General features: G+C 33.7%; 4 protein-coding genes and 2 long non-coding RNA genes across 17 annotated transcripts; 3 read left to right on the top strand and 3 right to left on the bottom strand.

Moving 5' to 3' along the window:
* The first annotated feature begins 30,848 nt into the window (after window positions 1-30,848).
* LOC143238492 (serine/threonine-protein phosphatase 4 catalytic subunit) lies at window positions 30,849-90,944 on the top strand. 3 transcript variants are annotated; one of them, XM_076478778.1, is made up of 8 exons: window positions 30,849-30,981; window positions 36,135-36,298; window positions 45,586-45,738; window positions 56,628-56,801; window positions 57,320-57,446; window positions 81,778-81,967; window positions 89,356-89,434; window positions 90,508-90,944. In XM_076478778.1, the coding sequence occupies exons 2-8, from the start codon at window positions 36,149-36,151 to the stop codon at window positions 90,556-90,558; spliced, it is 924 nt and encodes a 307-aa protein (XP_076334893.1). In that variant the 5' UTR covers window positions 30,849-30,981; window positions 36,135-36,148; the 3' UTR covers window positions 90,559-90,944. The 3 variants fall into 3 exon arrangements, with proteins under 3 accessions (XP_076334893.1, XP_076334892.1, XP_076334894.1); XM_076478777.1 differs by having other exon boundaries at window positions 36,128-36,298; XM_076478779.1 differs by lacking the exon at window positions 56,628-56,801 and having other exon boundaries at window positions 36,128-36,298.
* Window positions 90,945-94,221: 3,277 nt separating this feature from the next.
* On the bottom strand, window positions 94,222-96,224 carry LOC143237552 (dynein regulatory complex subunit 2-like). The gene has a single exon (XM_076476952.1). The coding sequence runs from the start codon at window positions 95,929-95,931 to the stop codon at window positions 94,549-94,551; it is 1,383 nt and encodes a 460-aa protein (XP_076333067.1). The 5' UTR covers window positions 95,932-96,224; the 3' UTR covers window positions 94,222-94,548.
* A 1,334-nt stretch (window positions 96,225-97,558) lies between these two features.
* On the top strand, window positions 97,559-127,557 carry LOC143238490 (rab5 GDP/GTP exchange factor-like). Of its 8 annotated transcripts, none has more exons than XM_076478770.1 (9): window positions 98,049-98,138; window positions 104,425-104,581; window positions 104,986-105,235; window positions 106,001-106,140; window positions 106,589-106,840; window positions 120,537-120,755; window positions 121,255-121,511; window positions 123,569-123,811; window positions 125,649-127,557. In XM_076478770.1, exons 3-9 carry the CDS (start codon window positions 105,033-105,035, stop codon window positions 126,225-126,227), a joined length of 1,893 nt encoding a protein of 630 aa, XP_076334885.1. In that variant the 5' UTR covers window positions 98,049-98,138; window positions 104,425-104,581; window positions 104,986-105,032; the 3' UTR covers window positions 126,228-127,557. The 8 variants fall into 8 exon arrangements, with proteins under 8 accessions (XP_076334889.1, XP_076334887.1, XP_076334886.1 ...); XM_076478768.1 differs by having other exon boundaries at window positions 98,073-98,537; XM_076478774.1 differs by lacking the exons at window positions 98,049-98,138; window positions 104,425-104,581 and adding an exon at window positions 97,559-97,580.
* Window positions 127,558-128,509: 952 nt separating this feature from the next.
* Window positions 128,510-167,835, bottom strand: ais (DExD-box helicase 52). 2 transcript variants are annotated; one of them, XM_076478775.1, is made up of 14 exons: window positions 167,524-167,835; window positions 162,254-162,428; window positions 159,412-159,536; window positions 154,109-154,294; window positions 153,773-153,853; window positions 153,233-153,407; window positions 152,930-153,002; window positions 149,082-149,285; window positions 145,246-145,336; window positions 144,296-144,569; window positions 141,454-141,529; window positions 133,738-133,809; window positions 129,037-129,129; window positions 128,510-128,779 (listed from the first exon to the last, which is right to left on the bottom strand). In XM_076478775.1, the coding sequence occupies exons 1-14, from the start codon at window positions 167,608-167,610 to the stop codon at window positions 128,605-128,607; spliced, it is 1,887 nt and encodes a 628-aa protein (XP_076334890.1). In that variant the 5' UTR covers window positions 167,611-167,835; the 3' UTR covers window positions 128,510-128,604. The 2 variants fall into 2 exon arrangements, with proteins under 2 accessions (XP_076334890.1, XP_076334891.1); XM_076478776.1 differs by lacking the exon at window positions 167,524-167,835 and adding an exon at window positions 166,221-166,372.
* Window positions 167,836-172,257: 4,422 nt separating this feature from the next.
* On the top strand, window positions 172,258-182,606 carry LOC143238547 (uncharacterized). The gene is made up of 2 exons (XR_013020633.1): window positions 172,258-174,204; window positions 182,161-182,606. It is a non-coding gene; the product is annotated as an uncharacterized LOC143238547 (long non-coding RNA).
* Window positions 182,148-204,690, bottom strand: LOC143238548 (uncharacterized). 2 transcript variants are annotated; one of them, XR_013020635.1, is made up of 3 exons: window positions 204,588-204,690; window positions 192,944-192,991; window positions 182,148-182,287 (listed from the first exon to the last, which is right to left on the bottom strand). It is a non-coding gene; the product is annotated as an uncharacterized LOC143238548 (long non-coding RNA). The 2 variants fall into 2 exon arrangements; XR_013020634.1 differs by lacking the exon at window positions 204,588-204,690 and adding an exon at window positions 193,144-193,402.
* Between the last annotated feature and the right edge of the window lie 10,304 nt (window positions 204,691-214,994).

The following is a 214,994-nucleotide window of genomic DNA, read 5'->3' as shown; positions in this document are numbered from 1 at the left end:
AAGAATATGCTGAAATATATCAGCCACAGTCCATTTTTGCCATATTCAGTGTCAATGAGGCCTTTCATTAATGACAGTGTTCATTAAACGAGGTTAGTTCTTTATTTTATTCGAATTCTAGTAAGCCTTTTTTGCGAGTTTGTAATTCACTTGTTTTAACGTATTTCTTTATTTTCTATATTTAGGGCCTTTTTTGTAGTTACTATTGGATATTCTAATACAAAAATTGATAAAACTGTCAAGTCGACCGTCCTAACCACTTCAAAGTACGGCGTTTTAGATAAGAAAATAAGACTAATGGGATATCTTGCCTAAAATAACAGAACCCAACTGTATCTCATTTTAGACAATCAACAGCGTAAATTATTTTTACAACATATTTTAATATTATATTGGTAACTAAATTCATATTTGACATTCTCTCTGATTACAAAATTGGTTTGTACATACAACTTTGAACTTCGTAAAATGAAATTAAACTTGAATCTGTTTTCCTGTACTATTTGTTATTATAAAATTATTTGTGAGAATGTATATTCAGTGTTTATTTAGGGATAACTATTTTATTTTCATAATAGAAAATGATACAGCATTTACAATTTTAGACTTTATATTATACATCGTTTATATTTTTATTTAGGAAACTGAATTCAATCATCAGAGGCGCATTTGTTACAATGGTTAAATAAATCATCATCTTCTTCTTCTTCATGTGTCAAATCTGCGGCAGACATCGACGACCATGGCATGCCAGACTTCTCTGTTGTCAATCCTCCTTATCAACTCCATGTTGCTCATCATCTACTGACTTTAATTAACTGCAAATACCTTCATTCATCCAAAAGATAATTCAATCAGTCTTCAAGTTACATTTTCAGAATCTGCTCTACCCTAAACTACATTAATTGATTTAACTACTACAGATGAAAGTGTAATGAGTCACGAACCAGCAACAGATTGTATTCAGTCACAACCAATATTGAATGAAAAATCTAATCTGTCAACAGCTATGTCAGAATCTACAGGATCACAGTACATACATTCATTCCAATAGGCACCATGATATTTTTTCTAGTTTCTGTTTAGCATTTTCAAATATTGTCTAACAACAGGCACACGAGGCAAAAACTTCCAGCAATTGCAACGGAAAAGAGAACTACATTTCGCAAAAGGTTCCTTGAAGAACATCTTAAGTCAATGTAATACAAGGAATGATGCAAAGCAATGTGTTTTTCACAGATGTTACGCTACAGTTTCATATATGTAATCAAAATGAAGAACTGGCTAACCTCATTGGGTCTTTGACGTTTACTGTTTACAACAAGTAGCACTTTCAGCATATACTTTTCCATCTAGACCAGTTGCACAAACATTGGCAGCCAGCTTCAAATTTAATGAAGATGCATCTTAAGATTATCTAAGCATTGAGAGATTAACACCAAAAATGCATCCTGAACTTTTACCAATAACTGTTTCCACAGAAATGAAGGGTTTCAAAGCAAAATTACTGAAGAACAATCGAGTTGTTCTTTTACTTCGATGTAACGGATTTCTTGACCGTATACAGGTTAGTAAAATTTTTGTTTTAGCAAAAAACAATTACTAAAAGTGCATCTGTTGAAAGGATTTTTCTTGGATGTTTTCACCGAATGAAAGAGGAGCAAATGTTTTTGTTTTATAAAACAGTGAGAGATGTCGTACTGCGGGCATTCGATGGTGATGAAAAATATATAAAACATTCATGATGACGAGAAACCCACTTGACGTAAACAAGTATTCTAAAGACGGCTGGTATGGGTATTAAAACTTTAATTAAAATAAAGTACAGAATATATATAAAACAGTTATTCTGTCATGTTTTCTCTTTGGCAACAGATAGAACAAGTTTTACCACAGGACAGAAAATAGTATTTGGACTTTATTAGGTAGCATTATTGATAACTTATGTCCCTCTACATAGATGAAACAATTCCTGTTATGAAAATTTGGTGTAGCGTTCAATGGGTTAGTCTTGCTTGGAAATCTGTGAGAAGGTCCATTCCAAAGTTTTCACACATATTTCAGTAGCTGATAAAACTATGCAATTTTCCTCATATCTGTGTAGCTTAGAGTATGGAGCCAAGAAATTTTGCCACTGAATCTGAGCTTCTTTCCTCTTCTTCTTCTGCCCAAATACCGTGAAATTCTCTGGTCTAAATTCGGCATTGCTTTATTTAATACAATACTAACATCATTGAACTCTCTAATTCTATATTTTGAAAAACACAACAATGAATGAGTCAACTTCCTCTTTTATCAATAAAAGTGCTTTTGTCAGATTAAATTGATGGTATTTCTGGCTGATATTCATTATTTATTTTCTCTATATCAGAAAAAAATACAACGTGACAGAATTACGTTGATGTTAACTAAAAGTGAAACAAATAAGTTAAAAGAGTTTGTGAAAGTATTGCTTGTTGCTCAATTACTTTTTAGATGGATCTCAGTAGTCGAAAGAAAAACTAAGCGTGAAGATGATTGCATTAATGTAAAAGGGATTTCAATGAATACTTCTAAACCCAGGTGTCGCAATGTTCACTATCTTTTTATAACTGACAAAAGAGATAAAGTAGTTACACAACATTAAAGTGTGGAAACATTACGTAATTTTCTGGCATGGAGTGTATTTTTCTTATAGCAAAGCCACTATGGTCTATCTGCTATGTCCACTGAGGAAATCTAACCCCTGATTTTAGCATTGTAAATCCACAGACTTACCGCTATCCCAGTGGTGGACTCTGAGGAAGATAAAGAATTGGTTTAAATCTTGAAACCATTCACAGAACTACAATCAACTGCAGGTGGATATACACAAATATTTTGAAACCATTAGTAATGATTTGATCCTTTCAGATGTGGTAACAGAGTATAAAAAGTTTATGGTATTTGAGAGAATTAATGGTATGCTTCTGAAAAAAATTATCTACATGTTGAATAAGTCAGTATACCAAAGTATTTTTATACTTTTGAATATAATACTCACTGCAAAGCCTCGTAGTGCTGACGTGGGGAGAACTATTACTTTTTTAAATCTTGTTTGTACAATTTGCAGAGAATCAATGGATCTAACCACTAAAAACGTATATATATATTTATTTTAACATGCCTGAATTAATAAAATTTGTTCCTCGAGACGTTGTGATGACGTGGATCAACAATGAACCAAGACACACAGTGATTTGTTTGTTTGTTTAGAATTAAGCACAAAGCTACACCATGGATTATCTGTATTCTGCCACTACGGGTACCGAAACCCGGTCTCTAGCAGTGGGGGTCCGAAGACATACTGTTCTGCCACTGGGAGGCGACATACAGAGGCACGTACTCAAGACATTTCATATAATCAACCATACTTTAAACATAAGTTTACTCAAAATGAATGAAAGGAAGATGATCATCCTGATGTTGTAATTAAAAAGCAACGCATTTGTAGCTCCATTTATATGACATGTGAATTTATAAAGCATTTTATAGATATTTTAAATTTAATTTCTATTATATACTTGATAAATATATTACTAGATCATTCTTCATTTTTCAAGGTGCAATTAGGCACCATGAATTAACAAAATGATAAAGATAAAATTCAGTTATGAGTTAAAAAAATCCTAAGGAGAAGGCCTGGCAATAATATAACAATCACTAATTCATAACTATTGGACTATACAATGTATGACTTGTAAACAGTAACGTAAACAAATCTGCAAGGAATTATCACTCCTAAAAATAATGTCCCCCCCCCGTTGGTATAAGAGTAAGTTTACGAATTTACAACGCTATAATCAGGGGTTCGATTTCCTTCGGTGGACTCAGCAGATAGTTTGATGTGGCTTTGCTATAAGAAAACGCACACACATTCTAAAAATAACTAGATTTAATTCTCATGTTACATAATTATCTAAATTATAGCTCTCGCATTGAACTTAGTGAAATCAGTATGTCTAACAATAAGCTTCTCTGCAATAAAAATATTTACAATATGTTTACACTATGTTCAAAGATTATTTTAAGTTCATGCACAAAGTCAGCTCATACAGTCTGCACCAGCACTTGCAGTCTTCTTAAAAGCCTCAATATGGAATTCGCAGTTCTAGAGGTACAACAACAATATATCGATTCTCACACTGTCGATTTTTGCATCTCTGGATGTATATCAGAAGCTGATGGTTCGTCCAAATGATGAATTCCTTCGTTTAGAGGGCAATTTCGAATTTATAGATAGCAAATATGATGGCCAGATGCTTGTTCAATTACAGAGTATTTCTTCTCTTAAAAGCCTTTTACTGATGTGCATCATAGAAAACAGTCAATCTGCATGCTCTTGCAGAGGTACTGCTCCAATTCCAACGTCTGATGAATTGACCTGAATGATGAATGGTTTTTTGAAGTCTGACATTCTAATTATTTGCGAACTTCAAACACGTTCAACTTCTGAAATGTGTTATGTATTATAATTTATTTCGAACGAGTCTCTAATTTATTATGTTACGTACTACTATTTCGAATACCCGGAAATTTGAATTCAAAAGTTAATTAAAATAATATGTATGAAATTTATCTTATTTGCCAACAAGATTGATACACACACAATTTTCTTTTTTAACACAAATAAATTTAATATGCAACGTTAAGAACAATAATATTTATAATAACTATTATTACTAATAGTTATTACAAATGATGGCTTATACGCAAGAGTTTTACAAACTTACGAGTCATACTGAGTCTTCTATCTGGTCTAGAACTGAATATTTTATCGACGAACCAGGTCCACGACGAACAAATTAATTCTGATTTAATATTTTCACACCTCTCTGAAACTAGTTAGCTTGGCTGTCCTTACACAGCTGTTTTTTTTTTTTTACCAGCGAAGATATTTAATGTTCTTCTAGAAATTCTAACGTTCGAAGTAATTTACTGAAGTTGAACGGTTTGTAATTTTTGAAATCTTTAAATGTTCCGGGTCCAATTCTGTAGTTTCCAATTAATAGACGGTTATCACAATTATAGCTTCCTAGGCTCCTATCACACTGACTGTAGCATTGTTTTTATAGAGATCACACGAGTTTCTCGAAAGTTCACTGTCAATCACTAGTATTATATACGCACTTAATACATTGTTGACTTTTACTTTCAAGAACGTTCTACAAATACTGAGAACAGGCATAACTTGCGTGATACAGTCAACATATACATCACAGGCAAAAAAGAAATATTATACAGACACAAGCGTAAGTATTGTAATAAATGTATAACGGTAAATCTGTTACAAATGACATCTCCCATGGTTGTTTCCACGTCAACTTGTTAGAGTGGCCTATTCTGGTCAGATTGGTCAGTGGTGTGGCGACTTCAGCATAGTGTGGGATGGACATTTTGTAATATCCCACTAACAGGAGAAAGGATCTGAATTGCTGCTCGATCGTCAAAACTGGTGCATCTTGTATGAGGATCTGCTTCTCCTCTTTCATGCCCATCTGTTGGACATTCACCTCGTGTTCAGCAAAATAGAGTATAGGGTAAATGATCTAGCACTTAGATTTCAGATGGTCAGACCTGCTGCCCTCACTCGCCTGAACAGCTCTCTGCAGTTAAATGTCACTACTGAATTGACCATCCCAAACGGTATCATCTTGAACCGGTAGCATCCTTCTGGTTTTACATAGGATGTATTTGTTCTCTTTATATTCTGTTTAAATTAGTATCTCCCAATACCCTTTACATAGGTCAATCTTGGTAAAGAATGTGGTTCTGTCTAGTTTTGCTATGACATCTTTTGGAATATCCATAGGTTTGAAGCCAAAATTTGTAAAGAGGTTAAGCTTCCGGAAATATATGCAGAAGTGGATTGAGCCATCCAACTTCTTCTTTATTATTATCACTGGTAAACAGTAGGTTGAATTCGAAAGCTCAATAATTTTGGCTTTTAACACTAACTTGACTTCTTGCTTGATTAGGTCTCTCATTTCATAAAGTATCTGGTAGAGATTCACTTTGACTGGATCAATGGTCGTGGTCTATATACTATTTTGCACAAGATTTCTCTTTTCTATGCTCTTTGTGAAGACATCTGCATATATCTTTTAACTTTTTCTTCTGCTTGCCAGTCAGTTCTTCACTGATGTTGATGTTTTTTTACATGTCATCTCCATGCAATGGTCTTAGGTGTAGTAGGTCTTCATCTTCCCTGAAAAAGTCACCATGTTCTGGTTCTGTGCCTATAACAACCACAGCTTCAAGATCCATTCCTGCTTCAATGGCTGTACTCATCAGGTCTTCTTCCCTTTCAGAGTACCTCTTTAAAAAATTGCCATGGTAGACCTTGATCTAGCCATTCACTTTCACCTCGTAATCTATTCTGCACTTCAAAAGGTTCTTCGCCTGCAGAGTGAGTTTGTTCTTATCTATGGGTAACAGAACCAAGACCTTCTGTTTAGCCTTCAGATGTTGATCTTTGTCCTTCTCTTCATAGAAGTGCTTCTGACTGCCTTGAGCTACATACAAACTTTTTCGAGGTCTCCTCCAGTCGGTTTCTGTGGTCTAACATATACTAATATGTGCTTCTCATTTCTAATTAGTCTTCTTCTATCCACAGTTCTTTCAATATCTGTATCAGGCCTCATACTGTTCTTTTATACATTGACACAAAGGACGAAAATCCTATACTTGCTTGAAGAACTTCTCAGTAAGGAAATATTTATATTAAAACAAGTCCAGTGCACATACAAATGTTCGATACCCTGTTGGTTATTACATTTGTACCCAGAGCTTTATATAATTGTATATTTTTTGTTAAAACTTTCACACTTTGTGAATGACGTCGTATTCTTTATTCAAGAGTCATGTTAGCAGAAGAGAACATGTGAAAGCATGAATCAGAACACTCACCATCGAAGACTATATATGAATTATGAAACTCGCTGATAGTCTAAAAATACAGCGCTGCGAAAAGTATATGAATGTTTTACAAAAACATGTTGATTGTTTTGTCACATTGGCAAGCAGATATTTAAACCTTATCTGCAGGTAAAAGTGAAAGTTTATAAAGAATCGCTACTCAAATACAAGACAGCTGTCACAGCTCACATTTTCCTCTTCATACTTTAATTGGCTTCACTGTTATTAAACTAAGTATAAATAAGCAGAAAGAAGAACCTAAAATTTCATCATGTGATGGTTGGAACAGAGAAAGGTTCAGAACATACAATATAACTTTTGATGATGTTAATGCAGATAATTATGTACAGTGGGCAAATAAAAAAAGTATAGAATTTAAAATATCACTGAAGACGAGTCTCTTCATAATAAACACGTATTTTATACTATTACAGCCTATAGGATTCAGATCCATAAGGTTATCTTCGACGCAGTTAAGGAGAGCATTAGTTGCTACTTTGTCTCAAGTGGAACAGTTTGCAGACCTTGCTTTCTTGGACCATGGGAATTTTTTTGACATAAGAGATCATTCGTTTGAGACACCGACACTGGATAAATTAAGCATATTATTGCTGAAATTTGATGAGGAAGCTATAGTGGTAAACTTACGATATGAGTTAACCAGTCTGTCGTTGAAATGCAACAAAATGAAAAATCAGTATCAAAGAAATACATGGTCAGGGAGGTAGAAGAAACATCTGGGTAGACGAAAATAATGAGTTCTATGAAGACATAGAAAAGGAGCTGGTGAATAAGCAATGATCGAAACATGAGATCTGCACTATTTGTGGAAATACCTTTTTTTACTGGTACCAATAAGGTATTTGGATGACTTACAAGTTTCTATTGTTTTTGTATTTCACACAAATTGGCTGTGAAAGAGTAGTGTAGAAAAAGACGTTCTCTTGAGTTTTGATTTGGATGGAGTGACTGAGAAAGATACGGAAAGGAGTGGAACTCCTGAGAACTCCGCTTATAAAGTAATTCATCAGCATTTTCTAATTTGTATGCTTATTACATAGAGGGATATGTGATCTTATACTGTTGTAGTCAGTCGTGTGGTAAGGAGATTGAGTTTACTACTACTCTGAATAATGAAGCGGATCCTATTCAAAATCTATTTATCTGTTTGAGTAATGAGCAATGATCCAAGTTATTAATTATAAAAACAAAATTAACTCACAAAAAGCATAAAAATCAGTGTTTTTCGTAATTCAAATTAAACGTTAGAATTGAGTCCCTCCAGCCACATTGCTCCCCGCTAGTACAGCAATATGTTTACCGATTTACACCGCTAAAATATGTGGTTCGTTTCCCCTCAGTGGGCTCAGTAGATAGTCCAATGTGGGTTTGCTATAAGAAAACACTCATACTCACCAGCCACATTAGAGCATATATCAGTTAAACCAAGTGTTTTTATTCACATATTTATTATTGTTAGCCTACCATTCCATCATCTAATAGGAAAAGTTTAAAGAAATTGGCTTACATAAATAAATTGAAATACAATAAATAAATGAATTAATCGTGCTTTGTATTTCATGTATATCTATATGCGTCTCTTGCAGTCTGTTTGCAGCATGCAGTAAAAAGGGAAAAATTTCGGGTACAAGAAGATAGTTTAGTTCCAATTCAACCTTTGTAATTTCTCTTTGTTTAAAGTCATGTTTTGTACACAAATATATATACACTATATTCAGTTTGCTTGTTTATGTAAAATTGAAGTGTATGCAACAATTATACGTAAAAGGATAACGTTGTGCAGAAATGACATTCATACATATGTTCTTTATTTCCGGAAATCAAGTATTCTTCCAGGGTAATGAATAAAGAAACCACAACCTTGACGTGACCGATATGTATTAAAATTTTCAAGGTCGATAATTAGTTCCAGTACATCGCTGAACCAAATATAATCAGACTTCAATTCCATGAAGCATATATGTGATGCTCTAAGGAAAGACGGCTCCAAATAGTAAAGACACCTAGGAACAGAACCTGATCAGTTCTCTTATTTTAAGCTCGCAATCGTTACTCAGTATTACGTGTAGCTACGTTTTTGGTGTCAAACTTTATAGTTCTTTAGTTGCTAAGCTCTGCCGTACTTTAATATAAGGTAATATTACAATACTTCCAATATTATTCAATAGAAGGGCTTAATTTTAATAACACAGGTCATGCATAAAGGGATTACTAGAAGTTTGGGTTTAATAACCAAAAGAAATGCTAGAAGGAAAAGAAAGTTTATCAAGACCTATTTTATTACGTTCATGATGTTAGAAAATACATAGGCTCAAGAAATCTTGATTGAAATAAAATAAAAGCTGTTTAACCCAAGCGCTATGGCCCGGCATGGCCTAGCGCATAAGGCGTGCGACTCGTAATCCGAGGGTCGCGGGTTCGCGCCCGCGTCGCGCTAAACATGCTCGCCCTCCCAGCCGTGGGGGCGTATAATGTTACGGTCAATCCCACTATTCGTTGGTAAAAGAGTAGCCCAAGAGTTGGCGGTGGGTGGTGATGACTAGCTGCCTTCCCTCTAGTCTTACACTGCTAAATTAGGGACGGCTAGCACAGATAGCCCTCGAGTAGCTTTGTGCGAAATTCCCAAAACAAACAAACAAACAAACCCAAGCGCTTTCGAAAGGTGGACATTTCTTCTTCAGGATCACACTTATTACTTCATTAACTACTACATACAAACATAATCTCTTTATAAATTGTCTCCAAACAATATGAAACTAAGGGGTGCTGAGGGCTCGAAATCAGAGTTTGTGGTTGGTTGTAGTCCTTGAACCGCCCATAATACACATTCGTCTCTTTGACTTGTCTATATTTGACCTACACTGTAAAAGTAATACTAAAAATGTGTTTTTCATTTTGATATGAGAATTATAATAAATATCATAAACTTATATCTGTCTCTGCAGAAATATGTAATTACAAATTCTGGCCGAACAATTGTAGTTTATATGTGTGTTTGTGTTTTTCATATAGCAAAGCCACAAAGGGCTATCTGCTCAGCCCACCGAGGGGAATCGAACCCCTGATTTTAGCGTTGTAAATCCGGAGACATACCGCTGTACTAGCGGGTGGCTGTAGTTTATATGCAGAATATGTTAAATGAGAAATGTGTTTAAATTGTTTCATTAAAGAAATTATTTCGATACAGAAATGTTTCTGAATTTTTATATTGCAGTGACAAGTTATGTAAATGTTAGTTTAACACACGATAACTTCAAAGTATAAACAAAAGGCGTTTGTTCACACTTGCAGAACCATCTAAGATCATTGTAGAGAACACATTAGACGTAGTAAGTGAGACGCTTGTGTGAATTTTTGTATTTATCTTTTGGACGATTAGTTTCAGAGGGTAAATATTTGCCTAAAATTTAAAATTACTGTGAACTTGAGCAAAAAGCACATGATTGGATTTTGTATATAAGATTTTGCGATTAAGTGCAACACTTGTTTGTAACAACTTTACACATGGATGATTTTTAAGTTAAATTTGATGTAACAATTTATTATATACATGGTCCGTTGGCTAGGAAAGCTAAAACTGTCTCAGTATTTAACATGCTTCAACTTTACGCGTGCCTAATGCGTATTGTAAAAAATACAAAAGCTACTGTTTCAAAGTTTTTCTAATGTGAGATGAGCCAACTGCACATTTATTTGATTGAAATAATAAAACGATTACTCGTTACCTAAAACGGAAGAAAAAACAGTTACGCTTTATTGCTTTACACTACCTGATTCCGTTTTTTATTGTTGTTGTTGAGTTATGTGCTTTTTATAGCAAAGTCACATCGTGCTTACTGCTATGTCTACCGAGGGGAATCAAACCTCTAATTTTAGTATCGTAAGTCCAAAGACTTACCGCTATACCAGCGGGGGACTCATTGAAGTGGCAGTACAAAGCAAACAAATTTTCTGTTTTTAAATAATAATTATACTTAAGGTATCTATTGTTAAAAAAAAGGTTAAAGTTCAATTTATTGAGGTGTTTTTTACGTTGTTTACCCATTGAAACATCTGATTAACTGTACCATTTTGCAGGAAACCAAAGGCGCTTTTATTACTTCAAACCGTACGATAAAAATATTTAGGGGATCCTTCCATACTGACCACCTACAGAAATTTATATAATTGTTTGTAGTACTTTGAGAGTTCACAATGTGAGGGGCTCGTCGCTGCATTGCCACGATTTCACCCACGTTAAATACGCCACTGCATGTAACGTAATTTTCATTATAAATTTCCTTCTCTCTGATATTTTTGGTATGTAATAAAGCCATGTCAGTATTTACAAAGAACTTTCAGACGTGGAGTAAAAAAAACAAAATAATGTGGTCATTTGGATTTTCTTTACTAAATGCAGAGGCTAAAACATTAGAAATATTTTGAATGAAAAAATAGTTATACAATAAACAGAAAGGCATACCAAGTACAAAGATCAAAGATGTGTGTGATTTGGTACAGCATTATGAAACCTTAATTATTAGCACATGTGCGATAAAACTACCATTTATCAAAATGTTATATCGCTGAACTACAGTCCAGGACAACTACTAACGCCAACATTGATGTTATTACATTCATACTTATAAGTATCAATACAAGCTAGTCTAGATTTTGTGCGTTAAAAACATAGTGTAGAGCACCCAGTAGCGTATTTGCATGTTATTAGCTGCATATATATGACTCACGTACAAGAAGAAAAGAGAGGACAACTGGTCACATCTGACTAGCCTTTAGTTTCCCGTCCCGTAATTGAGGCAGCTGGAATGTTTAGCTGGGTCTGCCTGCTTTAAACCACACAGCAGGTCTAAGGTTACTCCCTCCTTATGTGGTAACTAGTGGCATCACTCTTGGGAGGCAAAGGTACAGAATGTAGGTAATTCTGGCTCTGTCAGTATTAATTACATCTGAAGCATTGTAGATTCTACAAATAAACTTTCCACATTTGCTGTACTTGTTTCAGTCAATGATTATTATCTAAGACCTTTGAAATGTGTATTTTTACATTCACCAGATTAAAAGAATATGACTCCACACCCTGTGATTGCATGGAAAGACAGGAAAAGTTGCATTTGAAGAGTCTAGGTCATGTGCTTTTATTACCTCCTCTATTGCGATGTGATTTATCTTATTATTCGTCCTTGCTTTCATCTGTGTGTTGTTGCATATGATGCTGGCAACTTGTGCAATCAGCAACAGCAGAACATCTGTATCCCGAGCAGAAACAACAATCATATCTGTGCTCCCATTACTACAACGTAGTACAATCCTGGTATTTATATCTATGAAAAAACACACTGATCTTACAGATAAATCCATGAAAACATGAAAAACCGTGTTGTTTTAATATAATTGGATTCCATAGGGTCAAAATAGTAGGAAAGCAGCCCTTGATCATGAATTTAGCTCAATTACATGAGAAAATAATAAAAAAACGAAAATTAGTGGCCTTTGTTTTTCTAAATTTGAAATTATGAAATTCAAAATTTAGCATGTAAACAAGCAACTTTGAACTCAATCGAGATATTAAAGTACCAATATTTAATGAAAATAAAGTTAATAAATATATTCAACATTTTGAAAAGGTTGTCCAAACCAAGAAATGGTCCACCCAAAAATTGTCATTATGATTAGAAATTGTTTAAACTGGTAAATCACAAGAAGCTTATGTCGTTCACTCTCTCTCTAGAAGATTATTTCGATTATGATAAGGTCAAAGCAGCTATTTTCAAAGCATACGAGTTAGTATCAAAGGGTTATCACCAAAAGTTTTGTGGTTATCGCAAAAAAGATAGCCAAATTTATATGGAATTTGCCCACGAAGAAGAGGTTTATTTGATCAATGGTGTAATTCTATGTATGTTAGCAACAGTTTCGATAAACTAAGACAAATGTGCCTAATTAAGAAACGTAAACGCTGTACAAGTGCTTCCTGTAGTGTTTCAGCTGCTCTTTCCGATAATTACACTTTAACACATAAAACCACTTTTCATAAAAAGACATTCCCGCGATCTTAGTAAAAACTTGTAACTGTTCAATCCATTAAAATTCAGGATTCTTCTACAAATTTGGCTCCTCTAGTTCGAAATTTTCTCACAGTCATGATAAAATTTCATCACAACCATCAAGGCTTGTTTGGCATTTTTGTAAAAAACCTGGTTATGTTATGTCCCATTGTTGGTTATTTAAAAAAGGAAAAGGAAGCAATACGCAGTGCGTTCGGTCCACATAAGGACGCAGTTTTATCAGATCAACCAATGTTTTTGATTCAGTCGCTGATGTAGCCTCGGGGGAATTTAAACCTCTTCTGTCTGTTACTTCTGTATCTTTGACAAATGACACTACTAATCCCATACATATTCTATGGGACACTGTATGGAGAGTGGCTTTATGTTCTTTTTCATAACATTTATTTGGCATCATACCTAGTTTTGAGACCAGTTATAGTTGAAGTAAGACCTACTCTGAATATAAAGGGTATATCATTATTATTGGCTTGCCCAAAGAAATTCAGTCTGATCAGAGAATAAATTATATATAGTGGTTGTTTCAACAAATTATTTATCAACTCATTGCTAAGCAGATCAAATCTAGTGTGTATCACTCAGAATTTCAAGTGGTTCTTGAGAGATTCCATTCTATCTTCAAAAAGTATGATACGGGCTTAATGTATCGATAACGAGAGGGATCAGGATGAAGGAGTTAATTTATTATTATTTGTTGTTCAGGAGTCATTAGGATTTAGCTCGTTCTAGTTCGCGTTTGGCCATTTAGTCCTTTGGAGCTGCTGAGGAAACAATGGTTGGAAAAGGACTCGAAAGAAATACACTTACTGGGTTACGTTTTCAAGTTTCAGTCCAAACTCTTACGTGATTGTTATTGGATCGAGAAAACTTGAAATCATCCCAAGTTAGAATGAAAAACGTTCATGACTGCAAGGCTGAATTCTGTCCCAGTTACATAGTTTTATTGTTGTTGTACACTATGGGACATCCCCGCAAAGCTAAGTAAGTATCATGGTCCCTATGAGTTTGTTAAGAAAGTTGTTGATACGTACTACATTGTAAAAACACCTGATTTTTGAAAGGCTTCCCAACTGTTTCATGTAAATATGTTGAAACCGTCACGTCAAAGATTCATCTGAAAATATTTCTAATGTTGAATGTTCCTCTAATACTGATGACAATAACTTTGACTAAGATACCCGTAAATTTAAAAATATCAGAGATGAATGCAATAACATTCTAGCCAGACTTGATTTAAAACTTGATCACTTGCCCCCTTGCTAGTTTTGGCCCGGCATTGCCAGGTGGTTAAGTCACTCGACTCCTAATCCAAGAGTCGCGGGTTCGAATTCCGGTCACACCAAACATTCTCGCCCTTTCAGCCGTGAGGGCATTATAATGTTACGGTCAATTCCACTTTTCATTAGTAAAAGAATAGCCCAAAAGTTAGCGGTGGGTGGTGATGACTATCTGCCTTCCCTCTGGTCTTACACTGCTAAATTAGGGACGGCTAGCGCGGATAGCCCTTGTGTAGCTTTGCGCGAAATTTAAGACAAACCAAACCCTTGCTAGTTTATTGATTGAATACAAATGTATATTTATGGACTTTCTTAATCAAACCAACATTTGCTGTTGCTATAGATGACGCTTCTCCTGTGAAAAAACATTCATATCGTGCAAAACCAATCAAGGATGATGAAATACTTAAAGAAATATCTTATATGTTAGAAAACGACATTATAGATCCCAGTAAAATCACTGATCTTCACCTTGGGTACTGGTTCTTAAATCTGATGGTTTAATTAGATTCTGTACAGACTTTTACAAGGTAAATGCTTTGATGAAGACAGATTCCTGTCATATTCCAAGAATAGAGGATTCTATTGATAAAATTGGAAAAGCCAGATATATCACAAAGTGTAACCTACTAAAGGGATACCGAACTGTTCAGTACAATAGAATGCTTTTGAAGAGGAAAAAATCTCAAACAACGTTTCAGCGAATGCTATATCAACGTCTCAACAATTTGTCAGATGTTGGAATTTATGCTAATGATATTGTGATAGCTAGTGACACGTGTAAATAACATTTATGTGTATTACGTGATATTTTAAAGAGACTTAAGAAAGCTAATCTCACTGTAAATTTGGCAAACCGGATTTTGGTAAAGCTAAAGTTGTCTACTTAAATCATGTACCAGGCTATGACCAAGTTTCTCCAATTCAAGCCAGAATTAATTGTATTATGAATTATATAATTTCCACCAACAAGAATTTTTGGGAATGGCTGGTTATTACAGGTGTATTGTGAAAGGTTTACTGACATCACTGTCCCATTAATAAACCGATTGAAGAAAAAACATAAGTTCAAGTGGTCTTAAACATGTCAATCTGCTTTTGAAAAGGTCCAATCTTTATTGTTCACTTATCTTGTATTGAAGGTACCTATTGATGCCAGCAATTTTGGTGTTGGTATTATTATATTACAATCAGACGACGAAGGTATTGAACATCTTGTTTGCCATTTTTCTAAAAGCTTTAATTGTCACCAAAAGAATTACTCCACTGTGGAAACATTGATTTTTCTGTTAGCTTTAGAACATTTCAATGTCTATGTACCGCATCAAAACAACCTATTGTAATTTACAGTGATTATAATATGTTAAATTGAACTTTATAATTACAAGAGTATTTTTTGAAGATAATCCATGTCAGAGGAGTTAATAACATTTGTACTGGTGCACTTTCACGTGCTATGTAATTTTTATGGTAAAAGCTTATTTGTATTATTGTGCTGTATACTGTCATGATTATTGATTTTTGCCAATGTATTGTTGTCAATGTATATATAGAATATCTTAATTTAAAATTGTATAACACCAATTTTTAATTCTCTAAGAATGAATGTGTGACAGGTTTACAGTCAAATAGCTATTTTAACGTCGGTGTTTGTGTAAGTTAAATTTATATTTAAAAACGTATGTAATTTATACTCTTAAATCTATATTGCGAAATTTCCGCCCATCTACATACATTCATTCCAATAGGCACCAGGATATTTTTTCTAATTTCTGTTTAGCATTTTCAAATATTGTCTAACAACAGGCATACGAGGCAAAAACTTCCAACAATTGCAACGAAAAAGAGAACTACATTTTGCAAAAGGTTTCTTGAAGAACATCTTAAGTCAATGTAATACAAGGAATGATACAAAGCCATGTGTTTTTCACAAATGTTACCATCAAGTAGTGCTCAAGAACAATACACGCTACAGTTTCATATATGTAATCAAAATAAAGAACTAGCTAACCTCATTGGGTCTTTGACGTTTACTGTTTACAATGATGCTAAACAAGTAGCCCTTTCAGCATATACGTTTCCATCTAGACCAGTTGCACAAACATTGGCAGCCAGCTTCAAATTTAATGAAAATGCATCTGGAGATTATCTGAGCATTAAGAGATTAACACCAAAAATGCATCCTGAAGTTGTACCAATAACTGTTTCCACAGAAATGAAGGGTTTCAAAGCAAAATTACTGAAGAACTATCTGGTTGCTCTTTCATTTCGATGTAACGGATTTCTTGACCGTATACAGGTTAGTAAAATTTTTGTTTTAGCAAAAAACAATTACTAAAAGTGCATCTGTTGAAAGGATTTTTCTTGGATGTTTTCACCGAATGAAAGAGGAGCAAATGTTTTTGTTTTATAAAACAGTGAGAGATGTCGTACTGCGGGCATTCGATGGTGATGAAAAATATATAAAACATTCATGATGACGAGAAACCCACTTGACGTAAACAAGTATTCTAAAGACGGCTGGTATGGGTATTAAAACTTTAATTAAAATAAAGTACAGAATATATATAAAACAGTTATTCTGTCATGTTTTCTCTTTGGCAACAGATAGAACAGGTTTTACCACAAGACAGAAAATAGTATTTGGACTTTATTAGGTAGCATTATTGATAACTTATGTCCCTCTACATAGATGAAACAATTCCTGTTATGAAAATTTTGTGTAGCGTTCAATGGGTTAGTCTTGCTTGGAAATCTGTGAGTAGGTCCATTCCAAAGTTTTCACACATATTTCAGTAGCTGATAAAACTATGCAATTTTCCTCATATCTCTGTAGCTCAGAGTATGGAGCCAAGAGATTGTGCCACTGAAACTGAGCTTCCTTAAACTAAGCGTGAAGATGATTGCATTAATGTAAAAGTGATTTCAATGAATACTTCTAAACCCAGGTGTCGCACTGTTCACTATCTTTTTATAACTGACAAAAGAGATAAAGTAGTTACACAACATTAAAGTGTGGAAACATTACGTAATTTTCTGGCATGGAGTGTATTTTTCTTATAGCAAAGCCACTATGGTCTATTTGCTATGTCCACTGAGGAAATCTAACCCCTGATTTTAGCATTGTAAATCCACAGACTTACCGCTATTCCAGTGGTGGACTCTGAGAGGAGATAAATAATTGGTTTAAATCTTGAAACCATTCACAGAACTACAACCAACTGCAGGTGGATATACACAAATATTTTGAAACCATTAGTAATGATTTAATCCTTCCAGATGTGGCAACAGAGAATAAAAAGTTTATCTACTAAAATTGTAGAAGATTATCAAGCGTAAGAATCAGCAGTATGTGTGTTTACTTAAACACTAGTGTATCGTCTGCACTGTGTGGAAGCTGAAATATCTAGAAACATTCATCACGCCTCTAAACTTAAACAACGAGACGCGCAAAAAGACTATATATATATTATTGGTTTGCTGTAGTTGAGTTGCTATAAACATCAAAAGCTACATCTGTGATTGATATAACTCTTATTGATCGGGAACACCAAATATTTGACCAGTAATGTTCATTGATTTGGAACCTTACAAACCATTTAACTTCAGCGGGTTTACATCAGATATTAGTATTTTCATGAAGACGTTATATAACTTCAGCGTTAAAAAACTCGGTATATGACTGGCGAAGAAAGAAGAATACAGAGCTAGCTAACTTCCTGTTAAGTGAATTGTATTTACATAAATCAGAATTAATTAGGTCTTTGTGAATCTTCAATAAGATATCATGGAAGTTTCATTCCAGATAGAATACTCCATATTGCTTGTATGTTTGTAAAACTTTTGTACAGAGATCATTATTTATAATGATCTTCCTTGTAAATTGGGCAATTATATTTCTGTATTAAAATATATTTGTATTAGAAATGAAAACTGTGTGTATCAACCTTGTTGGTAAGTTTCATAAATTGGATACATATCGACATTTATTTAACTTCTAAAGTTAAATTAACATTTAACTCAACGTCAGGCTATTTGAACTTGAAATACGTTACGTACTACAGTCAGTAGATTAACCTCGATGATGGGTGTATGGTGCTGTTGACTGGTTGCCTCTCCTCTGGTCAGTATCTCAAAATTAAGGACGATAGCAGACAGCCTTAACATAAACACGAATGAATACACTAATTTTAACAAGTTCTTTAGTGTCTTGTTTTACTTTAAATCTTAAAAGCCATGCAACAGATACTTAAACTGTGAAATCATTCAGTACTCAGACCTACATTACCATATACATGTGAGCCCCAGTGGCACAGCGGTATGTCTGCACATTCATACCTCCAATAACCGGGTTTCGATGTCCATAGTTGGCAGAGCACAGATAACCCATTGTGTAGCTTTGTGCTTAATTCCAAACATAAATCCAATCCATATGCAGGTACACTGAAATAAAACTAGGTGTTTCTAAAGTAATACCTACAATAAATATGCGCTTTATCAACTAAAACACTACGTAAAACAAGAATATATATAACTAAAAAAAACAATGTTTTATCTTATTCAGCTGTCTACATGTAGAAAACAATTTGTCTATCATACCTAAAGTTGCAAACTTCTTTATATTGGTGTATCAGTCAACATTAACAAAAGGTGAGCAAGAAAACACGTGCCAAAACCCGATAAATGTAACACTGTGGCTCATCGGAGACCTGACATCATTTGAGTAACAGTGTTATAATTAATACTGTACCGTTCCTGAAAATCTTAATCTCAGAAAATCTTCTAGTTGCTTAGCAACTGTATGTCATTTAAATTACAATGTATAAAATATGGCTATACATATAAATGTATAAGTAAATAGCTTTTCATACTTTTATTTGTTTTGTTTAAGCGCAAAGCTGTTCAAGGTTTTCTCTGTTGAGCCCATTGCAAGGATCGAACCCCTATTTTAAGCGCTATTAACGCTCAATTAGTCGTATCGCTAAGCCATCGAGAGCCACATTTTTATAGAAGACTTTGTTAAATTCAACTGAAAATAATCCTTTGTCATGTTTCATCCACAGTATCTACTCGATTACTGAACATACAAAAACCTACCTTTGTTTGTGGGTACGTAAGTTGTGCAAATTTCCTACAAAACAACATTTCTCACAGTTAAGATGTTAAAATGTCTAAGACAACAACCTGAAAAGTTATATAAATTTACTGAGTACACAGTATCACGTTTTACTACAGTTGTTTGATCATAACACCTATATCTAAATCCATTACTAGTTTCAAACAAGAATTGTACATCAAATTAGAATTTGTTTGTCACAAGCCGCTGCAGAGACTCTTCGTTCAGTTTACGCAACACTGATTTTAAATCCTAAGATCACCTAAGCATAACTTCAAAAAAAAGTATCTTGAAATTATGTTTATTAACAGTCAATAAACTGAAATATCACAGTGCACTCTTCGAGCTTGGCTTAAAAGTAAAACAGTCGCTTTATTATGTTGTCTTATCGAACACATATATTTGGAGTAGGTTGTCTAAAATAAAACACATTAAAACCTTCAAAATTCAGAATGTTTAAAAATCAAGAAACACATGTTCTTTTTAACAGTCATATTTAATCGTATTTAGTATTAAGAATTTTAAAGACATTTGTAATTATTACACATTTTAGTATTCTCGTGACAAGTTGCATAAGTTGTCACATGTGTGTGTTTTTCTTGTCATACAAAAGCTTAATACGAGTAATAGAATATATATACATATATTTAAATTCTAAGTTTCATTTTCTCCAAAGCTCAATGTTTATTTCAGTTTCATCCATTTACAACTGGAAGGTCTATAAACAGCTCGAATGTTTAACAGTTTTCTTCAACGACTGGTAAGCTTCTATAGCTGACAATAAAATCGCGTTGATTGAAGAGATGCGGGTCAAAGGTTTCAAAATTTTGGAACACCTGAATTCAACATAACGCCCACTGTTCAGCGCTATTACGTCACGTTCAAATATTAGTATTCATTTCACATGAAGAGAATTTTAATGTTACATCTTATTCTATACTTACGACAATACATAGTCTCTATTTAGCAGATAAGTAAAACTTCTCGATCTTTGGCAAATGGTCAACCGCGAGTACTAATATGTCTATGGAAGAACTGATCTGTCATATATTTATATTAATTAGCGATTATAATATTACTGTAAAATATATGACTGGCTTACCTCCAGATGAATATTTGTAAAATATTCAAGAGTTTTCGCTTGTTTGTTTGTTTTTTTTTCCTTTAAACTAACTTCTTACGGCCGAACGTACACTGCTGGACAAAATCTTAAGGCCAATGAACAAAAAGAAAAATACAGTAAGTAAACTCTCATTGTTTCGAAGTCGCTAGAACCGAATATATCACTTGTATCGAAGTTGTTGACTGGTCCGGCCAACTGTCCATATAAATACATAGTAACAAAAAGCCCCTTGAACCGAACTGCATGTATCGAAGTGTCGGCTTGTAACGATATATAATTATAGTCCCTAGGGTGTGAAAAGCATCAATATTACATCCTTTATACCGAACCAGGTACGAAGATATTTATTTTTCTCTTCTTCCATAAATTAATTGTCACCGATACCGGCTGCCGACCACCCGCTACGCCGCTAGCAAGTGCAATTAGTCAGTCTCCGCGCAACAATGTGTGGTGCCACCATCAAATTCTTACACTTGAGAAATAGCGGACTGCAGATGGGGTAGTAGATTAGCCTAGCAATGTTTTTACAACAATTATGGTCAATAACACTTTAAACCCCTGCCCACCCCAACTCACCCGCCCTCCCATCAAAAATTAGCTTAGATATAAAATTTTCAGATTATGGCTTGAGTAGATTATGCCTGGGCAGCCTGCATGCTGTGGCCTATAAAAGGCTAATCACAGTCAAATTAAACAGATCATTAATCATTGATCATGGCGAAGCGCAAGCTTGTATCGATAAAAACTAAAATTGCAGCAATAGAAGAAGTTGAAAAAAAAGTTAAAACAAAAACAGAAATAGCAAAAGCATTTGATGTGCCTCTGAACACTTTGTCAACATGGTTGAAAAATAAAGAGGCCATATTGTCTTCTCGAGACAACTTTTGTCCCAATAGAAAACGCATGCGAACTGCAAAACATTCTGACCTAGAAGCGGCATTGCTTCTGTGGTTCAAAAATGCTAGATCAAAGAATGTTCCTATCTCTGGGCCTGTTATGCAAGCAAAGGCAAAAAAACTTGCTGATCAAATGGGAATCACTGACTTTTGCATGAGTGATGGGTGGTTAACCCGATTCAAAAAAAGACACGACATTCAATTTCGTACGATCTGTGGTGAGTCTGGTAGTGTAGAACCAGAGCAAACAAACCAGTGGATATCAACAACACTGCCACGCCTGCTAGAAAACTACAGCCCACGGGATGTCTTCAACGCAGATGAGTCTGGCTTATTCTTTAAACTTCTGCCAGGCAAGTCTCTTGTTATCAAGGGAGACTCCTGTCACGGCGGGAAGCGAGCGAAGGAGCGGCTGTCTGTTTTGGTATGCGCCAATATGGACGGCACCGAGAAGCTTCCTTTACTTGTCATAGGTGAGTGTCAAAAGCAGGTAAAAATATTTTCCTGTGTTTTCTATAGAAGTTGTTATTTTATGATTTTCTTCAGATTATTGACATGTAAATGTTTCATTTTTAATTTCAAGACATTAACCATGTACATTTTCTTTCTTTTTTTTTTAGGAATGGCAGCAAAACCGCGTTGCTTCAAAGACGTCAAAACCCTGCCAACACCATACAAAGCCAACAAGCGAGCTTGGATGACATCAGATATATTCACCGAGTGGCTGAGAGAACTTGACCGAAAGTTTGTGCTGCAGAAAAGAAAGGTCCTTATGATAATTGACAACTGCCCCGCCCACTCCAACCCCACTGGACTTAAGGCCATCAAGCTGGTGTTCCTGCCTCCCAATACCACAAGCAAAACACAGCCCATGGACCAAGGCATCATCGCCAATCTAAAACATCATTACCGCACTCTACTGCTACAGCGTCTTATTGATTCAATAGACAATAAAAGTGTTTTCACTGTGACTGTGCTTGAAGCCATGCGACTGCTATGCTCTGCCTGGTCATTGGTAAAGCAATCAACCATAGCCAATTGCTTCAGAACTTGTGGCTTCTCCTCTCCAGAGCCAGCAGAAAACAGTGAGGACCCCGAGGATGACATACCATTGGCCCAGCTCTTGACACGGCTGAATGACACTGGGTTTACGGTGGATGAGCAGAGGACTACGAGACTGCTGATAATGATCTGATCACTAGCACGCCCCTGACAGACAGTGATATTGGCCATGGTGCAAAATAAACAGACACCAGAAAATGACAGTGAAAGTGAAGATGACGACAATGAGGAACCCCCCATCCCAACACATTCTGCAGCTCGTGAGACGTGCCTGCAACTTCAGAGATATCTTGAACACCAGGCTAACGCAGGACAGTTTATCTCTCAATTAAACATGATGGAGCGTTTTGTGACCAAGTGCCAGAGGGACAGCAGTTCGCAAAAAAGCATTGTGCAATATTTCAAGTGACTCCAGTTAGATGTTCTTAGTGGTGTTTGTATCCTGTACATTATAATTACATATGTCTATATTATGAATGTTATTTTTTTTGTTGACATGTTTTTTTTACAAGTGCTGTTAATTGTCCTTTTGAATTTCATTAAATGTGTTTTAAGTGTTTACACACGTGTGACTTCTGAGTCTTTAATCCAATTACCGGTACTGCAACAGCCGTCAGTTATAGGGCCTACCATTACCAGACTTGGCTAGTGAATGAAAAAAAAAAAATCCTTTTAACGAACTTCTTTTGTAACGAACAATTCTCTTTGGTCCCTACGACTTCGTTACAACGAGAGTTTATTGTATGCATTTTGCGTTTGAGTAGAGCTTCGAAAGATGAAAATAAGTAAAGGGGAAATAAAAATAAAAAGTTTTTTTAGCATTTAATAGGGAAAATGTGAACACTGTGTAATAGCCTAAATACTGATTGGTCAAAAGTTTAAAACCATACCAAAAATAAGTCCTAAACAGGGTAGAAAATGTCCAACAAGAGGTCTCAATAGTGAATTGCTCGACCGTCATTGCGAATAACTGCAAATATTCGCTTTGGTATGGTCGATATAAGCGTTTGCAGAAGGCTGACTGGAATGTTATTCCAAGTGGTGAAGATGGCTTCACGAAGATCATGCACTGTTTGGAATTGACGTCCATTTCTACAGACTTCCATTGCCATCCACCGCCAAACATTTTTAATGGGGTTTAGTTCGGGTGAACACGCTGGATGGTCCAAAAGAATCACGTTATTCGCCAAGAAAAAGTCTTTTTTCTTGCGGGCATTGTGAATTGCTGCGTTGTCCTGCTGAAAGATTCAGTCAATTCCACTCAAACGAAGACCTTCACTCAATAAGGATGCTCTCATGCCAATGTAGCTAGTTGCTGTTTGACGCCCGTGTATAACCTGAAGCTCCATTGTTCCATGGAAGGAGAAAGCACCCCAGATCATGATGGAACCTCCTCCACTGTGTCATGTAGAATATGTCTTTGGTGGGATACCCTTATCATGCCAGTAACGTCGAAAGCCATCTGGACCATCCAGGTTAAAGTTTAACCTAGTTGTTTTTTGAAGACGTTTACGGTTTTTAAAGCCTTTCTCTCGTAGATGGTGTCTTATTGTTCTTGAGCTGCATTCTGCGTCCGTAAGGGCCTTAATCTCGTTCGACGATCGGCTGGTGTTTTGCCGGACAACCAGTCGAATCCTCTTGTTCAACGCCGGCGAAGTTTTCTTGGGCCGACCACTTGAAATTCTCGTTCCGTATCCCTCAAGGTCTTGTAAGAAATTTGCAACAGCAGTTTTACTACGCTCAATCTCACCAGCGATGACACGTTGAGAGATACCTTACTTTTGCAGCTCGACAATTCTGCCACGTTCAAACTCTGTCAACTTTTTAGCCTTTGTCATGTTTTTACCCAATGTAACACAGGAAATGTCAGTGGGAGATGTTGACAACGCCAATGCTTGAACGCAAATGACTAAATTTCGTTACGTGTTTACCAATTAACGCTTTGTTTCAGTATGGTCTTAAACTCTTTACCAGCTAGTATTTAGACTAATTTCATAGTGTTTTTTTATTTTTATTTTCCCTTTTCTTATTTTCATCTTTCGAAGCTTTACTCAAATAAATGGTTGAGTCTAACTTAACCATCAGTATACGCTAGGCTATCCAAAAAACAAGTCTAATAATTAAAATTAGGAGTGTGTAAAATTGACTAGCTTCTTTCCCTTTATGTACGAAATATTGGTTCAAAATTAGAGACGGCTATGCTCAGAAAATATCTGCATAGCATTGCCCAAACATTCTAAAACAAGAACAACATTTAATAGAAGATTTGTTTAACACTTGATAAAGTAACATAAAACAACTGACCAGTTACTTCATGTCTAACCTAATCACTTTGCATGCTAAAAGTAATCACACTGAGATTACTATTTCAATGATAAAAATTCTTTACGCATACACGTCTTAATAGTTAAGTAATTACAACTGTCTAATCTACTGAAATTCTTTCATACTTATAATGATGCATGTACTTGTAAATACAATAAATATTTAATGTTAATAGGTGTACTGCTCTCTCCCTATATACATACATATATATTAAAACTCTTATTACCCTACCAAAATTTGGTGAGCAATATTTTACTTTAAAGACACTTCCTAGAATTAGATATCTGTCTTTCTTTCATAATTTTTGTTCGTTTCAAAGCAAAGCCACATTGGGCCATCTACTGTGTCCATCGCGGGGAATTTAACCTCGATCTTTGTGTATGTATTTGTTATGTTACTAATAAAAATAAATTACACCCTAATAACACAGGCCTACGATTGTTTCATTGTCTTGCAATTTTTACATGTTCTACAGTCATTTTTGTACGTTGATTCTGAAAATGATACCCAGATTTTTCACAAAACAGTACAATGCAATATATAAAAAACAAATGCCACAAAACGTAGTTTTAAGATTAAAAGACGTAGATTTCACAAAACAAGATAAGTGAAGATAGGATACACATTCGTCTGACATCAATGTTCTTCCCTTTTCTTCAGTTTATATTTTCTTCAACAAACATAACAATAAAAAATGTTCATTGTAATAAACGAAATAATAATTTCATCTTTGCAAACGTTTTTTCTCCCCAATTTATAAAAACTCCTTACGTGATGCGACTTTGCTCTAAGACAAACAATCCATCCTTTTCTGCCTCATTCTATCGGTAATTTTGAATTTTATTTCTTGATATCAATATGATATCTCCCATTATTGGATAGGTTTTTTCACGTTACATCTGTATACCAGAATGATAATAAAAAATCTCATTTTTTACGATGTTAATTTATTTCCCCACGAGCCATCAGTTTTAAGATGAAAAGTAAACATTAATCAAACTTCTACGTTAATATATTACAATTCTTTAATTAAAGTATAAAAAGGGATTGGCTAATTAATTGGTTTGGCGTTTTATGGCGCAAAGCAGCTTGGCTATCTGCGCCATAAAAATAGAAACGTAATAAAACTTTTACTTCAAGATCTCCTCAATACTCAATTATCAGCTTGTAAATTCCCAAACATTTGGAGAAATTACGGCTTCTTTTTAGCACTAAACAATTAAATTCCATTATTCGGTTAGAATAGCCTATCAGTTGAGAGTGGGTGGTGTTGACTAGCTGCCTTCCATCTAATCTACGCTTCAAAATTAAATACGGCTAACGCACATAGCCTTCAAAGGGCTTTGCGTGAAAATTAAGAAACAATAGTACTTGGCTAACGATTTTTTTTTTTTTTTACTTTTACAAAGATAATTATGATCAACAACCACCATCGTCACGATTTAAGCTGATCACCGGTTTCCTAAACAGAGAAGAAAAACAAAGTTGAACATTTAGTAAGTAAAAAAAAGAAGATTTAACAATTACGTTTCTACGAATTCTCTTACCTGACAAGTATAAAGTTAATTAAAATCAAGCGTTATACATCGTCATCACAGAAATTAGCACGAATTTTGGAAGGTATAGCCTAAAAACTTGTTCTAATTATTCTATCTTCAGGCACGAGTAGGATAAACACTGTTTTGACACATAATCTGTAATGATGTAACTCATTATTTTAGAAAGAAGATTGTATAGTTGGTCTGGCATGGCCAGGTGAGTTAAGGCACTCGACTCAGAATCTGAGGATCGCGGGTTCGAATTCTCGTCGCACCAAACCTGCTCGCCCTTTCAGCCGAGGGAGCGTTATAATGGTACAATCAATTCCACTATTCATTAGTAAAAGAGTAGCTCAAGAGTTGGCGGTGGGTGGGGATGACTAGTTGCCTTCCCTCTAGTCTTACACTGCTAAATTAAGGACGGCTAATGTAGCTAACCCTCATGTAGCTTTGCGCGAAATTCCAAGCAAACAAACATGGTATAGTTATAAAATAACAGGTTTCTGCCAACAAAATTATCGTTTCAATATCATAAATAGTAGTTTTACCCCGTTATTTGATCAAACTTTTCAATTATAATAATTGATGGCATCTGGTATCATTAAGTTTGCTCCCGTAGTGGGCAGGCAGAGCGTAGACCATCTATTGTGCAGCATTGCGCTTAATTACAAAGTAAATGAATCAAAAAAGTTTTAGTGCTTCTATCTGTTGGTCATGATCATCAACACAATATTAGTAATTCGGAATTACATCCCACTAGAAAAATCTGTTCTTTTCTCTGTATAATATGTTATCACCAATAACTTCACCTTTCATGTGGTCTGATTTGAACTTATTAATCTGTACTAATTTTACATTAACGTAACTTGTCTATAAATTAAAACAAAACTTTTCCTTGCCTATGAGTTAAAATGAACAAAAAAATCAATGAAATAAAAATATATTTTGCTTATTAAGAAAAACTCTGTATTTAAATTAGTTGTACCTTAAAAACCGCTCTTTCAAATAATAGTCTGTTAAAGGAGGCGACTATTTATCAGATGAAATATAACACTAACTTAGCAATATACGTAAAATGAAATTTTTCACATATAGAAAACTTCCATTCTCAAAATAAGCATGCATATTAACAAACGTAATGCACATTTTAACCCACGATCACTTATTGTTACGAAACAAAGATGTGTTTCTACATATTTAAGTACATTTGTTAGGACATAATTAAAGCCTGATGATGACTCAACGAAAGTGGTGAAAACATGTAATAACATTTCTTCGTTCTGCAATAATAAGTAATAGTGATTTGAAGGTGTTTTACATTTATTAATTGAATACAACAAGATACACGAGTAAACCAATTAAGTATGAATATTGTATTCTCGAATAATCAAGAATATATTGTGAATCAAATTGTGATATCACATTATGTTACTTTGACTTCAACACGAAACAAACAAACCAATCTGTGAACATATGTCGACCGTAGTTTCATTTTTGGCGAACTATCCCTATATTATCATATAAAAACACAAACTATTTTATACTTAGTTAGTCTCTATTATATTTAATTACATATTTGCTTGATCATCAATTGTACTAATGCTTATGGTATGAAAGATTAAAAATATGCTATCATAATTTGCTTGTATAATATCGAGTATTATAGGTGGATGATTGGGTGTTTTACATCAAAGTTACATTTCTTTGACTGCTGTGTTCACTATGGAAAATCAAACCGCGAATTTCAGTAGCTTTGTCATAAATGCAATACAATACAATCGCACTCTGAATAAATTCTACCGACAGAGCTGGTGATTATGAAAGCTTTTGGAGAAGGAAGAATGCTGAGAAACAAAATTATATATATATTTATTTGAATGGTTCTCAACTAACTATAGATACATCTATTTTAAAAATAACAATAATCAGAAGGGTAACCATAGATTAAGTAAAATATATGTACACTTTCACAGTATGCACACATGACCCAGTCACATCGTATTATTAGTTTACACAATACAAATATAATAAAAAATAAATATTATTTTAAAATAAAACAACTAAAACAATTGGTTTTAGTGTGAACTTCAATACAGAAACTGATTGACTAGACGCTACATCTACTTTTATATGATTCAGTAATTGTGGGTGGGTTGGCATGTTTTTCTAAGAACGGCATTACTTTTGTCCGCAACAAGTTTGACGTCAGTGGAATGAGTAGCTTTGTATGTTACCAGGCGATCAACAATTTATCACGGAGATTAAGATACTAGATGTGTTCTTAATGAAAAGGCATTTAAAAATAAATTTATGATAGAGACATTCACGACACACATTATTATCACGATTAAGAACAGTAACTTAGACACAGTTATGTTTTATATACATTGGTTTGTTTTGTTTCTTTGTTTTTGAATTTCGCACAAAGCTACTCGAGGGCTATCTGTGCTAGCTGTCCCTAATTTAGTAGTGTAAGACTAGAGCGAAGCTAGTCATCACCACCCACCGCCAACTCTTGGGCTACTCTTTTACCAACGAATAGTGGGATTGACCGTCACATTATAACGCCACCACGGCTGAAAGGGCGAGCATGTTTGGCTCGACCGGGATGCTAACCCGCGACCCTCAGATTACGAGTCGCACGCCTTAACACGCTTGGCCATGCCGGGCCATATACATTGGTCAGACAAGATATGGCAAAATTAGTTGAGCTGGTATTTTCGCATGTGCCAAACTGTCTCCACCACACTACATGCATGGTTGTGTGTATTTTTTTACAGCAAAGACACATAGGGCTATCTATTAAGTCCACCGAGGGTTCTCAAACGCCTGATTTTAACGTTGTAAATCCGGAGACTAACCGATGTACTAGCGGGGGTAACATCCCTGGTTAAAAAAGGAGGGAGAAACTTAAGGATTTTGCGTAAAAAACAGTTGAATAATCCTAAAAAAGTATTACTTTACTTTTAGATACACTCATATTTCCGTTTTTTGTGCACTCATAAGTTATGAGTAATAGCAATATGTTAAGCAGAAATTTCAGAAAACTAGGTTGTGTTTTTTATCGTAATAATTGCTTTTTCAACAAAATGTTATTAATTACTGCAGATGAAACAATCGTTCTAGAGAATTTATCTATTGTATACTCCGATAATAACAACTGTTGGAAATTATAAGAGGATTCATGTTAGGGTGAAGTTTGTTTAAAGCCTAGACTATAGTGGAAAACAAAAACAGGTAAATGACACAGTCCAGACCGAACAACTCCCTTTTTTCCTTCTCTATTGATAACTATTCTGCTATCTACGTTCAAAGAATGGTAATTACGTCACTTGTTACAAAACTTCAAACAGCGACATCACCCTAACTCAGTTTCCGTCGTGCTCCTCCCCTTCACAGTAAAATACTTTTCGCAAGTAATAACAGCAAAATTAACATATTCTTTACCTGTTTTTAATGTTTTGGAATTTGGAATTTCGCACAAAGCTACTCGAGGGCTATCTGTGCTAGCCGTCCCTAATTTAGCAGTGTAAGACTAGAGGGAAGGCAGCTAGTGAGTAAATGTGCTGACAAAAAAATAAAGTTTAAAAGCAAACTGGGCCCGGTATGGCCAAGTGGTTAAGGCAATCGACTCGTAATTTGAGAGTCGCGAGTTCGAATCCCCGTCACACTAAACATGCTCGCCCTTTCAGCTATGGGGGCGTTATAATGTTAAGATCAATTCCATTATTCGTTGGTAAAAGATTAGCCCAAAAGTTGGCGGTGGGTGGTGATGGCTAGTGCCTCCCCTCTAATCTTACACTGCTAAATAAGATATGGTTAGTGCAGATAGCCCTAGAGTAGATTTGCGCGAATGTAAAACAAAAAAACAATATATATATATGACGTTATAATCAAGTATTTTGTTCTCAGTTTAATTATAAATAAATAAAAACTTATGGGTTTGTTTGCTTTGAATTTCGCGCAAAGCTGCTCGAGGGCTATCTGCGCTAGCCGTCCCTAATTTAGCAGTGCAAGACTAGAGGGGAGGCAACTAGTCATCACCACCTACCGCCAACTCTTGGGCTACTCTTTTACCAACGAATAGTGGGATTGATCATTACATTATAATGCTCCTTACGGCTGAAAGAGCAAGCATATTTGGTGTGACGGGGATTCGAACCCACGACCAGCGGATTACGAATTGAGTGCCTTAACCAGCTGGCCATGCCAAGGAGATTAGCATTGGAATTATGGAAAGAAGTTATTTATTCAGATGTATTCAGAAAAATTTCCGTTTCGTGGATGGTACATGAAAATGTACACGTAAATTAACACGTTATATGTTACGGTGAACTGAGTCAATTACTTGATGAAATTAGGTTATTACTTTTAGTGTTTTAAATATTATTTTTCTTTTGTAATGACAGTATTTCTGTTTCTAATCTAAAAATAATTATACTTTTATTTTTGTCCAATTAACTTATATTCATATTTATTTACACTATAGGTATTGACAAAACAATAAAAAATCATTGTTAGTCTCAACTTCAGTGAATTACAGATGCGTTGTCAAGTCACGTGACTACTGAGTAGTTACTACAGGTCTGGCTAGTTGCAGTGTTGGGACCAAGGGCGTTGTGGTATGTCTGAACATTTTAATTTATATCTGTATAAATTAAAAATTTACAATGTTGTGATGTACTACCAATTTGAATTGAGCTTAAGAGTAAAGTGATACTTCAAATACATCTCTGATTACTAGTACGTACGTATTATTAGTAGTACTTTTCCTCACTAGTAGTATAGCTGGTTTTACTCAAGACTTAAAATGAATATATTATGAATATAAATTCTAAACCAAAGTTAATTTTACCATTGTAAATCATAACAAAAAGTTGAGTTGCTCAGCGGCTGTTTTCAGGCTCTAGAAAGTAGTTTATTAGTATAGGTAGAAAAGTACTGGGACTGCAGGTAGTCCATAGTAGCTTGTTAGAAATCCAAAAACAAATTAAACGCTTAAATGGCCAATGAATTGATTGTTTTAGGCTTCACTGGGCTGTCAGTGAAATTTAAACTTGGAATAAGGACAGATATGCCTAAACTTTGAGAAGTGATTATTTTATTGCATCAGACTATACAGTTATAACTTACACCAGTTACATATTTGTGTATATATATTACACTACAGTGCAACAGTTTTTTACAAGCATTAAGCTCACATTTAAATTATAATAACATGGTGTTGTAGCAGTTAATATTAAAAATAAAGTAAAATGTATGTATGAAGTGCCAAGAATGTTGTAAGATTTTATTGATTAGTTTTTGTTATTGAGCTTCTAATTTGTTCTTTAATTTATTATGTATCAAGTATAACCTGTGTATATTTTTCATTACAATGTGAGTAGACATTAATGCTACTTTATATGCTAACTGGACTTCTAAAAGCTAAATTTGGACATAGATGCAAAGGAAAATATATTAAAAAAAATAGTATATGTATATAAATTGAGTAGAGATAACTAATACTATGTGTACATAATTAAAAACTGCTAAAATAAACCCAAAACTAAATACATTATGAATGCTTCTTTTGTTGACTTTAAATTGGATCTTACAGGCTGAAATATTTTTAAGGACATACAAAAACTGAGTAGTAATAGTTTTTGCATTGAATGCCTTTTAAGCAGTAATATATTTTGTAAAGTAAAACAACTTTTGATTGTGTTGAATTTATTGAAAATAAAAAAAAATTGTTACACATAGTATGTAATGTATTTAAATAATATTTGAATCTCTGATCTTGTCAGATTTCAGTTGTTACCTATTAAAATTGAAATATGATTGTTGAAACATAACTGAAACTCAACACAGTGATTTAAATTTCAGCTCAACAGAACAGAGATATAGTCTTAAATCTGACTTTGCACCAAACTATTTCCTTTCGTAAATATTTGGATAAATTATAAGGCAATTAAAGTATTGGTAAGAATTGTAGAACCAGGAAAGTGAAGAAAGGTATCATTACCAAATGTTTTCATAAACCCTGCAGAATTGTATTTCAAACCTGTAGGGGTTTTTTAAACAGCTGATTGGGAAATGCTATTTCAGATAATTATTAACTTTAGCAACTTTATTGTGAAGGCAGTTAATTGTGCAAAATATATTTTACAACCAAAATTTCATTAATATATATTTCATTTTTACAGATAAGTAGTTTTTAATTAGTATCTTTTTAAATTTCTAAGATGCTTAACATTTTGTTAATATTTGGGAAATCTCAGGAATAGAAACATCGAGATGAAAGAGTGTTAAACAAGAAGGTATTCTTGTTGGTGCAAATCACATTTTTATAAGTATTTATTATAATAACTTTAAAGTAGGAATTACAATTATTTAGCATTATTTCAAGTTATTCTCACACATTTTGTTTTCTGATAACACTTTTTATGTGGGCTTTTCAAAAATGATGCATCATGTGAAGTGTAATCTTTGTGAATATTGCATTTTCTGCAGTATTAAGTATTTTAAGGAAAATTGTATAAGATCTTTTAATTTAGTTTAATAATTAAATTAAAGCCTTCATCGAAATCAGTCCTGTGAAATTGGTAGACAATGCTAACTAAAAGAATGTGTTGTGTGAGAAAATAATACATATATTAATGTTCAGCTCGTTGTGTATGTGCATAATAACTAAATGTCTGGTCTAATTTTTATCTCCTGAACACTATATAAGAAAGATGTTTATGTCCAAATTCTTCGTATAAAGGGTAAATTATAGTAAAATTATTCATTTTTTGTAGTTGAAATTTCATATAAATATTGACATCAACCCATTAGTTTTTGCATGTACTATACAGTCAAACTAGGAAAACTTATGGACCAAAATGTTTCTTTTTGTGAGGATATTTCATAAAAGAAATGGGTCTTTTACATGGGTTAGTTAAAAGAAATATCTTGAAGGTAACAGCATAAAAGGAAAAAATATATAAAGAGAAGAACATGTTTGAGTACACATCATTGTTCAATTTATATATTTTGTCTATTTTTCATGTCAGTATTATGTATATGTTTGATTTTATTGTACCCATGTCAAATGAATTGAACTGACTATCTCCTTTTTGATACTTATAGAAATGATAACTGTAAGAAATGTTTATTTTTGGTAATGTTGATGTTATTTTTTAACCAATTCTAAGCGTGTTAATTGTTATACAGATGTTTTTAAACTCGTATTTTGATATTTAAAACTTACAGCAAAGTTAACATCTTCCTTACCTGAAAGAATACTGTGGTGATTATGCATCATAGTTATTTAGAATTGGTCTCAACTTTGTAAAGTAATTTTTTTCAAATGAATGAACTCCAAATATCAATTATTTAAAATTCTATATTTTATTTTCTTTAATCCTATCAAGATAGCAAATAGATTAAGGGTCATGTCATCTCATTTATTGACTTGCATTCAAAATTTTATCGAACTACTATTTTATGAACTCATGAGCATATTTGGTATCAAAGTGTATATTATAAATGAAATGTTAGTATTATGCATTAGTTAATTTCTTAATTTAAAAGTAAGAAAGAAAATAATACATCTAAATATTGATTTTTGTGAGTCATGAATTATGTTAAATGCTGCAGTGGCTCAAATTACAATTTTTTTTTATGTCAAAATGCTAAGTCTATAATCTTTTATTTTGCTGAGATATGGCCTATGTACTGAATCAAACCCATTGATCTTGTTCACATCTTTAGAAATGGTCTCTTATATATACTTCAATATGTGTCATGAATTACCAATTGACAGCTTAAAATGTTCTAGTGGTTTTCTCAGCCATTTTAGTCTGTTAAAAAAGCCACCTTGTTTTTTCGAACCAAGATTTCAAGGTGGTTGGTTGTATCTTTAGTCTGTTTAAAATTTCGTATCTTTTATGTCTAAATACAACTTAGTTAGCTTCATAAATTATAGTGGAATGCTATAGTATCGACAGAATAGTTTGATATTTTTCGTTGTTTAACTATATATATATATATATAACATTAAAAAAAAAATTTCATTTGATATCCTCCATGTGCAAAAATTTCAAAAGGATTTACAACTTGCATCCAGGAGCAACTAAGTTGAAAGGTCATAGCTAGAAGAGATAATTGCTTGCTTTACTTCTTTATTTATTGTTCTATATTTTTAAAAAAGTTTAATATATCATATCAAAATAGTATGATCTATATACATGTGTATAATAATTGTAAAGGCCAAGTGTCATTTTTTTTATTGGATCCAGTAACGTGAGTGCACATGCACCACATCGATGCAAGTTATGTAATGTTAGCCAAGCACAACTGGAAGATAGATATATTTTAGTGAAGATTAATACATTTTGATAAAATTAAGTGAATTTTAAAATTAAGTTAAAAAAATCATAAGGAAGGACTGCATTAAAAACAGCAAATTCAAACCTCTGACTAATTTTATTAGTTTGTTATAACTTAAAATAACAAGCCAAAATAAATAAAGCAAAGAACACTGCACTAACTGAAAGATCCAAGGGTACAAACTATAATGTGGGATTATAAAATGTGCTATAGGTTTTGTAGGTGACTGCAGAAGTAGGGCCCACATTGAGGTGGGGATGCACCATCTATCAGTCTCACATATGAAATAAGAGTAGCAACAGATATAGAAATTAGGAACTCAAGATGTGGGTGCTAAAGCCCATAACATCCCACATATATATCACCCTTCACTGCCTGCAGACAGTTGTGTGAAGGTGACTGCTCTCCAAAGTAAAGAAAAATTAATTGAAATATTTCAATTCATTTTTCTTCTTTACTTTACTATTTTATTTTTATGTGAGACTGGTGAATGGAGATTAAGACTGATAGACAGTGTATCCCTACTGGGTCCTAATTCTGCTGTAACCTCCAAAACCTAGAGGACATTTTATAATTTCACATTATAGTTTGTTAATCATATGAAAATCACTTTGCACTCAAGCTAGTAATGAAACACTCAATATTTTCACACACAAGTCTTTTATTAAAAATACTTTATTATAAAGAGTTTGTTATTTTTTTTGTGTACAAAGCTCTTGCAAACTTTATAAAAAATCTACCAGATATTGTGGATATACACATATGACATCAAAGGTTATAGTATAAATATGTAACATATGCAAATGTGAATGCAAACTAATATGTTGTGAAAGGGTTAAATTGTAACTATTTTCAGTGTTATATTTTGTATATTTATATTTTAAACTTCCTGTAATAATTGGCCATGGTTAGTCACTTTTATTCCTGTTATTTTTTATGTTTTTGGCCAGAAACAGTAGTACTTCATTTTGTTGTCATAAATTGTTTCATTAAGAAATGATGAATACAAATGTTTTAATCATTTATTTGAAATATGCTGTATCATTAACAGGTATAGAATTTTGTTTATTTTAGTTATATACAATAATTCCAAATTTGTTAATAAATATCAAAACTTTTATTTCAATTAATAGTTTTCATTTTTGTTATTGCCATATTAATTTAAAAAAAAAAGGATTATTTTATATTAAAGTAAATTTTAAAAAATCGAAGGAGAAACATTTTGTTGTAATTCACATATATTGAATTGCCACCCTTTTCTATAATCTCTAAATTAGGCTAATTTACAAAAATAATCTGTGTACTTCATTTTTGGACTGTGAATATTCCAGTTGATTAAATAAAACATTTTGTGTATATGTTGTTATGGCTATAAAAGGAGAAAATTAACAAATATTAATTTTTCTTCACAAGTTGAAAGTTTAAAGTTACAGGATGGGGGACTGCAGTGACCTTGACAGACAAATTGAACAACTAAGACGATGTGAAATAATCAAAGAAAGTGAAGTAAAAGCTCTTTGTACAAAAGCCAGAGAAATCTTAGTAGAAGAAAGTAATGTTCAACGTGTTGACTCGCCAGTAACAGTATGTTATCACAATAAATTCATTTATTTGTTTCACAGTTCAGTTATGATGAAATAATGCAATAAAAAGTCTTTATTAAAAAAGGTCTGTGATGTTTTTTAAGTACGCACAATTCATGTTTTATCTAACACGTATACTGTGGACATAAGATCTTTGATTTTACCTTTATTGCTTTATGTTAATGTGCATTAGATTATGGATGTAAGAATAAGTAGTTTTTACTCAAAATAATTTTCTGAATGCTAAAAAGTACATATTATTTGAATTTTTTTTTTAAGTTTATGTAACATCTTCCATGGATTGTTCAATAGTACCCACCAAATGTAGCTTTCATCTTCTGTATATGCAAGTATAAAATAATTGTAAATGAGCAAATAAAAAATATAAGTTGTGAAAAAAATTTTAAAATGAAAAATAATACATCAAAAAAGGAATTGATATACCTGATGTCCATTATTTAAATTTAAAGGAATATCCCAAGTGAGACTTGTTAAATAACCTGAACAGTCAAGAAGGATTAAATAAAATGTTTTAGGCTTCAAATATTTTGCATCATTAAACTTTGATTATTTAGTCAAATATGTTTTGCTCTACAAATGGCACTGTTGTTATTGAATTTAAAATATGTGATTGTGCATATATATAAAGGCTTTTATCTGTTAATTAAAGAAAAAATATTTTTTTATATTGTGATGTTCATGTGCTGTATTGAATATGATTTCCTTGTTCAGTTTTATTATGACATACACTTGTGTGTATATGATCCACCAGTTATTTATTCCAATGCTAATGTTATATCAGTGATAAAAGGTTTAACAAAGTAAAGCTGAAATGATATACTTTGTGCACTTATTACCAACTTTAATGGTGTCACTGTCAGTATCTTGAAACATGAACAGTAAAACTCACTACAATTTCTTTAAAGAATCTTCTTTAATTTGCATCTAATTTTATCATAAAAATACCAAAACCACCTTAGTTGTAGTGTAAAAATATCAGTAACCTTAAAGTTCAAAATGTATGAAAAGAGCAACCTTATTTTTTGAAGTTTTGTTTTGAATATAACACAAAATATCCTATTAAATCATTTTGAGATTAACATTCTAACTTATGGGTTAGTAAATGAAAAAAAGAGGTATTGTGTAAAAAAAAAAATTATCTTTAATTGTTTAATATGAAATAACAAAACTTTGATAAATAATTTCACCTTCCCCTTGAGGTGGATTCTTATACATGGTGAGGGGACCTCTCGGGGAAGGTTCTGTACTTTCAATTTACCTTCTCTGGGACCTAAACATTCACTTGTATTTGCTGTGCATGGCAACCCATGAAGGCAAGGATCCTGATGGTTGAGGGGTCCACACTCCAACACACCACTTTGGTCTTGAATTCCTATGGACTGGCAGCCTTATGAAGGGTCCCACCCAGGGTCAGTCAACTGGTCCACTTGGTCTATGATCAACCAAGTACCAGTATTGGACATTCTCGATGGGTGTTGTGGACATTGTCTGATACTGCTGTTCATGTATAGTGCTCACGAAATCCTTGCATTACTGCAGTGTCCTTGTTTGGCATTGTAGTGCATTCTCTCATAGGGCTCCATGGTGGGTGGGGTCAGTGGGCACTGAAATGTAGCATTTTTATTATGGATACCTCCATTTATGAAAAAATTAGATAAAAATTTAAAAAAAAATAATAGGATGATGACCATGTATGGACAACTCTGCTGTGCAGTTAACATCACAGTCAGATTCTCTACCTTAATTTCTAATTATCCATTCCTTACTCAAGAAATCCTTAGAGCAGATGTCCTTCTTTTTTTATTCAAAAGGGATTAGAAGGGCTTGCTGGCTCCCTTAAGTCAGTAAAGATGTGCTCTGGAGACGTTTTGGTGGAAACATCTTCACCACAACATACCAAACTCTCTTGAAAGCAAAAGCCATTGGGGATATACCCATCGAGGTTACTCCCCATCAAACTTTAATTCTTCTAGAGGAGTTATAGTTGAGAGGGATTTAAAGAATATTCCTGAGTCAGAGATTCTTGCTGGTTTCCCCTGCCAAGGCATTTCTGTAGTGTGCTGAATCTCCAAGCACAGAAACAGAATAATGGAACCTACTAATGTTCTGATATTGATGTTTTCATCATCACAACTTCCTGCCACAGTCAAAGAAGGTTATCTGAACTGTAAGGTACAGCCATACATTCCCAACCCTCTCCGATGTTTTCAGTGTTAACTGTTCAGTCACTTAAAAACATAATGTTGTGGTTCTTTAACATGGGTTTGTTGTGGTGGCAAACACCACAACACATACGAGTGTAAACTAGAACTACCTTGTGTAAACTGTAGTGGTCCACATCCCTCTTACTCTTTTTTTTTCTCCTAAATGGGTGGAGGAGAAAGAGGTGAAATGCTTGAAGACTATAAATAATATCTTCTACCCAGAGGCTCAGAAATTATTGTCCCTATCTCCATCTTGGAAATATGCTGCTGCACTCTGTTCCACTGCCACAGTGAGAATGCAGATAGACCTCTCTGTGCCTTCAGCAGAGTTGTGTCCAGAACATCTGAAGAATCTCTTGCCCTCCGTGATTAAGAGTTGACGAATCTCTGAACCTGGCAATCGTTCCAGTGACTGCCTGGTTCCACTTCCTTTTACTTTGGGTTTGGGCATTTTCTTGTGTCCATACTATTCTACAGCCCTGAGAAGTAAAAAGACCATTATTTCACACCCTCTCTCACTGGAATATTTGTCCACAGACAAAAACTTACCTACTTGACCCAGGGCAGAATCCATGGAGGTGGATAGATCTTTGTTCAATAAAGAAAAAAATGTGGTTGAAAACAGAAGGGTTCCTCCACTACATTCTCCTCCATATAAATAAAAATGCCCACTCTGATCTAGTGGAACTGTTGGAGTTTTCATTAAAATATAAATGACATTAAGAATTCCACCTGGAATTGTTTTGCTTCCTCAGTGCACCATGCTTTTTCAGAATAGATGGACTGCTGTTGTTCCTTTTGGCCTTTGTATCCAGGCACAGTTGGATGAATTGGATCTATATCCACTGATCAGCCCCATTAACATCCCCAAATGGATCTTTGTCCGAGTCATTTGAAAAGGTGGATACTCCCAGTTGAAAGTATCACTTTCTATTTACTGAACATCTCTTAAATCATCCTTCCATTTCCATTTATATAGATGGTTCAAAATCAGGTGATTCTGTGGGCTCTGCCATGGTTTGTTGTGATTCAGTTGTTACACACAGAATTCCCCTCTACAATTTCTGTGTTCACTGCCATTTTTCTTTCCCTAGATCACATAGCAGCTATGCAGTACACAAACTTTGTTATTTACACTGACTCAATTAGCTCTCTATTGGCCCTGGAATTACTTCACTTTAGTTCTCACCTTTTTCTCGTCAAAATACAAAACTGACTTGTCCATTTCTCTCTGTAATCTACTTCTATCCAGTTCTTCTAGACACCAGGCCATGTCGATATTCTTGGGAAGGAGCTCAGTGACATTGCAGCTAAGTCTGTCTGCTCTGGTACTATCACCCATACCTCTCCCATACATTGACTATGGTTCTGTATCCAAGGCTCAGCTCAGCCAGTTTTTCTGGTTAGGCAATGCATTGGTCACAGTTTAACTCATCGCTTTCTGTTATCTGATACTGCCCCTCAGTGTGCATTCCTGTATATGGTGAGGAGACCTCCCAGGAAGGTTCTGTTCTGTCTGGTTACCTTCTCTGGGATCTAAACATCCACCCACGTGTTTGCCGTGCGTGCTGACCCGTGAAGGGGAGGAGAGGATCCTGGTGGTTGAGGGGTTCAACCCTAACACACCACTTTGGCCTTGAATTCCTGAAGACGGGCAGCCTTTGGGTGGCCTCCTTGGGTCAGTTGGCTGGTCCACTTGGGCTAGAGGCAACCAAGTAGCTGAGTTGGAAGTTCTCAACTGGTGTTGTGGACATTGTGCCTGATGCTGGTGTTTGGGTATAGTGCTCACAAAACCCTGGCATTGCTGCATTGTCCTTGCATGACATTGTAGTGCATCCCCTCATAGGGCTCTATGGTGGGTGGGGTCAGTGGTTACCGAAATTTTTCTTTTTTTCCTATGGATCCTTCTTCAAAAAATTTAAATAAAATAGTGAAAAAACAGTCAATAGGTAAGCAACCACGTCTTGAAGACTCTGAGCAGCAATCTTCGACATCTGTAACACACGTACCTCATTTTCTTATATTACATTTTCTTTCAGAAAAATCTTTAGGGCAATTATCCCCTTTTTTTATTCAGAAGGGACGAGAGGGTCTTGCTGGCTCTCCAAAGTCAGTAAAGAAGCTTCGATCTGGAGACATATTAGTTGAAACATCCACAACCCACCACAGTGAACTCCTCTTGAATTCAACGGCAATTGGGGATATACCTATTGAGGTTACTCCTCATACTACCTTGAATTCGTCACGAGGAGTTATTGTTGAGAGGGATTTGAAGAATGTCGCTGAGTCAGATTCTTGCTGGTCTCTCCAATCAAGGAATTTCTGCAGTGAGGTGCATCTCCACTCGCAAAGATGGAGTTATGCTGCCATCAAATACCCTCGTTTTGACACTTACATCATCATGTGCACCCGCCACCATCAAGGCAGGTTATTTAATTTGCAGGGTACGGCCATACATTCCAAACCCTCTCCGATGTTTCCAATGTCAGAGGTTCAGCCATTCACAGACATCATGTCGTGGTTCCCTGACATGTGCTCGTTGAGGTGGCAAGGACCACAATGCCTATGAATGTGACATGGGCCCACATTGCATCAACTGCAATGGTTCTCACCCTTCCTACTTTCATTCTTGCCCAAAATGGTTGGAGGAAAAAGAGGTGCAGCGTTTGAAAACGACTCATAACATTAGTTATCCTGAGGCTTGGAAATTGCTACTCGCTGCACCTCAGACATATGCTGCTGCACTTCATTCCACAACTACAGTGGGAGTGCAGACAGATCTCTCTGTGCTTCCAATAGAATCATTTTCAAAACAAATGAAAAGCCTTTTGACCTCGATGGTTAAAAAGGTTGATGAATCGACTTCCACACCCATCTCTGTTCCTTCCATACATTCCAACAAACCTCAAGATCCACATCCTTCAGTTTAAAATACAGGAATTTCTTCTGATACATCTTTTCTCCCACCCCAAGAGGCAAAACAATCATTCGATCGCATCCTCAGTGACTGGAATCCCCTTCCAATAACAAAGACCTGCCCAATCAACCCAGGGCAGGATCAATGGAGGTTGATAGACCTCCTCCGACTAAGGACAGTAAGGAAAAAAGACGTGGTCGTACACAGAAGGGTTCTCCAGCCACTTCGCCTACCTGTCATTAAAAATGGCCACCTTTATACAATGGAACTGTCGAGGTTTACGTTCTAATCTGGATGATATCAAAACACTGATTGCTTCCTACCATCCCGTGTGTCTTTCCTTACAAGAAACATTTCTAAAACCTGCTGATACTGTCACCATTCGGCAGTTTTCTCTGTACAGAAATGACAGGCTGTGTGATGGACGAGTACATGGAAGAGTGGCACTATTGGTTGATCAGCATGTGCCCACCCTGCCTGTCACTCAACACATCCTTAGAGGCCATAGCCATCCATGTTTCCTTGGGTCATACCATCACTGTTTGTTCTCTTTACCTGTCCCCTGGAAGAGACATGATCAATCAGACCTTGATGCTCTCGTTGAACAGTTGCCGTCTCCCTTTCTACTCCTGGGGGACTTTAATGGACATCATCCCCTCTGGAGAAGTGCTGTTATTGATAGGAGGGGTCCCTCTGTAGAGCATATGCTCTCTGATCACAATCTTTCTCTTTTCAATACTGGTTTTTCCACTTATTTTCATGCTCCTAGTCAGTCCTTTACTGCTATTGATCTCTCAGTTTGCTCCCCTTCCTTATTCTCCCATTTTTCATGGAGGGTTGACAATTATCTGCTAGGCAGTGATAATTTTCCTATACCTTTGAGAGAGACTGGCTGTGGTCGATGCCACCCTACCTGCGTGCCCTGGTGGAAGCTGGATCAGGCAGACTGGTCCACTTTCACTGCTCTCGCAGAACTTGATCCTGCCATCGTGAATCAGCCATCAATAGAAGACTGTGTGGCAGCAGTAGCTGGCTGTATTATACAAGCAGCTGCTCAGTGTATTCCTAAAACCTCGACACGTTTTCCACGATATCCTCGTCCGTGGTGGAATCCTGCTTGCCACTTAGCACTGAAGGCTCAAAAATGGGCCTGGGATACTTTTCGTAGATATCCCACATTTTTGAACTGCGTCGCTTTCCAACGGGCCCGTACACATGCTAGGTGGGTAAGAGGTCAAAGCCAGAAGGAATCTTGGATTAAGTTTACAACTAGCATATCTTCTACCACCAGTTCCAAGGTCATATGGGACAGGATTCGGAAGGTCAGTTGACACTACAATTCTGCCCCCTCTCGATTTTACTCTCTGGTGGTCAGGAGGTGGCTGATGTCTGGAGCATTGCTGATACTCTTGGTGAAAACTTTTGCCAGGTATCTAGCACTTCTGCTTGTTCCTCCACCTTCTTGGCCATCAAGACTCGGGTAGAGTGTTCACCTCTTTCCTTTCGAACTGACTGTCTCTTTAACTATAATTATCCATTTACACTGGTGGAACTGAAAATGGCTCTTCATCGGTCTGGCAGTACATCTGTTTTACCTGATGATGTACACTATGACATACTGCACCATCTATTTCCTGCTTCTCTTGATGTCCTTCTAATTGTCTTTAACCGGATCTGGCAGGAGAATGTTTTTCCTGATGCCTGGTGCCAGGCTATTATTTTACCTTTCTCTAAGCCAGGGAAAGATCCCAAGATTCCTTCAAACAACCGTCCAATTGCTTTGATGAGCTGTCTCTGTAAGACCTTAGAAAGGATGGTTTAATGCTTGTCTTGTTTGGTTCCTCGAATCAAACAACTTCCTCTCTGCCACCCAGTGTGGGTTCCAATGACAGCACTCCACCACAGACCACCTAATTCGACTTGAAACGTCAATCAGAGAAGCATTTCTCAAACGCCAACATCTTGTATCAATATTCTTTGACATTGAGAAGGCTTATGACACAACATGGAGGTATGGCGTTTTGCGAGACCTCCATACATATGGGTTACATGGCCATTTACCCATGTTTATTAAAAATGTTTTAGTGGACAGGAGATTCCAAGTTCGTGTGGGTTTGATACTTTCCCATTCTTTTTGTACAGAAACATGGAGTCCTTCAGTGCTGTATTTTGAGTGCCATACTTTTCAGTGTAAAAATTAATGCCGTCATTGAACCAACTTCCTTTCACTGTTGCAAACAGGCTCCATGTCGACGACTTTCACATCTCGTGTCAGTCGTCGAACATGAGATATATTGAGCAGCAACTACAAACTGCCCTCATTCGTGTACTGAAGTGGACTATGGTGAACGGTTTTAATTTCTCTCTCTCTCTAAAACCATTTGCATGCACTTTTGCCGCCAACGGGGTATTCACCCTGATCCTGAACTTCTTATCGGTGAAGTTTCGCTGCCAGTGGTCCCTGAGACCAAGTTCTTGGGGCTTATCTTTGACCGTAAGCTGACCTTTATACCATACTTAGATCAGCTTCGGGTCAAATGCACAAGAGCACTGAACATCCTCCGTGTCCTCTCTACTACCAGTTGGGGAGCAGATCGATGTTCTATGTTAAAGGTATATCGTGCTTGTATTCGATCAAAACTCGACTATGGATCAATGGTCTATGGCTCTGCCAGACCCTCGGCCTTAAAGATGCTAGACCGCATTCATCACCAAGGACTTCGACTCTGCACTGGGGCTTTCCGCACCTCTCCAGTTCAAGGCTTATACGTTGAATCTCATGAACCTTCTCTGCACCTTCGCCGTTTGCAACTATCTTTACTATATTCTTCAAAACTTCGTTCCTTACCAAAGTATCCCACCTGGGGATGTGTTTTCCTTCCTTGGTGGGCTGTACTTTTTCAGAACAGACAATCTGCCATTGCTCCGTTTGGCCTTTGCATCCAGACCCAATTGGATGACTTGGGTCTGTCCTTGGATAACATTGCAGATTCCACAGGTCAGCCCATCCCACCATGGCTTATTACAGCCCCCAAATGTGACCTTTCTTTCAGTCATCTGAAAAAAGCAGATACTCCAGATTGGAAGTACCATCATTTATTTAATGAACATCTTTCAAATAATCATTCCGTTCCCATTTATACAAATGGTTCCAAATCAGGTAATTCAGTGGGCTCCGCTATGGTTTGCTGCGGTTCGGTGGTTGCTCGCAGAATCCCCTCTACAGCTTCGGTGTTCACTGCTGAACTGTATGCCATATCTCTTGCCATGGAGCATATTAAAGCTGAGCAGTACTCCAACTGCACTATTTATACTGACTCACTTAGTTCTATACTGGCCCTGGAATCGCTACACGTTGGTTCATACCCTGTTCTCACTGACATTCAAAACTGACTGGCCCATTTCTCATTAACTGCTACTTCTATCTAGTTTTTCTAGATACCAGGCCATGTTGGTATTCGCGGGAACTAACTTGCAGACACGGCAGCTAAATCTAATTCCACCTTAACTATCTAGAACAGAATAAGCCAACCTTTTAAAGCTTAACAACCAGGTAAAATAACTTGCAATAGAAAGAATACTACAACTTTCAAAGATTCTAGAAAGTAATGGGCATTTTAGTGATATTTTATTTTAACTACACCAGTACAACTGTTCAGTAATTGAGTGGTTGATTTAGAAAAGAAAAAAAAAAAGTACTGCTCTTCTACATAATATGTGTATGAATAAATAGAGACAACTTGATATTGGTACAGTCAAACATTCCATTTTATCAATGTTTTTATTCAAGACTTCTTTCTGAATTAACCTACCCTGAAATTCTGTTAATTTTACTTTTTTTTACTTCACTGCATTTTTTACATAAGTTTACAAAAAATTGTTAAAAAAATTTGGCATGCCAGTGTTTTGCCGTCCTTCGTTTAGAACATGGTTGACAATTAAATGCTTTAATTACATAAACATAAAATTATTTAGTTTAAAACATTTGTGTCGGTTGGGATATTATTTCTTTCACCCTTGTTTTGTGTTGTTATAACCTTTTTGAAATAAAAATACAGAAAAGCTGTACAATATACATAACTTTAAGTTTGTATAGTTTTTAATGTAATAGCAAGAATAATAATTTTTTTCTTTCTCATTTCTTAGGTGTGTGGAGACATCCATGGACAATTTTATGATTTGAAAGAACTTTTTAAGGTTGGGGGAGATGTACCTGAAACAAACTACCTGTTTATGGGAGATTTTGTTGACAGGGGATTTTATAGTGTTGAGACTTTTCTTCTTTTATTAGCTCTTAAGGTAAAAACAAATACGTGTATTGTGTTTGGTTGTTGTTTTATGCAATAATAGGAGACCAGAAAACATAAATTATAAAGGTTTTTATTAAACATGTTAGGGAAGTTTCATTACCCCACATAAATTTTTCTGTGTAAAATACTACAGTCATTTGTTATAAAACTGTTTTGTTCTTTTTTGTGTTTTTGTTTTTATTAAACAATTTAGGCATATATAAATTTCTCAGGAATTTTATGTTTTGTGAGTAGCTTAACCTGTATTTCAAGAACTTATCATTGTTACTGTTACTATTCATGTATGTCATACTTCATGATCTTATTTAATGATACTTCTGTGTCAGATAATGTTAAATATCATATAATGCTTTAATGTATAGTCAGAACTTCATAGAATTTATTATTTGTTCTGTCACCATTCCAAACTGGACCCTAATCACTGCATGTTCAGCCACTCAGCTATAGGAACATCATAAGGTGATGGTCAATCCCACATTTTTTTTATTAAGAGCAGCTCAAGAATTGGAAGTAAATGATACAAACTTGTTGCCTTCCCTTTAGTGTGTCATTTCAAAATAAGAAACAGTTAAAATAGATAATCCTTAAGCAACTAAGTAGCTTTGTATGATATTCTACAAAACAAACTGAATTGTATTTGTTGTAGTATAATATGATGACAAACTTCAATTTAATGTTTTTTTTTTATTTCTTAGAAACACTAAATTATTATTAATTTAATCTTCCTAAAACTTTTTGAGTAGCATTTTGATAAATTAGGAAACAAAATTTATGTAAAGTAAACTTACCTCTAAAATTGAACTACTTTTGTGTTGTAAAAAACCATATTACTTTAAATTCTGAATGTTTTTGATGCCATGCAGGGCAAACATCACCTTATCCAGATTTCTTTGCTCTCCCACCTTCCAAATGATTCACTGCACATGTGTCAGGAGAATGTACACAAGTCTTGCTTTTCCACAACAAGTCAGATTTTTTTTATGCTGTTTGTTTCATTTACTGTGATTATTGAAGTCAGTATTAATTCTGTAGTGGTAAACCTGGAAAATCAATTTGCTGAGAAAAATCCCTAGAATTACTTTAAAAAAAAAAAAATGTTAATTTTGAGCAAAATTATTAGTTGTTATTTCCATCCTAAATTTATGGAGATAGGTAGATAGGTTTAACTTCAGTTATTAACCTTGTGTGTTGATGTTGGTAAACACTGAAGGTTCAAATTATAGTAAAAATGGAATATATTATTGTAATTCTTGCAGTGTGAGTGTTCACTTTGTGTTGTCCCAGCAACTGGTGCTATTAACATGAAATAATTGCATGAAAACATATTGTGTGATTATACATCATACTTAGATTTAATACTTTTATAAACACCAGTGTGATTATACATCATACTTAGATTTAATACTTTTATAAACACTCACTTTTCCTTAATGAATCCATCTGTGAAGAATCACAACAAGGTTTTTTGCATATTACATAAGTTCAATTTGGTTGTGATAGTGATATGTTTTTAACATGGTAACCATTGTTTTTTCTGCATTACTCTTACATTATTAAAAGTGCAAAGTAAATATCAGAACATGCATATATAAACCTGCATAGCACAATATTAATTTGCATGCTGGCTGGCTGTTGCTAGACTTATGGAATACTAACCATTTGCAGTGTACACAACAAATGAAAGATTTTAACATCAGAAGCACAGGACACTCCTTGTTCAAGAGCCACAAAATGTCTATGAAATATTAAGCATCCAGCTGTGATAGCTAATGATGAAAAAGTCTAATACAGGAATTTTGCAGTCTGTAAGTAGCAGTAATCTGCATGGGTCTATAGCTGAAAGTTTTTTCTTTAACTCGCACATAGGGGTGGGGAAGATGCCAGGATGGCTATCAACTCTTTCCACAGAAGCATCTTTTTCTATGTGTGTCATAAGTGTTGCTGAGCTACTTTCAGAATTTAATTAAACTGCTTTATTATCGTATTATACAAATTAACTTTGCATAAAACATAGTTAATATATCAAATTTTAGTATTGTATAAGATTTACGTTTTTACTTGTATAAGGAAATATTTTAATAACTTCAATATCTCTTAGTATGAGAATTGTGACATTTGTTCTTTAGGTATCCATTCCTCTTTTATTTACCACCACTCTCAAAACTGCAAAATTTAATGTAAATTACTTATAAAATTGTTATAACTCAGGCAAAACATAATGGTTATTCTTCAATCTTGTTTTACGGCCCACTTCTCACATCCACTCTTTCATATACTGCTAACAGTTCTCTGTTTTGTATTGTATTATTTATAATCTATATGAAAAGCTGAGGTTTAATCTGTCAAATGGCATATTACATTGTTTTCTATATACAGAATTTTCTATTTTCCTTCCAGTTTAAACTTTGTTCCCATAGGAAGCACAGATTAGCTTACCTTAATTTTTAACATATTGCATAGTTAGAAAACTAAAAAATTGATAGTTATTAGAAAAAAGTAGGGTTAAATTTTATAAAAAAAAAATGATCTAGCTAAGTATTGTATTTCTTGTTTCTCGTGTATTCTTTATTATTATAAAAGTTACTGAAATTTAAAAATTGTAAATTATTTTTGTTAGATTAAGTAGAAACAGATTGAAGCTCTTACAAGATTTAAACTGTTTAGGTAAAACAAATGTTTCATGTTATTATTGAAAAACAGTAAGCTATAAAAAAAAATTTTTTTTATGGTAGTTATGAGGTCAATCAAATTGACCAACCTCACATAGCATTAGAAAAAATAACACAAAATATAAGATTTTACTGGGGTGGAAGTTGTCCAAAATTTACTTAGGAGGTTTCAGATATGATCTTTTTTTCTCTACTAAAGGTTTAATGCTTACTGAAAACTTGCAAAATTATGTGAAAAATTTAGAATATAGAAGTTACAGTGTGGAAACTATAAAGGTAAATTTGGAGTCACAAACTTGGACTATTCAACCAAGCTCAGAGTGAGAACATTAAAACACTTCAAAGAAGGCTCTTTCATATTAGAAGTAGAACCAAGAAAGCAAGAAAGGTGACACCTGAAAGATACTGTCTGTTATCTTTCAAGAAAGTTGGTGACTTCAGAATTATCAATAGATTCAAGGATACATATTGTTAACCTACTGAAGAATGAAGAAAGTATTGGACAAGAATCCCATCAAAGCCAGTTTTGTGTGGCTTGCTTCTTGCTTCAATCCATCTAAATCACCTTCAGAAAGGTGAGATAAGAAACTAAAGGAATTTTTTGGGTGAAAGTATTTTTCTGAGAAAAACTGGTAATACAGATAGGAAGTTTAAGCACTCTAAGATATAGCTACTTCCTTGATATGACAGTTATTCCATTAGGAAAGTTGCACGTTTTTTGCTGAACAACTCTCTCTGAATACAGGCTTGGTCAGTTTAACTGAAGGTATGACCTCTTTGTACTTAGTCTATATAGATTTGATATTCCTAACTTCCAGTATAGTGTGTGTGTATATCTTTGCAGAAGTTTGCAGTGTTTCAGTTAACATTATAAGTCTTTCATATATGTTCAGTAGATTTAAACTTGTAACAGTCTACATCTTTTTATAATTGCATTTTATTGTTTTATTGCTCTTTGAACCATGTCCAACTACTATCTGCTCAATTATAAGTTGTAACTTGCTTAGAGAATGTGCAGCTCACATTACTCTATTAAATTACATTTCCCACAACCTAGTATGAGCTGCTCATGTGCATGCCTCATAAAACATTTTTATAATACTATTATTATCTATTTTACCTGATTTTAACTAACCTAAAAATGTCTCATTTTAATTATTTTAATAATAATAATAAAGAAGTATAAACATCAGAAACAACAAATAAACTTTTTTTTTAATACACTAATGGTAGTAATACACTATGTAATTTTAATTAAATAATTCACCAAAGCGCATGCAAAAAGTAGACAATTTTCCCTAACTCTAAAACATTTTCTGGCTTTCCAACTACATGACAAGAGCCTTTATAAATCCATCCAAACTAGTCATTACCTTCTGCATGGGAATGTAGCTTGTACTCTGTTAGGCTCTGTCATCACGTTTTTTGACTTGCATTCAAACTTTTATTAAAATACCATTTTACAAATTTATATCAATAAGTTTGGTATCAAACTGTAGATTATAATCCAAACATTAATATTATAAGAATAATGTACACATAAATATGTAGCATTATGAGACTTAAGCTACTTAGACTAAACACTTGTATTTTAGTGTTATAATACATGGTCATCTTACCATGAAAAAAAGCATAAATTGTATTTATTTCCTAATATTTTTATGATAGTTATGAGGTTGGCCAATTTGCAGACCCCCACATAGTTAGGGTAGAGAAAATAACACAAACATAGTCTTACTGAAATCAAGTGTTTGAAATGTATTTAGGAGGTTTTAGAGATTATGCAAATACTGAGATTTTTCAAAATAGTATTTTTTATCATAACATGAAATCACCTTACACTCGGATTAATAATGAAGCAATCTTGATATTTTCACAAATTTTGTGAAGATGCACATGTGCAAATGTGTGGCAGTATGGGTCTGATTTTCATTTTGATACATCTGTAATAAAAAAAAAAAATAGAAGTCTATAAAAAGTATGGTGTATATGAGTAATGATGGTTTTATAGTGAGTATTTTATGTTTAATTTCATACTTTTTGAAGGGGTGGTGGAGAAAATGGAGAAATGAAGATGCCAAAAGAAAGTCACCTGTATTACACTGGGAAATTCAGGATTTTTCAAAATATTTTCACACAGGATTAAGAATTTAAAACTTTTATAGTATTAAAAAATGGATTATTATCTAAGATTTTATACTGTATTAATTGGCATGCCATAAACTAAAAGTAGTTTAATAAAACTTTTAATGTAAGATGCTAAAACTTTGTGTCAAATCACCCCAAACATTATTTCTTATTGCAGGTTTGTTGTGCAGAAAATACTAGCAATACTTAATGGAACAAGAAAGCAAAAGACAAGCAAACAGAATAATAACTTGCAAAAAAAAAATTCATATAAGTATCACGATTTTTCTGGCTTTCTAACTGTATAAGAGCCACTGAAAATTAGTCTAAGCTTGGTGATGTGTTTGAATAAAGTTTGAATTAGAAGCAAAATGAACAATTCTCTGTGCAAAAGAACAGCATGATGTAATATGTCCTTCGATAGATTAAAACTTTGACTTTCTATTATCAGAGAGAACTATCTGGCATCCTAACTGTTCAACAAAAACTTGCTAATTTCTCCAAACTAGTTAGTATCTTTTCCATGGGGATGAAGCTTGTAATAACTGAGAAATTGACAATCATCTCTTCAGTTAACATTATAATACAGTACACCTTTGATAAATAAAGAAATTTGGCTTTCTATTGGTTATATAAAATTAAATGTAAGATAAAACTATTAACAAATCATGAAAGAGGATGTGGCAGGAGGAGTATGGTTTGTCTGAGCAATGGTGATTTTTATATAAGTAATTTATTTTAAATATTGTATTTATTGGAGGAGTGGTGACTAAAATAAAGATAGGATACCTAGAGGAAATCTCGCATATTTAACACTATGGAAAAATTCAGGATATTTTAAATATTACCTAAAACAACTAAGAACTTAAAACTTGTATACTATTAAAATATGGTTTTATTTGCTATGATTTTATGCTGTACTAATTGGTATAACATAAAAAGTAATTAAGCTTTGAAAATACCTTGCTAAACGACCAGGAAATTCAGTTGGACCCATTCATTATTAAAGGGTTAAAATTAGATCATGATGTTTTTGAAAATTGAATTTTGGCATTTTATTATATTCTCTATGAACCCTGACTTTCATCTACATTTAGCATTCAAAACAATCCCATGACTACATTATCATCCCTTATTGATGATCATTTCATGCAGGTCATTATTTCTATTTTAATTTTTTTTCTTGCATCATTTTTCTCTACAAATTTTCTTTCATACTACTGTTTTGTTTAGGAGTAACATGCTTACAAGAACTTGTTAAGGTTTTTGCATTTCAGTTTACTTCATGTTATTCCTTTCATGAAAGCTAGCAAGTCATATTGCTTTGTGTTTCTCATCTCTTTGTCTGATTATGTCAGTTACTTCTATTTATTTCTTTGGACCATAATATGTGGCCCAGTATTGACATAAAAAAGCAGTTGAGGTCTCCTTGACCAACTAAATGACTCTCTTCTGTTCCAGATTAGTGTGCCATCTAAGTTGTTGGAGAAATTGTCTAGTACCATTGGTTCATCTGTTGGACCTTTAGGTTTGACAAATCCTTAAATCTGATATTAATGTATTTTTCCTTCCAGTCTAATAGCTGACACATCCAAAATGAGGAAGTCTGATCTTTTCAGAAAGAAGTCAGAATTCTTTATCTTATGTATTTGTGTTTTTACTGCCATCTCATTGTGGTTCCACAGAAATTAGAAAATTGAAGAACCCCTCTTATCTCATATTTTCTTGGAAACATTTTCAAATCTGAGTGTTGCAGCTTCAAATCCCTGTCCCACCAAACATGCTTGCCCTTTCAGCCATGGGGAGCCATTATATTGAGACAGTCAATCCCACTATTCATTGCTAAAATAGTAGTCTAAGAGTTCGTTGTGGGTGGTGGTGACTAACTGCCTTCCCTCTAGTCTTACAGTGCTAAATTAGGGATGTCTAGTGCAGATAGTCCTTGTGTAGGAAGTTCAGAAACAAGCAATCAAATCCTTGTGGTGTGCTCATAAATATTCTTTTAACCTAACATGCTATTCGGTGGATTATGACTTCAGACTTGTTGTCAGGTAGTTTCACTCTAGTGTTTCTTCAGGTTTGGTTAAACCAAGAATTTATATAAACAGGACCTTTTTCTTTTCTCATACCTTTGACTTTCTTGTTTTCACAGATGGGCCCTTTAGGTTTAGGTGCTGTGAATTGAATAAGCACCATTTTGGTTTGGACTATGGGAGCAGCAGCTCAGATCAACTTGTTATAACATTGGGTTGTTTTGCACATTTGTCTTGAATTCTGTCCCTTCCATACATCTGTTTGTGCTGCTTCACACAAACTTACTTCAACAACTAGTGCAGTACTTTCAACCTTTATTGTGCTGCAGTTTATCTGTTTCTTTGACTTCATTCTCAAATGTGTTTAACTTTGAGCTTGTCATGTTTCTAGTGTGAAGACATTTTGGTAAACTCTTTCTTGGATTTGTTGGCTTCTCTCCACGTTTTTTTTTCTTTTATTGGCTATGTGAATGTTGGGGTTATTGGAAGATTGATGCCTTCATAATAAGTCAACCATCTTTTTCCACTGGACCTGAAGACCAATACAATCTCCAACTGAGGACACACTTAAGTAATCATGGGAGAACTTTTTTTCTTTACAAGTAACTTCCTATCAACCTTGTTCTGCAAGCAGAATGTCAGGTTTTCGTCATCTCTTCACTTTGGCCAGATGATTTATGGTTTCCCTTCTTAAGTCAACATTCTTACAGGGAACCACTTCTATTACAGCCTTAGATGTTTATCATACTGGAATTTGATGTCTACAGTTTCATGACTTACTGTTATTAGATCCTTTGTCCAAGATGCTGTATTCTTTTCCAGAATGACTTGAATGTTAATCAGTATTGTTGACACACTATCCTCATCAAATATAAACTGCATTGGGTTATCATCAACTAAAGTTTATGTATTAAACAGTGTTTTCTTCACTATCTCCTAAAAATAGTTTCTTTCTTCCTGTGAATTTTTTATTACATCTCAGTGTCTGTAGCATCCTGATTACAGTACTTTTTAAAATATATCTTAGAATCCTGTATTTAGACAGATCTAAATGTATTTGTTAAATTTTTATTTATGTTGTTTGCTGGCTCAACTAATGATGCCTCAGTTGGGTACAAGATGCTTGTTTGTTGTATAACATCTAAAAGCTCCAACCAGGATTGGAAGCACCATATTTACTTTTTATTTTTTCCTTAACCTCAATTTGTCTTATCAGTACATTGATCAGAGATGTCGAGTCCACCATTTAGCTTACTTAGCTGTTTTTGATTCTCTCTGAATGCCAAATGACTAGCTAAGTGTTGTAACTTGACCTCTTTTGTCAAATTCAATGAAGGAGACCTTTAGCCCCAGGAGCATGGCCAGTCAAGTTGTTACTGGTCCATTCTAATAACCTTCTGTTAAAGGCTCAGAACAACAAGCACTTTCACCTTGCTTAACTGTGACCATATTTGAGAATCTGCATGCCTACATAGGTTCTGACATTACTCTCTGGATCATATTATATGTATAAATATTAATGAGAGTCCAGGATGAGAAGCTATCCTGCTGGTAAAAATGTCTTTATTGGGTGTCCTCAATTACTCCACTCTTTTCTCCCATGAATTCATTCCATTGACCTTTAAATTTCTGGTCTGTACTCAGACTCCACTTGATTGCTTAATATGTTTTTGTTGGCTACATTATTAACTTCTTCCCTAAGTGTTCTTCATATTACTTTAATTCCCTTCTTGTATTCATTATGAATATTCTAGCTTTTAGTACTTCAGTAATAAGTTTACCTTATATGAATTTTGCATTTTCAGAATTGAAATAATTAAAACAGGAATGAAATACATTCTCTCTTACTTCCTCAAAACTAGGAAGAATGTCTTCATAACTGTAAATAAGGGAATATGGTTTATGGTGGGAAAGGACTTATTTACTATGTACAAATCCATATTTAAAAGAGTGGAGAATTCTGAATAAGATGGCATATATTTTACATTACTTCAAGGATATTCATATTCTGAAGTCTTATGTCTGTTAATAGCATCAAAGCAGCTCAATAACAAAAAACCTTTTAGTATTTTGGAGTAAGTACCTGTTTGAAATTCATCATAATTCTAAACATGTAAAATTTTATGTAACTAGAGAAACTTCTATAAAACTTAACATCCACATTCATAGAATGTTATTAATATAAATGTATGAAAATTCCTCATTCCTATTGAAAATTTTTAGATTTACGTGAATGTATAAATATTTCCCATCATCATTGAAAAGTTTAAAATGAATGTTATGAATATTTTTGTTTTTCTGTTGTCTTCCTGTTTGTATTTGTTAGTGGAATGATGCAACTTGCATAAGTAGGTAAATTATTTATCAATATTGAGTAACAGTTGTGACTGCTATATAATTTCTAAGAGTTTCAGTCATGTTAATTAATATTAGCTGCATCATATTTCGAGAAATTTGTGCCACCATGTACAAAACTTATGAAAGATTAGTTTAACATAGTTTGATTTGAATATCAAGCCATGTTGCTAGAAGTTGTATTCCCTACACATCAGCAAGTTGTCACTGCAGTATTCTCAACTATTTATACAAGTGGCTGTTTAAAGTATAATTTTATCTTAGTGCTAATAAACTTGAAATCTGAATTGACTGTCCCTTTACAAAAATTAAATGAATTATATTTTATGCAGAAATTAGTTTTTATATTAATAATAAACATAGAATAAAAAAGTTAAACAGGTATTTATTGTCATTCTAAAGATGGCTGGTATAGGCATTAAAACTTTAATTAAAATAAAGTACAAAAAATATTTCAACCTTCTTAGGTTACCAAAGAGTTTAAAACTTACCATTTCTGGGCACATTTCTTACAGATGAGTGTGTGAATGTGTACAAGATTGTAGAGGGCATTGAGGTTTGATGTTAGGTTATTAATTAATATAGGTATAGAGGTGTACCTTTATATTGATTTGATTTTGGTTTGAATTCTTTTATAAGTAGGGCTTCTTTGATTTTGCATTTCTTTATATTTGTTTCCATACTTAGTATGTTGGTGTTTTCTATGGTTATGCTGTGCTTATTTGATTTGCAGTGTTCAAAAATGTGCAGTGTTTTCTTGTGTTTTTTGAATTTCGGTTCCATTTTCCTGCTTGTTTCTCTGATATAGAAGTTGTGGCAGTTGTTGCATTGTATTTTATAAATAGTGTTAGTGTTATGTTTGTCAGTGTAGGTTTTACATAATGTGGACTTTAGTTTTGTACTTGGTTTTTAAAAGAATTTTGTGTTTACTGGAATGTTATGTTTCGTTGTAAGTTTATACATATGTGGTATGTAACAATGTAAGGTTTTATAGTTGTTTCTTTGAGTTCTTTGCAATAACACCAAGAAGTATTCCATCTATCAAAATGAAAGCCTGTGTAGAAGACTTAACCAGAAGACTAGTGGTCCATTCTACACAAATAAAAACACCAATAAAACAATCACTAGAAAGAAAACAACTTCAACAGCAATTCCATTGATAGCCCATCTTTCCAGGTTGAACTGAAAATATCTATTTTCTCAAAACACCCCAAAACAATATCTTAAACAACTTTTTCAAAGAGTTCTCGCACAAAAGCATCAACATAATTTCATGGAAAAGAAAGCTAAAAACAACTACCTTGCACAGAAAGATACTAATTCTATAAACAACCTAAAAGAAGAAAATAATGTTGGTTCAATTTTGATGTGAGTTCTTAAAGAAGTAGGGCTTCTTTCATTTTATATTTGTTTGTATTTATTTCCCGACAACACCTTTATACATGTATTGATTAATAATGTAATATGTAACTGTAATGGTCTCTACAATCTTGTACCTGTTTACACACACTCATATCTAAGATGTGCCCAGTAACAGTCAGTTTTAAACTCTGTCAACCAGAAGATGACCTATGAAGGTCAGAAAATTGTTCTGTATTTTATTTTAAAGTTTCAATACCCATAACAGCTGTCTTTAGAATACATTTTCACTTCAAGTGGGTATCTCATCACCATAAGGTATTTTTTTATGGCAGGTTAGGTACCCTGATAGAATAACCCTCATCAGAGGCAACCATGAAAGTCGACAGATTACCCAGGTGTATGGGTTTTATGATGAGTGTTTACGGAAGTATGGGTCTATCACAGTTTGGAGATACTGTACTGAAATATTTGATTACTTGAGCCTGTCTGCTATCATCGATGGGAAAGTAAGATTGTAAAATTTCATTTGTATTTGTATGTTGTTAAACCATATGCAACATATCACCAACTAAAGCCATCTGGCCAACAATCGTCTTTGTTTATTGCTTCAGTAATTATTACCTTAAAAAGAAAACCTGTATAGTGATTTTATTTATGAATTTGTTTTATAAATATTTTAACTTTTTTTCACATAAAATTAAAACAAAACTGAACATCTCTGTTATGATATTCATGAAAACATTGTTACACCCAGAACTGCACTGTAATTCAAAACCCTGTAATGATAAGAAACAGCCCAGTGTCAGTTTGCTTAACTTTCATTTTTCATAAAAATTAGACATTGTCTGAAAAAGATACCATTTTTTCTAGCTTATGAAGGTTATTTTAGTACAGCTCAGTAGTAGTTGTTGAAGTGGTTAACAAGTTTTCAAAACACAGCAACATATTTAATTTTTTTTCATTTACAAAATATTTTAGTTCTCTTTGGAACTTCTGATTTATGATCACACTATTCCAACTACAGATATTCTGTGTTCATGGAGGTCTGTCCCCTTCAATTACAACTTTGGATCAGATTCGAACAATTGACCGAAAACAAGAAGTACCACATGATGGTCCCATGTGTGACCTACTGTGGTCTGACCCTGAAGGTGAGAAATTATTTAATAGTGTTTTCCCACATAAACTTGTGATATGTGTGAAACTTGAATTTTGTTCTGTGTTAGGCTTTCCTTGAAGAACACTAGTCTGGTTTTATGATACATCATATTTGTTGTGTTTTTTGTTGTTGTATTTTTAAGTTGTAAATTTGTGATACTTTGTTTAATATTTGTTCATTTAATCAAAATTACAAATTCACCCCTTGGCAAAGATAGAAAATGTTGAGTTTATTTCCAAATAAGAAAATATTTATTATCTTGAATAATATAATAGTGTTGTGTAATATAAAATTGTTCTGCATTTGCACCAGTTGTTGCAATAAACATGATCAAAAAGTAAACTTCACTTTTTGTTACAATCTTTGAGAACAACTTGATATGAAAAAGTATTTTTATGAGCATATATAGTTACTAACAGGTGGGTTAGCACTCATTACATGTATTTTTTAATTGCATTTTAACTTACCCCTTGGTGATACAGAGAGATAATGTCTTGCATTTGGTCTAATGCTTTTTTTCCTGTTGGCTTTGAGGCTGAGTTAGCTGGTGAGAAATCAAGAGTGAACTAGTGAGAATTTTAATTCTACTTTTCCAGCACCTTCCTGAACCTCAGGCAGACATTCTGTATCCTACAATCCTTTTACAACTAGTATGCCATCTTTATAATGTTTTGAGTATTTATCCTGTAACTTATGAATCTTCACTTTCTTTACTGGGAGAAACAAGTTTGTCAGATTACCTGGTCCTTCCACCTTTTCCACATACTGCTGTGTATGCAAGAAAGTTTGCAGATCACTTGAGAAAAGGTGCTGCCATGCCTTGTCCTCCTCATGTATTGGATCATCATGCCTTGGCTTTTCATTGCCTGGAAAACCTTGTTCATCTTAATCTGTTTTCCAGAATTTATCTCAGAACAGTTTTGCATTTTTTATCATTTCTTCAAATGTCATCTGAGGCAAGTCATAAATTTCTTGCTTAAATTTTGGAGGATCTTATTCAGTAATTAAATTGCACTTTGATCAAGTTATCAGCTTCTGCTCTCCCCTTGGTATCTTGGTTGGTTTGTTGCTAGAATCTCTCAGAGAGAGAGATGCCTTATTGTAAGGAGTTTGCCTAACTACTTTAGCTCTTAAAGACCTCAGACATTCTGTGGAAATTCCAAACTTTACGGAGTCTAGAGTAGATGTGGCCTGTGTACATTTTTAACTTTCTGCATTGGCATCTCAAATGTCTCAAAGTTCTTTCTCTACAAAACAGTTCACTGTATCTCCCATTCCAATTTCCGAACCTCTTGCTACAGTGCCATGATCTATTGGAACACACAGACAATTTTGACCTTACCAGCAGATATTCTACTTCAGGTGGAAAGCAGATTTTAGTGTTGGTGACTGTAGAGTCCTGTGGGGTCTCATGTCAGTGTGTGAGACATTATCTACAGATCAGTGTATCATGCAAGTACTCATAAGCAGTTGGTCAGTCATTTCACTTCTCTTTTGTCTTTTAGCAGTTGGAGTTCCACTTCTGAAAGACTCTCTTACTTCCAGCTGTCAAGCACAAGCCATCCAGGATCTTCTGCACAAAGTGGCAAGCATATCACCCCCTCTCTCAGGGATTGTTATTCTTGGCTATTTGTGGTATTGAAAAGATGAGCAATTGGCAACCAGTTATTGACCTTCCTCCCATTCATCACTTCTTCCTGCCTCCTTGGTTTACAATGGAGTAATTTCTTTTCCTTTATTGGCTCTTTTCAACCAGATTATGGATGACAAAATTTGGCATCACAGTTGCCTATCCTCACATCAAGTTTTTCTGTTTTATGCTCTACTGTTGACATCCCATCTGCACCATACATTTTTTTGCTGGATAGTCAGAATTTTTGCATGTCACCTTCATTCCTCCAGTATTCACACTCACTATTACATGAATGACTGGCATATTCTCATCCCTTTCCACTAATTGGTACGTGTTGTAATTTAACATTTAACAATTACTGCATTTTTGAATATGTATTAAATTGAAACAAACATGGATATTAAAATAAGTGTTTAACAGTAAATCTGTTACAGGATACTTAAAACTGTTATCAGAAGCTATGAGACCTGGGTTTCTTATCATAAAGCAGAAGTCTGTTCTTACTCCCTCGTAGTGCTTCATCCATTTAGAAGTTTTTCACTTCCAGATTAAGCCAGGCCCAAACTTCTATGCCTTCAGGCTGTGGAATGAGAAATTCTTCAAAGCCAGCTGTCTTCTTTAACAGCATGCACAGTTCTATTTCTTTTCAGGATGTGGGCATCCTTGGAATCACTCATTCCTTTAAGTCAGACCCATGAAGGCCTTACAACTGTCATTATGGGACTGATGGAAGATTTACACTGATTGTAACAAATTTAATATTGATTTATTTTAATATCTATGATTGTTTGTGAATCTGGATCTGAGTCAGACAAAATTTGGTCAAAAATAAAATTATAATTAAATTTATATTTATCAGTGTCAACAATATTTTATCAGGTGTGATTATCAAAGTTTTTTTGAGTTGTTCAAAATTGCCTAAATCTTAGAATTAGAGATTAAGAAATCAATGAGAAAAAATGAACTAAAGTGTATTATTGAAATGCTGGTCAATGATGATTTGTAGTCTGAGGAAGCTTCCGGGAAATACTCTGGTGTACCACTAGCCAATCAGAGTTAAGTAATAAAGGTAAGGTACAAATTGGCTAAAATTCTAACAGAGTTGGAACAAGCCTGCATTTAAGCTGAGAAAGAGCAAGTCTGTATCAAAGCTGAAAGATGCTTACTCTCTCAAGGCCAAACAAGCCAGTATCAAACCCAAGAAAGAAATTGAAATTAGACTCAACTCTGAGTGAGAGACAACTTTGTGTTCTATCAGTATATTAAACTACCACCATTTAATGATAATGAAGTTGATAAATATTTTCAACATTTTGAAAAAGTTGCTCAAACCATTGAAAGTCCTAAGAAGCTTACGCTGCTCTCTCTATACATGCATCTCTCACACAAAACACACAAAGTTTATAGGCTTTTAAATTTATAACATAAATGTCATAATTATTTTATGTTCAGTTAATTAAAGTAGCAGAAACAAAATAACATTAATGAGATAACCAAGATAATTTCTCATCTCAGTATGTATCAAGCCTCATTGCAAACAAACCTTTTAAACTGGCTTCATCTAATAGCATCTTTATATTGAGTAAACACTTGAGCTGAGAAATAGAAATGATCTTCATAATGCTGTAACGTTGTACTGCTTTGATGAAAGGCATTTTTGTGAGGTTATGAAATAAAATGCATGCGACTATTTATGGTTCATGCTTTCCATATGCAAGCTTTACAAAATGTAGTTCTCACACACACACACACACACACACACACACACACACACACACACACACACACACACACACACACACACAATCTTGTAGGCATCTGGATTTGTGTCCATGTCTTCATTGAGACCAGTCACTATCTGCTGTGACTGTAATGGATGTCACTATTGTTATCTGTATTATCTGCCTCTATGACTAATTTTATTTTATTTTTCTACAGTACATGGCATATATTGATAAAATTGTTCTTCCCACACCTGAAATACATGTTTTGTAAGTTCAGAATTATTTGTACAGTTATAACAATATTACTTATCAATGACATGGTAACTGCATTTTTTTTATATATACTCTTCAAAACAAGAAACGCAAAAGGGATATTTTTGTTATTTTAAAGAGAAATATATGTAATAACGTTACAAGCTCAGAGTATGTGATGTTACACGTGTTAAGACACTGATTGTCAGACCAAAATGACAATAAAATTTGTGCACTTTGAAAACGGAGAAAAACATCGGATTTTTCGCCAAAACGCATGCATGTCCAATATATTTGTTTAAGAGATATGCATGTTCTGCAAGTGCAACATGTGCAAAATCCCTATAAAAGTGACAGGTTCTCAATTTCCATAGCTCAGTGTTAAGCCACCGACACGCAATACAGTTACACCAAGACTGAGTGAAGCACAACGCAACAACGCCATTGGTCGCTTGGAAGCAGGCGAATCTCGATCAGGTGTTGCCAGAGCTGTGAATGTCCACCCAAGCACCATCACAAGGCTATGGAATCATCACCAACAACATGGATCAACTCGTGACCGTCCACGATCTGGCAGACCTCGTGTGACCACGCCCGCACAAGATCGCAACATCCGGTTACGTCACCTTCGGGATAGGACCACCACTGCGACGTCTACTGCCTCAACCATACCAGGGCTGCGTAGGATTTCCGATCAGACTGTATGCAACCGTCTACGAGATGCAAGAATCCGACCTCGACGTCCAGTCAGAGGCGTCATCCTCACCCAGCAACATCGTCAAGCACGGCTGCAGTGGACTTGGGCACATCGGGTATGGCCTCATCGACGATGGAGGCATGTTTGGATCAGCGACGAATCACGATTTATGCTTCGTAGGCAGGATGGAAAGACCCATGTTTACCATCGCCGAGGTGAACGTTTTGCAGCAAACTGTGTGCAGGATGTTGACAGATTTGGTGGTGGCAGCGTCATGATGTGGGCTGCCATCGCCTACAATGCCAAAACAGACCTTTTGCACATTTGAGGGATTCTTACGGCTCAACAATACGTCGACGAGATTCTTAGGCCCCATGGGCAACCCATCATGGTGAACATCAACGACGTTTTTCAATATGACAACGCCCGTCCTCACACAGCCCGACTCACCACTGTCTTCTTGAGACACCACAACATCAATGTTCTTCCCTGGCCCTCCAGATCACCAGATTTAAACCCCATCGAACATCTTTGGGACAAGTTGGACTGACGTCTGTGACGGCGACAACCTCAGCTTGCAGCAGCTTTGCAGAGTGAGTGGACAGCCATTCTACAGGATGTGATTCGTCATCTCATCGCTTCCATGGGCAGGAGATGCCAAGCAGTTATTGATGCTGACGGGGCGCATACTCATTATTCACGTTGAGTCACGTTAAACTTCACCTAGTGAGCGTGGACTTCGCCTTTGCAGACTTTGGATGTTCAGCAGTGAATGTGCAAAGTTTCACACATGTCATACAGAACTACCTGGAATAAACTTGTTAACAATTTGTCTCATATTTTGCCTTTTGCGTTTCTTTTTTTGAAGAGTATATTTACTTCATTCCCCTCTTGAAATGCAATGACACTAAAATTAAACATTCTTTAAACATCATGTCAAAAGAAAAATGTTTTATTTAAAAAAGTGGTCACTATAAAATCATGCATGAAACAGTTTTTAACAACTAATATTCCTAAATGTGATTTTTGTATTGCAATTTATTTTGGTAAGTGTTGTAAGTAATGTTCATGCTCTAATTTTTAGATATTCGGTTAATTGATATTTTTAAAATTTTACTAACCTGACATTCTTCATGTTGTACATATCTGAAGAAACGATTAGGAAGTGATAAGAGAAACTTTAATCCATGTGAACATGCCCACATCTTATTCTTGTAATTTCCAAAATAGTTGTCTCTTTGGCAGTCAATGTTGTTTTGTTGGTAAATTTTAAAGATGATTTAGCTGGCTCAGTTTTTACTTGTTTTGCATCTTCCACAGATGAAAGTAAACGTGGTGATCTGGCTACCTCAGGTTTCTTTCAGGAAATAAATTAACACAAAACTATCAGTATCTGATGGTCATATTTATAATGTTTTTGTTCTAAAAATATCCCTTTGTAATTGACTTTGTTTTGTTTTTTTTTAACTTTATTCAATTTGGTGTAATATACACAAGTTCATCTACACATTTTCACTGAAATAACGTGGTAGCCTTTTCAAAGATTAAAATGGGTGAGAAAAACCACTATGAGAACATTCTAAGCTGTTGATTGGTTATTCACATCATATATTGAAGTAAGTTTTATACAAGGGACAAGTTAAAAAAGTTGAACAGGGCTGCCATGTTTGATTCAATACATAAGCCATATCTCAGCAAATTAAAAAATAATGAGGTTCTCATCTTATATTCTACCTTGTCAATATTAGTAATTTGTACAAAATTATAGAATCACAGACATCTAATTTTAAACAGTGCTGCATTCAACATAGCACATGACTCACTTAAGATTTATGTAAGATTTCAAAAGGACTATAAATATCTGGGCATCTATGCACACACACACTAGAAAGTTGTCCTAGACTAATGACTTAGTCACTGAATTTAATTTTTGGTAGGTCAGAATGTGTCACAAACGTTTAAATTTTACTCAAAATAGAATTTTTGAACTAGTTTGTTATCAATGTGTGTAAATAAACTTATCAAACATAAGTAATAAACAAATTTTAATATTGTATAGGTTTTAAATTATTAATTTTATAATATTTTTACAAAATGCTCAAACTTTCTATTGTATGGAAATTGTGACATTTACTAACTAGGTTTTCCCTCTTCACTAAATTATTTACTAGTTCTTTGAGAAGTATAGAATTTATTATAAAAATACATGAAATATAAAAGTATGATACTTTGGTGAAGCATAATTATTGTGGTTTTTAATCTTACTCGTTTACAGAGCCATAAATGAGAAAATCGCTCGCCTGCCATGTCCACCTGTCATATTCTATATTTCACAAATTGCCAATAGTTCTCTCTCGTAGTTTATATTATATTATTTAAAGAAAATAGAAAGCCAAAATTTTAATTTGTTTAATGATGTATTACATTGTCTTCCATGTTAGGCATTATCTACTTGACATTGTTTCAAATTTTTGTTGATGACTAGAAACCCAGTTGAGGAAAAAATGTATCTCAGAACAGCTGGTGTGGGTATTAACACTTACAAATAAAGCAGAGAACAACATTTTGACCTTCCTAGGTAGAACTTTCATGTGAATAAAGAACTTGTGAATAAGAACAAATGCACCTTTATAATTATTCCATGATATTACTTGCTATCAGAAGATACAGAAAGAAATATTTGTGTATTTTTTCTTTATTTTTTAATTCTTTAGCCTCAGGAAAATGCCTTTCAAAACAACAACTCACTCTGGTTAACAGTGTTCTTCAGTATTTGTGCCAAAGAGATTTGCATGCCACTAACTTTGAGACAGTTTCCACCTAATTTTATATGAATTTTGCTAATGCATGAAGATGTCATCATGCAGTGAAAGCTCTCCACCAATAGAAGGGTAATGCATGCCTCCATTTGTTATTAATTCCCTCTGTGTGCTTGCATTTGTGAAACTTCATTCTTCTCAGCATTTTATTATACAGATGTGTTTAACTTTATCATTTGTTTGAAATACTTTTTTTTATCATGAATTTTTAACTAACAGTGGTTTATACTTACTCCTAAGTGTGTGATATGATTTAAGCTTAAGTCTCAAACTATTGTTGTGTTAGCAAGCCAGTTCATTGCAGCCATTGCTTAATGAGTTGTGGATTACTTCATGCTTCCTGAGTCTCTTCCTCCCATTCCATCAGCCAAATTTCTTTCTCGTCAGTTGAGAATGATCTGTTGGACTGTAACCTTACCAGTACTGTAGGTTGTTTCATACCATTCATGACACAATTTTAATCTTCCATTCTCTATTTTTCATTTTATCACTCCATGAGCCACATTTCTTAGACTTACCTTGTCTTTTATACTTGCATCTTAAGATATGTACTGTTTTCTTTCTCTAATAGCTCTTTTCTTATGCCTAAATTCCTATTCTCTCTGTCCTTAGTCCTTTTTTTTTGTCCTTTTTGTAGCCATTCTTTTATGTGATTCCCTGTCATTGGTGTCTATCTGTCAGCTTGGGGATTTTGTCCCCTACTTTCTATTTTATATTCCTGTTCCCTAGTTTCTCATTTTTATCAACTTTTTTCTACTTTCCTGTACTCTATCTTACATTTGCATTTAATTTGAAGCACATTTTCACATGGGCCTCTGCAGACATCCCTTTTTCTCTTCGACCTATGTCACTTGTTCTGTTTTATCTCTCTACTTTTTCCCATGCTGTTGGGACTCTTTGGGTCAGGTTTCATCCTTTCTTGTAGTACTTGTTTTTTCCCTTGTATACTTATATTACACTTTGGCTACATTTCTTTATCTGGATGTCTGCAATGATTTTGTTCTTCCTCTGGTAACCTAGAGTGATATTCTGTGACTTCTATCCTCAGTTTTTTTCTTTACTCTGATTCTTTGTCAAAATCAGTTTCATGATAACCCTAGAGTCCAGTTATCCTCTGTGATCCTATTCTATCCTCTAGTGTTTTCATCACTCTTCTTCTTAGTAACTATCACACACATGTGATGCCTGGGTATCCATCCTTTCTCTTCTTGGTGTAGATTCCTGTATGTGGCAAGGGGGACTTACCAGACAAAGTCCTGTTCTGTCAGTTTACCTCCTCTGTGATCTAAACATCCACCCATGTGTCTGCCATGTGTGGTGACCCATAAAGGGGAGGAGAGGATCCTGATGGTTGAGGGGTCCAACCCTAACACACCACTTTGGCCTTGAATTCCTATAGACAGGTGGCCTTTGGGTGTCTCCCCCCCAGGGTCAAACAGCTGGTCCACTTGGACTAGGGTCAACTAAGTACCAGTGTTGGATGTTTTCAGTCAGTGCTGTAGAAATTTTCTGATCCTGGTGTTTGGGTATAGTATTCATGAAACCCTGGCATTGCTGCAATGTTCTTGTTTGACATTGTACTGCATCCTCTCATAGGGCTTCATGATGATTTGGGTCAGTAGACACAGAAATACCTTATTATTAATCTCCCTAGTCAAAATCTAAATAAAATAGTGAAAAAACAGACCATTGGTAAACGACCACTTCTTGAAAATTCTGAACAGCAATATTCATCTTCTTCAACACCTGTATCTTTTTCTGATATTAAACTCTTTATCAAACAAATCTTTAGGGCAAATGTCTCCCCTTTTTTTATTCAGAATGGACTAGAGAGACTTTCTGGCTCTCTCAAGTCAGTCAAAAAGCTTTGTTCTGATGACATTGGTGGAAATACCCACTCCTAAACAAAGTGAACTCCTTTTACTTTCAAATGCCATTGAGGTAGCCATTCTACTTTGAATTCATTATGAGGAGTTATTGTTGAGAGGGATTTGAAGAACATCCCTGAGTCAGAGATCCTCACTGGTTTCTCCACCCAAGGAGTTTCTACAATGCAGCATATCTGCACTTGCAAAGATAAAATTATGAAGTCGACCAATGTCCTAATTTTAACATTTACATCACTACTTCCACCTGCCACCATCAAGGCAGGTTATCTTAATTGCAGAGTACAGCCATACATTCCAAACCTTCTCAGATGTTTCCAGTGTCAGCGATTCGGTCACTCAGAAACGTGTTACGATTCCTTGATTTGTGCTCATTGTGGTAGGAAGGATCACGATGCCTACAAGTGTGAAATAGATCCTCATTGTGTTAATTGTAGTGGCTCTTGCCCATCTCACTGTCATTCATGCCCTAGATGGGTGGAAGAAAAAGTTACAGCATTTGAAAATGGTTTACAACATTTCTTACCCCAAGGCTTGAAAGTTACTGTCCACCACTCTATCTCAGATGTATGCTGCTACACTTCATAACACTGCTATAGTGGAAGTGCGAATGGATCTCTCCATGCCTCTGAAAGAATCGTTCTCAAACCATGTGAAAAGTCTTTTGCCCTTCATGGTTAAGAAAGTTGATGAATCAATGTCAACACCCATATCTGTCCCTGCTATTCCTTCCAGCAGTTCCCCAGGTCCTGTTTCTTTGGTTCCAGGTTTGGGCATTTCCTCAGGTCCAGCTCTGAAATGCAGAATGATTATTTGGTCATGCCATCAGTTGCTGGAATCTTTTTCTAATGACAGAGACCAGCCACTCCGACCCAGGCTCTCTTTTACTACTCTCTCAGAACTTGATCCTGCCATCTTAGACGACTGTGTGGCAGCAGACACTGACTGTATTCTCCAAGCAGCTGCTCAATCTGTACCTAAAACCCCCAAGTTTTCTGTGGTATCCTTGTCCATGGTGGAATCCTGCCTGCCACATGGCACAGATGGCTCAGAAATGGGCCTAGGATACCTTTTATAAATGTCCCACACTTTCAAACCTCATCACTTTTCAGCGAGCCTGTACACATGCTTGGCAGGTAAGACGTCAAAGTCAGAAGGAATCTTGGATTAAATTCACAACCAGCATCTCTTCTACCACCAGTTCAAAATCATATGGGACAAGATTTGGAAGGTCAGTGGGCAGTACACTTCTATCCCCATTTTGATCTTGCTTTCTGAGGGCCAAGAAGTTGCTGATGCCCAATGCATTACTGATACTCTCAGCAAAAGCTTTTGCTGGATATCTAGCACTTCTGCTTTATCCTCCACCTTTTAGCCATCAAGACTTGGGCAGAGCAGTTACCTCTTTCCTTTCGAGCTAATCACCTCTTTACACTGGTAGAAGTCAAGCTTGTTCTTCATTGGTCTGGCAATACATTGGTCAGACCCAATAATATACACTACATGATGCTGCACTACCTCTCTTCTGCTTTTGCTTTTCTTCCCATTGTTTTTAAATGGATCTGGCAGGAGAATATTCTTCCTGATGTGTGGCATCCTACCTTTCTCTAAGCCTGGGAAGGATCTCAAGATTCCTTCAAAGCACCATTCAGTTGTTTTGACAAACTGTCTCTATAAGACGTTAGAGAGGATGGTTAACATTCACCTTGTTTGGTTCTTTGAATCACTCAACCTCTTCTCACCCACCCACTGTGGGTTCAGACAACACTGCTCCACTGTGTACCACCTAATTCGACTTGAAATGTCAATCATAGAAGCCTTTCTCAAGCAACAGCATGTTGTGTCAATATACTTTGACCTTGAGAAAGTTTACGATACTGCATGGAGGTGTGGCATTTTGCAAGAACTCCACTCATATAGGTTGCATGGCCATTTGCCCATTTTTATTAGAAATTTTATAATGAGCAGGTGATTCCAAGTTTGTATGGGTTGAACACTTTCCTGTTCTTTTCTACAGAAACTTGAAGTCCTTCAGGGCTATGTTTTGAGTGTCACTTTTCAGTATAAAGATCAATGCTATCATTTGACAACTCCTTCCTACTGTTGCAAATGGGCTCTATGTTGAAAACTTCCACATCTCATGTAGTTGTCAAACATGAGGTTGTTAGAGAGGCAGCTTCAGACTGCCCTCAATCATTTACTGAAGTGGACCACAGCAAAAGGTTTTAAATTTTCTCTCTCTAAAACCGTTCGTATGCCCTTTTGACACAAACAGGGTATTCACCCTGATTCTGAACAATGTTGGTGAAGTTGTGCTTCCTGTGGTCCCAGAGGTAAAGTTCTTGGGTCTTATCTTTAACCACACATCAAGTAGCTATGAGTCAAGTGTGAAAGGGCACTGAATATCTTCTGTGCTAAAGATCTATCATGCCTTCTTTTGATCAAAACTAGACTATGAGTCTCTAGTCTGTGGCTCTGCCAGGACCTTGACCTTGAAGATGCTAGACCCAGTTCATCATCAGGGGCTTTAGCTCTGAACAGGAGCTTTCCATGCTTCCCAATCCAGAGCTCTTATAGTCTCATGAACCTCCTCTACACCTCTGTCATTTGCAAGTGTCTTTACTGTATGCTTCAAAAGTTTGTTCCTTACCACAGCATCCTACGTGGGGTTATGTTTTCCTTCCTTGAAGGGCCTTTTTTTTCAGAACAGACTGATTGCCATTGTTCCTTTTGGTCTTTGTATCTAGGTACAGTTGGATGAATTGGGTCTGTCCTTTGATAACATTGCTGTATCCAGTGGTCAGCTTATTCCACCATGGATTATCATTCCCAAGTGTGATCTTTATTTCAGTCATTTGAGAAAGGCAGGTACTTCTGATTGGCAGTACCACCTTCTATTTGTCGAACATCTTTCAAACCATCCTTCCATTCCCATTTATATGAATGGTTCAAAATCAGGTGACTCTCTGTGGGCTATCCCATGGATTGTTGTGGTTCAGTGGTTGTGCACAGAATCCCCTCTGCAGTTTGTGTTCATTGCTGAATTGAACTCCATTTCTCTTGCCCTGGATCACATAAAAGCCAAACAGTACTCAAATTGTACTATTCATACCGACTTGCTCAGCTCTCTGTTGGCCCAGGAATTGCTTTACATTAGTTCTCACCAATATTCAAAACTAACTGTATCTGTTTCATACATGGATTATGGTCCTATATTTAAGGCTCAGCTTTGCACCAGTTGGCAGTTGACTTGGAGTGAGCAATGTAATAACAAGCTTTTCCAGATAAAACACTCTATTAGCCTTTGGCCTTCTTGTTTCTGTAATGATCGGAAAGAAGTTGTCCATTTGACAACTTAAAATGATGGCACCATTTTAGACGTAATTTTTCCACAGGTTTACTCCTGATGCTTGGCGGTGTCATTGGCGATGGTGAAGCTGTCCACCTTTACAAATGTTTTTAATTTTTTTAAAGGCCATTGGTCTTAATTTGTTCTAATATATTTCCTTTTTGCAAATTTTAATAATTTTATTTTAATTTTTTTTTACCAGTTTGGCACAGAGAACCAAGTTGCTTTGTCATAAAATGCCAAACAACCAATCAACAAACCTTTCTCCTGCTGTTGATTTCACTTTCTGCCATTAATTGTTTTCCATCTCTATACCTTGGTCTCTCTCCTCTCATCCAGTTTCTTATTTTCTCCTTATGAACCCCCCCCTCGGTGTGGATTCCTGTACGTGGTGAGGGGACCTCCCAGGGAAGGTTCTGTTTTATCTGGTTACCTTCTCTGGGATCTAAACATCCACCCACGTGTTTGCCGTGCGTGGCGAACCCTGAAGGGGAGGAGAGGATCCTGGTGGTTGAGGGGTCCAACCCAACACACCACTTTGGCCTCGAATTCCTGTAGACGGCTGCCTTTGGGTGGCCCCCCTTGGGTCAATCGGCTGGTCCACTTGGGCTAGAGTCAACCAAGTACCAGTGTTGGAAGTTCTCAATGGGTGCTGTGGACATTGTGCCTGATGCTGGTGTTTGAATATAGTGCTCATGAAACCCTGGCGTTGCTGCATTGTCCTTGCATGACTTTGTAGTGTGTCCCCTTGTAGGGCTCCATGGTGGGTGGGGTCAGTGGGTACCGAAATTTTTTTTCTTTTTCCTATGGATCCTCTAAAAAATTTAAATAAAATTGTAAAAAAACAGTCAATGGGTAAGCGACCACGCCTTGAATACTCAGAACAGCAATCTTCAACATCAGTAACACACGCACCTCATTTTCTTATATTACATTCTCTTCGAAAACCTTTAGGGCAAATGTCCCCTTTTTCTATTCAAAAGGGACTAGAGGGACTTGCTGGCTCTCCAAAATCAGTAAAGAAACTTCGATCTGGTGACATATTGGTTAAAACATCCACATCCCAACACAGTGAACTCCTCTTGAATTCAAAGGCATTTGGGGATATACCTATTGAGGTTACACCCCATGCTACCTTGAATTCTTCACGAGGAGTTATTGTTGAAAGGGATTTGAAGAACATTCCCGAGTCAGAGATTCTCGCTGGTCTCTCCACTCAAGGAGTTTCTGCAGTGAGGCGATCTCCACTGCAAAGATGGAATTACACTGCCAACAAGTACCCTCGTTTTGACATTTACTTCACCACGTGCACCTGCCACCATCAAGGCAGGTTATCTCATTTGCAGGGTTTGGCCATACATACCAAACCCTCTTCGATGTTTCCAATGTCAGAAATTCGGCCACTCAAAGACATCCTGTCGTGGTTCCCTGACATGTGCTCGTTGTGGAGGCAAGGACCACAATGCCTATGACTGTGACATGAACCCACATTGCGTAAACTGCAATGGTTCTCACCCCTCTTACTTTCATTCTTGCCCAAAATGGTTGGAGGAAAGAGAGGTGCAGCGTTTGAAAACGACACATAACATTAGTTATCCTGAGGCTCGGAAATTGTTGTCCACAACTCCATCTCGGACATATGCTGCTGCACTTCATTCCACAACTACAGTGGGAGTGCAGACAGATCTCTCTGTGCCTCCAAGAGAATCGTTTCCAAAACAAATGAAAAGCCTTTTGACCTCCATGGTTAAAAAGGTTGATGAATCAACTTCCACACCCATCTCTGTTCCTCCCATACCTTCCAACAAACCTCAAGATCCACGTCCTTCAGTTTCAAATACAGGCATTTCTTCTGATACATCTTTTTCTCCCACCACAAGAGACAAAACAATTATTCGCTTATGCCCTCAGTCACTGGATTCCCCTTCCAATAACAAAAACCTGCCCACCCGACACAGAGCAGGATCGATGGAGGTTGATAGACCTCCTCCGACTAAAGACAGTAAAGAAAAAAGACGTGGTCGTAAACCGAAGGGTTCTCCAGCCACTTCACCTACCCGTTCTTAAAAATGGCCACCTTGATACAATGGAACTGTCGAGGTTTACGTTCTAATCTGGATGATATCAAAACGCTGATTGCTTCCTACCATCCTGTTTGTCTTTCTTTACAAGAAACATTTCTCAAAACTGCTGATACTGTCTCCATTCGCAGTTTTCTCTGTACAGAAATGACAGGTTGTGTGATGGTCGAGTACATGGAGGGTGGCAATGTTGGTTGATCAACACGCGCCCACCCTGTCTTTGTCACTCAACACACCCTTGGAGGCTGTAGCCATCCATGTTTCCTTGGGTCATACCATCACTGTTTGTTCTCTGTACCTGTCCCCTGGAAAGACATATGATCAATCAGATCTTGATGCTTTCTTTGAACAATTGCCATCTCCATTTCTAATCCTAGGGGATTTTAATGGACATCATCCCTCTGGGAAGTGCTATTATTGATGGGAGGGCCGATCTGTAGAGCGGATGCTCTCTGATCACAATCTTTCTCTTTTCAATACTGGTTCTTCCACTTACTTTCATGCACCTAGTCAGTCCTTTACCGCTATTGATCTCTCAGTTTGCTCCCCTTCATTATTCTCCCATTTTTCATGGAGGGTTGACAGTAATCCACTAGGCAGTGATCATTTTCCGATCCTTTTGAGAGAGACTGGCCGTGGTCGATGCCACCCTACCCGCGTGCCCCGTGGAAGCTGGATCAGGCAGACTGGTCCACTTTCACTGCTCTCGCAGAACTTGATCCTGCCATCGTGAATCAGCCATCAATAGACGACTGTGTAGCAGCGGTAACTGACTGTATTATACAAGCAGCTGCTCAGTGTATTCCTAAAACCTCGACACATTTTCCACGATATTCTCCTCCGTGGTGGAATCCTGCTGGCCACTTAGCACGGAAGGCTCAAAAGCGGGCCTGGGATACTTTTCGTAGATATCCCACACTTTCAAACCGAAGTTGCTTTCCAACGGGCCCTGCACGCTAGGTGGGTAAGACGTCACAGCCAGAAGGAATCTTGGATTAAGTTCACAACCAGAATATCTTCTACCACCAGTTCCAAGATCATATGGGACAGGATTCGAAAGGTTAATGGACACTACAATTCTATCCCCCCTCTCGATCTTACTCTCTGATGGTCAGGAGGTGACTGATGTTCGGAACATCGCTAACACTCTAGGTGAAAGCTTTTGCCGGGTATCTAGCACTTCTGCTTGTACCTCCACCTTCCTGGCCATCAAGACTCGGGCAGAGCGATCACCTCTTTCCTTTCGAACTGACTGTTTCTTTGACTATAATTGTCCCTTTACCCTGGTGGAACTAAAAATGGCCCTTCATCGGTCTGCCAGTACGTCTGTTGGACCTGATGATATTCATTATGACATGCTGCACCATCTATCTCCTGCTTCTCTTGATGTCCTTCTGATTGTTTTCAACTGGATCTGGCAGGAGAATGTTTTTCCTGATGCCTGGCACCAGGCTATTATTTTACCTTTCTCTAAGCCAAGGAAAGATCCCAAGATTCCTTCAAACTACTGTCCAATTGCTTTGACGAGCTGTTTCTGTAAGACATTAGAAAGGATGGTTAATGCTCGTCTTGTTTGGTTCCTTGAATCAAACAACCTCCTCTTGCCCACCCAGTGTGGGTTCCGTCGACAGCACTCCACCACAGACCACCTAATTTGTCTTGAAACATCTATCAGAGAAGCCTTTCTCAACCGCCAACATCTTGTATCAATATTCTTTGACATAGAGAAGGCTTACGACACAACATGGAGGTATGGCGTTTTGCGAGACCTCCGTGCATATGGGTTACTTGGCCATCTACCCATGTTTATTAAAATTTTTTTAATGGACAGGAGATTCCAAGTTCATGCAGGTTCGACACTTTCCCGTTCTTTTGTACAGGAACTTGGAGTCCCTCAAGGCTGTGTATTGAGTGTTACACTCTTCAGTATAAAGATAAATGCCATCACTGAACAACTCCCTCTCACTGTTGTGAATGGGCTGTATGTCGACGACTTTCACATCTCATGTCAGTCATCAAACATGAGATATATTGAGCGGCAACTACAAACCGTCCTCAATTGTGTACGGAAGTGGACTCTGGCGAACAGCTTTAATTTCTCTCTCTCCAAAACTGTATGCCTGCACTTTTGCCGTTGACGGGGTATTCACCCTGATCCTGAACTTCATATCGGTGAAGTTTTGCTGCCAGTGGTCCCAGAGACCAAGTTCTTGGGGCTTATCTTTGATCGTAAACTGACCTTTATACCACACTTAAAGCAGCTTCGGGTCAAATGCACAAGAGCACTGAACATCCTCCGTGTTCTCTCTTCTACCAGTTGGGGGGCAGATCGCTGTTCAATGTTAAAGGTATGTCGTGCTCTTATTAGACCGAAACTCGATTATGGATCAATGGTCTATGGCTCTGCCAGACCCTCGGCCTTAAAGATGCTGGACCCCATTCATCACCAAGTACTTCGACTCTGCACTGGGGCTTTTTGTACCTCTCCAGTTCAAAGTATATACGTTGAATCTCATGAACCTTCTCTACACCTTCGCCGTTTGCAACTATCTTTACAATATACTTCTAAACTTCATTCCTTACCAAAGCATCCCACCTGGAAATGTGTTTTCCTTCCTCGGTGGGCAGTACTTTTCAGAACAGACGATCTGTCATTGCTCCGCTTGGCCTTCGTGATCCGGAGCAATTGGATGAATTGGGTCTGTCCTTGATAACATTGCAGATTCCACAGGTCGCCCATCCCACCATGGCTTATTACAGCCCCCAAATGTGACCTTTTTTCAGTCACCTAAAAAGGCAGATACTCCAGATTGGAAGTACCGTCTTTTATTCAATGAATATCTTTCAAATAATCATTCAGTTCTCATTTATACAGATGGTTCCAAATCAGGTAATTCAGTGGGCTCTGCTATGGTTTGCAATGGGTCAGTAGTTGCGCACAGAATCCCTTCTACAGCTTCTGTGTTCACTGCTGAACTGTATGCCATATCTCTTGCCCTGGATCATATTGCAGCTGAGCAGTACTCCAACTGCACTATTTATACTGATTCGCTTAGTTCTATACTTGCCTTGGAATCGCTACACGTTAGCTCACATCCTATTCTCGCTGATATTTGAAACCGACTGGCCCATTTCTCATTAGCAGCTACTTCAATCCAGTTTTTCTGGATACCAGGCCATGTTGGTATTCTCGGGAACGAGCTTGCAGACATGGCAGCTAAATATGTCTGCTTCAGCACCATCACTCCTATGCCTATTCCGTACATGGACTATGGTGTTGTCTTCAAGGCTCGGCTCCGTGCCAGCTGGCAGTCCACTTGGAATGAGCTACGTGACAACAAACTTTTTCAAATCAAACCCAAAATTGACTTTGGCCATCTAGCTTCCGTAGAAGTTCGAAGGAGGAAGTTGTTCTCACTAGGCTACGCGATTGGTCACAGTTTTTTAATTCATTATTTTCTTTTATCTGGAACTGATGCACCAATGTGTAGTTTGTGTAACACTCAAATCACTATCAGCCACGTTTTACTTTCTTGCTATCGTTACAATTCTCAACGACGGCAATATTTTAAACATATTTTTTCCCAGGGTCAATCTGTAACATTGGACAGAGTTATTGGTGATGGTGACTCTGTCCACCTTGAAAATGTTTTTAATTTTTTAATGGCCATTAACCTTTTTAATCTCATTTAAGTGTTGCATATTTATTCATTACACCTTTTTAATTGTGGTTCCTTTTTACAGTTTTAATCTCTCTCCTTCAATTTGACATTGGACAATGGCCAGAACATTAAATAACTCGACACCAGGACTGGAAAGGCCAACTTCAGGTGACTAACGCTCCTGTTTGAACTATTTGAACTACTCGTTAGTCAACCTGGCGAGTTGTTATTATACTTTTGCTGCATATCATTTCACACTTTTACTACTTAACTTTTCAGTACTGGCCATATTGACTCATAACCCAGAACCAGGACTGGAAAGACCAACTTCAGGTGACTGACGGTGGTTTTTATACTTACCTGTTAGTCTTCCTGGCGGGTTACAATCATTACCATTCTGCTACAGGTAGTTCTTTACAACTTTGTTGACTGGATGTCAACATTGGTTTTTACACCATTTTCTGTTTTAATTGCCATTTTGCTTTTATCTTCAATTACTTTTACAAATTTTACTCCATTTACTTGACTTTTATCTTTTTACTGGACATTTGGCTACTCATTATTACGATTTTATGGAGTGTCTTTTAAAACTTTTATTCTTTTACATTTTGATAATAGCTGCTATGACACATAACCCGGAACCAGGACTGGAAAGGCCAACTTCAGGTGATTGACGGTGGTTCTTGAACTTACCTGTTAGTCTTCCTTGTGGGTTACAATCATTACCATTCTGCTACAGGTAGTTCTTTACAACTTTGAAGACTGGATGTCACCATTGGTTTTTACACCATTTTCTGTTTTAATTGCTGTTTTGTTTTTACCTTCATTTACTTTTACAAATTTTACTCCATTTACTTAACTTTATCTTTTACTGGACATTTGGCTACTCATTATTACGATTTTATGGAGTGTCTTTTAAAACTTTTATTCTTTTACATTTTGATAATAGCTGCTATGACACATAACCCGGAACCAGGACTGGAAAGGCCAACTTCAGGTGATTGACGGTGGTTCTTGAACTTACCTGTTAGTCTTCCTTGTGGGTTATGATCATTAACATTTTGCTAGTGTAAATATTTTACAACTTTGAAGACTGGATGTCACCATTGGTTTTTACACCATTTTCTGTTTTAATTGCTGTTTTGTTTTACCTTCATTTACTTTTACAAATTTTACTCCATTTACTTAACTTTATCTTTTACTGGACATTTGGCTACTCATTATTACGATTTTATGGAGTGTCTTTTAAAACTTTTATTCTTTTACATTTTGATAATAGCTGCTATGACACATAACCCGGAACCAGGACTGGAAAGGCCAACTTCAGGTGATTGACGGTGGTTCTTGAACTTACCTGTTAGTCTTCCTTGTGGGTTATGATCATTAACATTTTGCTAGTGTAAATATTTTACAACTTTGAAGACTGGATGTCACCATTGGTTTTTACACCATTTTCTGTTTTAATTGCTGTTTTGTTTTTACCTTCATTTACTTTTACAAATTTTACTCCATTTACTTAACTTTATCTTTTTACTGGACATTTGGCTACTCATTATTACGATTTTGCGGAGTGTCTTTTAAAACTTTTATTCTTTTACATTTTGATAATAGCTGCTATGACACATAACCCGGAACCAGGACTGGAAAGGCCAACTTCAGGTGATTGACGGTGGTTCTTGAACTTACCTGTTAATCTTCCTGGCGGGTTATGATCATTACCTTTTTGCTAGAGTAAATACCTTACAACTTCTTATACTCTGCCTTCTATCTTAACATTGTAGACTAGGTGTCAACATTGGTTTTATACTTTTTTGTTTTACCTTCATTTCCATTTATGTCTATTACTACATTTATTTATTTTTTTTTTTTACATTTTTACCGAATGTCTGGCAGAGATAGCCTCGCTGCTTTGTGCCATAAAACACTAAATCAATCAATCAATCAACCTTATGAACCCATCTGTAGTCTTTTCTTCTTTCCCCCAGTCTGTGGATGGCCATAGTCAGTGCAAAAGAAACTTTATGCCATATCTTTATCTGTCTTTCCATCATCTCATTCCCTGCCCTTCCCTTCAACTCAGTTTCAGTTCCTTCTGTATGTTTTATTAAGGCCTTCACTTACCATATTCACAAACTCAGGGCTATGTTTCTTTCATTTGACTATTTATATCCATCAGTCCATTCTAAATTTTTCCTCTTTTTCTTCCCTCCTTTAACAATGAGTACTTGGTTAGAAAGGGGGACTTGTATTAGGATCTAAGTCCTTTCTCTCACACACTCAATTAGATACTTTGGGGCATTTTCTTCAACTTGTGTGTAAACCAAATTTAGCCTGTCATTCTTGCCTGCAAGCTATGGCATATTAAGTCACTGTTTTCCACTTCCACCTTCATTTGTCCCTTTTCTGGGACTCTTCTCCATTTTTTCTTACAGAATAGATCAGTTGACTCTTCCATTAACATGTGTCTGTGAATGTTTATGCTCCCAGACTATTTCATCTTTTTTTGCTGGGTCTTAACAGGCATTTTGACATTTCCAGATATTTATTGTATTTTCTACATCTTTTGGCTGTTTTCTTTCTTGATTGCTTTCATGCACTACAGGTCATCATTCTTCAAGCACACACTGTCACTGAGAAATGGAGGGCTTTTGTCACACAATGACATCATTATGCAGTGTTAGATGCAAGTTGTCTCAAGGGAAGTGCTGTGGAAGGTAGCTAAATTATGTGTATAGGTATAAATATCGTAAATACACTTTTGGGGAAGGAAAATTTTAATTTTCACTAAATCCATACACTATTAAAATGTGATATGAAGGCTATTTGTGTTTCTGTATTCTTGTGCTTTCTCTAATATAGGACGCAGTGTTGTGTCATACCTTTTTCAAAAAATTTTGTTTCCAATGAGGCAAGATACTTGGACATAAATTTTATAGGGATGAAACTGAAGATGGAAAAGAAATAAGTAGTGAACTGATGTGCCAGAGGTGTAGGATTTTGGAAATCTAGGAAAAGGATGTGCAAATAATTATTACATGGGTTATATCTTTAGATGCTCATTCACAACTATATTTTATTATTAAAATGCATCACTTACTTCTATTTTTATATATTAGACCCTCATACAGAAGAGAGTAGGGATATTTTCAGTTGTATCATTCACCATGATTCATTTTGTTTATTTAAAATAATAAATACCACCGAGGTTATTCAGTCAAAATGCTTATCCATTGAGCATAGTTTGTATTAACTAATTATTTTAATTGCTTCCCTGTACTGTTTTTATTGTTGATTGTACATGACTATAAAATAATAGTTTTAAGATGAGCGAACAGACACATTTTTAAATATAGTTTATGTGGTAAATGTTTATAGAATATCATGTTTATAACTGTATACTTAATGATGACTTACGTAATACACTAGCTTAAAATCTTTTTTTTTTTATTGTCAAGAATTTATTTATTTATAAGAATGTATCTACAATATGTGAACTCTGACTGCTGTATGGGGGAAAAAATTTCAGAACCTTAAAGTAAATGAAAATGTTCTCAGAATTCACGTGAAACAAAGTTACCTGTGTTTTATATTATCTGTAAGTGATTTTGAAGACATTTTTTTACAAAGAGGTACCTTGAAATAAAATATTTAAATAGTCAAATTAAAACAAACAACTTTGTGCTTATAACTTTAAGGTCAGTGTTATTGAAATGATAGTTATATATTAGTGACAATTAATACATTTTGATAAGTAAACAAACAAGCCTAACCAAAAAATCTGCACAAATTAAAAAGATCCTTAGCATACAGGCTGTAATGTGGGATATAAAATACACCTTTGGTTTTCGAGGTGACTGCTGAAGTAGGACCCAGAGTGCAGTGGGGATACACCATCTATTGGTCTTAACCTCTGTTTGCTAGTCTTGCATGAAGAAATTCATTAATAATAATAATTAAATAATCAAAAGAAATAAAAATTAGAATAGTTAAATGTGGGTGCTCAAGCCCACAAAGTCCCATGTCCATATCAATCTTCACTACCTGTGGACAGTTCTGGGAAGGTCACTGCTGTCCAAAGTAAAAAAATAAGAAAGAAAAGTAACACTTGGGGGTAAGTAATATAAACTTACCTCCTGAAGTTGGTATTCCAGACCCTATTATGGTGTTATGGCACTAATTAGCAGGTCAGTAGACAAATTATACTAGTATAAAAGATCCCAACCAGTTATTTAAACTAACTAGTATAACTCCCAACCATTAAGTCCACTGTAGCTATTAGTTTTCAAACTCTTAAAGAAGCCTTCATATGCAGTAAGGTGTTCATCCACATAAAGTGGTGCCAATTTGTCTAAATGACCTTATTAACAACTAAAAATACTTGTCAGATACTTTCAGTAGAACTTCCTTAATTTTTACTTTTTCTTAATTATTTAACGTGTTACCTCCCAAATCTATTTTGCCAATACTTTCCAGGGTCCCACTAGTCATTTTACAATTACATTTTTTAGGAAGAATGTATATGTAGCCATTATGTCCCAGCCAGTAAGTGGCCCTTTAAAAAGAAAATAGAACACAACTCACCAATGGGTCATGTGGGTTTTATTGAAAGATTGTCACAACCCACTGGTGGGTTATGTAGGACCCAACGTGTTACTACATTCTTATATTTTATATTTAATAATTTTATTAATAAAATTATTACTTTTAAAATGTAATATAAGTATATAAAAGCAGCATGGTAGAAAGGCACTACTTGACAGCACAGCAAACAAACCATACCAGCATGGAAGTATCCCATTCCAGCTATCCAAACAAACTAGTATAGGTCCCAACCACCACCCATTCACCAAGTCTAGTGTAACTATCATGTTTTAAACAAGCCTTTATATGTGGCAAGGTATATATCTACATAAAGTAGTGCCAAGTTGTTAAATGACCTTATTCATAACTAAAAATAGTCATTAGAAATTACATAAAATTTCCTCTATAATTTCCAAAAACATCCCACATCTGTAACACCCTTCAATGCCTGCAGACTGCTGTAAGATGGTACTTTTAAGAATGTTATATGAGTATATAAAAGCAGCATGGTAGAAAGGCACTACTTGACAGCACAGCAAACAAACTAGTACAGCTCCCAATCACCACCCATTCACCAAGTCTAGTGTGACTATCATGTTTTAAACAAGCCTTTATATGTGGCAAGGTATGTGTCCACATAAAGTAGTGCCGAGTTGTTAAATGACCTTATTCATAACTAAAAATAGTTATTAGAAGTGACGTAAAATTTCCTCTATAATTTTTATTTCTTTATATTAATTTAATACATTTGTATATTTGTTACAAAATAGTTTAATAATTTTATTTAAAGTTTCTTTATTAAATCCATTAACTATTAATTTTTGTACCAGTATTTCAACATTACTGGTAAAATATTGTAATTTATAACAAATTTTACAATATCTGAATAATTGCAAAATTATAATGCTTATAACAGAAGGGTGTGATACATTACTATTAGAAGAGTGTAAACCATAAATTGGAAAGGCAAAATATTTTCTTTTATCAAAAATATTTACATTGATATCCTTATCAGTTATTTTAATTTCTAAATCTAAATAATGAATTTCTGTTTTAGATTTGTAATTCTGCTGGATAAATGGTGTTAAGAATATTATTTATATTAATTATATGTCTGTAAGTTAAAGTAAAAATATCAGGATTTTTACAGTTTTCAATAAATATATTCTCATAATAGTAAAGGTGTAAATTTTCTACACAAGTGGAATGGTTAGCTCCCATTAGAAAACCTATTTATTGAAAAATATATAATTATTATAAATACAGAAACTTGTAACTTATATTTTTTGAGCTAAATTATCTTTTATCCAGTTCTATAAAAGGATAACAGAACTGTTCTGTTAGTGAATTTAAAGCAAAGACAATCTTTTAATTGAATTGTGGTGTACAAAGTGGTAAAATCAAATGTTTGAATATTATTTATTTGTTCACACTTTTTTAGATATTTTAAAATAGGTTGGTTATTTTTCTTTACCCAAAAGGTATGTTTGTTACTATTAACATATTTTTTATTTTATCAAGTAAAATATTGAGTAATTTTTTTAATAATATCTTTTCAATTAGTGCAGCATTTTTTGTTTGATGTATTTTTGTTTTGGCTTGTTTTTTTAACTTATAATTTCATTTTTCTTTTCCTTAGATACACAAGGTTGGGGAGTAAGTCCTCGAGGTGCAGGCTACTTGTTTGGAAGTGATGTTGTTAATCAGTTTAATGCTAATAATAATATTGATATGATCTGCAGAGCACATCAGTTAGTAATGGAAGGGTACAAGTGGCACTTTAATGAAACTGTTCTGACTGTCTGGTCAGCACCTAATTATTGTTACAGGTACACCTTTTATTCCTTTATTTGGTGGCTAGTGTTTTCATTTTCATTATACTTAGGACATTTGTAAATTTTTATATGAATTTTGTTACATAGTGCTTAGAACAATTCCAAATATTTTATCATTATTATTACAGATGTATCAGAAACTGATCTAATCTTTTATTTTAGTATTGTTACAGGATACTTAAAACAATTACAAACTTGACTGAATAGTTGTAGAGATATCTCACAATTTGTCAATAGACAACTTATTAATTTTTCAATTCTAGATTTCTGATTTGTGAAGTCAAGTTTCATAAAAAAGTGGTACATTTTCACATAATCAGATCCAGTAGATTTTTTTTTATCATTTGTACTTGGATATAAATAGCTCAAAACCAGTGCAAAATGGTGATATTTGATGTATTTCCAAAATGGTTTGCAAGGTTGACTTATTTTGGTATGGTACAATTTCTACTTTTGCAAAAGAAACAAAATCAGGCTTTTATTTTCACTTAGTTTTCATTGTATTCTTTTAATGGAAACACTCTAACTTCTTTTTCCTTGATAATTTTCTTTTACTGGATAATTCAACATATGTATATGCACATCAACTGCATTTATTAAAAATAACGGAAAGCATATTATCAACTTCTGAAGTTTCCATTTTGTACCCCCTCTGTGTGGATTCATGTACGTGGTGAGGGGACCTCCCAGGGAAAGTTCTGTTCTTTCAGTTTACTTCCCCATGAAGGAGAGGAGAGGATCCAAGTGGTTGAAGGGTCAACCCTAACACATCACTTTAGCCTTGAATTCCTGTAGATGGGTGCCCCTCCCGGGTCAATCAGCTGGTCCACTTGGGCTAGGGCCAACCAAGTACCAAGGTTAGGTGTTTTCAACAGGTGTTGTGGACATTGTATCTGATGCTGGAGTTTGGGTATTATACTCACAAAACCCTGGCATTGCTGCAGTGTTCTTGCTTGACATTGTAGTGCGTCCCCTTGTAGAGCTTCATGGTGGGTGGGGTAAGTGGGCACTGAAATTTCTTTATTTTATTATGGATCTTCCAAATAAAAACTTAACTAAAATAGTGAAAAAACAGTCCATAAGTAAACGTTCACATTTAAAAGATTCTGAGCAGCAATCTTCAACATCTGTAACACCTGTACCTCGTTTTCTGATACTACTTTCTCTTTCAGATGCACTATTAGGGCAAATGTCTCCCTTTTTGATTCAGAAGGAACTAGAAGGACTTGCTGGCTCTCCAAAGTCAGTAAAGAAGCTTCGATCTGGTGACATATTGGTGGAACATCCACATCTCAACACAATGAATTCCTCATGCATTCAAAGGTGATTGGGAACATACCTATTGAGATCATGCCTCATGCTGCTTTGAATTCATCATGAGTAGTTATTGTTGAGAGGGATTTGAAGAACATCCCCGAGTCAGAGATTCTTGCTGGTTTCTCCATTCAAGGAGTTTCTGCAGTGAGGCGTATCTCCACTTGCAAAGATGGAATTACAATGCCAACCAGTGTCCTTATCCTGACATTTACATCACCATGTCCATCTGCCACCATCAAAGCAGGTTATCTTAATTGCATGGTACAGCCATATATTCCAAACCCTCTCTGATGTTTCCAGTGTCAGCAGTTAGGTCACTTAAAGACGTCATGTTGTGGTTCCTTGACGTGTGCTCATTGCAATGGCAAGGACCATGATGCATATGAGTGTGAAACGGACCCTCATTGCATCAGTTACAATGGCTCTCACCCGTCACACTTTATTCTTGCCCTAAATGGTTGGAGGAAAAAGAGGTACAGCATTTGAAAATGATTCATAACATTACTTATACTGAGGCTCAAAAGTTGCTGTCCACCACTTCATTTTGTACGTATGCTGCTGCACTTTATTCCACTACTACAGTGGGAGTGCAGACAGATCTCTCTCTGCCTCCAAAAGAATCGTTATCAAAACAAATGAAAATTCTTTTGACCTCCATGGTTAAAAAAGTTGATGAATCAACTTCAACATCTATCTCTGTCCCTTACATATATTCCAACAAATCCCAAGATCCACTTCCTTCAGTTGCAGGTACAGGCACTTCCTTGGATACATCTTCTTTCACCCCAAGATACAAAACAATCATTTGTTCATGTCCTCATTCATTGGGATCCTCTTTCAACAGCAAAGACCTGCCCAAGCAACCCAGGGCAGTATCCATGGAGATCGATAGATCTCCCTCAAATAAAAACAGTAAAGAAAAAAGATGTGGTCGTAAAATGAAGGTATGCATAAATAAAAATGGCCACCTTGATATAATGGAACTGTTGAGGTTTATGTTCTAATCTGGATGACATCAAAACACTGATTGCTTCCTACCATCCTGTAGTCTTTCTTTACAGGAAATATTTCTGAAACCTGCCTATACAGTCACCTTTCAATGGTTTTCTTTGTGCAGAAATGACAGGCTGTGTGATGGACAAGTGCATGGAGGGGTGGCATTGTTGATTGATCAGCATATGCCCATCCTGTCTTTGCCACTTGATGCACACTTGGAGGCCGTAGCCATCAGTGTTTCTTTGGGTCATACCATCACTGTTTGTTTTCTCTACCTGTTGCCTGGAGAGACATATGATCAGTTAGATCTTGATATTCTCCTTGAACAGTTGCTGTCTCCCATTTTAGTCTTGGGAAACTTAAATGGTCATCATCCCCTCTGGGGAAGTCCCAATATTGACAGGAGGGGTCGCTGTGTAGAGAGTATGCTCACTGATCATAACCTTTCTCTTGTCAGTAGTGGTTCTTATACTTATTTTCATGCACCTTGGCAGCCCTGTACTGCTGTTTATCTCTCAATTTGCTCTTCTTCACTATTTTTCCATTTTTCTTGGAGGGTTGACAATAATCCGCGAGGCAGTAACCATTTTCCTATAATTTTGAGAGAGACTGGCCGAGTTACCCGGTGGAAGCTGGATCATGCAAACTGGCCCTCTTTCACTGCTCTCACAGAACTTGATTCTGCCATTGGCTGTAAGCCATCAATAGACAACTGTGTGGCAGCAGTAACTGACTGTATTATACAGGCAGATGCTCAATGTATTTTTAAAACCTCAACACGTTTCGTATGATATCCTCATCCGTGGTGGAATCCTGTCTGCCACATGGCATGGAAGGCACAAAAATGGGCCTGGGATACTTTTTGTAGATATCCCACATTCTTGAACCGCATAGCTTTCCAGCGAGCCCCTGCACGTGCTCGATGGGTAAGACATCAAAGCCAGAAGGAATCATGGATTGAGTTCACAACCGGCACATCTTCTACCACCAGTTTCAAAGTCATATGGAACAAGATTCAAAAGGTCAGTGGGCAATATAATTCTGTCCCCTTCTCAATCAGCCAGATGTAGCTGATACCTAGAACATTGCCAATACTCTAGGTGAAAGCTTTTGCCAGGTCTATAGCATTTCTGCTTCTTCCTCCACTTTCTTGGCCATCAAGACTCAGCCAGAGAGATCACTCCTTTCCTTTCAAGCTGATTGTCTTTATGAATATAATCTTCCCTTTACACTGGTGGAACTCAAACTGGCCCTTCATCAGTCTGGCAGTACATCGGTCGGACCTGATGATGTACAGTACGAGATGCTGCGCCATTTATCTTTTGCTTCTCTTGCTATTCTTTTGATTACTTTTAACTGGATCTGGCAGGAGAATGTTTTTCCTCATGCATGGTGCCAGGCTATTGTCCCTACCTTTCTCTAAGCTTGGGAAGGATCCCAAGATTCTTTCAAACTACCGTCCAATTGCTTTTGACGAGCTGTCTCTGTAAGACCTTAGAGATGATGGTTAATGCTCATCCTCTTTGGTTCCTTGAATCGCACAAGCACCTCTTGCCCACCCATTGGGGGTTCCTAAGTCCACCATGGACCATCTGATTCATCTTGAAACATCAATCAGAGAAGCCTTATGATACAACATGGAGGTATTACATTTTGCAAGACCTCCATATATGTGGCCATTAGCCAATTTTTATTATAAAGTTTGTGTGGGTTCGACTCTTTTCCATTTTTTTCTACAGGAACTTGGAGTCCTTCAGGGCTGTGCTTTGAGTGTCACTGTTGCAAATGGCCTCTATACCAACGACTTTCACATCTCATGTCAGTTGTCGAACATGAGGTATATTGAGCGGCAACTACAGACTGCTTTAAACAGTAAACGGCTTTAACTTCTCTCTCTCTCTAAAACCATTTGCATGCACTTTTGCTGCCAATGGGGTATTCATCCTGATCCTGAACTCCGTATCGGTGAAGTTGTGCTGCCCGTGGTGCCTGAGACAAAGTTCTTGGGGCGTATCTTTGACTGTTAGCTGACCTTTATACCACACATCAAGCAGCTACGGGTCATATGTACAAGAGCACTGAACATCCTTCGTGTCCTCTCTTCCACCACTTGGGGAGTAGATCAATGTTCTATGCTAAAGATATATTATGCTCTTATTCAATTGAAACCCAACTATGGATCACTGGTCTATGGCTATGCCAGGACCTCAGTCTTAAAGATGCTGGACCCCATTCATCATCAAGGACTTTGGCTCTGCACTGGAGCTGGAGCTTTCCGTACTTCCCCAGTTCAAAGCTTATACATTGAGTCTCATGAACCTCCTTTGCACCTCTGCCATTTGCAACTGTCTTTACTATATGCTTTGAAACTTTGTTCCTTACCAGAGCATCCAACCTGGGCCGTACTTTTTTCACAACAGACGATTTGCCATTGCTCCTTTTGGCCTTCATATCCAGGTGCTATTAGATAAATTGGGTCTGTCCTTGGATAACATTACTCTATCCACTGATCAGCCCGTCCCACCATGGCTTCTTACAGTCCCCAAATGTGACCTATCTTTAAGTCATCTGAGAAAAGCAGACTCTTCTGATTGGAAATACTATCTGTTATTTGCTGAACATCTTTTGAACCATCCTTCCATTCCTATTTATACAGATGGTTTGAAATCAGGTAGCTGAGTGGGCTGTGCCATGGTTTGATGTGGTTCAGTGGTTGCATGCAGAATCCCCTATACAACTTCTGTGTTCACTGCTTATATGTAAGCCATTTTTCTTACCCTGGATCACATGGAAGCTAAACAATACTCAAATTGCACTATTTATACTGACTCCCTTACTTCCCTGCTGGTCTTGGAATGGCTTCATGTGAGTTCACACCCTGTTCTCACCGATATTCAAAACTGACTGGCCTATTTCTCTTTAACATCTACTTCTCTCCTGCTTTTCTGGATACCAGACCACATTGGTATTTGTGGAAAAGAGCTCGCCGTCATCAAAGCTAAATCTATCTGTTCTGGCACTATCACCACTGTGCCTATTCCATACATGGACTATGGTCCTGTATTTAAGGCACAGCTCCTTGCCAGCTGGCAGTCAACTTGGAGTGAGCAACGTGAAAACAAACTTTTGTAAATAAAACCCTCTATTGAACTTTGCCCGTCTTGCTTTCATAAGGATTGGAAAGAGGAAGTTGTTCTAACTAGACTACACATTGGTCACAGTTTTTTAACTCATCGTTTTCTTTTATCTGAAACTGGTGCACCAATGTGTAGTCTGTGTAACACTCAGGTCACAATAAGCCACATATTACTTTCTTGCCCTCTGTATGACTCTCAATGATAGCACCATTTTGAATATGTTCTGTCCCAAGGTTTGTTCGTAACATTAGACATTGTTATTGGTGAGGGTGACACTGTCCACCTTGGAAATGTTTTTAGTTTTTTAAAGGCCATTAATCTTTTTAATACCATATAAGTTTTGTTTAATTTATACATTAGACCTTTTTTTAATGTGATTCCCTTTTAAGAGTCACAGTCCGTCTAGTTTGATTTCAGTTAGAAACTGGCTGTAATGTCAAATAACTCGAAACCAGGACTGGAAAGGCCAACTTCAGGTGACTAATGCTGTTGTTTGAACTACCCATTAGTCATCCTAGCGAGTTATTGTAATTTTGCCATACGTCTTTTAAAACCTTTTTCTTATTTTCCTTTTTTAAAATGGCCGTAACGTTAAATAACTCAAAACCAGGACTAGAAAGGCCAACTTCAGGTGACTGACAGTGGTTTTGTACTTACCTGTTAGTCTTCCTGGTGAGTTACAATAATTACAGTTACACTACAAAAAGTCAATTTCAACTTGTATTACTGTAGTTTTTCTCTTAACGTTGTAGACTAGATGTAAACATTGGTTTTATGCTATTTATGTTTTTTTAACTTTGTTTTGTTTTACCTTTATTTCCTTTTATGAATTTTACTAAATTTACTTCAATTTTAACTTTTTACCAGATGTTTGGCACAGATAACCTAGCTGCTTTGTGCCATAAAACACCAAATCAACCAACCAATCCATTTTGTACACATGAAAACAGAAAATATCACAAATGTTTGGTCAAAAAGTGTAAAATAGTCAAAGGAAGGGCAGAGCATGTTAAATAACTTCCCAGTAAAAACAGTCTCACCAAAATTTCATGTTCATACAATGGAATTGAAGTTCTAATTCACAGTTATCTAGAATACCTTTAACTAATTTGTAAATCTTCTAGATATTAGATACTCTAAAATTATCACCAGTCTATAATGAAATTATAGTTAATAATATTTACATTTATTTTATTTAATTGTTAGTACAGAAGCATCTTTGAAATTTACAAGCTACTTACTACTTTACATCAAAAATACTTATATAAAAATTCAGTTTAAAAATTTAAAAAAAAGGATTGTTAAATTAAAACAATCATTTGTCATTAGAATCCCTGCAAAAAATTCTAACTTAAAGTACTTTTAAATAAAACAAAATGAAGTTGCAGAAACCAAAATCATCAATAAAACAAAATTGGAATTTGCAATATGAAACTAAAGATAAACTGATAGATCAAAAATAGAAATTAGGAAATATAATATTAGAATAAAAAATTAAATTGACTTTTGTTTACAGGAAGTGTTGAAGAAAGTTTTCTTTTTATTTTATTATTTTCTGTTTATTGCACTAATTATTTCAGATACTTATGCTGGATTAATTTCATATGTACATAGTTTAGATTTATTTTATCAGTAAACTTTTCAGAATTTTAATTTTTAATCTGACAAGCCATGTTGTAATGTAACTACTACTTTTTTGCACATTTAAAATGCATAGAATATATAGCTTTAAAGTTTGAGATAAAACCTAATTTTTTATAGTGTAGGTTAAACTTCAGAAATATTCAGTTATGTTTTTGAAGCATAGGAAATAATTTTACTACCCATTTTTTTTAATAACACATTTCTGTGGCACTACTTTGGTATTAAAACTAGATAAAACTAAGTTTTGATTTATATATATATTTACCTTTTTTTTTCTCTCTCTTTGAGGTGTGGTAATGTTGCAGCAATTTTAGAATTAGATGAAAACCTTCAACGAGAATTTACAATATTTGAAGCAGCACCTCAGGTAATTAGAATAGTAATAAAAATAAGATAGTTTACCAAAAGCTCAGGAATGATTTTATCATTTTTGTGAAGAATAATTAACATTAGTCACATGAAAAAACTGAAATTTAAAATGTATCTTATCATTTTTATATATTTGTAAAAATTCATAATTTTCTGAAATATGGTGATGGTGTAGTCTATATTTTTTGTATATTAATATAAATGTGTAAGACTTTAGAAGTAATATGAAATTATATGAGATATTTCATTACATATTTTAGAATTAAGGGTACAAAACTTGGCTGTCATTTTATGTATAATAAGTATTTTATTTATATATTTTAAAATGTAATTCAAGGACACACAAAGACAAGATATTGTAGAAAGAAAAAATTGACAAAAATTCTATTCAGCTATGAATAGAGTATAAATGCATTCAAATAGAACTGAAAATAGTCTTATCTTTTCTGTTATACACTAATATGGTTAAGAATCTGCTGTACAACAACACTCATTTGTCGTAAGTAGAGGGGCTATATCTATTTACAAGCCCCATACAAAAAGTTAAAAATATACTAAGAGCAGATAGTGCTTGTGCCCACAATGTCTGATATCTAAGTATAATTTACTGGAAACATTATGAAACAGTATTATAAGAAGAAAATTAAAACAAGTGCTACAAAGAGGTTAATGGAGATGAAAGTTTATCTACTACAAATAGTAGATAAACAAAACTATTTCCATAATGGTCTAATGGTCGCACATTTATAAAAAAACATATAATAACTCATGGGTTCTACTTCTGTAGATATCCCTTAATACGTTTTATTGTATTTTTATATGCCTTGTTGAAATAATTGCATATTCATATTTTAAATCAACATATTTGTTCACTTATAAATTCACAATAGGTACAAGAGATTTAGTTCCAATAAAAAAGTGTTATTGATATATAGTACTGATAAACTTGTTTTTGAAAAAGAAAATTCTTGTGTGACAAAGATTTTTAAATATCTACTTGTAGTATAATGAGTATTATAATCTTTATGTATCAAAAAGTCTTAATAAAATTCTAACTTTTTTTTTTTGCAGGAAAGTCGAGGGATTCCCACAAAAAAACCACAACCTGACTATTTTCTTTAATTAAAAAAATATGGTTTTAGGTTGAACTATGACAGTGCTCATGATGGACTTTGAACCCTAGTATTAAGAAGTGGAAGAGATCTGCCAAATACAAAGTGTGTTGAAGCCTTATTGAACTTGTTTCGTTAAGGTTTGATTCAGATTCCCTTCTGTGAAGACTTGTACAAAATAGGACCACTTGTTTTTTGTGTGTGATGAAAGGGAAAAATTGCCAAAATGTTATGTACTGTATAGAAGTATTTTTATTGTGGTGAAGTCTTGTATTTTGATTTGTAAGAAAATCAATAATGTATTCAAGTCTGACCATAGAACTATTGAACACTATCATCAGACTTGGCATTTCAACTTTAATTTGTATAGTATAGGAATAAACGTTCATGTATTAACATGTGAGTCAGTTTTATTTGCTTCAGTTAAATAAAAATTTTTATTTTATCAAATGCATCACTAGGTTAAACTGACAATTAAACCTAATTTGACCAAATTAGCATAAAGATTTTTAATACAAATGGTAGTTGGTTATAAAATATTTGGTTTAGGATGAATAATATTTTTATGATTTCATTTTATTCAATGACTTAATAATGGAAAAAGAAATATTGTCACAATTAACAATAATAGATGTATAAAAGAAAATCAATGTTAAAAACAGTTCCTGAAACCATGAAGTTCTGTGACAAACTCTCCCATACAAAAGTTTTAGTTTTAATTCAGTTTCAAACAAAGCCTCAATTTGAAGTAATTATTAATAAACTTTCACTGTAAAGTTCCTAAATTAGAGTTTACATAATCATCAGCCTGAATTATAACTACATTGAATGATTAAGTAGCTTATGTTACTGATAAATTGTAACACGTTTCACTGTATGTTTCAATTATTAAGAAGTAAAACAAAATGATTTATTAATTTAAGTATGTGTGAAAGTTTAGGTGAGATTACTATAATCCCTTCCCATAAGACAGATGTTTTTTTGAAGGAAGTTTTCATTAATTGGCTGGGTGAGGTCTTATAAAACAGGTCAATCATTTGAGAAAATGTTCTTAGCCATTCTTGAAAAAGGCAGGGTGGTAAAACTTTTACCTGTTAAACTGAATGGTTCAAGGAAAATTATTTTGGTGGGATCTAGTGATTTAGTATTAAATATTGCACTTCTGGAAAAAAAAAAAAATGGACCACAAATTTAAGGTCATCTTATTAGGCAAGTCTCTCCTAAATGGTGTTTGACAAGAATCAGTTTTGTGATATGGTAATATGTAGTTTAGAAGTACAATTCTGATAAGGAAACTTCTGGCCCCGCATGGCCAGATGGTTAAGGCACTCAACTCGTAATCCAAGGGTTGAGGGTTCTAATTCCCATCACACCAAACATGCTTGCCCTTTCAGCCATGGGGGCATTATAATGTTATGGTCAATCTCATTTTTCGTTGGTAAAAGAGTAGCCCAAGAGTTGGCAGTGGGTGGTGATGACTAGCTGACTTCCCTCTAGTCTTATGCTGCTAAATTAGGGACAGCTAGTGCAGATAGCCCTCATGTAGCTTTATGGTAAATTCAAAAACAAACAAGGAAACTTCTTTAAAGTAGAATGTGAACTCCATTTAGTTTCACATAAATTTCTCATACAAGCTCTTAAAGAATATTTTTCTATATAGTTAAGGTTATTTTGATTAGAAAAATATAGTTTTTTTAAAGCTGAGCTGAACACAACTATTTTCCATTTCATTCCTTGATAAATAAATAAATAATAGAACTACTGTTTTCAATATTAGTTTTTCTTCTCCTGTAATACTAAATCAAATTTTAAGTGATGATAAATGTTTTGGGCATCATGATTGACTTTTATCTAGATGCAAGTTTGATTTATCATATTTTAGTAGTGTCCTGTCACAGACATTGTTTTAACGTAGCCAGACTGGTTTCTTTCATTTGGTTTTAGATGTTCTTTGACTTGTGCCAAGAGATGGCATATCATGAAACCAGGTATATGTGAACTTTTAAATGACATTCAACTGCCATAGCAATGGAATTGAATCTCTCACCTTGAAGAAATCCTCTGTGTACTTGAAATTTAACAATGATTCTGAACAGTATTTGTGTATATAATGTTTTTCAAATGTTCAAAACGTTTTTCTTTAATTTGAAACTCAAAGGAATCATAAAAGGTAACACAATAGGGAAGAGAAGTTCAGGCACATCAAACAATTTTACTAAGAGGTGGTTCAACTTTTACACTATCTTATTAATGTTTTTTAAGAGAAAATTCTTCTGAAAAAAGCATTTGATGTTACTAAGTTCTAAACTGAATCCAAATTCAGTGCTTTTATTGTAAAGGCCCTGTAAGCCAACATATATACCTAATTATTTCTGAAACAGAAAGAACAAAGCTACTGTAGTTGAAACCTAAACCTAAAAATGTTGGTTTATGGTAACATAATGTTTTTTTTCTCTTGTTAAAATTTAGTAGTCCCAAAGAAGGGTAATCTAGTTTGTTTCTTCCTGAACAGTGAACTTCGTTTTCTTAGATGTCACATTTGTTTTTGAAAAGTAAACAAGAATCATCTATATACCTTTTGTATAGAACTAGATTGAAATCATCAATATCATTACTAACCATAATTTATCTTGATAGCATAGAAAAACATTAGATAGGCATGGAGCTAATTTATATCCCATTGCTACACCAATGAGTTGGTTACAAGTTTTCCATTGAAACGGAAATTGTGATTCATTTGTCGGAAAATCAAGTTGCTCAAGCTATATATCTTTTATTAGACAATTTATGATGTCACAGTTTTCAAAAACCATAATCATTCACTTTTTTTAATAGGATATTAACATACTGTAATCCAATATCAAAATTAGAACTATCAGGTCATCTCCCTTAAGTAATGTCTGATCTTAGGTTCAGAAGAAGAGAAAGGATTTCAAATGCTTTTAATATAATTTAATGAATAATGTATGTTCCATTATTATTAATTATTTCCTGCCAATGATTCACAAGCTTCTGAATGCCACTTCTATAAAATTCTTGGGGTTTGGAGGAAAAGAATACAGAGAGAGTAGTTTGACATCTTTCTGTGTTCCAAGCTCTATTCTATCATGATAGTTCTGCAAACTTCAGAATAAATGATAATCAGATGGGGCAAGATTTGGAGAATAAGGAGGATGTGGAACTTTTTCCCAGCCTAGCTCTTCAATCTTTGCAGATGTGATCCTTGTTGTATGAAGCCATGCATTATCCTGGCATAACACAACACCTTTACGATTGATCAACTTACAAGCTACAGCTCCTTGGTTTGAATCCCCTATCACCAAAAGTCATTGCCAATTCAACCATTGGTTCATTATAATGTTACAGGCAACCCTGCTATTCATTTGTAAAAGAGTTGGTGGTGAGTAGTGTTGACTAGCTGCCTTTCCTCTTATTTACAAATGCTAAATTAATAACAGCTAGTGTAGATAGCTTTTGATTAGCTTTGTGTGAAATTCCAAACCAATTGAAAGTTTTTACTTTCATAATATATGTAAAATTCTATATTAAAGAAATGTTTGAGCTTTTTTGCATTGAAATATTTACTTCATTGAGTTTTGATTCTTTAATCTATAAGTGATAGAAAATCACGAGTTATTGCAAATTCATAAAATCAGGTGAACAGCTTTGTACATTTTATTTCATTTAATTTTAAATTGCATTATATACAACTTGGCTTCCTCTTTTAGATATTTTCTTAAAAGGAACGTCTTTAAAAATAGTGTGTACAAATTGTATACCACATGGTAAAGACAAAGAACTATTACCCCATAGTCGTTAACCTATTTGTCATGAGAAAATATGAACATTAATTAAAACTATTCTACAAGTGTCTGTGGTTTAAACTACTAGATATTTAAAACAAAATTTTTTTCTAGTTCAGGCATTTGTTATTTTATCATATGTATTTACCTAATACAGAAAGAATGTTGAGTTACAGTTTCACCTATCATTATCACTTCTACTCAGTAATATGCTGGATTATGTGAGCTGCTTCAATGATGACTGGTTGATGTTGTTCCAATTTCTGAGGACGTTCAAATTGTTCATTAATAACCAGAATTGGATTGATTGTTTGACCATCTTTATTGAGTCCCACAAAGTAATCACTTAGTTGTTTCTTTAAAAACTTGTTCTTGTTCTCATAATCTTGGCATTCCTTTTGCAAAGCTAAAGTCTCTAATAACACCTTATTATGTTTTCTCCAAAAATTTTCAAGCATTGGATAATCTGCAGCTTCATCCTTTATTATATGTTCTATTTGTTTGAATATATCTACTTCAGTTCCCTCTTCACTAGATTTATAAAATGGTAACACTTTTTCCTCTTCTGTTTCCAGTTTCCTACATCTCTCATATGACTTAAGGATGTTTTCAGCCTTAGATGAAATAATACCAAGTTTTTGTATTATGCCATCACTCTGAGTAACTGTCTTTTTGAGTGCATATTTCCCCATTTCTTGAATTTCCTTTATTTTCTCTTTCATCAGACAAGCAGAATTTTGAAGTTCAGTTATTTCTCTTTTTAAAACACTGTCTTCTTGATTGTCATCTTTAGCACACAGAGAAATTTTAAACTTTAACTGTAAAATTTTATCAGAGATTGACTGTAATTTCTTTTTTTGTATTTCTATCTGTTTTACATTTTGTTCATCCTTAGTTTTTAAGTCTTCCGTTACTTTTCTCCGGCTTTCTGTGCTTTCAGTATATCTTTGCAATGCTTCTTGAAATTGCTGCCAGAGGCCTTCTATGTGCCCTTCTAAAACAACTTGTAATGTCTGCCTTTCTTCTAAGATTTTATCCTTAAGGTCATCTTTTTTACTTTGAAATTCTGCTTTTCTTTCACCCTCAGCTTCTAAAAATTGTTGTTCCATAGCAAATGTTACATCAACTAAGTGTGACATGTCTTTTTGCTGACAAGTAATTATTCTGTCTTCTGCAGAATCAAATTCTTCTTTAAGCATTTTTTTCTTAGAGAGATAATCACCATAACAAATTTTTACTCTTTCTCTCTGTAATTCTATCAATTTCTCCAAATTCTGAAGATGGCCATTAACAATCTGTTCATGCTGAAGATCATAGTCCTGATGATCTTTCTGAAGTGATGCAATAACTGCTTCCTTTCTGTCAAGCACACGTTGAAAGGTCTGTTTTAAATTTTCTAATTCTTTCTTAAGCTCTTTTGATTTCACTTCTCGCAAAAGAAATCGCCATTGTTGGCTGATTTTAATATAATTTAAATTTGAAACTTTCCTTTCTTTTGTAATTTTTTGCTGTATAAACTGCTCTACTAATTTCTCCTTGATGTTTTGATTTTCATCTTTCATGGGAGTTTTTCTATGCATTTTTGTATTACGTTAAAGATCGGCTTCCAATTATTTTATGATAAGTTCGCAGTAATACGTATTACAAGTATGTCTTGTGGTTCACATAACAAGGCTTAAATTATCGTTCTCACTATGAAAACCTGTATCAGACTGTCTCCAAGATAACGCCGTTTTCACCTTTTTATAATTTACCATATTCTCAAATGCCGAAGTCTAAAGTTAGTGGCACAAATAAAAGCAACAAACAGGAAGGTAAATACTGCAAAAATTAATCGCGAGAAATATTCTTATCAATAACATGCGTGTTCCGATTATCATATTCTGTTTATTGACAGTTACCATAGAAACACTTATATCAACATTCAAAATTTATTCCGTTGGCGTATGGTGATTCTTTAATTTTCAAAATTATAACTAACTTTATTGATATAACGATGCAAAGTAGTATTTATAAAATAAGTTTATTATAATAACTTATTATCTATAAAATTAATATATGTAGTTTAAAACAATATTGTATTGTTTCAAAGAATGTAAATTACTTTAAACAAAATATCACTTTACGTCCTATCAAACTCAGAGCACATAAGTTTAATTTATAGAAAACGAAACTGTACTTTTTTATCGATACAGAAAATACGTGCTACATTAATCTAAACAAGCACGTAAAATAGTATATTCGACTTGCAATGCGACGAATTATGTCTAAGCAGGTAATCGAGTCGGCTATAAATTTAAAAAGTAACGATGTAATTACAAAGTACACCTGATTTAGCTTTTTCTTATTTTCAGAAAATAAAAATGTTATAATAAATGAATTTGCTGTATTTAAATTTCATCATTTCACCATTACTGTAACAAAAAGTTTTTTGTAATCATTAGTTCCATGTACTTTCATCTCACTGAAATAAACAACTTTTTATATGTATAATGCTTATATTAAATGTCTTAATATTATTACAACTACTGCTTCCCCGCTAGTACAGCGGTAAGTCTCCGGATTTACAACGCTAAAATTAGGGGTTGATTCCCCTCGGTGGGCTCAGCAGATAGCCCGATGTGGCTTTGCTATAAGAAAAGCACACACACTACAACTACTTACACTATTTCAGAAGACATCCAGCAAAAGTTACTTAAGTAATTGACAACTTTACTGCATTTTGGACTTCTAAAGCCGTTTTAGAGTATAGAGCCAGGAGAGTCTTTAAGGAATGTTCTTTCTTAAACATATGAAAATGAATATAATACATATATGTTTCATATTATTCAATTCTTGTTTGTTTTTGTTTTGAATTTTGCACAAAGCCACTCAAGTGCTATCTGCACTAGCCATCCCTAATTTAGTAGTGTAAGACTAGAGGGAAGGCAGCTAGTCATCACCACCCACCGCCAACTCTTGGGATACTCTTTTACTAACGAATAGTGGGATTGTCCATAACATTATAACGCCCCTACGGCTGAAAGGGCGAGCATGTTTGGTGAGACCGGGATTCGACCCCGCGACTCTCGGATTACGAGTCGAACGCCTTGCCGGGCCTTATTCAACTCTTACCTAACTGCTTCATTTTAAACACAATACGCTATTTGTGCTGTGTCCATCGCACTACAATTTATAATGTTATAATCCCGCAAACCGTTGTACGACGAAGTGGTTAATTCTCAACTACGTGAGTACACCAAAACCAGCAGAATTCTTTTTGTAACAGAAAATTATATTTTGTAAGGAGTATGTCATTGTTTTAAAATTTTCACTAAAAATGATAATACAAAAAAAAATCCCAATATAGTCACAAAATACAAAATTACTTATTAGCATAATTAAATAATTTAGAGGTCGTACAAAATATAAAACCATTCCAACAATGTTATCATAACCAGTTTAACGCGGAAACAGATAGGTTTGCTTTAGAAATAAATTTTTTATAGCACCAAATTTATTATTGTTCTTTAATTGGACATTCAACGTTTTACTTTACAGCTTTTTCAGATTATTTATTCCTAATATTAAAATGTGTTTTATACACCAATATACTCTACAAAAATTAAATAACCAGTTAACTTCTTATTTTAGACACTGCAAATAATACATCAACAAAAGTGTGTCTGTTTGTACTGGTTGACTATTGAGCTGATTAAGGTTAATATTAAAAGGGAAACTCTTCTTAGGCGGAAGTGTTTTGCAACTTGCGAACCGCTGAATTACTGAGTTACGTGTACAAGGAAAGGTTATATTTATGTTATAATTTACTGTGCAGTCCGTAGCCTGTATTATTTCTAAAATAAGTTACATTTAAATATGAGACTTGTGTATGATTTACGTGAAAATTTTATCTATGAACCATGGCAGAGGTTGATAATACTAGGAATCGCAAGGGATTGTACAAAACCCTAACGCTGATACTAATAGTAACAGAACATTTGGGTATAAAGCATCTTAATGGCTGCTAAGACTGTACACATATAAAAAAAGTACAAAAAAATATACGTGTTACACTTACAACAAAATACAGTGAAAACGGCCCGTCTGTAAATTTTTTTATTAATATTATCTCCTGCAACCTGACATTGTTACAAAAACAGCTTTGGTTATGTTGCATCCGAACATTTGAAGAATACTAAATCAGGTACTGTCGAGGTAATGGGGTATTGAAACTCAATTTCTTTATTATAAGTTATATAGTTATATAAGCGAGAAACATCATAATTTTAGTGTGAAATCAGCTTTCTTGCAAATATCTTGTGTTTCTTTAAAAAGCTTAAGTAGAGGGTAAAACAGGAATTACCAGCCATAATGGATGAACATCAGATACCTCTAACATGTAGATGCTTTGTACATTATACATTCCCTGTTATCTATGAAATGAGGGAGTTAAAAAAAAATCAATACATTTATAGTATGATTACTTTAAAATTACATGACTATTTATTTCAAGTGATATTTTAGTCATATATTTTATTTGAAAAGGCTGCTCTTCTACAAGTAAAATTTTTATATATGCTTTATCGGAGTTATTTTTTAGTCTTGGCATGATTTGCAAATTGCTGTGTATTATATATAGAGAATGTAGTTGCACCAAAACTATAAATGCATGCTATATTCTCAAAGAAATTTCTATGACAATATCTAGCTGCAGCTTAAAATTTAACATTTAAACTTATGTGATCAAGTAGTAAATATCAGCATTAAATCATTGTGAACTGTATCAGCCAACTACTAGCTATGCTTATTATTACAATGTATAAAGTTAGCTACCATATCAAGTAATCTGTTGCCCATAGTTGAGCAGGAAAAGCCAGTCAACAAAATAAATCAAAAATTGGGATTGTAAAAAAAAAGTAAGAAAACAAGCCTGGAGATACTGCAGACATTGTTTACTCAAACTTCAAACCAATATGTTGACTATACTGTTACCTAGAATTTCATTTAGTGGAGTCAAAACAGGGATTTGTGGTTTGAATAAATAATGTTTACAGTATCTCCAGCCTTGGTTCCATATTATTTTTTGTGATCCATATTTGCAAGATTTTAAATTCACAACATTTTTTATCTGTCTTACTTATAGTATGCAATATTGAAAATACAAAAATATATTGTTTTAATCAGTAAGAGAAAAGAAGTTTATAAAATATTAAAACAAAATAAAAAAATATTATAAAACATACACCCTATAACTTTCAGTATGAAAGTATAGTGTAAAAATATTTGTTTAGAATTTCACAGAATTTGCTTAAAAATTGATTAGGAATACCGAGATTTATATAATTTATAGTTTATAATAACCTGACTGTCAGTTATATTGTTAGCATAGTTTAATATGAGTTGAAAAACTGACAGAAGTGAATCATCTAATCAGAAAATTGTTGTTAAAAACATTCATTGGTGTTTTCATTGTTATGTTTCTTCTGTAATTTAAGTTCTGTTTTATTAGAAAAAAAACTCAAAACATTATACTTATAGGATAGTCAAGTATGTAAGGGTTTACAAGTTTCCAAACAAAGGATTGTGTACTAATTGTCAGATATAGAATGAAGAAATGTCTAGGTTTAAATACTCTTCACAAGACTGTTTCTAAACAGTGCAAAACATGGACATTTCAGAATGTATTTATTTTTTTTTGTTGAAATATATAAGAATTGAATTTAGCTAACTTAAAAGGGGCACTGACTCCCTGAAAAGTGAGAAACATAATTTTTATTCATTCAGCCAAGTTTTTTTTATATTAATTTCACACCACTTAATTTTCAATTTAAGAAAAGTTGCCAGATTTGTCAATAGCTCTACTTAAAGTTTGTAGATGTCTACCCTGTAGCTAAATATTGAAAAATGTTGCTATCACTATGGCTTCTTGAGTATTGGGTATGGCAATTCCCACTTAGGTCATCAAAGAAACCTATGAGGTCTTGTTGACATCTCCTGAGCCCCAGACCCAGCATGGCCAGGTGGGTTATGCGTTTGACTCATAATGAGAGGGTTGCGGGTTCGAATTCTGGTTGTGCCAAACATGCTTGCCCTTTCAGTCATGGGGACATTATAATGTGACGGTCAATCCCACTATTTGTTGGTAAAAGAATAGCCCAAGAGTTGGCAGTGGGTGATGACAACTAGCTGCCTTCCCTCTAGTCTTACACTGCTAAATTAGGGACAACTAGTGCACATAGCTCTTGAGTAGCTTTGTGCAAAATAAAAAAACCAAAAACCTGAGTCCCAAGACAATGTGATTTAGGTTAGCCTGTTGTTATCAGTTGGTCATACCCTCAGCAGGTTATCAAAGTGATTGAAGCAGTCTTGCAGACATTCCATGAAACAGCTTAATCAGGGTCAACTGAAACTGACTATGTAGTACAGTGGTTCCCAACCTGGGGTTTGCAAAGGTAATACTGGAGTCTTGTGGGCTATTAGCAATATCAACCATCTCATTAAACAAGTAAATTTTTAATACTGCTATTTTTCTACTGCATACTCAGTCATTATAAATCTTTTATTTGATTGTAAAAAAACTGAAAACTATTTTAATTATTAGTTCATAAAAACATTTTTTGTGTAGATTGAATCTTTCAAAAACATGGGGTCCAGTGGAGAAAAAAAAAATAGTAAAAGGGGTCCTTGGTGGTTAAAAGGTTGCAAACCACTGATATAGTATATATAGCTGCAAATCTGCAGTATGGTTTAAACACATCAGATCTAACTGTTGGAACTTACCTGTTCTCTTTACAATAATGGTTAAACCTTAAGATAGGTCTTTTGCCCCCTCCTCTGGAAAAATTCTCTGTTCATTAGAGCAAGTGATGCTTCTAGGGTCTAAGCTTCTTAAGTTATTTTATAATGGAATGTTCCAACTTGATATGCATGCCATGGGAATAAAGGTGCAGTTCTAATACTGGATAACTCTCTTTTTTTTTTTTTAATATTATTCTTAGCAGATTTAATGGGCATTTATTGTTATTCATTTACCGGCAACAGTAGTAAGTTAATTACATTTTAATCTTTCTTTACAAGGTTACTTTCATCATTGGTACTGCCTATTACATTTATTATAATAATTAACCTAATTTATGACTAGCACATCTATTAACCTGATCATGCCAAATATAATTCTTCTTAACATAGTGTCTTGTTTTGTCTTGGACATTGACCTAAACAAGCAATAATTTTACCAGTGTTAGTTACAGGATATGAACAATGTCTTGCCAGATTTTTGAGAAAAAAAAAAGGACAATGTCTCATCCAAAACATTTTTCATATAGTTTGCCTTTTTTATTTATTTTTCATTACTTTTTAAAGACATTTTGAAAGTTTGTTTGTTTCAAAGTGAGAATTTAATTATGTCAGGCAAATTGCTTCAAAAGAGTGTTTGTTTTCAAGTGAGAATCTAATCAGATAAATAATAGGGTAATTATAGCTTGTATTTTTCAAGATGAGAAATTACATATAGTTTCAAAAAAAATTTGGCACTTTGTTTCATAAAATTGGTGTCTCATCAGAAAGAAATGGTTCTATTTCAATAAAACTATTGTCAAACACATTTTTCAATTGAATACAAGAGAATAAAAATTTTCAAAAAATTAGTGGAAAATACAGAAGACATAAAAAAAAACAAATTTTGTCTGAACACAAAAAATATGGCATTTGATTTCCTGTAAGAAAAATTTACAACAATTGCCCACAATTGAAACATCATTAAAAAAATGTTCTTGAATATTTATAAAAAATTAGAGAATTTTGGTGGCCAACTTCATTCAAGTCTTAGTTATTATTTTTCACAAAGTGTGCATCTTATGCTTTATTGAAGTAACAACAACTTTTTGCAACAAAGTACCTGCCGTAAAGTATCAATTACCTCCTTGATACCCTCTGACTCTATAGAATGTTCATGCAATCACACTAGCTCAGGAAGACTACACAATGAATTCTGCAAAGCTTGGAATAACGTTAGGAGACATTGTTTGGCTTATAGCCAAAATTATTAACAGTAAAGGTACCCAAGTTAATATTTATCAATGTGCTTGTAATAGGATAAGTTTGGCTGTGTGCTTTAAAACCTCTGAAAAGTGGGAAGTTTAATAGTATAACATACAGACAACAAACAACTATTTGGTCCTTCCTATTATTTATAAAATATTTCGCACAAGGAAATCAGAGGCACTTACCCTTTCAATCCTATGGATAATATTGTAAATTTCAATTAAAATCATTTCATTTTAAACAGTGCTACATTCATTGTATCACTTGACTCACTGAAATCTATATTCAGGTGTGTTCTTTTAATATTTACTTTTAAATTAAGAAATGAACTTGTATATAATATTAAGGTTTGAATTATAATCTACAATTTGATTCAAAACGTGATGACATAAATTCATAGAAGAGTAATTTGATAAAATTTTGAATGCAAGTTAAACACCATGACATGGCCTTTGAACCGTAACCTGTCGAGAAAGGGTTAATCTTACAGTAAAATTACTTTGCATGTTGGAAAGGAAACATGCAAAAAGAAAAAAGGCATAATAAAATATTACTTAAAACCTTGAGACTTAATTTTAAAAAAGTGGTATTTTGAGAATGATAACATTGCAATGGTTACTAATAATCTTCCCAATTTTGCAATTATACACTTATTAATTTAAACAGTATAGCACAAAAACTATAACAAGTACAAAATCGTTAGGAGATCAGTCCCAGGGACCAAGCCACTACTTAAAGAGTTAAAACCCGTGAGAAAACTGTCTGATACTGGTGCAATATTTATTGTTATTTTCCCACTTTTTCAACTTATGACCAAGGTATATCTAAAAGATTTTGGCTATTCCTTGGTTTTCCACATAATTCTTAGGGTTAAGATTATTGCTAATTTTCTTATCTTATAAAAGCAGAAGAAAACACTTAAAAGTACACTTATCTCATTGTCTCAAACAAACATTTTACTATCAGCATGTTTTAAAGGACTGAACTTAATTTTATCATTTTGCTTCCCTTTAGTACTTTAAAGAATCCTTAATATTATATTTAGCATTATCATACAGTTGTTTTTTGCTTACTGCAGTAAATTTATATAGGATTTGAAAAATATATAGCATCACTGCTAACATTTTATTTTTCTGTATTTATTCAGAAAACAAGCAATGTAATACACTTAAAATAATAAATGCTCTATATTCTTCAAATCCTGTATAAATATAGTTTATGCTTGGTGAGTACAAGACAACTGGAAACACCATACATACAGTATACCACTACAAGAAGTCAAATATTGTTTTATCCAGTTTAGCTCAATGACAAGGAATGAGTTAAATGAGAGATTGGGCTTTATATTTATTGTAAGTGAAGTATTTCTCCGTAAGTCTTTTTTGATTCCATAATCCTTCCATGTTCCCAAATCCCTACCTTCTCTATAATGTTTCTTTCTTTCTCCATTATGTAATAAATTAATTTTGAAGTTCCCTCTTTTCCTCTTCTTAGGAATATGTTTATCTTCAATTAAGATCAATTTATTTTTTTCTAATTTCTGAACTCTGTTCCACATCACCTTTTAACTCATAGCAGTAAACAAAAAACATTGAGGTTAAAAAAATTATGACAAAATATGGCTTATGGTATAAAGTGATCAGGTTCTTCTGGTTAATCTGTGGTTGTAACAGTTTGTGGGAATCCCAAAAATATCAAACTCAGTAAATTTATTCCAAATCTGTCTGACATATATACAATAAATCATGAAGTCTACATTATTTAAGAAAAATGTGGACACATTCAACAATCACTAAATTGGGTTTTATTTCATTACACAGGAACAGAAATATGCAAAGCAAATTAAATACACACACACACGTCCAATATATTTAAGTAAGTCATGAAATCCATATTAAGGAAATTATGAAAATCTTTAACAAACATCAGACTCATTTTTACTTTATAACTTAACAGACTACTAATAGTTATTGAATTTGATTTTTTAAAGCAGTTTAGTCTCTGTATATAATATAGCCTTCATTAATATTTACATTGTTATTTGTTAGCCACATGTTCTCTGCTGTCAGAGCATACAGAGTGATGACCAAGTGACAGACAGCTGAAATTGAAATCATTGAACTAATGCAACCACATTTAAACACGATTTTGTTTTATATCAGATAGAACCATTACCTCTCAAGTCCTTTCCCAGATGATTTGGAGGTAATACAAAAACTATCATTAGATTTGTTATATAAATTCTGTTTCCATTGTTTTATTTTTTTCAATTCTTTGGAAACATCTATTATCTTAAAATAATGTTTGCCAAAATTAAAGCATATTAGAAATTATCAACATATTTACATATCCTAAATTGTAGTGTTACATAGGAGCAAAAAATGCAGTAAAAGTAATTATAATCAGAAATATTTACATAATAAAACTAATGAAAATCATGTAATTTCTGTACTTCTCCAGATAGAGCCAAAAAATATGATGATCATACATGCACAGTGAATTGGTCTCATGAAATGTTTGTCATAAAGTTTTTCATTTCTTTCTTTTTTTATTAAATATAACTGAATTAATCTGATATTATTTATTCTTTTTTATTTATTTTTCATTAGAATTTTGAGTTGGTGAACAAAGTTGTGAATCCTGAAACTGCTGAAGAATGTCAAGACAAATAGAACCTTCCCACAGGTTTAGAAGAGCTAATCTTCTTCATATACCTGAATCTGATCTGTTATGTAAAAATGGTTGTGGTTTCTATGGTAACCCAGCTTGGCAGGGATATTGCTCCAAATGTCATAAGGAGCTTTATCAAAAACCTAATCTTTCAAGTGTTTTGGAACAGAAGACCAAAATTTCCAGAAGGTTAGATTTTAATATCAAACCTGTTGTCACTTATATTAAGTATCAGATGTTTTTTGTAATATCTCTACAACCTTATTAGTTATTGCATCTTCCATAAATTATAGTTTATGGGCATTGCCTGTTTTATTGTCATATTTACAGGATATATAGTTATTGAGTTCATTGTTAGATTTGGTACTTTCGTGTAATGCCTTTTACATTGTTGCTTTAAAGTTACTAATTTTACTAATGAATAAAAATTTGTGTTAAACTCCTGTGCAAAAGATTTGTATACTATCCAAATTTTTACTTTTATTGTACAGGGTGCTCGGAAAGTCGCAGTGCACTAATATATTTATTAACAGACATGTTTCAATATAGAATACAGGAGGTAAATATGAATGACAATTATAAACAATGGTGAAAGTGACCCCTGTTGGCATCAATACAGGCCTGGATCCTTCTTATTTTGTTTCTAAACACTGCTATCAGTTGCTGGCTTGAAATAGACTGAATAAAATATTATTACGAAACTGCACAGTGACTTTCCGAACACCCTGTATATTAATCAAACTTACTAATATCACATTGCTTTTTTGCATTGAAGGGAAAGTACTTCTTTCATCAAGATAAAATTGCAGCACTTAAATCTTTTTTGTGTACAAGTATTATTAAAGAGATAGAATACAGATCATGGTACTTTCCAGAATAAGATGTTTCTTTTTAGTTCTATTACATCTAAAGGAAGACTTCTCTAAAAATCACAGTATTTTACCAAATATCCAGGTCCTTTTCTCAGAACAATGGAGAACCATCAGAAGGTTCTTTTCATGCTTTTACAAAATTTGAGAAAAAGAAAAGACATCACTCTGAAAAAAGAGCAAAGACTATAAAAAGTATTATCAAAAGAACCAACACCTTTAAAGGTAAATGAAAACTAAGTTATTTTTTACTTTTAGTATTAAATAAGAAGATCTACAGTATTTTCATACGTAATGCCATAGTGTTTAAAAATTATATTCAGTTCTTAGTGTTTAAAACTGTGATTGACATTTTTTAAAGCAATGTTCTTTTCACTAGCTGAAAAACATAATAACTAAAAGAATTGGTAAACGTTTTGAAAACCTAACACTCACACAATACTTTTACTTTTTTGTTATTGTTAAATATTTTTGAATATTGCTTTCCTAAGTTCTATAGAATTTGGAAATAGTAGCAAGAAATAAAACACCTTTTGAATTGATTTTGAGTAATTTAACTGTTTTATTTTAATAATATCACTCCTTTCAAACAATTAGCTTTAATATATTAGTACTAAATGAGTGTAATAATCGTTTATAAAACAAAACTTTATTATGCTCATTACTTCTACAGAAACAACAGCATACTCAGAATGGAAGGAGCAACATCAGCTGAGTTTTGAGAGTAAACAAATTGACAAAAATTTCTTAGAATTTCTGACAACACTTCCAGAACCTGCAGCTCATGATGTAAAAAAACACTCGCATGTCCTGATAGATCGGGTTCAAAAGTATTCAGATTGGACTATAAGTGAAGTATCAGAGTTAATTCAGGACTTTTATCAGGCAATAAGAGAACGATTTGAAGCACACACAATTTTTAAAGGTAGCTCAAGTCTTTTTAAGTTTATACTCAATGTGATTTTAAAAATATTCTAAGTTAATAGTAATAACAGATTTTGAAACATCAAGAGGTCTTTTGCCCCATAGAGGGTATCTTTACTCTCACTCTTCCTCAACAAACAGAAAACTAATTACTGAACCCAGCCCTGGCCCAAAAATATTTATTAGCTATTTTTGTAAACTCTTGTAAAGTTGAAGCTTCCATCACTGGCAGATTGTTTCACAGATATATATCCTGTTTGGGAAATAAAATTACATAACCTAGAGATGTATAGCCTTTAAAATCTTAAATTTGTTACCTGAAGTTGTCCTCAAAAATAAACATTAAAAAATGTGCACATCAGTATTATAAATTTTCTTAATACTTTTGAAAATTTCAGTTTGATAACTTCTAACCCTTCTGTCTTTAAAAAGAGAAAGTATTAAGAATCTTCAACCTGTTTTTGTTACATTTTTAATATGTTGTTTTAGCTTCATACTTTCATTTCATAGTTTGCTAAAAGTCTAATGAACTAACAACATGTTATAACAGGATTCTAATATATTCATGAAATTAATTTGTGAAATGTCAGATATTTTTCTGTTCATATCAAGACATTCAGTGACAAAAGATTGTGTACATATTATTATAAAATGCTATTCATACACTGTATATTAGCTGCTGTGTACACGAGAAACAAAGAAATAAAATGCAATTAAATTTTTACATTAAGCGTAATGTATATATAATGTATATTTCTGTGTAATCCTGCAATAAATTAGTTCGAGAAAGAACCATTATCTCTGTCAACTTGTACATTTTGAACTTATGATACTGGTATATAGTTACAGTGGAAGGTTTCTACTTCATAGATTCCGATTAAAAAAAAATTGCTTCCCTCACAAACTTCTCAGTATGGGCTTGGTCCCATGGATTGACCACATGAACATTTTTATTTGTATATAGTTTTAGTACTATAACTTTGAAAACAGTATGTGTATATTAAAAATGTGGCATAATTTTAGTAAACATTATAAATCGTACAAAAAAAATTAGTTTTTAAATGAAGTATTTTTATGAACAGTTTGTGAATAAATAAATCTTTTTTAAACATTCTTAGAGCAAAGTGATTTTATGTTAAGATTAAAAATACTTTTTCTAAAAAATCTCATACTTTATTTGTGTAGTCACTAAAGTCTCCTAAGTAAATATAAAATATTTTTATTGTATAAAACTTTATGTTTTATCTGTTATTATCTCTACCCTAACAATATATTTTATTCATGATGTCAGAAAAGCAAATAGGTTCAAAAATCCTTGATAAAATCCCATAACCTTAGCACTTCTAAAAGGTGGATCTTCTTACTTCAGGGGCAAACTTGGAATGGTGGTGTAACTGAATGAGTGATATTGTTATGTATTATAATTTATTTCAGGCAAATCTTAAGACTTGTTATGCTAGGTACACAAAGTATTAAGATTTCAAATAGCTAGAAATTTCAAATTTATGATATTAGCCAACAAGATCGATACACACAAGTATATTTTAATTTATAAAAAACACAATACAATTTATAATAATGGTTATTACAAATAATATATATATATACACACACACACACACACATAGAACTTTTACAAACTCGTAAACTATATTGAGTCTTCTGTCTGGTCTGAAACTGACTATCAACAATACAGACCACATTTTGAATTGGTGTTGTTACATCTCACTTAAGCTAACAAGCTTGATTGGCCTTACAGTGCTTATAAGGTGGCTTTTTACAATGAAGATGAGAAATGTTGTCGTAGAAATACTAAAGTCTCAAGTTAATTAACTGAAGTTGGTATTGTTCAAAAATCTATAAATGTTCCTGGTCAACTTATGTGGTTTTCTGATAAATAAGCATTAATCACAATTGTAGCTTCCAGCGTATCATATACTTACTGTAGATGACAAACAAATATTATCTTCTGGCATCTTGTGATGGCTTGCTTTTATATACTCATATGAGATTCTTAAACATGCCTTCCCACAGCTGTCTGCAGGCAGTGAAGGGTGATATAGATGTGGGATATCTCGCTCTTCTAATTTCTATGTCTATATCTACTCTTTTATTTCTTATGTGAGACTGGTGAATGGAGGTTAAGACTGATAGATGGTGTATCTCCACCTCAATATGGGTCCTACTTCTTCGGTCACCTCCAAAACCTAGGGTATATTTTATAACCCCACAGTATAGTTTGTGCCTTGGAATCTTTTCAATTACTACAGCATTTTCTGTTTAATTTTTGTTTTGGCTTCTTTTTTAAGTTATAACAAACTAATATAATTAGTCAGAACTTTGGATTTGCTGTTTTTAATGCAGTCCTTCCTTGTGATTTTGTTTCCTTTATCAAAATGTATTAATTTTCACTATCAAATAATTATACAGCATTAATAATCATGTTGTATGATTATTGGTGATATTCTTTGAAAGTTAGGAAAGGTTTTAAAGGTGTAACAACAATTTCCTTATTAGGTTTCTCAGTCAATTGACATGTATGACAAGTTTTACAAAACTGAGAAATGCCTTGCCTAATTTTTGGCCAAAAGAAATGTCTCATAATTTTGTTACATGTATGATGACAGCCTAAATGAACTTCCATGGGGAATTCAAGGGGGAATCTTAATATTTCAAATTGATATGCTTTCAGAACAACAATTTGATAAACTACAACCCAGTCCTCTGAAGCTGGTACATTTGGTGGTCTCCATTTTCTCATGAGCACATCATTTCTCAAAGAGAAACCATTTGGAACTTTCTACAATTCTTTTTTTGAGAGTGATGAAATCTTTGGATCCTTTTCTTGCTCAGGGATCAGTTTACTTCTAGCAAATGAAAGTTCACCAGGTGAACTAAATCTCACACATTCATCATTGTCACTCACCAATGAATTGTCAGTAGGACAGTTATTCACAAGATCCCTTTCAGATCCAAAAACTGTTTAAGATAAAAATATAATATCATCCACTGAACATATCTCTATTACTTGTTTTTGGCATAATTTCTTAGTCCAAGCTTGAGTCACAGCATATGAGGGAAACACATCCAAATTTTCCTCAACAACAACATCATCCTTAGATGAAATATCTTGGGTTCGGCAACAACATTCTCCCAGCCAAATCATTTCCCAGTAATAATGATACACCCTTGATTGGCAAAGTATTTCTTACTCCAACCACAGCTGATCCTGAAACTAGGTCTTGTGGTAAATAAATATTATGAAGAGGAACATTAACAAGCTACCCTCAATATCCTGACAGTAACAGACTCAACAGTGGAAGAACTTGAATCTAAAGGCAATACACCTCCTAACAACAATGATTGAGTCACCCCAGTATTATGTAAAATAAGTATGGTTATGGTATCAGCAGTGTTATTTATGAAAGACACAGAAGCAATGGACACAAAAGGTCTAAATTCTTCCATAACTACTTCAGCCTTTTTATCAGTGGCTAAATCAATAACATTTGGTGTTATGGTGAAACAATGTCCGTATGTGGACACGACTGCACTGGGTGTTGTCTGCTTTTTAATAATAAAACAACATGACCGTGTTTTTTACAAAGATGGCAGACAGTTTTTTATTGTTTTGATAAAGTTTTATCCTGAGTGTCTGAAGATTTGGAAGTAGAGGAGCTGGATTTTGTAGAAGAATCCTCAACTTCAGTGAGTTGAACAGATACAATGTTTTACTGAGATGGCAGGAACTTTTTTGTATGAAAAGTTATTTTATGTGTTAAAGTGTAATAATCGGAAAGAGCAGCTGCTTCCTTGTAGTGTTTCAAATTTCTTTTCATGCGAGTAAGTTTAGAGCTTGTCACTTGTACAGCATTTAAATTCCTCAGTTAGACATAACTGCCTTTATTTGTTGAAACTGTTGCTAATATGTATAGAATTACACTATCAATCAAAATAAACCTCTTTTCTGTGGGCAAATTCCATCTAAGTTTGGCTATCTTGCTTTGGATAACCTCAAAACTTTTGTTAATAAGTCTCCAGTACTAACTTGTATGCTTTGAGAATAGCTGCTTTAACCTCATCATAATCTGTACAGTTTTCTAGTGAGAGAGCAGTGTAAACATCTTGTGGTCTACCAGACAAAACACTTAGTAACAATAATGATCATTTTTTGTGGGCCTTTCCATGGTTTGGGCAACTTTCTCAAAATGTTTAAATATTTATCAACATCATTTTCATTACATGGTGATACCTTGATGTGTCAATTGAGTTCAAAGTTGTCATTTTACCTTGGTTGATCAAAGTTGAGTCTAATTTTCAGTTCTTTCAGCCTAATTTCTTTCTTGGCTTCGATATGGGTTTGTCCGGCCTCGAGATGTTTATTTTCTCTTTCAGCTTTGATATGAGCTTGCTCTTTCTCAGTTTGATGCGGGCTTGATTTGTTCGAGTTTTGACTGAATTTCTAACTTATCTGTTTGGCTAGTGGAGTACTAGAGTATTCCCCTAATGTTTCCTCAGACAATAAATCATCATCAAGTAATATTTCAGCAATATGCTTTTAGTTCATTTTTGCCTCTTTGACTTTCTTAACTTCTAATACTAAAATGTTGGCAATATCTAGCAATTCATTTTTGTTATATTTTTCTAATTGTTCAAGGGATAGTGATTCAAGAAAATCTTGAATAATCAGACATGATAAACATAAATTCAATTAAGATTTGAATTTTAATTTAGAATGAATTTCGTCTCTGATTCAGATCTCAGACATAAGGCCCCAGTTTTTACGTTATGTATTATAATTTATCTCAGATGAGTCTTCAGTTTATTATTTTACATACATTAGGTATTAAGATTTTAAATAGCTGGAAATTTCAGTTTTAATTTAGAAGCTAATTAAATGTTAATATGTATCAAATTTATGAAATTTGCTGACAAAATTGATACAGTTTTCTTTCTTAATACACATTTTAAGATGAAAAAAAAAATACAGTTTATAATAATGGTTGTTACAAATAGTTATTACAAACAATTGTTTATATACAAAACTTTTAGAAACTCACAAACAGTACTGAGTCTTATTTCTGGTCTAGAACTGATTATTTTGTGGATAATCCAGGTCCAGGATGTGCAAATTAATTTTGAGTTGATATTATTACACTTCACTTAAGCTAGCATTATGCAGCTTACAAGCTGTCTTTTTACTAACAAACATATTTAATGTCCTCGTATAAATATTAACATCTGAAGTTAATTCAATGAAGTTTGTAATGTTTGAAATGTATAAATGTTCTTGTTCAAATTCTCTAGTTTTCTGATTATTGTATTATAGGCTTATAGTATATTGACTGTAGTGACCAAATAATAATAATATTGTTTACTGTCTCTTGGTTCACTTATTTATTAACTTTTAGGCAAGGTTCTAAAAGGTTCATTTGGCAACAATACTGGCAATGACATTGTAGGTTCTTACACATGAGAATCTTCTACAAGTTTTGAGAACAGGCAGGACTTAGGCAGTACACATCACATGCATCAAACTGAAGCAGATGCATATATTAAAATAAATGTTTAACAGTAAATCCATCACAGTATTTAAAGGGAGTTGAGTTACATCATGAAGGTCATCTGGTCTTCCAAGTAGTTTTAAACATATTTTTCCTTGTACTATTGTAAGTGTGTCTCATTTTCAGTAGTGTGCTTCTTGAAAATATTATGTGAAAAGGTGGTGTTAGGGTTATTTTACATTGGAGATGGTTAAGCAAAGAAATAAATAAAACTAAAACATTCAGGTAAATTAAATGACACCTGGAGATTGAAAAAGATATGTTAAGCTAAGTAATTTATACAAATAGGTATGGAAAATTATCTCAAATGAATAATAAATTTTAGGAAAATTTTAGTTCACAATACATGAAAGAAAAAACAAAGAACAAAAATTATTCTTCAGACAGAGATGACACTAGTGAATGGAGATCACTGATTTTAGGAACTAAACTGGTTCTGAAAGGTCGAACAGTGTTCAGCTTACTGATTCAATAAGGTGTTTTTATATTTCTATCATCTTTAGTTTTGAATTATGTTCCATTGCTGATGAGAGTAACATTGTTAATGAAACAATGAGGTTGGTTAAAGTATTGAGCTACGGGGAAATGTTTTTGGTGTTAATTTAAATTTTATGTATTCTCTAAGAGCCATTTATGTATGTCTTAAACATTGGTGATTGCATTTCTTACACTTGCATTTAGGTCTTTTGTTTTCCACAAGTGATCTCTTTGGTTATGCTCATAAGAAAATGAGTCAATAGTTTTTGAACTTGCAGGTGTGACAGTGAGCTTTATTTTATGGAGGACAATAATTTTTTTAGTGGGATGTAATTCACTTTTGTGTGAATAAGGATATCTTTTAGAGTTCTTCTCTTTCAGAAAGAGAGAACATGAACTTCAGGAAATTTCTGTTTAAAGAATTTATCTCATATGTAAACTCCTTTCAAGTTTACCTTTGATTGCTTGCATACCGAACTTCATTTTCTTTACATCACTGACTTTACACATGACGAAATTTTATACGCTGGCTTATACAAAAATCTACAGACCGCAACACCTTCACTATAAAAGCAAATATTGAGACCTTTACTGAGGAGACTGAGTTCTGCTTCAGAGAGAGTTATTTCTGAAAGATTAACAATGTTAGAGATATGTGGGGAGTGTTCATTGTTACCTGTACAGCTTATGAGGTCACTGTTATTTTCAACAGACTTGTTAATTTGACAACACTTATACATAATAGAGGATGAAATGTTTTTAAGTTGTTCATTGTGTGATAAAGGGACTGTGATAGTAGCTGGTATATTGCTTGATGCTGTTGTAGTTTCTTTATGATAAAGAAGAGGATTCAAAAGAATGCTGTTAGAGGTGCTTTTTAAATTGGTGTTTTTGATAGGAGACTGATTTTTGTTGTTCTTTTTAAGAAAGAAAATATCAGTTCTTTTGAAAATTTTATTTGTGCACATGGTTGTGAAATTCTGTTTATCTTTCAGCAGTCTTACTCATTAAAGAATAAACACTCAAATTTCATTTCCAGTTTTTGTTTTCTTCCAGTGAAGGTTTGTAAAGGTGGTATTTATCTAAAACATCTAAAGAATTTTAACAGAAGGGTTTAGTGATATTAATGAGTTCTAAGGAAGGGTTTTCAGTGATCTGTTGCCACTGGTTGCAGAAATGTTGCTCATGTGCTCCTATTTTTATTGATGCTTTTAAGGTATATTCCAGTTTTCTATGTTACAACTAGCAACTTAGCATGTTTATAATGTGTTATGCATTCCTCTGTGCATTTTCTAGGTTTCTGATGTAGATTTCTGCTGTAGTTAGTGATTTGTTGCTTGGTTCAGGTTGAGTGTTGTATTTTATTTTTCAGACAATAGAAAAGTTATCAAAGTATAATGAAAAGTTGTGAAATCAGAAATAAAATGAGCAATGTGTATTTTTTATTTTTCTTAATTATTGTTCATAACATTTCAAAATACTTCTGAGAAGTTAAGTTTAAACATTTTACATTTATATTCTGTGTTTATTTTACTGTCAATGACTGAAGTAGAAGTCTGCTGAAAATAAAGCCACAAATTCACTACTTGTGTCATTAGACTGTTTATGTGAAACGTTAATACAGTACCCTGAAAAGTAACAAAGCATGTGTGAAGGGATAACTGACTTGTCTCTGTTCTTAGAACAGGATGTGTAATGTAACAGGTTACATATCTTGGAGTATTTACAAGGAAAATTCATCAGAGTAATAACACTGCATTTAGAATCAGTAAAGATGTTTATGCCAACAACAGGATGTGGAATTTATCAGCTTATGTATGTATCTTACAGTGTTCATAACAAGACTTATCCAAAGCAATAAAGTTGTACTTTGAATTTGCAAAAATGTTTATTATATGATTTCATGCCAATACTATAAACATAATAATTCTTTGAATATTGGTCACCTTTTTGAGATGTTAAGAATTTAGTGGTATACTGTATAGGTGTGCAAATATTTTATTTGTGCACATGGTTGTGAAATTCTGTTTATCTTTCAGCAGTCTTACTCATTAAAGAATAAAAACTCAGATTTCTTTTCCAGTTTTTGTTTTGTATGCATTCAAATACAGTCAAGCATTCTGACTTCACTCAAAGTAGTTGGAAGATGTAGATATGTTGAAGGATATTATGAATACATTTGGCTAAAACACATTCCTTGCTGCTGACTTTTATTTAGAAGTAAGTAACTATTTTTTATTGTACTTGTAGAGTTTTTGTTCAGTAGTTGTAGTGTATAGTTGTTAATCAAAATCCAGTGTAGCTGTTTCTGTATTTTATCATAGTATGTACTGCTTCTGAAATTTGTAATATACATTACAGATCATATATACACACACATGTATATATATATGTACAGAACTAATACAGATTGTGAAATATGCGAAATAATGTTACACAGTAGAAGATATAAGGAATATATATGTAATGTTTCTTTCTTCCAGAAATGGAAAATAAACGAGAACGTAAACAAAGAAAGAGCCATGGGACTAATGAAAAACAAAGTTCTCAATGAGGAAGAAATACAGTTTTTCCTCAATGTATATTTCTTGTCAAATGAAGGAGGCAATGTGTCAGAGAAATCAGCAGTTAAGGAAGCTAGTGCTTCTGTTACAGTGTCTTTGAAAGAATCAGTGTACAGAACAAGATGGCCTCAAGTAGAATCTGCTCTTTTTGAATCTATCTTATAGACAGATCAAGAAGTAACTGGAAGATCCTCACCCAAGTCAGACATCTACACAAGCTTCATCACCACAGAAAAGAGGCAAGGCTAGGAAAAGTACAGCAGAGCAGAGCTGTAGCATATATTAGGACTGCTCATTCCAAACAGGAGAAACCTCTTGCATACAATGACACTTGGACCTAGGTGCAGATCACCAAATAGGAGATCAACATTGAGCCTTTACTTCAAAGCAGACCTGGTCTTTCTGATATACCACTTTCAAGGGCTATGCAGGACTTGTCAACTCTTGGCACACACTTCCCCACAGTTGTTGATATAAATCAAAGGAGATGCAAACCATGCCTCCCAATATATGAAGTAACAACAAAATCTAACTTGTGTAATGAATTTCTTCATATTAAACATTTTTAAGCATATCACATTAGTGTTACTTTTCAAAAAAGTTAATTCTTTAAATAGAAGTGTTTACTCTCTTCCTTTGTGTACAATTTTTTCCTTCTATTTGTTTTTGAAAGTACAACAGTATTTCTTTTTATATTGATTGTTGACTGAAATAGGTTTGTATGGGTTTCCTTTATTATTCTTACACTTGTATGTACAGCAGTGACGCTCTCCTTCATGTGACAAAATCAGTTTACATTATTTAAAATATTTTTAGTGAAAATACCTATATTAATCTGTATTTATTGATACCAATTTTCTCAAAGCATTATGTATATTTTTTTAATTTCTTCCCATTCTTGATCCTTTCATTCTGGTTGTTCCCTTTATAATGTGTCAGCATTAGAATATGCATAACTTGATATTGTTTCATGCAATTTGTATGTACATTATTCATTTTATAGATGTATACCATTTGTGCAGAATTTTATTTTACAGACATTTGTAAAGCATAGTATCTTGTTAAAATGTTATAAATAAAGTTTTTTTTTTAAGTTGTCAAACTTTCATTGTTGCAGAATTTGCTTTTGTTTTACCTCAGTTTATACAATTAAAAGAATAATACCAATTCCGTAGGCATGACTATATGGGCGTACAGAGTATAAATTTGTAATTATGGAATCAGGATTTTATTATTTTGTTATTATTTATTCACAAATGCTTAAATTTTAGTTATTTCTCTTAAAAGGTAGAGAAATAAGTAAAGATACTTCAAAAACTAAGATTTTGAGTACTTCTGGTGGTTACCAGACTATGCTCAAGCATCATTTGTGCTAAAGCCTCAATGTAAGCCTTGTCTATTCTTCTGAGTGACATGTGAAGAATTATTAATTTTCTTATGCTTGAAATATACATATTTGAAAATTAAAAAATTCTCAACTTATTAAATTAGTGCACACAAAATCCCTGTCATTTATCTGAGTTCCTGGACAAGCTATATATTAGTTTGAAAAAAATCCCATTTCACTTTAGAGCAACCACTTTGTCATTACACTTTAATAGTTGTTGACAAAGTTATTATTTCTCTTTCAAGGTACTTACAAATGGCTATAAGATTTATGTACACAAGAAACTGCTTTTCTATTGATAATAAACTTTTAAGCAAAAGAAGTAGGTGGGACTAGACAAGAGATTTTCAATAAATGGAATAGTGGGAGGACCTACACTACTAGATTGGCTAAATGTATTAAGATCTCAGAAAATCAGAGGTAGAAGGTTCTTATTTTTCATTTTATTTTGCCAGTATCTCCAATTTGAGTTTCTTATTCATCAACCACTCCACATTTTGTGGTATGTGAAAGAAATTATGAACAGGGAAATAACATAATGCAAAGTGCTTTGTGACAAAAAGTAATATGTAGCATTTTTATCCCTTATACTGCCTTTTAAATTAATATATTAAAACATATAAAGTATTAAAATTTGTATTATAAACTATAGTTTGATGTCAGTTCCACTAATGTAAGTAATAGTTATTTAATACAGTTTAAAGGTAACACTAAAATATCCTGAAATGCACTCTTTTGAGCTGTCTATAGCAAAAGGGTTAATGATGGTAATCTTGTTATAAAAAAGTACTTGTGCAGCAAGTAAATTTCCACAATAAAACCACTACCTATAATTAGAACAAGTTATTAACATATCTTTGTTTAAAGAAAAGAAAGGGAAGGCATCAGATCACAAACACTAGAATCAGCAAAGCTGCAGATGTGCTGTTTACAGGCAAATCTAAGTTTAAATGGTTTGGCAACAGTCAAAGATATAAATTTGATGTAGGAGAGAAGAACAGTATCATAGTCAATGTAAAACACTGTAAAGCATGATGGGAGAACAATACAAATATGGGACTATATCTCATTTGGTGGTCTTGGTCACCTACACAGAATTTTGAAACTTCTACTGATGAAAAGTACATGTGTATAAAGTATAGACTTTTTATATAATTTTTTTTTTTTTTGGGGAGCAGACTTATATGGCAGTGAACAGGAAGTTTTAGAATTTTTTTGACCTACATTCAGGGAGTCAACTTACATGCTGCATTATACAGTATTGTGCTTAACATGAATTGTATATCTTTCCACTGTATTTTTTAAATTGATTTTATCAAATATTATAACAATACCTAGTAATATAATTCAGTAGTTAGATATAAGCTTGTACACTTTTTTTTCTGCATGTATATTTTTTTCATTTCTAATATAGCTTTATGAAACTAAGAAAATTGTTTGAAAACACTTTCATACGTCACTGGAAAAGATGTTTTGTAACATCTGTGAGGATGAACCTTTATTCTGAATAAAGGCTAAAGCAAAATCTAGCTTGTTTTGTAACATTGCAGTTAACAGAATTTTGTAAGAAAACATGCTTATTTACAAGTTTCCTATACTTAGCAGTGAGATTAAGGCTTGGTAATAATATTATATGAAGTGTTTTGTTATTAGCATACAAGTACTGACACACCATATGGTACTAATGTATAGATCTAAATATAATTTCAGTCTCATTTAAAACTAAATTTAGTAAAATTAGAAAAATATTAGTAGAAAATAATAGTAAATAAGTTTAATTAGTGAAACATTTAATCATGAAACTTAAAGATCCAAATAGCAGTATGGAAGAGTGGAGGATGGGAAGTATAATAATTTAAGTTGGGCTTAGTATAGTAATACCATGACATCTTGACAGTTATGTCCAAATCATCAAGGAGAGTTTTGCTGCCTTCCCCATTGATGTCTTGTATTCTGTTATTTCTTTCTTATTATTTATATTTGTTTCATAAGTGACCACCTTCCAACATTTGGCTGCTTACAGCAAAAGGTAGTGAAGATGTCGGACATTGGGGGCTAGAGCTCTCACATTTGATTCTTTTTTTCTTCTAAGCATTTAAAGCTGGCAAGGTTGGGGTAAAACTAGATAGCTGCTGTACTCCTAGTGGAATGTGGGTCTTCTGCTGGTAACTTTAAAAAAAAAAACGACGACACATTACATGATGAACCATCTTAGGATTTATGCCCCAGTGTTAGATGTTTGTTTTGTTGCTGTATTTTTTTTCTTCTACTCTCTGCACAGAATTACATTTAATCATATTTCATGTAAGGTTTGAACATACTGTGTAAAACTCTGTGCCATCCTTCCTTTTGATATAATCTGTTTGACAAAATATTGTGTAGCTTTCTGAAATATATATATAGACACAGTATGAAACAAAGATGTAATATTATTAGAGGTTGCTTAAGGCTTAGTAAAGATCTTTTGTTGATCTTTAAAATCAGTATTTGTACTTTTTGATAGACATGGTTTTTGTTAAACAAATAAAATACAATATCAAATCAGATGAGATTAGTCAATTTTACTCTTTAATGACTGGTAGGTGACTAAAATATTTTAATAACTGAAATCTTTATTAAATATTATTTTTTATATTTATCTTACTCAAACAACATACATAAATAAATTGGCTAACTAGCTGCTTAAATATAAGTCATTGTTAAACATGTTTTTATTGTTTAGTTATAACTTTGTATAATTTACACAATTGCTACTCTAGTTGCTAATGTACTGATTGTGACCTACAATATATTTATGATAGTTATGTCTTTCACTTGAATTTTTCCTTATTCTGTCATTTTCATCTATGCCATTTAGTCCATGCTTTCTTGCAGACATTGGGTGTTAGATTAATAAATTATAGTCTGTTTCAAAAACTTATATGCAGTCAGACATACAAACTCATGTAAATGTAATTTTATTTATTAAAACTACACATCAACAATAAAGTGAGGTAACATTAATTATAATATTGTAAAGGGTATGAAACATTTATAAGCATTCAGTGCATGACATGATTTTGTGTGTTGAAACTAACAGAAATGAAGTATAAACTCCACAGTAAAGGAATAAAGTAGCAACAGGTGTTTATAGTGCTCTGTGGAATGAACCAAAACTAAGTTATTGAAAAGTGAAGTAAATGTAAAGTTTTAATGAAAGCAAACTCAGCTGAAGATGTAGAGATGTCTGAATCTATGTTCACAAAAAAAAAAACAAATATATGGTTTTGAATTATTGGAGCATGTATATTTTAGATCTAAATAAGTGGAGAAAGCTCATAGACGTTGTATTTAGTGTAGTGTTAATTTTTTTAGAAAATTCATATGGGTTAAGTGTTGCTTGTGTGAAATACTTTACAAATAAAAACAGTTAAAAGTTGAAAATGAAGCCAATTGTCATCTAATAACCATGACATTGTGTACCATACTCATTGCATTGAAAAGTTTGGCTAAACTAAAAAACAGATATGGTGATTCTGAATTGGAAGTTCAACATACAACCTGGACTCCTAAGACAAAGGCCTTTGAAACAGTATGAGATTTGTAGCATTTGAACAAGAAAATTACAAACAACTGGACAGAGAAATGCAATCCATACATACACACACAATTTATCAAGAGTATTAATGGAATTTAATGTAGTACTTTTACTACTGTCCAATATAGGCTCTGATCCTGAACAGCTGATGAACTTTACTGAGAAATACCTTATGATACGGCTATATAAGAACTTGTTTGGCCTGTTTTCATCAGAATATGAGGAAAATGATCTGGCCATTCAGAAGAGGATTCGCAGTCTCAATTGGGTAACAGCAGCACATCTGGATTCTGACATTGATGACAAACATCCAGAAGTGAGAGATCTCATTGACAAAGCTATCACAGGTTTTAAGACTCGTGTTTTTTTACTCTCCAAATCCTGTAATACTTATATTGTTTGAAACTTAAAATATGTTTTGCAATTGCTATTGACTTTGCTATTGAACTATATCTAAACACATTTATTTATTTTCTTTGTTAATGTTAGTAAAATTCATATGCTGCTAGTATTACCAGTTTACATATTTGAGTAAAAACCCTGTGGAAAAAAAAAATCAAATACATAAAGTAATAGTTACAGAATTAACGAAAACTAACATTATTTTTGGACTTGTAACAAATACTTATAACTAGAACTATATAAATAAGTGTACTCATTCAAGGATGGACTCTCCTATGAAGTAATTAAATAGATAAAAATTAGTATATTCTTACAAAATATAAAAATAGTTGTCATTAACCTACCTGTTTTCAGATTAAATATTGCCATGCGATTTACCTTGAGTGTTTTTTAAAGAATTTAATGTTTCTTGTTAACTTCACAACACATCTTTTGTCACTTTAGATATCATAGAAATGGACTCTAAAAGATCACCTCAAGACAAATTAGATTGCATTGTTCACTGTAGCCAGAACATCTTCAACATTCTTCAGGTGTGTCGAGGGGAACCAGCTAGTGCTGATGAGTTTCTGCCAGCTTTAGTATTTATTGTTCTGAGAGCAAATCCTCCATTGTTAAAGTCTAATATAGAATATATTACACAGCTCAGTATTCCCAAAAGACTAATGAGTGGTGAAGGAGGCTATTATTTTACTAATTTGGTAAGTAATTAACATTGTTTAATTGTGACTTTACACAGTTTCTTATAATTTTTACTATTTACAAAAATGCTGCTGTAGTATAAATTTTGTATTAAGTGAATGTGCACAGGCTTGGATAAGAAATATTAATATTATAATTCTTAATTTACTACATGTACCTTCATGGAATATGATAAGTCTGTTGTACATGGTAAGTCAGATGTGTTACAAAGGCATTTGTATTGAAGTTATTATCAGATTTCAAGTTATTGCTCATGTAAATAATAAAAAATATTTTTGCCCATTATACAGTTTGTATTTACATAACCAACAGAACTTCCAAAATGCATATGTATATTTTTATCTGTATATATTATTTCTGATATTTACTCTCCTCTACCATGAACTGCAATTAAATTCAGTATTGTAGAACAAAATGAATAGTAAAAGGATGCACACTTTGAACACACACATCCTCGTGTACATGAGGTTTAACAAAATGTTGGAACAATAAATAAACTTATTGATGCTTCTTGAAGTATTTGTTGAGTAGCAGTTAGTTTATTATTTATGTTATTGTAAGAATCGTAAGTTGTTTGGGTAGCTCTACTGTTGTAATATTGTTGATGTCATCTTTGTTATATGATAGTGTCTCCAAGTTTGTAGAAAATTCCAGATCTCAGTTGGGCAAGGTATATACATATATGTGTAGGTGACAGAGCAAGCTCAGTCAAGTGAGGTAAGAGTGAAGTTCAGTCAGAAAAAGTTAGGAAACATGAAGTTAGCTGCTATATGAGAGATTAGCCATAATGGGTGATTTTTATATTGTGTTTTATAGCTGTATTGTAACAACAGAGATAGGAAAAATAATTTGTTTTGTTAGTTGGGCTCTAAAGCAATTGGAACAATCTGTGTAGACTTTTGACAAAAAAAGCTCTGGATTAAATTGTTGTATCAAAACAGGAAGTCAGTAAAAGTTAAGTTAGTGACAGTGAAGTTTGACTGCATTATTGTTAGTTCAGCAGGTGATATTTTAAAGTAAGTTTTATAGTTTAACAGAGATAAGGAAAGTAAATTGTCTTGTCAAAGGGTGTTCTAAAATAATTGAACCCATATGCATGAACTTTGATGAAAGGAGACAATTATTTAAAGTTCAACATGTAACCCATGAAGTTACATAAGTGAATTTATTGCAGCTTGTTTAGTGAGAAATAGAATAGAGAAAAAAAATTCATTTTATCAACTAGATTCTAAAGTAATTGAATGAGAGTGTGTGAACTTTTGATGAAAAAAGAATTATTTAGTTTTAGATGAAACTGTGATATCCTATAGTGTGAAGGATTTTTGTAGATATGTTTGACTTGTTTTGAATATACTTTTTTAAAACATGTGGATTGTGTGCTGTCCATATGTTGTTTGAATTTATCACCAAGTCTTAGACACCTACTTTGAAGAATCTCAGCCCACTCATATACAAAACCCTCATAATTTTATAGAAGTTGGAATAACTTAAAACATAATCTTGATAAAATGTTGTAGTGTTGAAATTAATTCAGAGGATTGTTTCAAGCTTTTAATTATCTTAAAATAAGCAAGCCCACTTACATGTGATTATTATTCAGAGGATTGTTTCAAGCTTTTAATTATCTTAAAAATAAGCAATTTACATGTGATTATATTCATTGTGATCACCAGTAGGTCCTCAAGCTGTATCAATCTCTTGCATGCTTCTCTCCTTAAACAGTTTAGCTTAGAACCTAATTTAAATTTGAAATAGACTCTAGTACTTGTAGAAAAACATTTATGGGTGGTAAACCAATTTTTGTTTTTATTTCATGTCAGGCTGATGAAAAACATTTATGGGTGGTAAACCAATTTTTGGTTTTATTTCATGTCAGGCTGATGAAAAAGTAGTGAAGAAAATATGCCCAATCTTTGTGCAATTTTGCATACTTTGAATATCAAGAATATGTAAACACCAGTTTTTTTTATGTCAAACCTTTTTTTTACATTAAAATATGAAATTATTTATGACCTTTCAAAATAAGTATCACTGAAGTTTTATCTTTGTCTTGTAGTGTTGTGCTGTTGCTTTCATTGAAGATCTCACAGCAGAGTCACTCAATATGAGTCAGGATGAATTTGATAGTTATGTTTCTGGAGAAGCATTGCCTCCTGGTGGTTATGAAGAGAATGCATTCTTATGTGAAGGTCTTCGCCTTATGTACCAGAATCTTGCTGCTTTATCAGATTTACGACAACGTCAGGACAAACTAATGGCAGAAACTCTCTTACTTAGAGAAGATATGAACAAGTTCAAGGTTTGAACATGCTTAACTGTTATATTAACAGTGAAAATAATGAGAGACAAACAAAGATGTTATTTCATTAATATCAGTATACATTTACTATTGTGGCAGTGAAGATGAAAATATTAGTATTTCAGTCATAAAATCAAATAAAGTCTAAATTCAATGCATGATCTCTACTGAAAATATCTACCTTTATTTTTTCTTTTATCACTTACTCAATCATAAAATGAATTATGCAATCTTTTGTTTATTTAAGGGACCATTGTTTTCTCAAACTCAGTCATTAAAAATATTTAAATATAGTTTTGTTTGCTAAAAACTAGGTGATACAGATTTCGTTTTCATCTAAAGTATGTGATTATGAAACAGTAAAAAAATTTTTTTTTTTTAATAATGATTTAAGAGGTTATTTCATTAGTTAGAAAGTATTGACCATATTCACCTAAGATAAAGTTTAAAGATGGGAATGTTTTTTCTGCTGGCTCATTCTTGCAGTTTAGCTCATTTTAATGTGGTTCTTACCCATATTTTAATATGAACACCATATTCTGGTATTGAATATCATTATGATATTTTAACATGGCATTAGCTACTTTTTTCTCATATTTCATATGTTTAAACTTTTTTATTTTGTGATGTAATAACAACTGATCAAATCTGCACTTATGTACATTTTATGAATCAACTAATAAACTCAAAATCTGATAAGTATAGCCAATAAAATGGTTATAAATTAGCAATTACATTAGCAAATGAAACTGAAACTTTGTGTTAAAGGACTAGAAATGTGTTGTCACATTATTTACTGAGTGGTTTAAATGGTTCAAATGATGAATAAAGATCTGCTGTAAACTGTGAAGTATATATCTAAAAGAAGAAGGCACTGTTGTCTAGAAAATGCATTTTATTGTGTTTGTTGTTTCTGCTTTCATATGTAGACTTATTAGCAAAGCTGTTTCATGCACTGCAGTTTAACAAATTGATGTTACAGCTAACTTCCTTCACAAAAAAAATTTGTGTTAAGAACCTAACAAATTATTTTAAGGTAGTTTATACAAAATACTTCCAACACAGGTTAACATTGGACCAATTCTACAAGCCATTAGGACTATTTTATTGATTTACAAGAGAAAACAAATACTTATCTGTCAATGGTATTTTATTTGTTGTACAATACGTAGCTAATTTAAAATTTAATTCTTACATTTTGTGTAGGAGACTTAACATTTTTTTGCCAAAATTAACTAACTTCATGGTTTCACAGCATAACCAACTTGCATTCCAGAACACTTACCTAGCCTGACAGATAATTTGTCAATATTGAAAAGTATTTATTGTGTGTTCTAAAATATTCTGAATGTATTATATTATCAACTCCTGAAGCAAGTCTAAATTAAATAATTTAATTTATCTAGTGAATACTGTTAAAGTGGGTTTTTGATGTGTATGCTTTAATAATATTGTATAACCCTTTATATTAACTACTGAAAGTCAACTTTGAATGTTAGTGCAGACATCCTCATTTTAAGCAACAACTTTTGAAGGAAATATAATCATTGAAGCTAACATATACTACTACTGTGTAATATAAACTATGACTTACTAAAAGAAGCAAATATCACAGATTAACAACAGCATTTATAATTAGAAGCCTTTGTAACTTTTAGTCATTTACTTCTACCATAAGAAACTTTTTGGTTCACTGTGAAACACTAGCACCAGCACTTTTATTGAAATTAGATGTATCTCATTTATCATGTTTGTTGCTAATATAGAACATTTAAAATTTTTGTGCTTTTGTTAAATACTTATAGCTGAACAAATTCTAATGTTACTTTATTTATAGGAAAATATCTCAAAGGAAGTTGACTTAGCTTTGGCCAAACCATCAGTTAGTGCCCAGTCATATAAGCTTCCTCTTGATATAGACTTGAAGTTGCTACCTTCATTTATTCGAGAACACATCTTGTGGGACAAAGCAAGCTATACATATCCAGCTGAGGTTCACCAGGATAAAGCTCCTTTGGATGATATTAAGAATAAACAGACTCTTGGACAACAACCTTCAGAAGGTACCATCTTTTCTCTCTCTCATGAAGATTCTACTAACCTGAAACAGACAGAGTCAACTGTAGAATGTTTGAATAAAGCTTCTCACAATCCAGAAAAGCTTCCAATCTGGGTTAATGAACTCTCAACACACACTAATCCTTCTGATGATGAAGACAGGCTAGAAAACTTTGCTCTTCCTCCTCCATTACAACCAATAGTATTGTTCCAAGAAAACAGTAGTTTGGCTAACACAGCTGAGCTTGAATTACAAGAAAACAGTGAAAATACAGCTGAACAAAAACATTGCACAAGTGTAGTTAGAGATGAAACACAGGATAATAATGATATTCAGAAAGAAGATAAAACAGTTTAACAGAATAACTACAGCTGATGGTGAAATACAGGAAAGTAAAGCTATTACAGCTTAGTATGAAACATGCAAATAGTGGCATCATAAATGAAAATAAAACATTGGAATGTAGCAGTGAAGAATTTGAACATAGTGACATTATTGCTAGAGAAAAACATTGTACAGTAATGGCCTGATAATTTCAGTAACTGAAAATAGTGTCTCAAGTGTGTTTAGAGTAAAATATAAAAATGAAAAATTGGGAATGGTGATCTAACTGCTACATGAACCTGGCTCAGTAATCAGTTGTATATGTGTTTAACATGTTGTGTGTTATAAGATTACAGGACATCATGGAGAATTTTCTTGATAATGGATATTCATATGTTCTTTTTATAATGTTGGTGAAATGACTTAAGTATATACTGATTTTTAACACTAATAACAGGCACCAATATTTCAAACCTAATTATCTGCAAAGTGATTTTTGAAGCTTATGTCAACTTGAAAGCCTGTTTGGCTTGACAAAAAGAAACTCTCATGTTCTAGTATTCTTGTTGAGATGATTCAACATTTATAATATTTATTAGTTTCTTTAAAAAAGATAAATTATGATTGTGGTAAAACATTTATTTTGTGTTTTGATTAAGGTTTTAGTTGTTTTCCCCCAAAGGTCCTTTGCTAACAACAAAGTAAAATGATTTTGTTTAATATGTTACTAAATACCCCAATTCTAAGATTAGAGCTATGATTAACTCTGGATATGACATTTTTATGGACTACCTCTGCCTTTATCAAGTCTTATTAAAGCCTCAGCACAATGATCAGATGTCACCCCCTTCCTACACTCCAGATGCAGTTCATAAAAAAGACTTAAAACCAAGTATAATGTAGGTAGTTTGTCTATAACTTCTATAAAATAATTTATTCTTAATTCATTTTAATTGAGGGAATGCCAATATCATGCTGATTATATAGTAGTCATTTCTGTCAAAATTAAAATATTTTACATGAGAATTACTATTTTTGTATTTCCTTTGAATAATAATTTTTGTCCTAGTCAAGTTATTAAAATCCAAACTTGAAAGTTTCTCCACAATAACATTTCCTTAAAATAACTTATGGTATAAATTGATTTTCAGTATATTAGTATTTCTATTTAAAGGTAAACATATGTCATTGTCTTTTTGACACATTCTTTAAACTAATGAATATTATAAAAAATATATAGTGTAATGGCTGCTACAGTTGTACATTTTCACTTGAAAACTGAATACATTTAATACAGTAACATACATGTAAATGAAACCTTTATAATGTTTTAATAAATAAAATACCACTCAGTTTGCAGTTATACTCAACTTTGATTATTTTGAAAACTGATTAACAACTGAGCAAAATATATACTAAATTTAATGTTCATCCTGAAGAAATGCATATACAACAGAATATACTTAAGGTTACTTTAGTTTGAAAATGTTCTTATTGCAACTGTGCAGACCTTCAAAAATAATTGCTTGATCAACAGGGTTTCTAAAAAAATAAGTTTAGATGAAATTATTTTACCCTTTCAAAGAAATATGACAGTTTGTGATAATACGTTTAATATCTTGTGCAGAAAAATTAATTTTGAAATGTATAAACAGATAATACTATTTAAAAGGCAGTTCACAGATAATGTACAGATGAATAAGTATTTTAGTCACCATTTCAGAAAAGTAAAACCCACAAAATTATTTGTCTGTTGAATTTTACACAAAACTACTTAAGGGTTAGCTGCTTTATGTTTTTGAATTTAGAATGGATAGACTACAGAGAACATTCAGTAAACATCACCCACCTCCATCTCCTAAGCTACTTTTATCAAATAGTGGGATTGGCTGTCACATTATAATGCCCTTGTTATTGAAAGGCCATGTATGTTTGTTGATGGGATTCAAATCACTGTGCCATTTCACAAAACTAATCAGTTAATTTTGGTATGTGGGACACTTGAATCAAAATATTTTGTGAAAAGGGTTTATTACTACTAACAGGTCCAACTGAAATATGTTGGTTGTAACATTGTTCAATGATGATAATATATGATCATAATATATTACTTTCTGAAAATATTTAAAATCATTCACTACAAATTTATATTTCTAGCAACACCATAAAAAAAACTTAAATGTCCAAGTAAGTAAGTTTGTGCAACATGAACTGTGTGAAGAATCAATATGTTACAACTGTAGGTTATGCATATACATAATTTACAATGATTGAAATTGCCAAAAATCTTGGAAAAAAAAAGAAATTGACAGGTATTTATTCATCATAAGAAATTTATTTTTAAATATATAAACAGGTCAAAACATATGACTCTAGAACAAATTTTTATTTTTGCAACAGATTTTTATCTCTACTTTACCCCTGAATTTTTAAGCTTATTTCTATGTGAACTGGGCTTTCGAGAATTTTTTGTGTAATTCTTAGATGCTTTGTGGCCATCATTCTCTTGCACTTCAATCAGTTCATTGTTCTGTGTTCGACTGATTTTAACTTTTTTCATCTGTTTGTAACGTTTGATGATTTTCCTGCAACAAAATTATTTTAATTCAGAAACAGATTGTCTATCATTTAAAATTTTTAGAAACTTTTTATAAAAACTTGACACATTATTAACAATTCCTTTAAGTTCAAAGTGAAATGTTAAAAAAAAAATTGTTTACCGAAAACTAAATTTTAAAAAAGTTTCATTATTACTACTAATTATGAAAATCACTACTACATGAATTGTTAAACTTTGACATCATACCTATAATCTTAACACTTTAAATTTTCTCTGACTTACTCTCTTTTTTTCTGTTTTTGAAGGTCACAGAGGGGAACTGTGGTTATACTCTTTCTATGAGGAGCCTTTTGAACCAACTTTCGTTTGGTTTCCCTATTAAAAAAAACACTTATCCTTGTTTACACAATGCAATTTATATGCCAGTAGACATTACACTATTTTGAAAGATCAATGCTATAATTTTTCAATACATCCTGAAATTATTACAGGTAGCATTTGAGCATAAGACACAAACATTTTGGAAACACTAGTATAGAACCATGAACATACAACACTACATTAACTTTGTGCACAGCTCAGTCAAAATGCACATCATGATGTTTTGCTGGCTTACATTCAAAACCTAATTAACTTTATTATCAATGCGTGCATGCATACTTTGACCCTAATATGTAGGGTAACTTATAATTCAAAATTTATATTAAAGTTTTAATTTTAAAAGGAAAGAAACTCCCATTCCTCACTTCTCAGTGCTATATAACATCTCCTTTGAATCTCATTTTTAACTTTTCTCTCCTCCCTTACTTGGTTTTTAGATTGTTCAATCAATAGAAACACAAGCAGATAATTATAAGTATATATTAGAACCTCATATCTTTTCAATCTGCTGAGACATGTATAAGTAATATCAACCCACAAGTGAAGCACCACCAATCTATCTTAGCCTTCAAAAAATATATGAAAACCATGTGCTCTTAGTTGATAGCCTATTTTTAATCAGTTAACCAAGTTTTCTTTTCCTTTATAAGGGTGTTATTTGGTAATTTCTATTGACCAAATGTAAACAGTTTCCCACTTATTGTTTTGTATGATGTAAGTTCTTCAGTCTCAAGCAGTTATACAATTTTTTTTATATTTATAGTTTATTTAAAAAGCCAGTTGATTTATAGTAATTTCTGGACAATCCAGTCTAGTGCATTGTTTTGTTTTTTGTTGTTTTTTTTGTTCTAAAATTCATATGTGAAGGCTACATAACTTTTTGTTTGAACAATTAACTTTTTGACTGTGGGTAGGTACAACACAATTACTAAAGTAAACCTAAGATTAGTCATATTAGAACTTCTGATAATGTTTATTCATGAAATTCCACTGACTACCAGTAAACATTAGAGGACTTTTGTACACAAAAAATCACAATTTTCAGGTAAGTATTTTAACTAAAGATTTGCTTATATTTGGTTTCAAAATGTTGACTGTCCACAACATGCAAAGTGCTATTGATTACTTATTCTAACAGCATAAATATATTTATATTAATATTTTTGTTTTGTTGTATAAATAATAATCCTGCCACACAAGTTACCATATCAAATAGCATACAACTGGCTTACAAAGCACAAATCTATTAATCATCTTAGTATTAGCATACCAGCATATTACCAATAACATTTAAGTTACGATATATCACACACATGCATATATATATATATGTAATTACTATGTCTAAATAAATTACAAAATTTCAAGTATTTTTCTTAGACCAGTAAATAAAAAAACAACAACAATATATACAACTTATGATATGAAGTTTTTTATACTCGTGTACCATACTTGCTGGGCCTCAAATTTCACCCCAGTAGTAAGTACTATACAAGGTGGAAAATATTTTTCTATATTTTATACATGCACTTGGAATACCAAAAAATGTTATAAATTACCAGCCTGGTAACCCCAAACATCCTGTGTCATTTATCAGGTTTCCTAACTAAGCTGCATATGGGTCTATAATTTAGAATAAAATTAATTTCTGATCCAAATATCTCTTGAATATCACACTTTAAACTTTCCTATGATTATAATAGTTTTCTGAACATAAATGGTTTATGCATACCAACAAGATTATTTATTATTTCAAAATGAGTGCTTTTAATTAGTTATAAACATGAACTGTGAGAAGTAGGCATAGATAAACAAGTATTTTCAAAAGATTTGCTAAATATAATGCCTCAGCAAATAGAAAATGTAGGAAGTTATTATTTGATATTCTAGCTTGTTAATATTGGTAGGTTGAGTTTGTAATTCAGTAAAAGTTATAGACAATGTACTGTGGGCATCATGAAATGCAATCTTTAGAAAGGAAGAGGAAAATGTTCTATGACACATAAAAATCAATATTTACTTTTGAATTAGAAAATTAAGTAACATATACTATTAAAATTTGAATTATAAACTACACTTTTATGCAAAATTTTACATACTTTTACTAAAAGAAAATTTTGAACGTAAGTTACAAAACAAGATGACATTCCCTCTAATCCCTATCTGAATGAAAAGGATTATCTCAGTGAGAAAAAAATTAAGGCCCAACACATTATAGTTCACACTTACACATTTAATTCTTATTGTTTACAATAAGTGACTGATGATCTTCAATGTAATTTATTAAGGTGCACTCTGATTTAATGCAATCAATGTTTGGTTCTTAATTCCCATTACTAAATTCTGTAGTTTGACAGTTTTCAATTAAGATTTTATAGTGCAAATCAATTATTTTTCTTTTTTTTAATTGTCAAAATTTTATGAAAGAAGATCAAAAAGATGACTTACCCACCCTACCTCACAATATCACTGAAAAAACAAAACACCCTCGTAAGTAGTTTTCGAAGGTTGGGGGCATGATGGTGGGCAAAACAAAATATGAGGCCAAATTTAGTAATGAATGAATAAATATTTGCTGTGAAATTCTTATCAAGTAAGTATAGCTATAAGTTTGGCCACCAATTTTGAGTTGATTCTTTTAAGTTGCATGCTCAATCTTTTTTGGTCTTACTAATTTTTGACACCTATGATGTTTTTGATTAGATATCATGACTTTTGATCAACATAGATAAACAAACCACAGCAAGAATGTTTGTTTGTGAATTTTGTGCAGAGCTACATGAGGGCTCTCTGCTCTAGCCATCACTATTTCAGCAATGTAAGATTAGAGGGAAGGCAGCTGGTCATCACTACCCACTGCCAACTCTTGGACTACTCTTTTACCAACAAATAGTGGGATTGACTGTTGCATAATAATGGCCCCATGGCTGAAAGGGTGAGCATGTTTGGCTCGATGGGGAATCGAACCCGCAACCCTCAGATGAGTCAAATGCCTTAACCCACCTGGCCATGCTGGGCCTTAGCAAGTAAGAACATGTGATAACTTGATAATAACCAACACCATGTTTAGGATCTCAACCCTATCATTTAGAATATACCTATACTTTATAGAACCAATCAGATTCATTACAAAATATGTAATGGTAGGTTTCCTCTAAAACAATGTTAACATTCTTTATAGTAACACCATGGAAACCAGAACAACAGTTTCTTGTCATCACCTTCACAAACTCACTACAGCCATATCAAGCATCATTACTTACACTAATATTATGCAGTACGAAATGCTCTTTAGTTAGGAGAATTTCATAAATGTTAGCAAATTTGTGCTTAAATGTTGGCAATGAATAAACAGTTCAATCACATAGGATTATGAGTGCATAATCTGACAACATGACCAATACCTTCAGGAATGGAATAGCATGAATAACCATTTTATTCTGCAACTGCTTGAGATATGCAAGTAATGAACATGAAGTATTACTGAAATCTTATCTTATATGAACCCATATACTGCTGAGCTTAGTAGAGAGCCAATATTTCTGACAGTAGGCAGATTCATTTCAACCTTTCTTTCCATTCTCTATTTGGCCCTAAAACAATATCCAGTCTTGATAATGAATCTCATCAAAAAGGTTTAGTAACATGCAATGTACCACATTTGAAAATCTTTTACACCCACTGTCTGGTAGAAAATGACATGAGACTTGTTACATTTATAATGGTACACATGCGCTTTGTTGAGGGATCCCAACTATTACCATGGACAAGTACCGTTCACCCAGTTTTTTAAACTTCGGTTTTCTTTCTTGGATGTGTTATAGAAACAACTTGCATACTTGAGATTTATGTTAAGTTTCTAAAAGATCTTTATTATGTTGTGTATTATTGCCTGGGGAGCATCAATAGCTTTTGAATTTTCTCTTCTAAGAATACACCACGCTTTGCTTACCACAGCTGAGTAACCGGTTGTAGGTCTCTTTCTAGATAATTTATGGTGCCACATATTGATGGATATTCCTTTGATTTCCAGTATCACTAAGTTCAAAAGATATCTCTGAAAGTCTAAATCCCCAGTATAGACACATTCCAAGCTAAGTGTATGAATATTCTGTATCAATTTTCATTGAAAACACATTACCTAAAGAAACACCAAACGTTGGCAAAATGTAGTTCTAAAACATACCATTCAACCACAACTTTATAATAACAGCTATTATTACATGACTTGCTGATTTGTTTATTCAATATCATTTTAATATAACGCATTCTGCCCCTCTCTAAGACAATGCACTGGGAACACAAGTTTTAATATAAATAGAATTCTTTAAAATAAACTTTAAAATGTTTATATATGTATGTTGAACCCTAATTTTTTTACACACTGTCAAATTTTTAAATCTTATCTTCTTTTTTCTGCACAATGGGTTTTGTAAACTCTTTCCCATGAGGAATCACACCCCAGATTTTACTGTTATCTCTAAACTTACTACTGACTCACTAGAGAACAATTCTGAAACAATGTGATGAAATTACTTCAAATGCTAGTGTCTTCATGTGATCAGCTTTCAAAGGTGTGATAAAAACATCACAAACACTTACTTTGAAGGTTTTTTCATTTTCAGCATGTAATCAGGGACATGGCAACCAGAATTTTTCATGATCTGAGCTATACTGCAATAAAGAAAAATAATATAATTTTTGTACACATTCTTAATACACTTTAAAATTCATACATAGATAACTTTATTAACATGCATTTTATAGGATTTATATTTTGTCTATAAATTTTTAATTTTTTAGACAAGACTCAGCTGATGAAAATTTCAAGCAAAACAAAAACAAAATTTATGCCAAACAGTAGTTAAATATGACTTATAATTTCAAATTATTTGATTTACAACTTTTCTCTTTTTTTTAGTATGGGCAACAAATCAAAGAATTCAGTCAGTGATACACCTTTCACCCACCAGAAGTCACTGTCCAAAAAGTCTTTTAAATAGTAATATGTTTATATTTTTTTCTGGAAGATAGTCTCCAAATTCTTTTCTTTATCTTTAAGCCTTTCAAGTAAATTATAAGAATGAACTGCAGTCAAGGAGTCATGTAAGGCAAGTCTAGTTTAACAGTTATTACTGTACCTAGAAAGACCACTGCTGTTACTGTTTATCTGTAATTGTGTAAAGAAATTCACAACAGTGTAGCTGACCACAAACATGGTGTTCACCCATGTGTCATTTTAAGGTCCAGCACTGACAACTCCAACAAGTTCTTTTTTTTTCTTTATTTAATATATACTTAAATATTAGTTTCAATAAATACAACAGGAAAAACTTGTATTTTTATATCTTAGTGTGTACATGTACATTTTTCCTAAGTAAGGGAAATATTATTAACATTGCTAATGTACTATATAGATCATAAAACCATGTACTCTGTGTACTAGTGAAAATCTAGGTTATCGATTGCACAGTGTATATTTTTACCCAGTAAAAAAGTTGGATAGGGTAAAGAACCATCTTTATCTTCTTGGTTCCTCGTAGATTTATGCCACTGTAGCCATTCACATCTGATTCACACTGTAAAATGCATAATTACCAAGTTTCTTTGAGAATGCTAGGCCCTCTTACTTTTGGTATCCTTTGAAATGTTAAGTGAAAAACTACCTGTTTGGTGGTGGTATTTTTGTGACTTGAGTTGCAACATCCTGAGCAAGAGTTTGAACCTTCTTATGATCTGTTTTATTAAAATGTACCCTGAGCCATCTCTCTCAGGTGATGTATTAATGACAATCCAAACAGTGTGGGTATACAGACTATCTAGAATCAACTTTAATACACAATCATAAATAAACTCCAGTGACTTTGATTCACTTACACACTGAATTCACATTCAACTGGGTCAAGTGACTGCTCAATATACGTATCTGGCACATTCTGTAATCTTTTATAAACTTCAGATCACCTTTAGTGTTTTTGACTGAGTAACAGGCTATTACATCTACTCCTTGTTCTTTCATCTTTAATATCACTAATTTAACTACAAACGTGATCAAAATATTTCACCTCTTCAAATCAAGAGATAATTTTGATACAATTAATTCCAAAGCACACACCAAACTGTCAGGCTGTCTTTCTATTGTATTACTTATATTTATTTTACCAAAATATCCTTGTACTTAAATTCAGATCACCGAGACTTGTGGAATTTGGTTCTCTCTCCTTTAGTTTGGCTCTACACTACATTGTTAAAGACATCACCTTTAGTTTGGCTCTACACTACATTGTTAAACACATCACCTTTAGTTTGGCTCTACACTACACTGTTAAACACATCACCTTTAGTTTGGCTCTACACTACATTGTTAAAGACATCACCTTTAGTTTGGCTCTACACTACATTGTTAAAGACATCACCTTTAGTTTGGCTCTACACTACATTGTTAAAGACATCACCTTTAGTTTGGCTCTACACTACATTGTTAAACACATCACCTTTAGTTTGGCTCTACACTACATTGTTAAACACATCACCTTTAGTTTGGCTCTACACTACATTGTTAAAGACATCACCTTTAGTTTGGCTCTACACTACATTGTTAAACACATCACCTTTAGTTTGGCTCTACACTACATTGTTAAACACATCACCTTTAGTTTGGCTCTACACTACATTGTTAAACACATCACCTTTAGTTTGGCTCTACACTACACTGTTAAACACATCACCTTTAGTTTGGCTCTACACTACATTGTTAAAGACATTAATTCAAATACTTACTTTCTAAGAATATTTGTATTTCTAGATCACTGAATAGTTTCACAAAATACTTCAGTGTACAAATTTTGAACCTATTTACCTTTTTCTGATCATTTCTTGTTCATGTTATCTCTCCAGCATAACTAGAGATATCTGAAGAAGTCATAAGATCTTTGCATGTGTCACCATATCCCTCAATGTCATTTAACCTGACATCTCCAAAGTATCTAAACATGCTGATGAAAGTTGTTTTCTCCAAATTTTGTCTCACTAATGCTTAGATAGAATATATCCTTTTTAAATTATTACTTTCTTAGGCAATTTCTGCACTGTTTTTGAAAACTGTTCCATTTTCTTGTTGAACAGTTTTCTTACTGGCATACAGTTTCTTATAATTAGGAAGAAATTTTGAATACTTTGCAAGAAACTTTTTCAAATTCATAAAATTTTTCAAACAAAAGAAGATAACATCCTCTGTTAAGCATTGCATTGTGAGCAAAAATCTGAAGTCAAAGATCCAGTGTACAAACATACGTATTAAGAAAAACCAACATACTTTTTCTGTTAGCTTAATACAATGAACTCAAACAGAAATCAATTCCTTAACACTGAAAAGTATTCAAAATACTCTCTTATGTATGAGACAAAGAGAAGCCAAAGTAATCAAGTGCAAAAAGAAAACACTAACATTAGATTCTCATGGGTGAATCCCTATGTTGATGGCCTGAACTGGCTTTAATACACAATTAATATGCAACTTAATCTCGTTAATTCTGATAAAGAAATGCTAAGAGCACCCTAGTTAAAAAATAAAGCTGAGGCAGCTTATTACCAGAGGTACCCTAAAATGCTGATCTACACTGACACAATTTACATGTATATAATACAAACTCAAAATGCACATTAGCTGAGTTTTTTGTTCAGAAACTTTTTTTTGTAAAGCTTGTGTAATTGTTGTATATGCTAGTGTAATTTTAGGGACTTTTGCAAGACAGTTTTTACCAAACGTATCATTCATTTCTCTCTGGAACTTGTAATTTACAAAGGGTTAACATTTTTCTTAAACAGAAAATGTACTTCCAGTAGGTACTTCTCTCCTTTCATACGAAGCTACCTTAGTCTTCTTTCTGTTATTTAAGCATTGCTAAAAGATTTTCATGCTCAGTGCAATCAGGCTATACACACCATCAATTTTATGCCACTTCTGGTCATGTACATATGATGCGACTACCCTCCACCAGTACTATTGTTCTATCTATATTGGAGCAGCTAGCTTACACTGCTATTCCTACTCAATCCTTACTTTTAAGAATTGACAGGCTATGAAAGAACACCATCAATGGAGAGGAAGGGTTGGAAGTGTTTGAGAAAGGCATGTACTTATCAAAAATGCATTTTCAGTGTGAGAAAAATGTTAACTTCAGATACAGTCTTACCTCCTCTCACACAAAACTAGAAACCCACATTGCAAAGGTGGATGGGTCAGTTTAGACACACAACATTGAAATTAAGCAGAAAATGATAACCCAGTGTGAACTGGTGTGCTCCAAGATGAAAATGAAGCACACTTGTGGAGTACTGCATAGGAAAATAAATTTGATATGGGTATAAAAATGATGTAGACAAGTGCAATTTGTTCTGAGAAATGCATTCTATAGTAAAATATAAACCAAGTTAGCTATATAAATACACAACTTCAACTGGACAGACGAGGTTCCATAACCCTTCCTCAACTTTAGAAGGCTGAGGATCAAAAAAAGATAAAAACAAATGTATTGTAGCATAAACAGTGACTAGTGCATGTGGAATATTTTACATAGACTCATTATCCCGAACCACAAGTAAATATAACATCGTACATCAGGCAAACAGAGTTACAAAGATGAAGTTAGCTTTCAGACAAAACCAGACAAACTCCCAAAACCACCATAAAAGCAAAAAGTGCGACAAACCAAACCTGGCGTTGTGGGGTTGTGACACTGCCTCAACTCAACTGTACAAATGGGGTAATATCTGTAACTAGTTTTACAAGTAGAAATCATTCACTCGGCCATAAATGCAGGAAAGAGGCATCCTTCGTTCAAATTTACAAAGGCAACATGGAACATTTGCTCAACAATGGGAATAATGTATAAAAGTCCTCTTGCCAGTATTATGAGGCACATGAAGATCCCAAAACTAAATTGTAGGAGCAGAGAAAGCACCTTCTCCAACAAGAATTGATAGGAAGAAGGATTGCTACTGCCAATAACTGTACGAATATGGTAGCACCATCTTGATCCTGGCAGAATTATAAAGTGGATTCTGCACAGGTTGGATCTGCTCCAACTGACAGCTGTCCACCTTAGAAAAGACATCCAGAGGAAATGAACTTTGCCCTCTTTTCAGTGAGAGTATAATCTTGAGAATGTAAGGTAAACTGAATTTCTAAACACATCATGATCCACCACCTGAGTGACTGGGAACTATGAAGTGGTAAGGACTCCCGTGCTCCAATGGAAGACAATAAAGGGGAGAGAATATGCAGTCTGGGGTCTGGAGGAACATTACACCAGAAAAAAAATACAATGGGAGTCCACAATTCCATACTGCAGACTAACCCTAATTTATTCAGTCAAAAAATAAGCAGGAATGAGCAGAAATCCCATTCTGCTTTACTCATTAAGTCCATGCAAGATGGTCTACTGCTGAGTGAAATTTGCTGGTATCTAGAAACACATGCACATACAGATATGTGCATACCAGTGAGAATTATAGTACAATCAGTAAACAGTGTTGGTTTAAGGCAAAGTATACCTGATAAGGAAACACCTACCACCATTACCAATGATAAAAATGAGTGTTGCTGAAAGATAAAAAAACAAAAGGATGTAATAAGACCTACCCCAGTCAAAAGTGTAGAATTTCCATGGGAGGGAAGTCATATCTACCTGAAGAGAATACAGTCAGATCATGCAGAATATGAGCAATGAAGGTATTGGGAGTAGTCCACATTCCAGCTTGAATGCCTTTCTTCAAAGGATGGCAAATGCAAACAGCTAAAGACATGGTAATATGACAAATTTGATAAGAAGAAATGATGTGGAGATGGTGATCTTCCATGGTTAAGTCCTAATACACATGTTTAAAGAGTTGATAAACTCAACCAGTTATCATGACAAGGGTTAGATCATGGAAAATGGAAGGGTTTCAAGGAATAAAAAGTCAGGAAAATGAACTATGACAAAAGACAGTGCATGCCACATAACACCTTAAGGGTCAGAATGGGAATACATGTGGGAGATGGATGGTAATGAAATGAGTGTGAAAACCAAATCACCTTCACAAGTAGCATAAATCTCAGGATAGAGAATTACACAAGAGGAATGGTAACCATCTCTCATCCTCCTCAATCATTGGCTGAGAAACCCAGTATCATCTGAAACGTGCAGGAGCCGCCTTTGGATGTCTCCAAACATGAGTTTTCCAGAATCAAGACATTATCACAATCACTAAGATGCTTGTATACAAGGCAGTTGTTATCTCCACCCTCCTGTACAGGTCTGAAACATGGGTCACGTATCGTTGACACCTGAACCAGCTGGAATGCTTCCACCAAAGGTGCACCTGGAGTATCTTGAAGATCAAATGGGAGGAATACAGATCCAACCTCAGCATCCTGAAAGAAGCCAAGATCAGCAGCATTGAAGCCACCATCATCAAGCGCCACCTCCGATGGAAAGGCCACATGCTCCAAATGGATGACAGCCGACTCCTCAAAACAACTTCTGTATGGTCAACTGAAAAATGGAAAACGATGGCCTGAAGACAACACTCAAGAGCTGCAACACTGATGTTAACAACTGGGAAACTCTTGCTCATGACTGAACCACCTGGAGTTCCCTTATCCATCAGGGAGCAGAATTCTTTGAGTCATCAAGAAGACAACATTTTGAAGAGAAGCAAGAGAAGAGGAAACAATGTTAGCTATTAATGAAACCTCTCCTTTCCTCTGAACTGACCTGCCCTTACTGCCAACCATAATTGGCTTGTGGAAGCCAAGCAATAGAGGATGCAGCTAGTGTTAATGGCATTCATATCTGATTGATGACATCTTTATGCAAGAAGGAGAAAGAAATAGGTATTGAGGGAGAGATGGTACAATAACACATAAACAAAGGTTCAAAGGGAGGGTGGGAAAAAGGCATAACTAAAAAGGCACATTGAGATCCTGATCAGACAAATCAAAGGAATGTGGAGAACATATATGACTTGAAAGGGACAGACAAGGAGAGAAATGACAGGGGAAGACAAATCCTTACTAAACTTGAAGAAGTGGAGGGTGTTCAACAAGACTGCCCAATAGCTAGACATGGTCAATGGGGATAAGCCTTGGTCAAACAACCAGGTGAAGAACTGGAAAAGACAAAGAATGGAACAGTGGGAAAGAAAGAAGCTACATTGTGGTAAATAGACATGGAAGAAGGTCTGATGGATCAGGAATGAAAATATGCAACACACAGGACAGGGTTAGTCCCCAGGCTAAAGCAATAGACCTAACAAAAATAATGCACAAAGAGGGAGTGTGGTGATGTCTGGATGAACAATGTCTGATCAAGGTCAATGGGGTAAAGACCAATACAGAGATAAAGAGTAGAGAAGACTGGACAAGTAAAGGTAGAAACAGAAGAAAGTATGGTTACACCACAAAATACAGATCCATAAGTTCAACAAAACATATGGAGTGATTTAAATTAGGGATAGAACTGTGGAGAGAAGTTGAACAGGAGGATAAGCATAGCTGTGAAAATCTCTCCTATCTTGACTAAACACATCCATCCAAATTTAGAAATGTATTCTCAAGATGGCTGGTTTGAGTTTTAAAACTTTAATTAAAATATTGTACAGAACGACGTTTCAACCTTCTTAGGTCTTCTTCAAAAACATACTCAGATTGAAAAGGAATAGAAATTGCTAGCTGGACATATAGCTCTAGCTACTTCCTCTGCAGATAAAATCACACCAGTCCTGGAAAGTTGTACAATTTGTGCTGATGACTGTCAAAGGAATTTCAGTTTTGACACATTGAACTTCAACTTCATAATAAGTTCACTTAGAATTTGAGAACAAGTAACAAATTCAAACACAAAATTTAAACATGGAAAAGTAAAACTGTTACATTATTAGAAACAACAATGAAGCACAATCAGCAACTGTAATCACATGTAAAAAACACATTTAAACAATGCAATTTAAAAAGTAAGGATTGAGCAGGAATAGCAGAGAGAGTTAACTACACCAATATAGATGGCACAATAGTGTTGGTGTAGAGTAGTCACATGATATATACATGATCAAAAGTGGCATGATGGGGTATTGATGGGATATATAGCCTGATGCACTGAGTATGAAAATTTTCAAGCAATGCTTAATGGGCAAAAAGAAGATTAAAATACCTTTCTATCAGGAAATATAAGATCATATTAGAAATTAACAATAAAATTAAAGTATTTTCAGGGACTGTTAAGTCTACTTTTAGAGCACATAGGTAATTTTTTTCTCTTGGACTACTGCTGTTACCTTCGAAGGTTTACTCCATCATCTTCTGTGAAGAAGGTTACTGCTTGTCCTGGTCTCCCAGCTCTGCCTGTTCGCCCTAAAAAATAAGCATGAGTGAATCAGTGCATTACATTATTAATTTATACACTAATAACTAAAAAGAAACCGATATTATCTTAAAATTAAAGTTTGACTAATACCATATATCTGATAAAACCAAAACCTTAAAATTTTATTTTTTTTCAAACTTTTCCATACATGGAATAATACTGAAAGTTTAAAACATGTGCCAAATAACAGTCAGTTTCAAACTATTTTTTTAAACCTGAAGATGACCTGAGAAGGTTGAAATGTTGTTCTCTACTTTATTTTAATTAAAGTTTCTAATACTCATACCAGCCATATTTAGAATATATTTTTAATTCAAGTGGGTTTCTTGACAGTTGCTATTTGTTTTACTGTAGTCAATCTATACAAAATTTACGAGATCACTTGCCCATACATTGTAAAAGTAAAACAATAACACAAAATAAGAAAGAGAGAAGCTCTACTGGGATTTATCATTGATCACAATTATACTTTATACATACAACTTGTTTGATATTTATTTATAAGTTATGTTTGGCATACTGATGCAATTATGTAACCCATTAAAACACAAATAAACCTTACATGGTTGATAATGGCATAAGATTACTTAAAAAGTTATTGCACAACACTATAAGTCTACATTCTTATCAAGCCTAAGTACTCTAGCCTTCTCCTTGTTGTAATATTTGCATAGCTTTCAAAATGAAATAATATAATCCAGAATCAAAAAAGCATGAAAAAATACCAAGATCTTTAATTAACTGCAAATAATTCCTAAAAACATAGTTTCTCTTTTCAAGTGTGATTTTATTAGACTAATATTTTAAAACTAATAAAGGTAGAGAAATTCCATTGTAAAGTATCAGCAAGTTTGAATAATTTTGAAACCAAGGATATTGTCTTTCATTGGTTTTTAGCTGGAACAAGTTTCAATTTTTAAACTACAAATTCAAAATCATTTGTCAAGATTCTCCACTAATTTATCCAGTAAACCCACAGCTGTGTTTATACTCCATATAAAAGCTACAGAGTTTATTTGGAGACAACGTAAGTCATGACAGTAATAATGAAATAAAACAAAATTAAATGCTTTACAGTTTTCTACAGATGATACAAAATTAAAAATTCAGAAGTTTTCAGCTTTTGGTTGTATATTTAACTACAGCAAGATTATCAAAAATTTTAACATCATGTTCTAAACTATTCTCTGGTTCAAAATTTTTAACAGGCTCCTCGCAAGCCAGTGGGGAACATTTATGTTGCAAAAAACATATCTAATTCAGTTTTCCTTAATTTGACATTTTTTGGACATATTTATCAGCCAAAAAGAAGGCATTTTATGCACTCTTTTACCATTAAAGCTATAAAAAAAGTGATATGAAGTGGTAAGGTGACTGAAGTAAACACATTATGAGCATAACAGCCAAGCACAAGAACAATGAAATCTCCAAATGTTTAGAACCACTTTGGTAGATATTATGCAACAACCCAAGTACAACATTCCTGACTACACATCCTACTGCTGACTATTGTGGTGCTTCAACTTTCCCTATGGAATTGCAAGTAGAATCATTTGTATTTTAATTGAAAGTTAAACATAAAAAGGAGATTGAAAAAACATAAAAGGTTACCAGTTGGTTAATTGATGATGTTGAGAATGGTTTTATTGATGTATGTACTGAATTTACTCCTGGCAAGTGTACCTTAATACCAGCTATTATGGAAACTTAAGGATGCTGTATTTCACCACAAATTTATAATTTAACCTATCAGCATGGATCACAGCTTAAAGGCTATGTCATTAAATTTGATGACTTGCATTCAAAATTTTATTTGACTATTATCTGATGAATTTATGTCCCTGAGTATGATATTAAGATTGCAGATTATAATTCTAATTTTAGTAATTTACATTCCTTAAATTCTTAATTTAAAAGAATATAATAAAAACATACCTAAATATTGATTTCTGTGTGTCCTGTGGTAATTTAAGTGAAGAATTTGTTCAAATTAGATGTCTGTGATGTTTAACTACAAATCAAAATTACACTGTATGTTGGATAGTCAGCATTTGAAAAGAAAAAAGGAAAGAGAAAAACATTACTTAATAAGTCTTTTAAATTCAACAAAGGATATGATATTTTGTTAACAAGTCTTGTAATGTTTACTGATAATCTGCTAAATTTTATGAAGATACACTTACTAATTTATAATATTACAGTATGAAAATTTCAAGAAGTACAAAATAGTTACATGGTCATCCCTGTGACTGAGCATATGTTGAAAGAGTTACCAAATGAAAACTTGTCTCAAAGTTGTCTCAAAAAGATATGTCCAAAACAACACTGGGAGTTTCTGAATTAAACATACTTATGTTCAACAGATAGCAATGTAAAGAAATCCCTTGGCTCCTAAGACATATGTTAATATTGATGAATGTTTTAACTGTTAAGTAAATTTTCATTACTGATATGCAAATATGCTATGTTACATATTAACATCATTGTGATACCCAACAGTTAAATCAGTTAACAATCTTGTTAAATAAATATCTTTCTTTAGCTACCAGTTTACCTGCTACAGCACTACACTGTCAAATAAACCAAATCTAAATGTACAAAACATGTCACTTTGGCATCACTGTTCTCATCTGTAGTGCCATGATACTTCGCACGCAGACACAAATCATTTTTATAAAGAGAAATTGAACCTCTGTGTATTTATCACATAAAAAAAATATAAAGTGATAACACAACCTTTCAAATACACTTACCTATCCTATGAATGTAAGAAATGGCAGATGGTGGAAAGTCATAATTTACAACAAGATTTACTCCCTTGAAATCAATTCCTCTACCCATCAATTCTGTACAAATCAAAATCCAGATTTTTCCCCTTCTGAAACTTTTTACTACATTATCTCTCTGAAGCTGAGACCTATCTGCATGTATCACATCCACATTAATTCCATCGTATATGAGTTCACTGAACAGCTCCTTGGCCCTTTCCTTGGTTTGTACAAATACAAGAACAGGTGGTACAATACCCTAATGAAAATAAGGTAAAAGTAGTATGTGTATGTACAATAAAAACAATAAAATGTAAATAATTTTCTACATTACTATTACTACTTCTTTCTCATAACCTGTACCAGAACACTAAGAATTATTAATTTTTATGAGATGTTATATCAAAGCCATTACACTGAGATCCGTTTTGGCTATTTAAACACCACACAGCACAAGAACTATAGACTGATGTTAGTAATGACATACAAGAGGGTACAGTATTTAAAGTATTTTTCTGTAGAGTTCTCTCTTCCTCTTATATTTAAGGAAATTTTTGGGCTTGCTACTCAGCCCTTCATAAGACAAGACTCAAAATGAATCTAAAAACACTGGAAACCAAGAAAAGATGCAGAAAAAACTATATAGGAAAATAGTACCAAAAAGAAAGGATTGTAGTTAAAAAACAAACAAAATATGCTATCTACTCCAAGTTAGTATCTACATTTCAGGTAATGGTTACTTGACCATGATATAACATCTTCAAACATCTTTAGTAGTTAAAAAATTACTTGGCAAATAATTTGGACACCTCATCTCTTAACCACTACAAATGAATAAAGCTTGTAAAACTTTTATAACTTGACCTTTCTTTTTCCACACTTTAATAACACAAGAAGTTACAAAATGTTTATTCTAAGTTCTTATGATAACTTACTTTCTTAACCATGTCTCTGAAGGCTATAAGTTTTCCTGATTCACTGCCCACAAACAGTAGTTTTTGCTCAACCAAATCCACAGCAGTGTTCCTACACAAAACAAAATTTTCTTTTTGGAAAATAATAATAATAAAATGAAAATATAAAACCTTTTATATTCTTTTACTTCCACCATAGAGAATTCAGTAAACTAGTGTTTTTCCTTTTAACCTTTTCCATGTGGGATAGGTGCATTGCATCAAATTTATAACAGTCAGAGTAACCATGAGATTTTAATAATTTAAGAGTATTTTCATAATATTCTGCATTCTATCAGTAAACATTACAAGACATGTGTACACAAAAAATCAAAACTTTTTAATCTTTTTATTAAAGATTTACTCAAATTCTTGCTTTATCTTACCTAATCTAACTTTGAAAATTTTCTCATTTTTACGTTTTAGTTACTTTATAATAATAAATAACAAATATAGATAAAAACAAGAAATATACTGTTTACCTACGTTCTTTTATTTTTTACTGTCCACTGTCAATGAAACGTAAGCCTACTTTTTTGTACTAACAGTACAAGTACATTAAATAATTTTTTAACCAATCAAATAATGCAAGTAAAAGCACAGAATAACACACAAAAAGCAAATATAACTGTCATAATTTTTCTCGATCTCCAAGTATGTGATAAAAGATGTCAAAAATTCATCGAATTCATCCTTTGGGAATAAAGTTTCAAACTGGTACTGTTTGTGTGTTTTAGAAATTTGTGCAAAGCTACATGAGGGCTATCTGCACTAACCGTCCCTAATTTGGCAGTGTAAGACTACAGGGAAGGCAGCTAGTCATCACCACCCACCACCAACTCTTGGGCTACTCTTTTACTAACGAATAATGGAATTGACCATCACATTGTAATGCCCTCACGGCTGAAAGGGCGAGCATGTTTGGTGTGATGGGGATTCGAACCCACAACACTTGGATTATGATAAATTGGTATTGAAATAGAAAATTCTCTGTAGAAAAAAACAATGGAATCTAATACATTTACTGGATTAAAACTATGGCTTTCTAGTGGTTATAAATAATATGGTATTAAACATCAGATAGCATGACTAACAATTTGTGAAAGAGAAAATGCGACAGGTGGGCGTGGAAAGTCTCTCTGGCTTATGGTTCCATAAACAAATGAGATTTAAAACTATACAATTTGCATGAGTAATAATTATATTATAGTGATTAATTTACATTAAATTAAATACTACACAGAGGAGTAGTAAACAAATTAAAGAACAGGGAAGAACTACAGTACAAATGTCACAATTCTTTTACCAAGGAAGGTTGAGAATTTGTTAATATATTTCCTTATGAAATTAAGAACTTAAAACTAACATTATATTAAAGTTCGGTATATTAAATATGTTTTGATGCTGAATTTACTCATATACATCTACATAAATATAACAGTGCTATTTGTTGTTGGTCCATGTAACAACTTCACAGGGCATGGAAGGATCTTTATCAGATGTGATATGGTGATTCACCAAGCCCATGGAAAAATATATACAAATTTTTAGTTTTAAATTTTGTTTTGCAGTTTACATGGGTATTTTTTACAAGTATATATACAGGAAGCAACTTTTCACGCCCTAAGATAACCTTTTATTAATCATGAATATAACTAACTTCCATATAGGGAACATGTATTCCAGCTAGTTGATAAGGTAACTTAATTACATTTTGAATGTAACTGATAAAAAGCTATGACATGTGCAGAAAAGGTGATTATATGGAAAGAGTTAATGGTATGAAATGAACATAAAAATACATGCTAAACTGCTAATTATTTGCCTGTTAACATCCATGACCTGTCTGCCCACATTCTATTCAGTGTTTGGTTACACAAGTTTCTGTAACTATTTGAGACCCAGATGCATCAGTTCAATGCATTAGAGTATGGTTTGTTAAATGCACTGCAAGAAAAAACTATTTGATTATATACCTTGAAACTTCACAATTATTTTCTACAGATCATGTAATATTTGTGAATAAAACAGCTTATTTTTATACACAGTATTTGTATGAACTAGCAGTTTGAAATTATGAAAACATTTTGTTATATTTCTTTGATCAGATTTCTGTTATCAATTTTTATGTCTGCTCACATTCTTTGAAAATTCTCATATAGTTATTTTATAAAACTGTAAATTTGATCTTGGTTGAACCACTAGGCATGCAAATTCTCTGTCTTTAAAGAAATGGGCATACAATAATACTAACTTTATTTTTACTAGAGCAAAATTATAAGCATTCTCATTTTTTTAAATTATTAATCAAAGGCTTCATTTAACACGTGTAATAAGCTTATTAAACCTATTATACTGATTTCTGTATTTGTTTTACATTTATTTTTTTATCACTTTTCTCTGCCATTCAAGCAGTTACTTACACCAATATGAAATAAACTTTGATATGGTTAAGTACAAAATGATTTAACAAAGCCTACCTCATCCTGTTCTGCAAAAACATTTATTTTTCTCTCATACTTCAAAATTTTCAATCAAGTAAACTATAAAATAGTAATACAGCAAATTTCTCAATGTTCACAAAGAAAAAAAAACAAACTAATCTCAGCAGAGGTTGTTCACAAGTGTCTTTTCTTCAAGCATGACCAAGTTAATCTTTTGTCACTTTATTCCAATGTCTATATAAATTTCCATTAAAACTGAAGTATTATTGCTTTCATAGTTAAAATGAATTAAAAAAAAGAGCTTTCATGAAATGTTTTGATCAGAAGCCTATGGCTTCTTAATTTGATACAAACAATTCCATCACACCAGGACTGAGAAACAGTAATTAACTAAAAACTGATAAAATTACATCATATTAAAGCTACCAGGACAAATTATCATAATTTTGTTCCAAACTACTATTATTTGCCTTGAAGGGAGGATATAAGTGCCATTTTATATTCAGAAAATTGTCTGATAATTCTCACTCACTAATAATTTCACTGAAAAAAAAAGATGAAGTCAACCAGAATTCAAAATTTACAACTCAAAGAATGAATTTCAACTGTAGTGTATTTAAGGTATGCATAAACAGAAAATATACTTTGTACAATTTTTTTTCATATTCAATAATACAATTTTGCACACTGCACCCATTAAAAATCAATTAAGCTGCAAAAAATTAACAAGAATTCAAAAGTGGTATATAAGTAATAAACAAAAGTATGTCTTAATTACACTGCTTGATTTAGTCACAAAAGGCTACACATGTTTCTTCCAACTTTCTTCTGAAATAACTTTTATAAGTTTTGATTTCACAGACTGTTCATACATGTACCACTCATAGTTGAAGCAAACAACTATTAACAATAAAACAAAACTGACCATGTTAAAATGGTAATTAATAAATATTGACAGGTGTTGGGAAGAAATATTCTTTTATATATATTTATAAAGAGTACTTCCTCCCACCACCAATAAATATTTATTAATTGCTATTTTAATATATATACATATCAAGTCTATGCTGTTACAACCGAGTTTGCATGCTAAATACATTTGACTGTTCATCAATATGTTTGATTGTGATATGATATAGATAAAAGTTGAATTTTTTTCAAATATATTTTCATTTTGGTAGAAATTTATTTTTTACTTAAAACAATGAATTGCTCTGAATGGCAATTTCAAAACTTCTTCCACTACAGAACATTATTTATCATGGTTCACATGAATGTTATTCATAAGTTAGAAATGACAATGAAGCTCTCAATACCTTTCAACCACAACAGTAACTTTAATTAAAAGTATCAGGTTCTAGCTTTTCAACTCACCTCACACCAACAGAGATGGTCACTACATTGTCCAGATTTAGCTTGCACCATTCTTCAACCTCAAAGGCAAACGTAGCACTAAACATGGCATGTCGAACATTCGGTGAGTCACAGGATTTGTAAATGACACCCAATTGATCACGAAATCCCTGTTTGCCTGCTTCAAATAATTTGTCTGATTCATCAACGACTAACCACTCCACACTAGAAGTATATGTTTAAGTAATGTATTACTTAATCTTCCTAAAATAAAGAAGCAAAAAGACAGACAAAACTAATAACAGTAGTATTTTTCTAAGATTTCTGGAACCCTTGAAAAGTTTTGAAAGAAATTCACCAAACATATATGTTAACTATAACCACAAACAGTTTTACATCTGCCATGTAGATTGGTTCCACTGTTGTACATTATATTATGGAGATATAACTTTCCTACACTTCACTCACCCACATAAATAACTATTCTCATTCAGTGCCACCCTCTATTTGAAAAATGTTTTGCATGCCATGAGCCTCGAGCTCCCATGCACCCTAACAACCCTCCACCAACAGGAGAGTGATACACCTTCCTGAAGCAAGTAACCCCTTCAGTGAGAAGGAGGTAAGTACCTATCACAAATAAATTTTCAGTATATGAAAACTACAACTTTTAACATGGTCAATTACCTCTTCTCGCATAAATAGCTAGAATCCCACACTGAAAAGTGGGAAGGACATATGCAAGGGAAAGATACATCCCATAAAAGTATCCAAAGGACACTCTAAAAGAATAGATCCTCACAGAAGAATATGATAGAAGACTGCACCACTTCTGTACCGGATATACTCTTCAACCAGTGTAGAAACTGGAAGAAGCAAATTCAAAAGGGTGAGAACAATGGTTGGAGAGGGAAACCAAACCACATGACATTTCAATCTCAATCCCACAGAGTACATCAATGTGGATGAGTGTAAAAGAATGTGCCTCTAAGTGCAGAATGGCTGGGGTGCAACTGAGTGTACTTAGCAAGTCAATTGCATCCAAAACCCAGCCTCCAGGAACCAACATCCACATTGGAATAGGAAAGAGGATTAGTATAGTAAATATGTCTCTGTAAATTAGACAAAACCAATTCAATACGAACTGCCCCCAGTGCAATAACATCATCAGAATAAGAAAATCTTAGAGAGATAGCATAAGAGGAAGAACCATACTAATCTGCAAGTTCCACCACCATGACCCACAACATGGGTGGAAGGAACAAAAGTATAACTGGGTGTGAAAACAGTCACTTATAATATGTGTGTGAGGACTTATGTTGATTTGTTCAGCTCTGAATCCAAAATCCAGTCACTGGGAACTGACTTCTATGTTGTAGTAGGGTGAAAGATCCCAATCAAAAGGGTGAACTGCAATTTTGACTGCTCACTTCAAAGCCACAACATCCTCAGATAAATCTTTACAAAGACAAAATAATCAGATTGGAGGACATTATCATCTACACCAGCAGAACACCACTGCCCTACTCTGAACTGAATGGTTTCATCATTGTTTGTATTGTATGTTATTATCACATTCAGCAGGATTACTTCATGATCCACCACCCCAGTGACTTGGAACTAGAAAGTAGTAAAGATTCCTATACTCCACTGGAAAAAAAAAGGAGAGAAAACACAGTGGAAAGTCAGAGGAATGTCAACACCAGAGAATGTCAAAACCTATGAGCAATTTTGTGGAACTAGTTTGACTAGTTTAAGCATACCTGAACAGGTACCATTCACCACAGAGTGGAATCCATAAGCAAAAAAAGAGAAGTACCTCTGCAAAATAAAAGGTATCTTACCTAGTCACAGTCTCAAAGAATGAAGGATAGCAACACGTGAAAGACAGTACTTCAACAAGAAAGAAACAGCTACTCAAAGCAGAAAATGGAAGATAAATGTATACTGTGTGGTCTCAGTGCTTGATGGAAGAAGTACCTTCCAATGCACAATGAGGGTGAGATGCAGGTAAAAGGGAAGTGCCTAATCAGAGTGAAAATACCAAGAACGAATTATGGGAAAAAGGATATAAGGAAGAAAAAGCTAATTGAATCAAATGCCAAATTCAAAGGGGAAGAGAAGGAGGAAAAAGTCAAACAGGGAAATGAAAAAGAGAATGAAACAGCAGAAAAAAGAATAGGGATACAACAGGGATTAAAGGTGGAGAATGTAAGAAAACAAAGAAAAAGAACATGCCCCATGAATTCCCACAGTGTAGTGTATGAGAATATCAATCCAAAAAACAAAAGAACAGATTGAGCTGAAGCAACTAATTAACCAGATCTATGTCAGCCAGAAATGAACAATCAGAAAGACCTAACAAAGAATGGCAAAGGTGAAAGATAAATGGGATGAGAAAAGAAATGTATAAACAGGTATCAATCCTGTCTAAATGTATTGATAACCAAAGCAAGTGGATGAGGAACCACAAACAAAGACATATACATCAGAAAAAAGCTTGAAGACAAAGCATGAAACAAATACCCAAACACACAGAGAACAGTGCAACAATGGACAAAAAAATAGGAGCATCAAATGCAGGCATGATCAGTCCTTGTGAAAAGGCCCAATACAGTGTGATAAAAGGCAATATAGGAAAAAAAGGAAAAGAACTAAAAGTGATTGAGATGTGATGGATCAATCGCAGAACTCCAAGCTGAATCAAGAATACATGACTGATAGAGAAGTCTTAGATAACAGGAAGGTGCTGGACATGAAACATGAATAAATAATGCAATGAGCAAAGAGACAAATAAGCAACCAAAAATAAAATATCAAATGTAGCAATACAGATATCCCATATGATGCTAAAGTAACAGGAGTAACCCCCCCAAAAAAAAAAAAAAACAACAGACAAATGGAGGAAAAGAACTGTCTGTAAGTCCAAATTAGAAGTGTAAGAGAAATGAATTTGGTACAAGTCAGTATCCCACCCCAGAAAATCCCAGAAACAAAAAAGCCACATTAGTAGGGAAAGAGCCAAAGCTGGCAATCACCACAACATGGAGGTAAGAAGGAGGAAAGCATTAAAAAAAATCTTCAAAAAATAGATGGAACATCTTGACGATAGCACAGCCAAATGAGAAGTTGTTGGGTAGAAACAGAGGGAGTCACATGTCAGGAAGGTGTATTGCATGATGATCTGCATGAAAGATGAAGTTAAACCATGATGATCTTATGATACATAGGTGCTCAATGCTTCTGGCATGCAAAAAACAAATTTATATACAAGGTAGCACTATTTATGTGAGTGGAGGTAATGTATTGGAATCAGCAATTTCAAAGTACCAATATAAAAGTTCTTACTCAAAAATTTCACTAATGAAATAATTTTTCTTTAGTTTTTCTAACTGAAATTTTTTTAATCACAGAACACAATGCACTTGTTTTCAGTGATAAAAAAATATTTGTGATTTTTGGAATTGTACTTCATGTGTTAGAAAGACCTGTTGTAAGGCAAGTTTTTCTAAAGCTTTTCCGTCCCTATATACTATGAAGAAAATTACCATAACCACCACAACAAGCTTTTACTTTATTTCATTCAATGTTTTTATACAACTTGTTCAAGAGTAACCCTTTAATTAAATTAGTTTGCTCACAATGACTTAAACAGAAGGTTGCTCCAGAAGAAGTTGAACAAATTAAGCATTCAGCAAAATTTAAACAATCTTGTAGTTTTCTTTATTGTATATCTAAGATACTCCAGTCAGTGCCTTGAAATAGTAGTTTATACATAAATTGCTGAGAGCAAAAGCATCAACCCTTTTTGTAAGTACATGGAAACAGCTGCACAATGATCAGTTTAACTTTTATAAATTATCACTTACTTTTTAAGGCTTATCACTGGTGGGTCTTGTTGAAGTAAATAAACTAGTCGGTTTGGGGTAGTTACAAGTAAATCTATGAAACGAAATACAAAACAACACAAACAATGAAAGTAATTCACAATAATAAAAAATGATTAAAATTATTATTTACCAAAAACTCTTACACCCATCTTCAATTATTAATAAATGAAATATATTATGTCATCATCATCTTGCAAACACTTAGACACAATAAGTAATATTTAAATTATATTAGATAAAATTTCTCTTTAAGATGCCCAGACAATTTGTCAAGTTTCATACCAAATCTCTGGGAGGAGCTTGGACCAAACATTTTTGCAGCTTTATTAACTTTATCTATGATGTGTATTCTTAGGCCTCTTCCTTGAGCTAATCGCTGACACTCCCTAAATGTCTGTTTTGCCAATTCCCGAGTCGGGGACACCACAACTGCTCTAAAACCTTGCTTCTTTGGTTCCTGTAACAAAAGGAGAAAAAAAATCCTTGAAATAACTGACAAAAATAAGTTATAATTAATATACAATAACAATAAGTAATGTTGGAAACTGTCTCATTAATTTGTTTTCTTGCCAAATATTTGATTTCAATGTAAGGTTATTCTCTAAAATCTATAAATTAACATCATCCATGCCAAACTTAGACATAAACTTAAAAACCTTTTCTTTAACTGCTGTGAAAAGTGCATTACAACATTTTTTGTCCAATAATTATTTAGTGTATCAATATATCTTTTTAGCATTAATTCAATCTTATATAACAATAAAAGGTCACATGAAAATTTTTTCCTAGACACAATTTTAAAAATCCATAAAGTAATAATACCTTAAGGTGGTGAATGATGGGTATAAGAAATGCTGCTGTTTTTCCTGATCCTGTTGGTGCACATGCAAGTATTTCTGTTCTCTGCAAAAGAAAAAAATATGTACGTCAAGCCATGAATTCAAAATGCTATTCTATTTGATTCTTTTACAATACATACAAATGACAATATAGCATAAGAACAAAAACATTGAAATATGTCTATCCATCTATTCCATCACTGTTAGAGGAGTTTAATAACCTTCACAAGCTAAGTTACATTAATTTTTTACACATTTTCAGTTAATACTATTTTCTGTCTACTTTAATAAAACAAACACAATATAATAATGTCAACACCTCAATCATCAGAGGTATAGCCTGCATCTGAATAGGGGTAGGAGTAGAATAACCAAGAAACTGGATGTTCTGCAAGATATCTTGATGAACTCCATACTTGCTATGTAATTGGTCAAATGATGCTACAGGGTCAGGAACATCTGCACCCCAGACAAAAATCTTGTTTTGCTTTCTGAAGTGATTGACCTATAAGAAAATTGAACTAACAGTTTCAGTCATAACATTAAAAAAATTAATTCTTGAATAACTGACTTGTTTATATACCATTTACAAACAAAGGAAGCCCAGATACTGTATCATATTGGACAATTTTGAGTGTTTTGCCTGTAACATCACTCATTGTAAAGAAATGATCAAATAAAATTGGTAACATCACTCATTTTATTCTTAAAATACATAGGGGACTTCAAAAGGCATTAGTGAGATTAACTACAATATTGATGGTATGTTTAACTGTTTTGCAACATGCGTTATTAACTCTCTCAATCATATGGACCAAGCTTGTAATCATTTTATGTTTGTTATCATTTTTATGCCATAACTTTTAAACTAGTAAATGTATCTTCATGAAATGCTGTAGGTTATCAATAAACATTACAAGGCATTCATGTGTAAAATCTTAGATTTTTAATAAATTTTAATAATTCTTAAATAATGTTTTTCTCATGCCTTTCTACTTCTTGAATGTTGACTAAACAAAAAGCAAAGTAATTTTGATTTTAATATTAAAAATACTTTTATGCATTAGAAAATTTTAAAATTTCACATGAAATATTTATAACCTCCAAACATTTATCAAACTTTTTTCCTTTGACCAACCTCATAACTGCCATAGAAAAAGAGAAATAAATATAAATTATGTTTTTATCACTCTAGAATGACTACAAATTATAATACTAAAACATGAATCTTTAGTCTAAATGATGCAGCACATGCATGCTTTACCATATCTAAGAATATAAAACTAGCCTTTACAAAGTAATCTGTCTTGACTGTGTTTTATTGGACTGGTATTGTGTCAATTGCAGTCATATTTTAGTTCTTTTGTAATATAATTTATCTACATTATTATTCTTTAGAAATTAGTTCTTAAACTTATTTTTATTAAAATATAGAACAGTAAATAAAGAAGTATAGCAAACAATTATCTCTTCTTGTTATGAACTTTGTACTCACTTGCTGCTTGCCTTAGGTTACTAAGCCTTATCAAATTTTGTGCATGGAGAATGTGAACCAATATATTTTTATGTTTTATATATACATTTTGAAATAAACTAAAATCATAAATTAATATATCAATACCATAGAAATCCACTATAATTTATCAAGCTTAGTGACCAAGAAGTATCTGGGTCTTAAAGTAAATATGAAATTTCAAGCTATAGATTACTAACCACTTGGAATCTAGCATGAAAAGAACAAGTTTGCTACCCAAATACTTCAAAGACACTGAGAAAGTTACTAGGGAGACATTTTGAGCTTTTGATTGGTTACACATGTGTCACTGGGCAAAGTAGGTGTACATGAGCAAGACTTTTTAAAAATTGAAGAGGTGAATGGGGCCACCTTAGTTGATTCAATAAATACATTAATTTGTCAGAAAACATTAAAATATAGGAGGTTCTTATTTTACCTTCTAGTTTGTCTATATCAATAATCTCAGTATTCAATTCAAAGAAAATACAGACTTTGTCTTCAAATATCACACACATGTAATTTGAACCAATGCTGAATTTATCATACCACTTGATATATAAAAATCAATATTTAGGTTTGTTTTTTTTAATACTTACTTTTAAATTAAGAAATTAACCAATGTATAATACTACATCTATCAAATGACGTGTTGTGTAACATTATGTTCTCAACTATTAAATGTAAATTCCACCCGTGAGAAAGTTACTGACAAGCTTGATGAATATGTAACAACTGTTGTCACAGAGTTAGAAAGCTTGAAAATTTTTGAGGTAAGACAGTTTGTCTACTTTTTGCATGTTATTAGTCTATGCTGTTTGAAGTATTATTTAAATAAACAAGTTATTAATTGCAATACAACAAGTAGTATTAAAAAATAAAGTTAACTCTTTTTCACAACCAAGAACAAGAAAAAAGAAGATTTCTTGTTTTTATGCTTATTCTTTATGCGTAATTATAAAAGCAACTAAAATGTAAAAATAAGTATATTTTTAGGTTAGTTAAGATTAGATTAAGTAAAACAAATAATAATAATGAAATAAAATTGTTTTAATAGGCATGCATGCAAGTTGCTTGTACTAATTATACTAGTTTGTTGGTAATAAAATTCAATAGCCTAATGTGAGCTGCACATTCCCCAAGTGATTTACAACTTATAAGTTCATGGACAGTAGTTTGTCATGGTTTAAAGGACAATAAAACAATAAAATTTAATTATAAATAGATGTATAGTGTTACAAACTTAGACCTAAATAGGATAAATGAATGGTCCCAAACAGAGATCTGGACTTTGTTCCCCCTTGTTTGGTAATACAACTGACAATAACAGAATTATTTAAATGAACCAGAATCACCTACCACTACAGGAGCAGAAGAAAATGAAATTGACCCTAGCAAACTCCTAAAAGCACTAGAATGTTGATACAAAGTAATCTCCTTGACTGACCACCAAATGGAAATATCTCAGCAATCAAGGAAAGCCCCACCCCCAACACATCAAGAAAGCATCTGTGGATAGATGGGACTTGGGGCAAGGCAGAGAAATGGGAATCCCCACTGTGGTCAAAACCCCATCACACCACCAAGAAAGGTCAGCCCTGCTCCCGGTATGGTCAAAGGGGGTTGAAGGAGAAGTTCCACTGGTAGAGAGGCATCCATATAAAGGAACACAAGCACCCAGCCCTAGGAAACAAAAGCTTCCAAGAAAGCCCATATCCTCAAAAGTGTAAGAACCTCTTGTGCAAATAGAAAAGGAGAAAGAAGGGCTTTTGTGATTGCCTGCTCCATAACACAGAGCCAAAGTAGAGAAGATGGGCCTGACTGAGATGGGAATTGAAGAGAACCCCAAGGTGAATTAGATACTGCATGGGGAAATAAGACGTCTCCAGCTTGATGAAAAAAAACTAACTGATTAGCTTTGAAAAGTAAACAGGCATGATTGACTGATGGGACACAGGAAGAGGTGAGCAGGAGTCAGTCAACCATAAAGTCAACCATTTTTGGAGTCCAAAAATCCAACTAGTAAAAATGACTGATAAAGGTGTACAACATGACAAAATACACAAAGCCACAGAAGGACAAAATTCCACTGCCCAGAACTGAAACACAAAACCTTTGGAGATGAACTGATAAAAGCAACATGATGGTGAAACAACTGTAATATGAAGATAGACAACAGTTCAAACTATTTGGTCATCTGGAGTTCCAGTAGGAAAAAAAAACCCCAACTGACAGGCAAAACTACATGGAGAAGAAAGGTGGCTTCAGATAAGACGGGTCTCCAATCTCCCACCTCTTAAAGGACAACAACTATATGGGAGTAAAACCATGGTTGAGTGAGTACCACCTGTTTGACAGTCTTTTTGTGTAGATGGTCACAAACAGACTTAGTAAAACAATTAGAAGAGGTATGATCCTGAAAAGAAAAGAAAGATCTGGGAAGTGGATAGGAGAGCAGTGGAACTAAAGGCAAACATTTTCAAACAGAACCCATGAAAGAGTTGTGAAGTGTAGTGAAAAGACAAACTAAACAAACATGATGAAAGTACTCATAATAAACAAACAAACAAACAAATCTTAGAAATTTGTTGTCTACAAAGTACTTAAAAATAAACTTGCAAAACTATGAAACTGGACCTACAATATAAAACAATAAGTAACACCTAAAGTACAAACCACTAAAGAAACTTAGATTAAAAGACATGTAAATATAGAACTTATATGTCCAATCAAAGAACCAATGATAAAGGACATTAAAGTAAAACCTACACTGAAGAACATGAGAATGAAAAGGCACCAAGTTAACAATATCAAAATTGGACTCAAAGCTAATCCCCAATTAGATGCAACTAGTATAAGGAAAAGACAATTACAAACTAACAAACAGCTGAAGGACATATAAGTAACGAACCAACACACCCACAAAATTGGATAAAGTTACCATTACTCAAATAGTAACTATCATGTAAAATCTTTACATATACCAAAAATTAAACAAAAACATGGTTATAATCAAACTCTAAATGCAAATTTAAAATAAATTCAACTGTAAAAGAATTATATAAACTGATCAAATACTGAGCAGAGAGAACATGAAAGACCTAAATAACAAAGTGAGGAAAACAGGTCAATCCCTATTAGCTCATACAAACCTTCAAAACATTGGTATACCTACAGAGAGTGAGAAATACAAGCTCAAAAACTTATCACAGACCTCTGGGAAAAAGAACTACCTGACTCAGGGGATTACATGGAAGCATGGTAACAAGCAGAAGATGCAGTAGAAAAATATTTACACTCAGTAGTTATATCCTTCCTCACAAAAATCATAATGTGAAAAGGAGAAATCATCAGCCAAACATAGTACATGAACTCCCTGTGAACCAAATCTATACTTACTCAGCAGACATCATCAACATTGAGACCTAGGAACTTGTGAAAACCACTGCTGACTATTGTCAGAATTTCATCATCTGCTATATTAAATCTCAAATTCATACAAACAAATCAGAATTCAGAAAACAGAAATATTTTGAAAACAAATGAGCAGAAACAATGAAAATCAAAAAGTTGAAACACAAAGTTGAAACTGATAAAAAGTTGTGTTGAAGCACAATAAAAATTGTGTAGTCACCTGGAGAGCAAGTTAAAACATACATTTACACACAAGAATGCTATTCAAGAAAGTGAGAACTGCTCTAGAGTTGCACTAGTATAGAGGTCACACTATGACTGATGGAGGGTAGACATATGATCAATGCATTCTGAAACGATGTAAAACTGATGGGTATAAAAATTGGTGCACTTGTATCTAAAAATTTAGCAATGCTTAGCAGACAATTGAGGATCAAGATAACTCTAGGTAAGAGGTAAGACTGTTTCAGAAAAAGCAAGATATTTGCCATTTTTTTAATTCTGGAGAATAGTAACAAGCTTGCACATTTTATGCACATTGAACAAAGTATGTGAACAGAAAGACTACAGTAACTTGTTTCTTCTTTTTCTTTCTCAGTTTGGAAAAAAAATACTGATTCATTTAATATATTTCTTAAACTTAAAACAGCTGTATTCAAAACACAATAATGTTTTTATATTACCTAAAAAAATACCTGTTCTTGTTTGAGTTGAGCTAATTTTTGTGGAGTTTTAAAGTTTTTTCTCTTTTTCTCAGTCTGAGCCTTTTCTTTTGACTTGGAAGTAATTTCACCTAGTAAGTTCACTTCTAATGAGTCTTCTGTAAAAATTGAATAAATATCATTATTTTTCAATCCAAAGAATCACATATAACATAACTAACTTTATTGGAAGAAACAGATGTTTTTATGAAAAAAATCACGTGTTATGATTCACATATCCAAATGAATCTGTGTGTATGTGTGCAAATTGTACACATACTTAAAGTGAGGAAATTATAACTGGAAAAATAGCAAGGAAACATCTACTTTGTATCACTACAAGTATCTAAAATTATGTTGGCAGAGTTACTGATTTCATAAAAGCATCAATGAAAGCTCTTCCACAAGTCTTTACGCTTCCTCTTTTTTATTGAATCTTTTAGCATGGTGTCCTTATCCCTGCCACAGACTTTACATCAAAAGACATTCATTTATGTTCTCCCTTCTCCTCCTATGGTTTCATATTCAACAACCTCTGCAAACCCTGAAACATCTTTCAATTTGATTTAGCTGCCTTTTACTGCCACCTTTTCTGTCTGCTTCATGAACAATCATAATTAATGCTACTCAACTCTTTTTTAGGAGTATTTAAAATTATAATTTGACATGTGATTGAATGTAGCCTTTTACACTTCTCAACAAATAACAAATATAAAGCCTGAAGAACAATAAGTCACATTAGTACAGCAAAGTTATTATGTCAAATAAGCACACTGACAACACAAATAATGAAGAGCACTTAAGCTAAACATAAAAATAAAGTAATGTACTTAAATTAGTTGTGTTGCATGAGCATTCTTTCTTATACATTATTCTTCATAGACAAATCTTTTAAGATATTAGAATTGAACCACATTACAGAAGAAATAAAATGTAAAATATACAAGGAAAATACCCAAAATTAACCTTATACTACTGTCATTACAGACTATCTTAACTATGTAAATCTTAAACTACTACTTAACTCTTTTACCACAGACTCAGTCCCCAGGACTGACATCATAAACCTTTTGTACTTGTTAGAGTTTTCATGATATAACTTTTAAATTAGTAAACATATGTTCAAGAAATTTGGCAGGTTATCAGTAAACATTACACTTCTTTCATATGCAAAATATCACATCTTTTATAAGTTTTAAGATGTTTTAAGTAACATTTTTCTTGTGCCTTTTTTTTTTTCCACGTATTGCCCATCCAACATGCAAATAATTTTCATTTTAAGCTTAAAAATACTTTATTGTATCAGACAACTTCCAAATTTATTGTGCAAAATCCTTATAATGTCCAGATAGTTAAATGTTTAAGAAAAAAACTAATTTGTTTCTTATTTTCACTAATAATATTTTTCACTGATTTGATCGAGTTCTTAACTACCATACAAAATTATGAAATAAGTTTAAATTATGCCTTTTTTGTTGTAAAATGACTACAAGTAATAACATGAAAGCATGTGTGTTCAGATTAAATAGCTTAAATCTCATAACATTATACATTTATACAATTTTATTATTTTCATTATATTGGCCTTTCAGTCATTCCTAGCTAACACTACAGAAGTTACATTGATGTTGTGCATGTGCACTCCTGTCACTATATCCAATAATATCAAATTAACCTTTAGTCTTTACAAAATTACCTGTATTGGCTGTGTTACAGTGGACTAGTATTTTATAAAATACAGTCACCTTTCAATTATCATACATTTTATATATATATATTATTACTATTTACAAACAAGTTCTTAAAACTTTTTATTTTTAAAAATAAAACAGTAAATTAAGGAATAAAGAAAAAAATATCTCTTCTAGTTATGAACTATATACTCGGTTGCTGCTCTTGGAGGATAGGAAATGAAATATTTTTTTAGGTTTTAAATATACATTTGAATAACAAAAAAAATTATAAACTATTATATTGATACTACAGAATTCCATCATAATTTATCAAGTTTTGTAACTAAGCTGTATTTAAGTCTCAAAAAAATATAAACTTTGAGCACAAAAGCCTCACCTTACCAGCATGAAGATTTGTATTGAAATAACAAAACTAAATCACAATTCTTGAAAATGGCCAAGAAAACTACTAGTGGGGACATTCTGACCTTTAAATTGGTTATTAACTTTTCACAGATTAAATGTACATAAGGTACTATTTCAAAAACAGAAAGAGGTGAACAGGGCCATTGTGTTTTGTGTGTTCCATTCAGTACACAAGCAATATCTCAACAGAAAAAGACAGGAGATTCTTATTTATATTCTAGCTCATTAATATTGGTAATTTGAGTTCCTAATTTGTACAAAACTATAGATTTTGTATTTTTACATCACAAACATCTAATATAAATCACTGCTGCATTCAATATACCATGTGACACACTAAAATTGATGTTTAGATGTTTTAGTATTTATTTCTAAGTTAATAAATGAAATAATGTATAATATTAAAATTTCAATTATAATCTAAAGTTTGATACCAGTCTTAATAATATAAATTCATAAAATTATAGTTTCATAAAATTTTTAATGTGAGTCAACAAACATGATGACATGGCCTTTGATCCATGACCTGTCTGGAAAAGGTTAATATGCATGAAAAATTAGTAGCAAGTCTTTATGTAGACTGGCAAAACTTCAGAATTATCATAACATTCATCACATTCAGCTTATCAACTACTACATATATTCACACATTTAGTTTATAGAAATCTCATGACATTTTATGAACCAATAAAATAAATTTAATAATTTAATACACACTACTACTGAATGAATTTTACCATCTATTTCAATTTTCTGTTTTTTGAAAGCAAGCTCCTCTTCCTCATCATCACTTGTATTTTTCAAGTCTATGTTTTCTGTCTCTTTACTTTCACTTTTTTCTTTACTCCCACCAAAGAAATCCAAAACATTTTTAACTGTCTCTTGGCTAGGATTATTGTCATTTCGAATAATCTGAAATTACAATAAAAACCTTGAAATACTAAAACTGATCAACATTCCTGCATGTATAAGCTATACAAATAATGGACATACCAATTAAAATCTTGGCCAATACCAAGAGTTGATCATTACCCATCCATACTGGCTGATATTAATATTTAATATTAGTACAATTAATGTACTTTAAAATACTACAACAAATTAAAATTTAACCTACAGGTGGGGTTTTTTTCCAATTACACTTATAATAAAAATTCATGTATAGTATTTACTTGGTAGATTTAGTTGAGAAAATAAATAAGAGTAACAGTCATAAAAAATGAAAATAAGAAAACTTTGCATTAGTGATTTAAAAATAGCAAAATAGACACACACAAACTAATATATTAACTTTTGAACTGTAACTATAACTGCTGTTGGTTTACAGCAGAATTTAATGTGTAAAAATAAGTCTTAACTTCATCACAAAATTCAGCATAAAACTATTCAATACATTTCATAAAATTTAGCATAACAATTTTGTCACTTCAGAGAACAAAACTCCTGGATTCAAAACACAATAAAAATACACTCACAAGCAAGGTCAAAACAAAATATACAAAAGAAAAGAAATTGAAATGGTACATTTAGTAGTAATTAGTAGTAATAACAAAACATCAGGATCACATTCATTATCTCTAGTGTAACGAAACTGTTAGAAGACTTTTCTTCACTAAAATCAACATTTCTGCCTTACAGCATACAAGCATGTTCCTTTTCTCATCCACAACATGGGAGGCAACACTGAACAACTACTCACTGTCAACACTGTTGCAACTTTGGAGAAAGAAACTTCTATATGGCTTCAGCCAAAGTGGAAAAATAACCTTTGTTGCTCCTCCAGTATTTCAACTTTGTGTACTTTCTCGAAGAGTGGGCTCTCTCAGGTAACTAAAGCAAGTAATACTGCTGTTTATAGCATCAGTTAATACCCTAACAGCACTTTCCTTCACCAAACAATGTTCTGCTAGATTTTCTTGAAGTGCCATCAACTGCTTGTTTTGATTTATTTGTGACAGCTTTCCAGTTGCTGGGGCATTGCATTTTGCTTTCATTTGTTTAAAGTCTACAAAAACATTAGCATAGAAAGCAGTTTTAGCAATTTTGGTAAAGTACTTGTCCCGATATCTTAAATTCATCAGGGTTACAATGCATTAGAGGTGTTTAAACCCAATTTCACTGAACCACATTTTCATGGCCTCCAACAAAGTAACTTTCATAGTTTTGATTTTCTGGTGTGAATCTGTAACTTTGCTCAAACATATTTTCAAAGTCTCAGTGAATGAAGTGACATCAGGAACAGAGGCCAAGGAAAAATGTATTCCACACATTAATTCTTTAAAAAAATGTTAGGACTATTAGTACTCTTCCAACCAACCCTACTGATGCATGGTGAAAGTTGCAAGGATTTCATAATCAGGAGCACAAGCTTCAAAAATATACTTCTGCTCCATAAGACTTTGTAACATGTAGTATGTCTGTTCCACCTTGTCTGCAAGTGCTGCTGTAACCTCTTGGAAGGCATTCTGAGCTTAGCATGTACCCCTTGCAGATAAAAAAAGGCCAGTGTAAGGCATCTGAAATTCCCAATAATACACTGCAATAACACATCTTATTTACAAGGTAAGTAAATGTACTACAGAAGGCACAATTAGCAAACTTGAGTTTAAAGTTACTTTTGCAATGTTTATTGCATTATTTCTAATAAGCATATATATTTTTGCACTCAAATTTTTTCACACTGCAAACATTTTATCAAAGGTATACAAATAGCCTCTGCCCTATAGGAACCAACGAGCTCATGGGTTTGTAGTAGTGCCTACTTTAAACTGTAATTCATGTCTATATATTCTGAAATTAAACTTGGTACTGACAAAGGTTACACATCAATGCTCCATATATCAAATGTAAAGCTTAATTCTTATACATGATCACCTTCAAGCAGCACATGTATGCATTTTAAAATGGCACAGTACAGTTCTGACAGTTCAAAGTCAGATGTAAACCTTCTTCTTGGCAATATATAATGAGGTTCCAGATATTCAGTGAGATTATAGAACATGATATCTTCTACAATAAAAAATGATCATTCCTTTAGAGCTATAAAGTCCATTAAACAATTGATACTTTCTTTTTCCCCCGAGATCCTCACAATCTAATTTCTTTGCATAAGTTCTTTCTTTTTCTCTGGTCCCACCTCTTTCTTTTCTTCACCCACCTTTAGGAAATCACGATATTCAGCAATTTCCAAACCTTGATATGATGTTAAACATTTTCTGTTGAAATATTTACTGACATTGTCTCCACACTAAATTTTTGCAGCAATAATTTGCAATCAGCTGTTCTGTTGAGGTTTTTAGAAGTTTTAAATAATTCCAAACTATGATCTTTTGAAACATTTAAAACAGACATTGATTGTAAGATGTACACTACAGCAACGACATACATGTCAACTGTTTACGCATCACAAAATTCAACGTGACAACAAGCAAAAATATTAGTGTACATTACATGCTGCGTTAACAAAAATGGCTACACTGATAATATAATATCTTCCCTCTGATGAAATTAGGCCAACAGCCTTTGATAAATTGGTGTACCTCTAGTAAAAACAAGACGAAATAGGCTTGTTTTAACAAAATATGAAACAAAAAAACACTAGTCATTCTCCATATCTATCACTTGAAAATTAAAAATTTACACTAATTTCTTTCAAATTAGAGTCCCTCCTCATAAACAAACATTACTTTTATAAGTTTAGCCACAAGTCCTTAAAAATAAATGTAAGTGCAATAAAATCACACTAGTAAATACATTTATAATACATTTTAAACATTTTTATTTCATTTTTTTAAGCTATGATTAGAAAAAACTAATTTCTTAGGTTTTTAAGAGCTTTGACCAATTGGAAATTGATGACTGAGCAAATACATCACATTTCACATTCTAGATTAGTTGATACTTTGAATATTACAGTAGTGCTGTAACATGAAACAAATGTATTTTAAAGTAAAATAAGATAATTCCCTGATGTAATTTTCAAACCAGTTTAAGTTGCTAAACATCATAAAAAGGTGAATTTTTAGGTCATAAATTTACTTCTAAATAATTTGCTAAAAAAGTTTCTAAAGAATACCTACATTCTTTCATTGATGACAGATAACTGTGTAGTGCCTTTAACTTTTTCCTCAATGACCAGTTAAATTTAACATACTATATGATATAGATTACTGTGATAACTCTTGTTAAGTTTAAATGTGACCTTAATTTGAAAGTAGCTTTATTAACCAAACATGTTGTAATAATCAAGATTAAGAACTATGTATATTAGACGTTTATCTAATAGTTTAATTGATAGAGCCTCACTCTCAATAAGCTGATGTCAACCTAGACTGTGTTGTGCTCTAAGTTCAAGAATGAGCTTTGTTACAAGTGAGAAGATACTCTGAATGTCACATTCTAAAGTTGTTTGCTGGGCTAGAGCTCAAATGGTAAAGCATTACATGTCTCAATTTTGGTCAGTGCAGATTTCTTAACATCTTGAATTATTTTAATACTTTCATAATTTAGAAAATTTCTTTAAAAATTCTTAAGTTATATGTTTGATGCAACAGCAAGTGACCATACTACATTAATTCTATCTACCTTTTATTAATCATCTCTTCTCTTTTTCTATATTTTTAACAATAAAAACTAAATACATAGATCAACTTAAGAATTAGTAAAATAATAAATTCTACGTTTTGGTGTTACTTTTTTTTTTACCTTATTCAGTTTCATATATCCTTCCAAGTCATTACTGTCTCACTAAACCACCCTAGGAATTTGTTTTTTTGTTTTTGAATTTTGCGCAAAGCTACTCGAGGGCTATCTGCACTAGCCATCCCTAATTTTGCAGTGTAAATCTAGAGTGGAGGCAGCTAGTCATCACCACCCACTGCCAACTCTTGGGCTACTCTTTTACCAACGAATAGTGAGATTGACCATCACATTATAATGCCCTCATGGCTGAAAAGGTGTACATGTTTGGTGTGACGGGGATGCAAACCCGCAACCCTCAGATTACAAGTCGCATGCCTTAACCCACCTGGCCATGCTGGGCCAAAACACCCTAGAAACAATTAAATGGATAGCTAATAAAATAAGAAAGATTATACAGATTTCTAAGACTATATTTGGCAGAATATTAAATTATATTTGTTTGTCTTTTGTATAAAATGTTGTGATTGTGCAACATAATTTTACCTTTTTAAGCACAATACTAATGGTGCATCTGGCATAAAAACCATCTCATCAATCATCAAAGTGAACAACAAATGTGAAGGTTACAGTATGAAAAGTGGTGTTCAGTAGTATTCTTTCCTTCCAATTTATCATAATGCAAAATTTGTTCATAAACGTTTGAATGCTTCATGTTATGAAACCACTTTAAAATGCTTATGGATATTTTATTACAAAATTGAACTAAAACGTTTATGGGAAAGTTCTGTACTATACTGCACTAGGGAAGAAAAAGATAAAAAATGAATTTCCTTTCTCCACAATCCCACATGTCAAATATTTATCTAAATATTACATTTCATTTACACTAAAAATAAGATTATGTATAATATTTAACAATTTGACAACCATCGTCCTAGACGGAGATAACATTTACCATTTCATTAAAAGTATAACATTGTTTTTCGTGTATTTGCACGTGTATATCGAAGCATATCACTATCGCTGTAGTATATCAGCAAAAGCTCATAGATCTGAACTATACTTATTTAAATTGTAATAGTAACTGAAGAACTTATCATCAATAATGCTGCAATAAATAAATACTACTACACTACTCAACCATTAACCTCAGAAGATGTGATCATATTACACTCCTACGACTGACTAAAACAATTTAAAATGAAATAAATTGAACTAGTGAGGTAGTAGGGCTGGCAGGCCTAAGTTAGTGCTACACGTTAACTCATAGTTGGGTCTAGGCTAACCATACTAATTAATTATAATTTAATTTTGTGTCGAAATAAACAGTAATAAAAAATATTGAAATAACAGGAATTATTCTGACCTTAAACTTTTGAGCATCGCTCCTGAACCTTTTCAAGTCAAACTTTGCGCCAACTCCAAGCTTACGAAAAAGCGTCAATCCATCCATTTTACTTAATTACATCACACCAAAGTATTCTCAGTGTATCTTAAATTGAATGATTTGGAAAAAATGTACTAAATTAACTAAATAGCCCACAATATAGTTGATGAATAAAAGCTGAAGAAATTATATTCGTGCAAAAAAAGTGAATAATTGTAACTCTGTCAAAGTAATATTTTCAATTTTAAAGGTTTATTCAAAATACTATATTAATCTTATTTGTGTTAATTCGTCGTTTAGCACAAAGCTACAAATAAACTCTCCGCGAGGCCTGCCAGAGCCGTGTGGTTAAGACGCTCGATTTGCAATCTGAAGACCCCGAGATCAAAATCCGGTCACACCAAACATGATTTCCCTTTCACTCATGGAGTGGACTCACCAGATCGCCCGCTTTGGCTTTGCTGAAGAAACACACACACACACTCGTGGAGCATTATTATATTACAGTCAATCCCCCTATTGATTGGTAACAGAGTAACCCAAGATGACTTAGCTACCTTCCTTCTAGATTTTCAGTGGTAAACTGGGAACGGCTAACGCAAATAGCCCTTGTGTAGCTTTGCGCGAAATTTGAAAGCAAACATGCTGATCATAATACGTTTTTAGCATCATAAGCATTCAGAATTACTGCTACGTCGTCGGGCGTCATTAATCAACCCCCTCTAAATATGGAGTACGATGGAGTAAATATGCTGTAACAGGAAGAGAACCACGAAACCGTACTTTATAACACTAATCGCGATAGTAGGCTTTCAATCTTCATTATTAGAAGATTTTTTGTGTGTTTCTGTTGTTTTTTGTTTGTTTCGATTCATCATCCAAACACCTTCTACGTTTTCGTTTCTTGGGCAAGGGAGATAAATGGGAAGGCGTTGCAAAGTGAAGGTGTTTGGCTAAACATGTAGCTTTTGCAGTAAGGAATTGAAAGTATGAGTAGCTGCTAAAAGCTGCTCCCGTGCTATCAATAGCAGGTCAATCTAGGGAAAGCTGGAGGCATGCCATCAGAAAATAAATATAGTAACATAACTTACAGTTGCTATATAAGTCAATAAGTCAAATATATAAAAGTGGAAGTGATACAGCACTCCGGTTCCGACGCCATTGGAGATCATTAAAAAAAGGGAAATATAGATCGCAATTCCTCACAAACCTATCAGTCCTCACGCTTATTTGCATCTTACAATCAATAATACAAAACACATCTCTTTGTTTAATCTGATGAAATAGAATAAAAAGACATGAATTGTCATTTTCAACCTTAGTGTCACTTATAGATTGAAAGGTCGCATGAGAGACTTCCAAGGCTTCCTCCATAAGTTCTTAAATATCTCAGACAAGCTCCCTTTGTCAGTTTATTTTTGTGGGAATTTCAGATTTCATAAAGTCCAGAGTAGATGTGACCTGTCTACATTTTTTACTTTCTACATTGGCATCTCAAATTTCTTTCTCTACAAAACAGGTTACTCTATCTCCCATTCAAGTTTCCAAACTCCTGCTTCAGTGTGATGATACATTAGAACATAAGGACAATTTTGAACTTACCACCAAATATCCTACTTGAAGTGGAGAGCAGATTTTGGCATTGGTGACTACCTTATAGGGTTGAGTCCTGTGGGATCTCACGTCAATTTGGAAGAAATTTTTCACAGATCAATGGGTCATTCAAGTACTCAGGAACAATTGGTGAAATAGTTTATTCATCCTCCTCATTTGTCTTGTAGCAGTTGGAGTTTCACTTCTCAAGGACCTTCTTACTTCTAACTGTCAAGCACAAGCCGCCCAGGCAGGATCTTCTGCACAAATTGACCATATAGCATATCATCCCCTCTTTCTGGGATTGTTACTCTTCGCTGTTTGTAGTATAGAAAAGATTAGTGAATGACAGCCAGTTATTTACCTTCCTTCTATCCATCACTTCTTCCTTCCTTCTAGGTTTACAATTAAGTAATTTCTTTTCCTTTAGTAGCTCTTTTCAACCAGACTATGGATGACAAAATTTGGCTCTATAGTTGCCTACCTTCACATTTCATTCGCTCAGTCCTTAAGATGTTATCTCTGTTTCGTACACAACAACCAGGTTTTTGTGTTTTATGTTCTACTATTGGCATCCCATCTGCTCCATAAATTTTCTGCTGGATAATCAGAATTTGTGCATGCCATCTTCATTCCTCCAGTATTCACACTCACCATTACATGGATGACCGGCATCTTTATCGTTCTTTACTACCAACTGGCAGAAATGTATTTTTACGCATTATAATTGAAATTTAACAATATACATGTCATGCATTTCTAAATATATATTAATCTGAAATAAACATTGATACTAAAATAGATGCTTAACAGTAAATATGTTAACAATATACTTAAAACTCTGTTATCAGAAGCTAGGGGACCTGGGTTTTTATGAAAAAAGAGAAGTTTGTTCTTACTCCCACACAGCACTGCATTCATTTAGAGGTGTTTTTCACTTCCAGATTAATCCAGGCCCAAACTTCGCTATGCCTTCAGGCTGTGGAATGGGAAATTCTTCAAACCCAGGTGTCTTCTTTAACAGCGTGCACAGTTCTATTTCTTTTTTGGATGTGGGCATCCTTGAAATCACTCATTCCTTTAAGTCAGACTCACATGAAGGCCTTACAACTGTCGTTATGGGACTGGTGGAAGATTTACACAGATTGTAACAGATTTAATATTATTTATTTATTTTAATGTCTATGTTTGTTTCTGAATCTGGGTCTAAATCAGACGAAATTTGGTCAAAAATAAAATTAAAATAAATTTATATTTATCAGTATTAACAAAATTTGATCGTGTCTGATTATTAGGGTTTTCTTGAATTACTTAAAATTGCCAAAATCTTAGAAATATACATTAAAAATTAATGAGAAAAAGTAAACTACAGTGTATTATTGAAATACTAGTCGGTGATGATTTGTAGTTTAAAGAAACATTAGGGAAATACTCTAGTGCCTCCACTCGCGATTCACAGTTGAGTAATAAAGATAAGTTAAAACTCAGAAAATTGAACTTGATCAAGTCTGCATCGAAGCTAAGAAAGAGCAAGCCCATATGAAATTTAAAAGAGAAGGTAAATGTCTCAAGATCAAGCAAGACAGTATCGACGTCAAAAAAGAAATTAGGCATAAATAAATGGAAATTAGACTCAATTCCCATCAACTAAAGCAAAATGACAACTTTGTACCCAATCAATATGTTAAGTAACACCATTTAATGAAAATGAAGTTGCTAAATATTTACAACATTTTGAAAAAGTTTCCCAGACCAGACCATGGAAAGACCCACAGAAAAATTGTAATTATTGTTTCAAATTATTTCAACTGGTAAAATACAAGAAGCTTATGCTACTCTTTCTCTAGAAGACTGTTCAGATTATGTTAAAGTTAAAGCAGTTATTCTCAAAGCATACGAGTTAGTGCCAGAAGCTTATCTCCAAAAATGTCAAGGTTATTAGAAGCAAGATAGTCAAATTGATATAGAATTAGCCCTCGAAAAAAAGATTTATTTTGATCGATAATGCAATTACATTATTGGCATCAATTGTCCGCATATTGGCATCAATTTTGACAAACTAAGACAGTTAAATCTAGCTGAAAATATCAGCCTTGTTTAGGTGATGACCTTAAACATTACTTGGATAAAAAGAAAGTCGAAACACTAGAGTAGGGTACTGCTTTTCCTAATGATTACAATTTAACACATAAAACCATTTTTTTTTAAAAAGAAATTCCTGCCAGTTAAGCAAAGAAAACCTGTATCTGTACAGTCTAAAGAGTTGAATACTCTTACAAAAAATCCAGCTTCTCCAGTCCAAAATCTTCTGATAGTCAGAATAAAACTTCATTAAACTTAACAAGGTTTGTCTACCATTTTCGGGCCCGGCATGGCCAAGCGCGTAAGGCGCGCGACTCGTAATCCGAGGGTCGCGGGTTCGCGCCAAACATGCTCGCCCTCCCAGCCGTGGGGGCGTTATATAGTTACGGTCAATCCCACTATTCGTTGGTAAAAGAGTAGCCCAAGAGTTGGCGATGGGTGATGATGACTAGCTGCCTTCCCTCTAGTCTTACACTGATAAATTAGGGACGGCTAGCACAGATAGCCCTCGAGTAGCTTTGTGCGAAATTTCAAAACAAACAAACAAACTACCATTTTTGTTAAAAAAAAACTTGTCGTGATATATATGACTGCTCGAAATTGAGAAAGGAAAAAAGGAGCCAATACTCAGTGTTTTCGTGTCTGCATATGGATGTAGTTTCATCAGACCACCCATGTTATTTATTTGGCTACTGATGTAGTTAGGGAGGAATTTAGACATTTTTTCTCTGTTGGTTCTGCGTCTTTCAGAAATAACACTGCTAATCCCGTATTCGTACATATTCTATGTGACACATTGGCAACTTAATCATTGTTGTTAAAAGATATATTGCCCTTAGATTCAAATTCTGTCACTGGTGAGTCTGTTATTGCTCAAGGTATTGTGGATGGGTTTATTAATGTTCCTCTCTATAACCTTTATTTAACATCATATCTAGTAGTTTCGGGATCAATTGTGGTTGGAGTAAGACCTATTCTGCCAATTAAGGATGTGTTATTATTGTTTGGAAATAATTTGGCTGGGGAAGAGTTGTTGCCAAACCCAAGATGGTTAGAAAGCTGATCGCTGTTTCATCTAAGAATAAGAATGATGTTGTTGAGGGAAATTCACACGTGCTGTGACTCGAGCTGAGGCGAAGAAATTTAACCACAAACAAATTACAGACAATTGTTTAGAGGACTATATTATAGATATGTCTCAGACATTTTTGTATCTGACAGGGATCTTGTGAATAATTGTCCTACTGACAATTTCTCGGTGAGTGCCAATGATGAACGTGAGAGATCTGGTTTAACAGATGAAATTTCTTTTGCGAAAAGTAAATTGATCGTTGAACAAAAAATATTCACAGCAATCTTTACAATTTAACTGTACATTCTCAAAAATTAACTAGAGAAAGTTTCGAATAGTTACTTTTCAAAAATGATGTGCTCATGGAAAAATGGAGCCCTTCTAATGTACTAGCTTCAGAGGACGGGTTGCAGTTTATCAAATGTTTATTCCAAAAACATATCATTCGGAAATATTGAAACTTCTTATGGGATGTCATTCAGGAGTCAACAAGACATGTGACAAAATTATGAGACATTTCCTTTGACAAAATAATTTGGAAAGATATTTCTCAGTTTTGTAAAATTTGTCAATTCTATGAATTATTTGGGAAACCTAACCAGAAAACTCCCTTTACTCCTTTGAAACCTATTTCAGCTTTTGGAAAACACCTTTGTCATATGATAATTGTCATTAATTGATAATGTTAAGCCTGAGAGATAAGACTTATGTTTAAACGCTTTCAGGCGAGATAGAAGCCTGAATATTGTTCGTGAGTTAGTAATTTTTTTGCATATAAATTGTATTGTTGTATGTGTATTAAAATGTATTTATGTTAAGAAAGAATATTATGTTTATCAATCTTAGTGGCAAATATCATAAATTTAGTACATATCGTCATTCAATTAACTTCTAAATTCAATTTAAAATTTCCGGCTATTTAAAATCTCAATACCTAATGTATGTAACATAGTAAATTACGACCTTCCGAGATAGATTATAATACGTAACATAACAATCTAGGGCTCATGTTGAAGATCTTAATCAAGGACAAAATTCATTCTAAATTAAAATTTAAATCTTAATTCAATTTATGGTTAACAGTGCCAACAAGATTTGATCATGTATGATTATTAAGATTTACTTGAATCACCCTCCTCCAAAAACTAGAAGAATATAACAAAAGTGAATTGTTCGAAATTTTCAAATATAACGGTGCTCACTTTTTCTTTCGAGTCAAAGTTCAGAGGTAGTAAGTTGAATCTTTAAACCGTTTTTTGGATACAAATACAGCTTAGTTATTAAACTAGATAAATAATTTTATGGTATTGAAGAATTAAAATATGATTTTTCGTTAATCATATATATTTATAAAACCTAAAAAATGATTTCGTTTCACATCCTCCATATGCGAAATTTCTTGAGGATTAGCAAGATAAGTAGCAACCAGTAGAAAGGCCATAAGTAAAGAGATAACTCTGTGTTTTACTTCCTTATTTATTGTTCTGTGTTTCAAAAAAATAAGTTCAAGAAGTTGTTTGTAAATAGTAAAAGTCTATGGACGTATAGAATTTATAATAATTGAAATTTGACTGTATTATACCAAATACCAGTTCACTGAAACCCAGCCAAAACAGATCATTTTATAAACTCTAAAGATCAGTTTTATAATGTTGGTTACGGTAACATACGCCGCATTATTGTAACTTCTGTATTGTTAGCCAGGTACAGTAGAAAGATTTATATAATAAAAATAATAAATCTATATAAATGTATAATGTAATGAGATTTAAGCTATTTAGTTTGAACATTTATGTTTTAGTTTTATAATCTGTAGTCGTTCGATTACAAAAAAGGCATAATTTATATTGACTTCCTAGTTCTATACAGTGGTTATGAGGTCGGTCAAATCGATTGAACCCATACAGAGATTTGTAAGTAAAAATAACAAACTAAAAAGGTTTTTCTTAAGAAGCGTTAAATAAAACTGTGTACCTTATAAAGATTTTGCTTTTGAAATTTGAGAATTTTCTGATGCATAAAGGTATTTTTAATCATAAAATAAAAATTATTTTGCATGTCAGATAGACAACATGCAAAAAGAAAAAGGCACAAGAAAACATTGCTTAACAAACCTTAAGGCTTAATCAAAATATCTGATGTTTTGAAAGTCTTGTAATGTTTAATAATAATCTGCCACATTTTGTGAACATACACTTAGTAATTTAAAAGTAATAGAACAAAAAATTATAGCAATCATGGACCAAGTCTTTCCTGAGAGATGATGCACTATGCATTACATCTACTGAACCCAATCATTTCCATTCTATGTTAATTAACCAGTTCTCATAATATATTCTATATATATTTCTTTATAATGAAATTACTCAATAGCTTGGAAAGTGAAAGTTACAAAGACCTTTCACTCTCATTAATCTTGTAATTATTACACCATTCTAACTTCAGATAATCAAGTATTAATGTCTAATCATACAGTGTAAAGTATATGCTACATTTTACAATATTCTATATAGCCCAGAAAGGAATGGTCACATCACCTTTTCTTGATTTTTCAAACATTTACACATCAATTCCATTGTACAAGCTGATAATGAACTAGGCATTATGATCACTGGTACCAATTCTCCTAGCTTCATGGTCACCTAGTGGAAGTCACACAATGAAATACATGAATTGTATGATGTAAATTACTTTATAATATGGAAAGCCAGGATAGCCACTTCCTTTTAACAGGACCCATGTCTCACTTCTAAACATGATTCTTCTTCATCTAGAACAGCCAGATAATTACTCACAGTTCTTGCCTTCTGATCAACTTGGTTTTGTTGGAGTAAACAAACCTAGCAAGCATACAATTGACAACTTGCATGATCTATTACCCTAAACTATCAGATATGGATTGATAAGGCAAAATGCATGACTTTAGCACTTGCAACATTTTAAACAACTCAGTAAACAAATGGATATTAAAATTAACACACTGATTGGCATGGAACTCTTTAGGTGCTCTGAGCCAGGTTATCCAATGCTATGTTAGTGCATCAGGCACAGACTGTCTGTACCTACTGACAGTGGATAAGTCTCAGCTCACTTCATATATGAAGTAGTCAAAGACTATGAGTATATACAGGTGACCTCACTTATCTCTGGAAATATATCAGTAATCTCCAGGTATTTTCTTTGCAGGTAAAATCCAACAATTATTACCTGTAGTATATCCTGTTTAGCTCAGACTTGTCTCTGGATGACACATGCACCACACAGTGAACACACAGGTGCTGATTATATGGACTCAAATGCACCCCAAAGAACCACCAGTGCATGTAATACCTTTCTATCCCAAGTCTTTTCATTATGTAAAATCTGGAGATTTTGTGTTTGAAACCTCTGGGAACCAATAATTGGTAACATGGTTATAAACCAGTGCTTAGACGTTAATAACAATGTTAATATTGCACTCCTTCCTGCTCTCATAACTGCTCAATCGAGCATCATAGGTTATGTGCATCTATGCTACATTCTTCAGCCTGAGCTAGTCACACTTTGCCTTCCTGCATAGGAAGGAGCACCCACATTGGTATTTTATTTTCCCAGAGATCTTCAAATGTTAAATGTGGCATTTAACTACTATAGCAGAAATGGTCTCAGTCCTCAGGCAGTGTTCAAGATAATAGCTTTCACAAAGTGTACAACTTTCTTCCTCTCTCACAACCAGTTTGAACTTATTACTTTGTAACAAAGCATTACAGAAACTACTTCAGTAAAGGAAATAATATTTATCATATAATATTAAATATTATGATACAATATTGTTTCACTCAGTAGCTAATTCACAAATGTGTCAACAAGAATATCTTAATGATCTGCTAAAGCAAGTCAGGATAAGCCTTATTGTGCAAACAGCACAAATTATCTGCATAAGTGGTCAAGCTTGCCATTGTACCCCTTTGCTAAGCTTTAATTTTAGCCTGATGGATTGCTCTATATTACACCACATTGAAGCTCTGGTGCAAATCAATAATGACTATTTCACATTTGTTCCACATTCAAGTGCTCAGTGGAGTCTAGAGCTAGACTAACTAAAGTCAGAACCAGAATTTATAAAGCCTATTGTGGAGTCCAGCCATTCTGAGAAGTTACATGTATGAAATGCTTCAGAAAATGGTGCAAGTCCTTTTTCACTGTACCTTTAAGTGTTAACAGAGTGATCTGCTTTACTTCTCACATGAGAAACTGTGATTATTACCATCTGGTACCTCTTCTTCATATTTTCCCAGCCATCATTTAACCAAGAAGTTCTTGACTTCATAGCCACAGCAGTGTATGTATCTAAGAAAATCTGATGTGGTGACACAATGGTCCATTCACTTAGCTATTTAGTGCTTTTAATCTTACCTGCTGATAAGATAGCTCCTACTGATGGACATCATACCTCCAGTCTCTCTTAGCTTGTCTTGGGTGGTGTAAATCTGGGAATCCTATAAAGACTGTCCCACTCAGTCTCAGACTTGCCAGGTGCCCCTATTGCAATGATCTTCAGTGGTTCATATTTTCCTCACACTGAGGTTGAATCTCATGTGAAAGTCTGAACAGGCATTCTGGATTAAGCAGAAATCAGCATCTCTTCTTTCTCAGCCAATGGCTGTAGCAAGATATAAGTTATAGATCTTTGCAGCACTGGCAAAAAGTCAGACATTCAGGAGAGAACTTCTCTTAGACCCAACAACTCTATCTTCCCTCAGTAACCAAGTTTCCCTTTTGGTCACAACTATTTCTTGTTGTGGAAAACCACATTTTATTCAACTGTGAAGCTTTCTAAAACATTAAATACAACAGTGAAAAAACAGGGCTGTAACCACTTCAGCACATGTAGCAAATTCTGCAATAAATAATGACCTGTGATTGTGGTACTAACATTTTTTTCTTTCTGTCCATTTTTTGGTATATTCAGGTAACACTGAACTTATTTAAAAGAAATGGGTAGGTGCATTAAATTATAGGAGAAACAATCAGTATATTTGCTTCTAAATAATGCTAAATTTCTGAATAACTGAGTTGTGAGAACAAATGAATTAAAAAGACTGAACACAATGCATGAGATAAACAAGGTATATCACTTGCACACACAAATAAAAACTAAATAAAGAAGTCCCTAAGATACCAAAATATTCGTCTTAAATTTTTTAACTGCCAACTAAATGGAAGGCAGTTAGACAGCAGAATATGCTGCCACAAGAGGTTCGTGGAGCTTTTTGTACTGAATACTGGGATTGGCTGTATTTGTAATAATGCATCCACAATTGAAAGTGCTGAATATGTTCATTGACTTCATATTTCATACCTTGGACATTTCGAGCTACAATCTGACATGCTAATCACCAGACTGTGCCCAGCCTATAACACATGATATGCAAACTTAGAATTTGACTGGATGTAAATAATGTTAATTTTTGAAAATAAAGGTTTCAGTCACAGATGCTGGAACCTGTGAGTTTCATTTCTATTCAATAAAAATACATATTTTTCCACTTCAGAGGGCAATACATGGTTTCAAAATGGCACTCAGTAACCCTCCAAATGTTTTCACAAAAGAAATTTACAAAGACTTTTCATGGGTTGGTCTAGTTTGATCAATTTAACTATGAGGTTAGACTTTATTTACTGTATTCTTAATCCACAAAATCTTAGCAAAGATAAAGAAACTAGTTTTATTTATGATGTGAATGTCAAATAAACTAGATATGATTTTATTAATCAAATTTAATTAGTTTGAATAAAATATAGGTTTTAGACCACATTTAAGTTTCCCCCTTCTCATCAACAGGTTGAAGATAAACTGTTGAACTTAATGCTAAGACAGTAGTCAAGGTATACATGCATAAAAATGTATACTGAAAATGAGTATTTGTACATATTTAATGCAATTCATTTTATGAAACAATTAAATACAGGATATTACTTATTTAGAGAAAAAATGTTTGTTTTATTTAATTAACAATGAAATGTTGATTTTTTTTTAATTTTGAAATGTCTGTCTTTATTGTAAAAAATAAAGTTTGTGATTCTTTGATTTTTCTGCCAGCTGCATTGAGTGATTTTTAACTTAGAGTGAATAACTGCTTGTATATTTGAAGACAATAAACCATAAGTGCCAATAAATAATTTATTGGAAGTAGAATACTTTTGGTAATTTCACAAATGAAAATTCTTTTGTTAGTGCTGGCTCCAATCTGAGTTTTCTGTATCTTTGGTATACATTCTAAACAATTTTTAGAACAAAATCTATATTGTTAGTCAATTAGTCACATAATTTTTATAAATACTCAACTAAGGTTTTGCTCTTTTCTGTCATCACACATTATAATTTAAAATCCTTATCTTTATAAAGGATGGATTTTACAGAAAAAAGAAAACTTTGCAGTCAAAAGAACTACTCATACTGATTAATTTATTTTATTAGCATATGTGCTAATAAATGAAACATAGAACTTGGTGCAGAAAGAGCCTTTTCCGATTGGCAATCCAAACATTTTAGTTTTTATGTTTGCCGCTAGGAAAAGTATTGTGACGTAATAGTTGCCAAACAAACTGCCAATGCCAGCACGTTGAATGTAAATAAATGTGGTCAGTGCATATGGAAAAACAGAGGCGGAGTCTGTTTTGACTTTGTGTTCTGAACAGTGTCGAGTAGCGCCATATCAATTCGAACCTACTCTGAACGAACCTAGAACAGTTACTTTTGACACAGATCTGACAAGTTCTAGTGATGAGGACAATTTCACGAGTGAGAGTAATAGAATTGTGAGTGATACTAAAGAACTAAGATTATATATTAAAACAACATGCTTTATGAGGTTTATGAGATTTACATTTAATATGACATTGTCAAAATACTGTGTTAAGATTAATTTTATCATGATGAGTAATGGAAATATATTATGGAGTTTATATTTGATTGTTTACAAGTCTACAATTTTTTTAAAAAAATACATAGCATGTACTTGATTACTTTAACATGTTCAAGACATAGTCTTATTTCAATTTATCTTGAAATGTTACATTTGAAAATGGTATTCTTCAAACTTTTCCATATGTAAAAATGATACAAAAACATCTATAGAATGATCTACCAGCTTTTAAACTTGGAATATACTCTATTTGGAAAAGATTTGTCCACTATCTAGACTATAAAATCAAGGTTTCACTGACTTTCAGATGCCACAAATGCAAAACACGCTCATGAATGTGAAATGTGTATGTCTCGTTACATTCTTCAAAAGCTTGTACTTTTTAAATTATTATATTATACTAGTTATTGTTTATTGCTTTATACTGCACACATACATTTAAGTTTGTTCTTTTCGTGATGGCAAGGGATGGCCTCAGAGGGGTGGAACCTGTATGCTGCAGGCTGAGATCAGTCCCCAGCTCTACATGAGGAAAGATGGTGGGGACGATCCTGTTTACTGCTGATGGTTTTTTCAGTCTTAACCTGCCTGGCTTGAAACCCACGGAATCCAAAACAGTGGGATCCGACAAAAAACATGAGCATTCAAAGTTATCTTGACAAAGCTTTGCACGGTGTGAAGGAGTCCAGTTCTTCTTATTGACCATCTGCACCCACTGTCACCACCTTGCCGGTTCCTTCTCCTTGCACGGAAACGAAAAGAAGCTTTTGCCTGAAGCCGAACCGTTTTTACAACCATAAGCAATGCAGTAAACCATGTTATCATAGAACAAACATAAAGTAGCAATATCAAGACAAAAAACAGTCTTGAAAGGAACAAAATGGTTGGCACGTAACGAAGCGTGTTTGGCAACTATTACGTCACAGTTGTAAAACGTCACGGAAACAGCCGAACAACCGAGAGGAACTTGAGTTCGAGAACCCACATATTTTGTTTCATTTTTTACTCAAAACCTAAAGTGTTTAAAAATATGGCAACCACACAGGAATTATACGTAACCAATGTACAGTTTCTAAGCCAATTATTAAATTTGTTGAAAGTTCACCTTTAAGAAAAAGCTTTTCTACCCAAGTCTGCATACAGAAAAGACAACAGAAATTCTGACTTACAGCTGAAATTCAGATATATCAGAATCAAATATTGCATACATCACAGACTATTCCAAATGATATTAATGCAAAAGAAAAATCCTTATTCATTGTAAATTGTACATGCATGTACATTATCCCTTAAGGTAGGCTCAATATCTGCTCAGAGGAATCTGATACAGATCCAAAATGATACAAATTTCCAGCAATTAGGCAGGTGCAAGTTTTAACTGACATTCAGTTCATGAAAGTATCATACCATATACAGAACAAAAAATAAACTGACCTAAATATATATGAATAAATGCATATTTTAAAGTATTTATAGATGAGTGAAATAGATGATTATTTTAGTAAGTGCATTTGTTTTAATTTAATACTAAATATGATATTTGTGTTCTGACTATTGTGGATTTTTTAGCACTGGATTTTACCTATGTAAGTTCATACAGTTACTCTGACCTCCCAGGGTACAATGGGAAAAAAAGAGAGTAAGATCTGTAGTAAAAGTAGTCAGAGAAAACGTTTTGTGAAAAATTTTATTCATACTTTTGGTTTGTAGAAAACAGTAATACATAAGGTAAATGTCCAACAAGACAATCCTGCTTCAGCTAATTATGAGATAAAGGAAATATTTGAAAAAATACTTTTGTGACATACAACATAAATCGTGTATATTGACAATAACCTGTATTCATGTGAAATATAATTATATTAACACTAGCTTAATACACATTTTAGTTTCCAGTTTGTATCAAGCAGAATTATTTAAAGATGTTATGACTAACAGAGTAAATATCTATGTTGTAATACAAAATGAAACTCCAAATAAAACTGAAAATAAACTTGTAAAAAATTTAAGGCTATCCTCAAACATTTATATAAAATACAAACATGTAGTATTTATATATTAAGCATTTAGACACAAGATACGTATGTACTATATGCTTTTTTTTCTAATTTTTTGTAGTTGTTTACTTTCAAAAGTGGTGGAATTAATAGTTTTTGTTTGTAGCCTTTTTTGCCCTGAAGAGACAGTAAAACCATATGTTATTTGTGGCACAAAAGGTTTCTCTGACATAACCCTTCTCTGGGGCATTGTCAATCAAGGCTTTAGGAGAATATATGGAAGCTAAAAAGTAGATTGAGCCATATTTATTCGTACTTAATTGGGAGGATGTAGTCTTAGCAAGTAAGAATTTTTCTGGAATGATAACTTGCAGGTTTGAATTGTCCATTATGCAATTGATGCTGAAACTTTTTGTTATGAGCCTGATGCTAAATTTGAAAATTAGGCCACTTGTAAACAAACTATCATCAAGCTAATCTGACCAGAATGTGGAATTTAACTAGTTTTGTCATACTGAGAAGGAACTTCCTGACTGGAATCAAACAGGTTGAAGTTTAGAGTTGGTAAAAGTCTGTCGACAGAAACTGCAAATGTTCTGCTAGGACTTTGAAGTTGAGATTTGTTAGTTGGTCTGTCAAAAGTGTCAAGTGTTTCAATATTAGGATTTAGCCACAGCTGGATAGGACCTATTTTCTGTGAACAATAACTTGAGTTAGTAAGTGTCACATTTTTAATTCCTCATGATCTAAAAGTATATATGGCTGCAAGTAATTAATGTAATGTCATAAAATGAATACAAATGCATAACTGAAAACTTTTTAAACTGTAAAAAGGGAAATGAATAGTGAAAAAACTGCTTCACCAAGCACAAGAAAAATATTCTATTGTTTGTAGTGCAAAGTTAGCTAATTATACACAGTTAAACACTTTTGTAAATATAATCTATTTCTTGTCATGTTTCAGTATCCAGAAGAGGATAAAACATCTTGCAGATTCTCAGGGATTAACTTTTGGCAGAATAGCCCTGAATGACATTTCACATCTTGAGGATTCAAGGCAGTAGTATTCTTGGTCTTCTGACTGGACCACACTATTAATACAAAGTGGATCACAAAGAAAAGATCCAATTCTTTCAAAATACTAATTTAATCATTGCAGCTCCTAACAGAACATACAAAAACACTTTCAGTATTTTCTCTACAATAATGGATGTTTTATGTTTCAATTCTGAAAACACCAAAGTATAGGAAAAAAACACTATTAAATTTTAAGAAAATCGTGTGTTAAATAACACCACCAGTTCAGGATCAGTACAAACTATGGTAAATAACTTATTACATCAGTTCTATCTTTGTGCAGAAATTATGGACATGTATCTGACAATTAATAAAATGTTGTTTAAATTTCTATCTCAGTTATGCTGTTAATCTATGCCAAATACAAACATAAAATGACTCCAAAATAAATTTTTACTTCACACAACTAATGCTTAAAGTGGCATGAGCATGTACAATTATACATATATAAGTTGCTAGACAAAGATTTTTCATTTTATCAACTACTGCCCTTTCCAATCTTTAAGATAGCTTTGCCATAATAAAGATTATCAGGTTCTTATTAATAATTCCCACCACTCTTCCATTTCTATGATTGTGTATTATAATGTAAATACTGAATAGATTTAGCAAAAAAAAAAGGCATGTACAGTTATTTACCAATGTTTCAAATAAGTAAGTATAAAGCAATGCCACATTAAATGTGATCATTCAACTTTTATTACTTAGCAAAAAATTACCTTTATAATTTTGACTCCAAAAAATTTTGTTTTGCTGTGCTTCACATTTTAAATGAGGTTATAGACTTCTTTCTTAAAAACTGTTTGTTGCAAATCAAAAAATTTGTCCTTACTATCAGTCACTAGCTACAATAACTAGTTAAAGTAATATTTACTTACTTTTTCTTATATTACACAATATAATAAGTCATAATAAAGTTTGGCTTTACAAATACTTCTCGAATCTAATACTATCTGGTAACATATAATTCGCCCGGCATGGCATAATCCGAGGGTGGCGGGCTCGCATCTCAGTCGCGCTAAACATGCTCGCCCTTTCAGCCATGGGGGTGTTATAATGTGAAGGTCAATCCCACTATTCGTTGGTACAAGAGTTGGCGGTGGGTGGTAATGACTAGCTGCCTTCCCTCTAGTCTTACACTGCAAAATTAGGGACGGCTCAGGTTTCTCCTCCTGGTTGGGGGTTGTGCAGTAGGCTAACAATCTGCTCACTTAAAAAACCAGCCTGTTAATGAATCCGCAAGCGATTGCAGCCCTATGTTCCTTCATGGAATCGAGAGGCATAATAATAATAATAAACATATAATTCAGACAATAAAAAGTACATTTTTAAACATAGATGTTCCTAATTCTTGCTGAGTTGATAAATAGATTTTATTTTGTTCAAAGATTCCCTAAGGATTTAATTCTGATCTTGAGGTAGCTGGATTCTAATTCCATTAGCTTTGATTTGGTTCTTAATGTCCTTCTCTATACTTATCTCTGTTATGAAAAATATTTAGCAATATTAGTAAATCTTTCAATGCTGACATTGAATTTGCTTCCTTTTTCAACTTTGCATATCAAACTGACAGAACTATTAATATCTACATTTATTTATCACTGATGAATGGGGCACCTTACTTGCTATGTTAAATATAATCACTGTATTCAAAACTAAAACAGTGGTTTTGTATTCTTCATAGTTACTCACAAGTGTCTGTTCCCCATTCAGAGGAATACTTTACTATCAGGTTCTACCAATTATTACTGAAAGAGTAATACAAATCTCAAGTCTAGAATTAAAATATTTTCTATGGCCAATTTTTATATGCACATTTTGTATCTATGTATTCAAAACATTCAAAAATGTCACTGAATATGAAAAACATGTATTTACAATAGTGATAATTCTTAGTGAAATTGTGGAAACTTATTGTACTATGATAAAAATTTGAGTTTTAATTTTAAAAAAAGTAACACAAACTCCCTCATCAACAGCTACTCTATGTGTGTGTGTGTGTGTGTATATACATGTATACACAGAAAATTAGAAACTCTATTCATTTCTTGGGTTTCCCCACTATTTAATGTGTAAACAGACAAAGAAATGTGCTCCTTGTGGTTATTGTACCTGCATAAATAAAGTAAACAGATTTTTATGTGGTTCAGTGTTTATCAGAGGGGTAAGGTTAAGGACTTTAGTGACATTGAAAAAGGCTTTATTGTCATTTATAAGCTAGAGCTTCAACAGTAAAAAATAATGAAACTGATTAGAAAGGTATCAATTCTACAAGTATGTGGCATGCCAAAAATGTTTAAAAACCTAGAAGTAGAGGAAATTTTGTATGGAAGGAAAAAATTTACTCAATACAACAATAATTAGTAGTTAGAAAGAGTTATGTAGGCTAACAGGCATTGAACAGTAGAGCAATTGACAGATAAAATCAGAAATGGCTCTGGACCATCCATTTGAACAAAAACAATAGAAAAGACAGTGTAAGAAATTTATTTTATTAACAATTGTTCAATTTACAAATCATTAGTCTTAGCTTATAATTGAAAAATGTGCTCATGGTTCTTTGAATACCACCAGGATTGGACTATTGATCATTGGGAGTGTCATGGAGTCAAATAAATCATGACACATTCTATTCTGTACAGATGGGAGAGTTAAAGTTTTATGACAGTCCATGAAACTTTGGAACTCTTGTGTATTGTTTCTAATGCTCCATTTTTATCCTCAAGACAGCAATACTACAATTCACCTAGAAAACTGGAGCTGATTAAAATGAATCAAAGCATCAGGATTCAAGCCCCACAAGGAAGGAGAATTCCAAACATTTTAAATACAAATAGAGATTCGAGGCACATTGGTAACCAAAGGAATACTGGTCAAATAGTCAAGGAGGACAGGACACATCCACACCCAACTGCAGTTGATCAGCAAAGCATTGAGTATGAAAAAGAATGTCAGGTGAGGGAGGAAAAAATAATAATTAAAACGAGGATCATCACCCAACAAACAAGAAGAGTTAAAGGTTAAAGGCAAAACATGTAAAATCTGACATACCTAATAAGTTGTAGGAAAAGCATGATTGGCAAACTCTCTTGACTGTAAGCATTACATGACTACCCAAAAAATCTGGGACCAGAAAAACAGTCAAAATTGTCTTCACCCTGATGAAAAACTTTCTCATTAGCATGTTCGTGGAGAAAAGGAGAATGAAAAGAAAGACAAATCAATATGTCCAACTCCCTGTGGATTGAATCTTGAACCTACCCAGCAAACATTGTCAACCTACTGCACTGGAAACTAGAGACATTACCATCAATCATATTAATGGAAACTTCCTCATCAGCCATAGTAAAATTCAAATTCATAAATCACCTTTGACTTGCAAATAATTTACAAAATGGTCAAAAACAAACATAAATGTATTGTCAGAATTTAACATTTTTTCCAACTGAAAACATTTTTCAATAATACCTACCTCCTTATACTTATTTCTTGACTACTAGCATTTCTTCTTTGCCCATCTAAGAACTGATCTGATTTTATCTTTCTTGCTCCAATCTTTTATACTCCACTCAGTTTCCCTTGCCAATATTTGTTTCATGACATTCTCTACCTACATCAATGCACCCTCTATCCTGATACTGTATATAAGCACCTCATTCAGATAATGTTATCACATTTTTGAGACTGACACTATCTCGCTCTTTGACACAAGCTCTCAGTGGGAAAGAAGGGAGAGAAAGTGTCACCAGAGGTAAATACTATTAGAAATACATTTTCAATTTAGGCAATTTTAACTTCAAAATCATATTTAATTACACTGACAGTTATAGCCAAAATCCCACTTTTGTGAAGTTGGAGGGGCATTATCCATACAGAAAGCATCTGCATAGATCATGTATGTAACAAGATAAGATTGGTACCTGAGAACACATGCTCTTCACCCTGAACTTATTTCCTGTGTCAAAGGTGAAATTGTATATGAGTAGTCATTACTATAGGCCAGCCCCAACTAAATAGCTGAGGTTGGAATTAAGGGGTATTGGTCCTCATATTCCACATTGGTGGCTAAAGCAATTGAACCACAACACTACATATATATACACATACATACATATATACTAGTTACTGAATCCCAACCTGTACCCATGGAGTGATGCATCCTGAGCCACTGGAATTACAACAAGAAAGCAAAATAAAAGGATACAAACCTTTTCCTCACCTGAAGAAGCCTGAAAATCAACAATCTAGACTTGGAAATGATGGGATTATATACATCATGCTCAACCAAAGGGACAGAAGTAATTTTCTGGAACTATGAACATTCATCTTCACTCCATAACCAAATGAACATGGAGCATTTAACTTGCTTCCAAAATTATGGGGAGGATGTGGAACAACTGTGCTCAACCAAGGACCAAAGATGGGATCATTTTGTATTTGGAATTATGAAGTAGTGGATCCCTTCCATGAGCAATGTAGTGAACTGATATTGATTAGGAAGAAAGGCCAAGCACATCTCAACTGGACAGCCAAGCATCAAAATTGAACTGTTATTACAAGTAGGTTGGTGTTGCTCTTTCTGACAGCTGGGATTTGTTTGTTTGAATTTTGCACAAAGCTACACTACAGTTTTTTCTGCACTAGTCATCCCTAATTTAGCAGTGAAAGACAAGAGGGTATCAGCTAGTCATAACCACTCACTGCCAACTATTGGGCTGCTCATTTACTAGTGTGATTTACCATCACACTGAAATGTCCCCATGGCAGAAAGAGTGAGCATGTTTGTTGGGATAGAGATGTGAACCCGTTATCTACAGATTGAGAGTCAAGTGCCCTGACCATCTGGCTATATGAGGCCCCAACATCTGTTGAAAAACCTCCAGGAACCTGGGTATGAGGGCCCATAACCTTGCCCTCTTCTCTGTGAGTGAAGGAATTCACTCTATCACTCTGGAGGAGGAGAAACCTCTATTCACCATACCAGTGACAAGAAACTGGTTATGGTAATGACTTCCTAACTCCACTAGTAGAATCTGGGGATAATGCATGTTGGGGAGTCATGAAGAATAGTACTTTGAAAATAGTGCAATAGGTGATCCTAGTTCCATATATGTTTAAAAGCAAACCAATCATGACTTATGTATTCTGATTATTGACAGGAATGAACAGAATCTCCTGTAGCTTTACTCATGATAGTCCATGAGAAGCAGTCAAACATAGCATTGTAATACCACCTGAGGAGTTTTTAGGAAGTTTTATAGAACACCTCATTTCTACAGAGCTTGTTGCAACATACATGTCACAAAGTGGGATCCAGTTAAAACGTGGTGAGGAACCCTAAAAGATAGAAATAAATATACTTAACCCTCTTGATAATATAGCAGAAACAGTTAAAATAGTTTCAGAGGGTAGGCAAAACTCTAAGATGAACAAATTGCCTGATCAGGTAAATAATGTGAGATAAAGATATTGGGGGAGATTCACATACCAGTTTGTACAATGACCTCCAGCAGACAAATCAATAGGGATGCTACAGACACAGAAAAAAGAAATCTGATTCGATGTAACTCACAGAATATACTTTGCATTCAAAAAGAGTCCAGAATAAAAAAGAGTTGATTTGTATCTCCAACAAAATCTTCAAAGTCCTCACTGAATATGACCAAGATTGAAATCTGATTGGACATAGAGAGAAAGAGTGAGCAGATGAATTGGAGGAAAGGATTAAACCTATTTCCCACCTGACAAAGTGTTGAGTAAAAAGAACTGGTCTGATTTTATAGAGATAATGTGAAAGTGGTCTGTGGACAAACAGTGCAAATCACATGAACTAGAAATGTCTGGAGGTTAGTAGCCAAAAGAAATAAACTTGCAGGTAAAAGGGTTTGTTTTTCATTTGGAATTAAGTACAAAGCTACACAATGGGCAATCTATGTTCTGCCCATCACAAGTATTGAAACCTGGATTCTAGTGGTTTGAGTTTACAGACATACTGCTGTGCCATTGGAGGGTGCACGTAAAAGGGAAACGTGGCTCAAAAAAATTAGATCACAAACAGGTGTAATGAAAGAACACATAATCTTAATTGACCTGGTAAGTAACTGGAATGGTTATTTAAGGCCAATTACCCAAAGTGATGTGGGGAATCTGTAGAGTACTGGAGACTCAAAAAATATGTAGTTGTAATAACTGAATGGTAGTTGATAAAGTCACTACAAACAATGGTGATTGTGGAAGTTGCAGAAATCTCTGTCAAAAGGCCATGTCAAAAAATTAATCATGGTTTACTCCACTGATTGAAAAAGGGTTCAACTTCCTCCCAGTACAATACTGCTGATAGAGTTGGTGAAAGTTTGTTGAAAGAAACTGCAGGACATGTTATAAAATGAATACAAATGCAGAAATGAAAACTTTTTAAAATTGTAAAAAGGAAGATGAATAGCAAAAATACTGCTTCACCAAGTGCAAGAAAAATATTCTGTTGTTTGTAGTACAAAGTTAGCTAACTATACACATTTAAACACTTTTGTCCAAGTTTCTGGGTAACAAGGTGGACCATATAAGATCATAGTTGCCTCCACAGAAAGCCTAATAAGAAGTGAAAGAGTTGAACACATCACAAGGGGTTGCAAAAGCAGAAACCTGGGTATAAGAACCAATCTCAAGCTATCAACAGGATTTGAAAATGGATTGAAACAAATTATATTTCTTACCTTGAGTAGCATATAAAGTGGAGATAAAGTTTATAGAGTGGTACTCCTATCCTGTCCATATGGAAAGCCATTATTGCCAAAACTCAAAGATGAGTTGTTGAAGAACAAATTGCCAGTATTTGGATGATCCAATAAGAAACAATTCCATAGAACCATTATTATGGTTGGAGAACTGTTTGTACTGATACAATGAACCTGCTACTACAGGCATCACCAGTGGCGCATGGGAAGCTAGAATGGTGATAAATTGGACTAGTACTGAGAAAGGATGTCCAGAGTTCAAACATGGAGAACCCTAGACCACATATCTACAGGACAAGAAACATGAGGCACCACCACAAAATAGTCAGAGTGAATCCTGATAAATTAGCCTTTAAAAAGCCCAGACAATGAGGCCTTACTCAAAGAAAAGAATAAAGGATGAAAACATTGTGTAGGGAACCCTCATCTTCCATGTACAGACCATGAAATTCCTAACTGTTGGCATAAGCACCCTATCCCTGAAGCAAGGCATTCATAAAGAAACAGAACCTCTGCATGAAGCTGCAGTAAAGAAACCCAAAGTGTAATAATGTCTTAATTAAACACTCTCTCATGATCGAAGAACAATCCTAACTAAGGAAACTGGGGATAGCAGTATATAGATGTGTATGTTCCTTTTTACCATGCAAAGATCAATAAAAGTATCCTTTGTGTTCTTGTCACAAAGGTGTGAAGTATTTGAATGATGCCAACATTCCCAGAAGAAAAAGAACCACCCATGCAATGGGAGAAGAAAAGATGAGTAAGAACATGGTGTCCTATTCTATATTGTTCAGCAAGATGGGAAACATTTGAGCCCAACTGAGAGATGGCATAAAAAATAATAAATATCCAGACCTATGACATACTGAATTAGAGCAAGAATAGATGTTGCAGTCTTGAAAGAAAAGCCTGTCTAGGTTGTCTCTTAAAGTAGAATCAAGATATGATGGACTAAGAATTGATGAAATGGTGCTAGTAACTAGTTGTCTATGGAATAGCATGTACACTGTATGATGGAAAGAAGAGAATGAGAAAAAAAAACCTCACACAATACAGGAGAACTCATGAAGCCTATGTGAGTCCAATGGTAAAAACCCAAAACTGCTGTATTTGTCCTTGTGCACCACAAAGGCCAAATGAGGAATGAATAACTTGTGAACCTAGGCATTGATATAGGCAAGGAAGGTCAATGACTGGACACCAATCTACTGTCAGCATAGGCCCAACAATGGACAGGAATAAACTTCCAAGGAAATAGCCCAGCTCTTTCATCACTCTCAGACCAACCAGACTCAGATAAATAGAGAGCAAAGTTCCAAATCCTGATGAAATGTGGGAGACAGAAACCATACAGATGGGGTGAACAATAATGAGGAAGATGTGAACTAAAATATTGAAATTAGCCCAAGGATCTGCAGAGCTCCTGGACAATATATCAAAGGGCTGATGTCAGTGGTTAGAACTTATGAATGGGGCAGAGCCATGATCCCCTGCAGGAAATTTGATATTCTAACAGCAACTGAAAGAAATGTAAAAGCTAAAAAATGAAACCAATGTGCATGTGAACAATGTCATCAATGAAGCTGAGGATCCTGAAAGTCTTCTAACAAAGGGAAGTGAAAGGAAGTAAACTGTTGAACTTGAGTTATAAGTCTGTACACTTAGTTTGTTCCATCAGGGAACATAGACCTAGATAAGTGAACTATAACTCTGACTTAGAACTCCAAAATTCAAGAAGCAGATGTATTATTTGAGAGTCAGACAAATTCCTCCACCTGGTGGTGGTAGGCTACATCAAGAAGTTCTGACATGTTGGATACGGCCTAACTGTACCTTCAAGTAACTAAGAAGTAAACCTTCCAGCATGAACCACAATAGCTGTGTACATAGAAAAAACTAAAAAATTTGCTCCAAACCCTTTATGCCATCAAGTAAGTTGCAGTTTCAAAAACAACTGGGAAAAAAGCCCAAAATATTACTTACACTCAAAGAATCAACAAAAGCAAACAAATCAAAGACATTATTCCAAAGCAGCCTCCTTTTAGTTTCTCATATGCCAAAACTATGTTGAAGACCATTGTTTGGAAAAGCGTTTTGTGAGTTAAAGTAAATTGTTGTGTTAAAGCAAAGCAGCTTTGGGCCAGTTGCCTCATCCACTGGAGGGAATCAACAATCGGACCTCAGTACTACGAGTTTATAAATTTATCATAATTCCAGAGGGGCTAAAAATCCAACAGACTAAAAGAAGGCAAAGGAAGAAAGTGAATCCAAAGACTCTCTTAAATGTGGAGAATCATTCTCAATTGTAACCTCAGAGTCCTGTGAAAGCATGCCACAGATCTGAATGTATGTCTCTCTCTCAATAAGAATAAGTTTACTGACAACTTCAACCAAGAATGACTTCCCATTCCCGAATTGTGGTGCAATGCTAGATATCAGGGGTAGGAGAGGAGGGATCCAATTTGCTTCCATGTTGGAAAGAATATTCTGGGAATGCATACTGCAATAGGTTTGCCAGTTGGAAGAAAAACAAATAAAACAATTATTAATTTGATAATTATGAAATTGAACTCGGTAACACAACAGCATTCAAATTATTTCCAAACGATCATAATACTGGGAACTCCATTAGTGACACTTTGTTTAAAAAAAACGATAAAATTATCTGAATGATGCACTTATATACAGTACCAGGATGGAGGGTATATTGAAGTAGGTGGAAAGTATCATGAAATAAATATACCCCAAAACGACAGAGTGTGGATATAAAAGACTAGAGCAAGTGAGAAAAAATAACACCAATGCTTATATGGGCAATGAAGAAATCTTGTTGACTTAGTTACAGCTATAAGTGTCAGCAGAGGTAAGTATATTTGGGAATTAACGATTAACTTACCTATTTAAATTGAAACTGACAAGGAACCACACATGAATGAGCAGAATTTACATGTAAACACATGTCTGAACACTATAGTGCCAATTGAGAAGATGATAATTGTGCTGTAATGGTAGAGGGAGCTAACTGCTCTAGTATAGGTGGTGCAACATCACTGGAGGAGGATAATCACATGATCAGCACATGTTCTTGAAATTATGTAAAAATGAAGTGGTATGATTGTTTGTTTGTTTTTTGAATTTTCACAAAGCTACTCAAGGGCTATCTGTGCTAGCTGTCCCTAATTTAGCAGTGTAAGACTAGAGGGAAGGCAGCTAGTCATCACCACCCACTGCCAACTCTTGGGCTACTCTTTTACCAACGAATAGTGGGATTGACTGTCACATTATAATGCCCCCATGGCTAAAAGGGCGAGCAGGTTTGGTGTAATGGAGATGAGAACCTGCAACCCTCAGATTACGAGTCGCACACCTTAACATGCTTGGCCATGCCAGGCAGAAGTGGTATGAAAGACTTGTGTGCTCTTTAAGATTTTAACAATGCTTTGAGGACAAATCAAGGTCAAGATAGCTTTGGGTGAAAGGAGATAGTACCATTTTGGAAATTGAACATATGTGTCTGGAACTAGTAGAGTATATGCCATGATGGATTTGTACTTTAATTAATTAAAGCTTACAGTTATCCAAGCACACTATTACAATATGGTTCCTAATTTTCTGGCCAATCACTGCAAGTATATGTTTGAGTGTATGTATATATGTAAACAAACTAAATTTAAAATATCATATGTATTTTGATTCATATATAGACAATGGAAAATATATGGTGACTAAAAGCAAAGATGAAATGTAACAAGTTTATAATTAAATCACAACTAATAGGAAACTAGTTTCATTTACTATCACAAGAAAATCCTGTAATTTAATTTTTTTTATTTAACGTTAATAATATTTACCATAGTCTGGTAACATTCTAGGATCTATATTATTTTTCTAGCACATCATTTAATATGGCTGTAGTACTGTTCTATGACTTACTGAGAAGTTCTGTATTTGGAGCACAATTACCCTGAAGTATGTGGCCCACTGTAACTCAAGAAACAAATTATTAGTGGTACGTTCATACACATAAACACACAAATTTATAATAAAAAAAAACAATTTTAGGATTATACTTTTACAATTATTGCATGTTGTTATTTTCCTTTATTTAAAATGTATGTCTAATAATTACTTACATTTTCTCACATGTATGGGTATTCTCACTCAGTGCTGCCCTCTGTATGCAAACTTGTATGCATACCAAAGCCTCGAACTACCATTAACACTACTTCATGTATGTACATCATCATGCAACAACCCTCTTTCAATGCAATACACCCACTTGACATAAATGAATCCCTCTATTCAAGTCTACCACACTATCACTTTGAGATTAGGCAGAAAAGGAAACATCATAGGTAAATATATATCAAAAATATATTTTCAGTGTTAGAAAACAATAATTTCTGAGATGGTACATTACTTATACTCACATGTATGGCTAGAGTCCTACAGTGAACAGGTGAAAGGAGCATATGGGGAATAGAAGGAAGTATCCCTCAAAAGTCTCTGAAGAACACCCCATTGGAAAAGAAACATAGTTGTGGGAGACCACTTCTCTACCATGTATACTCAGTGTCCAGTGTGGAAATAGATGTTGCATACACAGGCAGAAAGTTGGAAGAGTATAACCAAAAGAAAAAGAAAATCTGGGTGAGTTTGAATCCAAACTGCAATATACCAATATGATAGTGAAGAAAAACTGAAGAATAATCACCTACAAACTGGAATGTGGAGAAAGCAAAAATGGATGTGCTCCAAGGTTTAGAGTGGCTAGGATGCAATAACCAGTCATCTCCAGTACAAAAACAAGTGTCATTGAGATTACAACTTTTGACCCCTGGTAGGAGGAGGATCCACACAGTCTTCACCACAGGTTGAGTAGAATAGAATTATGCACTGTTCTAACTGAGTTATGATATGGAGCAGATGTGCACAAATCCACAACAACCCATACATGAATGATGGCATGAAGGGATGTACCAATGTAGCAGGTCATATGAAACCAAACTCAATCATATAGTGACCCTATTGTACTAGCCTCAGGTAATAAAATCTTTTATAGGTGAAGTGAGAAAGGGAGAAAATTTGTCTCAAACACCATCTTCCTTTAGACAGGATCCCACAGAAGCTGGAGTGCACGTGTAAACAACATCAACCTCTGGGATCCAACGCACAGAGGTAGAAATGGTGAAACAAAAATATAAAATAGAGTTAGGATAAAGAAACACAACCAACATACAGTATGTGTAAGAATTAATGTGCTTGGTACAGTTTCAATCCAAAATCACTCACTGAGAACCAAAATCCAGGTGAGGGTAGGATGAGGGATCCCACTCAAAGTGGTGACCTAAATGTGATGGATCTACTCTAAAGCAGTAACGTCATCCAGATAAAACTGAACAAAAGCTGGAATACAACATCATTCTCTGTGTCCCACCATATAAAAGTGGATCATTTCTCTAAAAGATACAAATTCTCACCCTCCACATAAAACTGTGCAGAAGCTGGGTGCAGCATCAATCTCAGGGATCCACCACGTGGAGATGGAAAAATATTTATTTTGAAATACATTTTGCTACTGGGATCATGGTCTCCAAATACAACTCATGGACTCTGAATGAACTACAGACAGCATTGAAAAAAACAAAAAAGATAGGGTTCAAAACATCAAGCAGGAAGAAAGTTCTTGTGAATAAGTACATTTGCTGGTAATCAGAAAGCAAAGACATAAAATTCAAATGAATACAAAAAGTGTAGGAGTGAAGGAAATATACCTATTTTGCAGCTGTTTGAAACTGCTTACTCATAAGCAAAGAATACCAAAGACTGACTATCAAATACCATCAGGAGTGTTTTTTCTTAATTAATAGTAAGGATAAGTTCTCAAATATAAGGAAGACTTAACCAAATATAAACAGCTGTGCACAAATTATTTCATATGAATTCTGAAGATATATCAAATTCCAAATATTGTTAAGTAGAGTTGTCACAAGAGATCTTTAAATTTCTAATTGCTTAATCAGTGACTGTTTGTCTTTTGTTTGACATTTGCTATGTAACATTTGGATAACTGACATACAATTTTTTATCTTAATTCTTCCTTACATAAAAAACAAAAAGGTAAGCATTTCATTTTTTTCTACCCATATCTGAAATAACACATGGTGAGAAGACAAATGGAAAGGAAAATCTGGGATCAGACAATTAATGCATTATGGATGTAGCAGAGAAAGGATTTTGCACCTGTCACTAATTTTTGCACCATTTTTAAGATCACTGAACAAACAGATTTAATTCTGCTGACCTGAAAAATGGTTTCACAAGGTTTTGTAAGAGAAAAGCTTCCACCTATGTCAGAAAACATAAGACAGCTGTAATTAAAAAGATTGAAGAAATCTGTGGGCCAACATGAGAGTGTGGGCTCTTTGTTTATGAAGAAGTTGCACAGCTGGCAACATCATGAGATAGGACTGCAGACCCTTTCTCAGTATCAGAGGTTTCATGTACCATCATTACTAAGGAACAGAATACTTATCACATTAGTGTTTTCTGGTTAAAAATTTAAAGCTCTGGTTGAGGTTTAGATAGAAGTTGCAGTTGTCTTTATAAAGTATAAGGCCAGTTGATGTGCTCAGTTAGTCAGTTCTGCTACTTTTATGTGAACATAAAGAAATCTCAAACTTAATATTTTTGAGTTGTTTATAATAAGCATTTCTGAAAAAGCACTTGTACAAAGTTTAAAAAAAATATTTTGGTTAAACGTTTTACTGAACAATGAGTTGTTATATTCGAAATTAATGATTTTAGTGACTGTCAATGTACAAAATAGGGAAATGTGGATTCACAGCTTTTTTTTTTGGAACATATTGAATTTCTAACAATAAAACACACAATTAAATCGCTTTCAATTATCTTCATATTATTTTCTTTATTACCATGTTTCAGTTGTACAGTAATTCGTGATGACGAGAAGCCCACTTGAAGTAATAATGTATCTCAAGACGGCTGTTATTGATATTCAAACTTTTATTAAAATAAAGTAGAGAATAACATTTTTACCTTCTTGAAGATGATCCACGAAGTTCAAAACGTTTAACTCTATTTTAATAAAAGTTTTAATACCCATATGAGCCTTCTTGAGATACAGCTGTACAGTAACTTTTGTCCTAGCTTGAATAAACATTTTCAAGACAATATAAATATACAGTCTACACAGTTAGTTTTACTTTTAAATGTTGCTTTATTATCAGAATAAACATTTTGATTTTTATTCTTCTTCTATTAACCAGTCTACCTGGTGAAGGGGAACAAAATCAGTTTTAACTTTAAAATTACTTAGAAATTAGAAAAATTAACATATCAATGTATTTTGAGCAAATAAGGTAAGATAATGAATTGTGTAATGTGTAGCTGGATTACTTTTTCTCTGTAAAATCATCACTGCATTCATTTAACACTTCTGTTATACCTGTAATGAATCACATAATTATGGCAGATTTGGATTTAATGATCTCCCTGTTCCTTCTATTTTATGGCCAATATCCATGCCCTTAAAGGTGAATTTTCAACAAATTTAATAATTGCCTTAGAAACTGTACATTGGTTACGTATAATTCCTGTGTGGTTGCCTTATTTTTAAACACTTTAGTTTTTGAGTAAAAAATGAAACAAAATATGCGGATCCTCGAACTCAAGTTCCTTTCGGTCTTTCGGCTGTTTCCGTGACGTTTTACAACTGTGATGTAATAGTTGCTAAACACGCTTTGTTGCGCGCCGACCATTTTGTTCCATTCATTGCTGGTGTTTTATGTAAATATATCGGTGCTTTTTCAGATTACATACTTTGTGAGACTATTTTTTGTCTTGATATTGCTACTTTATGTTCGTTTTATGATAACGTGGTTTACTGCGTTGCTTATGTTTGTAAAAACGGTTCGGCATCGGGTGAAACCTTTTCGTTTCCGTGCAAGGAGAAGGAACCGGCAAGGTGGCGACAGTGGGTGCGGATGGTCAATAAGAAGAACTGGTATCCTTCACACCATGTAAAGCTTTGTCAAGATCATTTTGAACGCTCATGTTTTGTGTCGGATCCCACTGTTTTGGATTCCGTGGGTTTCAAGCCAGGCAGGTTGAGACTGAAAAAACCATCAGCAGTAAACAGGATCGTCCCCACCATCTTTCCTCATGTAGAGCTGGGGACTGATCTCAGCCTGCAGCGTACAGGTTCCACCCCTCTGAAGCCATCACGAAAAGAACAAACTTAAATGTATGTGTGCAGTATAAAGCGATAAACAATAACTAGCATAATATAATAATTTAAAAAGTACAAGTTTTTGAAGAATGTAACTAGATATACACATTTCACATTCATGAGCATGTTTTGCATTTGTGGCACCTGAAAGTCAGTGAAACCTTGATTTCCTAGTCTAGATAGTGGACAAATCTATTCCAAATAGAGTATATTCCAAGTTTAAAAGCTGGTAGATCATTCTGTAGATGTTTTTGTATCATTTTTACATATGGAAAAGTTTGAAGAATACCATTTTTCAAATTTTACATTTCAAGATAAATTAACTATTCAGACTGCTACATCTAGTTTGATTTCATAGACAAAATTATGACGTATAATTGAAATTCATTTTGTTACGAGTCATAAATACCCGGTACAATGATTGTGGAAGGGTCGAGTATTATTTACCATAGTCGGCAAACAGGGGCGTAGATCCTGGGGGGATGGAGGGTATACATCTCCCCTTCATTTTAGGTGTGTGTGGGGGGGGGTATGGTGCATACAATCATCTCCCCTACAGTTTGGTCTGTTGAATTGTTTTATTGCATCACAGGCCTACAAATTGTGCTGTTCTTGTGATTCTCGTGTTCTTACCAACCAATCAAATTACATAATTAGGTCTAGATGTAGGCTTTCTCAGTAGCCGAAATGTACATTTTAATATAGGCGTGCTTCTAATCTTTTCGATCTAAGCGATAGTTCATAAGTATCAGTCAGTAGGCTTAAGTATACATGCAAGTATCGTGGCAACAAGATTACCAATTTGCAAATTGAACAGTCCACATAAGTGGTTGCAAAAATCATCCCCCCCATCGGGTGTAAAAAATCTACGCCCATGTCGATAAAGTATAAACAAATAAAACCAAGTCTGTGATACCAATAATTTATAAACACCAGACAGGTTTCGAGATGCTTAAAATTGCACGTGAAATAATACAGACCATATTTGTTGTCATGACTTAGGCTTACCATTCTTCCACTGGAGGTATGACCGACTCGCAACCGGTCTGGGCGCTATCTATATCACTCACAGTTCTGTTACTCTCGCTCATGGAACTCTCCTTATTACTAGAACTTGTCAGATCTGTGTCAAAAGTAACTGTTCTAGGTTCGTTCAGAGTAGGTTCGAATTGATATGGCGCTACTCGACACTGTTCAGAACACAAAGTCAAAACAGACTCCACCTTTGTTTCTCCGTAAGCACTGGCCATGTTTATTTACATTCAACGCGCTGGCATTGGCGGTTTGTTTGGCAACTATTACGTCACAGTACTTTTCTAAGCGGCAAACATAAAAACTAAAATGTTCGGATTGCCAATCGGGAAAGGTTTTTTCTGCACCAAGTTCTATGTTTCATTTATTAGCACATATGTTTTATAAAAAAAATAAATCAGTATGAGTAGTTCTTTTGACTGCAAAGTTTTCTTTTTTCTGTAAAATTCGCCTTAAATAAAGGCTTAGCCTTTTTCTATTGGCAAAAATGATTTGACACTTGCTATCTCTAATATATACAATAAGGTACAAAAATATGAGCCATATTGCTTGCTTTATTGACTGTTTCCCAAAATGTACCTATAATACACTCACAAACGTTAGTATAATGCAATACAGAATGAAGAAATTTATGGTATCATTGCTCAAAGTGACACTTTTGATTTAGTTTGTTGATCAACAAACTGTTCATGAAACCTTATGTTTTAATGTTTTGAGTGGATATATGCCTCACTGGAGAAACCAGTGAGGATCTGTGACAGTGAAATGTTCTACATATCCATCTCAACAATAACTCCTCTTAAGGAATTCAAAGTAGCATGAATAGTAACATCAATGGGTATAGCCCCAATGGCCTTCAAATTCAGGAGGAGTTTACCGTGTTTTGGGGTAAATGTCCCCACAAAGAGTTCCCATAACGTAGCTTCTTGACTGACTTAGGAGAGTCAGCAAGTTATTCTAATCCTTTCTGAATAAAAGAGGGAGACATATGCCTAAAGGTCTGTCTGAAAAACATGAGGCAAAGGTGTAGATGGAGGTGGAGACTGCTTTTCAAACAAGACATGGTCATTTACTGATGATCTGTTTTTTATTATTTTATTTCTATTTGGATTTGGGGAATCCACTGACCCCACCCACCATGGAGTCCTACTATGGAATGTACTACAATGCCAAATAAGGACAATGCAGCAACACCAGAATTTCATAAACACTCTACCCAAACACAAGCATCAAAAACAATGTACATAACACCCATTGAGAATATCCAGTACTGGTACTCAGTTGACCCTAGCCAAACAGGACCAGACAATTGATCTTGGAGGCATCCAAAGGCCACTAGTCTACAGGAATTGAAGGCTAAAGTGGTGTGTTGGGATTGGACCCCTCAATCACCAAGATCCTCTCTTCCCCTTCATGGGTCGCCATGCACGGCAATATGTGGGTGGACATTCAGGTCCCGGAGGATGTAAAACAAAAAGACTACACCTTCTATAGTAGGTCCCCTCACCATGTAAGGAGTGGTAGAATTAAGGATTTACAGAATATCAAGATTTTAATTGGTAATGAGAAATTTTATAAAGAAATCAGGATTGCTACTAATATGAATACTAAGGCAATAATTATAGGAGATTTTACATACATTGACTGGGAATGTACTTAGACAAATATCAAGGGAAAGCAATTTATGGAATTGATTCTGGAGGGTTTTCTAAACCAAATGGTCAGGGAGTCACCCAGAAGAAATTATTAGTTTTTAGATTTATCATTAACCAATAATAATTTCAAGAGTTGAAAAAAGGGAATATTTGGTGAGGAGTGATTACTGCATAATTAGGTTTGATGTTTTGCTACATGTTGAGATAAAAATAAATGAGATTTTAACTTCTAATTTTTAGAAAGACAATTTTTGGCTATGAAGGAAGATTAATTTGATATTAGTGAATAAGGAAAATGAGTTAAAAGGTGACATGACACAAACATAGTATATTTTTGAAAATAAGTTGCTTTTAATTTAAGACAGCCATGCTAATAAAAGAGAAACAAATAACAAGAATAATCAAACTAAGTGATTTTCTACAGATATTAAAAAAAAAATCTCAGATAAATGTCAAAAGTTTAGAAACTTTAAAGAGCTGGTTGATAAAGGTAAAACTAACAGCAAAGGTTTTCTCATGTAAACTAAGATAAAAAAAGGTTAAAATGGGAATTGGTACCTTAAAAGATATTGGTGGCAAAATTTTGTTCAAAGAATATAAAATGGCTGAGCTTTTAAACATTCTATTCTCTTCTGCTTTTAGAACAGAAGATACAAGCAATATTCGTAAAACTCAGCATTTCATGGAAAACCTGTAATTGACATGAAATATGTAGGTATCACTCCTTCAGTGGTAAATGGTAATAATGAGAGAGTGGAAATAACTCACAGCAAAATAAGATACATGACCCCTTCTCTTTCATTTTTAGCAGGTCAGTAGACGTTGAATAGCTGCCCAAAGATTGTAAAGTTGCCAATGCTACTCCTCTTTTTAAATGGGGTGAAATTAAAAGGTATTTGCTCTACTTTTGTAGTGAGTAAAATTCTAGTTTCATTACAAAAGCTTTAAAAACTCAGTCATTAAAATATTTTATCATAAAGAAAAGCCAATATGAATTAATCAAATTTAAAATAAATCTTGCCACCCTAACTTGTTATATTTTTTGAGTATTTTACTTAATTTTCTGGACAATGAAAAACACAAGAAATTGACAGACTTCGGTTTTCAAAAATCACTTCATTGAAGTTGAGGAAATTCTAATTAATTGGATTGTAAAGTGTTTCAATGGGAGAAATTAATTTTTGATATTAATGGAGTGTAATCAAATTTCACCCTTTTCACTAGTGTTGTGTAAAAGGCCACTGCTTGTATCTTTATTTTTTCTTATAAACATTAATGATATTGATAAGTGCAAAATTATTAAACAAGTCAACTTTGCTAATAACACCAAACCTTCTAGATGTAATGAGGATGGTGATGTATTACACAATAACTTGGATGAATTGGTAAGATGGACATGTATTTGTCAAATTTCTTCCAATTATAATAAGTGCAAGGTAATGGATTAGAGTTTTCATAATGGATCACACAAGCTTAACAGATGAAAGTAACTCTCTTGATAATGTGACAGACAAAAAGGATTTTGGCACTGTGGTGGGTAAAGGCAGCACTTAGTTGCTAATAAGTTGTATTTATATATATTTTTATTACAAGATAAAAAAAAGAGATAGCTATCTCTCTATACAAATAACTAGTTATGCCTAGTTTGAAATAGGTTTTGTTCTCCCTATGTAAGAAAGAAAACACTGACTTCTTGGAAAGTGTTCAGATAAATACTAGGATTATCTCAGGGATGATTATATTACAGGGATAACTTAAGATCTTATGATTTATCTTGAGAAAAGAAAGGTATGAAGTAATCTTATTGAAGTTAATTTACAGATTATCTCCAGGGATTAACAGTATGTTATTTTCAGATAAATAGGTTTCCCAAAGGAGTGAAAAAGTAGATCCACTATACACATTAGGATAATTAGCAAAATTAATTGTGAAATAATAATGAGTTTCATTAAAACTAAGTCTATGTTAAGAAATAAATAGGTTAAGCAATAATTGTGATATACTATGGAAATAACCTTTATTTATGTTAGACCCTGATACTCAGCAATGAGGAAATCTCAAGACCTGCCTGCTGACAGATGTAGTAAGCTATAACATGCCCATTGTGTCAGCAAGGTGGAGGGTTATAAAACTATATTTTGGTCAAGTGACATTTCTGAAGATTATGCAAGTACTTGTGGCCTATCTCACCCATAGATTACACATTCCTAATACAGATGAATTCCACTTGTTCAAGAGTTTAGTTAAGTGCATATGTCCAAAAGGGTTTTAACTACTCAGTACAATCATGACAAGTTCTAAAATTCCTTTAGAACTGGTGTTATAAAAACTATAACATGGTCAAACAACATTTCTATGTGTCTTGCATTAAGTCATTCCTTATATCACCCATACAAGATATATTCTTAATACTTACATACCTTCTCAGTCTGCCAAGCTTCAGTAAGTTTCAACTTGACTAGTACTGTTGTGTATAGCTGCATTGCCATCTGTCATCGCTGCTGGTCAACAGCCAAATACAGCTTATCTTTCACTCTAGCCTCATTCTCTTTATTTTTATCTGCTCTGCTATCACATGGATAGAGCATGGTTATAATTAGAAGAAAAGGTGGATCAGACTGCAATATTACTTCATACACAAAAAACTGACTTAGGATAGGTGATGTGGCCCTTACTTTTGATGACTAATACATATATATATATGCATTCATTGTGTCTTCTTAGGAACCTTTTCTTGTTATAAGTTTAGTACTAGCTTGATCAGGCAGAAAAAGTTTTACTACACAGGTATTACGTTTCACCTATTGCAGTACTTTCACAACCTGCATTTTCATCCATCATAAAGGTACAATGTTCAGATAATATTTAGACAATTGTGTGCTTCATGTTGCCATGACAGAAATCATTGCAACCCTCACAGTGTCCAAAACTAGGGCATTCAATGAACACATGGGGGGTTTACAATGTAGCAAAAATAAAATCTATCTGCATTTTTCTGTTGCAAGCCTGGGCGATGTACCAGGACAAAGTCATATTCTTGAAACATTGTTATCCAATATGCTATCACCCCTTCTTCATTTTTAAAGGTCATTATTCATTTCAGCAAACCATGTTCACTCTGATGGTGAACTTTTTATTATATAAGTAGTGTCAATAGTGCTTTACAAAGACAAAAACTTCAAGCAGTTTTCTTCTTGTTTTACATGTACAGCATCTGCATTCAGGATCAGTAAGCATATGTTTAGCATATTCATTTACACATTTTTTTCTATCTTGCAACTGTGATAACACTGTCCTAATTTCTCCATCCTTAGCACTGGTGTCCAACAAAAACTTCATGTCTTGTTGGGGGTATGCCAACTTTAGGGATCAGAACATTTGTTCATAATCCTCAGTCCATTCAAAGTGCATCTCAATTTTGAGGAGAAGAGACAATGGTGCTGCATAAAATATCAGTAATATGATGCAAAACCAAGGAAACCAATAATTTCAGATGTGTTAGCATCTATGTAACTGCATTTGAACATAGTGTAACATTTCAAGTGTAACAACATCTTGGAAAGCAAGGGTTGCAAAACCCTCTCTGTCCTCTTAACCCTCTAGGATCAAGTGATCTTATAACCATGAAATGATACATACTATAACTTTTAATGAATTAAGTGTATCATAAAATTTGACAAACTTTTGGTAAATATGACAATTTTGTCGTACACAAAAAATTCTTATTTTTAATTTTGTATTTTTGCTAAAGCTTTGTCTGTGAATTTATAAAGCTTTTAATGAGTCAGTCCAAGTACAAGTTGATTTTCCTGCTAAGAATAAAAATACTTTACTTCATCTAAGTTTTAATATTTCATTTGCTAATCTGTAGAGCCTCATAACTGAGTATCACAAGTTTTAGTATAACTTTATATTTTATCAGTTATTTTCTCTATTCTGGTATTAACTGACCTTGTAGCCACCAAATAATAAAAAAGAAGGGCCTGGCATGGCCTAGCGTGTTAAGGCGTGCGCTTCGTAATCTGAGGGTCGCGGGTTCGGGCCCGAGTCGCGCCAAACATGCTCGCCCTCCTAGCCGTGGGGGCGTTATAATGTGACGGTCAATCCCACTATTCGTTGGTAAAAGAGTAGCCCAAGAGTTGGCGGTGGGTGGTGATGACTAGCCGCCTTCCCTCTAGTCTTACACTACTAAATTAGGGACGGCTAGCATAGATAGCCCTCGAGTAACTTTGTGCGAAATTTCAAAACAAACAAACAAACAAAATAAAAAAATATCAAATAAAATAAACTTTCTATTTTTTCTTTCTAGAATGACTGCAGATTGCAATAAGCAATTATACACTGTTATTTTTACTGCTAAGTCTGATAAATTTTTCATTTAACTATATTTCTTTAGACATGCACTTAGGCCTTACATTACAGTAACAGTTATTTACTAATCAAAACAGCTTTGTGTAAACAAAGAATAATTGTTAGAAGGTAACATCATTATTAGTAGTGGCATTACTTTTTTTTCTAACATCAGAGGTAAAGATACAACTTTTCAAATTTGGTAATGTTTTTGGTGACAATATAAAGTTTTTAAGTTGAAACATTAACATTTTCTAACATTGAAAATATATTTCCAGTAGATACATACCTTTCTCACCCAAAGTTTTCTCAACCTTTATTTTCCCTCTGAGAATTGCTAAAATGTTCAACAGCACACCAGTCTTTTATACATAAGCTGATCATGTTGCTACTCTCCAATAATCACACAGTGCCACCTATACTAACACAGATAGCTCCTTCTATCATAACAGCACAATCCTCACTTTTGAGAATTGGCATATGTGAGCTACAAAGACAGAAAAATCAGTGGGGAGGAAGTGGGTGAGCATAGATATGCTTATCAAAAATACATTTTTGGTGTTAAAAATGTTAACTTCCAAAATGGTACTACCTCCTCACACCCAAAGCTAAGATTCCGCATTAGAAAAGTGGAGAGACCAGTAAAGGCACAAAACAACAACCAAACAAGTGAAGAACAACTGCTATTTATGAAACAGGTGTGCTACAAGTAATATTGAAGGCACCTGTGGGGTATTGTACTACTTGTTTAACAGGTATACTCTTTGCCTAGTAAAGAAGGAAGGAAGGTACATATGAAGGAATTGAATAGAATACATGGCTAGGACTAAAGGATCATACATGAATAGGCCAAGTCCAGTTTGCTTGACAGAAAACATCCAGGAAAGCACTTCGAGATATAATGTATAATTCCAAGAGCTATCAAATGACAAAAACAACATGGAAGCACCTAGCATAAGTTTGTAAAATCAACAACTATGGTCCACCTGAGCAAAAACATCCAGGGGAAGCGCCTTGGATTGATGTCAAGGTAGCCAAGTGTGGTAGCAGTCCAGGCAAAACATCCAGGAAAAATACCTTGATATATTTTACAGTATGTCAAATGCAATCCATTCAGGCAAAAAACATCAAGTGGGATTGTCTTGTGTAGTATTTTTCTGTTTCGTATTTTATATGCAGAGATGTTTAAACCAATAAGTGTGGTCTTCCCAAGCAAAAAATATCTTGAAGAAGTACCTTGTGATTTGAAGTAAAATGATGTGCAGTCCACTCCAGCAGAAAATATCTAATGGAAGCACTTCGATTAAGACTGTGAGTTTCATATCTTGTATGAAAAATACTGAGAGATCAATAAGTGCCAGAACATCCACGGGAAGCATCTTGTATCAGTATTGAGTAGAACAAGTGATTTAACTGGAAAGAAAACATCCTTGCCTAAAAAAAATATTGTGTACAAGTCCAATTAACCTGGGTAAGAACATACATGAGAAGCACCTCATGATTACTGAGAATATTAAGAAGTACCTTACACTAGTGTATGTCATAATCAACAAGTGCAGTCAACTTAGGCAAAAACATCTAGGAGAAGTGCCTTGGATTAATATAATAATAATAATAGTGTATAATATGAAGCTTAATTATGATAACCCTCTTCTCACCAAAAAGAGTATATACGAGCATGAGATTGTTTTGTCATACCAATCTCACTTGTGAGGAAACGTCTACAGACCACCACTCCAGTGACTGGGAACTGGAAGTGGCAAGGACCCTTGTACTCAACTAGAAGAGCAATAGGGGAATCTGCATTGGAGTGTCCAGAGGAATGACCCATTAGAGACAATGGAATGGGTGTTTATGTTTCCCTATTTTGGAAAGCAGAAAGACGCAGATTGTGAGAATCATGGGTCAGTATGGATGGGCAAGAAATACATATACACTTTAGACTTCATGAGTGATAGAGCTCAGTATATACATACACAATGCTATGCAATACATTAATTGTTCATAGGCAATTAAAATCAGCACTATAAAACGATAATGAATTTAATATAATTCAGAAACAACACAATAAAATTGAAATTCAAAACCATGCTTCTTTTACCTTTCATTGCCTGGGGTCACAGCATCCAAATGCACTGGAGGCATTCCATCTTCAGGGAAAATCCAAATGTTGATGAAAATCTTTCCAGAACTAAGGATAATTTGTACATAATGTTAATTTGTTGAAAAATAATGGTTATCAGGAATGGTTTTATATGTTAGCACTGCATCTGTGTACTTCTGTAGCGCTCTCTGTGGAGATGGGGGTGTTTCTGTAAGACTGCTGGCTGCTTATCCAGTGGTGTATCGATATCCATGTACCACTTTAATTTATGTCAATGAACATGTATATAGACCAGGAACAACATAAAATATAAATTCATAACCATACCACTGCTATCCTTTTCTTGCTCTCAACCGTGAGTGATAAAGAATTATTTTTTACTTTTTATAATAAATATGAAACAATATTAAGGGTTAAGTTTTCATTCACAAATAATACATTATGGGAAATTTAGAAGACATTAGTTACTTGGTTTAACTACTAAAGTGTTACTTTTAAATAAGTTCAATATACTTGTGCAGAAAGATCAATTTCAGGTAGCTGGTCTTGCCTCAGCTCAGCCAGTTTGTGCTTGAACAGTAAAGGTCTTTTAGTTACTATCAAGTAAGATGGTGGAGGTTGGGAGTTCTATAGAAATGATAAGTGGCTTAGTTCTACTGCAAGGATGTTATTATTTATGGTATCAATTAAAAGGATAGAGGTTGGGAGTTTTACTTTGAAGAAGTTTTATTGGGTTGGTTTAGTTCGACATTAAAGTTATTTTTTAAGTATTAATGACTATTGCTTTCCCACAACTGGCTGCAGACAAAGTAAAACAGTTTAAGTTGAGACATTGTGGGTTCATGTACTCAATTTCTTAGTTACTGGCAAATTTTTCATTGGCTTTTGGATTTTGTCTTGCAGATAGAATATCCTCAATGCATTTTGACACTATGACCACATGCAGTAACCTTTATGACTCAAGGATGAGAGCAAGAAATGGTAGCAGAGGTATGGTTTTGAATTTAAATTTTATGTTGTTCCTGGTCTATATACATATTCATTGATATGAATGAAAGTGGTACATGGATATAGATACACCACTGGATAAGCAGCCAGCAGTCTTACAGAAACACCCCCATCTCCACAGAGAGCGTTACAGAAGTACACAGATGCAGTGCTAACATATAAAATTTAGCATACCTGTCCAGGAAACACCTGCCACCAGGTGAGACCCTGAAATGTAATGTATATCAACAAAATAAGATAACAGCAAATGATGATTTACTCCAGTCAAAGGCAAATAGAAGTGTGTACAATCACCACAGGAAGAGATATTCCATGTTCAAGGAAGGCACAGATATGTTGTGCAAAAAAGGAGTGACATATGTTTTGGGAATTGTCCACATATCAGCCTGAATTATCTCCTCCAAAAGACAGTAGTGTTAAGCAGTTAAAGACTTAATTGAATGATGAATTTGGTGTGAAGAAAAAATATGTAGATGGCAACCTGTGAGGGACATGTCAAAATACACCAGTCACATGAGTTGATGAACTCAATCCACAAGCATAATAGCTGAAAGATCATGGAATAATTAGACAGGAAAAAAAACACAAGGAAAGAAGGCAGTATGAGCAAATAATATAGAAGGGAGTGAATTATATAAAGTAAATGATCCAGATCCTAATGGGAATACAGGTAGGAAAAGAAAGGAAATAAAGGAAAAGGCAAAACTATCTTTTTGGGCAGCTGATGACCCGGGAATGAATGTTCAATCCCAATTAAAAATAACCTATGATGAATGGTAAAGGATGGTATAAATATTGGAATGAAAATGGCTGCATGCCATGAGGGGGGAGGATTTAGGTTTTAAGATAAAAAATCATACAAGGAACAAATTGCAATGGATTCAGAGGGAGAACTGGATAGAATATGAAGAAAAACACTGAAATTACTCTGCAGCAAAACAAAAAAATGTGGCAGATGGATCAGATGATAGAAATGGAAAGACTTGTAGAAGAGAAAGCTTTATGGAAGTGGGAGAACATAGGATGTTTGACAGAGCAGATCTATAAAGATCAGCAGTTGAAACAAACAAACCCTGATCAAACAACCAGATGAAGAACTAGAACAGGTGAGGAAAAGAACTATAGGACAGTCAGAAGTGATGAGAAATAGACCAAAAGCAGAAGAAATACTTATGTAAGCCAGAGCAGAGGGAACCACATCTGAGTGGCCAACATGGATCAACGAGCACAACAAAACACTGCAAGGAGAGGTCTGGATGAAAGAAAAGACCCAGAAGAAGAGTCAGACCAGAGGACAGGCATACAGGTGAAGACATCTCCAATCTTGACTGAAAGCATCCACCCACAGAGCTAATAGGTGAGGAACTAGAAACCAAATGGGAAGGAAGTTTGACATTCCAGTGAATGAGAAGCACATACATGTTGTGTTTGTTATTGAGAACACACCCATAGATGAGAGACAACATTGTGGAGAACCTGGGTGGGATGTGATAAGACATCGGAGACAAGATTCATAACTGAGGGAACATGACATGCTAGAATAGTCATGTGGTCATCGGCTTAGTACAGGAAATCCAGAATCTGAACAAATAGAAAATGATACTTGTTCCCCCCTTGTTTGCTGATAAAGCTGATGATAGTTGAATTGTCAAAATGAACCATGCCCACCCTTCCTCTGCAGGAATTGGAGGATAGAATACAGAGCCCAATGAACTGCCAAAGGTTTTAGAGTGTAGATATGGAGGTTAGTCTTCACAACTGACCACTGACCCCAAAACTTTGAGGAATTGAAGAAAATGGGATGGTCCAAGGAATCATAAGGGAAGTTCCAAAGCTCAATTCGCATCCAAATTAAGGCTTGCATCTGTGCCCCATCCAAGGGAATGAGCAGTTTCAAGGAATTCCACATTCCCAAAAGTGAGAGAACCTCACATGCAGAGAAAAAAGGAGAAAATATGGTGAATATGACTGCCTGCTTGATATCCTGAAGCCAATGTGGAGAAGACTGGACACAATTGAAAAGGAAGTGGAGATAACCCTCATATGAATGAGATCTTGCAAGAGTGTAGTAAAGGACTTCTTCAAATTGAAAAGAAAGCTTATCCAAGAAGCTTCTCAAAGAAATAAGTGGATGAGAGTGACTGATAAAAGAGACGAGCAAAAGCCTGTCATCTATGAAACTGTGAGTTCAAAGACCCAAGAAGTGAAAATGACATGAAAAAGAGCATACCACTCAGCAAAAAAGAATAAAAAAATAAAGAGCTGAAAAAAGACTGAAAGCACCCAGAAGTGACAGGCAGAATCCTCTTGAAGGAACTGAAGAAAAAGAATGTGACACTGGGGCAGAACAACCCACTGAACTGGAAGATTGAACTCCACAGTGAAGCAAGGCACCTCCAGATAAGTATATAGCCAGGACAATTCAATGATGGGACTCTATAAACTCCAGTGTTTGGAGATAAAGAAATATGGGTTAAGTAGGAACCACATGTTCAATAACTCCTTTGTGTAGTAAGGCTCAAACAGACTTGGCAAGATTACAGGACAAGATACTATCTGAAGTTGGAGTAGAAAAGATATGGGAAGTGGGTAGAAGCCAAATGTACCCACAATAAATGGATGTCATGACCCCCAAAGGTCCAAACAGCAGAGCCACCTAATTAGCAAGAAATGGGCTGACAAGAAGAGGCATGCCATGGAAGAAAACAAGAAAACTGAGGCTAGGAGAAGATAACTGAAGTATTGAAGTTCAAACTCTTAAAGAGACAAGTGAGTGAAAACACTGCAAATTAAAGTGAGATATGTCAAATCATGATTTTTCATAGTATCTATGGATTGTGGCAAAAGGCTTCCTGAACATATCTGGTTCCTAAAACAACTTTAACAAGCTCCAGTATCTAGTGACATAGTTGAAACACTGGATATTAGCCCATCAGTGCAACACTGAGAATGGAAGATGGGGATGATAGGAAATGGAAAACAAGGAGGAAACAAAATACTTGAGTTATTAAGTCAATAAATGGAGAAGGAGGCCTTGTCTTGCAACAAAACATGACAGGGAGGGATAGGCAGGAGAAGGGAACAGGCTGTCAAAGTTCTCGTCCTAATGTTCAGGCATACCCTTATGTGGTAGGAGAGGACAATCATCTGATGGCTCAGGAGACTGCAAAAAGGTAACTAATTCCCACTGAATAGAACGATTACCTTCTCAGTTGGAAAAGCTTATGCTCATGCCATTTGCAGCTGCAAATGCAAATAAGAAATCAGTGAAAGTAAAAAAAAAAGTTTGAAAAACATAGAAAAAAGCTGTTTTTGGAATAACATTCCAAACTTCAGTGAAAAAAAAACAACAATCCACCAGCAAATAGAGAAATGAAAACACAATCTATGTGAATTCTAAAAAAAGATACAAGAAGTAGGAAAGCATGAGAAATGATTAAAAAATTGCATGGAAGAGTTGTTGTTTTGAATTAAGCACAAAGCTATACAATGGGCTATCTGTGCTCTGCCCACCATGAGTATTGAGACCCAGTTTTTAGCGTTGTAAGTCCACAGACATACTGCTGAGCCTCTGGTGGGTACATGGAAGAGAAGGCATTAATTACAACAGGAGTTGTGTCACACCCTTATTGGTGGAGAGTTGTTGCATGATAGCATGTAGAAGTCTCATGTGAATACATGTGAGGGTAGGTGAGAGTATCAAGATTAGTGGCTAGCAACAATTTAGGTTTATGGAGACCAGTATAAGTTAATAAAAGCTAATTGTGAAGGAGTAAGATATCATGAAAATGTATTCACATTTTCTTTGGAAATTTAAGAGATGGAAATTTATATAAAATTCAAATTTGAATTATAAAATATGTTTTGGTGCCAATCTAATTGATATCCATTGATAATAAAGTTTCTTAATTAATTTTTGAACTTAACTCAGTAAAAAGATTGTGATATGCACAATTTTACCACTTGTGCATGGAGAGACAACCTTGTTATCAACAAACTGCCCTAAGAACAGATAATTGAAAAGTAATTATAGAAAGTAGCATATACACTATACTTAAGATACCAACCAATAGCTCAGAAAATAGGGGTTGCAACACCCTTTTGATTTTGTTGTTCAAGCCCTAGACATCATTTTCAGTTGCACAAACTGGTAATGTGCATCTACTAGCACCACCTATCTTAGCTGTATGGTAACCAAGCGGAAATCACACAATGTAGTGCATACATTGTATGGTGAACATTGCTTGATAGCTTGGGAAGCAAGGGCTGCCATTTTTTCAATCATTGGATGCTTGACCAATTGATCCTTGCTACATATTATTAGGTTTAGTCTCTAACATACAAATCAGAAAGTGCACATCTGTAGTGCAGATGACTGTAGGAGTTGTCTCTTTCTCTAAATAAAGCATTTTCATGTATTGATTGTTATGAACAGCCAGACAAGTACTCTAATCTCTTTCCTCCTTATCTACATGCTTCATCAAGTCAGATTCAGCATCAGACATTGCACCTGTCTGTGAACTTGTTCATTACAGACAAAGACCTATCTAAAATAATTAAGGAAATGATCCTGACCTTCCTTGTCTGTACCCTTAACAATGAAGGAAAAATTTGCTTATTTTCATTCACAGGGTCCTGTGAAGATATAGAAAGCTATTCTCTTGCAGAATCTTAGCTAACACTAGACTAAGATACCCTAAGTATAGGATACAGAATGTAGAAGGGGCTCTCAGAGACCCTGGTACTCTGACAAGTAGTGAACTAGTTGATGAAGTGCTCTACACAGTTCATTTGTGTCTTCTTCTTAACTCCAAAGCTCTTCCATGGGACATGCTCACCTCAGTAGTAAACCTCCCAGCTCAGGAAGACTCTCCACTACCCCATGACCAACTCACTTTATCATTTAGTGTATGCCATTTCAACTGTTGATAAGATGGCTCTGGTTGGTAAACAGCTTAATGAAGCCTCCAGTCTCACTTCATTTCCAGATGGCTTTGATTGAAACTGCACTTGAGATATTCTGGCTGCCTTAAGCTAGGGAGCCCTTTAAAAGACCACTCTACTTTGTTTCAGACACTCCAAACACCAAACCAGATATTTCTCAGTTTATACTTTTCTCATATTGAGATTGATCCTTTGGGGGAGAACTTTATCAGTCATTCAGAGTACACCAGATTCTGACAGTTTTCCTTTTTTCCAAGTTTGTGAACCTTCATATCACCAGTATAAGTCCAATGCATAGGAGAAAACGTCTTCCAGGACACACTAAATGCCAAACTTCCATGAAAATTCTCAGTCCATGCTTTACTCACACCAAAATCAATCATATGAGGGAGAACTTGAACAATCATTCTCACAGTTCTTCACTCCAACTGTATGGTAGCAACAAAAGAAAGGTCATGGACTTTTGCAGCATTATCAAAGTCCAATATCCAGAAGAGGACTATAACTAACCCCAGTAATTCTCTCTGACGTCCATCTCTCATCAGCGAACAACTGAACATTTACGTAACAAATCATTCTAATTGTGAAAAATGCTATATCTTAATATTTTAACCATAATTAAAAACAAAATCTAAATCATACAAAAGTAGAAGTAAAGGATGGTATGCATTTCAGCAGTTAATATGAAACTTAGCCACAATGATACCCTGTAGTCACAGCACCAGGATTTCTCCTTCTATTCACTCTGTAGTATATCCAGGTGAAACTGAATTAACTTTTTAAAGCTACGTAAGATTGGTTCTCTAAACTGGACATTCAATGAAGTTATTGATTGCAAAACAATACTAAAATTCTTACTTAACTGAACAAATGTCAAACAGAATAATGTAACTGGACAGGAGCATAAAACAAAATGGACAATCTTTATTAAATGTGAAACACAATCATAGTGTGTGTATTTGCAGTTCAGTTACATCTAAATGTCATCTTAACTGGATGTTTTCAGGTTAAGACTGCCTAATCCAATGTTTTTAGCTCTCAAGAACCTTGCATTTATTCAGCATGAAATGTGCTAATTCATAACTAGTCATTCTTATTACATATAGGTGGGATCATAACCTCTACATATCATATGTACACCTTTTAAAGACACTGTTGTTGACATCCTTTTATACAACTGCTTCAAGAAATGTTCTTCAAGAGTGAAAACAGATATTACCAACTTCAAAAATAACAAAGGTAACTTAAAACTATGTTAGTTATCATCAAGATATAGAAGATTTCTTTAGAAAATAGCTGAAAACTCAACAAGTCAGTCAAAAAGTTGTAGCCACCAACAGCAGTCTCTGAGGCAAAGTGAAGAAGTATGACTACCTTTATGATGTACGTACCCAACATTTCATGCCTAAGCTCTCTGTAAGTAACTTATTGCCATCTTTCCTAGCAGTGAATAATATGGTTAAGATTTGTTTGAATTGATATAGTGTAATGATTTAGCAATGTTATTGGAGCAATAATTAAGGAATGTTTGTTAGTTATACTTAAGGAGTTTCTGTTAACTTATTCCAAATTATTATACAAATATATTGTAACAGAGAAATTGTGAAAAGTACATTAAAAGTATTTCAGTGTTTCAATCTTAGACTCACAGTCTAATTCTTTACTTTAGCCATAAACTTCCTTGAGTAAATGCTTGTGTGCTTCAATCACCACTGCATTCTTCAATTTAATATAAATAATTTGTGACTGGTAGTAATAGTTGAAACTCCAAGGGCTAGCCTACTAGCCTATCTGTCACAGTAACCTGACAAATATTTGTTCCACTAGCCAATTAACCCTTTCATGATGAGCCATGGGTAAACATCATGTCATCTCACTTGTTGACTTGCATTCAAAATTTTATTGAACTACTATTTTATGCATTTACATCAATAAGTTTGGAATCAATTTGTAGATAATAATCCAAACTATAGTATTATATATGAGTTAATTTTTAATTTAAAAGTAAATATTAAAAGAACCCACCTAAATATAGATTTTAGTGAGTGACATGGTATGATGAATATAACACTGGTTAAAATTATGTTTTTGATGTCAAAATACTAAGTCTGTAGTTTTGTAAAAATTACCAAAACTGAAAAGTTATAATATAAAATAAAAGCCTCTTATCTTTTTGTTTTGCTGAGATATGGCTTATGTACTGAAACAAACACAGTCACCCTGTTCACCACTTTCCATTTTTAAAAACGATGCCTAATATACTTTTACTACAATATATAATGTGAATAACCAACCAACAACTCAGAATGTCCCTTGGTAGTGTTCTCAATCACATTAATCTGTGAAAAGGCTCCATGTTCTTTCAATCCAAGATTTCAAGGAGAAAGGTTGTGTCTTTAGTCTGTTCAATGTTTCATACTTTTTTATGCCTAAATACAGCTTAGTTACTAAGCTTAATAAATTATAGTGTAATTCTATGGTATCAGTAGTGTTATTTATTAATTTGTAGTTATTCAACTGTATATATAAAACCTAAAAAAAATTTTGTTTGATATCCTCCACGTATGAAATTTTAAAAGGCTTAGCAACCTATGTCCAGCAGTAATGAGTTCAAAGGTTGTAACTAGAAGAAATAATTTA

The sequence above is a fragment of the Tachypleus tridentatus genome, chromosome 13, assembly GCF_004210375.1.
Source record: "Tachypleus tridentatus isolate NWPU-2018 chromosome 13, ASM421037v1, whole genome shotgun sequence".
Classification (NCBI taxonomy): Eukaryota; Metazoa; Arthropoda; class Merostomata; order Xiphosura; family Limulidae; genus Tachypleus; species Tachypleus tridentatus.
The sequence above is the reverse complement of the archived record's forward strand: the minus strand, read 5'-3'. Positions and strand labels throughout refer to the sequence as shown.

Bases quoted from the DNA above. Each gene is read 5' to 3' on its own strand.
- LOC143238492 (XM_076478778.1), top strand. From the start codon at position 36,149: ATGGGGGACTGCAGTGACCTTGACAGACAAATTGAACAACTAAGACGA. The intron at 36,299-45,585 runs GTATGTTATCAC...CTCATTTCTTAG, and splicing joins GTGTTGACTCGCCAGTAACA to GTGTGTGGAGACATCCATGG. The intron at 89,435-90,507 runs GTAATTAGAATA...TTTTTTTTGCAG, and splicing joins TATTTGAAGCAGCACCTCAG to GAAAGTCGAGGGATTCCCAC.
- LOC143237552 (XM_076476952.1), bottom strand. From the start codon at position 95,931: ATGCATAGAAAAACTCCCATGAAAGATGAAAATCAAAACATCAAGGAG.
- LOC143238490 (XM_076478774.1), top strand. From the start codon at position 105,033: ATGTCAAGACAAATAGAACCTTCCCACAGGTTTAGAAGAGCTAATCTT. The intron at 106,841-120,536 runs GTAGCTCAAGTC...TGTCCAATATAG, and splicing joins AGCACACACAATTTTTAAAG to GCTCTGATCCTGAACAGCTG. The intron at 121,512-123,568 runs GTAAGTAATTAA...TTTGTCTTGTAG, and splicing joins GCTATTATTTTACTAATTTG to TGTTGTGCTGTTGCTTTCAT.
- ais (XM_076478775.1), bottom strand. From the start codon at position 167,610: ATGGATGGATTGACGCTTTTTCGTAAGCTTGGAGTTGGCGCAAAGTTT. The intron at 149,286-152,929 runs GTAAGTGATAAT...ATATACTTCTAG, and splicing joins CCAGTGATAAGCCTTAAAAA to TGTGGAGTGGTTAGTCGTTG. The intron at 128,780-129,036 runs GTAAGTCAGAGA...ATTTTGTTGCAG, and splicing joins CAAAAACAGAAAAAAAGAGA to GAAAATCATCAAACGTTACA.